General features: G+C 42.2%; 4 protein-coding genes and 6 long non-coding RNA genes across 15 annotated transcripts; 3 read left to right on the forward strand and 7 right to left on the reverse strand.

Annotated features, from left to right (window-relative positions):
- The first annotated feature begins 613 nt into the window (after nucleotides 1-613).
- On the forward strand, nucleotides 614-9,843 carry LOC121393174. Its single transcript, XR_005960795.1, has 3 exons — nucleotides 614-1,437; nucleotides 6,876-6,978; nucleotides 7,764-9,843. It is a non-coding gene; the product is annotated as an uncharacterized LOC121393174 (long non-coding RNA).
- Nucleotides 9,844-11,595: 1,752 nt separating this feature from the next.
- LOC121393430 (traf2 and NCK-interacting protein kinase-like) lies at nucleotides 11,596-15,561 on the reverse strand. The gene is made up of 12 exons (XM_041561918.1): nucleotides 15,535-15,561; nucleotides 15,398-15,436; nucleotides 15,222-15,287; nucleotides 15,004-15,057; nucleotides 14,785-14,910; nucleotides 14,581-14,691; nucleotides 14,362-14,452; nucleotides 14,090-14,217; nucleotides 13,552-13,606; nucleotides 13,295-13,367; nucleotides 12,601-12,776; nucleotides 11,596-11,761 (listed from the first exon to the last, which is right to left on the reverse strand). Exons 1-12 carry the CDS (start codon nucleotides 15,559-15,561, stop codon nucleotides 11,649-11,651), a joined length of 1,059 nt encoding a protein of 352 aa, XP_041417852.1. The 3' UTR covers nucleotides 11,596-11,648.
- A 6,806-nt stretch (nucleotides 15,562-22,367) lies between these two features.
- On the reverse strand, nucleotides 22,368-24,864 carry LOC121393173. Its single transcript, XR_005960794.1, has 3 exons — nucleotides 24,486-24,864; nucleotides 22,864-23,119; nucleotides 22,368-22,546 (listed from the first exon to the last, which is right to left on the reverse strand). It is a non-coding gene; the product is annotated as an uncharacterized LOC121393173 (long non-coding RNA).
- Nucleotides 24,865-25,189: 325 nt separating this feature from the next.
- Nucleotides 25,190-31,446, forward strand: LOC121393178. Its single transcript, XR_005960799.1, has 3 exons — nucleotides 25,190-25,234; nucleotides 30,419-30,572; nucleotides 31,319-31,446. It is a non-coding gene; the product is annotated as an uncharacterized LOC121393178 (long non-coding RNA).
- On the reverse strand, nucleotides 30,745-145,889 carry ovch2.S (ovochymase 2 (gene/pseudogene) S homeolog). Its single transcript, NM_001088427.1, is given in 28 exon segments — nucleotides 30,745-31,500; nucleotides 31,503-31,513; nucleotides 31,515-31,582; nucleotides 34,633-34,772; nucleotides 35,243-35,378; nucleotides 36,289-36,378; nucleotides 37,612-37,777; nucleotides 115,260-115,411; nucleotides 116,908-117,103; nucleotides 117,909-117,975; nucleotides 124,755-124,941; nucleotides 125,846-125,911; nucleotides 127,152-127,283; nucleotides 128,485-128,578; nucleotides 129,466-129,596; nucleotides 130,738-130,878; nucleotides 132,832-132,917; nucleotides 132,920-132,965; nucleotides 133,748-133,780; nucleotides 133,782-133,838; nucleotides 133,922-133,942; nucleotides 134,499-134,694; nucleotides 135,695-135,846; nucleotides 136,426-136,521; nucleotides 137,741-137,913; nucleotides 138,832-138,923; nucleotides 142,923-143,026; nucleotides 145,808-145,889. Coding segments are annotated over 28 exon segments (3,009 nt in total). The 5' UTR covers nucleotides 145,884-145,889; the 3' UTR covers nucleotides 30,745-31,400.
- On the reverse strand, nucleotides 59,551-66,995 carry LOC121393172 (serine/threonine-protein kinase 4-like). 2 transcript variants are annotated; one of them, XM_041560917.1, is made up of 4 exons: nucleotides 61,116-61,244; nucleotides 60,844-60,971; nucleotides 60,298-60,352; nucleotides 59,551-60,113 (listed from the first exon to the last, which is right to left on the reverse strand). In XM_041560917.1, exons 1-4 carry the CDS (start codon nucleotides 61,144-61,146, stop codon nucleotides 60,037-60,039), a joined length of 291 nt encoding a protein of 96 aa, XP_041416851.1. In that variant the 5' UTR covers nucleotides 61,147-61,244; the 3' UTR covers nucleotides 59,551-60,036. The 2 variants fall into 2 exon arrangements, 1 of the variants encoding a protein (XP_041416851.1); XR_005960793.1 differs by lacking the exons at nucleotides 60,844-60,971; nucleotides 61,116-61,244 and adding an exon at nucleotides 66,646-66,995 and having other exon boundaries at nucleotides 60,039-60,113.
- Nucleotides 68,472-74,701, reverse strand: LOC121393175. Its single transcript, XR_005960796.1, has 3 exons — nucleotides 74,631-74,701; nucleotides 70,328-70,539; nucleotides 68,472-69,025 (listed from the first exon to the last, which is right to left on the reverse strand). It is a non-coding gene; the product is annotated as an uncharacterized LOC121393175 (long non-coding RNA).
- On the forward strand, nucleotides 73,693-83,791 carry LOC121393177. Its single transcript, XR_005960798.1, has 3 exons — nucleotides 73,693-74,876; nucleotides 80,792-80,894; nucleotides 81,682-83,791. It is a non-coding gene; the product is annotated as an uncharacterized LOC121393177 (long non-coding RNA).
- On the reverse strand, nucleotides 96,365-98,861 carry LOC121393176. The gene is made up of 2 exons (XR_005960797.1): nucleotides 98,483-98,861; nucleotides 96,365-96,543 (listed from the first exon to the last, which is right to left on the reverse strand). It is a non-coding gene; the product is annotated as an uncharacterized LOC121393176 (long non-coding RNA).
- Nucleotides 145,890-170,547: 24,658 nt separating the features above from the next.
- On the reverse strand, nucleotides 170,548-228,030 carry far1.S (fatty acyl-CoA reductase 1 S homeolog). Of its 5 annotated transcripts, none has more exons than XM_041591258.1 (12): nucleotides 227,767-228,030; nucleotides 208,710-208,910; nucleotides 201,370-201,545; nucleotides 197,911-198,090; nucleotides 193,243-193,420; nucleotides 192,119-192,163; nucleotides 191,106-191,233; nucleotides 190,928-190,995; nucleotides 184,694-184,865; nucleotides 179,423-179,552; nucleotides 175,704-175,831; nucleotides 170,548-172,791 (listed from the first exon to the last, which is right to left on the reverse strand). In XM_041591258.1, exons 2-12 carry the CDS (start codon nucleotides 208,896-208,898, stop codon nucleotides 172,629-172,631), a joined length of 1,557 nt encoding a protein of 518 aa, XP_041447192.1. In that variant the 5' UTR covers nucleotides 208,899-208,910; nucleotides 227,767-228,030; the 3' UTR covers nucleotides 170,548-172,628.
- Nucleotides 228,031-239,112: the final 11,082 nt, after the last annotated feature.

Genomic DNA, 239,112 nt, shown 5'->3' on the forward strand with positions numbered 1-239,112 from the left:
CAGCCACAACTGCAGATAAGATACTTTTGTAAAAACTTTGAGATAAGTAATTGTAACAATAAAAGATAACAGGTCCCTTGGAAGAAGTCAGACTCGCAGCTTAAAGGGCAATTCACCTTCATTAGCAAAACTGTAATAACTGAAAAATACACAGAAATATGTTCAAACGTTCATAACCTGCCAAATTTTGTAAAATGAACATGGTAATTAGGGGGTGTGGCCACAAAAATAGGCATGGTCAAAAAAATTCACCACAAAACTTTTTTGTCCCTCCTTTTATTTCCAAAATGTATGAAATAAGGACGCACATTGATGTCACATAAGTACAGTGGCGTAACTACCGGGAGAGCAGGGGGTGCGATTGAGCCAGGGCCCGCACCCCCTCAGGGCCCCCCGGCAGTTTGCGCGCCACTGACTCCGGCTTATTCCGGACAGAAAATAACGTACAGAGGGGGGCGGGCGGCTGCACGTCCCACACCAGGGCCCGCTCCCCTCTAGTTATGTTGCTGGTCAAATAGCAGAGACAGGAGGGGGTGAGAGAGAAATAGAGAGAGAAGGGAGGGTGAGGTGGGAGCAGCTAGATGTGTTTAAATTCCTTTGGCTTGAGGGGAAATCGCTGCTAAGTTTCCACAGGAGCCTGGAGAAGCAGTGACGCTGCGACACTAACACAGAGCAACAAGTGCAATAAGAGAGCGTGTGTCAGAGAGCAGTGCACTACCTTCCTGTCACATAGACTCATGGATAACTTCCAGGCACAGCCGCACTGACACACATTTCTAATTACTCTGCTTTATCACTGCCTCGTGGCTATTGTTTATCGGGACTCCTGCTCCAAGCGTCTGATTGGACAGAGATCACGGGACTAGCAGCCAAATGATCATTGGCTACCCACAACCAATAAGGAAGTGGCTGCTTCAGGAGAGAGCTGCATATGTTCCAGCACCTCAGTGAATTTCTGAGGGCCGTCACTGCACAGAGAACCCAGCAGTCCGGATAATTAACTCCTCCCCCAGCCCTTCTCTCCCCCCGCAGCCATTATCTCCCTGCAGCCTCCCTTGTCTAGCCGCTCCCTCACTGTCACCACAGCCTGTTCAGACGCTCTGCCGACTGCGTCTCCCCAGCCAGCGCGACCTTAATCCTCCTGGCTGCTCTGTGTGCTACTTCTGGTGCTGTGTGGAGGAACAGCGCTGAGTCAAGGGCGCACACAGTGGCGACTCACAATACATTATATAAGATTCCCTCGTCAAACTTTCCCCGTTGCCAGGTAACCCAGATCACGTGCCCCTGCGGGACTTCCGCCGGGGAATGCTTTCTGCTTGAAGCCGGGACCCGCTCACGTGACGTCTCACCATGGCGGATACAAGCAATCGGCTCATGTTGGGCGCCGGCCTGACAGTTTTGTCGCACCCGATGATGTATGTGAAGGTGCTGGTGCAGGTCAGTGCCCTTTTCTCGGCTCGGCCTGTGGCACACGGTTAATAGGCCCACTGTCCTTGTCACCAGAGCGTCTGTCTGTGCTATGGGAGCTGCTTAGGGTCATACAGCTCCTGTCAGGGCAGGGGGCCTGCAGATCCCTTATTTGTCAAAAATGGCAACTTGTCATCTGTGCTTGTCTGATGTGGTGTCACAAGCAGCCTGTGGTGGTGAAGAAGGCAGTGTCTAGCAAGGTGGTTTATTATTATTATTATTATGGGTCTGTGAGCTGGGGAGGGTTATGAGTCTTCATATAAAAGTGCTGCTATTTAGCTGAGAAAGGGGAAGTGCGAATAGACAGCACATTAGTAGGGAGGATTTCTTAATTGGCTAAAAACCATTACAGGGGCTGTTTACCTTTCAATGCATTTTCAGTATGATATAGAGAGGGCTATTCTGAGACAATTTGCAATTGTTTTTTATTTATGGTTTTTGATTTATTTAGCTTTTTTTTTACCCAGTTTGCCATTGAATCCACCTGGTTGCTACGGCCCAAATTCCCCTAGCAACCATTCACTGATTTCAACAAGAGGCCGGAATATGAATAGGATCGGCCTGACTAGAAAGACGAGTAATAAAAAGAATCAATAACAATCAGGGATGTCACTAGATACTACTGGGCCTCACAGAAAATAATTTTTAGCCCCCAAAATGTTGAGGTTGACTTTTTTTTTTACCAATATTTATTGAAACTGTATAGGAATTAGGAACACCAATTTGGAGCAGGCACTCAATGAAGGCAAACTTCCACCAGGCAAATAGTTCAAAGTGAAAAGAGTTTATTGTGTCCACAGCCTTACATGCCATAAACACTTAATCATAGGCTAATGATTAAGTGTTTATGACACAAAACGTGTAAGGCTGTGGACACAATAAACTGTTTTCACTTTGAACTATTTGCCTGGTGGAAGTTTGCCTTCATTGAGTGCCTGCTCCAAATTGGTTTTTGGTTTGTCCGCTCCTTGTGCTGAGGGCTCAGGGCAGTGCACTTGGGCCACTTCCCCTTCGTGGTGAGTAATCACTTTACTTTTGGAGACCCTAATATCAGATGTATCATTGTATATGAATTAGGGCCTCATGGGGCCCCTATACCTCCTGGGCCCCCTGCAGGGTCTGCTTCCTCTAGTTACGCCCCTGATAACAATACTTTACAGTAGTGATGTGGGGGTTGGGTTTTTCTCGACCCTAACCCGCCCTCCCTTAGCCCGCGCCCACCCTCATCCGAATTCCACGTTCCTTTTATAAACCCGTGCCGCAAATGATGTCACAAAAGGAGCGGGGCGAGCAGGCACGTGGCTATAAAGCCAGAAGTCGGAAGCCGGCATTTGACTGGAGGGGAGAGTTGGAGAAAAGCTCAACCCTGCACCCACTCGCAAAGAGGAGTGCGGGGTCGTCCTGAACCCGCCCGACCCCCAGGTAAACCAGTGGGTATCGGGACAGCCCGCACATCACTATTGTACAAGTATGGGACCTGCTATATAGAATGCTTGGGGCCTGAGATTTTCTGGATAACAGGTCTTTCCCTAATTTGGATAATTTCAACATAAAATAGACCCAATAGGCTGATTTTGCTTCCAATAAGGATTAATTATATCTTAGTTTGGAGCTACTGTTTTATTATTACAGAGAAAAAGGAAATCGTTTTTATAAATTTGGATTATTTGGATAAAATGGAGTCAATGGGAAACAGTCATCCCGTAATTCGGAACTTTATTGATAACCGGTTTCCTCCCTTTTATGGGTCCATGTCCTGCCAAACAATCATTAATACTTGGGGAGATTTGAGCAGACTACAGTTGTATAGTATTTTATACTATAAGTCTGGAGATGTCCAGCTTTTGTTGAGTTGTGATGCCCAGCATTCCACTGACCGCAGTTGTGCAGGTGCAGGGAGTTGCAGCACGCTGGGGCCACAAGCTAGGCACGAGTCATACTGAGAAGGGAACATGGCAAAGTTCCTTATTCTGTTTATATGCCACAACAGATTGCTCTCGCATTTATTCTGCCTAAAAGTTAACATAAAGGTGAACAACCCTTTAAAGTTTCTAATGCTAAAGGACTACTGCTGCACAAATATGGCAGCCCACTCATAAAGGAACATGGGGGGTAAGAAAGGTAATGTAAAAGCATCGCACAAATACTTTTATTGCAAAATTATAAATAGCATTCAAAAACAATGTTATGACAAATACAATTTTTTTTCTGGGGTCAGTATCTCTTTAAGGTAGGGAGACCCAAATTACGAAAAGATCCATTATCCGGAAAACCCCAGGTCCCGAGCATTCTGGATAACAGGTCCCATACCTGTACTTTTTCCAAAATGTTGCTCTACTGTCTTCTACATAATACACCAGCACTTGGAACACTGCCTCAAAGCTAGGGGGACCGGGTAGGGAGCTGAAGCCGATCTTTGCTTGACTCCGGCGCTGTGATTGGCTATCCTCCTCCTAGGCTGTTCCATATATCAACAGGCCCCAATGATAAACATTTTGGTGAACACTGGAAGTTGCTGTGACATTTCCCTAATCCACCCAAATAATAAAAAAACAAAAAAGAAAGAAAATGTCCATGATCTTGAAATGTCACCAAAATCACCAAATTTAGGAATGGTTTGCGGCTTGGTACTTTGGAGTACAAAGACATGCATACCCAATTTAGATTCGTGGGAATGTGTACTTTCCGAAAATATATGGTTTTCTGGGGTGAACGTACTTTTTTCTACTTTTCCCCCTTCAAAACGATGTAAATGTGTTGATTTTGCAGTATCTGAAATGACAGACCATATGGGGGTCTTCCTTTTGGGGCCCCTATATGCCACGTGCTTGGGTACACCTATACATATTGGGCATCAAACTGTTCACAGGACCCTAGGCTTTCATATTTGGGGTGATATCTCTTGATAGCTAAAAGTATGTGGGTAATATGATGCTGCAGGGTAGAAATTTTGAAGTGATTTTTGGAAATGTCCCCAAAATCACCAAATTTAGGAATGGTTTGTGGCTTGGTACTTTGGAGTAGAAAGACATGCATACCCAATTTGGATTTAGGGGAATGTGTACTTTCCGAAAATATATGGTTTTTTGGGGTGAAAGTACTTTTTTCTACCTTTGCTGCCCCCCCAAAACTATGTAAATGTGTTGATTTTGCAGTATCTGGAATGACAGACCAAATAGGGGTCTTCTTTTTTGGGCCCCTATATGCCACGTGCTTGGGTTCACCTATATATATTGGGCATCAAACTGTTCAGAGGACCCTAAGCTTTCATATTTCGGGTGTTTTTTCTTGATACCTAAAAGTATGTGGGTAATACGATGCTGCAGGCTAGAAATTTTTAGGTGATTTTTGGAAATGTCACCAAAATCACCATATTTAGGAATAGTTTGCTGTTTTGTACTTTGTAGTAAACAGACATGCATGCCCAATTTAGATTCGTGGGAATGTGTACTTTCCAAAAATATATGGTTTTCTGGGGTGAACTTACTTTTTTTTCTACTTTTGCCCCCCCAAATCTATGTAAATGTGTTGATTTTGCAGCACCTGAAATGACAGACCATATGGGGGTCTTCATTTTGGGGCCCCTATATGCCATGTGCTTAGGTTCACCTATACATATTGGGCATCAAACTGTTCAGTGGACCCCAGGCTTTCATATTTGGGGTGTTTTACATTGATACCTAATGATGTGTGGGAGATATGATGCTGTAGAGTGTGAGCTTTGAGGTCATTTGTTTCTATAAAACATTATAACTTTAGGAGACAATTGCAACTTGGTAGTTTGGAGTACAAAGAAATATTTACCCATTTTTGATTCACCAGAATCTGTTCTTTCTAATAATGGGTAGTTTTCTAGGGTAAACCTACTGTTAGCGGAATGTTTGGCCTTGAAATCAGAAGTATGCCGTTTGGGGAGCGTTGCTTTTTGAAATTTGGTTGTGTACTGCTTGTAGATTTTGAGCTATACAGTGAGAAATCTCCATAAAACTATATATATCTGGTATTGCCGCGTTCAGGAGACATAGAACTTTCCAAATCGGCTGTGTTCTCATACATAAAGTAAATGATGTTTCTGATCTATGTGATTGTTCTTTGTAAAACATGATTTTTCTCATTTTATTGGACACTTAGAAGCCTATATTTTTTTTATAGAAGTAAAATTACACCAAAATTCTTGCATATTTTGAAATTTCGGGTTGTCCTGAAAAAAACAATATATTGTTTTCCTGGGTAAACTAAGAGACCCCCCCCCCCCCAGGAAAGGCCCTTATAGTGAAAGAGTGCAAAATATCTAAAAACTGCTTGGCAGTAGATGTTCGCATCTAGGACAAAACGGCTGGCAGGGAAAGGGTTAAAGGGGTTGTGTACCCTTCAGCACTTTTTTTCAGTTCAGTTGTTTTCAGATAGTTCTCCAGATTTTTTTCTGACGTTTTCTACTGTTGAAGTTTAAAGGGATTGTTCACCTTTAAATTAACGTTTAGTACGATGTAGAGAGGGACAATTTGCAATTGGTTTTCATTTTTTATTAATTGTGATTTCTGAATTTAACTTATTATTCAGCAGCTCTTCAGTTTGGTAACTATGGTCCAAATTACCCTAGCAACCATGCATTGACTTGAATAAGAGACTGGAATATGAATAGGAGAGGCCTGAATAGAAAGATGAGCAATAAAAGTAACAATAACAATAAATGTGTAGCCTTACAGAGTATTTGATTCTTATAAGGGGTCAGCGACGCCCAGTCAGCAGAAAAAGGCAAATAACTATAAAACTATAAAAAATAAATAATGAAAACCAATTGAAAAACTTCAGTTACCTTAAAGGTGAACCCCCCCTTTAAGTCTTTGTGCGACTCTGAATTTATCCTGTGCTGGCCTCAAAATTCTCCCACGGGCATATGAACACATGACTAGAACATAGAATTTAACTGGTACAGGTATGGGATTTGTTATTCAGAAACCCGTTATCCAGAAAGCTCCGAATTATGGAAAGGCCGTCTCCCATAGACTCCATTTTATCCAAAAAAAAATGATTTCCTTTTTCTCTGTAATAATAAAACAGTAGCTTGTACCTGATCCCAACTAAGATATAATTAATCCTTATTGGAAGCAAAACCAGCCTGTTGGGTTTATTTAATGTTTACATGATTTTCTAGTAGACTTAAGGTATGAAGATCCAAATTACGGAAAGATTTGTTATCTGGAAAGCCCCAGATCCCGAGCATTCTGGATACCCAGTCCCGTACCTGTATTACCCCCCCTGTAGAATGACCTTCTCCTTATATATAAATCTGCTAATTGGGCCACACTCGTTTACTTCTTTGTTTTCTGTGCATTTCTTTAAATGTTTGATTGCCTAATGTGGAATGGGTTTTAAGTACAATTAACCAATATTATTTATCCCAATAGATGTGAATCTTTTAATTGGAGGCCCAACATACAGCGATTGTGCCGGCGGTTATTGCTACAGTGAAAGCAGCTTGTCAGCTACAAGGAACAGGTTCATACACTGGTGAGTGTTACATTTTCGTATGTAGGACATTCTTAATGGGGTTAGAACTGGTTACTTGTCCATATTTCTTACTTAAATGGGAAATGCTTCTCACAGCGATGTTTAAGTTTGATTTCCGTGCACAGTCACCCCTTGCCTCTCTCCCCCATCAAACTCATAGTTGCTACCAAAGTGCATTGCCCCCAGCCCACCAGGGGATTGCATTGCCCCCAGCCCAGGCTGATTTACAAACCTTGCTCCCCTGAAAGTAAACAGTTGTTGTGTTGGTATAGAGCAGTGATCCCCAACCAGTGGCTCCCTAGTAACATGTTGCTCTCCAACCCCTTGAATGTTACTCCCAGTGGTCTCAAAGTAGGTGCTTATTTTTAAATTTCAGGCTTGGAGGCAAGTTTTAATTGCATAAAAACCCGGTGTCCTGTCAAACAGAGCCTCCTGTAGGCTGCCAGTCCACATAGAAGCTACCAAATAGCCAATACAGCCCATAACTGAAACCCCAAGTTTAAATGTGAATTTGAATGTGGCTCACGGATAAAAAAAAGGTTGGGGATCTTTGGTATAGACTGAAGGTAACACTGGATTGAGAGAGTGTAGAATTCATTATAATGTCATTTGTTTTCTGTTTTGTACAAAAAAAATGAAATAAACTATTTTGTATGATGTTTCTATGTGTGTCGATTTGTGGGATGTTTCATTATCAGATCCCAACCCCCCGCCACATGTCCTACTGAATATATAGATCTATACACTGTGTTTGGATTTGCTGTTTGATTCTTTTTCCTGATTAGATCTGAAATACCTGAAATATGCTCCCCGGCTCATTCTTTGAGAGGTGGACTAGTCTGGCCAATGGACTGTACAAGAGCAGGGAGCTGATCAGTGGCTACTTCAGTCAAGGGTCCATTTCAAACCTGCCCAGATACATATGGCTGAGTTTCAATCAGATATGAATGGGGTTGGCATATCACCAGCCTAACCAGTAATATAGCAGCCGAGACTGGGACCAGTGTTACACATTTAACCAGCAATGTATTTGCTCATAAATGTATAATTCCCTGATGTGCCACCCCTGTCCTGTCCCTCCCCAATCCCTGCCGCCAGCTCCGCTTCTTTCCCTTCTTCCTATAATCCCGCTCCCATATCGACCATATTTTCTCCCGAACCACCCCCCCATTGTCCCTCCCCTTTCTGTACAGCCAGATTTTTTTTTTCCAAAATGGTGACAACCCTAGATATTGGTCAGGCAGGACCTTCTGAGGGCCCATGTATGATAATGTCCCTGGTACAGCACAAGCCCAGTATAATGCCTCTTCTGAGCTGACTGGACTGTGCTGGCACCCAGCCTATATCAGTGCAATGGACTGTGAAAACCTGTTGGTGGCGCCTACTCCCACGAGCAGCGTCTCCTATTTCCCCTACTCATGTATGTCAGTGGGCATGGGTATTCTACTACTTCATTCTAAAGCATGGGGGCAACACCATCCAGCAGGGAGGCAGCAAGATCAACATGGGATTCCTTAAAAGCCTGGGCCCAACAGAACTGAGAAGCTTGATACAGTTGTACCCTGCAATTACATAACTTAAGCCTTGCTCTGTCTACCTCCCTCACCCTGTCTGTTAAAGGGCAAGTAAACCCAGGAATATCAGGGCAGGGGGGCTGCTGTACTGCCTCTTATGCCCAACAGCCGTTTCATTGGTAAAGTTACATCCCCCCAATTCAGCAGAACAAAACTTCCTGGTGACTCTGGATGGACCCTCCTCTTCCCATTTTCCCAAAGGGAGTGGTATGTGCAGTGAACCTCGGGGGAGCAGGGTACTATGGGAAAATATTCACTACGAATCAAAATGTAGAGAGATATTATGTACGTCTTTGGCCCAGGACTCCTTGAATTTCCAGTGGCCTCTAATATCCCGCCTGTTATCAGTAGACCAATCACGGGATGGACTGATGCCCAATGAAACATCACACAGACCTGCCCTTCCTCTGCCCAAATAATACCAAAGGCAACTTTATCATGGGACAAATGTCTTCTAATGACAGTGGCATGTTTATGGGTCAGCTCTTTCTAGACCCAATGAGTCCATTTCTCCTTGGCCCAAAGAATACTAATGGCAGTGACATGTATATCCAAGTCCCTGCTAGGCCCAAAATAACATATTAATAAACACCTTCTGAACCCAGTCTCATTATAACACTATATATCATTTGTATGTGATTGATTGACCAAACCTCTGGTATCAGTGCAGATCAGTAGGACTAGGTCCCCTCCTCATATTTCTTCATCCTTAGCATCTCCTTTCACCCATTTCTCCCACCCCTGCCTCTTGATTCCACCTTCACTTTTCAGTGACCCTTTTCCCTTGCACTAGAGGTCTCCCTCCTCTGTAATGTTCCCTGGCAATACTATAGAACTATAACAAATGCAAGAACACCAATGAAATGTGTATTAACATATTTATTTATAAAGTGATTGTTTTATTTATGCATTTTAGATTAATTCATACTAATTTAGGTTGGGAAGGACTCGCATCCATTAGGTTCAAGTTTTAGTGTAAAAGGGATCTTCCTATTTAGAAGTTGATCCAGAGGAAGGCGAAAAACCCCATCTGATGCCGGAGCCAATTTGCCTCAGAGGGGGAAAAAATTCCTTCCTGACTCCCAAAGGGCAATCGGACAAGTCCCTGGATCAACTTATACTAAGAGTTTATGTCAGTATCAGTACTAAGAGTTTATGTGAGGGTTTAGAGGAGGAGATGTGACTGGTTGTTGAGTGGATTGAAAGGATAGGAAGACAATTTGAATAGGAAGAACCACTGAGGAATTGGTGTTGGGAGATTGCAGAGAAGCCTTTGTGTAGTGGCGGTTTTAAAGAAAAAATATCATATGGGGTATAATTGGCTAAAGATTATATGTAGATTTGAGGGACCCCTGGGGTGCTTTGGGGGCGAAGGTCAGATACACTCAGATTCTGGGAGATTTAGTGGCCCGGCGATAAAACACCTCTTCTTCGGGGCAACTAATCTCCCCAAACTGCCTCCCGCCGGCTAAAATCTAAATCGCCGGCGGGGTGGTACTCGGAGCACTTAGTTTTCCGAAGTCGCCCAAAGTTTCCTCGTGAGGCAACTTTGGGCGACTTCGGAAAACGAAGTGCTCCGATGGCATCCCATTGGCAATTTAGATTCTAGCCGGCAAGAGGCAGTTTAGGGAGATCAGTCATCCCGAAGAAGAGGAAATTTGTCGCTGGGCCACTAAATCTCCCCAAATCTGAGTGTGTGTCTCTGCCCTAAAAGTAAACTATCTAGGGTGGTGTATTGGAGGATAAGCAAGTGATATAAAGAAAAGGACAATGCTGGGGTAGAGTTAGGATATTTAAAGAGGAGATGTCAATTGTAGGTCAATGGGAAAAAGGATGAATATGTCAAAGAGAGGCCTAGCAGGGCTGTGGGGGTTATTAAAGGCAATGTAAAACAGGCACTTATGAAAATGTATGGAGGGCTTTAAAGCTGTGAAGATAATTGATTGAAGAGGAGTCAATGATGGGGTAATGTGGCAGTGGGAAGCATCACTGGGGACATAGTGGACAGGAGGAGCTGGTGGTGGAGCCAAAGGTGCATTAAAAAAGAAGTCATGGATGGAACTATGGCAGTTGGAAAGTGAGGTGGAGATGTGGCCCTTGAATGTGAAACTTCTGGTGGAGTGATGTAAACTGAAGACACCACTGGTGGAGATGTGGTAGTCTGAAAGAGATATAAATATGGAGCTACAGAAGGAGATAAAGTCCCTGTTGGTGTAGTTGCAGAAATCTTGAAGCCCCCACTGGTTGAACTGCGGTAGCCTGAAAGAAGATGTTGCTGGTGGCGCTGTAGAAGGTCCTGGTTCTGTTTGAGAAACAAAATAAAAATCAGTCAGTAATATATCATCATAAATTCTCATTCAGAGGCATGACATTTCAGCCTTATTCCCTGGGGAGTCACCACATTACTTTCCTTTCTTTTCACTGGCACAGACTTAGATTCACTCGTGTGCAGCAAAAGCAAATCAAAATATTGTACTGTGAAAGTCTGCAAGGATATGCATCTGACAGTGGAAAGCTCCAGTGAATATATATACAGGTATGGGATCTGTTATCCAGAAAGCTCGGGACCTGGGGGTTTCTGGATAAGGGGTCTTTATGTAACTTGGATCTTCATGTCTTAAGTCTACTAAAAAATCATGTAAACATTAAATAACCCCAATAGGCTGGTTTTGCTTCCAATAAGGATTAATTATATCTTAGTTGGAAAGAAGTACAAGCTACTGTTTAATTATTATACAGAAAAAGGAAATCATTTTAAAAATGTTGGATTATTTGATTATAATAGAGTCTATGGGAGATGGCCTTTCCGTAATTCGGAGCTTTCTGGATAATGGGTTTCCGGATGGAGGATTTTGCCCAGGTAATGCACACTTGAGCATCTTCTATCCAAAATCCAAAAACAGTAAGGATTTGGTTCCTACCAATATATACACACACCGGCAGCAGGGGACCAAACTGGCATATGCCTACCAGTGGAGAAAATGTTGGGCTAAGACTCTGTCGGAAATTGTACCTTTCTCTGTAGATGTTTCTTTTTCCTCGGCTGTGATTAAGGAAACTCCTTGTGGGCTGTTGATGTAATTGGCCACAAGATCACTAACAGGAGAAGCCCTCCAGGGCCATTTGCAGAGCTGCTTCTTCTTCTGCCGATGTCTGTGTACAAGCACGCCACAGCTGTTTCAGGCTCCAGAGAGCTACTCCCTTCAGTCCTGTATAGATTAAGAATTACAGTAAGGAAATAACCGACGTGTTTTTGTCGTATTATCTAAAAATAATATGAGTATCGTTTAATATGAATACGGCCTCAGAAAAATTCCTATCCAGGGAATGGTTCCTATTGGGATCAAAGGAGAAGGAAAGGCTAAAATTAAGTAAGCTTTATCAGAAAGGTCTATATAAATACACCAGTAAACACTCAAAGTAATGCTGCTCTGAAGAAACACAGCATTTCTTTCCTTTTATTGTGTACACATGGACTTCTGTATCAGACTTCCTGTTTTCAGCATAAACCTCCAGGGCAGGGCTTGAGCATGCTCAGTTTGCTCCCCTCCCTCCTCCCCTCCCTGTTGTAATCTGAGCTCAGAGCTGTAAGTGAGCAGGGAGAGGCAGGAAGTGATGTCACACCAAGCTTATATGGCAGCTGCTATCCTAAACAAACAGACAGTGTCTAGAGCTGTTTACTCAGGTATGGTAAAGCATTCTGCAGAATAAATATAGCGTTCTAGCTTGCACTATTGAGGCTAATCTATTGACAATAAACCGTCTTGGAGCTTTCCTTCTCCTTTAAAGCTAATGGGTCCAAACTATAACCATAAACATTTTTGTGGTACTGTATGTGTATGAACATATGTTTGCAAGTCAACTTGTAATAGTTGAAATTTCAATAAAGACTATTTAAAAAAATATATATAATTAAAATATTAAGCTAAAGTACCCCTTAAAATATGTTCATTATTCCCACGCGCCATTATGACAAAACCAACTCTTGCAGCTGTTGAGTTACACTGTGTGATGGTGCAGTCGTATCAAATATAATGGATTCCCTCACCTTTCTTGGCCGGCCGGTTCTGCAGAGTCCTGAGATGTTCTTTAATCTCGGCCCTGATGATCTTCTTAGGCGGCAGTTGGGTGACAAATGGGTGCTGCAGGAGTTCTTCAGCACTCCCTCTCTCCGAAGGATCCTTCTTCAGACACGACTCCAAGAAGGACACAAAATTTTGTGACCTGAAAAAAAAAGAGATTTTAGCCTTAGCTAGCAAAAAGATCATTATTTCCATATTCCAGAATCTTTTACCCAGTAACCATTAGCTACACTCTAGAATATAGATATATGTTGCAGCATATCTATCTATCCATCTATATTTTTATCAATCATCTATCTATCTATCCCTCTATCTCTTTATCTATCTATCTATCTATCATCTATTGATCATCTATCCATCTATATTTCTATCATTCATCTATCTGTATCTATCTATCTATTATCTATCAATCATCTATCTATCTCTCCTCTATCATCTATCTAATCTATCGATCATCTATTGATCATTTAGCTATCTAATCTATATCATGTTTCTATCATCTGTCTATCCTCTATCTATTTATCTATCATCTATCTTGATTTGAGACCCATAGTATTGCAGAATTACACATTATACAAATCTTCTCCAAAAGTGATCCCCAACCCAAATGTCTGCAAGCGCAGGTACAATGTACAGTGACACGAGCTGGGACCGACTCACCAGTTGTTTGATTGAAGCCTCGGTGGTTGGGCTTCTCTAATCAGGTGCTCCACCGGGTATTCATCTGCGTATGCTAAAAGTGAAAAACATATATATCAGGCCCATCCAACATGTCTAGAAGTTATTTATTTAATCTACAGAAAAAGTAATTTTTTGCTGGAAATTGCAAATCACCCCCAATTCCTCCCATTCTGATATAGAACCTCTGCTGCTCAATGTATAAAATAAAGTAGCCACAATTGTTGGGATTAACTTACGTGGTTTTCCCTCGGCCATTTCGATGGCGGTTATGCCCAGCGACCAGATGTCACACTGCAAAAGACACACAAAGAGCATTAGAAGGAGAGAATTGGGTTAGTGGCTGTTTAATAAAGTCTAAGTAAAAAGGCTACACGTATACAACTCTCTTTTAGAAACATATACATATATTATCATGGGTGCAAAAGTACACGCCATTCTCCTTAGCTCAATTATGGCCAGAACAGAACAGAATACAACTTCTAAAATACCCCAATGCACCCCCTAATAAATGAACACAATATAAAAGTGTAAAAATGCTTTATTATATATAAACGTGTATACAGCAATACATCTCCATTACAAACAATAGCAGTTACAGAACACCAGCGTCACATTGCAAATGAGCAAATATATTAAAGCAGACACATTGTGCAAACAGTTAAGAAACCCAACGTTTCCGAAAAACTCCTTTCTCTCCATGAGAAAATGACTGCTCCCATCAGGACTGATAAGTAAATGCTCGGTGTTGTTACAAGTATTATAAGTACAACATACTTTGGTGTCGTACGCCAGGCGCTGGCCCTTCTGCCTTATGGCCTCGGGTGCCATCCAATGTGCAGTCCCGTCTGCTTCGTGGCACAATCCAGTCTGGGGGTCCAGGTCCCAGCTGTTTCCAAAGTCGACTGAAATGACAAATACAAACGGTTAATGGAAAATAACTTGTTTAACCACAATAAGATAGAAACCTGAATTATGAAAGCCCCTGACTCCATATTCACGTTAGCTCCCCACCATCCACTACTCTTATAACTGTAAGTTTTACTCACTGGTCTTCACTTTGGCCGTCTCTGTGAGCATGATGTTCAGGCTCTTGATGTCTCTATGAACGGCCCGGTTCTTGTGGATGTGGTGCAGCCCCTGGGGAGATTGAGATGTAGGTTATAAGACTTTAACAGACATAAGAATAAACATTACCAACAAAGAGATTGTATATATATAATTTATGCAATTAAAGAAGAGGCATTAAGGGGTAAATCTGGCCTTACCTTTAAAACCTCCTTGCAGACATAGCCAATCCAGGTCTCCTTCAGGGATTGGCCATTGGTCCTGCTGATGAGGGTGTGGAGAGAGCCGCCACCACAGTACTCGAGAACAATCTGCAATATATAGAAATTATTTAAGGTCATGTATTCTATCACTTCCAGTTGAGATTGAGAGGAATGAACACGATACAGTAAATCATTTCTTACTTCCAAGTGCTCCGATGAGCACTCCGTGAGTGGAGCCCTGTAGTAAGCTCCATAGTAAGAGGCGATGTTCTTGTGGCCTCCGAACTGCTGGAGAAACTTCAGCTCCCTCATGACTGACTCTTCATCCTGGAGTGGAATAATAGAAATCCCTTTAGGTCACATAGGCAACTACACAAATAGGATTGATATATAGAGATTGGAATTATAAAGATACAGTACTCGGCTGATGTTGGCGATCTTCACCGCTACCACGCCTCTTCGATGGTGTCGTCCCTGTAATACAGACAGAAAGGTTGACTTATATACAATTAGGAAAGAGAGGGTCTAATGCAGCCCCCAAACCAGAAGCTTGATATGTCTGCCTAAATCATTGTGTGATTGTGTCTAGTGATCACAATCTTGTTCAGTTCCCCTACTCTAATTGGTTGGTCTCTTACCTTGTAGACGTCTCCGGTGCCGCCTTCTCCAAGAAGCACATCCTTGGTCAGCCGACCATCAGGAGGCTGGAAAAGAAAAAAGAAGGATTTTATTGATAACATAATATTCCCCAGGGTACAAAACATGTCTCACTTCCGGCAGTAGCGGCGAGTGTTTTACCCTCCTTTCTACTCACCTTATAAATCTCGGAGAGGGATCTGGATTCCGCCTGTGGCTGAAGGAGAAGAGAAAAATTCAATTACATTCTATACTTTATCTGTTCTCTATACAGCAAAACCCTAAATTCAGATAAAACAGTAGCAGTTGCCTTACCTTCCTCCAGGGGGCGCAGAATAGCATTGCGCCCAAGTTTTTTAGCTCTTAAAAGAGCTGTTGGGTTAAAAAGATGATATCAGCTGACGTCAAAGGAAGATGGTTTTTCCAAACGCCAAAAATCTGATGGAATTTTGCTGAATATCTCTATATAACAATCACTGCTAAATCGCTTGGAAAATCGCTGGGAAAATCGCTTCGAAAACGCTATAAAAACGCTTCGTCGCTTGGAAATTTCACTGTGTGGAGACATAGAAAGAAAGAAGAGATTGTGAGCTCACATGCACCAGCCCTCTCTGCTATACGTATCAGGATTCACTGCCTTATATAAGTATTCACACCCTCAACCACTTCTCCCATGTTACCAAAAACAAACCCTAAACTTAGAATTATTCTCTAATATTTTTATTCTGACCATAAATTCTGAAATCTGATTTCCATTGGCAAAAAAAACAACTGTTTTTCCTTTTGCATCAACAGCATTAAAGCAAAGTTCCCCTTTAAATGAAATGAAATTAAACAGGTTGCAGCATTTCCCTGTATTGGCACCATCAATTCTTCCCTCTATTATAATATAAAGCCCAGTCCCTACTGAAATACCGAATCTCAAGATCATGATATCACAGAAAAAGGACTAGTACAGGCTGCAGGTCTGATAAGAGATGCTGGGATTTGTAGTTCAGTAACAGTTAGAAGACCATAAGCTGCTGGTCTGACAAGGGATGCTGGGATTTGTAGTTCATTAAGATCTAGAGGACTACAGGCTACAGGTCTGACAAGGAATGCTGGGCTTTGTACTATAGGCTGCAGGTCTGACAAGGGATGCTGGGATTTGTACTACAGGCTGCAGGTCTGACAAGGGATGCTGGGATTTGTAGGTCAGTAACATTTAGAAGACCACAAGCTGCTGGTCTGAAAAGGGATGCTGGGATTTGTAGTTCATTAAGATCTAGAAGATTACAGGCTACAGGTCTGACAAGGGATGCTGGGATTTGTAGGTCAGTAACAGTTAGAAGACTACAGGTCTGACAAGGGATCCTGGGAATTATACTATAGGCTGCAGGTCTGACAAGGGATGCTGGGATTTGTAGGTCAGTAACAGTTAGAAGACTAAAGGTCTGACAAGGGATGCTGGGAATTATACTATAGGCTGCAGGTCTGACAAGGGATGCTGGGATTTGTACTACGGCTGCAGGTCTGACAAGGGATGCTGGGATTTGTACTATAGGCTACAGGTCTGACAAGGGATGCTGGGATTTGTACTATAGGTTACAGGTCTGACAAGGGATGCTGGGAATTATACTATAGGCTACAGGTCTGACAAGGGATGCTGGGATTTGTACTACAGGCTACAGGTCTGACAAGTGATGCTGGGATTATTACTACAGGCTACAGGTCTGACAAGGGATGGTGGGATTTGTACTATAGGCTGCAGGTCTGACAAGGGATGCTGGGATTTGTACCATAGGCTGCAGGTCTGACAAGGGATGCTGGGATTTGTACCATAGGCTATAGGTCTGACAAGGGATGCTGGGATTTGTACCATAGGCTGCAGGTCTGACAAGGGATGCTGGGATTTGTACTATAGGCTACAGGTCTGACAAGGGATGCTGGGATTTGTACTACAGGCTGCAGGTCTGACAAGGGATGCTGGGATTTGTACTACAGGCTACAGGTCTGACAAGTGATGCTGGGATTATTACTACAGGCTACAGGTCTGACAAGGGATGCTGGGATTTGTACTATAGGCTACAGGTCTGACAAGGGATGCTGGGATTTGTACCATAGGCTATAGGTCTGACAAGGGATGCTGGGATTTGTACTATAGGCTGCAGGTCTGACAAGGGATGCTGGGATTTGTACTATAGGCTGCAGGTCTGAAAAGGGATGCTGGGATTTGTTGGTCAGTAACAGTTAGAAGACCACAAGCTGCTGGTCTGAAAAGGGATGCTGGGAGTTGTAGTTCATTAAGATCTAGAAGACTACAGGCTACAGGTCTGACAATGGACGCTGGGATTTGTACTATAGGCTACAGGTCTGAGAAGGGATGCTGGGATTTGTAGTTCATTAAGATCTAGAAGACTACAGGCTACAGGTCTGACAAGGGATGCTGGGATTTGTACTATAGGCTACAGGTCTGACAAGGGATGCTGAGATTTGTACTATAGGCTACAGGTCTGACAAGGGATGCTGGGATTTGTAGTTCATTAAGATCTAGAAGACTACAGGCTGCAGGTCTGACAAGGGATGCTGGGATTTGTTCTATAGGCTACAGGTCTGACAAGGGATGCTGGGATTTGTACTATAGACTGCAGCTCTGACAAGGAATGCTGGGATTTGTTCTATAGGCTACAGGTCTGACAAGGGATGCTGGGATTTGTACTACAGGCTGCAGGTCAGACAAGGGATGCTGGGATTTGTACTATAGGCTACAGGTCTGACAAGGGATGCTGGGATTTGTACTATAGGTTGCAGGTCTGACAAGGGATGCTGGGATTTTTACTACAGGCTGCAGGTCTGACAAGGGATGCTGGGATTTTTACTACAGGCTGCAGGTCTGACAAGGGATGCTGGGATTTGTACTATAGGCTACAGGTCTGACAAGGGATGCTGGGATTTGTACTATAGGTTGCAGGTCTGACAAGGGATGCTGGGATTTTTACTACAGGCTGCAGGTCTGACAAGGGATGCTGGGATTTGTACTATAGGTTGCAGGTCTGACAAGGGATGCTGGGATTTTTACTACAGGCTGCAGGTCTGACAAGGGATGCTGGGATTTGTACTACAGGCTGCAGGTCTGACAAGGGATGCTGGGATTTGTACTACAGGCTGCAGGTCTGACAAAGGATGCTGGGATTTGTACTATAAACTGCAAGTCTGACAAGGGATGCTGGGATTTGTATTATAAGTTGCAGATCTGACAAGGAATGCTGGGATTTGTACTATAGGCTAAAGGTCTGGCAAGGGATGCTGGGATTTGTACTATAGGCTAAAGGTCTGGCAAGGGATGCTGGGATTTGTAGTTCATTAAGATCTAGAAGACTACAGGCTACAGGTCTGACAAGGGATGCTGGGATTTGTACTACAGGCTGCAGGTGTGACAAGGGATGCTGGGATTTGTACTATAGGCTGCAGGTCTGACAAGGGATGCTGGGATTTGTAGGTCAGTAACAGTTAGAAGACGACAGGTCTGACAAGGGATGCTGGGATTTGTACTATAGGCTACAGGTCTGACAAGGGATGCTGGGATTTGTACTATAGGCTGCAGGTCTGACAAGGGATACTGGGATTTGTATTATAAGTTGCAGATCTGACAAGGAATGCTGGGATTTGTACTATAGGCTAAAGGTCTGGCAAGGGATGCTGGGATTTGTACTATAGGTTGCAGGTCTGACAAGGGATGCTGGGATTTTTACTACAGGCTGCAGGTCTGACAAGGGATGCTGGGATTTGTACTATAGGTTGCAGGTCTGACAAGGGATGCTGGGATTTTTACTACAGGCTGCAGGTCTGACAAGGGATGCTGGGATTTGTACTATAGGTTGCAGGTCTGACAAGGGATGCTGGGATTTGTACTATAAACTGCAAGTCTGACAAGGGATGCTGGGATTTGTATTATAAGTTGCAGATCTGACAAGGAATGCTGGGATTTGTACTATAGGCTAAAGGTCTGGCAAGGGATGCTGGGATTTGTACTATAGGCTAAAGGTCTGGCAAGGGATGCTGGGATTTGTAGTTCATTAAGATCTAGAAGACTACAGGCTACAGGTCTGACAAGGGATGCTGGGATTTGTACTACAGGCTGCAGGTGTTACAAGGGATGCTGGGATTTGTACTATAGGCTGCAGGTCTGACAAGGGATGCTGGGATTTGTACTATAGGCTACAGGTCTGACAAGGGATGCTGGGATTTGTACTATAGGTTGCAGGTCTGACAAGGGATGCTGGGATTTGTACTACAGGCTGCAGGTCTGACAAGGGATGCTGGGATTTGTAGGTCAGTAACAGTTAGAAGACTACAGGTCTGACAAGGGATTCTGGGATTTGTAGGCCAGTAACAGCTAAAAGACCACAGGCTGCAGGTCTGACAAGAGATTCTGGGATTTGTACTATAGGCTACAGGTCTGACAAGGGATGCTGGGATTTGTACTATAGGCAACAGGTCTGACAAGGGATGCTGGGATTTGTACTATAGGCTGCAGGTCTGACAAGGGATGCTGGGATTTGTAGGTCAGTAACAGGTAGAAGACTACAGGCTGCAGGTGTGACAAGGGATGCTGGGACATTCAGCATTTTCCTTTAAAGCTTTTTAAGAAGTCAGTTTTATATACAAAGTGAGATGCAACAAGAAATATGGAAATTAATAGTATTGGAGGAGAAATACCAAGTGGCCAACTGTCAACTGTCACTCCAAACACTGGGTGACCCCTGTTATATGGGAACATGGGAGATTTCAGTCTTTTCCCCTTAATCATTTCTTAACTTTCCCTTAAAGCTTTTTTAAGAAGTAAATGTTATATACAAAGTGAGATACAGAGAGAAATATGAATATTATTAGCATTAGAGGAGAAACCTGAACAGCAAGTGGCCGTCACTCCAGGTGTTGCCATAGTGACCCCTGTTATATATTAACATAGGAGATTTCTGACTTTTTATTATTTCTTAACTTGCATTTCTGACTTTTTATTATTTCTTAAATTGCACTTATTTTAAATATAAAGCAATTGGAATCCCAAACGTTATTTTATTCTTTCTGTATTTAGCCTGACAGGTGTGTAGTCTCCCTGCATCCCTGTTCCTTCCCCCAACTCTCCTATAATCTATTAAAATGACAAAACCAAGGCTAATATCCCATGCGCTACCTAGTGACTCAATTTAGTAGTGATTTTCTTCATTTATATCATTATTTCCCATAAATTGTCCCCCCAGTGTGTGCTGTGCATCCACTTACCTCTGATCCCAGAAATGAAAGTGAGAAATCCGTTATTTAACTGTCAGTTAGTCGTGCGGCCAAATGCCAGGATGTACTTCTGTGTATTTATCCTGAGTTGTCTGTAGTCTGCCTGTTTCCCCAGTCCTCCCATAATGATATTTTCTATTAGAATATACACAAAAGCCAGGCTAATATCCCAGGCACTAGCCAGTGTCACACTCAAATAGTCATTTCCTTCATTTCTGCCATTATTTCCCTTAATGCCCCCGTGTATCAATGCTCCACTCTGACAAGATCTGACAAGGGATGCTGGGATCTCTAGGTCAGTAACAGTTAGAAAACCACAAGCTGCTGGTCTGACAAGGCATGCTGGGATTTGTAGTTCATTAAGAGCTAGAAGACTACAGGCTACAGGTCTGACAAGGGATGCTTGGATTTGTACTATAGGCTACAGCCAGGTCTGACAAGGGATTCTGGGATTTGTACTATAGGCTACAGGTCTGACAAGGGATGCTGGGAGTTGCTCTATAGGCTGCAGGTCTGAAAAGGGATGCTGGGAGTTGTTCTATAGGCTACAGGTCTGACAAGGGATGCTGGGATTTGTACTACAGGCTGCAGATCTGAAAAGGGATGCTGGGAGTTGTTCTATAGGCTACAGTTCTGACAAGGGATGCTGGGATTTGTACTATAGGCTACAGGTCTGACAAGGGATGCTGGGATTTGTAGTTCATTAAGAGCTAGAAGACTACAGGCTGCAGGTCTGACAAGGGATGCTGGGAATTATACTACAGGCTAAAGGTCTGACAAGGGATGCTGGGATTTGTAGTTTATTAAAAGCTAGAAGACTACAGGCTGCAGGTGTGACAAGGGATGCTGGGATTTGTAGTTCATTAAGAGCTAGAAGACTACAGGCTGCAGGTCTGACAAGGGATGCTGGGAATTATACTACAGGCTAAAGGTCTGACAAGGGATGCTGGGATTTGTAGTTTATTAAAAGCTAGAAGACTACAGGCTGCAGGTGTGACAAGGGATGCTGGGATTTGTAGTTCATTAAGAGCTAGAAGACTACAGGCTGCAGGTCTGACAAGGGATGCTGGGAATTATACTACAGGCTAAAGGTCTGACAAGGGATGCTGGGATTTGTAGTTTATTAAAAGCTAGAAGACTACAGGCTGCAGGTCTGACAAGGGATGCTGGGATTTGTAGTTCATTAAGAGCTAGAAGACTACAGGCTGCAGGGCTGACAAGGGATGCTGGGACATTCAGCATTTTCCTTTAAAGCTTTTTAAGAAGTCAGTTTTATATACAAAGTGAGATGCAACGAGAAATATGGAAATTAATAGTATTGGAGGAGAAACACCAAGTGGCCAACTGTCAACTGTCACTCCAAACACTGGGTGACCCCTGTTATATGGGAACATGGGGGATTTCAGTCTTTTCCCCTTAATCATTTCTTAACTTTCCCTTAAAGCTTTTTTAAGAAGTAAATGTTATATACAAAGTAAGACACAGAGAGAAATATGAAGATTAATGGCATTAGAGGAGAAACCTGAACAGCAAGTGGCCGTCACTCCAGATGTTGCCATAGTGACTCCTGTTATATATTAACATAGGAGATTTCTGAATTGTTATTATTTCTTAATTTGCATTTCTGACTTTTTATTATTTCTTAACTTACACTTATTTTAAATATAAAGCAATTGGAATCCCAAACTTTATTTTATTCTTTCTGTATTTAGCCTGACAGGTGTGTAGTCTCCCTGCATCCCTGTTCCTTCCCCCAACCCCAACTCTCCTATAATAAATGACAAAACCAAGGCTAATATCCCATGCGCTACCTAGTGACTCAATTTAGTAGTGATTTTCTTCATTTATATCATTATAATTAATTTATTCCCATAAATTGACCCCCAGTGTGTGCTGTGCATTCACTCACCTCTGATCCCAGAAATGAAAGTGAGAAATCCGTTATTTAACTGTCAGTTAGTCGTGCGGCCAAATGCCAGGATGTACTTCTGTGTATTTATCCTGAGTTGTCTGTAGTCTGCCTGTTTCCCCAGTCCTCCCATAATGATATTTTCTATTAGAATATACACAAAAGCCAGGCTAATATCCCAGGCACTAGCCAGTGTCACACTCAAATAATCATTTCCTTCATTTCTGCCATTATTTCCCTTAATGCCCCCGTGTATCAATGCTCCGCTCACCTCTGATCCCAGAAAATAAAAAAGTGAGTTTACAGCCAATCACGTTATATGTTTATATCCTGATAGTGATTGGCTGCAAGTTCAGCACATGTTTAAATGCTGCTTAGATAAGTGGGACCCCAGTAAGGAGATGTGGGGGTTCAGCCCTATGGAAACCTCCCATGAGCCTCTATGGATAGAAGATAATTACCTGCCCTGGGATGTTGCACCAGTTGCTGAGGGAGTCCCATTCTACCATCTTTAATGCTGGCATCAATATTCTCTCCCAGTGTGCGTTTGACAGTGACGGACCCACAGTAGCCATTATGCTGCTCTTTCATACATCTCCCTTTCTGATTGAAGGTCTCAAGCGATGTCCCACCTCTACCAAAGGTTCCCATCCTTCTTGTACCTCTGTCCTACCGAGAGGTAAAGTCATCACACCATTGGAGAGCACGTCTGAGTCACTGGGAAATTGGGGTTACAGTAAAAAAGGAACATTTATATAAATGATCATCTTTGATTCCTATCATACAGACCAACTGCAGGAAGCTTATTCTTTCTATCAGTCCCAAGTTCACCACAAATAACCCGTTTTTATTAAGAAGAAAATGTGGTGGATTTTTCCCATATTGTGTATTATTTTCATTGGCTTATTTGAACCTTGAATCTAAAATGCTATCTTTTTTATACCTGGTTGCTAGGCTCAGTCCCCCTGGCAGCCTGAAAGCAGCTGTATTATAAAGCTTGATGTGACGGCTTATTCTTATATTATAACGTTTTACAGATTCGATTACTCTGTGTGAAAAACTGGTCATTTTGATGGGTGCCCTGAGCTTTAAAATGGCCATAACATGGAAATATAAAAATATATAGATCTTTCTATGTACAGGCAGCTTGAAGGGGTTGTTGACCTTTGAGTTCATAATTAGGGGCAGATTTATCAAGGGTCGAAGTAAAAATTAGAATTTCAAGCTATTTTTGACTATTTCAAATTTGATTAGTGATGGGTGAAATTCTCTCATTTCGCTTCGAGAATTTCCCGCAAAACCCAGCAAAAGTCCATCACTAAATTTGACTATTCAAATATCGAAATTTATCATGTACTGTCTCTTTAAAACTTCGACTTTGACCATTCGCCATCTAAATCCTGGCGAATTGCTGTTTTAGCCTATAGGGGACCTCCTTGAACCTATTTGGAGTCATTTGGTGGAAGTAGATCAAATACGATCTTACTTCGATTCAAACGATTCAAATACAGCCTATTCACCCACAGAAAAAAAACTCTTTTTAAACAAATTTTGACTGGTCTTTTTTTCTTCGAATTTCAAGTTATGGGAGTTCAAAAAAAACTCCCATTACTTCGAAATTCGACCCTTGATAAATCTGCCCCTTAATGTTTACATGAATATCTAGTAGACTTAAGGTATGAAGATCCAAATTATGGAAACATCCGTTATCTGGAAAACCCCAGGTCCCGAGCATTCTGGATAAAGGATCCTATACTGTACTTCCCAGTCTGCTTTATAAAGCCAGTCCCCCTACCCTTTGCAATCCAAAGAGCATCATGCCCCCATCTAGGATCCTATTAGCCAAGTATCTCCTGCACCCACTGGGCATGTCCAGTATTGTAGACTTTCCAAAAGTGGGATCTGGAGATACTTGGCTAATTGGATGCAACATGGCAGCATGGCGATCTTTGATAATATACCTCAGGTGGGTGCAATTTTTATGGAAGTTGTGCACCCACTTGGGTCACATGTTTAGCACTTTAAATCACTAGGAAACACCTAATATATTGGTGGATTTCAGTCCTATAAGGGATTTAATTACCTATCCAGGGATGTTGGCATCTCCCTCATATTGACCTTTTCTGCTTCCTTGTCTTTTGCCTTGGCCTGAATAGTCTCTCTCAGGTTGTAGTTACCACAGCCCCACAGAAGATGTTTTACCGCTGTGTAATTGATCTCACTTTTTTTTCTTGGAGGGCTCCAGCCATGAGATTGTGCACCAGTGCCCAAGATTCCTGTCTTCTTCATACCTTCACCTTCCAAAAGAAAACATAGTACTTTAGATACCAATGTATAACTCCAGCTTTGGGTGTTTCTAATGTAGGGAATCTGTGCAAAACCATTGCCTTTATCCCTGTAAGGGCAGAAGCCCAGATCCTATGTCTGTGTGCTGTAAGCTGTTACCTAGCAACCAGCTATTCAGTGATCTCAGTGCAACAGGAAGTGACACAGCAGCTAATGAGTGGCTGGCAGGAAAAGGAAGTCACAGAGACTGGCAAAATAAGAGAGCCTGGTATAGAGAGCCGCATGGTGGACAGAGGGGGAAGCAAGAGAGCTGCTGGTGGGCCCAGAGAGCCAAGAGGCTGCACCAAAAGTATTCATTTGGATCGGGCTGGCACAGAGAAGCCACATACTGTACCTGGAGAGACAGAGAGTGTGAAAGGAATCCAGACTGGAGGAACAACAGCAGGAGATTCCTATCTGAGCATCCAAAGGGGCTGCTAGTCGCACTGTATGTCTGACTGTGCTGGACTCGCCTGAAGAGAGATCTAAAGTATCCAAAGAGGATTTGTGAGTATCCTGGTTAAAGGGACAGTACCCAAAAGAGGCGCTGAAGAATAAAGAGATTGTTTGTAGGACTTTGCCTTTTCTTAGTTAGGTAGACAGCTTTGCGCTAGCAAGTTAGTTAGTGAGGCTGAACTAGTTGGCCATTTATTTTAGATAAACTGTTATTCAGTTTAACCAATAGTGTGTGTGTTATTACTGTATTCCTAGTGGGGCCACCCGTAGGTGCATTCCTGCACTGCGCTAGTAAGTACCAGGTACCCAGTCTCTCCCAATACCCAAGTGGCTCAGCTTTGTTCCGTGTCATCAGGTAAGCACCCCACGTGGAGTGTACCACCGACAAAGGGGTGTCGAAAGGGTTACACTTACTACACAGACAAACTATTAATTTGTACTTGCAACAAACTTTTATCCCATTTATATGTAGAAGCTGCCATATCGTTTGTCAGACAACATCTTTAGCAAAGAGCTGGTCCTCACAGATTCGGGTGATCCACTGTAGGTTATAATTTCTAAATGGTAAAAAAAAATAACACATGAACATTAAAAAGCTTTTCACAGCCTTTACTTCCTCTTTAATTAGACAACAGAAGCAGAAACACCATTGCTGTTTTGGAGAGAATACTTGCTCATTAACTTACAGCTGAGGTGCAGTTTAAAGGGAATGGGTCAAAGAAGAGAGAGAGAGAGAATGAGAGGGAATGGGTCAAGGAAGAGAGAGAGAGAGAGAATGGGTCAAGGAAGAGAGAGAGAATGAGAGGGAATGGGTCAAGGAAGAGAGAGAGAGAGAGAGAGAGAGGGAATGAGTCAAGGAAGAGAGAGAGAATGACAGGGAATGGGTCAAGGAAGAGAGAGAGCATGAGAGGGAATGGGTCAAGGAAGAGAGAGAGAACGAGAGGGAATGGGTCAAGGAAGAGAGGGAATGAGTCAAGGAAGAGAGAGAGAGAGAGAATGGGTCAACTAAGACAGAGAGAATGAGAGGGAATGGGTCAAGGAAGAGAGAGAATGAGAGGGAATGGGCCAAGGAAGAGAGAGAATGAGAGGGAATGGGTCAAGGAAGAGAGAGAGAGAATGAGAGGGAATGGGTCAAGGAAGCAAGAGAGAGACTGAGAGGGAATGGGTTAAGGAAGAGAGAGGGAATGGGTCAAGGAAGAAAGAGAGAATGAGAGGGAATTGGTCAAGGAAGAGAGAGAGAATGAGAGGGAATGGGTCAAGGAAGAGAGAGAGAATGAGAGGGAATGGGTCAAGGAAGCAAGAAAGAGACTGAGAGGGAATGGGTCAAGGAAGAGAGAGAATGAGAGGGAATGGGTCAAGGGAGAGAGAGAGAGAGAATGAGAGGGAATGGGCCAAAGAAGAGAGAGAGAGAATGAGAGGGAATGGGTCAAGGAAGAGAGAGAGCATGGGTCAAGGAAGAGAGGGAATGAGTCAAGGAAGAGAGAGAGAGAGAGAGAGAATGGGTCAACTAAGACAGAGAGAATGAGAGGGAATGGGTCAAGGAAGAGAAAGAATGAGAGGGAATGGGCCAAGGAAGAGAGAGAATGAGAGGGAATGGGTCAAGGAAGAGAGAGAGAGAATGAGAGGGAATGGGTCAAGGAAGCAAGAGAGAGACTGAGAGGGAATGGGTTAAGGAAGAGAGAGGGAATGGGTCAAGGAAGAAAGAGAGAATGAGAGGGAATTGGTCAAGGAAGAGAGAGAGAATGAGAGGGAATGGGTCAAGGAAGAGAGAGAGAATGAGAGGGAATGGGTCAAGGAAGAGAGAGAATGAGAGGGAATGGGTCAAGGAAGCAAGAAAGAGACTGAGAGGGAATGGGTCAAGGAAGAGAGAGAATAAGAGGGAATGGGTCAAGGAAGAGAGTGAAATTTTAAAAAATCAATAGTTTTTTACAGTTACTGCATCTCACACATTATCATCATTGAGAGTGTAATAATTTTGGGAACCCAATTTGCCACCTTCTGTGGGGCTCACCTGTTGGCACAGGGCAAAGCTGAGCCTCACAGCATGGAGACTGGCCGTGAATCCCATTTAAGGCAACTCCATTGGCGGCCAGCAAGTGGTGCTCCTCCAGCAGTCTCATGGGATCGGTGGAATTCAAGAAATAAAGGTCAAATTTACCTGACACGACTCTGCTTCAAAGATTCTTCTCCAGTAAGAGTCTGCCAGTGGCATAGGTAAATATCCCTGCGCCCCACAGCAAAGATATTTTTCACTCGTACTGTATATACTCAGGTCCGGACTGAGAATTTAAATAGTCCCTGGCATTTCAGGTATACAAAGGCCCAATCAGCCCACACTTAGGCCCAAACAGCCCACTAAATACTGACTGTCTATGGCACCTTATAGCAGCCCCTCTGGCATTTGTCAGAACCCACAGGTTGCCAGTCCGGGCCTGTATATACTGGAACGACTCCCACTGGACTCTGTATGCTTTCTGGGCCACCCAGCGGTTGCAGTTTTTGCTTCCTCTATAACCGAGGTCCTCTTTAAAACATGTCACTCTGTCTTCCAAATTCCAAAAATTAATATAACTCTGGGTCCCCTCCCAGTGTCTCTTAATCATCTCTGCTGCCCTGCTAAGGGGAAAATTCCAAGGGCAGACAAGAAACCCTCACCCTTTGCCTCCCCCAATAGATGATTACAGACATCATTTAGATTTACCCCCCACTTCCAGCATTTTTTATGAAACTGCCATTTTAAAACCCTATAACCAGTGGTCCCCACAGCACATCTCCCAACATTTTTGAAATAAAAAGAGGGACAAAAAAGTTGCAGCGTGCAGTGTGGTGATTTTTTGACCACGCCCATTTTGTGGCTACGCTATTTAATTAGCATGTTCATTTTCCAAAATTTGGCAGGTTATGAAAGTTCGAACATATTTCTGTGGTTTTTTTTCAGCTATTACAGTTTTGCTAATGAAGGTAAATTGCCCTTTAGGGTAAGGGCACACGGGGAGATTTATTTCCCGGCGACTAATCGCCTCTTCTTCTGTGCGACAGTCCACCCAAACTGCCATCCAGCCGGTGATAATGAAAAATCGCCTGCGTGATGGCACTCGCGGTGCTTCATTTTCTGAATGTTGCCTGAAGTTGCCTCACAAGTAGGGTTGCCACCTTTTTAAAAAAAATTTACCGGCCACTGGTGGGAGTGGGAACTAAAGATGCGGGCCGTGACGCAAAAAGGGGCGGAGCCATGGGGGTCGTGCCGCAAATCTCCCAAGATTAATTATTTGCTTATCTCTAAATTGTTACAAAAGTATCTTTTTTTGCAGCTGTGGCTGTTCTGGACTCTCTGCCAAAAGCCAATTAAGTTAGAAACTTTGTTTTTCTGGCTGTGCAGTGCAGAGAAATAGGGACTTACCAGTACAAACGAGGGACTGGGGATTGAGCTGTCAAAAGAGGGACTGACCCTCTTAAAACGGGACAGTTGGGAGATATGCCCACAGCAAAATAATCAGACCTGTATATGTAGCAAAACAAAGGCCCGGGTGTAGGGCGGCAAAATATTAGCAGCTTCTTTCCTGGGAGCACAGCTCCGTAGTGCTCCGTTTGCGCAGAGGGGAGTATAGGACCGCGCAGCCTTGGGGCGCCCACCCACTAAATCCGGGCTGAAAATAAACTCTCAAGAGGTTGTCCTGTTTTACCAAAAGTCTGCCGCCCAATACAGTTTCTGGGTATGCCGACTGTAATTATTTCCATAACTGAATCCCAGATCCCAAATTACCCTGCAGATAAAAGAACAGGCGAGAACTGGGGGGTCTGTTCACACGAGTCTTTTATTATTTCAGAAGTATTGGTTTATAACAATGGAATCCATAATCTAATAAGCAAAGACAGAGCTTATACCCCATTCCTGCACTGCCCTGTTATCTACTCAACATATCTGTACCCAACACACGGCAGATTATCTCAAAAGGAAGTGAGTAAAATGTGACTGTGACAGCAAACAGAACACTGATCCCTTCCTGACTGCTGTTCTAGACCTGTTATGTTCTAGACCTGTTCTAGATGCAGCAACTCTAGGCAAAAGAAAGCCTTGGTGGGGAGCAGCTAGAAGTGAAATAACCTGAAGCATGACACAGAGAGCAAAGTGCCATTTTTTGTACTTTGCATTGTGGGAGTTACACCCATAGATTATTCTTTCTAGAATGGAGCACAACATCTTTCTTCTATTTAATTAATACATTAGGGGTGGGCAGTAGTGATATGCGGGCGCGAAAACCTGTGGGACCCAGGGGTCGGGCAGGTTCGGGCCCACCGGGTTTTTTCCCAGGGTCAGACCAGTCCGACCCTGCCTGCACAAAATCTTCGGGTCATGGGCAGGTCTGGGTTGAGTTCTTCCCCTTGCTCTCCCTGCCCGCCCCTTTCGTGATGTGTCTGTGGGGGGGGGGAGAAGTGGGTCTATAAATAGAGGGGGGAATGGTGGGCCCGGCCAGGTGCCAATTGGGAGGGGGTGGGTTAGGGTCAAAAAATTCTCAACTCAGGCATGGAGCAATACATCAGTGTTCCCTTGAATGACCATTAGCTCTTCTTAGACACTATTTTGCACCCTATGACGCTCTTGCAACAGTCTCTAAACCACAAACAGAATTGGAATACAGAAAAAATTGCCTTAGGTCAGTGATCTCCAACCAGTAGCTCGTGAGCAACATGTTGCAGGTGCTTGTTTTTGAATTCTGGGCTTGGAAGCAAGTTTTCATTGCATATAAACTAAATATACTGGCAAGTAGAGTCTCCTGTAGGCTGCCAGTCCACATAGGGGCCACCAAATGGCCAATCAAAGCCCTTATTTGGCACTGCAAGGAACTTTTTCATGCTTGTGTTGCTCCCCCACTCTTTTCTATGTTGCTAACGGGCAAGAAAGGTTGGGGACCCCTGCCTTAGGTTGTGCAGTCATTTCAATTTCACTACAGACTTAAACTTTTTCCGGCAGTCCTATTTTCTCTGTGTTCTGCATAGTGTTTATTTGGAGTGGGGCTTCCTCCTAGTCAGGCTGGAACCCACTCCATCTGGCACTTTGGAGAGCAGAGAGAAGTCTGGTTGCAGGCAAAGGTATTACAATTTTAGTGAGCTTATAAACACATTAAATCAGGGCCACCATCAGGGGGCACAGGGGGTACATTAGTGCCGAGCCCCGGCCTAAAGGGGGGTTCAGTTGTGCTGCACTTTTCCAATTAACCTGGCCCCCTTTGACAGTGCCGAACCGACGAAGTCCCAAAGAACCGAAGCCACGAACGGAGCTGAAGTCACGAAAAGACCCGAAGCCACAATTGGAGCCGAAGCCACGAAAAGATCCGAAGTTCAAGTCCTGAAGCCCAGAAAAGACCCAAAAGCACAAAAGGAGCCTAAGGTAATTTCCACTGAACACCAATGTTGTTTTAAATTATTTTATTAAACCCCTGGCCACCAATGTAATATTTTAATACTATAGGCCCCTGGACCCCAATGGGGGTTTTTTTTAAATATTCTATGGGGCCCCTGACCACCAATGGGGGGCCCTGGCACAATTTTTTTTTTATTTATTTATATGGGGGGGGGCCCTGGTCACCAATGATTTTTTTTAACTTGTAGGGGGGCCCTGACCACCAATGTTTATTTTTTAACTTTTATTTGAGACCCTGGACACCAAATTTTTTTTAACTTATAACGGGGGCCTGCCCACCAATGGCTTTTTATAACTTGTGCATGGAGGGGGTTTACCCTGTTTGTGTGGCCTTTTACTGTGGTGTGGGAGGGATCTGGGGTGGGTCGGGGACCAGGGGGCCCAGAAATTTTTGTTGTACGGGGCCCTGTGATTTCTGATGGCGGCCCTGCATTAAAAACCAATCAAGTTTGGGGAAATCCTATATCAATCCAATGGTGCCATTACTTTAGTATCACTTAGCACTAGCAATATCATTTTATATTTTGAATTAAAAATGTGTGTGTGTGTATATATATATATATATATATATATATATATATATATACATATACATATATATATACATACACACACACACACACAGTTTTAAAAATCCAATTCCTTGCACTTTCCTATTAGATTCAATCTCTGACTAGTTAAACAAATAGATTTGTTTGATTGATTGTATGTAGGAAGACAAAAGAGAATAAACAGTGAGTTATTTGGGACCTTCCGTGGAACACAGATCTTTACAGCATTGCCTTGTTCAGCCGTTTAAGGTTCAGAGCTGTCACTGTCAGGCACAACGTGGTCCTGGGATTGGGTTCTGCTGTGGAAACTGTACACCAGACAAAATCCAAACTCCGGATCTACTGATGTGGTGGAGACCTCAATGGTAACAGAAGAGCCCTCTGACCAGACAGTCCCTGGTACCATCTCATCCGTGGGGAACCGAACTGCAATGAAACGGCCAATGGAATTCACAGCACAGTACAAAAGCAAACCAATCATAGGTGAACCTATATGTAAGTGTCCATCCATTGCTTGTGATCCATGTAATGCAACACTGACTGCCTATTGGCACAACTACAAAAGGATCCCTGACATTAATGTTAAGTCAAAGGATGGGCTAAGTTACAGGGCTCCTGTAAGCATATATAGGTACAGTCACTATGGGGCAGATTTATCAAGGGTCGAAGTGAATTCGAGGGAATTTTCAAAGTAAAAAAAGTAATTTTTTGGATACTTCGACCATCGAATAGGATACTACGACTTCGAGCCAAAGTAAAATTGTTTGAATATTCGACCATTCATCATCGAAGTACTGTCTCTTTAAAAAACCTTCAACTTCAATACTTCGCCAAATTAAACCTGCCGAAGTGCTATGTTAGCCTATGGGGACCTTCTAGAGCATTTTTCTAAGTTAAAAGTAAAAGTCAAAGTAAAATCGTTCGATCGATCGCTGAAATCCTTCGAATCGTTCAATCGAACGATTTTACTTTGACCGCAGGATACCCAAATTTGATGAAAAATACTTCGACTTTGATCGAATGGTCGAATTTCGAAGTATTTTTAACTTTGAAATTCGACCCCCAAGTTTATGTCATTTTATTGTATACTTGCAGTTCTGCACCCTGTTATGTTCCCAGCACTGTGCCTACTATTAATAACAGAGCCCAGCCAGCTTAAGGCACAGGACTGCTTTACTAATGCCAAGGTACTGCAGCCTTTTGCAGACAATGATATGGTCCTTTACCTTTAAAGGGATACTGTCATGGGAAAAATGTTTTTTTTTTTTTCAAAATGCATCAGTTAATAGTGCTGTTCCAGCAGAATTCTGCACTGAATTTTTTTCTCAAAAGCACAAACAGATTTTTTTTATATTTAATTTTGAAATCTGGCACGGGGCTAGACATTTTGTCAGTTTCCCAGCTGCACCCAGTCATGTGACGTGTGCTCTGATAAACTTCAGTCAATCTTGATATCATCCCCCCCCAGCAGCCCAACAACAGAACAATGGGAAGGTAACCAGATAGCAGCTCCCTAACACAAGATAACAGCTGCCTGGTAGATCTAAGAACAACACTCAAAAGTAAAATCCATATCCCTCTGCGACACATTCAGTTACATTGAGTAGGAGATACAACAGGCTGCCAGAAAGCAGTTCCATCCTAAAGTGCTGGCTCTTTCTGAAAGCACATGACCAGGCAAAATGACCTGAGATGCACCTACACACCAATATTACAACTAAAAAAATACACTTGCTGGTTCAGGAATGAAATTTTATATTGTAGAGTGAATTATTTGCAGTGTAAACAGTGTCATTTAGAAATAAAAACTACATATTTTTTTTTTTATTGCCATTTTTCTTTTAACTCTTTCCTACTTTCCAATGGGGGTCACTGACCCCATCTAAAAACAACGGCTCTAGAAAGCTACAAATATATTGTTATTGCTACTTTTTTTATTACTAATCTTTTTATTTAGCTTCATTCATATTCATACACCTATTCCTGTTCTAAGCAATGCATGGTTGCTAGGGTAATTTGGACCTCCAGATGCTGAAATTGCCAACTGGAATGCTGCTGAATAAAAACCTATAAAAGTCAACAAATCCCAAATAATAAAAAATGAAAACCAATTGCTAATTGTCTCAGAATATCACTCTCTACATCATACTAAACGTTATCGTGAACAACCCCTTTAACTTCAGCTCCTAGCCTGAATCTGCCAGTCACCTACGCAGGATTTAGGGCCCAGGTAGACATGTGCTGACCAAGGATACACATGACATCACCGTAGGATAACTCAACAAAATAGGTAAGGGTGGTGTTCAGATGCTTGACATGTCTGAGGTCAGTGGGGGTTATTTACCAATCAGAAGTAAAGTACCGCTGAACTGACAGTCTAATCCATTAATGTCCAAGGTTTACTTCTAATATCTAAGTCATTAAAGGGATAGTGTCATGGAAAAACATGTTTCTTTAAAAATGCATCAGTTAATAGTGCTGCTCCAGCAGAATTCTGCACTGAAATCCATTTTTCAAAAGAGCAAACTTTTTTTATATTTAATTTTGAAATCTGACATGGGGGCTAGACATATTGTCAGTTTCCCAGCTGACCCCAGTCACATGACTTGTGCTCTGATAAACTTCAGTCACTTTACTGCTGCTCTGCAAGTTGGAGTGATATCACCCTCCTCCCTTACCCCCCAGAAATCTATCAGAACAATGGGAAGGTAACCCGATAACAGCTCCCTGGTAGATATAAAAACAGCACTCAATAGTAAAATCCAGGTCCCATTGCAACACATTCAGTTACATTGAGTAGGAGAAACAACAGCCTGCCAGAAAGCAGTTCCATAGTGCAGCACTGGCTCTTTCTGAAAACACATGACCAGGCAAAATGGCCTGAAATGGCGCCTACACACCAATATTACAACTAAAAAAAATACACTTGCTGGTTCAGGAATGAAATTTTATATGGTAGAGTGAATTATTCGCAGTGTAAATTTAGGAATAATAACTACACCATAAAAATCATGACAGAATCCCTTTAATGTCTAAGGCTGTACTATTTGGCAGGGCTGTGTGACCCCTGCCCATTCTCAGCACAGGTTAATTATCTGTTGGGAATAAAAGTATTATGATTTTACTTTATTTCCCTTTCTATCTCATAGACAATCTGCAGTAGAGCCAGGAACTACTGGGGCAGAGGTGCCAGTAGAGTCAAAACTGCTGATGTCTCTGTATCATCCCCCTACCCCTGCCCAAATCATTTTGGGCAGGGGTATGGGGCCAGTTTTACTGCAGCACACAATTTCTCTTGCCCACATCATCAACCAGAAACAGGGCAGACAATTCTAAGGGAGTCAAGCCTACTCTGGTTCCTATTTCTGCTAAATCCCATGGGCCTATCATGTAGATATGTGAGCCTATGTTTTGCCCCTTCATATGTAAATAATGCATACTGTGTCGGTATTACGGAAACACGGTCGAAATTCTACCTTTTAAGGTCTTGTTCTTGGAGATTCCTTCATAGATGATGAGAGAATTACAGCACTTTCCATTCTCCGCAGACATGTGCACTTGCTTCATGACTAATTTTATTATTTGGAACTTTGGGGCAATAATTCTCCACTGGCAACTGAAGGACAATGAAAGATTTTGTTATTTAATAGCTTTATGTCAGATCCTAGATTCACACAGTTACAGCGTGAAGCCATAGCTAAGTCAATAGCACCAAACACTTGTCTGTATTTACTGTACTCCGGCTTCATGTCTCACACTCCTTTACAACCACATTCACCGTTTCGTTCCACTCTTTCACTTCACTTTTTGCTAATTAAGGCAGACTGGCTGCAGTGGGTATAACATGAATTTCCTGAAAATAAGAAAGTCTTGCAATGTGCTCGCTAACGTCATATTATATCTAAGCAGAACAACATCACAAAGCTTTCCTATTCTCAGAAAGTCGATTTTAAATCCAGTGTAACCAGTGAGTCCAAATGACCAGCAGGTGGCACTGTCTACTGTACTTGTGGCAAGTACCAAAGTAGGTGGCTGGCCCATCACATTGTGGGTGTATGAAGCAGACAGTGAACAGTGGAGACCTACCTGAAACCATTGGGATACATCTGGCTTTTGGTTTCCATTTTAATCTCTCCAGGTGACTGCAGCAGTACCACATCCTCACAGCTGGACGCAATGTAAAGGTTTTGGTTGGAGCTGGCGTCATTTGTGGGAAACCCGCCTGTAACACAGTAACATAGTAAGTTAGGTCGAAAAAAGACACATGTCCATCAAGTTCAACCTTTTAACTCTATTTTAACCTGTTTAACTGCTAGTTGATCCAGAGGAAGGCAAAAAAAACCCATCTGAAGCCTCTCCAATTTTCGGACTAGTCCCTGTATCAACTTGTACTATGAGCTATCTCCCATATCCCTGTATTCCCTCACTTGCTAAACACCATCCAACCCCTTCTTAATCTAATGTATCAGCCTGTACCACTGATTCAGGGAGGGAATTCCACATCTTCACAGCTCTTACTGTAAAAAACCCCTTCTGAACATATTGAGGCAGAACCTCTTTTCTTCTAATTGGAATGGGCGACCTTGTGTCAGCTGGAAAGTCCTACTGGTAAATAAAGCATTAGAGAGATTATTATATGATCCCCTTATATATTTATACATAGTTATCATATCACCCCTTAAGCACCTCTTCTCCAGCGTGAACATCCCCAATTTGGCCAGTCTTTCCTCATAGCTAAGATTTTCAATACCTTTTACCAGCTTAGTTGCCCTTCTCTGTACCCTCTCTAATACAATAATGTCCTGTTTGAGTGATGGAGACCAAAACTGTGCGGCATATTCTAGATGGGGCCTTACCAGCGCTCTATATAGTGAAGGATGACCCCCTCCTCCCATAAATCTCTGCTCCTTTCAATACAGCTCAAGAGTAGACCTTATATACTATTATATAGATGATTTCTAACAGGTTTCTTATTATGGATAGCCATTAGTTACCAACCGTGTAACAATGGCAAAGTCAGATTTCCATGTTAAAGGAAGGAAGAATGAAAATACATTCTCTCAACGCAGCTTTTATCCAGCTATATAAAGCTTTATAACAGAAGAAGTATTATAACATATAAAAACTAATACCTTGAATAATGTCCCTGCCTGCTGTTTCTTCCGGCTCTATATTTCCCATCGGATGGGGTTTCGGGTCACCAAGGTTTGAATGGATTTGTCCTTTTGAGAGAAGACATAACTAAAATATTCATGGAAGCAACCTCATATTCCTGTAATGATAAGTTTCATCCCAGGAATATTTTTGCCTGTGCCTGGTCTTAAAGGAGAACTAAAGCCTAACTAAAGAAGTAGCTAGAAATGTTGTACATTATGTTTTGGGGCTTCTGTACCAGCCCAAGGCTACCACAGCCCTTTAGCAGTAAAGATCTGTGTCTCCAAAGATGCCCCAGTAGCTCCCCATCTTCTTTTCTGCTGATTCACTGCACATGCTCTGTGCTGCTGTCACTTACTGAGCTTAGGGAGCCACTCACAATATACAGTACACATAGAATAGAAATGTCACAATATAAGGCTGATTAGTAATTAATACACATAATTACTACATGGCAGCACAGAAACCAGTGCAATTAGCATCAGAATTTAATAATCAGCAAACCTGTAGCATCAGCTTATATTACAGGGGAAGCTCGTTTTCTGCTGGATAATTAGTGACAAGCCCTAAGCTTAGCTTCTCAACAGCCAATCAGAGCCCACTGAGCATGTGAGTGTCACAGACACTTTCCAAGATGGTGACCCCCTGTGACAAGTTTGAAGTCCTGGATCATTGCTGCTATTGACAAGCTGAAACTTTAGCCTCGTGCAATAAGTTCACTATATAAAATGTGACATTTTTAGCCATATTCATTTTAGGGTTTAGTTCACCTTTAATCTCCCCAACTGATACTCACTTCTTGCATCACCTGGCATTTCCCTAGTCACAAATACAGCAGAGTAGGGCTGTTCCCAGAGATAGGTCCATGGTGCCCTTTGGTCTAAGATTAATTTTGAAAGCAAACTAGCACCACAGTTAGAATCACCTGAGCACTTTTAATGACTACCCCTCCACAGTCCACACTAGTGATGAGCGAATTTATTCGGCAGCCATGGATTTGCGGCAAAATTCCTAATCGCCATGTGCAAATTCTTTGGCAAAACTGCGGCAAAAACTCCCAGCAGAAAAATTTGCAGAGAAAAAGCCCATTGACTTTAAGTCATAAGAAAAAATGCCCATTCATTTGGAGCAAGAAAAATTGTTGCACGCTTGACTTCAATGCGTTTTGCAAAGTTTAGCTAATGTTTTTGCAGTTTCGCCAATTTTGTGGCGAAGTGAAAAGGGACAATTTCACTCATCACTACTCAACACAGCAATTAATTATATTAGAGGTCTTATTTGTAACTATGATAATATTGTACCTGTATCACTCATTATTTGTCGAATCCAGTCGATAAAGGGGGACACCTTAGTATAGATCCCAGGCTTGGAGTTTTCCTTGCAGTTGACGCCCCAACTGGCAATGCCAAAAATTGTGTAGATGCCTTTTTTTTCCGACAGACAAACCAATGGACTGCCAGACTGCTCCTGAATCATAAAATAAGAGAATTTGCATTTCTGTTACACATTCTCATTGATACATGTATGACCAGCTCTACTATGTATGTGTATGTGTATATATATATATATATATATATATATATATATATATATATATATATATATATATATATATATATATATATATATATATATATATATATATGTATATATATACAATTCCAACGTTTATGATGCACTAATCCCAATGTATATCAGAGTCAAGGGTGCTGATCCCAATAGCAGTGAGTAATTCCGCTTCTTAGTTATATTGGTCCAACCAGATCGCACTCCATATTTAAAACATAGCTTTTATTAGCTTGTTAAAAATGTATCAAAAAATGGCATTCTGGGCAACTAATATTATTTTGTGTATATTTTTTCTTTATAAGTACTTTTGTATTTTTAAAAAAAAAATTTTTTTTTCTTTTTTGCCATTTCATCTGTCAACTTTTGCTTTTCATTTTGGCATAATTTGCTCAAACAACTACAATTATCAGATATAGTGAAAAATGCCCATGTAATTTGCTGTTACTGATATATTTCTTTTCTTTGGTAACTATGGACTTTGCATAGTAACGGGAGGGTGGAGATATGTGGTGACTGACGTGCAGATCCGGCCTCCAGGTGAGGAAGCATCATCACAGTTACTTACCACGTATGCCCCGCCTAACGAGGAAGCAGAAAGTGTGTGCAATGGAGTCCTACACGCTACTACACGATACATACGCTTGAGAAAGGGAACGGGATGTGTCCCGAACGTCGCGTGAGTGTGGATGGATATAGCGTTTATGCTGGACTTTTAACAGATAAGTGTCTTGATACAAATGACGCTGCTACTATGTTGTGAAGAATGCCATTTTTTGATACATTTTAACAAGCTAATAAAAGCTATGTTTTAAATATGGAGTGCGATCTGGTTGGACCAATATATATATATATATATATATATATATATATATATATATATATATATATATATATATATATATATATATATATATATATATATATATATATATATATATATATATATATATATATATCTGATTCATCATCTGTTCATGGTGAAGTTTGCAGGACAGACAAATATCCCTTTGCCAGATCTTCCTGGAAATACCCAGCCCCTTGGAAACATGCGGCAATCCAGAAGGGTAACCGAAACGCGTCAGGGATCTGATGTTTTTAACAAAGTTGGAATAAAAATTACCTTTTAACCTATATGGATGGAAACGGAGTCCTCGTCTTTTTGAAAATTGATCGTCACTCACCTATAGCTACGGGCTTGGGGCGATGCACCCAAGCCACCCGTTGGATCTGGTGAGTTCCTTTGGACGATTTACCCTTAATACTTTTTAAGGCACCGTAAACATAGGAGCAGGACCCGGGTCACTATCACTTACTGGTGAGCTGTTCACATGCGAACGGAATAATTGGCCGCCAATATATGTGTTAATGGGCACTTAGTAGGGATGCACCGAATCCACTTTTTTGGATTCGGCCGAACCCCCGAATCCTTCACGAAGGATTCGGCCGAATACCGAACCGAATACGAACCCTAATTTGCATATGCAAATTAGGGGTGGGAAGGGGAAAACATTTTTTACTTCCTTGTTTTCTGACAAAAAGTCACGCAATTTCCCTCCCTGCCCCTAATTTGCATATGCAAATTCGGATTCGGATTCGGTTCGGCCGGGCAGAAGGATTCGGCCGAATCCTGCTGAAAAAGGCCGAATCCTGGCCGAATCCAGAACCGAATCCTGGATTCGGTGCATCCCTAGCACTTAGAAGCAATAGTCTTTTTGCACACTGAATCTCAGTGCCCATTTAAGCGGTATTTGTCAAGAAATATTCATAGTGTTTGGTACCAAAATTAGTAGATATTTTGTATTTATCCACATAGAGAACCAGAGAAGCCTTATTTTATTTATAGTAAATTGTTTAGTACTGCAACATAATAGAGTAATAGATATTAGGGGATAGTTACATCATAGAAGGCAGGGTATAAGTGCAAAAAAACAGAAGCAATCTGGAACTTTTGCACTTTCATCTTGTCTTCCATGCTTGTGAATTGGCTACCAAATCGCCAATCACAACCCTAATTTGGTATCTCCAGGAACTTTTTTCATGCTTGTGTTGCTCCCCAACTATTTTTACATTTGAATGTGGCTCAATGATAAAATAGGTTGGGGACCCCTGGTGGACAGTGGAAGAATGAAGGCATCCCAACTCCTAACCTTTATCTATCTTGTACGTTAAGGACATGCAAGTTCAACAGCAGCAATGGACACTCTGGACCTTGCACCAGATTTTTTTTTATCCAAAAAGTACAAGAGAAAAGGCTTGTGGCCAGGTCAGCGTGTCTCTTGGGTTGAAGCCCACAAAGTATGGTTGACTCCCATCTTTCTTTCTCTGCCTGGCACAGAGTCATTGTACTTCCTTTGAAGAATCCTCTCTGATTAAAGCTGATTTTAACCTATTCGTGAAAATGAGCCATGGCAGGGTATCTCCTACACTTAAGTTACCTTAAAGGAGAACTAAACCCTATAAATGAATGTGGCAAAAAATGCCATATTTTATATGCCGAACTTATTGTACCAGCCTAAAGTTTGAGCTTGTCAATAGCAGCAATGATCCAGGACTTCAAACTTGTCACAGGGGGTCACCATCTTGGAAAGTGTCTGTGACACTCACATGCTCAGTGGGCTCTGATTGGCTGTTGAGAAGCTAGCTTAGGGCTCGTCACTAATTATCCAGCAGAAATGAGCTTCCCTGGCTGTAATATAAGCTGATGCTACAGGTTTGCTGATTATTAAATTCTGATGCTAATTGCACTGGTTTCTGTGCTGCCACGTAGTAATTATGTGTATTAATTACTAAAAATGTGACATTTCTATTCTATGTGTACTGTATATTGTGAGTGGGTCCCTAAACTCAGTAAGTAACAGCAGCAACGAACATGAAAATAAGATGGGGAGCTACTGGGACATCTTTGGAGACACAGATCTTTACTGTTAAAGGGTTGTGGTTGCCTTGGGCTGGTATAGAAGCCTCAACATTTCTAGCCTACTTCTTTATGTAGGAAAACATGTAGAAACCTTTCACACATCCTCCCTAAGCAGAAGAACATCAGAGCAGCCTCTTCTTTCTCCTGACAACTTCCTTGACCACTTGCTGGTCAGAATGGTCAGAAAACTGACCGGCAGGTGGGGCTGTTGTAACAAAAATCGTTAATATGAACAGTACATGTATCCTTTAATATCTTGGAATAGAAAAATAAATAAATAATGAATGTACATTTGCAAAAGTTCTTGGAATAGCCCCCTGGTCAATTTTACATTCACTTGTTTTTAAGCTATACTTATCCTTTAAGAATACAGCCAAAAAAATATGCATCCGGTGCATTCGAAGAATTGTGAGACTCATATGCCAAATACAAGAACAATGTACTGATGAGTTTTATTGTACCAAGGAAAGGAATGACTCACTGAGCAGGAATCATTGTCCTGTCCGGTTCCTATCCCAGCACATAGCATCCTATCCGTGATGCCCCCTGGATTTTGTATATAGTGAGCACTGCAAGCATCATCCGTAAGGATGGGGACTTCACGCTGCTGAAGCTTTGTTGACTTTTCTGCCTCTGAAATATACAAAAATGCAGATTATAATAGAATATGTTTTGTTATTTTATCATATCACAGTCATTTAGCCTTTCATCCTTTATACATTGGAGTTCTCCGTTATTGGGAGAATCATTCTGCTAGAGACAAAAAATTCACCAAACCACTCAATATAATTATATTTATTTACATCTTAGGCCTCTTCGTTAAAGGTATAGCTTATAGACTGATCATGAATATTGATAGAGTGGAGATATATAGGGGCAAATTCACTAACAGGCGAAAATTTGCCAGCGATGGCTTCGCGCACATCGCAACACTTCGCCAAGCATAAATTCGCCTGGACAACGCTAATTCACCAAGATCTGAACTTGCGCACAGGGTACCGAACGCTGGCGAAATTACGCCAGCGAAATTAGCAGTCCGAAGTTACGCTAGCGTTGGCTAATTAGCATACGGCGTGCAGTTAAAGTACAATGGCCGTATATTCTGCAGCAAATACATTACACTACACAAGTCCAGGGAACCTTAATAAAATTATATAGAGTTGTTATAATGCCCTACACATATACACAGTATAGTTTAGGTGCCATATGTTAGCAAATGTAGGGGGGAAGGAGGATACCCGAAAAAAAAAATTTACAATCTTTTTCAGTCTATCACCCTTTTAAGGGCTGGGACACACTGGGCGATTTGGGGAGATTTAGTCGCCTGGCGACTAATCGCCCGCGACTTTTCTCCCCGAATGCCTCCCCTCGCTCTGCCGCCTGGCTAAAATGAAAAATCGCCTGCGCTAATCACACGCGGCGATTCGTTTTCGAAGTCGCCCGAAGTTGCCTCACGAGGAAACTTCGGGCGACTTCGGAAAAAGAATCGCCGCGTGTGATTAGCGCAGGCGATTTTTCATTTTAGCCAGGCGCAGAGCGAGGGGAGGCATTCGGGGAAGATTGGTCGTGGAAAGTCGCGGCGATTAGTCGCCAGGCGACTAAATCTCCCCAAATCGCCCAGAGTGTCCCAGCCCTAAATAGGAAAAAACGCCAGTGTTTTTTGGGACTTAGAAAAATGTTAAACTTTTTTTTGAGGAACTCCCATCTACTCTATTTCATTTCGCATGGTCGGAGGTGGCGAAGGCAAGTCTGGTGATAGAGGTAAGGGTCAGTAAAATCAAAAACTTAGTAATTTGCGTAGTAATGCTCTTTCGCCAGACCGTTAATTCGCCTGGCGTTAGAGTTCGAAGTTGCGCCAGGGTCTATCTCCTTGGCGAATTAAGCCAGCTACCGTTGGTAAATTGGCGAAGTGCCGAAATGACATCACGCTGTCGAATTTTCGCCAGCGTTAGCCACTTCATCCTTTAGTGAATTTGCCCCATAGTGTCAATGTAGCTGCAGTGAAAACAGTGGGGAAACCCTCCCATTAAGTAGTTATTATACCATAAGGTGGAACATTCTGATTATAGTTCTTTCTTTCTATATCATCCATACCTTGTAACTATTATATTCATTGAGACGGGAATGCCTTACCTTTCCCGCGAAGACTCCATCCGGAGACAACACAGAGGCTGGCAGGTGCCAACTCGCTGGTTTTGCCAGGGAGGCATATAGGGAATATGTCACTGTTGAACTGAAGGCTTTCATCCAGCTCCACTAAAGCAATGTCAAAGTCATTTGTTTGGCTGCTGAAACTGGGGTGAGGGATAATCTGCTTCACTAAACCTTTCTAAAACAAAAGGAAATGTCAGGCCTCGTTAGCTCTGAAGTTAATAAAACAACAAATCACAGGTGGTTAACCCATTATTGCCATAAAGAGGAACATCTGAAAATCAAATGTATTTCTCTCATTGACAGTAACAACACAAATAAAGCTCAAATGGGGGACTTAAGCTGGCCATAGACGCAAAGATCCGATCGTACGAATCAACGTATGATCGGACTATCCCATCTCCCGACCCTCCACTAACCATTCAGATCAAAGTCTTACCATTCCGCTCAAATAAAGAACAGATCAGCCGATGTTTTGCCCCTGACAGCAATCGTACGATACTTATGTCTGACAAAGCTGGTGACAGTCTCCCTCGGAAAATCGTACGATCGGCAATACACGCAGAGATATTATCGGCAGGCGACAGAAATGTTCTAACCTGTCCGATCGACCAAACGACTGATCTCCAAAAGGTCCGAAAAGTCCACGATTCGTACGATCGGGTCGTTGCGTCTATGGCCAGCTTAAAGGAGGACAGGCATATGGCTGTATATAACTTAAAAACCATTGAGCATTTGCAGTGTGAATTCCAATTTTTCATTATGCAAATATAATCACACATTTGGTTTATAACCCCTTAAATGTTGTTATTAGATAAACATAAATAAAAAATAAAAACTGAAGATAAAACAGACGTTAGGAAGTAAGATATGTCCATGGCTGTTTCTCAAAAATACTATTTTGTTCAAAAACTCAGGTTGACACAGATAAAAGCTGGACATACTGTGAAGCAGAGGAGAGGAGACAAAGTAATGATCCACACCTGATTGTGTCCAGGCCGCAAGAGATCATGTATCCCAGGATCCACCAGCCACACATCACTGAACTTTCTTAAAAAGAAGGAAAAGTACTGAATACTTAATGGGGCTCATTCAGCATATATTTGGCAAACATGCAGTTACCTATGGCCAGGGCCCGATTTCAGAGGTGGGAGCCCATAGGCCACACGTCTCCAGTGCTTCTCAGCAAGTGGCTGTGCCGCATGCCACCCCTAATAACTTGCCACCCTAGGTCTCGCCCCAAATCCAGGCTTGCCTATGGCCCTATGTTTTGAACTTTGCACCTTGCCCTAAAAGTTGGTGCCTATAGTAGTAGTGGGATAATAGACTCAGTAAAGAGACTGTGGCTGTGGGATAGAAAGTATTGTAGGGAGAGATGGTGCCTATAGTAACAGTGGGATAATAGTCTCTGGGAAGGGAGTGTGACTGTGGGATAGCAGGTATAGTAGGGAGAGATGATGTCTATAGTAACAGTGGATAATAGTCTCTGGGAAGGGAGTGTGACTGTGGGATAGCAGGTATAGTAGGGAGAGATGGTGCCTATAGTAACAGTGGATAATAGTCTCTGGGAAGGGAGTGTGACTGTGGGATAGCAGGTATAGTAGGGAGAGATGGTGTCTATAATAACATTGGGATAATAGTCTCTGGGAAGGGAGTGTGACTGTAGGATAGCAGGTATAGTAGGGAGAGATGGTGCCTATAGTAACAGTGGGATAATAGTCTCTGGGAAGGGAGTGTGACTGTGGGATAGCAGGTACTGTATAGTAGGGAGAGATGGTGCCTATAGTAACAGTGGATAATAGTCTCTGGGAAGGGAGTGTGACTGTGGGATAGCAGGTATAGTAGGGAGAGATGGTGCCTATAGTAACAGTGGGATAATAGTCTCTGGGAAGGGAGTGTGACTGTGGGATAGCAGGTATAGTAGGGAGAGATGGTGTCTATAGTAACAGTGGGATAATAGTCTCTGGAAGGGAGTGTGACTGTGGGATAGCAGGTATAGTAGGGAGAGATGGTGTCTATAGTAACAGTGGGATAATAGTCTCTGGGAAGGGAGTGTGACTGTGGGATAGCAGGTATAGTAGGGAGAGATGGTGTCTATAATAACAGTGGGATAATAGTCTCTGGGAAGGGAGTGTGACTGTGGGATAGCAGGTATAGTAGAGAGAGATGGTGTCTATAGTAACAGTGGGATAATAGTCTCTGGGAAGGGAGTGTGACTGTGGGATAGCAGGTATAGTAGGGAGAGATGGTGCCTATAGTAACAGTGGGATAATAGTCTCTGGGAAGGGAGTGTGACTGTGGGATAGTAGGTATAGTAGGGAGAGATGGTGCCTATAGTAACAGTGGGATAATAGTTTCTGGGAAGGGAGTGTGACTGTGGGATAGCAGGTATAGTAGGGAGAGATGGTGTCTATAGTAACAGTGGGATAATAGTCTCTGGGAAGGGAGTTGACTGGGATAGCAGGTATAGTAGGGAGAGATGGTGTCTATAGTAACAGTGAGATACTCGTCTCTGGGAAGGGAAAGTGGTTGTGGGATAGCAGGTATAGTAGGGAGAGATGGTGCCTATAGTAACAGTGAGATACTAGTCTCTGGGAAGGGAGTGTGACTGTGGGATAACAGGTATAGTAGGGAGAGATGGTGCCTATAGTAACAGTGGGATAATAGTCTCTAGGAAGGGAGTGTGACTGTGGGATAGCAGATATAGTAGGGAGAGATGTTGCCTATAGTAACAGTGGATAATAGTCTCTGGGAAGGGAAAGTGGTTGTGGGATAGCAGGTATAGTAGGGAGAGAATTTTATTAAATATTAAACAATTACAAAAGAAATACAATTACATTTCAATCAGATCAGAAGTAAGCAATAAATCAATAATACATCAAAAAGGAAAATAAACATTCCTGCAAAGCATAATGTTTCCGACAGATTTCTCAGTTTCCACACCATTTTCCCTCCCTGCACCCATCAGCCCATAAACAAGATTTAACATTCTGGTTATGTTCATATAATGCATATCAGGAGCCATATTTATGTTTCTTATTTAAGACTTGTCTAAACTTTTGCCTCCTGATATTTTCACCTGAATCCTTATACCGGTCTCATGGCTCTCAATCCCTCCTTCTTCCTCCTCCTCCTCAAGGGACTCCCAATCTGCCTCCTGGGATTCAGAAATCTCTTCCCTCTTACTCTTTTCCTACTGGAAATAACGGAAGGGAGACTTTTCCTTTTCTCAGTGCTTCCTCTATTCTCGCCTCTTCTTCCTCTGCTAATTCCCCCCATGATTTCCCCCCTGGCAAAACAAACCTATTTTCAGTTTTAATGGTAATTACACCAGGGCACTTATTCTCTTTAACTTTCTTCTTTGATTTGCTGCCCCACCACTTTCCACTCATCCCTTCCTCTCCCCTTCTCATGGGACATCAGTACCTTTGTCTTTTTATTCCCTTCACACTTCCCTGCGTCACTCTTCCTTCCATCTTTCTCAGCCTCCTTCCCTCTCACCTCTGTTTGGGGCCCTCTAGCTGTTTCTCTTACCCCTTCTGCTCTCTCCTCCCTCCTTGTCTCAGTCTGTGGCAGGTTCTCCCCTGGCATTGGGGTGCTCATCTCCTGTGCCAAATTGGGACAAGCTCGCTGAATGTTGCGCCAGGCTTCGGGGCATGATCTATAAGCATGGCCTGACTTCATGCACAGGTTACACTTTATTGCCTGGACACATTCTTTGCTCGGGTGCCCAGTCTCCCCACACAAAGCACATTTCTGTACATTACATTTCATGGCATAATGCCTGTTGGACCCACATTTATAGCATAGTCTGGGCTGACCCACATAGAAGCAGACACCCCTTGTTTTCCCAATGAAAAACGAATTTGGGAGATGACTCTGAACATTGTGCTCTACATGCAGTTTAACTTGGACTTTATATCCCCCCGTCCAGAAACCCTCCTCATCAAACAGTCGCACCAGGGGGGATAAGACAGAGCACTGGCGCCTGAGCATATGAGGACGTCCTGCTCATCTACCGTCTCATTCTTCATCATTATAGTCACTACTTTAGTTTCAGGTTTGGAAGACAGGTATTACCCTAAACCCCTCCCACTCCTTGGCCTCTTTCTTCAGATGATACCTCCTCCAGAATTCCTCTAACCCTTGGGATAATTTAAAACTGACGTCAAATTCAATATCTGTGACACTTGTTAGAGCATAAATATCTTGTGGGGTGAAATCCAACAACTGTTTAATTATGTTTCTGGCAACAAACCTGCGCCCCGGGAAATACTCTCTCTCATTCTCCCACTTCATTTTAACTACATTTATTTCTCTTATCAATCATCAATCTGAACATCAGAGTCATCTTTCGTCTCACGTGCGAAGAACCTCCTCCCTTCCCAAACATTACCCCCAGCAGCCCTCTCACTCCACCTTGCACATTGCTCTCCCCAGCAGATAAACACCATTTTTCCCTCCCCCACTCACTTGCATTGCATCAACCACATGCACCTCAGCTGCACCTCTCTCTGCAACTTGCTCCACACTGCCCCCAGCACTCACAGCATTCATTGCACTCACTCCCCCCTTCAGCCAAAGCAGCCTCATCACTCGCATGCATTGTATTAATTGCATTCACCTGCACCTCACTGCCCCCAGCACTCCCAAGCAGCTGCACACACATTAACAGTATGGTTATCATTATCAGTATGGTTCTCAGGATTATTTCCAACACTATTATATTGTGCAATGTCTGTAGCACTGCTACATTCAGCAACAGTTTTTGAACCCTCTGTTTCATTAAGCAGTTCAGTAACTTTAAGCAGAGTCTCAGCAGTCACTTTGCCTTCCTGCATCTCCTTAAACCTCTGCCGGTTTCCATAAAGCTCCTTCCATGGCTCAATAACATTCAGAATGTCTTTAATGTAAGTCTCGGTCTCCTTCAAATCCTTATGAAGGAAAGTCAACTCCCGTAAAACCTGGTTTCTCCTCTCTCCTTTCAGCGACTGCAGTTCATCTATCAGATTATCAATGTCTCTGTTTAAACAGTTTTGTTTATCTTCCAAACTCCTCAAGTCCTCCAATGCTTTAATAATAGTGTCATATTGTATCACAGTCTCACTCACTTTGGGAACATTCCCTTCACTCACTTCTGCTTTCCCCATGGGGGTCACAGTCATTACCTGCTCAGTGTCCAGGGCCACACGGTTTCCATGTTTCTCACTGGCAGCCGCCATTTTCCAGGTCACCCAGAGCACTTTCTGCAACCTCTAGGGCAGGGATCCCCAACCTTTTGAACCGGTGAGCAACATTCAGAGTAAAAGGTGTTGGAGAGCAACGCTAACCATGAAAAATGTTCTTGGGGTGCAAATAAGGGCTGTGATTGGCCATGTTAGTAGCCCTATGTGGATTGTCAGACTACATTGATTACTCTGTTTGGCAGGGCACCTGTTTTTATACAACCAAACTTTCCTCCAAACCTGGAATTCAAAAATAATCACCTTCTTTGAGGCCACTGGGAGCAAACATCCAAGGGATTGGAGAGCAACATGTTACTCACGAGCTACTGGTTGGGGATCACTGCTCTAGGGGCCACACTGCACTCAGGCTCCATGTTGTCTGTAGCCATCTCCTGGTTGGTCAGAGCACTTTCTGCAACCTCCAGGGCCACACTGCTCCTAAGCGCCTCACTGTCAGCAGCCATCTTGCAGCCATCAGACTCCACTCTCTCCTCCTGGCTTGGCCTCTGTTGTAGCTCCGCAGCTCCCTGCAGTCACTCCAACACCAGCCTCCAGTTCCACAGAGTCAGAGTCACTCTCGCATGGCCGCTTTGGAACAGCTTTTTCTTTTTCTTTCCTTTAATGGAGCAGGAAACCTTGCCCTTTGTTGTGCGTTCCACGGTCACCTCTATATTAGGATCAGTAGCCCTCCTGCTACTGCCCAAAACGGGTCTTCACTGAATAACTTGCAGGCATAGTCTCCTTCTTCCCCATGGAGTGGGGAAAGGTAATAAAAACAAAGCAGAAGTTTCTTCAATACTATCCCCCAGACCCAGCCGGCCTAGGAAAAGCCACAACTCAACAGAGCTCTCCAAACACCTCCTCACAGTAGCAGTAGTGATTAGAAAATGGCCTCTGGGAAGGGGGTGTGGCTGTGGGATAGCAGGTATATTGTAGGGAGAGATGGTGCCTATAGTAAGCAGTGGATAATAGTCTCTGGGAAGGGAGTGTGACTGTGGGATAGCAGGTATAGTAGGGAGAGATGGTGCCTATAGTAACAGTGGGATAATAGTCTCTGGAAAGGGAGTGTGACTGTAGCATAGCAGGTATAGTAGGGAGAGATGTTGCCTATAGTAACAGTGGGATACTTATTTCTGGAAAGGAGAGTGGCTGTGGATAGCAGGTATAGTAGGGAGAGATGGTGCCTATAGTAACAGTGGGAGAAATAGTCTCTGGGAAGGGAGTGTGACTGTGGGATAGCAGGTATAGTAGGGAGAGATGGTGTCTATAGTAACAGTGGATAATAGTCTCTGGGAAGGGAGTGTGACTGTGGGATAGCAGGTATAGTAGGGGAGAGATGGTGCCTATAGTAACAGTGGGATAATAGTCTCTGGAAAGGGAGTGTGACTGTAGCATAGCAGGTATAGTAGGGAGAGATGTTGCCTATAGTAACAGTGGGATACTAGTTTCTGGAAAGGGAGAGTGGCTGTGGGATAGCAGGTATAGTAGGGAGAGATGGTGCCTATAGTAACAGTGGGAGAATAGTCTCTGGGAGGGGAGTGTGACTGTGGGATAGCAGGTATAGTAGGGGAGAGATGGTGTCTATAGTAACAGTGGATAATAGTTTCTGGGAAGGGAATGTGACTGTGGGATAGCAGGTATAGTAGGGAGAGATGGTGGCCTATAGTAACAGTGGATAATAGTTTCTGGGAAGGGAATGTGACTGTGGGATAGCAGGTATATAGTAGGGAGAGAGATGTGGCCTATAGTAACAGGGGATAATAGTCTCTGGGAAGGGAGTGTGACTGTGGGATAGCAGGTATAGTAGGGAGAGATGGTGCCTATAGTAACAGTGGATAATAGTCTCTGGGAAGGGAGTGTGACTGTGGATAGCAGGTATAATGTAGGAGAGAGATGTGCCCTATAGTAACAGTGGATAATAGTTTCTGGAAGGGAATGTGACTGGTGGATAGCAGGTATAGTAGGGAGAGATGGTATCTATAGTAACAGTGGATTATAGTCTCTGGGAAGGGAGTGTGACTGTGGGATAGCAGGTATAGTAGGGAGAGATGGTGCCTATAGTAACAGTGGATAAATAGTCTCTGGGAAGGGGAGTGTGACTGTGGGATAGCAGGTATAGTAGGGAGAGATGGTGCCTATAGTAACAGTGGATAATAGTCTCTGGGAAGGGAGTGTGACTGTGGGATAGTAGGTATAGTAGGGAGAGATGGTGTCTACAGTAACAGTGGGGATAATAGTCTCTGGGAAGGGAGTGTGACTGTGGGATAGCAGGTATAGTAGGGAGAGATGGTGCCTATAGTAGCAGTAACATAATAGTCTCTGGAAAGGGACTTTATAGAACATTTCCCTAAAGAATCCTCACAGGAAAGCAGACTTTATAACTTGGCAATGGAAACACTACATAACTCACACTAAATTGAGTGCATAAGCATGGAAGCCAATTAAAAAATTAATGTAATTTGTCCAGCTCGATGTTCCTTGTGCCTGAGCATGTTGTATCCAGTTCTAAAGGACCTATTTTCTGAGTGGGTTTAAACCCACAGTTTTATCTGCCCTACTGTTAACCCAGCACTGTATATATGATTGGGTGAACCCTATTCCACCAGACTTACCTGTTTAAGACACACAGCTCGCTGTTGTAAGGATCCAGTTTTCTTCTGGCAATAATTGCTCCATCGCACACATGTTCTCCAGCATACTGTAAGCTTTGTTGCCAGGGCCAGGAGTGGGGGACTGCCTCTTCCACTTTTAGCAATGCTATTATATATAAATATGGGGGGGACCTGGGAAACTCCCACAGATGCTGTCTGAGAGTAAAAAGAGGAGATACAAGTGAGCTGGTGCTTATCTAACAGGTAGTATAAAGGGGCCCTAGGCACTGCAGGAAACCTCATATCTATGGCTGATATCTAAGGATCAAATCTATTGGCTTGAAGTTTCAGCTCTCAGTATAACAGTATACATATCCTTGACATATATACATATCCATATTTATATTTATACTGAGAGCCATCTAACATTATTTTAAAGATATGTTGTACATGTTCTCCCCAAGGGGTCCCTGTGATGCTGGGGGTTAGTAAAATGCCATCTTTGCACCAAAGCCAAAATTCAGTTGCAGAGGCTGCTTAAACATAGTGAGCAACGGTATTAATAAGAGATTATGGCTGGATCAATTTGGGTGTAATGTTGTAAAATTCACACCTGGTCTAGTAACAATAGCAACAAATAAGAAAGAGACATATACTGGTCGCTGGTTTTGCAATCTGATTGGTTGCCTATGGGTTTGAAAGCAAACACCCACTTTAGGTTACTTACTATACCTGGTGCAAATTCTGTGACTTATATTACATTACTCCACAAGTCCTTCCCAACAAGTATCCCTTCTTCACCAGCACTTCATCGCATAAGTTCAGGGACCTACTGGGAGCATTGCCCAATCACATGACTTACTATTTAATGATGAAGAGTAGAGAAAGGAACTTTTACTATAAATATTCTTATCTAAGGCAGAGAGAACATACAGGTGGAACATTATAGACTAGAATGTGGGGGCAAACAGTAGTGGGGCTGGGAGCTGTGCCCCCTGAGATTGCAATAACAGGCCCAAGTGTAGCTCATGCCATTGAGTGTACAAGTAAGACTTGTGCTGAATGCCTGTATAGTAGCCATAGTTAGGTTCCATAAAAGCCATTGTTATGCCTAAGCTCCCTTACCTTGGGCAGTTGTTTCCTTCTTGTTTGTGCTGGGCATGTTTCCTTGCCTACTGTCTTCAACTAAACCTGCAAATATGTTCAAACAAAAGAAGATAACTATTATTACTTATTGATAACTAGTAGAAGTCACACCTTTGCACATGCTGTGTAATCTACACATTCAGGTTTTAAGGTGGCCACACATGATAAGATCCACCACTTGGCAAAGTCGCCCAAAAAAGCAGATCTCTCTCCAATATGCCCACCAACAGCAAGGCGATATCGGTTAATCCGATTGTTTGACCCAAGGCCCGAAGAAAATGGACGCTGCGGTCCTCGATCACATCGAAAAATCAAACCTCCCCAATGAATATCTGGCAATTCTTTGGCCAGAGATCAACCGGGAAACTTGTCGGAAGCCCAATACACGGGCAGATAAGCTGCTGAATCAGTCTAAAAGGACCAATATTGGCAGCTTTAAAGGAACTGTTCAGTGTAAAATTTAAAAACTTGGGTAAATAGATAGGCTGTGCAAAATAAAAAATGTTTTCTAATATAGTTAGTTAGCCAAAAATGTAGTATATAAAGGCTGGAGTGACTGGATACCTAACGTTGTAGCTGAGGCTCTCTTGGTTTCCACTGATTGGTTACCAGGAAACTAACAAATCAGTAAACTTGAGGAGGGCGCATGGGTTTATTGATGTGCGGGTCGAGCTTTTCTCGACCCGTCTGCAACCTGACCTCCCACCACCTGCGCCCCCCGACTTCCGGGTCTTTTTATAGATGACATCAAAAAAGGGGCAGGGCGGAGTCTATAAAAAATCAACCTTGAAGTCGAAAGCCGGCATTAGGGTCATAACTGTTTGCTTTTGAATCTGAGCTGCATGCTGAGGATCAATAGCCAATCACAGAAACAGTTGTGTCCCCATGTGGGCCTCCTTAAAGTCGCTGACTGACTCCTACCTAAATACATCGGCTCATTTCACCTCCTTTTGACTTGAAATGGGAAAAGCCTCTTTACTGTTTTTTAAAGGCCAGGCTGATGCACGTGAACCCACAACCTCATGACCATTGACTTAATTAGGTGTAAAACTTATTGTATGCAAATAACACATCTTATCTGCATACTTGTATTAATTCCATCACATACCTAATTTTATATTATTTATTTTTCTAATATAAAACAGCAGCCCTGGTCAGCATACAATAGCAGGTCAACAAGCAGGGCAGCTCCAGTAGTACCTGTCCGTAACACTACAAGCTAAAGTTAAAAACAGGGCAAACATACTGACAGATTTTAATTGATGGCACATTGTTAGAAGAAGAGATTACGTACTGTTTGGGCTGACAAAAAGTGAAGGTCGCTCGGAACTTTATCATTGTCACGTTCATCTGTTGAAAACTTTATGTGCATCACAGCCGTAGTGCTATACACTGGAGCAGGAAGGGAAAACCCCACAGAAACGTTTCTACAGAAAAACAAAAAAGCCACTGATTGAACTAAGAGCATCAGCTAGTTACATTTATCAATTATATTTAATATTCTTTTAACGGCTTAGGCCTGTCTTTAGGGCAAGGGTGCAGGAATTTGCTCTGGGAGCCCATGTATCAGAGCATGAGACATGGGCCTTAGGGTTTAAACGTATTTAAAAATACAATGGACATTTCAGATTGTGTAACATCTTTCACTATAATAAACATCAGGATATGCACTAGGATGCACAATTTGTAATCGCTTTAGCTGTTGTTGATCTGCAAACTTCTAATATGGGATTCTGGGTTTGGTAGTTTAACAAAAAATTTGATGGGCTGCAAATTGGACATCCTGATTCATACTATCTCCCTACCGCGCAGCTGGGGCTCAGATTTTAGACATTGACAGAGGTTGCTTCTGTGTTCTCTAGGGCTGATGAACCCAAATATCCCTGTATTATAGATGGCTGCACATGTAGATGGAGTCAAATCGTTTGCTGCGCCTGGAGGTGTGGTAGTGAAGACAGAGGCCAGAGTTGGGCTGAGCCATTCCATGCCTCGTGACCCCGGGCAGCCCGAGCATCCTTGGCAGCATGGCCAGGAAACAAACAAATAAACACCAAAAACATAAATTAAATTTATGCCGGAAGTTTTTAAAAAAATCACATCTCTGCATCTCTGGGCGACTACCGCTGGGTCATTTAATATGCGGCGCTCAGCTGCCTCTGCCCAGGGAGGTATGAGATGGGAGACAAATGCTGCTACCCCTGCTTTGATTCTGCTTCGTGCCAGAGAGATACGGCCACTGCGATCACTTGTTACCAGGGGCTGCGAGTTGTAGTTCAGGCGCGCAGTGCAGGGGCACAGGCTTCATTCATATTCCTATTTGTTGCTTTATTTTCTGGGAGAAGGTTCTCTCTATCCTGGGGGTGTGATGAGAGCGGGCACCTAAACCTTTGGGTGTCAAGGCACATTGGGGGTGAGGGTTAACTCTCTCTGCCACAGAGGAGCTGCGTTTCCCATGTGACAGTTCATCTCAATGCAGAAGAAATAAAAAGTCCTCCATCCCCCATTGCGTGGTGAGCGAGGCCTCCTCTTGCGTCCCAGGTTTTCCTCAGTGCAGATAGTTACAGTGTGTAGTATGAGTGGCGCGGCAGTGAGAGCAATGAGGGTTAAACGCTGATTAGCTGCATGTCGCAAGGGGGGTCTAGTCTCAGTGAATATGTGCCACTCCGGTTGGGGCTGCTAGACATCGTGCGATTAGTCGCTGCGGGCGTGCAATGTGGGCAGGGGACTCTGAGAAGTCAAGTGGCTACTGAATTATCTGCTCTCTTTCTATAATAGATATAATACTTACTGTCGTGTCGTTTAGTAGTCAGGGGATGTAGGCGTTTCTCATATGTGCATTATCGTATGACTGGTGTGATCAGGAAGGTCTGCTCGCTCTGCAATCTGGGGGGAGGGGGAAAACGACAGGCCGACTGCCGTATTGTGTTCTCATCTGGATATGCTTTCTCATACAGGAGACAATTCCGTAAACATTAACCCTTCTGCCCTGGCAGCCTGCAGGTTCATGCTTTTGCTGGCCTATTCTGATTGTTGCCGGGCGTGCTGTGGTGCATTGGCGTGTTCATTTACGAAGATATTAGAGGTTGCGACTACACTAGGTATTATTATATATATATATAAATAGAACGCGTGTCTTTGTTCGTGTTGACGCGAGCTGTTAAGAATTAATAGGTGGGTTAACTTGGGCGCTCTCTGCTGGTGTACTTGATACAGACAGAGAACTAACTGTTTCCAGGCAACAGCACATAGACGGTTATGGATTAGGGAGGGGTTGCTACTTTGACTCCCCAGCTTTGGTTCCTGGGAAATGCTGTGGATCTGTAGGTTATAACAACGCATAAGTGATATATGAAGACGAAAAGGACAATGCTGGCGGTTAGAAGTTAGGATATTTACAAGTAGGGAGATGCAGATCAATTTTGCGGTATCACACGGCCCGGAGCACACGCGACCCTGATATCTCATTGTTCCTATCTAGGAGGTGCCTCCCAAGGTGGGCGGGGCTGATGGGTTGTTTTTAAGAAGGCAAGTAAATAGGCACTGATGAAGAATGTTTATGGACGAAGAGTCTTTACAAAGCCTGTTTGAAGATAATGATTTGAAGAGGAGTTCAATGATAGGTGCCCCTGCGCCATTAATGTGGCCAGGCCGGTACTAGCACATTACACTGGGCGACACATATGGACAGACGGCGGAAGCTAGCAAGCTCGAGTCCACGTTGCCAGCCAACCATAGCCGTGTGAAATGTCCATGAACCAATAGCAGAGTCATGGATCCACCAAACCTTTGATCGGCGCAGTGGAGCAGTGAGGTGGAGATGTTGGGCCCTTGAATTGTGAAACTTCTGGTGTGGAGTGATGAAAACTCGAGGAACCGAGAGCCACCATCTCAGAGTAACGTGCGCATACTGTCGAGATAGTCCAATCGACAGACGAATTCCTCCTTTTAAATATGAGCGAGGCTACAGATGGATACCTTATACGTCCAACTAAGATTGGGTTTGTGTAAGTTCCGCAGGAAATTCCTGTACCGTACCCGAGCAACTAGTTTGTGAATAATCTCTCTCTAAGACTCCGGATTGATGCGTGAGAGCCCAATATATTGTGTTGCTGTACTTGTGGCGCTGTAGAAGGGTCCTGGGAATCAATAAGTGCCTTTGCAGAAACAAAAAGTGAAGAAGAGTGCTCTCAAAGTCAGTAACTTTTATCTATTCATAAATCTCATTCACGCAAGTGCTTTGTACCATCTCACCTGTACTCTCCTGGCGGAGTCGCCCACTCATTTTTACTTTACAAGCTTTTCTTTTTCACTGGCACAGATCTTAGATTCATCTCGTGATGCTAGCAAAGAGCGTAGATCAGAGAGTAATATTGTATCCTGTGAAAAGTCAGTGCACGATAGGCATCTGGACAGTGGAAAGCTCCAGTTGGAATATATATACAGTATGGATCGTTATAGCCAGAATGCTCGGACCTGGGGATTTGCTCGCCGATAAGGGGTCTTTATGTAACTTGGCATTCTTCATGTCTTAAGTGCTACTAAAAATTATGTAAACATTAAACTCATCACCAATAGGGGTCTGGTTTTTGCTTAACAATATAAGGATTAATTATCATCTTATTGGGATGTGCCAAGACAAGGTACTGTTTAATTTATTACACAGAAAAAAGTGGAAATCATTTAAAAATGTTGGATTATAGATTATACTAGAGTCTATGGGAGAGGCCTTCCGTAATTCGGAGCTTTCTGGATTCAATGGGTTTGGCCGGATAATGAATCCCATACCTGTATATTACATATATTTATAAAAGCATATCTCTATGTGCATTTGCTCAAATCACTTTTCAACAATACTTCAATGGCGGAGGATTTTGCCCAGGTAATGCACACTGAGCATATTCTTACTATTACCAAAACTCTCACTCAAAAACAGTTAAAAGGATTTGGTTTGCTCTACCTCAATATATACCACACACGACAGCAGCGGTGACAAACTGCCATATTGCCTTACACCATGGCGCCCGAAAACCATGTTGGCTCAAGACTCTGTTCTGGAAATAATGACCTTTTCTCTAGACTGTTTCTTTATCCTCGCAGCTGTGATTCCTAAGGAAACTAACCGTTCGCGTGGGCTGTTTGATATGGAATTGTTGCTCATATGTGGATCATTTACAGTGGATAGAGAGCCCTTCTCAGGTGTAGTGTGGCCATTTGGGCAGAGCATGGCCTTTCTTGTAACTTTGCGGAGTTGTGCTGAGGGATACCTGCTGTCCTCAATGTCGACCACTAAGTGACCTGTTCATGCGTTCTCCAGCGAGATAATGACATTACATGCGCTCTCAGTCGGCTTATAGATTAAGATTTTCAGTTAAGCCCGAGAACAATGTAACCGACCAGTGGTTACTCCCTGTAGCCTATTATAATTTTAAACACCTAATAATGTAGCTATTGCATTAATCCAATATTGAATTCGGGCCTTCAGAAAAAATTCCTATACAGGGAATGGTTCCTATTGCGGCATCAAAGTGGAAGTAAGGAAAAGGCTTAAAATTAGTAGACTTTATCAGAAAAGGTCTATTATTACCCATAGCACCAGTAAGACATCTCGAAACCGTAATGCTGCTCTGCAAGGAACAACATGCATTCTTCCTTTTATTGGTACACATGACTTCTGTATCAGACTTCCTGCTTTTTCAGCATAAACCTCCAGGGCAGTGGACTTATAGAGCATCTAGTGTGTTCAGGATTGTCGCCGTGCGCCCTCCCTTGCGTTGTGACTTCGCAGAGTCTCTTCAGGGAGTCTCAGAATAAAGGCAGCAGCGCGCACAAGAGACTCAGAATGCAATAAGTGGCGAGTCTCTCCACACCATTAGTGTGCTATATGGCAGCATCGTATCCTAAACAACAGAGACAGTTGTGTCTAGAGGCTGTGTTACTCAGAGCCTAGTAAGCGTAAAGACATGCGTGGCAGAATAGATAGATGGCTTGTAATCTGTTTATAGCGTCTCTCAGCTTGCTATAGTTATGAGTTGACTTTGAGTTCCGCTCTACTAACCTGTAAGTCGCCACAAAACCTGGGTGAGCCTTTCCCTTCTTCCTCTGTTTAGAATGCCTAACATCCTGGCTCGCAAACTGTGTGTCTAGACCTCGATCCAACATGTGTGAAAGTGCTCAGGTCACTAAGCAGAATGTGTATGGCCCACTCACCCGTTGACAAGAATCACTAAATGTCGAATAGTTGAGAATCTCTCAGAAATACAAGAATATTGACAAGAAACACACAAACCACACATTAAACAAGCGCCTGATATTAGATTATCTCCCCTTACTACAACCTTATGTTCCTCAATTGAATTCCACGGCGCATTATGATTATAGAAACCAACTCTGAGCGACCGCTGTTGGTGCATGTTTACAGCTGTAAGCTGATGCGAATGTCATGTTTTTGATCAGTGCAGACTTTAATGAGATGTGCGAACATGGCTCCTCCTCTTAAGGCTCGGCCCGTGCTAACGCTGCTAGAGATTCGGCAGAATTGTTTCTACTACTCCTCTCAGCCCTTGATGATCTTCTTAGGCGGCAGTTGGAACGGTGGACAATGACTAGGACTGGCTGTTGATGTGGAGCAACGTATTCCTTCCATGACAACTTGTCCTACCCTTCTTCTCCGAATGATACCTTCTTCAGGCAGGACTCCATACGAAGGACAGCACAAATTTTTAGGTGACCTGTGAAATACTCAATCCTCCTTACGAATTTCATGTGTGGAATATTTCGCATTAGTTCTCATTAATAAGACTGTGTTACCCTCTAGTCCCACTCTGCTGTGAACCATTAGCTTACACTTCTGAATTATAGATATAAATAAAATATGTGAATGCGGCGCATAGCTATCAATATCATCAAGTCATAAGGTGTGCTATCATCATCTATCTTTCCCTCTATCTCTTTATACTGTGCTATCTATCTATCAATTATCATCTAGTTATTCATTCTATCTATCCAATCTCTATATTTTTAGTCAATCATCTATCTGTATCTTCTTTACGTACAATCTATTATCTAATTCAAATCATCTATCTATCTTCTCCTCTTTCTCTATCTAATCTATCGACCTCCAGTGTCTATCCTGATCATATTTAGCTATCTAATCTATATCATGTTTCTATCATCTATCTATCCTCTATCATCTATCTATTTATCTATAATCTATCTTGATTTGAGACCCATAGTATTACACATTATACAAATCTTCTCCAAAAGTGATCCCCAACCCAAGATTCCCCACCACCATCCCAAACTGGTAAACAAGGATATCAGTGCTATTCCAGTAGAATATGGGGGAATCTGCGCTCAGCCCAACAATGGTTATGCAGTGAATGCCTCAATCCTCTTGTATGGATGTACCGTGCATCCAAAGGTATCAATCTTAGTAGAAAGTAGTAAAAGGAGAGCACTCAAAATTGCAGATTTAACTGCTTTTGCTTATTTATTTCATTCTGTGAAACACAACATGTTTCGGGCCCAAGAAAGCTTTCTTGGGCCCGAAACATGTTGTGTTTCACAGAATGAAATAAATAAGCAAAAGCAGTTAAATCTGCAATTTTGAGTGCTCTCCTTTTACTACTTTCTACTAAGATTGATATCAGTGCTATATCTACATGTCTATAAGGCTAAGAGGGACAAGGTAAGGTCCTGTGATTTTCCCACACCCTCTCCTGACTGCACCATAGTGCACATGGCCTGTAATCTCACAGTAGTGGGGCCCATAGTTATACTGTTATGCCCCTGAGACATAGACACTGATTATATACATAAAATAGATCATATCCACTCTGCATTCATCTATATTTCCCTGAAAACACACATATCCCTGCCTGCATCTCATGGGACACATTTAAAGTCTGCAGTAGAAAACCCTCTATTTATATTTAGGAGGTATTTAAATAACATACACATCCCCCTGAAATCTCCCCATTATCCCAAATTTGTACAGACAAGGGGCATGGTGAGGGCAGACTGTGGAAGTGGATATAGGAGTTGCCAACAAGTGTTAATAAGAAAATGTGGGGAGTTCCATGTCTGCAAGCGCAGGTACAATGTACAGTGACACGAGCTGGGACCGACTCACCAGTTGTTTGATTGAAGCCTCGGTGGTTGGGCTTCTCTAATCAGGTGCTCCACCGGGTATTCATCTGCGTATGCTAAAAGTGAAAAACATATATATCAGGCCCATCCAACATCTCTAGAAGTTAGTTATTTAATCTACAGAAAACATTCTTTTTTTGCTGGAAATTGCAAATCACCCCAAATTCCTCCCATTCTGATATAGAACCTCTGCTGCTCAATGTATAAATAAAGTAGCCACAATTGTTGTGATTCACTTACGTGGTTTTCCCTCGGCCATTTCGATGGCGGTTATGCCCAGCGACCAGATGTCACACTGCAAAAGACACACAAAGAGCATTAGAAGGAGAGAATTGGGTTAGTGGCTGTTTAATAAAATATAAGTAAAAAGGCTACACTTATACAACTCTCTTTTAGAAACATATACATATATTATCATGGGTGCAAAAGTACACGCCATTCTCCTTAGCTCAATTATGGCCAAAACAGAACAGAACACAACTTCTAAAATAGCCCAATGCACCGCCTCGTAAATGAACACAATATAAAAGTGTAAAAATGCTTTATTATATATAAACGTGTATACAGTAATACATCTCCATTACAAACAATAGCAGTTACATAACACCAGAGTCACATTGCAAATGAGCAAATATATTAAAGCAGACACATTGTGCAAACTGTTAAGAAACCCAACATTTCAGGAAAACTCTTTTTCTCTCCATGAGAAAATGACTGCGTCTATGTCCCATTAGGACTGATAAGTAAATGCTCGGTGTTGTTACAAGTATTATAAGTACAACATACTTTGGTGTCGTACGCCAGGCGCTGGCCCTTCTGCCTTATGGCCTCGGGTGCCATCCAATGTGCAGTCCCGTCTGCTTCGTGGCACAATCCAGTCTGGGGGTCCAGGTCCCAGCTGTTTCCAAAGTCGACTGAAATGACAAATACAAACGGTTAATGGAAAATAACTTGTTTAACCACAATAAGATAGAAACCTGAATTATGAAAGCCCCTGACTCCATATTCACGTTAGCTCCCCATCATCCATTACTCTTATAACTGTAAGTTTTACTCACTGGTCTTCACTTTGGCCGTCTCTGTGAGCATGATGTTCAGGCTCTTGATGTCTCTATGAACGGCCCGGTTCTTGTGGATGTGGTGCAGCCCCTGGGGAGATTGAGATGTAGGTTATAAGACTATAACAGACATAAGAATAAACATTACCACAAAGAGATTGTATATATATAATTTTATGCAATTAAAGAAGAGCATTAAGGGGTAAATCTGGCCTTACCTTTAAAAACCTCCTTGCAGACATAGCCAATCCAGGTCTCCTTCAGGATTGGCCATTGGTCCTGCTGATGAGGGTGTGGAGAGAGCCGCCACCCACAGTACTCGAGAACAATCTGCAATATATAGAAATTATTTAAGGTCATGTATTCTATCACTTCCAGTGGAGATTGAGAGGAATGACACGATACAGTAAATCATTTCTTACTTCCAAGTGCTCCGATGAGCACTCCGTGAGTGGAGCCCTGTAGTAAGCCTCCCATAGTAAGAGGCGATGTTCTTGTGGTCCTCCGAACTGCTGGAGAAACTTCAGCTCCCTCATGACTGACTCTTCATCCTGGAGTGGAATAATAGAAATCCCTTTAGGTCACATAGGCAACTACACAAATAGGATTGATATAATAGAGATTGGAATTATAAAGATACAGTACTCGGCTGATGTTGGCGATCTTCACCGCTACCACGCCTCTTCGATGGTGTCGTCCCTGTAATACAGACAGAAAGGTTGACTTATATACAAGTAGGAAAGAGAGGGTCTAATGCAGCCCCCAAACCAGAAGCTTGATATGTCTGCCTAAATCATTGTGTGATTGTGTCTAGTGATCACAATCTTGTTCAGTTCCCCTACTCTAATTGGTTGGTCTCTTACCTTGTAGACGTCTCCGGTGCCGCCTTCTCCAAGAAGCACATCCTTGGTCAGCCGACCATCAGGAGGCTGGAAAAGAAAAAAGAAGGATTTTATTGATAACATAATATTCCCCAGGGTACAAAACATGTCTCACTTCCGGCAGTAGCGGCCAGTGTTTTACCCTCCTTTCTACTCACCTTATAAATCTCAGAGAGGGATCTGGATTCCGCCTGTGGCTGAAGGAGAAGAGAAAAATTCAATTACATTCTATACTTTGTTCTCTATACAGCAAAACCCTAAATTCAGATAAAACAGTAGCAGTTGCCTTACCTTCCTCCAGGGGGCGCAGAATATCATTGCGCCCAGGTTTTTTAGCTCTTAAAAGAGCTGTTGGTTTAAAAAGTCGATATCAGCTGACGTCAAAGGAAGATGGTTTTTCCAAACGCCAAAAATCAGATGGAATTTTGCTGAATATCTCTATATAACAATCACTGCTAAATCGCTTGGAAAATCGCTTCGAAAACGCTATAAAAACGCTTCGTCGCTTGGAAATTTCACTGTGTGGAGACATAGAAAGAAAGAAGAGATTGTCAGCTCACATGCACCAGCCCTCTCTGCTATACGTATCAGGATTCACAGGTTGCAGCATTTCCCTGTATTGGCACCATCAATTCTTCCCTCTATTATAATATGAAGCCCAGTCCCTACTGAAATACAGACTCTAAACATCATGATATCACAGAAAAAGGACTAGTACAGGCAGCAGGTCTGACAAGGGATGCTGGGATTTGTATTTTATTAAGTGCAATAAGACTACAGGCTACAGGTCTGACAAGGGATGCTGGGATTTGTATGTCAGTAACAGTTAGAAGACCACAGGCTGCAGGTTTGACAAGGGATGCTGGGATTTGTAGGTCAGTAACAGCTAAAAGACCACAGGTTGCTGGTCTGACAAGGGATGCTGGGATTTGTAGGTCAGTAACAGCTAAAAGACCACAGGTTGCTGGTCTGACAAGGGATGCTGGGATTTGTGGTTCAGTAATAGTTAGAAAACCATAAGCTGCTGGTCTGGCAAGGGATGCTGGGATTTGTACTATAGGCTGGTTTGACAAGGGATTCTGGAATTTGTACTATAGGCTAAAGGTCTGACAAGGGATGCTGGGATTTGTAGTTTATTAAGTACAATAAGACTACAGGCTGCAGGTCTGGCAAGGGATGCTGGGATTTGTATTATAGTCTACAGGTCTTACAAGGGATGCTGGGATTTGTACTATAGGCTACAGGTCTGACAAGGGATGCTGGGATTTGTTTTTTAGGCTACAGGTCTGACAAGGGATGCTGGGATTTGTACTATAGGCTAAAGTTCTGACAAAGGATGCTGGGATTTGTACTATAGGCTACAGGTCTGACAAGGGATGCTCGGATTTGTACTATAGGCTACAGGTCTGACAGGGGATGCTGGGATTTGTACTATAGGCTACAGGTCTGACAAGGGATGCTGGGATTTTTACTATAGGATACAGGTCTGACAAGGGATGCTGGGATTTTTACTACAGGCTGCAGGTCTGAAAAGGGATGCTGGGATTTTTACTACAGGCTGCAGGTCTGACAAGGGATGCTGGGATTTGTACTATAGGCTACAGGTCTGACAAGGGATGCTGGGATTTGTTCTTTAGGCTACAGGTCTGACAAGGGATGCTGGGATTTGTAGGTCAGTAACAGTTAGAAGACCACAGGCTGCAGGTCTGACAAGGGATGCTGGGATTTGTAGGTCAGTAAGAAAGGTCTGACAAGGGATGCTGGGATTTGTCGGTCAGTAACAGTAAGAAGACTACAGGTCTGACAAGGGATGCTGGGATTTGTACTATAGGCTACAGGTATTACAAGGAATTCTGGGATTTTTAATATAGGCTACAGGTCTGACAAGGGATGCTGGGATTTTTACTATAGGCTACAGGTCTGACAAGGAATGCTGGGATTTGTAGGTCAGTAACAGTAAGAAGACTACAGGTCTGACAAGGGATGCTGGGATTTGTAGGTCAGTAACAGTAAGTAGACTACAGGTCTGACAAGGCATGCTGGGATTTGTAGGTCAGTAACAGTAAGAAGACTACAGGTCTGACAAGGGATACCGGATTTGTAGGTCAGTACAGTAAGGACTACAGGTCTGACAAGGCATGCTGGGATTTGTAGGTCAGTAACAGTAAGAACTACAGGTCTGACAAGGGATGCTGGGATTTGTAGGTCAGTACAGTAAGAAAACTAGGTCTGACAAGGATGCTGGGATTTGTAGGTCAGTAACAGTTAGAAGACTACAGGTCTGACAAGGGATGCTGGGATTTGTACTATAGGCTACAGGTCTGACAAGGGATGCTGGGATTTGTACTATAGGCTACAGGTCTGACAAGGATGCTGGGATTTGTACTATAGGCTACAGGTCTGACAAGGGATGCTGGGATTTGTACTATAGGCTGCAGGTCTGACAAGGGATGCTGGGATTTGTAGGTCAGTAACAGTACTACAGGTCTGACAAGGGATACTGGGATTTGTACTAAGGCTACAGGTCTGACAAGGGATGCTGGGATTTGTAGATCAGTAACAGACGACTAAAGGCTACAGGTCTGTCAAGGGCTAGACCACAAGCTGCTGGTCTGAAAAGGGATGCTGGGATTTGTAGTTCATTAAGATCTAGAAGACTACAGGCTACAGGTCTGACAATGGATGCTGGGATTTGTACTATAGGCTACAGGTCTGACAAGGGATGCTGGGATTTGTACTACAGGCTACAGGTCTGACAAGGGATGCTGGGATTTGTACTACAGGCTACAGGTCTGACAAGGGATGCTGGGATTTGTACTACAGGCTGCAGGTCTGACAAGGGATGCTGGGATTTGTACTATAGGCTACAGGTCTGACAAGGGATGCTGGGATTTGTACTATAGGCTGCAGGTCTGACAGGGATGCTGGGATTTGCTACTATAGGCTACAGGTCTGACAAGGATGCTGGGATTTGTACTATAGGCTGCAGGTCTGACAAGGGATGCTGGATTTGTACTATAGGCTGCAGGTCTGACAAGGGATGCTGGGATTTGTAGGTCAGTAACAGTTTAGAAGACTACAGGTCTGACAAGGGGATACTGGGATTTGTACTATAGGCTACAGGTCTGACAAGGGATGCTGGGATTTGTACTATAGGCTACAGGTCTGACAAGGGATGCTGGGATTTGTACTATAGGCTGCAGGTCTGACAAGGGATGCTGGGATTTGTAGGTCAGTAACAGTTAGAAGACTACAGGTCTGACAAGGGATACTGGGATTTGTACTATAGGCTGCAGGTCTGACAAGGGATGCTGGGATTTGTACTATAGGCTACAGGTCTGACAAGGGATGCTGGGATTTGTACTATAGGCTACAGGTCTGACAAGGGATGCTGGGATTTGTACTATAGGCTGCAGGTCTGACAAGGGATGCTGGGATTTGTAGGTCAGTAACAGTTAGAAGACTACAGGTCTGACAAGGGATACTGGGATTTGTACTATAGGCTACAGGTCTGACAAGGGATGCTGGGATTTGTAGATCAGTAACAGACGACTAAAGGCTACAGGTCTGTCAAGGGCTAGACCACAAGCTGCTGGTCTGAAAAGGGATGCTGGGATTTGTAGTTCATTAAGATCTAGAAGACTACAGGCTACAGGTCTGACAATGGATGCTGGGATTTGTACTATAGGCTGCAGGTCTGACAAGGGATGCTGGGATTTGTTGTTCATTAAGAGCTAGAAGACTACAGGCTGCAGGTGTGACAAGGGATGCTGGGACATTCAGCATTTTCCTTTAAAGCTTTTTAAGAAGTCAGTTTTATATACAAAGTAAGATGCAACAAGAAATATGGAAATTAATAGTATTGGAGGAGAAACACCAAGTGGCCAACTGTCAACTGTCACTCCAAACACTGGGTGACCCCTGTTATATGGGAACATGGGGGATTTCAGACTTTTCCCCTAAATAATTGCTTTACTATCACTGAAAAAGCTTTTTAAGAAGTAAATGTTATATACAAAGTGAGATATAGAGAGGAATATAAACATTAGAGGAGAAACCTGAACAGCAAGTGGCCAACTGTCAACTGTCACTCCAAACACTGGGTGACCCCTGTTAAATGGGAACATGGGAGATTTCAGACTTTTCCCCTTAATCATTTCTTAACTTTCCCTTAAAGCTTTTTTAAGAAGTAAATGTTATATACAAAGTGAGATACAGAGAGAAATATGAAGATTAATAGCATTAGAGGAGAAACCTGAACAGCAAGTGGCCGTCACTCCAGATGTTGCCATAGTGACCCCTGTTATATATTAACATAGGAGATTTCTGACTTTTTATTATTTCTTAACTTGCATTTCTGACTTTTCATTATTTCTTAAATTGCACTTATTTTAAATATAAAGCAATTGGAATGCCAAACGTTATTTTATTCTTTCTGTATTTAGCCTGACAGGTGTGTAGTCTCCCTGCATCCCTGTTCCTTCCCCCAACCCCAACTCTCCTATAATCTATTAAAATGACAAAACCAAGGCTAATATCCCATGCGCTACCTAGTGACTCAATTTAGTAGTGATTTTCTTCATTTATATCATTATAATTCATTTATTCCCATAAATTGTCCCCCCAGTGTGTGCTGTGCATCCACTTACCTCTGATCCCAGAAATGAAAGTGAGAAATCCGTTATTTAACTGTCAGTTAGTCGTGCGGCCAAATGCCAGGATGTACTTCTGTGTATTTATCCTGAGTTGTCTGTAGTCTGCCTGTTTCCCCATTCCTCCCATAATGATATTTTCTATTAGAATATACACAAAAGCCAGGCTAATATCCCAGGCACTAGCCAGTGTCACACTCAAATAGTCATTTCTTTCATTTCTGCCATTATTTCCCTTAATGCCCCCGTGTATCAATGCTCCACTCTGACAAGATCTGACAAGGGATGCTGGGATCTCTAGGTCAGTAACAGTTAGAAAACCACAAGCTGCTGGTCTGGCAAGGGATGCTGGGATTTGTAGTTCATTAAGAGCTAGAAGACTACAGGCTACAGGTCTGACAAGGGATGCTGGGATTTGTACTATAGGCTACAGGTCTGACAAGGGATGCTGGGATTTGTAGTTCATTAAGAGCTAGAAGACTACAGGCTACAGGTCTGGCAAGGGATGCTTGGATTTGTACTATAGGCTACAGCCAGGTCTGACAAGGGATTCTGGGATTTGTACTATAGGCTACAGGTCTGACAAGGGATGCTGGGATTTGTACTATAGGCTGCAGGTCTGACAAGGGATGCTGGGAGTTGCTCTATAGGCTGCAGGTCTGAAAAGGGATGCTGGGAGTTGTTCTATAGGCTACAGGTCTGACAAGGGATGCTGGGATTTGTACTACAGGCTGCAGATCTGAAAAGGGATGCTGGGAGTTGTTCTATAGGCTACAGTTCTGACAAGGGATGCTGGGATTTGTACTACAGGCTACAGGTCTGACAAGGGATGCTGGGATTTGTACTATAGGCTACAGGTCTGACAAGGGATGCTGGGATTTGTAGTTCATTAAGAGCTAGAAGACTACAGGCTGCAGGTGTGACAAGGGATGCTGGGACATTCCGGACATGAGTAACAGTGACTGGGATTTGCAGCTCCAAAACTTTTTCCTTTAAAGCTTTTTAAGAAGTCAGTTTTATATACAAAGTGAGATGCAACGAGAAATATGGAAATTAATAGTATTGGAGGAGAAACACCAAGTGGCCAACTGTCAACTGTCACTCCAAACACTGGGTGACCCCTGTTATATGGGAACATGGGAGATTTCAGTCTTTTCCCCTTAATCATTTCTTAACTTTCCCTTAAAGCTTTTTTAAGAAGTAAATGTTATATACAAAGTGAGATACAGAGAGAAATATGAAGATTAAGAGCATTAGAGGAGAAACCTGAACAGCAAGTGGCCGTCACTCCAGATGTTGCCATAGTGACTCCTGTTATATATTAACATAGGAGATTTCTGAATTGTTATTATTTCTTAATTTGCATTTCTGACTTTTTATTATTTCTTAACTTACACTTATTTTAAATATAAAGCAATTGGAATCCCAAACGTTATTTTATTCTTTCTGTATTTAGCCTGACAGGTGTGTAGTCTCCCTGCATCCCTGTTCCTTCCCCCAACCCCAACTCTCCTATAATCTATAAAAATGACAAAACCAAGGCTAATATCCCAGGCGCCATCTAATGACTCAATTTAGTAGTGATTTTCTTCATTTATATCATTATAATTAATTTATTCCCATAAATTGTCCCCCCAGTGTGTGCTGTGCATCCACTTACCTCTGATCCCAGAAATGAAAGTGAGAAATCCGTTATTTAACTGTCAGTTAGTCGTTCGGCCAAATGCCAGGATGTACTTCTGTGTATTTATCCTGAGTTGTCTGTAGTCTGCCTGTTTCCCCATTCCTCCCATAATGATATTTTCTATTAGAATATACACAAAAGCCAGGGTAATATCCCAGGCACTAGCCAGTGTCACACTCAAATAGACATTTCCTTCATTTCTGCCATTATTTCCCTTAATGCCCCCGTGTATCAATGCTCCACTCACCTCTGATCCCAGAAAATAAAAAAGTGAGTTTACAGCCAATCACGTTATATGTTTATATCCTGATAGTAATTGGCTGCAAGTTCAGCACATGTTTACATGCTGCTTAGATAAGTGGGACCCCAGTAAGGAGATGTGGGGGTTCAGCCCTATGGAAACCTCCCATGAGCCTCTATGGATAGAAGATAATTACCTGCCCTGGGATGTTGCACCAGTTGCTGAGGGAGTCCCATTCTACCATCTTTAATGCTGGCATCAATATTCTCTCCCAGTGTGCGTTTGACAGTGACGGACCCACAGTAGCCATTATGCTGCTCTGTCATATATCTCCCTTTCTGATTGAAGGTCTCAAGCGATGTCCCACCTCTACCAAAGGTTCCCATCCTTCTTGTACTTCTGTCCTACCGAGAGGTAAAGTCATCACACCATTGGAGAGCACGTCTGAGTCACTGGGAAATTGGGGTTACAGTAAAAAAGGAACATTTATATAAATGATCATCTTTGATTCCTATCATACAGACCAACTGCAGGAAGCTTATTCTTTCTATCGGTCCCAAGTTCACCACAAATAACCCGTTTTTATTAAGAAGAAAATGTGGTGGTCATTGGCTTATTTGAACCTTGAATCTAAAATGCTATCTTTTTTATACCTGGTTGCTAGGCTCAGTCCCCCTGGAAGCCTGAAAGCAGCTGTATTATAAAGCTTGATGTGACGGCTTATTCTTATATTATAATGTTTTACAGATTCGATTACTCTGTGTGAAAAACTGGTCATTTTGATGGGTGCCCTGAGCTTTAAAATGGCCATAACATGGAAATATAAAAATACATAGATCTTTCTATGTACAGGCAGCTTGAAGGGGTTGTTGACCTTTGAGTTAACAATAAGGGGCAGATTTATCAAGGGTCGAAGTAAAAATTAGAATTTCAAGCTATTTTTGACTATTTCAAATTTGATTAGTGATGGGTGAAATTCTCTCATTTCGCTTCGAGAATTTCCGGCAAAACCCAGCTAAAGTCCATCACTAAATTTGACTATTCAAATATCGAAATTTATCATGTACTGTCTCTTTAAAACTTTGACCATTCGCCATCTAAATCCTGGCAAATTGCTGTTTTAGCCTATGGGGGACCTCCTTGAACCTGCTTGGAGTCATTTGGTGGATTCAAACGATTCAAATACAGCCTATTTACCCGCAGAAAAAAAACTCTTTTTAAACAAATTTTGAAAAATTTCTTTGAATTTCAAGTTATGGGAGTTAAAAAAAAACTCCCATTACTTCGAAATTCGACCCTTGATAAATCTGCCCCTTAATGTTTACATGAATATCTAGTAGACTTAAGGTATGAAGAGCCAAATTATAGAAACATCCGTTATCTGGAAAACCCCAGGTCCCGAGCATTCTGGATAAAGGATCCTATACTGTACTTCCCAGTCTGCTTTATAAAGCCAGTCCCCCAACTCTTTACAATCCAAAGAGCATCATGCCCCCATCTAGGATCCTATTAGCCAAGTATCCCCTGCACCCACTGGGCATGTCCAGTATTGTAGACTTTCCAAAAGTGGGATCTGGAGATACTTGGCTAATTCGATGCAACATGGCAGCATGGTGATCTTTGATAATATACCTCAGGTGGGTGCAATTTTTATGGAAGTTGTGCACCCACTTGGGTCACATGTTTAGCACTTTAAATAACTTGGAAACACCTAATATATTGGTGGATTTCAGTCCTATAAGGGATTTAATTACCTATCCAGGGATGTTGGCATCTCCCTCATATTGACCTTTTCTGCTTCCTTGTCTTTTCCCTTGGCCTGAATAGTCTCTCTCAGGTTGTAGTTACCACAGCCCCACAGAAGATGTTTTACCGCTGTGTAATTGATCTCACTTTTTTCTTGGAGGTCTCCAGCCATGAGATTGTGCACCAGTGCCCAAGATTCCTGTCTTCTTCATACCTTCACCTTCCAAAAGAAAACATAGTACTTTAGATACTAATGTATAACTCCAGCCTTGCGTGTTTCTTACTACACAGACAAACTTTTAATTTGTACTTGCAACAAACTTTTATCCCATTTATATGTAGAAGCTGCCATAGCGTTTGTCAGACAACATCTTTAGCAAAGAGCTGGTCCTCACAGATTCAGGTGATCCACTGGAGGTTATAATTTGATGGGGAAAAAAATAACTAATAAATATTTAAAAGCTTTTCACAGCCTTTACGTCCTTTTAAATTAGACAACAGAAGCAGAAACACCATTGCCGTTTTGGAGAGAATACTTGCTTATTAACTTACAGCTGATGTGCAATTTGAAGGGAATGGGTCAAAGAAGAGAGAAGGTGAGAGGGAATGGGTCAAGGAAGAGAGAGAGAGGGAATGGGTCAAGGAAGAGAGAGGGAATGGTTCAAGGAAGACAGATGGAATGGGTCAAGGAAGAGAAGGAGAATGAGAGGGAATGGGTCAAGGAAGAGAGAGAGAGGGAATGGTCTATTGTAAGTAAAGATGAACTGCAGCTCACCGTTTATATGCTTGATTGGTTATCCTGCGGGGTATCCTGTGTTGATGCCCCAATCGAGTCAATCAGTGAAAATCCAAATGCAGGACAAATCCACAGCAGTATTCTTAGACTGCAAAATCTTTTATTGGGAATGTAACCAGACACAAAAAGTGTCTGGTTACATTCCCAATAAAAGATTTTGCAGTCTAAGAATACTGCTGTGGATTTGTCCTGCATTTGGATTTTCACTGAGAGAGGGAATGGGTCAAGGAAGAGAGAGAGGGAATGGGTCAAGGAAGAGAGAGGGAATGGTTCAAGGAAGACAGATGGAATGGGTCAAGGAAGAGAAGGAGAATGAGAGGGAATGGGTCAAGAAAGAGAGAGAGAGAATGAGAGGGAATGGGTCAAGGAAGAAAGAGAATGAGAGGGAATGGATCAAGGAAGAGAGAGAGAGAATGAGAGGGAATGGGTCAAGGAAGAGAGAGAGAGAGAATGAGAGGGAATGGGTCAAGGAAGAGAGAGAGAGAGAATGAGAGGGAATGGGTCAAGGAAGAGAGAGAGAATGAGAGGGAATGGGTCAAGGAAGAGAGAGGGAATGGGTCAAGGAAGAGAGAGTGAGTGAGATTTTAAAAAATCATTAGTTTCTTACAGTTAATGTATCTCACACATTATCATCATTGAGAGTGTAATAATTTTGGGAACCCACTTTGCCACCTTCTGTGGGGCTCACCTGTTGGCACGGGCAAACCTGAGCCTCACAGCATGGAGACTGGCCGTGTATCCCATTTAAGGCAACTCCATTGGCGGCCAGCAAGTGGTGCTCCTCCAGCAGTCTCATGGGATCGGTGGAATTCAAGAAATAAAGGTCAAATTTACCTGACACTTCTCCAGTAAGAGTCTGCCAGTGGCATAGGTAAATATCCCTGCGCCCCACAGCAAAGATATTTTTCACTCGTACTGTATATACTCAGGTCCGGACTGAGAATTTAAATAGTCCCTGGCATTTCAGGTATACAAAGGCCCAATCAGCCCACACTTAGGCCCAAACAGCCCACTAAATACTGACTGTCAATGGCACCTTATAGCAGCCCCTCTGGCATTTGTCAGAACCCACAGGTTGCCAGTCCGGGCCTGTAATATACTGGAACTACTCCCACTGGACTCGGTATACTTTCTGGGCCGCCCAGCGGTTGCATTTTTTGCTTCCTCTATAACCGAGGTCCTCTTTAAAACATGTCACTCTGTCTTCCAAACTCCAAAAATGAATATAACTCTGGGTCCACTCCCAGTGTATCTTAATCATCTCTGCTGCCCTTACTTAAAAGTTTCCAGCAAAGCAAAATATTTTTAAGAACCTGCCATTTTTAAACCCTATAACCAGTGGTATAATCCAAGGAAAATGGTTGAATCAAAACAGCTCCAGACAGTAATTTTCAACTGCAATTTGTTTATTAAGCAGTGTAGGCACACTACATGTTTCGGGCAGAGCCCTTTATCAACGATAAAGTAGTAACTGACTTTGTCCTGCCATCCGTTCCCTCTTCCCTAATGTTCTCTGTCTCTCCCTGCAGCCTCTCTTGTCCAGCATTTCTCTCTCGCCAATCAGCCTCTCTTGTCCAGCATTTCTCTCTCGCCAATCAGCCTCTCTTGTCCAGCCGTTCTGTTCCATTTCCTCCCACCAGTATTTCTCTCTCCCCGCAGCCGTTATCTCCCCACAGCCGTTCCCACTGCCCAGAGCCGGATTAAGACTAAATGGGTCCTAGGCAAGGTAGTGCTTCTCCTCGAACCACCTAAAGGTACAGTTGTAAAAGAAGCACTGCTATGTTAGCGCATACCTCCCAACATTTTGGAAATAGAAAGAAGGATAAAGAAAAGTTGTAGCGCATCGGAAAAAAATTGTGACCACACCCCCTAATTACCATGTTCAGTTCATTACAGTTTTGCACAGTCCCACTCCCAGAGACCCTTTACAAATTACTTTGCCCCCAAATAATTTTTTGGGGGGTTTTGTCATTTTTTTGAGGGTTTTTTTGTAGTTTTTTTTGTGTTTTTTCTCAGTTCTGTCTGCCCCCTTCCTCACTCCCTGCAACAGTTCAACAGTCCCACACCCAGTCATGCACTGACCCACAGACCCTTTTGATTACTAGACATTTCTTTTAGCTGTACCTAAAGTATTCTGAGAATGATGAAGCTCCAGTAGTTCCACCATCAGGTCGCTGGCCTCAGATAATCATACCTCCCAACTGTCCCGTTTTTAGAGGGACAGTCCCTCTTTTGACAGCTCAACCCGCAGTCTCTCATTTGTACTGGAAAGTCCAGTTTTTCTCTGCACTGAACAGCTAGGAAAAGAAACAAAGTTTCTAACTTAATTGGCTTTTGGCGGAGAGCCCAGAACAGCCACAACTGCAGATAAGATACTTTTGTAAAAACTTTGAGATAAGTAATTGTAACAATATAAGATAACAGGTCCCTTGGGAGAAGTCAGACTCACAGCTTAAAGGGCAATTCACCTTCATTAGCAAAACTGTAATAACTGAAAAATACACAGAAATATGTTCAAACTTTCATAACCTGCCAAATTTTGTAAAATGAACATGGTAATTAGGGGGTGTGGCCACAAAAATAGGCATGGTCAAAAAAATTAACCACACAACTTCTTTGTCCCTCCTTTTATTTCCAAAATGTTGGGCGGTATGAGATAAGGACGCAAATTGATGTCACATAAGTCAAGTACAGTGCCGTAACTACCGGGAGAGCAGGGGGTGCGATTGAGCCAGGGCCCGCTCCCCTCTAGTTATGTTGCTGGTCAAGTAGCAGAGACAGGAGGGGGTGAGAGAGAAATAGAGAGAGAAGGGAGGGTGAGGTGGGAGCAGCTAGACGAGTTCAAATTCCTTTGGCTTGAGGGGAAGTCGCTGCTAAGTTTCCACAGGAGCCTGGAGAAGCAGTGACGCTGCGACACTAACACAGAGCAACAAGTGCAATAAGAGAGCGTGTGTCAGAGAGCAGTGCACTACCTTCCTGTCACATAGACTCATGGATAACTTCCAGGCACAGCCGCACTGACACACATTTCTAATTACTCTGCTTTATCACTGCCTCGTGGCTATTGTTTATCGGGACTCCTGCTCCAAGCGTCTGATTGGACAGAGATCACGGGACTAGCAGCCAAATGATCATTGGCTACCCACAACCAATAAGGAAATGACTGCTTCAGGAGAGAGCTGCATATGTTCTGGCACCTCCATGAATGTCTCCTCCAGGGCCGTCACTGCACGGAGAACCCAGCAGTCCGGATAATTAACAACTCCCCCAGCCATTATCTCCCTGCAGCTTTTCCCTCCCTGCAGTCTCCCTTGTCTAGCCGCTCCCTCACTGTCACCACAGCCTGTTCAGACGCTCTGCCGACTGCCTCTCCCCAGCCAGCGCGACCTTAATCCTCCTGGCTGCTCTGTGTGCTACTTCTGGTGCTGTGTGGAGGAACAGCGCTGAGTCAAGGGCGCACACAGTGGCGACTCACAATACATTATATAAGATTCCCTCGTTTGTCCTGCTCTCACCTGGTAACTCTACCTGTGGCCCCAGCCCTCCATACAATCTCCGCCCACAAACTTTCCCCGTTGCCAGGTAACCCAGATCACGTGCCCCTGCGGGACTTGGGGCACCGCCGGGGAATGCTTTCTGCTTGAAGCCGGGACCCGCTCACGTGACGTCTCACCATGGCGGATACAAGCAATCAGCTCATGTTGGGCGCCGGCCTGACAGTTTTGTCGCACCCGATGATGTATGTGAAGGTGCTGGTGCAGGTCAGTGCCCTTTCTCGGCTCGGCCTGTGGCACACGGTTAATAGGCCCACTGTCCTTGTCACCAGAGCGTCTGTCTGTGCTATGGGAGCTGCTTAGGGTCATACAGCTCCTGTCAGGGCAGGGGGCGTGCAGATCCCTTATTTGTCAAAAATGGCAACTTGTCATCTGTGCTTGTCTGATGTGGTGTCACAAGCAGCCTGTGGTGGTGAAGAAGGCAGTGTCTAGCAAGGTGGTTTATTATTATTATTATTATGGGTCTGTGAGCTGGGGAGGGTTATGAGTCTTCATATAAATGTGCTGCTATTTAGCTGAGAAAGGGGAAGTGCGAATAGACAGCACATTAGTAGGGAGGATTTCTTAATTGGCTAAAAACCATTACAGGAGCTGTTTACCTTTAAATGCATTCTCATTCTCAGTATGATATAGAGAGGGCTATTCTGAGACAATTTGCAATTTTATTATATTATTTATGGTTTTTGATTTATTTAGCTTTTTTTTTTACCCAGTTTGCCATTGAATCCACCTGGTTGCTAGGGTCCAAATTCCCCTAACAACCATGTACTGATTTCAATGAGAGGCCGGAATATGAATAGGATCGACCTGACTAGAAAGACGAGTAATAAAAAGAATCAATAACAATCAGGGGTGTCAGTAGATACTACTGGGCCTCACAGAAAATAATTTTTAGGCCCCCAAAATGTTGAGGTTGACCTTTTTTTTTTTTACCAATATTTATTGAAACTGTATAGGAATTAGGAAAACCAATTTGGAGCAGGCACTCAATGAAGGCAAAACTTCCACCAGGCAAATAGTTCAAAGTGAAAAGAGTTTATTGTGTCCACAGCCTTACATGCCATAAACACTTAATCATAGGCTAATGATTAAGTGTTTATGACACAAAACGTGTAAGGCTGTGGACACAATAAACTGTTTTCACTTTGAACTATTTGCCTGGTGGAAGTTTGCCTTCATTGAGTGCCTACTCCAAATTGGTTTTTGGTTTGTCCGCTCCTTGTGCTGAGGGCTCAGGGCAGTGCACTTGGGCCACTTCCCCTTCGTGGTGAGTAATCACTTTACTTTTGGAGACCCTAATATCAGATGTATCATTGTATATAAATTAGGGCCTCATGGGGCCCCTATACCTCCTGGGCCCCCTGCAGGGTCTGCTTCCTCTAGTTACGCCCCTGATAACAATACTTTACAGTAGTGATGTGGGGGTTGGGTTTTTCTCGACCCTAACCCGCCCTCCCTTAGCCCGCGCCCACCCTCATCCGAATTCCACGTTCCTTTTATAAACCCGTGCCGCAAATGATGTCACAAAAGGAGCGGGGCGAGCAGGCACGCGGCTATAAAGCCAGAAGTCGGAAGCCGGCATTTGACTGGAGGGGAGAGTTGGAGAAAAGCTCAACCCTGCACCCACTCGCAAAGAGGAGTGCGGGGTCGTCCTGAACCCGCCCGACCCCCAGGTAAACCAGCGGGTATCGGGACAGCCCGCACATCACTATTGTACAGGTATGGGACCTGCTATATAGAATGCTTGGGGCCTGAGATTTTCTGGATAACAGGTCTTTCCCTAATTTGGATAATTTCAACATAAAATAGACCCAATAGGCTGATTTTGCTTCCAATAAGGATTAATTATATCTTAGTTTGGAGCTACTGTTTTATTATTACATAGAAAAAGGAAATAGTTTTTAAAATTTGGATTATTTGGATAAAATGGAGTCAATGGGAAACAGTCATCCCGTAATTCGGAACTTTATTGATAACCGGTTTCCTGATAACGGATCTCATACCTGTACCTAATAACTCCCTTTTATGGGTCCATGTCCTCCCAAACAATCATTAACACTTGGGGAGATTTGAGCAGACTACAGTTGTATAGTATTTTATACTATAAGTCTGGAGATATCCAGCTTTTGTTGAGTTGTGATGCCCAGCATTCCACTGACCGCAGTTGTGCAGGTGCAGGGAGTTGCAGCACGCTGGGGCCACAAGCTAGGCACAAGTCATACTGAGAAGGGAACATGGCAAAGTTCCTTATTCTGTTTATATGCCACAACAGATTGCTCTCGCATTTATTCTGCCTAAAAGTTAACATAAAGGTGAACAACCCTTTAAAGTTTCTAATGCTAAAGGACTACTGCTGCACAAATATGGCAGCCCACTCATAAAGGAACATGGGGGGTAAGAAAGGTAATGTAAAAGCATCGCACAAATACTTTTATTGCAAAATTATAAATAGCATTGAAAAACAATGTTATGACAAATACAATTTTTTTTCTGGTGTCAGTATCTCTTTAAGATAGGGAGACCCAAATTACGAAAAGATCCATTATCCGGAAAACCCCAGGTCCCGAGCATTCTGGATAACAGGTCCCATACCTGTACTTTTTCCAAAATGTTGCTCTACTGTCTTCTACATAATACACCGGCACTTGGAACACTGCCTCAAAGCTAGGGGGACCGGGTAGGGAGCTGAAGCCGGTCTTTGCTTGACTCCGGCGCTGTGATTGGCTATCCTCCTCCTAGGCTGTTCCATATATCAACAGGCCCCAATGATAAACATTTTGGTGAACACTGGAAGTTGCTGTGACATTTCCCTAATCCACCCAAATAATAAAAAAACAAAAAAGAAAGAAAATGTCCATGATCTTGAAATGTCACCAAAATCACCAAATTTAGGAATGGTTTGCGGCTTCGTACTTTGGAGTACAAAGACATGCATACCCAATTTAGATTCGTGGGAATGTGTACTTTCCGAAAATATATGGTTTTCTGGGGTGAACGTACTTTTTTTTTTTCCCCCTTCAAAACGATGTAAATGTGTTGATTTTGCAGTATCTGAAATGACAGACCATATGGGGGTCTTCCTTTTGGGGCCCCTATATGCCACGTGCTTGGGTACACCTATACATATTGGGCATCAAACTGTTCAGAGGACCCTAAGCTTTCATATTTGGGGTGATTTCTCTTGATAGCTAAAAGTATGTGGGTAATATGATGCTGCAGGGTAGAAATTTTGAAGTGATTTTTGGAAATGTCCCCAAAATCACCAAATTTAGGAATGGTTTGTGGCTTGGTACTTTGGAGTAGAAAGACATGCATACCCAATTTGGATTTAGGGGAATGTGTACTTTCCGAAAATATATGGTTTGCTGGGGTGAAAGTACTTTTTTCTACCTTTGCCGCCCCCCAAAACTATGTAAATGTGTTGATTTTGCAGTATCTGGAATGACAGACCAAATAGGGGTCTTATTTTTTGGGCCCCTATACGCCACGTGCTTGGGTTCACCTATATATATATTGGGCATCAAACTGTTCAGAGGACCCTAAGCTCATATTTCGGGTGATTTTTCTTGATACCTAAAAGTATGTGGGTAATACGATGCTGCAGGCTAGAAATTTTTAGGTGATTTTTGGAAATGTCACCAAAATCACCAAATTTAGGAATGGTTTGCTGTTTTGTACTTTGTAGTAAACAGACATGCATGCCCAATTTAGATTCGTGGGAATGTGTACTTTCCGAAAATATATGGTTTTCTGGGGTGAACTTACTTTTTTCTACTTTTGCCCCCCCAAATCTATGTAAATGTGTTGATTTTGCAGCACCTGAAATGACAGACCATATGGGGGTCTTCATTTTGGGGCGCTTTTACCCAGGCTTTCATATTTGGGGTGTTTTACATTGATACCTAATGATGTGTGGGAGATATGATGCTGTAGAGTGTGAGCTTTGAGGTCATTTGTTTCTATAAAACATTATAACTTTAGGAGACAATTGCAACTTGGTAGTTTGGAGTACAAAGAAATATTTACCCATTTTTGATTCACCAGAATCTGTTCTTTCTAATAATGGGTAGTTTTCTAGGGTAAACCTACTGTTAGCGGAATGTTTGGCCTTGAAATCAGAAGTATGCCGTTTGGGGAGCGTTGCTTTTTGAAATTTGGTTGTGTACTGCTTGTAGGTTTTGAGCTATACAGTGAGAAATCTCCATAAAACTATATATATCTGGTATTGCCGCGTTCAGGAGACATAGACCTTTCCAAATCGGCTGTGTTCTCATACATAAAGTAAATGATGTTTCTGATCTATGTGATTGTTCTTTGTAAAACATGATTTTTCTCATTTTATTGGACACTTAGAAGCCTATATTTTTTATAGAAGTAAAATTACACCAAAATTCTTGCATATTTTGAAATTTCAGGTTGTCCTGAAAAAAACAATATATTGTTTTCCTGGGTAAACTAAGAGACCCCCCCCCCCAGGAAAGGCCCTTAAAGTGAAAGAGTGCAAAATATCTAAAAACTGCTTGGCAGTAGATGTTCGCATCTAGGACAAAACGGCTGGCAGGGAAAGGGTTAAAGGGGTTGTGTACCCTTCAGCACTTTTTTTCAGTTCAGTTGTTTTCAGATAGTTCTCCAGGAAATAGATTTTTTTCTGACGCTTTCTATTTGACCGTTTTCTACTGTTGAAGTTTAAAGGGATTGTTCACCTTTAAATTAACGTTTAGTACGATGTAGAGAGGGACAATTTGCAATTGGTTTTCATTTTTTATTAATTGTGATTTCTGAATTATTTAACTTATTATTCAGCAGCTCTTCAGTTTGGTAACTATGGTCCAAATTACCCTAGCAACCATGCATTGACTTGAATAAGAGACTGGAATATGAATAGGAGAGGCCTGAATAGAGAGATGAGCAATAAAAAGTAACAATAACAATAAATGTGTAGCCTTACAGAGTATTTGATTCTTATAAGGGGTCAGCGACGCTGTCAGGGAGCCGGGAGCTCCCTCCAGGGAGGTAGTCAGGATCGAGGAGGAAGCCCTCTTGAGGGAGCAGGGTCGCGGTGTCCAAAGGGTTAATCCAAAGAGTAGTCAGAATCCAGGCAAAAGTTCACGGGCAGGCAGATAATAGCAAAGTCCAAAGTCCAGGCAAGGGTCAAGATAATAATCAGGAACAAGATTTAGCAATAGCAGCTCACAGGGAACCCAGGAAATACTTAGGGAAAGTTTCCTATACTTGGGCGCCATTCCGGCGTCTTGGTAGCGTTTTTATCTTTGAATTTGGCGCCATTGTGACGTCATTGGCGTCCTTGCGCCGATGTCGGCGCGCTGACGTCATCGCGCCGGCGCCGCTACCCACGTGGCGGCCATGGGCGCCGCCATATTGGGAGCGACGCTGGCAGGGGAGGACGCGCCGCCCGGAGCTCCTGGAACTGCTCCGGGCGGCGATCGTGACAGACGCCCAGTCAGCAGAAAAAGGCAAATAACTATAAACTATAAAAATAATAATGAAAACCAATTGAAAAACTTCAGTTACCTTAAAGGTGAACCCCCCCCCCCTTTAAGTCTTTGTGTGACTCTGAATTTATCCTGTGCTGGCCTCAAAATTCTCCCAAGGGCATATGAACACATGACTAGAACATAGAATTTAACTGGTACAGGTATGGGATTTGTTATTCAGAAACCCGTTATCCAGAAAGCTCCGAATTACGGAAAGGCCGTCTCCCATAGACTCCATTTTATCCAAAAAAATTATTTCCTTTTTCTCTGTAATAATAAAACAGTAGCTTGTACCTGATCCCAACTAAGATATAATGAATCCTTATTGGAAGCAAAACCAGCCTGTTGGGTTTATTTAATGTTTACATGATTTTCTAGTAGACTTAAGGTATGAAGATCCAAATTACGGAAAGATTTGTTATCTGGAAAGCCCCAGGTCCCGAGCATTCTGGATACCCGGTCCCGTACCTGTATTACCCCCCTGTAGAATGACCTCCTTATATATAAGCCTGCTAATTGGGCCACACTCGTGTACTTCTTTGTTTTCTGTGCATTTCTTTAAATGTTTGATTGCCTAATGTGGAATGGGTTTTAAGTACAATTAACCAATATTATTTATCCCAATAGATGTGAATCTTTTAATTGGAGGCCCAACATACAGCGATTGTGCCGGCGGTTATTACTACAGTGAAAGCAGCTTGTCAGCTACAAGGAACAGGTTCATACACTGGTGAGTGTTACATTTTCGTATGTAGGACATTCTTAATGGGGTTAGAACTGGTTACTTGTCCATATTTCTTACTTAAATGGGAAATGCTTCTCACAGCGATGTTTAAGTTTGATTTCCGTGCACAGTCACCCCTTGCCTCACTCCCCCATCAAACTCATAGTTGCTACCAAAGTGCATTGCCCCCAGCCCACCAGGGGATTGCATTGCCCCCAGCCCAGGCTGATTTACAAACCTTGCTCCCCTGAAAGTAAACAGTTGTTGTGTTGGTATAGAGCAGTGATCCCCAACCAGTGGCTCCCTAGTAACATGTTGCTCTCCAACCCCTTGAATGTTACTCCCAGTGGTCTCAAAGTAGGTGCTTATTTTTAAATTCCAGGCTTGGAGGCAAGTTTTAATTGCATAAAAACCAGATGTCCTGTCAAACAGAGCCTCCTGTAGGCTGCCAGTCCATATAGAAGCTACCAAATAGCCAATACAGCCCATAACTGAAACCCCAAGTTTAAATGTGAATTTGAATGTGGCTCACGGATAAAAAAAAAAGGTTGGGGATCTTTGGTATAGACTGAAGGTAACACTGGATTGAGGCAGTGTAGAATTCATTATAATGTCATTTGTTTTCTGTTTTGTACAAAAAAAATGAAATAAACTATTTTGTATGATGTTTCTATGTGTGTCGATTTGTGGGATGTTTCATTATCAGATCCCAACCCCCCGCCACATGTCCTACTGAATATATAGATCTATACACTGTGTTTGGATTTGCTGTTTGATTCTTTTTCCTGCTTAGATCTGAAATACCTGAAATGTGCTCCCCGGCTCATTCTTTGAGAGGTGGACTAGTCTGGCCAATGGACTGTACAAGAGCAGGGAGCTGATCAGTGGCTACTTCAGTCAAGGGTCCATTTCAAACCTGCCCAGATACATATGGCTGAGTTTCAATCAGATATGAATGGGGTTGGCATATCACCAGCCTAACCAGTAATATAGCAGCCGAGACTGGGACCAGTGTTACACATTTAACCAGCTATGTATTTGCTCATAAATTTATAATTCCCTGACGTACCACCCCTGTCCTCTCCCTCCCCAATCCCTGCCGCCAGCTCCGCTTCTTTCCCTTCTTCCTATAATCCCGCTCCCATATCGACCATATTTTCTCCCGAACCACCCCCTCATTGTCCCTCCCCTTTCTGTACAGCCAGATTTTTTTTTTTTTCCCAAAATGGTGACAACCCTAGATATTGGTCAGGCAGGACCTTCTGAGGGCCCATGTATGATAATGTCCCTGGTACAGCACAAGCCCAGTATAATGCCTCTTCTGAGCTGACTGGACTGTGCTGGCACCCAGCCTAAATCAGTGCAATGGACTGTGAAAACCTGTTGGTGGCGCCTACTCCCGCGAGCAGCGTCTCCTATTTCCCCTACTCATGTATGTCAGTGGGCATGGGTATTCTACTACTTCATTCTAAAGCATGGGGGCAACACCATCCAGCAGGGAGGCAGCAAGATCAACATGGGATTCCTTAAAAGCCTGGGCCCAACAGAACTGAGAAGCTTGATACAGTTGTACCCTGCAATTACATAACTTAAGCCTTGCTCTGTCTACCCCCCTCACCCTGTCTGTTAAAGGGCAAGTAAACCCAGGAATATCAGGGCAGGGGGGCTGCTGTACTGCCTCTTATGCCCAACAGCCGTTTCATTGGTAAAGTTACATCCCCCCAATTCAGCAGAACAAAACTTCCTGGTGACTCTGGATGGACCCTCCTCTTCCCATTTTCCCAAAGGGAGTGGTATGTGCAGTGAACCTCGGGGGAGCAGGGTACTATGGGAAAATATTCACTACGGATCAAAATGTAGAGAGATATTATGTACGTCTTTGGCCCAGGGCTCCTTGAATTTCCAGTGGCCTCTAATATCCCGCCTGTTATCAGTAGACCAATCACGGGATGGACTGATGCCCAATGAAACATCACACAGACCTGCCCTTCCTCTGCCCAAATAATACCAAAGGCAACTTTATCATGGGACAAATGTCTTCTAATGACAGTGGCATGTTTATGGGTCAGCTCTTTCTAGACCCAATGAGTCCATTTCTCCTTGGCCCAAAGGATACTAATGGCAGTGACATGTATATCCAAGTCCCTGCTAGGCCCAAAATAACATATTAATAAACACCTTCTGAACCCAGTCTCATTATGTACTAATCCCAGTGATATGTTTATATAAACTATATATCATTTGTATGTGATTGATTGACCAAACCTCTGGTATCAGTGCAGATCAGTAGGACTAGGTCCCCTCCTTATATTTCTTCATCCTTAGCATCTCCTTTCACCCATTTCTCCCACCCCTGCCTCTTGATTCCACCTTCACTTTTCAGTGACCCTTTTCCCTTGCACTAGAGGTCTCCCTCCTCTGTAATGTTCCCTGGCAATACTATAGAACTATAACAAATGCAAGAACACCAATGAAATGTGTATTAACATATTTATTTATAAAGTGATTGTTTTATTTATGCATTTTAGATTAATTCATACTAATTTAGGTTGGGAAGGACTCGCATCCATTAGGTTCAAGTTTTAGTGTAAAAGGGATCTTCCTATTTAGAAGTTGATCCAGAGGAAGGCGAAAAACCCCATCTGATGCCGGAGCCAATTTGCCTCAGAGGGGGAAAAAATTCCTTCCTGACTCCCAAAGGGCAATCGGACAAGTCCCTGGATCAACTTATACTAAGAGTTTATGTCAGTATCAGTACTAAGAGTTTATGTGAGGGTTTAGAGGAGGAGATGTGACTGGTTGTTGAGTGGATTGAAAGGATAGGAAGACAATTTGAATAGGAAGAACCACTGAGGAATTGGTGTTGGGAGATTGCAGAGAAGCCTTTGTGTAGTGGCGGTTTTAAAGAAAAAATATCATATGGGGTATAATTGGCTAAAGATTATATGTAGATTTGAGGGACCCCTGGGGTGCTTTGGGGGCTAAGGGCAGATACACTCAGATTCTGGGAGATTTATTGGCCCGGCGATAAAACACCTCTTCTTCGGGGCAACTAATCTCCCCAAACTGCCTCCCGCCGGCTAAAATCTAAATCGCCAGCGGGGTGGTACTCGGAGCACTTAGTTTTCCGAAGTCGCCCAAAGTTTCCTCGTGAGGCAACTTTGGCCGACTTCGGAGAACAAAGTGCTCCGGAGGCATCCCATTGGCAATTTAGATTCTAGCCGGCAAGAGGCAGTTTGGGAGATTAGTCGTCCCGAAGAAGAGGAAATTTGTCGCTGGGCCACTAATCTCCCCAAATCTTAGTGTGTGTCTCTGCCCTAAAAGTAAACTATCTGGGGTGGTGTATTGGAAGATAAGCAAGTGATATAAAGAAAAGGACAATGCTGGGGTAGAGTTAGGATATTTAAAGAGGAGATGTCAATTGTAGGTCAATGGGAGAAAGGATGAATCTGTCAAAGAGAGGCCTAGCAGGGCTGTGGGTGTTATTAAAGGCAATGTAAAATAGGCACTGATGAAAATGTATGGAGGGCTTTAAAGCTGTAATGATAATTGATTGAAGAGGAGTCAATGATGGGGTAATGTGGCAGGGGGAAGCATCACTGGGGACATAGTGGACAGGAGGAGCTGGTGGTGGAGCCAAAGGTGCATGAAAATAGAAGTCATGGATGGAACTATGGCAGTTGGAAAGTGAGGTGGAGATGTGGCCCTTGAATGTGAAACTTCTGGTGGAGTGATGTAAACTGAAGACACCACTGGTGGAGATGTGGTAGTCTGAAAGAGATATAAATATGGAGCTACAGAAGGAGATAAAGTCCCTGTTGGTGTAGTTGCAGAAATCTTGAAGCCCCCACTGGTTGAACTGCGGTAGCCTGAAAGAAGATGTTGCTGGTGGCGCTGTAGAAGGTCCTGGTTCTGTTTGAGAAACAAAATAAAAATCAGTCAGTAATTTATCATCATAAATTCTCATTCAGAGGCATGACATTTCAGCCTTATTCCCTGGGGAGTCACCACATTACTTTCCTTTCTTTTCACGGGCACAGACTTAGATTCACTCGTGTGCAGCAAAAGCAAATCAAAATATTGTACTGTGAAAGTCTGCAAGGATATGCATCTGACAGTGGAAAGCTCCAGTGAATATATATACAGGTATGGGATCTGTTATCCAGAATGCTCGGGACCTGGGGGTTTCTGGATAAGGGTTCTTTATGTAACTTGGATCTTCATGTCTTAAGTCTACTAAAAAATCATGTAAACATTAAATAACCCCAATAGGCTGGTTTTGCTTCCAATAAGGATTAATTATATCTTAGTTGGAAAGAAGTACAAGCTACTGTTTAATTATTATACAGAAAAAGGAAATCATTTTAAAAATGTTGGATTATTTGATTATAATAGAGGTCTATGGGAGATGGCCTTTCCGTAATTCGGAGCTTTCTGGATAATGGGTTTCCGGATGGAGGATTTTGCCCAGGTAATGCACACTTGAGCATCTTCTATCCAAAATCCAAAAACAGTAAGGATTTGGTTCCTACCAATATATACACACACCGGCAGCAGGGGACCAAACTGGCATATGCCTACCAGTGGAGAAAATGTTGGGCTAAGACTCTGTCGGAAAATTGTACCTTTCTCTGTAGATGTTTCTTTTTCCTCGGCTGTGATTAAGGAAACTCCTTGTGGGCTGTTGATGTAATTGGCCACAAGATCACTAACAGGAGAAGCCCTCCAGGGCCATTTGCAGAGCTGCTTCTTCTTCTGCCGATGTCTGTGTACAAGCACGCCACAGCTGTTTCAGGCTCCAGAGAGCTACTCCCTTCAGTCCTGTATAGATTAAGAATTACAGTAAGGAAATAACCGACGTGTTTTTGTCGTATTATCTAAAAATAATATGAGTATCGTTTAATATGAATACGGCCTCAGAAAAATTCCTATCCAGGGAATGGTTCCTATTGGGATCAAAGGAGAAGGAAAGGCTAAAATTAAGTAAGCTTTATCAGAAAGGTCTATATAAATACACCAGTAAACCACTCAAAGTAATGCTGCTCTGAAGAAACACAGCATTTCTTTCCTTTTATTGTGTACACATGGACTTCTGTATCAGACTTCCTGTTTTCAGCATAAACCTCCAGGGCAGGGCTTGAGCATGCTCAGTTTGCTCCCCTCCCTCCTCCCCTCCCTGTTGTAATCTGAGCCTCAGAGCTGTAAGTGAGCAGGGAGAGGCAGGGAAGTGATGTCACACCAAGCTTATATGGCAGCTGCTATCCTAAACAAACAGACAGTGTCTAGAGCTGTTTACCTCAGGTATGGTAAAGCCATTCTGCCAGAATAAATATAGCCGTTCTAGCTTGCACTATTGAGGCTAATCTATTGACAATAAACCGTCTTGGAGCTTTCCTTCTCCTTTAAAGCTAATGGCGTCCAAACTATAACCATAAACATTTTTGTGGTACTGTATGTGTATGAACATATGTTTGCAAGTCAACTTGTAATAGTTGAAATTTCAATAAAGACTATTTAAAAAAATATATATAATTAAAATATTAAGCTAAAGTACCCCTTAAAATATGTTCATTAATTCCCACGCCGCCATTATGACAAAACCAACTCTTGCAAGCTGTTGAGTTACACTGTGTGATGGTGCAGTCGTAATCAAATATAATGGATTCCCTCACCTTTCTTGGCCGGCCGGTTCGCAGAGCCTGAGATGTTCTTTTAATCTCGCCCTGATGATCTTCTTAGGCGGCAGTTGGGTGACAAATGGGTGCTGCAGGAGTTCTTCAGCACTCCCTCTCTCCGAAGGATCCTTTCTTCAGACACGACTCCAAGAAGGACACAAAATTTTGTGGACCTGAAAAAAAAAGAGATTTTAGCCTTAGCTAGCAAAAAGATCATTATTTCCATATTCCAGAATCTTTTACCCCAGTAACCATTAGCTACACTCTAGAATATAGATATATGTTGCAGCATATCTAATCTATCCATCTATATTTTTATCAATCATCTATCTATCTATCCCTCGTATCTCTTTATCTATCTATCTTATTGCTATCATCTTATTGAAGTCATCTATCCATCTATTTTCTATCATTATCTATCGTATCTATCTATCTATATTATCTATCAATCAATCTATTGCTATCTTCCTCTATTCATCTAATCTAATCTATCAGATCATAATAATTGATCATTTAGCTATCTAATCTAGATCATGTTTCTATCATCTGTCTATCCTCTATCTATTTATCTATCATCTATCTTTGATTTGAGACCCATAGTATTTGCAGAATTACACATTATACAAATCTTCTCCAAAAGTGATCCCCAACCCAAATGTCTGCAAGCGCAGGTACAATGTACAGTGACACGAGCTGGCGACCGACTCACCAGTTTTGTTTGATTGAAGCCTCGGTGGTTGGGCTTCTCTAATCAGGTGCTCCACCGGGTATTCATCTGCGTATGCTAAAAGTGAAAAACATATATATCAGGCCCATCCAACATGTCTAGAAGTTATTTATTTAATCTACAGAAAAAGTAATTTTTTGCTGGGAAATGTGCAAATCACCCCCAATTCCTCCATTCTGATATAGAACCTCTGCGGCTCAATGTATAAAATAAAGTAGCCACAATTGTTGGGATTAACTTACGTGTTTTCCCTCGGCCATGTTCGATGCGCGGTTATGCCAGCGACCAGATGTCACACTGCAAAAGACACACCAAAGAGCATTAGAAGGAGAGAATTGGGTTAGTGGGCTGTTTAATAAAGTCTAAGTAAAAAGGCTACACGTATACAACTCTCTTTTAGAAACATATACATATATTATCATGGGTGCAAAAGTACACGCCATTCTCCTTAGCTCAATTATGGCCAGAACAGAACAGAATACAACTTCTAAAATAGCCCCAATGCACCCCCTAATAAATGAACACATATAAAAGTGTAAAAATGCTTTATTATATATAACGTGTATACAGTAATACATCTCCATTACAAACAATAGCAGTTACAGAACACCAGCGTCACATTGCAAATGAGCAAATATATTAAAGCAGACACATTGTGCAAACAGTTAAGAAACCCAACGTTTCCGAAAAACTCCTTTCTCTCCATGAGAAAATGACTGCTCCCATCAGGACTGATAAGTAAATGCCTCGGTGTTGTTACAAGTATTATAAGTACAACATACTTTGGTGTCGTACGCCAGGCGGCTGGCCCTTCTGCCTTATGGCCTCGGGTGCCATCCAATGTGCAGTCCCGTCCTGCTTCGTGGCACAATCCAGTCTGGCGGGTCCAGGTCCCAGCTGTTTCCAAAGTCGACTGAAATGACAAATACAAACGGTTAATGGAAAATAACTTGTTTAACCACAATAAGATAGAAACCTGAATTATGAAAGCCCCTGACTCCATATTCACGTTAGCTCCCCACCATCCACTACTCTTATAACTGTAAGTTTTACTCCACTGGTCTTCACTTTGGCCGTCTCTGTGAGCATGAATGTTCAGGCTCTTGATGTTCTATGAACGGCCCGGTTCTTGTGGATGTGGTGCAGCCCCTGGGGAGATTGAGATGTAGGTTATAAGACTTAACAGACATAAGAATAAACATTACAACAAAGAGATTGTATATATATAATTTTATGCAATTAAAGAAGAGGCATTAAGGGGTAAATCTGGCCTTACCTTTAAAACCTCCTTGCAGACATAGGCCAATCCAGGTCTCCTTCAGGGGATTGGCCATTGGTCCTGCTGATGAGGGTGTGGAGAGAGCCGCCACCCACAGTACTTCGAGAACAATCTGCAATATATAGAATTATTTAAGGTCATGTATTCTATCACTTCCAGTTGAGATTGAGAGGAATGAACACGATACAGTAATCATGTTCTTACTTCCAAGTGCTCCGATGAGGCACTTCCGTGAGTGGAGCCCCTGTAGTAAGCTCCATAGTAAGAGGCGATGCTTCTTGCTGGCCTCCGAACTGCCTGGGCAGAAACTTCAGCTCCCTCATGACTGACTCTTCTCATCCTCGCGAGGTGGGAATAATAGAAATCCCTTTAGGTCACATAGCGCAACTAACAACAAATACGGATTGATATAGTAGAGGATTGGAATTATAAAGAACAGCTATCGGCTACCTGATGTTGGCGATCTTCACCGCTACCTACGCCCTCTTCGATGCGTGTCCCGCCACGTGACCCTGTAATACACGACAGAAAGGTTTGACTTAATATAACAATTAGCGAAAGAGAGCGCGTCTCAATGCAGCCCCCCAAACCAGCAAGCTTGATATGTCTGCCCTACAATCATTGTGGGGATTAGCTGTCTAGTGATCACAATCTTGTTCAGTTCCCCTACTCTAATTGGTTGCGTCCTCTTAGCCTTGCCTATGACGTCTCCGGGGCCGCCTTTCTCCAAGAAGCCACATCCCTTGGTCAGCCCGACCATCAGGAGGGCCTGCCTGAAAAAGAAAAAAGAAGATTTTATTGATAACATAATATTCCCCAGGGTACAAAACATGTCTCACTTCCGGCAGTAGCGGCGAGTGTTTTACCCTCCTTTTCTACTCACCTTATAAATCTCGGAGAGGGATCTGGATTCCGCCTGTGGCTGAAGGAGAAGAGAAAAATTCAATTACATTCTATACTTTATCTGTTGCTCTATACAGCAAAACCCTAATTCAGATAAAACAGTAGCAGTTTGCCTTACCTTCCTCCAGGGGGGCGCAGAATAGCATTGCGCCCAAGTTTTTTTAGCTCTTAAAGAGCTGTTGGGTTAAAAAGATGATATCAGCTGACGTCAAAGGAAGATGGTTTTTCCAAACGCCCAAAAACTCTGATGGAATTTTGCTGAATATCTCTAATATAACAATCACTGCTAAATCGGCTTGGAAAATCGCTGGGAAAATCGCTTCGAAAACGCTATAAAACGCTTCGTCGCTTGAATTTCACTGTGGTGGAGACATAGAAAGAAAGAAAGAGATTGTGAGCTCACATGCCACCAGCCCTCTCTTGCCTATACGTATCAGGATTCACTGCCTTATATAAGTATTCACACCCTCAACCACTTCTCCCATGTTACCAAAAACAAACCCTAAACTTAGAATTATTCTCTAATATTTTTATTCTGACCCATAAATTCTGAAATCTGATTTCCATTGGGCAAAAAAAACAAACTGTTTTTCCTTTTGCATCAACAGCATTAAAGCAAAGTTCCCCTTTAAATGAAATGAAATTAAACAGGTTGCAGCATTTCCCTGTATTGGCACCATCAATTCTTCCCTCTATTATAATATAAAGCCCAGTCCCTACTGAAAATACCGAATCTCAAGATCATGATATCACAGAAAAAGGACTAGTACAGGCCTGCAGGTCTGATAAGAGATGCTGGGATTTGTAGTTCAGTAACAGTTAGAAGACCATAAGCTGCTGGTCTTGACAAGGGATGCTGGGATTTGTAGTTCATTAAGATCTAGAGGACTACAGGCTACAGGTCTGACAAGGAATGCTGGGCTTTGTACTATAGGCTGCAGGTCTGACAAGGGATGCTGGGATTTGTACTACAGGCTGCAGGTCTGACAAGGGATGCCTGGGATTTGTAGGGTCAGTAACATTTAGAAGACCACAAGCTGCTGGTCTGAAAAGGGATGCTGGGATTTGTAGTTCATTAAGATCTAGAAGATTACAGGCTACAGGTCTGACAAGGGATGCTGGGATTTGTAGGTCAGTAACAGTTAGAAGACTACAGGTCTGACAAGGGATCCTGGGAATTATACTATAGGCTGCAGGTCTGACAAGGGATGCTGGGATTTTGTAGGTCAGTAACAGTTAGAAGACTAAAGGTCTGACAAGGGATGCTGGAATTATACTATAGGCTGCAGGTCTGACAAGGGATGCTGGGATTTGTACTACGGCTGGCAGGTCTGACAAGGGATGCTGGGATTTGTACTATAGGCTACAGGTCTGACAGGGATGCTGGGATTTGGTACTATAGGTTACAGGTCTGACAAGGGATGCTGGGAATTATACTATAGGCTACAGGTCCTGACAAGGGATGCCTGGGATTTGTACTACAGGCTACAGGTCCTGACAAGTGATGCTGGGATTATTACTACAGGCTACAGGTCCTGACAAGGGATGGTGGGATTTGTAACTATAGGCTGCAGGTCTGACAAGGGATGCTGGGATTTGTAACCATAGGCTGCAGGTCTGACAAGGGATGCTGGGATTTGTACCATAGGCTATAGGTCCTGACAAGGGATGCTGGGATTTGTACCAATAGGCTGCAGGTCTGACAGGGATGCTGGGAATTTGTACTATAGGCTACAGGTCTGACAAGGGATGCTGGGATTTGTACTACAGGCTGCAGGGTCTGACAAGGGATGCGGGATTTGTACTACAGGCTACAGGTCTGACAAGTGATGCTGGGATTATTACTACAGGCTACAGGTCTGACAAGGGATGCTGGGATTTGTACTATAGGCTACAGGTCTGACAAGGGATGCTGGGATTTGTACCATAGGCTATAGGTCTGACAAGGGATGCTGGGATTTGTACTATAGGCTGCAGGTCTGACAAGGGATGCTGGGATTTGTACTATAGGCTGCAGGTCTGAAAAGGGATGCTGGGATTTGTTGGTCAGTAACAGTTAGAAGACCACAAGCTGCTGGTCTGAAAAGGGATGCTGGGAGTTGTAGTTCATTAAGATCTAGAAGACTACAGGCTACAGGTCTGACAATGGACGCTGGGATTTGTACTATAGGCTACAGGTCTGAGAAGGGATGCTGGGATTTGTAGTTCATTAAGATCTAGAAGACTACAGGCTACAGGTCTGACAAGGGATGCTGGGATTTGTACTATAGGCTACAGGTCTGACAAGGGATGCTGAGATTTGTACTATAGGCTACAGGTCTGACAAGGGATGCTGGGATTTGTAGTTCATTAAGATCTAGAAGACTACAGGCTGCAGGTCTGACAAGGGATGCTGGGATTTGTTCTATAGGCTACAGGTCTGACAAGGGATGCTGGGATTTGTACTATAGACTGCAGCTCTGACAAGGAATGCTGGGATTTGTTCTATAGGCTACAGGTCTGACAAGGGATGCTGGGATTTGTACTACAGGCTGCAGGTCAGACAAGGGATGCTGGGATTTGTACTATAGGCTACAGGTCTGACAAGGGATGCTGGGATTTGTACTATAGGTTGCAGGTCTGACAAGGGATGCTGGGATTTTTACTACAGGCTGCAGGTCTCAAGGGATGCTGGGATTTTACTATAGGCTGCAGGTCTGACAAGGGATGCTGGGATTTGTACTATAGGCTTGCAGGTCTGACAAGGGCTGGGATGAGGTCTGACAAGGGATGCTGGATTTTTACTACAGGGACAAGGGATGCTGGGATTTGGTTGCAGGTCTGACAAGGGATGCTGGGATTTTTACTACAGGCTGCAGGTCTGACAAGGGATGCTGGGATTTGTACTACAGGCTGCAGGTCTGACAAGGGATGCTGGGATTTGTACTACAGGCTGCAGGTCTGACAAAGGATGCTGGGATTTGTACTATAAACTGCAAGTCTGACAAGGGATGCTGGGATTTGTATTATAAGTTGCAGATCTGACAAGGAATGCTGGGATTTGTACTATAGGCTAAAGGTCTGGCAAGGGATGCTGGGATTTGTACTATAGGCTAAAGGTCTGGCAAGGGATGCTGGGATTTGTAGTTCATTAAGATCTAGAAGACTACAGGCTACAGGTCTGACAAGGGATGCTGGGATTTGTACTACAGGCTGCAGGTGTGACAAGGGATGCTGGGATTTGTACTATAGGCTGCAGGTCTGACAAGGGATGCTGGGATTTGTAGGTCAGTAACAGTTAGAAACGACAGGTCTGACAAGGGATGCTGGGATTTGTACTATAGGCAGGTCTGACAAGCTGGATACTGGGGGATTTGTATTATAAGTTGCAGATCTGACAAGGAATGCTGGGATTTGTACTATAGGCTAAAGGTCTGGCAAGGGATGCTGGGATTTGTACTATAGGTTGCAGGTCTGACAAGGGATGCTGGGATTTTTACTACAGGCTGCAGGTCTGACAAGGGATGCTGGGATTTGTACTATAGGTTGCAGGTCTGACAAGGGATGCTGGGATTTTTACTACAGGCTGCAGGTCTGACAAGGGATGCTGGGATTTGTACTATAGGTTGCAGGTCTGACAAGGGATGCTGGGATTTGTACTATAAACTGCAAGTCTGACAAGGGATGCTGGGATTTGTATTATAAGTTGCAGATCTGACAAGGAATGCTGGGATTTGTACTATAGGCTAAAGGTCTGGCAAGGGATGCTGGGATTTGTACTATAGGCTAAAGGTCTGGCAAGGGATGCTGGGATTTGTAGTTCATTAAGATCTAGAAGACTACAGGCTACAGGTCTGACAAGGGATGCTGGGATTTGTACTACAGGCTGCAGGTGTTACAAGGGATGCTGGGATTTGTACTATAGGCTGCAGGTCTGACAAGGGATGCTGGGATTTGTACTATAGGCTACAGGTCTGACAAGGGATGCTGGGATTTGTACTATAGGTTGCAGGTCTGACAAGGGATGCTGGGATTTGTACTACAGGCTGCAGGTCTGACAAGGGATGCTGGGATTTGTAGGTCAGTAACAGTTAGAAGACTACAGGTCTGACAAGGGATTCTGGGATTTGTAGGCCAGTAACAGCTAAAAGACCACAGGCTGCAGGTCTGACAAGAGATTCTGGGATTTGTACTATAGGCTACAGGTCTGACAAGGGATGCTGGGATTTGTACTATAGGCAACAGGTCTGACAAGGGATGCTGGATTTGTACTATAGGCTGCAGGTCTGACAAGGATGCTGGATTTGTAGGTCAGTAACAGTAGAAGACTACAGGCTGCAGGTGTGACAAGGGATGCTGGGACATTCAGCATTTTCCTTTAAAGCTTTTTAAGAAGTCAGTTTTATATACAAAGTGAGATGCAACAAGAAATATGGAAATTAATAGTATTGGAGGAGAAATACCAAGTGGCCAACTGTCAACTGTCACTCCAAACACTGGGTGACCCCTGTTATATGGGAACATGGGAGATTTCAGTCTTTTCCCCTTAATCATTTCTTAACTTTCCCTTAAAGCTTTTTTAAGAAGTAAATGTTATATACAAAGTGAGATACAGAGAGAAATATGAATATTATTAGCATTAGAGGAGAAACCTGAACAGCAAGTGGCCGTCACTCCAGGTGTTGCCATAGTGACCCCTGTTATATATTAACATAGGAGATTTCTGACTTTTTATTATTTCTTAACTTGCATTTCTGACTTTTTATTATTTCTTAAATTGCACTTATTTTAAATATAAAGCAATTGGAATCCCAAACGTTATTTTATTCTTTCTGTATTTAGCCTGACAGGTGTGTAGTCTCCCTGCATCCCTGTTCCTTCCCCCAACTCTCCTATAATCTATTAAAATGACAAAACCAAGGCTAATATCCCATGCGCTACCTAGTGACTCAATTTAGTAGTGATTTTCTTCATTTATATCATTATTTCCCATAAATTGTCCCCCCAGTGTGTGCTGTGCATCCACTTACCTCTGATCCCAGAAATGAAAGTGAGAAATCCGTTATTTAACTGTCAGTTAGTCGTGCGGCCAAATGCCAGGATGTACTTCTGTGTATTTATCCTGAGTTGTCTGTAGTCTGCCTGTTTCCCCAGTCCTCCCATAATGATATTTTCTATTAGAATATACACAAAAGCCAGGCTAATATCCCAGGCACTAGCCAGTGTCACACTCAAATAGTCATTTCCTTCATTTCTGCCATTATTTCCCTTAATGCCCCCGTGTATCAATGCTCCACTCTGACAAGATCTGACAAGGGATGCTGGGATCTCTAGGTCAGTAACAGTTAGAAAACCACAAGCTGCTGGTCTGACAAGGCATGCTGGGATTTGTAGTTCATTAAGAGCTAGAAGACTACAGGCTACAGGTCTGACAAGGGATGCTTGGATTTGTACTATAGGCTACAGCCAGGTCTGACAAGGGATTCTGGGATTTGTACTATAGGCTACAGGTCTGACAAGGGATGCTGGGAGTTGCTCTATAGGCTGCAGGTCTGAAAAGGGATGCTGGGAGTTGTTCTATAGGCTACAGGTCTGACAAGGGATGCTGGGATTTGTACTACAGGCTGCAGATCTGAAAAGGGATGCTGGGAGTTGTTCTATAGGCTACAGTTCTGACAAGGGATGCTGGGATTTGTACTATAGGCTACAGGTCTGACAAGGGATGCTGGGATTTGTAGTTCATTAAGAGCTAGAAGACTACAGGCTGCAGGTCTGACAAGGGATGCTGGGAATTATACTACAGGCTAAAGGTCTGACAAGGGATGCTGGGATTTGTAGTTTATTAAAAGCTAGAAGACTACAGGCTGCAGGTGTGACAAGGGATGCTGGGATTTGTAGTTCATTAAGAGCTAGAAGACTACAGGCTGCAGGTCTGACAAGGGATGCTGGGAATTATACTACAGGCTAAAGGTCTGACAAGGGATGCTGGGATTTGTAGTTTATTAAAAGCTAGAAGACTACAGGCTGCAGGTGTGACAAGGGATGCTGGGATTTGTAGTTCATTAAGAGCTAGAAGACTACAGGCTGCAGGTCTGACAAGGGATGCTGGGAATTATACTACAGGCTAAAGGTCTGACAAGGGATGCTGGGATTTGTAGTTTATTAAAAGCTAGAAGACTACAGGCTGCAGGTCTGACAAGGGATGCTGGGATTTGTAGTTCATTAAGAGCTAGAAGACTACAGGCTGCAGGGCTGACAAGGGATGCTGGGACATTCAGCATTTTCCTTTAAAGCTTTTTAAGAAGTCAGTTTTATATACAAAGTGAGATGCAACGAGAAATATGGAAATTAATAGTATTGGAGGAGAAACACCAAGTGGCCAACTGTCAACTGTCACTCCAAACACTGGGTGACCCCTGTTATATGGGAACATGGGGGATTTCAGTCTTTTCCCCTTAATCATTTCTTAACTTTCCCTTAAAGCTTTTTTAAGAAGTAAATGTTATATACAAAGTAAGACACAGAGAGAAATATGAAGATTAATGGCATTAGAGGAGAAACCTGAACAGCAAGTGGCCGTCACTCCAGATGTTGCCATAGTGACTCCTGTTATATATTAACATAGGAGATTTCTGAATTGTTATTATTTCTTAATTTGCATTTCTGACTTTTTATTATTTCTTAACTTACACTTATTTTAAATATAAAGCAATTGGAATCCCAAACTTTATTTTATTCTTTCTGTATTTAGCCTGACAGGTGTGTAGTCTCCCTGCATCCCTGTTCCTTCCCCCAACCCCAACTCTCCTATAATAAATGACAAAACCAAGGCTAATATCCCATGCGCTACCTAGTGACTCAATTTAGTAGTGATTTTCTTCATTTATATCATTATAATTAATTTATTCCCATAAATTGACCCCCAGTGTGTGCTGTGCATTCACTCACCTCTGATCCCAGAAATGAAAGTGAGAAATCCGTTATTTAACTGTCAGTTAGTCGTGCGGCCAAATGCCAGGATGTACTTCTGTGTATTTATCCTGAGTTGTCTGTAGTCTGCCTGTTTCCCCAGTCCTCCCATAATGATATTTTCTATTAGAATATACACAAAAGCCAGGCTAATATCCCAGGCACTAGCCAGTGTCACACTCAAATAATCATTTCCTTCATTTCTGCCATTATTTCCCTTAATGCCCCCGTGTATCAATGCTCCGCTCACCTCTGATCCCAGAAAATAAAAAAGTGAGTTTACAGCCAATCACGTTATATGTTTATATCCTGATAGTGATTGGCTGCAAGTTCAGCACATGTTTAAATGCTGCTTAGATAAGTGGGACCCCAGTAAGGAGATGTGGGGGTTCAGCCCTATGGAAACCTCCCATGAGCCTCTATGGATAGAAGATAATTACCTGCCCTGGGATGTTGCACCAGTTGCTGAGGGAGTCCCATTCTACCATCTTTAATGCTGGCATCAATATTCTCTCCCAGTGTGCGTTTGACAGTGACGGACCCACAGTAGCCATTATGCTGCTCTTTCATACATCTCCCTTTCTGATTGAAGGTCTCAAGCGATGTCCCACCTCTACCAAAGGTTCCCATCCTTCTTGTACCTCTGTCCTACCGAGAGGTAAAGTCATCACACCATTGGAGAGCACGTCTGAGTCACTGGGAAATTGGGGTTACAGTAAAAAAGGAACATTTATATAAATGATCATCTTTGATTCCTATCATACAGACCAACTGCAGGAAGCTTATTCTTTCTATCAGTCCCAAGTTCACCACAAATAACCCGTTTTTATTAAGAAGAAAATGTGGTGGATTTTTCCCATATTGTGTATTATTTTCATTGGCTTATTTGAACCTTGAATCTAAAATGCTATCTTTTTTATACCTGGTTGCTAGGCTCAGTCCCCCTGGCAGCCTGAAAGCAGCTGTATTATAAAGCTTGATGTGACGGCTTATTCTTATATTATAACGTTTTACAGATTCGATTACTCTGTGTGAAAAACTGGTCATTTTGATGGGTGCCCTGAGCTTTAAAATGGCCATAACATGGAAATATAAAAATATATAGATCTTTCTATGTACAGGCAGCTTGAAGGGGTTGTTGACCTTTGAGTTCATAATTAGGGGCAGATTTATCAAGGGTCGAAGTAAAAATTAGAATTTCAAGCTATTTTTGACTATTTCAAATTTGATTAGTGATGGGTGAAATTCTCTCATTTCGCTTCGAGAATTTCCCGCAAAACCCAGCAAAAGTCCATCACTAAATTTGACTATTCAAATATCGAAATTTATCATGTACTGTCTCTTTAAAACTTCGACTTTGACCATTCGCCATCTAAATCCTGGCGAATTGCTGTTTTAGCCTATAGGGGACCTCCTTGAACCTATTTGGAGTCATTTGGTGGAAGTAGATCAAATACGATCTTACTTCGATTCAAACGATTCAAATACAGCCTATTCACCCACAGAAAAAAAACTCTTTTTAAACAAATTTTGACTGGTCTTTTTTTCTTCGAATTTCAAGTTATGGGAGTTCAAAAAAAACTCCCATTACTTCGAAATTCGACCCTTGATAAATCTGCCCCTTAATGTTTACATGAATATCTAGTAGACTTAAGGTATGAAGATCCAAATTATGGAAACATCCGTTATCTGGAAAACCCCAGGTCCCGAGCATTCTGGATAAAGGATCCTATACTGTACTTCCCAGTCTGCTTTATAAAGCCAGTCCCCCTACCCTTTGCAATCCAAAGAGCATCATGCCCCCATCTAGGATCCTATTAGCCAAGTATCTCCTGCACCCACTGGGCATGTCCAGTATTGTAGACTTTCCAAAAGTGGGATCTGGAGATACTTGGCTAATTGGATGCAACATGGCAGCATGGCGATCTTTGATAATATACCTCAGGTGGGTGCAATTTTTATGGAAGTTGTGCACCCACTTGGGTCACATGTTTAGCACTTTAAATCACTAGGAAACACCTAATATATTGGTGGATTTCAGTCCTATAAGGGATTTAATTACCTATCCAGGGATGTTGGCATCTCCCTCATATTGACCTTTTCTGCTTCCTTGTCTTTTGCCTTGGCCTGAATAGTCTCTCTCAGGTTGTAGTTACCACAGCCCCACAGAAGATGTTTTACCGCTGTGTAATTGATCTCACTTTTTTTTCTTGGAGGGCTCCAGCCATGAGATTGTGCACCAGTGCCCAAGATTCCTGTCTTCTTCATACCTTCACCTTCCAAAAGAAAACATAGTACTTTAGATACCAATGTATAACTCCAGCTTTGGGTGTTTCTAATGTAGGGAATCTGTGCAAAACCATTGCCTTTATCCCTGTAAGGGCAGAAGCCCAGATCCTATGTCTGTGTGCTGTAAGCTGTTACCTAGCAACCAGCTATTCAGTGATCTCAGTGCAACAGGAAGTGACACAGCAGCTAATGAGTGGCTGGCAGGAAAAGGAAGTCACAGAGACTGGCAAAATAAGAGAGCCTGGTATAGAGAGCCGCATGGTGGACAGAGGGGGAAGCAAGAGAGCTGCTGGTGGGCCCAGAGAGCCAAGAGGCTGCACCAAAAGTATTCATTTGGATCGGGCTGGCACAGAGAAGCCACATACTGTACCTGGAGAGACAGAGAGTGTGAAAGGAATCCAGACTGGAGGAACAACAGCAGGAGATTCCTATCTGAGCATCCAAAGGGGCTGCTAGTCGCACTGTATGTCTGACTGTGCTGGACTCGCCTGAAGAGAGATCTAAAGTATCCAAAGAGGATTTGTGAGTATCCTGGTTAAAGGGACAGTACCCAAAAGAGGCGCTGAAGAATAAAGAGATTGTTTGTAGGACTTTGCCTTTTCTTAGTTAGGTAGACAGCTTTGCGCTAGCAAGTTAGTTAGTGAGGCTGAACTAGTTGGCCATTTATTTTAGATAAACTGTTATTCAGTTTAACCAATAGTGTGTGTGTTATTACTGTATTCCTAGTGGGGCCACCCGTAGGTGCATTCCTGCACTGCGCTAGTAAGTACCAGGTACCCAGTCTCTCCCAATACCCAAGTGGCTCAGCTTTGTTCCGTGTCATCAGGTAAGCACCCCACGTGGAGTGTACCACCGACAAAGGGGTGTCGAAAGGGTTACACTTACTACACAGACAAACTATTAATTTGTACTTGCAACAAACTTTTATCCCATTTATATGTAGAAGCTGCCATATCGTTTGTCAGACAACATCTTTAGCAAAGAGCTGGTCCTCACAGATTCGGGTGATCCACTGTAGGTTATAATTTCTAAATGGTAAAAAAAAATAACACATGAACATTAAAAAGCTTTTCACAGCCTTTACTTCCTCTTTAATTAGACAACAGAAGCAGAAACACCATTGCTGTTTTGGAGAGAATACTTGCTCATTAACTTACAGCTGAGGTGCAGTTTAAAGGGAATGGGTCAAAGAAGAGAGAGAGAGAGAATGAGAGGGAATGGGTCAAGGAAGAGAGAGAGAGAGAGAATGGGTCAAGGAAGAGAGAGAGAATGAGAGGGAATGGGTCAAGGAAGAGAGAGAGAGAGAGAGAGAGAGGGAATGAGTCAAGGAAGAGAGAGAGAATGACAGGGAATGGGTCAAGGAAGAGAGAGAGCATGAGAGGGAATGGGTCAAGGAAGAGAGAGAGAACGAGAGGGAATGGGTCAAGGAAGAGAGGGAATGAGTCAAGGAAGAGAGAGAGAGAGAGAATGGGTCAACTAAGACAGAGAGAATGAGAGGGAATGGGTCAAGGAAGAGAGAGAATGAGAGGGAATGGGCCAAGGAAGAGAGAGAATGAGAGGGAATGGGTCAAGGAAGAGAGAGAGAGAATGAGAGGGAATGGGTCAAGGAAGCAAGAGAGAGACTGAGAGGGAATGGGTTAAGGAAGAGAGAGGGAATGGGTCAAGGAAGAAAGAGAGAATGAGAGGGAATTGGTCAAGGAAGAGAGAGAGAATGAGAGGGAATGGGTCAAGGAAGAGAGAGAGAATGAGAGGGAATGGGTCAAGGAAGCAAGAAAGAGACTGAGAGGGAATGGGTCAAGGAAGAGAGAGAATGAGAGGGAATGGGTCAAGGGAGAGAGAGAGAGAGAATGAGAGGGAATGGGCCAAAGAAGAGAGAGAGAGAATGAGAGGGAATGGGTCAAGGAAGAGAGAGAGCATGGGTCAAGGAAGAGAGGGAATGAGTCAAGGAAGAGAGAGAGAGAGAGAGAGAATGGGTCAACTAAGACAGAGAGAATGAGAGGGAATGGGTCAAGGAAGAGAAAGAATGAGAGGGAATGGGCCAAGGAAGAGAGAGAATGAGAGGGAATGGGTCAAGGAAGAGAGAGAGAGAATGAGAGGGAATGGGTCAAGGAAGCAAGAGAGAGACTGAGAGGGAATGGGTTAAGGAAGAGAGAGGGAATGGGTCAAGGAAGAAAGAGAGAATGAGAGGGAATTGGTCAAGGAAGAGAGAGAGAATGAGAGGGAATGGGTCAAGGAAGAGAGAGAGAATGAGAGGGAATGGGTCAAGGAAGAGAGAGAATGAGAGGGAATGGGTCAAGGAAGCAAGAAAGAGACTGAGAGGGAATGGGTCAAGGAAGAGAGAGAATAAGAGGGAATGGGTCAAGGAAGAGAGTGAAATTTTAAAAAATCAATAGTTTTTTACAGTTACTGCATCTCACACATTATCATCATTGAGAGTGTAATAATTTTGGGAACCCAATTTGCCACCTTCTGTGGGGCTCACCTGTTGGCACAGGGCAAAGCTGAGCCTCACAGCATGGAGACTGGCCGTGAATCCCATTTAAGGCAACTCCATTGGCGGCCAGCAAGTGGTGCTCCTCCAGCAGTCTCATGGGATCGGTGGAATTCAAGAAATAAAGGTCAAATTTACCTGACACGACTCTGCTTCAAAGATTCTTCTCCAGTAAGAGTCTGCCAGTGGCATAGGTAAATATCCCTGCGCCCCACAGCAAAGATATTTTTCACTCGTACTGTATATACTCAGGTCCGGACTGAGAATTTAAATAGTCCCTGGCATTTCAGGTATACAAAGGCCCAATCAGCCCACACTTAGGCCCAAACAGCCCACTAAATACTGACTGTCTATGGCACCTTATAGCAGCCCCTCTGGCATTTGTCAGAACCCACAGGTTGCCAGTCCGGGCCTGTATATACTGGAACGACTCCCACTGGACTCTGTATGCTTTCTGGGCCACCCAGCGGTTGCAGTTTTTGCTTCCTCTATAACCGAGGTCCTCTTTAAAACATGTCACTCTGTCTTCCAAATTCCAAAAATTAATATAACTCTGGGTCCCCTCCCAGTGTCTCTTAATCATCTCTGCTGCCCTGCTAAGGGGAAAATTCCAAGGGCAGACAAGAAACCCTCACCCTTTGCCTCCCCCAATAGATGATTACAGACATCATTTAGATTTACCCCCCACTTCCAGCATTTTTTATGAAACTGCCATTTTAAAACCCTATAACCAGTGGTCCCCACAGCACATCTCCCAACATTTTTGAAATAAAAAGAGGGACAAAAAAGTTGCAGCGTGCAGTGTGGTGATTTTTTGACCACGCCCATTTTGTGGCTACGCTATTTAATTAGCATGTTCATTTTCCAAAATTTGGCAGGTTATGAAAGTTCGAACATATTTCTGTGGTTTTTTTTCAGCTATTACAGTTTTGCTAATGAAGGTAAATTGCCCTTTAGGGTAAGGGCACACGGGGAGATTTATTTCCCGGCGACTAATCGCCTCTTCTTCTGTGCGACAGTCCACCCAAACTGCCATCCAGCCGGTGATAATGAAAAATCGCCTGCGTGATGGCACTCGCGGTGCTTCATTTTCTGAATGTTGCCTGAAGTTGCCTCACAAGTAGGGTTGCCACCTTTTTAAAAAAAATTTACCGGCCACTGGTGGGAGTGGGAACTAAAGATGCGGGCCGTGACGCAAAAAGGGGCGGAGCCATGGGGGTCGTGCCGCAAATCTCCCAAGATTAATTATTTGCTTATCTCTAAATTGTTACAAAAGTATCTTTTTTTGCAGCTGTGGCTGTTCTGGACTCTCTGCCAAAAGCCAATTAAGTTAGAAACTTTGTTTTTCTGGCTGTGCAGTGCAGAGAAAATAGGGACTTACCAGTACAAACGAGGGACTGGGGATTGAGCTGTCAAAAGAGGGACTGACCCTCTTAAAACGGGACAGTTGGGAGATATGCCCACAGCAAAATAATCAGACCTGTATATGTAGCAAAACAAAGGCCCGGGTGTAGGGCGGCAAAATATTAGCAGCTTCTTTCCTGGGAGCACAGCTCCGTAGTGCTCCGTTTGCGCAGAGGGGAGTATAGGACCGCGCAGCCTTGGGGCGCCCACCCACTAAATCCGGGCTGAAAATAAACTCTCAAGAGGTTGTCCTGTTTTACCAAAAGTCTGCCGCCCAATACAGTTTCTGGGTATGCCGACTGTAATTATTTCCATAACTGAATCCCAGATCCCAAATTACCCTGCAGATAAAAGAACAGGCGAGAACTGGGGGGTCTGTTCACACGAGTCTTTTATTATTTCAGAAGTATTGGTTTATAACAATGGAATCCATAATCTAATAAGCAAAGACAGAGCTTATACCCCATTCCTGCACTGCCCTGTTATCTACTCAACATATCTGTACCCAACACACGGCAGATTATCTCAAAAGGAAGTGAGTAAAATGTGACTGTGACAGCAAACAGAACACTGATCCCTTCCTGACTGCTGTTCTAGACCTGTTATGTTCTAGACCTGTTCTAGATGCAGCAACTCTAGGCAAAAGAAAGCCTTGGTGGGGAGCAGCTAGAAGTGAAATAACCTGAAGCATGACACAGAGAGCAAAGTGCCATTTTTTGTACTTTGCATTGTGGGAGTTACACCCATAGATTATTCTTTCTAGAATGGAGCACAACATCTTTCTTCTATTTAATTAATACATTAGGGGTGGGCAGTAGTGATATGCGGGCGCGAAAACCTGTGGGACCCAGGGGTCGGGCAGGTTCGGGCCCACCGGGTTTTTTCCCAGGGTCAGACCAGTCCGACCCTGCCTGCACAAAATCTTCGGGTCATGGGCAGGTCTGGGTTGAGTTCTTCCCCTTGCTCTCCCTGCCCGCCCCTTTCGTGATGTGTCTGTGGGGGGGGGGAGAAGTGGGTCTATAAATAGAGGGGGGAATGGTGGGCCCGGCCAGGTGCCAATTGGGAGGGGGTGGGTTAGGGTCAAAAAATTCTCAACTCAGGCATGGAGCAATACATCAGTGTTCCCTTGAATGACCATTAGCTCTTCTTAGACACTATTTTGCACCCTATGACGCTCTTGCAACAGTCTCTAAACCACAAACAGAATTGGAATACAGAAAAAATTGCCTTAGGTCAGTGATCTCCAACCAGTAGCTCGTGAGCAACATGTTGCAGGTGCTTGTTTTTGAATTCTGGGCTTGGAAGCAAGTTTTCATTGCATATAAACTAAATATACTGGCAAGTAGAGTCTCCTGTAGGCTGCCAGTCCACATAGGGGCCACCAAATGGCCAATCAAAGCCCTTATTTGGCACTGCAAGGAACTTTTTCATGCTTGTGTTGCTCCCCCACTCTTTTCTATGTTGCTAACGGGCAAGAAAGGTTGGGGACCCCTGCCTTAGGTTGTGCAGTCATTTCAATTTCACTACAGACTTAAACTTTTTCCGGCAGTCCTATTTTCTCTGTGTTCTGCATAGTGTTTATTTGGAGTGGGGCTTCCTCCTAGTCAGGCTGGAACCCACTCCATCTGGCACTTTGGAGAGCAGAGAGAAGTCTGGTTGCAGGCAAAGGTATTACAATTTTAGTGAGCTTATAAACACATTAAATCAGGGCCACCATCAGGGGGCACAGGGGGTACATTAGTGCCGAGCCCCGGCCTAAAGGGGGGTTCAGTTGTGCTGCACTTTTCCAATTAACCTGGCCCCCTTTGACAGTGCCGAACCGACGAAGTCCCAAAGAACCGAAGCCACGAACGGAGCTGAAGTCACGAAAAGACCCGAAGCCACAATTGGAGCCGAAGCCACGAAAAGATCCGAAGTTCAAGTCCTGAAGCCCAGAAAAGACCCAAAAGCACAAAAGGAGCCTAAGGTAATTTCCACTGAACACCAATGTTGTTTTAAATTATTTTATTAAACCCCTGGCCACCAATGTAATATTTTAATACTATAGGCCCCTGGACCCCAATGGGGGTTTTTTTTAAATATTCTATGGGGCCCTGACCACCAATGGGGGGCCCTGGCACAATTTTTTTTTTATTTATTTATATGGGGGGGGGCCCTGGTCACCAATGATTTTTTTTAACTTGTAGGGGGGCCCTGACCACCAATGTTTATTTTTTAACTTTTATTTGAGACCCTGGACACCAAATTTTTTTTTAACTTATAACGGGGGCCTGCCCACCAATGGCTTTTTATAACTTGTGCATGGAGGGGTTTACCCTGTTTGTGTGGCCTTTTTACTGTGGTGTGGGAGGGATCTGGGGTGGGTCGGGGACCAGGGGCCCAGAAATTTTTGTTGTACGGGGCCCTGTGATTTCTGATGGCGGCCCTGCATTAAAAACCAATCAAGTTTGGGGAAATCCTATATCAATCCAATGGTGCCATTACTTTAGTATCACTTAGCACTAGCAATATCATTTTATATTTTTGAATTAAAAATGTGTGTGTGTGTATATATATATATATATATATATATATATATATATACATATACATATATATATACATACACACACACACACACAGTTTTAAAAATCCAATTCCTTGCACTTTCCTATTAGATTCAATCTCTGACTAGTTAAACAAATAGATTTGTTTGATTGATTGTATGTAGGAAGACAAAAGAGAATAAACAGTGAGTTATTTGGGACCTTCCGTGGAACACAGATCTTTACAGCATTGCCTTGTTCAGCCGTTTAAGGTTCAGAGCTGTCACTGTCAGGCACAACGTGGTCCTGGGATTGGGTTCTGCTGTGGAAACTGTACACCAGACAAAATCCAAACTCCGGATCTACTGATGTGGTGGAGACCTCAATGGTAACAGAAGAGCCCTCTGACCAGACAGTCCCTGGTACCATCTCATCCGTGGGGAACCGAACTGCAATGAAACGGCCAATGGAATTCACAGCACAGTACAAAAGCAAACCAATCATAGGTGAACCTATATGTAAGTGTCCATCCATTGCTTGTGATCCATGTAATGCAACACTGACTGCCTATTGGCACAACTACAAAAGGATCCCTGACATTAATGTTAAGTCAAAGGATGGGCTAAGTTACAGGGCTCCTGTAAGCATATATAGGTACAGTCACTATGGGGCAGATTTATCAAGGGTCGAAGTGAATTCGAGGGAATTTTCAAAGTAAAAAAAGTAATTTTTTGGATACTTCGACCATCGAATAGGATACTACGACTTCGAGCCAAAGTAAAATTGTTTGAATATTCGACCATTCATCATCGAAGTACTGTCTCTTTAAAAAACCTTCAACTTCAATACTTCGCCAAATTAAACCTGCCGAAGTGCTATGTTAGCCTATGGGGACCTTCTAGAGCATTTTTCTAAGTTAAAAGTAAAAGTCAAAGTAAAATCGTTCGATCGATCGCTGAAATCCTTCGAATCGTTCAATCGAACGATTTTACTTTGACCGCAGGATACCCAAATTTGATGAAAAATACTTCGACTTTGATCGAATGGTCGAATTTCGAAGTATTTTTAACTTTGAAATTCGACCCCCAAGTTTATGTCATTTTATTGTATACTTGCAGTTCTGCACCCTGTTATGTTCCCAGCACTGTGCCTACTATTAATAACAGAGCCCAGCCAGCTTAAGGCACAGGACTGCTTTACTAATGCCAAGGTACTGCAGCCTTTTGCAGACAATGATATGGTCCTTTACCTTTAAAGGGATACTGTCATGGGAAAAATGTTTTTTTTTTTTTTCAAAATGCATCAGTTAATAGTGCTGTTCCAGCAGAATTCTGCACTGAATTTTTTTCTCAAAAGCACAAACAGATTTTTTTTATATTTAATTTTGAAATCTGGCACGGGGCTAGACATTTTGTCAGTTTCCCAGCTGCACCCAGTCATGTGACGTGTGCTCTGATAAACTTCAGTCAATCTTGATATCATCCCCCCCCAGCAGCCCAACAACAGAACAATGGGAAGGTAACCAGATAGCAGCTCCCTAACACAAGATAACAGCTGCCTGGTAGATCTAAGAACAACACTCAAAAGTAAAATCCATATCCCTCTGCGACACATTCAGTTACATTGAGTAGGAGATACAACAGGCTGCCAGAAAGCAGTTCCATCCTAAAGTGCTGGCTCTTTCTGAAAGCACATGACCAGGCAAAATGACCTGAGATGCACCTACACACCAATATTACAACTAAAAAAATACACTTGCTGGTTCAGGAATGAAATTTTATATTGTAGAGTGAATTATTTGCAGTGTAAACAGTGTCATTTAGAAATAAAAACTACATATTTTTTTTTTTTATTGCCATTTTTCTTTTAACTCTTTCCTACTTTCCAATGGGGGTCACTGACCCCATCTAAAAACAACGGCTCTAGAAAGCTACAAATATATTGTTATTGCTACTTTTTTTATTACTAATCTTTTTATTTAGCTTCATTCATATTCATACACCTATTCCTGTTCTAAGCAATGCATGGTTGCTAGGGTAATTTGGACCTCCAGATGCTGAAATTGCCAACTGGAATGCTGCTGAATAAAACCTTCCCAAATACCAATTGCTAATTGTCTCAGAATATCACTCTCTACATCATACTAAACGTTATCGTGAACAACCCCTTTAACTTCAGCTCCTAGCCTGAATCTGCCAGTCACCTACGCAGGATTTAGGGCCCAGGTAGACATGTGCTGACCAAGGATACACATGACATCACCGTAGGATAACTCAACAAAATAGGTAAGGGTGGTGTTCAGATGCTTGACATGTCTGAGGTCAGTGGGGGTTATTTACCAATCAGAAGTAAAGTACCGCTGAACTGACAGTCTAATCCATTAATGTCCAAGGTTTACTTCTAATATCTAAGTCATTAAAGGGATAGTGTCATGGAAAAACATGTTTCTTTAAAAATGCATCAGTTAATAGTGCTGCTCCAGCAGAATTCTGCACTGAAATCCATTTTTCAAAAGAGCAAACTTTTTTTATATTTAATTTTGAAATCTGACATGGGGGCTAGACATATTGTCAGTTTCCCAGCTGACCCCAGTCACATGACTTGTGCTCTGATAAACTTCAGTCACTTTACTGCTGCTCTGCAAGTTGGAGTGATATCACCCTCCTCCCTTACCCCCCAGAAATCTATCAGAACAATGGGAAGGTAACCCGATAACAGCTCCCTGGTAGATATAAAAACAGCACTCAATAGTAAAATCCAGGTCCCATTGCAACACATTCAGTTACATTGAGTAGGAGAAACAACAGCCTGCCAGAAAGCAGTTCCATAGTGCAGCACTGGCTCTTTCTGAAAACACATGACCAGGCAAAATGGCCTGAAATGGCGCCTACACACCAATATTACAACTAAAAAAAATACACTTGCTGGTTCAGGAATGAAATTTTATATGGTAGAGTGAATTATTCGCAGTGTAAATTTAGGAATAATAACTACACCATAAAAATCATGACAGAATCCCTTTAATGTCTAAGGCTGTACTATTTGGCAGGGCTGTGTGACCCCTGCCCATTCTCAGCACAGGTTAATTATCTGTTGGGAATAAAAGTATTATGATTTTACTTTATTTCCCTTTCTATCTCATAGACAATCTGCAGTAGAGCCAGGAACTACTGGGGCAGAGGTGCCAGTAGAGTCAAAACTGCTGATGTCTCTGTATCATCCCCCTACCCCTGCCCAAATCATTTTGGGCAGGGGTATGGGGCCAGTTTTACTGCAGCACACAATTTCTCTTGCCCACATCATCAACCAGAAACAGGGCAGACAATTCTAAGGGAGTCAAGCCTACTCTGGTTCCTATTTCTGCTAAATCCCATGGGCCTATCATGTAGATATGTGAGCCTATGTTTTGCCCCTTCATATGTAAATAATGCATACTGTGTCGGTATTACGGAAACACGGTCGAAATTCTACCTTTTAAGGTCTTGTTCTTGGAGATTCCTTCATAGATGATGAGAGAATTACAGCACTTTCCATTCTCCGCAGACATGTGCACTTGCTTCATGACTAATTTTATTATTTGGAACTTTGGGGCAATAATTCTCCACTGGCAACTGAAGGACAATGAAAGATTTTGTTATTTAATAGCTTTATGTCAGATCCTAGATTCACACAGTTACAGCGTGAAGCCATAGCTAAGTCAATAGCACCAAACACTTGTCTGTATTTACTGTACTCCGGCTTCATGTCTCACACTCCTTTACAACCACATTCACCGTTTCGTTCCACTCTTTCACTTCACTTTTTGCTAATTAAGGCAGACTGGCTGCAGTGGGTATAACATGAATTTCCTGAAAATAAGAAAGTCTTGCAATGTGCTCGCTAACGTCATATTATATCTAAGCAGAACAACATCACAAAGCTTTCCTATTCTCAGAAAGTCGATTTTAAATCCAGTGTAACCAGTGAGTCCAAATGACCAGCAGGTGGCACTGTCTACTGTACTTGTGGCAAGTACCAAAGTAGGTGGCTGGCCCATCACATTGTGGGTGTATGAAGCAGACAGTGAACAGTGGAGACCTACCTGAAACCATTGGGATACATCTGGCTTTTGGTTTCCATTTTAATCTCTCCAGGTGACTGCAGCAGTACCACATCCTCACAGCTGGACGCAATGTAAAGGTTTTGGTTGGAGCTGGCGTCATTTGTGGGAAACCCGCCTGTAACACAGTAACATAGTAAGTTAGGTCGAAAAAAGACACATGTCCATCAAGTTCAACCTTTTAACTCTATTTTAACCTGTTTAACTGCTAGTTGATCCAGAGGAAGGCAAAAAAAAACCCATCTGAAGCCTCTCCAATTTTCGGACTAGTCCCTGTATCAACTTGTACTATGAGCTATCTCCCATATCCCTGTATTCCCTCACTTGCTAAACACCATCCAACCCCTTCTTAATCTAATGTATCAGCCTGTACCACTGATTCAGGGAGGGAATTCCACATCTTCACAGCTCTTACTGTAAAAAACCCCTTCTGAACATATTGAGGCAGAACCTCTTTTCTTCTAATTGGAATGGGCGACCTTGTGTCAGCTGGAAAGTCCTACTGGTAAATAAAGCATTAGAGAGATTATTATATGATCCCCTTATATATTTATACATAGTTATCATATCACCCCTTAAGCACCTCTTCTCCAGCGTGAACATCCCCAATTTGGCCAGTCTTTCCTCATAGCTAAGATTTTCAATACCTTTTACCAGCTTAGTTGCCCTTCTCTGTACCCTCTCTAATACAATAATGTCCTGTTTGAGTGATGGAGACCAAAACTGTGCGGCATATTCTAGATGGGGCCTTACCAGCGCTCTATATAGTGGAAGGATGACCCCCTCCTCCCATAAATCTCTGCTCCTTTCAATACAGCTCAAGAGTAGACCTTATATACTATTATATAGATGATTTCTAACAGGTTTCTTATTATGGATAGCCATTAGTTACCAACCGTGTAACAATGGCAAAGTCAGATTTCCATGTTAAAGGAAGGAAGAATGAAAATACATTCTCTCAACGCAGCTTTTATCCAGCTATATAAAGCTTTATAACAGAAGAAGTATTATAACATATAAAAACTAATACCTTGAATAATGTCCCTGCCTGCTGTTTCTTCCGGCTCTATATTTCCCATCGGATGGGGTTTCGGGTCACCAAGGTTTGAATGGATTTGTCCTTTTGAGAGAAGACATAACTAAAATATTCATGGAAGCAACCTCATATTCCTGTAATGATAAGTTTCATCCCAGGAATATTTTTGCCTGTGCCTGGTCTTAAAGGAGAACTAAAGCCTAACTAAAGAAGTAGCTAGAAATGTTGTACATTATGTTTTGGGCTTCTGTACCAGCCCAAGGCTACCACAGCCCTTTAGCAGTAAAGATCTGTGTCTCCAAAGATGCCCCAGTAGCTCCCCATCTTCTTTTCTGCTGATTCACTGCACATGCTCTGTGCTGCTGTCACTTACTGAGCTTAGGGAGCCACTCACAATATACAGTACACATAGAATAGAAATGTCACAATATAAGGCTGATTAGTAATTAATACACATAATTACTACATGGCAGCACAGAAACCAGTGCAATTAGCATCAGAATTTAATAATCAGCAAACCTGTAGCATCAGCTTATATTACAGGGGAAGCTCGTTTTCTGCTGGATAATTAGTGACAAGCCCTAAGCTTAGCTTCTCAACAGCCAATCAGAGCCCACTGAGCATGTGAGTGTCACAGACACTTTCCAAGATGGTGACCCCCTGTGACAAGTTTGAAGTCCTGGATCATTGCTGCTATTGACAAGCTGAAACTTTAGCCTCGTGCAATAAGTTCACTATATAAAATGTGACATTTTTAGCCATATTCATTTTAGGGTTTAGTTCACCTTTAATCTCCCCAACTGATACTCACTTCTTGCATCACCTGGCATTTCCCTAGTCACAAATACAGCAGAGTAGGGCTGTTCCCAGAGATAGGTCCATGGTGCCCTTTGGTCTAAGATTAATTTTGAAAGCAAACTAGCACCACAGTTAGAATCACCTGAGCACTTTTAATGACTACCCCTCCACAGTCCCACACTAGTGATGAGCGAATTTATTCGGCAGCCATGGATTTTGCGGCAAAATTCCTAATCGCCATGTGCAAATTCTTTGGCAAAACTGCGGGCAAAAAACTCCCAGCAGAAAAATTTGCAGAGAAAAAGCCCATTGACTTTAAGTCATAAGAAAAAATGCCCATTCATTTGGAGCAAGAAAAATTGTTGCACGCTTGACTTCAATGCGTTTTGCAAAGTTTAGCTAATGTTTTTGCAGTTTTCGCCAATTTTGTGGCGAAGTGAAAAGGGACAATTTCACTCATCACTACTCAACACAGCAATTAATTATATTAGAGGTCTTATTTGTAACTATGATAATATTGTACCTGTATCACTCATTATTTGTCGAATCAGTCGATAAAGGGGGGACACCTTAGTATAGATCCCAGGCTTGGAGTTTTCCTTGCAGTTGAGCCCCAACTGGCAATGCCCAAAATTGTGTAGATGCCTTTTTTTTCCGACAGACAAACCAATGGACTGCCAGACTGCTCCTGAATCATAAAATAAGAGAATTTGCATTTCTGTTACACATTCTCATTGATACATGTATGACCAGCTCTACTATGTATGTGTATGTGTATATTATATATATATATATATATATATATATATATATATATATATATATATATATATATATATATATATATATATATATATATATATGTATATATATACAATTCCAACGTTTATGATGCACTAATCCCAATGTATATCAGAGTCAAGGGTGCTGATCCCAATAGCAGTGAGTAATTCCGCTTCTTAGTTATATTGGTCCAACCAGATCGCACTCCATATTTAAAACATAGCTTTTATTAGCTTGTTAAAATGTATCAAAAAAATGGCATTCTGGGCAACTAATATTATTTTGTGTATATTTTTCTTTATAAGTACTTTTGTATTTTTTAAAAAAAAAATTTTTTTTTCTTTTTTGCCATTTCATCTGTCAACTTTTGCTTTTCATTTTGGCATAATTTGCTCAAACAACTACAATTATCAGATATAGTGAAAAATGCCCATGTAATTTGCTGTTACTGATATATTTCTTTTCTTTGGTAACTATGGACTTTGCATAGTAACGGGAGGGTGGAGATATGTGGTGACTGACGTGCAGATCCGGCCTCCAGGTGAGGAAGCATCATCACAGTTACTTACCACGTATGCCCCGCCTAACGAGGAAGCAGAAAGTTGTGTGCAATGGAGTCCTACACGCTACTACACGATACATACGCTTGAGAAAGGAACGGATGTGTCCCGAAACGTCGCGTGAGTGTGGATGGATATAGCGTTTATGCTGGACTTTTAACAGATAAGTGTCTTGATACAAATGACGCTGCTACTATGTTGTGAGAATGCCATTTTTTGATACATTTTAACAAGCTAATAAAAGCTATGTTTTAAATATGGAGTGCGATCTGGTTGGACCAATATATATATATATATATATAATATATATATATATATATATATATATATATATATATATATATATATATATATATATATTATATATATATATTATATATATATATATATATATATATATATATCTGATTCATCATCTGTTCATGGTGAAGTTTGCAGGACAGACAAATATCCCTTTGCCAGATCTTCCTGGAAATACCCAGCCCCCTTGGAAACATGCGGCCAATCCAGAAGGGTAACCGAAACGCGTCAGGGATCTGATGTTTTTAACAAAGTTGGAATAAAAATTACCTTTTAACCTATATGGATGGAAACGGAGTCCTCGTCTTTTTGAAAATTGATCGTCACTCACCTATAGCTACGGGCTTGGGGCGATGCACCCAAGCCCACCCGTTGGATCTGGTGAGTTCCTTTGGACGATTTACCCTTAATACTCTTTTAAGGCACCGTAAACATAGGAGCAGGACCCGGGTCACTATCACTTACTGGTGAGCTGTTCACATGCGAACGGGAATAATTGGCCGCCAATATATGTGTTAATGGGCACTTAGTAGGGATGCACCGAATCCACTTTTTTGGATTCGGCCGAACCCCCGAATCCTTCACGAAGGATTCGGCCGAATACCGAACCGAATACGAACCCCTAATTTGCATATGCAAATTAGGGGTGGGAAGGGGAAAACATTTTTTTACTTCCTTGTTTCTGACAAAAAGTCACGCAATTTCCCTCCCTGCCCTAATTGCATATGCAAATTCGGATTCGGATTCGGTTCGGCCGGGCAGAAGGATTCGGCCCGAATCCTGCTGAAAAAGGCCGAATCCTGGCCGAATCCAGAACCGAATCCTGGATTCGGTGCATCCTTAGCACTTAGAAGCAATAGTCTTTTTGCACACTGATCTCAGTTGCCCATTTAAGCGGTATTTGTCAAGAAATATTCATAGTGTTTGGTACCAAAATTAGTAGATATTTTGTATTTATCCACATAGAGAACCAGAGAAGCCTTATTTTATTTATAGTAAATTGTTTAGTACTGCAACATAATAGAGTAATAGATATTAGGGGATAGTTACATCATAGAAGGCAGGGTATAAGTGCAAAAAAACAGAAGCAATCTGGAACTTTTGCACTTTCATCTTGTCTTCCATGCTTGTGAATTGGCTACCAAATCGCCAATCACAACCCTAATTTGGTATCTCCAGGAACTTTTTTCATGCTTGTGTTGCTCCCCAACTATTTTTACATTTGAATGTGGCTCAATGATAAAATAGGTTGGGGACCCCTGGTGGACAGTGGAAGAATGAAGGCATCCCAACTCCTAACCTTTATCTATCTTGTACGTTAAGGACATGCAAGTTCAACAGCAGCAATGGACACTCTGGACCTTGCACCAGATTTTTTTTTATCCAAAAAGTACAAGAGAAAAGGCTTGTGGCCAGGTCAGCGTGTCTCTTGGGTTGAAGCCCACAAAGTATGGTTGACTCCCATCTTTCTTTCTCTGCCTGGCACAGAGTCATTGTACTTCCCTTTGAAGAATCCTCTCTGATTAAAGCTGATTTTAACCTATTCGTGAAAATGAGCCATGGCAGGGTATCTCCTACACTTAAGTTACCTTAAAGGAGAACTAAACCCTATAAATGAATGTGGCAAAAAATGCCATATTTTATATGCCGAACTTATTGTACCAGCCTAAAGTTGAGCTTTGTCAATAGCAGCAATGATCCAGGACTTCAAACTTGTCACAGGGGGTCACCATCTTGGAAAGTGTCTGTGACACTCACATGCTCAGTGGGCTCTGATTGGCTGTTGAGAAGCTAAGCTTAGGGCTCGTCACTAATTATCCAGCAGAAAATGAGCTTCCCTGGCTGTAATATAAGCTGATGCTACAGGTTTGCTGATTATTAAATTCTGATGCTAATTGCACTGGTTTCTGTGCTGCCACGTAGTAATTATGTGTATTAATTACTAAAAATGTGACATTTCTATTCTATGTGTACTGTATATTGTGAGTGGGTCCCTAAACTCAGTAAGTAACAGCAGCAACGAACATGAAAATAAGATGGGGAGCTACTGGACATCTTTGGAGACACAGATCTTTACTGTTAAAGGGTTGTGGTTTGCCTTGGGCTGGTATAGAAGCCTCAACATTTCTAGCCTACTTCTTTATGTAGGAAAACATGTAGAAACCTTTCACACATCCTCCCTAAGCAGAAGAACATCAGAGCAGCCTCTTTCTTTCTCCTGACAACTTCCTTGACCACTTGCTGGTCAGAATGGTCAGAAAACTGACCGGCAGGTGGGGCTGTTGTAACAAAAATCGTTAATATGAACAGTACATGTATCCTTTAATATCTTGGAATAGAAAATAAATAAATAATGAATGTACATTGCAAAAGTTCTTGGAATAGCCCCCTGGTCAATTTTACATTCACTTGTTTTTAAGCTATACTTATCCTTTAAGAATACAGCCAAAAAAATATGCATCCGGTGCATTCGAAAGAATTGTGAGACTCATATGCCAAATACAAGAACAATGTACTGATGAGTTTTATTGTACCAAGGAAAGGAATGACTCACTGAGCAGGAATCATTGTCCTGTCCGGTTCCTATCCCAGCACATAGCATCCTATCCGTGATGCCCCCTGGATTTTGTATATAGTGAGCACTGCAAGCATCATCCGTAAGGATGGGGACTTCACGCTGCTGAAGCTTTGTTGACTTTTCTGCCTCTGAAATATACAAAAATGCAGATTATAATAGAATATGTTTTGTTATTTTATCATATCACAGTCATTTAGCCTTTCATCCTTTATACATTGGAGTTCTCCGTTATTGGGAGAATCATTCTGCTAGAGACAAAAAATTCACCAAACCACTCAATATAATTATATTTATTTACATCTTAGGCCTCTTCGTTAAAGGTATAGCTTATAGACTGATCATGAATATTGATAGAGTGGAGATATATAGGGGCAAATTCACTAACAGCGCGAAAATTTGCCAGCGATGGCTTCGCGCACATCGCAACACTTTCGCCAAGCATAAATTCGCCTGGACAACGCTAATTCACCAAGATCTGAACTTGCGCACAGGGTACCGAACGCTGGCGAAATTACGCCAGCGAAATTAGCAGTCCGAAGTTACGCTAGCGTTGGCTAATTAGCATACGGCGTGCAGTTAAAGTACAATGGGCCGTATATTCTGCAGCAAATACATTACACTACACAAGTCCAGGGAACCTTAATAAAATTATATAGAGTTGTTATAATGCCCTACACATATACACAGTATAGTTTAGGTGCCATATGTTAGCAAATGTAGGGGGGAAGGAGGATACCCGAAAAAAAAAATTTACAATCTTTTTCAGTCTATCACCCTTTTAAGGGCTGGACACACTGGGCGATTTGGGGAGATTTAGTCGCCTGGCGACTAATCGCCGCGACTTTTCTCCCCGAATGCCTCCCCTCGCTCTGCGCCTGGCTAAAATGAAAAATCGCCTGCGCTAATCACACGCGGCGATTCGTTTCCGAAGTCGCCCGAAGTTGCCTCACGAGGAAACTTCGGGCGACTTCGGAAAAAGAATCGCCGCGTGTGATTAGCGCGAGGCGATTTTCATTTTAGCCAGGCGCAGAGCGAGGGGAGGCATTCGGGGAAGATTGGTCGTGGAAAGTCGCGGCGATTAGTCGCCAGGCGACTAAATCTCCCCAAATCGCCCAGAGTGTCCCAGCCCTAAATAGGAAAAAACGCCAGTGTTTTTTGGGACTTAGAAAATGTTAAACTTTTTTTTGAGGAACTCCCATCTACTCTATTTCATTTCGCATGGTCGGAGGTGGCGAAGGCAAGTCTGGTGATAGAGGTAAGGGTCAGTAAAATCAAAAACTTAGTAATTTGCGTAGTAATGCTCTTTCGCCAGACCGTTAATTCGCCTGGCGTTAGAGTTCGAAGTTGCGCCAGGGTCTATCTCCTTGGCGAATTAAGCCAGCTACCGTTGGTAAATTGGCGAAGTGCCGAAATGACATCACGCTGTCGAATTTTCGCCAGCGTTAGCCACTTCATCCTTTAGTGAATTTGCCCCATAGTGTCAATGTAGCTGCAGTGAAAACAGTGGGGAAACCCTCCATTAAGTAGTTATTATACCATAAGGTGGAACATTCTGATTATAGTTCTTTCTTCTATATCATCCATACTTGTAACTATTATATTCATTGAGACGGGAATGCCTTACCTTTCCCGCGAAGACTCCATCCGGAGACAACACAGAGGCTGGCAGGTGCCAACTCGCTGGTTTTGCCAGGGAGGCATATAGGGAATATGTCACTGTTGAACTGAAGGCTTTCATCCAGCTCCACTAAAGCAATGTCAAAGTCATTTGTTTGGCTGCTGAAACTGGGGTGAGGGATAATCTGCTTCACTAAACCTTTCTAAAACAAAAAGGAAATGTCAGGCCTCGTTAGCTCTGAAGTTAATAAAACAACAAATCACAGGTGGTTAACCCATTATTGCCATAAAGAGGAAATCTGAAAATCAAATGTATTTCTCTCATTGACAGTAACAACACAAATAAAGCTCAAATGGGGGACTTAAGCTGGCCATAGACGCAAAGATCCGATCGTACGAATCAACGTATGATCGGACTATCCCATCTCCCGACCCTCCACTAACCATTCAGATCAAAGTCTTACCATTCCGCTCAAATAAAGAACAGATCAGCCGATGTTTTGCCCCTGACAGCAATCGTACGATACTTATGTCTGACAAAGCTGGTGACAGTCTCCCTCGGAAATCGTACGATCGGCAATACACGCAGAGATATTATCGGCAGGCGACAGAAATGTTCTAACCTGTCCGATCGACCAAACGACTGATCTCCAAAAGGTCCGAAAAGTCCACGATTCGTACGATCGGGTCGTTGCGTCTATGGCCAGCTTAAAGGAGGACAGGCATATGGCTGTATATAACTTAAAAACCATTGAGCATTTGCAGTGTGAATTCCAATTTTTCATTATGCAAATATAATCACACATTTGGTTTATAACCCCTTAAATGTTGTTATTAGATAAACATAAATAAAAAATAAAAACTGAAGATAAAACAGACGTTAGGAAGTAAGATATGTCCATGGCTGTTTCTCAAAAAATACTATTTTGTTCAAAAACTCAGGTTGACACAGATAAAAGCTGGACATACTGTGAAGCAGAGGAGAGGAGACAAAGTAATGATCCACACCTGATTGTGTCCAGGCCGCAAGAGATCATGTATCCCAGGATCCACCAGCCACACATCACTGAACTTTCTTAAAAAGAAGGAAAAGTACTGAATACTTAATGGGGCTCATTCAGCATATATTTGGCAAACATGCAGTTACCTATGGCCAGGGCCCGATTTCAGAGGTGGGAGCCCATAGGCCACACGTCTCCAGTGCTTCTCAGCAAGTGGCTGTGCCGCATGCCACCCCTAATAACTTGCCACCCCTAGGTCTCGCCCCAAATCCAGGCTTGCCTATGGCCCTATGTTTTGAACTTGCACCTTGCCCTAAAAGTTGGTGCCTATAGTAGTAGTGGGATAATAGACTCAGTAAAGAGACTGTGGCTGTGGGATAGAAAGTATTGTAGGGAGAGATGGTGCCTATAGTAACAGTGGGATAATAGTCTCTGGGAAGGGAGTGTGACTGTGGGATAGCAGGTATAGTAGGGAGAGATGATGTCTATAGTAACAGTGGATAATAGTCTCTGGGAAGGGAGTGTGACTGTGGGATAGCAGGTATAGTAGGGAGAGATGGTGCCTATAGTAACAGTGGATAATAGTCTCTGGGAAGGGAGTGTGACTGTGGGATAGCAGGTATAGTAGGGAGAGATGGTGTCTATAATAACATTGGGATAATAGTCTCTGGGAAGGGAGTGTGACTGTAGGATAGCAGGTAATAGTAGGGAGAGATGGTGCCTATAGTAACAGTGGGATAATAGTCTCTGGGAAGGGAGTGTGAACTGTGGGATAGCAGGTACTGTATAGTAGGGAAGATGGTGCCTATAGTAACAGTGGATAATAGTCTCTGGGAAGGGAGTGTGACTGTGGGAAGCAGGTATAGTAGGGAGAGATGGTGCCTATAGTACAGTGGGATAATAGTCCTCTGGAAGGGAGTGTGACTGTGGGATAGCAGGTATAGTAGGGAGAGATAGGTGTCTATAGTAACAGTGGGATAATAGTCTCTGGGAAGGGAGTGTGACTGTGGGATAGCAGGTATAGTAGGGAGAGATGGTGTCTATAGTAACAGTGGGATAATAGTCTCTGGGAAGGGAGTGTGACTGTGGGATAGCAGGGTATAGTAGGGAGAGATGGTGTCTATAATAACAGTGCGGATAATAGTCTCTGGGAAGGGAGTGTGACTGTGGGATAGCAGGTATAGTAGAGAGAGATGGTGTCTATAGTAACAGTGGGATAATAGTCTCTGGGAAGGGAGTGTGACTGTGGGATAGCAGGTATAGTAGGGAGAGATGGTGGCCTATAGTAACAGTGGGATAATAGTCTCTGGGAAGGGAGTGTGACTGTGGGATAGTAGGTATAGTAGGGAGAGATGGTGCCTATAGTAACAGTGGGATAATAGTTTCTGGGAAGGGAGTGTGACTGTGGGATAGCAGGTATAGTAGGGAGAGATGGTGTCTATAGTAACAGTGGGATAATAGTCTCTGGGAAGGGAGTGTGACTGGGATAGCAGGTATAGTAGGGAGAGATGGTGTCTATAGTAACAGTGAGATACTCGTCTCTGGGAAGGGAAAGTGGTTGTGGGATAGCAGGTATAGTAGGGAGAGATGGTGCCTATAGTAACAGTGAGATACTAGTCTCTGGGAAGGGAGTGTGACTGTGGGATAACAGGTATAGTAGGGAGAGATGGTGCCTATAGTAACAGTGGGATAATAGTCTCTAGGAAGGGAGTGTGACTGTGGGATAGCAGATATAGTAGGGAGAGATGTTGCCTATAGTAACAGTGGATAATAGTCTCTGGGAAGGGAAAGTGGTTGTGGGATAGCAGGTATAGTAGGGAGAGAATTTTATTAAAATATTAAACAATTACAAAAGAAATACAATTACATTTCAATCAGATCAGAAGTAAGCAATAAATCAATAATACATCAAAAAGGAAAATAAACATTCCTGCAAAGCATAATGTTTCCGACAGATTTCTCAGTTTCCACACCATTTTCCCTCCCTGCACCCATCAGCCCATAAACAAGATTTAACATTCTGGTTATGTTCATATAATGCATATCAGGAGCCATATTTATGTTTCTTATTTAAAGACTTGTCTAAACTTTTGCCTCCTGATATTTTCACCTGAATCCTTATACCGGTCTCATGGCTCTCAATCCCTCCTTCTTCCTCCTCCTCCTCAAGGGACTCCCAATCTGCCTCCTGGGATTCAGAAATCTCTTCCCTCTTACTCTTTTTCCTACTGGAAATAACGGAAGGGAGACTTTTCCTTTTCTCAGGTGCTTCCTCTATTCTCGCCTCTTCTTCCTCTGCTAATTCCCCCCATGATTTCCCCCCTGGCAAAACAAACCTATTTTCAGTTTTAATGGTAATTACACCAGGGCACTTATTCTCTTTAACTTTCTTCTTTGATTTGCTGCCCACCACTTTCCACTCATCCCTTCCTCTCCCCTTCTCATGGGACATCAGTACCTTTGTCTTTTTATTCCCTTCACACTTCCCTGCGTCACTCTTCCTTCCATCTTTCTCAGCCTCCTTCCCTCTCACCTCTGTTTGGGGCCCTCTAGCTGTTTCTCTTACCCCTTCTGCTCTCTCCTCCCTCTTGTCTCAGTCTGTGGCAGGTTCTCCCCTGGCATTGGGGTGCTCATCTCCTGTGCCAAATTGGGACAAGCTCGCTGAATGTTGCGCCAGGCTTCGGGGCATGATCTATAAGCATGGCCTGACTTCATGCACAGGTTACACTTTATTGCCTGGACACATTCTTTGCTCGGGTGCCCAGTCTCCCCACACAAAGCACATTTCTGTACATTACATTTCATGGCATAATGCCTGTTGGACCCACATTTATAGCATAGTCTGGGCTGACCCACATAGAAGCAGACACCCCTTGTTTTCCCAATGAAAAACGAATTTGGGAGATGACTCTGAACATTGTGCTCTACATGCAGTTTAACTTGGACTTTATATCCCCCCGTCCAGAAACCCTCCTCATCAAACAGTCGCACCAGGGGGGATAAGACAGAGCACTGGCGCCTGAGCCATATGAGGACGTCCTGCTCATCTACCGTCTCATTCTTCATCATTATAGTCACTACTTTAGTTTCAGGTTTGGAGACAGGTATTACCCTAAACCCCTCCCACTCCTTGGCCTCTTTCTTCAGATGATACCTCCTCCAGAATTCCTCTAACCCTTGGGATAATTTAAAACTGACGTCAAATTCAATATCTGTGACACTTGTTAGAGCATAAATATCTTGTGGGGTGAAATCCAACAACTGTTTAATTATGTTTCTGGCAACAAACCTGCGCCCCGGGAAATACTCTCTCTCATTCTCCCACTTCATTTTAACTACATTTATTCTCTTATCAATCATCAATCTGAACATCAGAGTCATCTTTCGTCTCACGTGCGAAGAACCTCCTCCCTTCCCAAACATTACCCCCAGCAGCCCTCTCACTCCCACCTTGCACATTGCTCTCCCCAGCAGAATAAACACCATTTTTTCCCTCCCCCACTCACTTGCATTGCATCAACCACATGCACCTCAGCTGCACCTCTCTCTGCAACTTGCTCCACACTGCCCCCAGCACTCACAGCATTCATTGCACTCACTCCCCCTTCAGCCAAAGCAGCCTCATCACTCGCATGCATTGTATTAATTGCATTCACCTGCACCTCACTGCCCCCAGCACTCCCAGCAGCTGCACACACATTAACAGTATGGTTATCATTATCAGTATGGTTCTCAGGATTATTTCCAACACTATTATATTGTGCAATGTCTGTAGCACTGCTACATTCAGCAACAGTTTTTGAACCCTCTGTTTCATTAAGCAGTTCAGTAACTTTAAGCAGAGTCTCAGCAGTCACTTTGCCTTCCTGCATCTCCTTAAACCTCTGCCGGTTTCCATAAAGCTCCTTCCATGGCTCAATAACATTCAGAATGTCTTTAATGTAAGTCTCGGTCTCCTTCAAATCCTTATGAAGGAAAGTCAACTCCCGTAAAACCTGGTTTCTCCTCTCTCCTTTCAGCGACTGCAGTTCATCTATCAGATTATCAATGTCTCTGTTTAAACAGTTTTGTTTATCTTCCAAACTCCTCAAGTCCTCCAATGCTTTAATAATAGTGTCATATTGTATCACAGTCTCACTCACTTTGGGAACATTCCCTTCACTCACTTCTGCTTTCCCCATGGGGGTCACAGTCATTACCTGCTCAGTGTCCAGGGCCACACGGTTTCCATGTTTCTCACTGGCAGCCGCCATTTCCAGGTCACCCAGAGCACTTTCTGCAACCTCTAGGGCAGGGATCCCCAACCTTTTGAACCGGTGAGCAACATTCAGAAGTAAAAGGTGTTGGAGAGCAACGCTAACATGAAAAATGTTCTTGGGGTGCCAAATAAGGGCTGTGATTGGCCATTTAGTAGCCCCTATGTGGATTGTCAGACTACATTGATACTCTGTTTGGCAGGGCACCTGTTTTTTATACAACCAAAACTTTCCTCCAAACCTGGAATTCAAAAATAATCACCTTCTTTGAGGCCACTGGGAGCAACATCCAAGGGATTGGAGAGCAACATGTTACTCACGAGCTACTGGTTGGGGATCACTGCTCTAGGGCCACACTGCACTCAGGCTCCATGTTGTCTGTAGCCATCTCCTGGTTGGTCAGAGCACTTTCTGCAACCTCCAGGGCCACACTGCTCCTAAGCGCCTCACTGTCAGCAGCCATCTTGCAGCCATCAGACTCCACTCTCTCCTCCTGGCTTGCCTCTGTTGTAGCTCCGCAGCTCCCTGCAGTCACTCCAACACCAGCCTCCAGTTCCACAGAGTCAGAGTCACTCTCCATGCCGCTTCTGGAACAGCTTTTTCTTTTTCTTTCCTTTAATGGAGCAGGAAACCTTGCCCTTTGTTGTGCGTTCCACGGTCACCTCTATATTAGGATCAGTAGCCCTCCTGCTACTGCCCAAACGGGTCTTCACTGAATAACTTGCAGGCATAGTCTCCTTCTTCCCCATGGAGTGGGGAAAGGTAATAAAAACAAAGCAGAAGTTTCTTCAATACTATCCCCCAGACCCAGCCGGGCCTAGGAAAAGCCACAACTCAACAGAGCTCTCCAAACACCTCCTCACAGTAGCAGTAGTGATTAGAAAATGGCCTCTGGGAAGGGGGTGTGGCTGTGGGATAGCAGGTATAGTAGGGAGAGATGGTGCCTATAGTAACAGTGGATAATAGTCTCTGGGAAGGGAGTGTGACTGTGGGATAGCAGGTATAGTAGGGAGAGATGGTGCCTATAGTAACAGTGGGATAATAGTCTCTGGAAAGGGAGTGTGACTGTAGCATAGCAGGTATAGTAGGGAGAGATGTTGCCTATAGTAACAGTGGGATACTAGTTTCTGGAAAGGGAGAGTGGCTGTGGGATAGCAGGTATAGTAGGGAGAGATGGTGCCTATAGTAACAGTGGGAGAATAGTCTCTGGGAAGGGAGTGTGACTGTGGGATAGCAGGTATAGTAGGGAGAGATGGTGTCTATAGTAACAGTGGATAATAGTCTCTGGGAAGGGAGTGTGACTGTGGGATAGCAGGTATAGTAGGGAGAGATGGTGCCTATAGTAACAGTGGGATAATAGTCTCTGGAAAGGGAGTGTGACTGTAGCATAGCAGGTATAGTAGGGAGAGATGTTGCCTATAGTAACAGTGGGATACTAGTTTCTGGAAAGGGAGAGTGGCTGTGGGATAGCAGGTATAGTAGGGAGAGATGGTGCCTATAGTAACAGTGGGAGAATAGTCTCTGGGAAGGGAGTGTGACTGTGGGATAGCAGGTATAGTAGGGAGAGATGGTGTCTATAGTAACAGTGGATAATAGTTTCTGGGAAGGGAATGTGACTGTGGGATAGCAGGTATAGTAGGGAGAGATGGTGCCTATAGTAACAGTGGATAATAGTTTCTGGGAAGGGAATGTGACTGTGGGATAGCAGGTATAGTAGGGAGAGATGGTGCCTATAGTAACAGGGGATAATAGTCTCTGGGAAGGGAGTGTGACTGTGGGATAGCAGGTATAGTAGGGAGAGATGGTGCCTATAGTAACAGTGGATAATAGTCTCTGGGAAGGGAGTGTGACTGTGGGATAGCAGGTATAGTAGGGAGAGATGTGCCTATAGTAACAGTGGATAATAGTTTCTGGGAAGGGAATGTGACTGTGGGATAGCAGGTATAGTAGGGAGAGATGGTATCTATAGTAACAGTGGATTATAGTCTCTGGGAAGGGAGTGTGACTGTGGGATAGCAGGTATAGTAGGGAGAGATGGTGCCTATAGTAACAGTGGATAATAGTCTCTGGGAAGGGAGTGTGACTGTGGGATAGCAGGTATAGTAGGGAGAGATGGTGCCTATAGTAACAGTGGATAATAGTCTCTGGGAAGGGAGTGTGACTGTGGGATAGTAGGTATAGTAGGGAGAGATGGTGTCTACAGTAACAGTGGGATAATAGTCTCTGGGAAGGGAGTGTGACTGTGGGATAGCAGGTATAGTAGGGAGAGATGGTGCCTATAGTAGCAGTAACATAATAGTCTCTGGAAAGGGACTTTATAGAACATTTCCCTAAAAGAATCCTCACAGGAAAGCAGACTTTATAACTTGGCAATGGAAACACTACATACTCACACTAAATTGAGTGCATAAGCATGGAAGCCAATTAAAAAATTAATGTAATTTGTCCAGCTCGATGTTCCTTGTGCCTGAGCATGTTGTATCCAGTTCTAAAGGACCTATTTTCTGAGTGGGTTTAAACCCACAGTTTTATCTGCCCTACTGTTAACCCAGCACTGTATATATGATTGGGGTGAACCCTATTCCTACCAGACTTACCTGTTTAAGACACAGCTCGCTGTTGTAAGGATCCAGTTTTCTGCAATAATTGCTCCATCGCACACATGTTCTCCAGCATACTGTAAGCTTGTGTGCCAGGGCCAGGAGTGGGGGACTGCCTCTTCCACTTTAGCAATGCTATTATATATAAATATGGGGGGGACCTGGGAAACTCCACAGATGCTGTCTGAGAGTAAAAGAGGAGATACAAGTGAGCTGGTGCTTATCTAACAGGTAGTATAGGGGCCCTAGGCACTGCAGGAAACCTCATATCTATGGCTGATATCTAAGGATCAAATCTATGGCTTGAAGTTCAGCTCTCAGTATACAGTATACATATCCTTGACATATATACATATCCATATTTATATTTATACTGAGAGCCATCTAACATTATTTTAAAGATATGTTGTACATGTTCTCCCCAAGGGGTCCCTGTGATGCTGGGGGTTAGTAAAAATGCCATCTTTGCACCAAAGCCAAAATTCAGTTGCAGAGGCTGCTTAAACATAGTGAGCAACGGTATTAATAAGAGATTATGGCTGGGATCAATTTGGGTGTAATGTTGTAAAATTCACACCTGGTCTAGTAACCAATAGCAACAAATAAGAAAGAGACATATACTGGTCGCTGGTTTGCAATCTGATTGGTTGCTATGGGTTTGAAAGCAAACACCCACTTTAGGTTACTTACTATACCTGGTGCAAATTCTGTGACTTATATTACATTACTCCACAAGTCCTTCCCAACAAGTATCCCTTCTTCACCCAGCACTTCATCGCATAAGTTCAGGGACCTACTGGGAGGCATTGCCCAATCACATGACTACTATTTAATGATGAAGAGTAGAGAAAGGAACTTTTACTATAAATATTCTTATCTAAGGCAGAGAGAACATACAGGTGGAACATTATAGACTAGAATGTGGGGCAACAGTAGTGGGGCTGGGAGCTGTGACCCCCTGAGATTGCAATAACAGGCACCAAGTGTAGCTCATGCCATTGAGTGTACAAGTAAGACTTGTGCTGAATGCCTGTATAGTAGCCATAGTTAGGTCCATAAAAGCCATTGTTATGCCTAAGCTCCCTTACCTTGGGCAGTTGTTTCCTTCTTGTTTGTGCTGGGCATGTTTCCTTGCCTACTGTCTTCAACTAAACCTGCAAATATGTTCAAACAAAAGAAGATAACTATTATTACTTATTGATAACCTAGTAGAAGTCACACCTTTGCATTGCTGTAATCTACCATTCAGGTTTTAAGGTGGCCACACATGATAAGATCCACCCACTTGGCAAAGTCGCCAAAAAAGCAGATCTCTCTCCAATATGCCCACCAACAGCAAGGCGATATCGGGTTAATCCGATTGTTTGACCCAAGGCCGAAGAAAATGGACGCTGCGGTCCTCGATCACATCGAAAAATCAAACCTCCCCAATGAATATCTGGCCAATCTTTGGCCAGAGATCAACCGGGGAAACTTGTCGGAAGCCCAATACACGGGCAGATAAGCTGCTGAATCAGTCTAAAGGACCAATATTGGCAGCTTTAAAGGAACTGTTCAGTGTAAAATTAAAAACTGGGTAAATAGATAGGCTGTGCAAAATAAAAAAATGTTTCTAATATAGTTAGTTAGCCAAAAATGTAGTATATAAAGGCTGGAGTGACTGGATACCTAACGTTGTAGCTGAGGCTCTCTTGGTTTCCACTGATTGGTTACCAGGAACTAACCAATCAGTAACTTGAGGAGGGCGCATGGGTTTATTGATGTGCGGGTCGAGCTTTTCTCGACCCGTCTGCAACCTGACCTCCCACCACCTGCGCCCGCCCGACTTCCGGGTCTCTTTTATAGATGACATCAAAAAAGGGGCAGGGCGAGAGTCTATAAAAAATCAACCTTGAAGTCGAAAGCCGGCATTAGGGTCATAACTGTTTGCTTTTGAATCTGAGCTGCATGCTGAGGATCAATAGCAAACTCACAGAACAGTTGTGTCCCATGTGGGCCTCCTTAAAGTCGCTGACTGACTCCTACCTAAATACATCGGCTCATTTCACCTCCTTTTGACTTGAATGGGAAAAGCCTCTTTACTGTTTTTTAAAGGCCAGGCTGATGCACGTGACCCACAACCTCATGACCATTGACTTAATTAGGTAGTAAAACTTATTGTATGCAAATAACACATCTTATCTGCATACTTGTATTAATTCCATCACATACCTAATTTATATTATTTATTTTTCTAATATAAAACAGCAGCCCTGGTCAGCATACAATAGCAGGGTCAAACAGCAGGGCAGCTCCAGTAGTACCTGTCTACACTACAAGCTAAAGTTAAAAACAGGGCAAACATACTGACAGATTTTAATTGATGGCACATTGTTAGAAGAAGAGATTACGTACTGTTTGGGCTGACAAAAGTGAAGGTCGCTCGGAACCCTTTATCATTGTCACGTTCATCTGTTGAAAACTTTATGTGCATCACAGCCGTAGTGCTATACACTGGAGCAGGAAGGGAAAACCCACAGAACGTTTCTACAGAAAAACAAAAAAGCCACTGATTGAATAAGAGCATCAGCTAGTTACATTTATCAGTTATATTTAATATTCCTTTTAACGCTAGGCCTGTCTTTAGGGAAGGGTGCAGGAATTTGCTCTGGAGCCCATGTATCAGAGCATGAGACATGGGCCTTAGGGGTTAAACGTATTTAAAAATACAATGGACATTTCAGATTGTGTAACATCTTTCACTATATACATCAGGATATGCACTAGCGATGCACAATTTGTATCCCTTTAGCTGTTGTTGATCTGCAACTTCTAATATGGGATTCTGGGAGTTGTAGTTTAACAAAAATTGATGGGCTGCAAATTGGACATCCCTGATTCATACTATCCTCACCCCAGCTGGGGCTCAGATTTTAGCATTGACAGAGGTCTTCTGTGTTCTCTAGGGCTGATGAACCCCCAAATATCCCTGTATTATAGATGGCTCACATGTAGATGGAGTCACATATAGATGGAGCTCACATAAAAATGGAGTTAGAGAGTAACATGTTGCTCTGTAACTCCTTGGCTGTTGCTTCCAGTGGCCTCAAAGCAGGTGCTTATTTTTAAGGCAAGTTTTGGTTGCATAAAAACCAGGTGCACTGCCAAACAGAGTCTCAATGTAGGTTGACAATCCACATAGGAGCTACCAAATGGCCAATCACAGCACTTATTTGGCACCCCAAGAACATTTTTCATGCTAGTGTTGCTCCCCAACTCCTTTTACTTCTGAATGTTGCTCACGGGTCCAAAAGGTTGGGGTTCCCTGATCTAGGCCATGATATACAGTATCTAGTAGAATAAAGTCTTCTTATGAGAGTGAGTGATCTTTAAAAAAACTTTCTAATCTACCGAAATCCAAATATCAGCTTGGTAAATGAGCTCTAGCAGCATCTGTGTGCTAACTTATTGTTCAGCTCGAGGGCTACACCAGACTGCAAACCTACAGATATGGTTGAACTAAAAAACACCAGTAGTGGCCCACATGTTAAACATCACTTGGCAACACAATTAGATGGTTAAAATGGTGATGATCCCTGCTAACTCTGGGTTAGAGAGTGGCCCATTTGATCTTCTAGAATGAGGTTGTTTTCTGTTTGGAGTAGACAATTCTGATGCAACTGATTTCAAATCTGGTAGCTGTTAGTTCCAGCTTTAATCTTGCACGTGATGCCCGGCCTAGACTAACCAATCTTGTCCTCGGCAGCCAAATCCTCATAAACGGCCAGATAGTCGGATCTGCAGTCGTCAGAGGGTTCTAGTGCAAAGTCTTCAAACTGCAGCTGAAACAATTAAAAACAGAGAGAAGTGCAATATCCTAATATAAGTTCAGCAGAAATTGTGTGTTAATTTCGCTTAAGCAAACAAAACCCCAGCCCAGCCAAGGGTAAAGGTGGCCATACACGGGCCGATAAAAGCTGCCGACAGACCGAGTCGGCAGCTTATTGGCCCGTGTATGGGCTTTCCCGATCGAGATCTGGCCAAAAGTCGGCCAGATCTCGATCAGATGGGACTAAAAATCCCGTCGTATCGCGGGCGCATCTGTTCATTGATGCGGTCCCGCGATCCGACCGCCCGTTCCCGTTCGTTAGGATCCGATCGTTGGGCCCTAGGGCCCACAATCGGATCAGCCCAATCGGATCAGCCCGATATTGCCCACCTCATACACGGAGAGATCGCCAAACGAGCGGATCTCTCCGTGTATGGCCACCTTTACTTAAGTGATACAGTGGCGGAAATACTGTGGGTGCGATTGCACCAGGGCCCGCACCCCCTCGGGGCCCACTGGATGCTTGCGCTGACGGGAATCCAGAACCAAAATTCCAACCCTTAATCCTCCATACTTGGAGTCCTCTTGTTGGTGACTCTGCCTAACTTTCTTTTGTTCCTTGAGCAACTCAGCATTGAATCTAGCACCATTCTAGATAATCTCCTCTTATGGGTTCCTGGATCTGGGCTGGGGTTTACTCATTCCAGCTCAAGAATCAATCAGTGAAATACACTACTTCGCTCCTCAAGTAGAAAACAATCCTGTAGGTCGGTTAATCCACATATCTAGAAGGGTAATTCCAACAGGGATTTGTGGTATACTAGTCCTGTATAATGATAATAATAACAATAATGTAGTACAGACGCACATTGCAGTTCTGAAAGACTGTCTGTAATGTACCTTGATATAGGAACCAGATGGACCATGGATTATCCAGTGACATCTGGAGTTGCTTAAGTAATTCTCAGGGTAGTTCATACTTTGTATCTCTCCTTCCTCAAAAAGCACAGCAAAGGATCCGCAACCTGAGTCTATAAAACAAAGAAATATGGGAGTCAGAACAGCCAGTTTCCTTGATTCCACTTCCTTCCTGATCTTTTTTTTTAATTTTTAAAACGGACCCAAAAAAATAAGAGAGTGTTGCACGCAATTTAATATATATATATATATATATATATACAGTATATATACAGTATATATATATATATATATATATATATATATATATATATATATATATATATATATATATATATATATATTAACTTAACTGGTAAAAATGGTGTGCTTGCTTGAGAAACACTACTACACTTTATATTAACTGCTGTCATAGGACAGTCGTGCAAGTTAAGATTCTGTTGAACAGAATGGTTTTAGATGGACAAAAAGATGATAGATGGATAGATAGATGATAGATAGATAGATAGATAGATAGATAGATAGATAGATAGATAGATAAAAGATAACAATAATTTTACAGTGCATTGGTATAGTTACCCATAATACCCAGCAATTATAAATTAATTTTTTTTTTTTAAATTGATGAGAGTGCTATTCTTAGCACTTTTGTAATTCATTATTAATTTTTTTTAATTCCAAGATATTAAAGGATTTATGTAATGTTCATATGAATTAATATTGTTACAACATCGCCACCTGCTGGTCAGTTCTGATCATTCTGACCACCAAGTGGTCAAGACAGTTGTCAGGAGAAAGAGGCTGCTCTGATGTTCTTCTGCTTAGGAAAGGAATTAGAAACCTTTCCCAAATCTTTACTAAGCAGAAGAACATCAGAGCAGCCTCTTTCTTTTTCCAGACAAATTTCTTGACTAGATGATGGTCAGAATGATCGGAAGCAAAATTCTTTCATATTAACGGTACAAATATCCCTTAATATCTTGGAAAAAAAAAAAAAAATAACAAATGTACATTGCAAAAGTTCTTAGAATAGCACCACGATCAAATTTACATTTACTTATTTTAAAGGTTTACTTATCCTTTAACCTTACCCCTTGGACAAATAACAATATTCATATGAATTATATGCATCCATTTTAATTGTACCTTTCTTTTGGGGACAAAGAAATAAATATGCCATAGCACATTAACTGCCTCAAACACCTCTGCATTTTACCAATGGCACCTCTAGGACAAGGAAATAAAGACCAGTACCTGGGTAAGTGTTAGGTTCCACTGCTGAATAGTACAAGACAAACCCAGTCCGGTTTTCGTGAAAGTCAGAAAAAAAGTTTAGCTTAATGCTTGAAAAGGAGATAAGAAGGGACCTCGGGGGGATATCACCGCAAAACTTCCCTGTGGAAATATAATATTGTTTTGTGATACATATAGCTAATATTATACATCTGTATTAACTGGTTGGTCTCAGACTATTTTAGACAGATTCCAGAAAGGTTTGGAAGCCTTTTTTTTGGAAGTGAGGAAATACAAGGTTAATATATTACAAAGCTGAACCAGGGGCAGGTCCTATTACACTTTTAGAGTCAGGAATTAATTAATCTGAGTCACATATAGGTTTTTTTTTTGTTTTCCTTTGGATCAACAGGTTTTACTTTATAATAACGTTTTTTCAATATTAAACTGAGCAGCAGTTGGCCTCCCCAAACAAATAATCCAAGCTTCTCTGTGTATGTATTCATCATATGTATGTATAACTCTGTCTATTTAAATAGCAATTAACCCTTGGCAATCCAGGGCCCTGAGCCTTTGCGTATGAAAAGTACTGGGAACTGGGATTTACAGCGCAGTGCCTCCACCTAGGGAACACTGAGGGGGATTTCAACTATTAAAAATAACACACACAGTTTGCAATAAAACAGATATAAACTTTATGTAAAACTGTATGTAAAACTGTATGCAATAACTGTAAATGTATATCACACAATATCACTTTGTTCTAGGGAATCTGTGTGGACTATCAACCCCATGCCACAGTCCCACACTCCACAACAGGTGCATAAATGCAGAATCACTCCGGTCAGTTCAATGACCCTTCCCCAAGAGCTCTTATGTTCCCAGCAGGGTCGGAAAGACCCGCTCCTGCACTCCCTCTCTGGTTATGCTGTGTCCGCACACTCCACTCTACTATTCAGGCTCCCATGCACAATAATGGTTTTCCCCGTGTGCACCAACTGCAAAACTACAAAGAGACTCCAGAGCATCTCTCAGCAGGCCCGGATTTGTGGCAAGGCCACATAGGCCCGGGCCTAGGGCGGCACATTTTTTGGGGTGGCATGCCACCTCTGTGTGGAGCACTAGGGATGCGCTGCCCCCAGTGCTCCGGCGCTTGCATGCCAGCGCTCTTGCAACTGCATGCCAGCAAATCCGGCGATGTCTCTCAGTCTCTGCTATTTCCTATTGTAGTTGTGTAACTCAAGCCGCCACATCTGCACAGCGAAAACTGTGTCACCAATAGGAGTTGCAGTCCGTGGAATGCATTCTCTGGCACATCACTGCTATGTGGACATGTTCAAAGCACTTCCACTATAAATGGGAAAATATGCCCGCGGGCTTCAGCCAGAGGATCCTGGTAACCGGAGGGGTATGAGCGTGGGGGGCGTGTTGACGGCAGCGGCACAAAGTTATATGCGGCTGGGGGGCCCAGGGGATGGTGTGGTGGGGGGGCTGAGGCTAAAAGCCCGATAGGCCCTGGGCCCCCCAGTACGACACTGGCGCCCTCATGGAGTGCTACCTGCCTCAAGGTACCTTTCCCTTTGAAAGTAGTAGCTGCTCCCACATGGCAGGTACACAAGCCAGACCTGTTCTCATCATGGGGAAACCCACAGTGGCCAAAGTATCCACAGGCAGGCTCTCCCTGATGCTCAACTGCTTTATCAAGCAGAGCAAAGCACAGCCTATCCTTTTCCTTCTTCCTGGAAACTCCTTTCAAGCAGCAGTGTCCCTCTCCACAGATCTGGATCTCTCTGGCTGCTGCAGCAGATCCCTTTATAAGCTCTGTCAGAAACCTTGTAAATTTGGCTCCAAAGTCAGGCACTCCCCCTCTCCCAAGGATGCACTGGGGCGCCCTGCCAATCGGGCTGGATGATGTCACAGACAGAAAAACAGGGGAAGGATTTGTCTGATCCCCTCCATATATATTCATCATATCTACAGTATGTAAGATGAAAAAAATTTCCTTATGGGACCCCTCTCATTCTGGGGACTGGAGGCAAATGCCCTCTATCCTAACGCTACCACTGTGGCCAGCTTTAGATAACAGTTAAAGGTTTCCCTTTTTCGTCTACTTACCAATGAGCCTATGTGAATCCGTATAGATCGCCAGATAATCCAGATTGCAAGCAAAATCAGACTCTATGTCCAAATGGGTGAAATTCAGCAAGATGTGCATGTTTTTAGGGACAGTGAGAATCCAGTTGCACCGCCTTGAATAGAGAGAAAACACACTTTGAATCAAACCTCACTGTAAGTGACATATTTTATTATAATATAGCCATTCAGCCTCTAGTACAGTGATCCCCAACAAGTGGCTCTTGAGCAACATATTGCTCGTCAAGGCCTTCGATGTTACTCCCAGTGGCAAGTGCTTATTTTTAAATTCCAGGCTTTGAGGCACGTTTTGGTTGCATAAAATCCAGGTGTAATGCCAAACAGTACTGCCAATTCACATGGGGGCTTATGGGTATAAAAGGTTGAGGATCCCTGCTCTAGTAGATATAGTGACACTACTTATCAGTTAATGTCTCACTGGGTCCCTTGTACACCCTGGGTCCCTGCCTGATGTATCCAAAACCTATGAGTTACTCCAGGCCTTGTACATACAATAGGTGGAATATGGTCCAAGGTTTATTGGATACCAGAAGCTGACATATCCAGCAACAATCTGCAATTTGTCCAATTTCCCCATTATATGTTTTGAGCCTGTGTTCACTGCAGCTATAACCCCCACTGTGGGCCTAGACGCACCTACAAAACCCTTCAACTGCTCTCTGGAATCTTCTGCCAAATTGCTACTCCTCCTACAGTAACTAAACTTGAACTCTTGAAGGAACAGTAAAATTAATTGGTTCCCCTAATCACCGCTGACCTTCGGAAACCCAAGTTCCAGGTTCAAGCCAAGCCCAAAAATTAGATATTAGTAATGAAAATGCCCCCAGCCCTCTTCTTACTCCATGAAAATGGGAAAAGTGTAAAAGAACACACTTACTCATTGTTCTTGTAACGGACATTGGGTTTTTGAGGAAATATTAGCTCCCCCGATTTCCCGGAGAGGACGCCATCCTGCATGCTGCAGCTTTCTGCATTACATGACAAAGAGCCATTTGTAATCTCTCAAACATATGCGGCCGTCTTTGGGGGTCCATTAGCAGATTGTACTTACCCTGGTTTTTATTTGGGACAGCTACAAATATAAAGGAAAAGAACAAACACTCACTGGAACATGTCTGCATAATTACATAAGTATATAGAGCCATTTCACAATCACACATAGCATCTAAATAGCCACAGACAGGATACTCCAAGGAAACGTCAGACCTGCAAGTAGGTTACCCCTAGAAGTAACCTACTATTTGTCGGACTCGGACATAACTTTCGTGCGACTGCTGTCACGGCCAGAACATCGTCTGATTTGTTATTTGTACTACTTTTTTTAATCTGTATGGTTCGTGGCAGGTCGGAAGAAAAAGTCTTTAGGCTCACAAAAGAGACCAACTGCTAAAAATATATGTACAGAGTTATAAACTTTCCCAAGCAAAGACTTTGATTTATCTGTAGCCATTTGTAGCCTCGTCGGTCCAAAATTTCACCCTTTTTCCTTGCCTAAATGTACAATCAAAGCAGTGATACACACCAGTGTGGCTCTACTATTTGTTAGGTCATTCATATTAGGTGTTTCAGTTATTTTATCCACCCCATGTATTTTGAGACTATGTTGTATATTTCTACACTGGCATTACCTGTATTCAACTGCGAGCTCACCCAGCCAAGCAATTTCTGGATGTCTGTGAAAATGCCTGGAGATCCTTTCCTATTATGAGGCAAAAACACATTATTTTTCCATGAACGTCCACACCCCATCCCCCAGGAGGTCAGACCATGTAGAACCCAACTTCCATGACGGCGCTGGCACAGCAACGGGCCTCCTGAGTCCCCCTGCAACAGGAATTGGCACAAAAGTAACACAATTAGCACAATTTCCCACCAACCCCTCAGCCCTGAACATACATTGCCATCTATCCTTTGTTAAGGGCCCCAGCTCTCCCAGGATACTAATACCATAATGAAACGTGTTTTTGCTTAATTTAACGTTTTTGGCATTTTTCTGCTAGTATGTTTGCTGTTTTACATGACCCTATGAAATATTTTCTATTTATGATTTTAGCTGAAACTGACCATACAGGTTCTGCATGGGCCGGAATAAGCTGCTGACTCAGCCCCTCCAGACTGAATTGGCAGCATAAACCCTCATGATTTGAAGCTAGAAGTCTGTCGACAGGTTTAAGAATGCGATTAATGTGTTCATGTGGCCCTTAACTAACTGGTATCCATACGCCTGCAGTATGATCTAGTCATTGGCACTTTGCCTGATCTGTCACAGCTAAATGTGGCAGAGATAAGCTCAGTTGACAACCTCGCCAAGTGCGGAGAACTGGAGCTACCTCTTTTAATAGAGCGCTGCTTGCATTTGGCCAGGCTCTCTTTAAGAGGAGCAGATTGGATAAGAAACATAGGAGTTCATCCTCCTGCCCCCAAATTTGCAAGTCATAGAGGACACAGGTCACAACAGAGCCCTGTCCTTACTGCATACCCTGTGGCAAGTGTTAAGGACAGGGCTGGTCCATACCCCCTGACGGGTGTGCTATGCACTTTACTGCCATTCCCCTGGGCAGAAGTACCATGTGCATGAGCATGAATGCATGTCCAGTCTTGTACCTCTGTCCAGGAGAATTATAAATGACCCCTTATAGTATAGTAAATATTCTGAATGACAGTATCTCATAACCATATTAACAAATTATTATTTACCAATTTACCTAGCCAGTTAAAGGCATTTGAAACAATTTTGTGTATAGTGTATTCCTACCGTCCTCCCCGGCCACAATCCCAACTGCATCTGGGTCTGTTGCCTTTACAGAAAATGACAAATATTCACCTGGCAGGCGTCCTTCCCTCCTTCTGGAAATCCTGCACACACTATATACGAAGACACAACGGTTCCTTTCAGAGCTGACATGACATGCAGGCACGATGAGAGGTCCACAATGGGTAAGTAGACCTCTTGTAAAACAACAGGGAGAATTCCATCTGTACAAAGCCAGAGAATAGAGGAGCTGACCTTGTACCTTGGTACTATATATATATACCATATATATATATATTCTGGACACCTGATAGTGTTATGCTAGGCTGAAGCTTTGAATCAGAACTTATTTAATCGGAAACATATTTATTCAATTCCTTAAAATCATGGGAAAAATCCAAATCTTGAATTATTGTCCCTCCTTATTGTCCCAGTGCCAAATGGCATGAGCGAGCTGTCTGGTAGAACATTACACATCATGAAAACATTGCCAGTTGCCTTTTACAGTATTATTTTAAATAACATGAGACATAGGGTGTTTATAAACTTACATGATGAATTGCTCTAGCGCCGTTACCCATAGCAAACAATCAGCAATGAGTTTTGGTCAGTTTGCTACAGTTAGAAAAATCGAGTTGTTTTCTACCGGTGGCTACAGGATTGCAGATTCAGGCAGATGGGCATTTGGCTGAGATTAGTTTGGCATGGGCTTCTAGGATGAGACTGGTCTAAACTGCTCATACTGGGAATAATGCAAGGTGTGTATGTTACTTTAGTAATTCCTTATAAGCAAATATTCTTACTCTCTGTTAAATGACCCCACCCAAGAGTAACACAGAGGTCACCCGGTTCAAAAACATCATCTGGGTTTGGCAGGCATGCTGGTTGGATATTCTCGTCTGGAAATAGAAAAAAAAAGATAGAAGATTGAAGATACAGGTTTTATAGGTCAACAAAACACATCCAGGGTGACCACTATCCCCACACTTTATGGACTATGTGACTGCTGCTGTTTTTCAATGGATGCCCTGTAATAAAACTCTGTAACTCAAGCACATGCAGAGAGAGTGGAGGACCACTGCTTAAAGGAAAACTAAATCTTAACGCAAACTAGGGGTCAAAATGCTGCACGTTTCGTTTTGGAGTTCTGCACCAGGCTATGGCAACCATCTCTATGGCATCTGGGTGTGCCGCAGTAGCTCCCCATCTTATGATTCCCAGCACATGATCTGGGCTGCTGTCCCTTACCTGAGCTTAGGAACTGACCTACAATAAACAGTATATATATATATAATAGATAAGCCACAATGAGTCATTACTTCAGATTCACGTTACATGGCAGCTCTGGAAGCAGTGCAGTCTGCATCAGAATTAATAATCACCTTCTATGACAGACAAACCTCATTTTCTACTTAATGATTCACAACAATCCTTAAGATTAGATTCTCAACAGCAGCCCAGATTATGTTCAGTGCCACCGATAATCCAAGATGAGGAGACCCTGTGCACAATTTTGGTCTGATCAAAATAGTTCCTTAATTATAGATGTGAGAGGATTCTTCTGTTAAGGTGGCCATACATGTAAAGATCCTCTTGTTTGGTGATTTTACCAAACGAGTGGATCTCTCCCCGATATGCCCACATTGAGGTGGGTGATATCGGGCTGATCCGATCGTGGCCCTAGGGCGGTTGGATCGCAGGGCCGCATCAATGAACAGATGCAGCCGAGATGAGACAGGATTTTTAACCCTGCCCGATCCACATCTGTCCATCTTTCAGCCAGATATCGATCAGGGAAATCTGTCGAAGCACCCTGTCGGCCGCTTTTATCGGTCTGTGTATGGCTAGCTTTAGAATCATCCCTACCAGCACTACATTAGTGATCTAAATGTTAGCTAACAAAAGCTACTATGGTAGATAATTACACAGTGTTTGAATATCAGATAGACAGATCCAGTGCAGGTTAGGTGGATACTTTTCTGACAAAGATTCACTATTTGCTGATAATTTTTTTGTGTTTGCATAATTTCTTATCTTACTAAGAAATGTATTTAAAAAAGTGCCTTACTAATACATTTTAAACAACCTTTAAAGCTTTAGTCACTGAGCATCAGTTACCAAAGGTTACGGAACCATCCAGCAACAGTACAGCAACATCATAGTTCATTGGCTGACTCTGGTTAAAGTTGGGGTGTTTGAAGATTTCGATAACCCTGAACATCTGTTCAGTTTCTTCTTTTAGTATTTGATCATATTCTCCAATGTAAACTCTCATATATAATTTCACATTCCTGTCAATGATATTAGGAAGAATATTACTGTGCCATGTGAAAACAGATGTACTTTGGAGAGATGGTGCCTATAGCAGCAGTAGAGATAATAGTTTCTCGGAAGGGAGTGTGACTGTGGGATAGCAGGTATAGTAGGGAGAGATGGTTCCTATAGTAACAGTGGATAATAGTCTCTGGGAAGGGAGTGTGACTGTGGGATAGCAGGTATAGTAGGGAGAGATGGTTCCTATAGTAACAGTGGATAATAGTCTCTGGGAAGGGAGTGTGACTGTGGGATAGCAGGTATAGTAGGGAGAGATGGTGCCTATAGTAACAGTGGATAATAGTCTCTGGAAGGGAGTGTGACTGTGGGATAGCAGGTATAGTAGGGAGAGATGGTGCCTATAGTAACAGTGGATAATAGTCTCTGGGAAGGGAGTGTGACTGTGGGATAGCAGGTATAGTAGGGAGAGATGGTGTCTATAGTAACAGTGGGATAATAGTCTCTGGGAAGGGAGTGTGACTGTGGGATAGCAGGTATAGTAGGGAGAGATAGTGCCTATAGTAACAGTGGATAATAGTCTCTGGGAAGGGAGTGTGACTGTGGGATAGCAGGTATAGTAGGGAGAGATGGTGCCTATAGTAACAGTGGAATAATAGTCTCTGGGAAGGGAGTGTGACTGTGGGACAGCAGGTATAGTAGGGAGAGATAGTGCCTATAGTAACAGTGGGATAATAGTCTCTAGGAAGGGAGTGTGACTGTGGGATAGCAGGTATAGTAGGGAGAGATGGTGCCTATAGTAGCAGTGGGATAATAGTCTCTAGGCAGGGACTGTAGCAGTTAAAGTAGGAAGAGTTGGTTCATATAGAAACAGAAGGGATAGCAGCTGTTCTCATGACTAGGAGTGCATATGTATTTACATATAAAGCATTCCTTACCTGTCGAGTAAACAGTGGGCAGCTGTAAGTACATGACAATGGCTCACAAGGGTTCCTCCACAAAAATGCTTTCCATTCCGTTTCAATGATACCTAAGAGTGGCACACAATATAGTGTAGCATATTTTTGCAGGTAGAATTTGCTTATTTGGTACTCTACTATAGATACAGAGTAAAAGGTAACGTTAGAACGGGTGCAATGTTTGCTTTGTTGAGGCAACTACGGGCAATTGTGTGCAGTTGCAAGAACTGGGAATCTGAAAAGGAAGCAGCAGTTATCATCCCATTTCTTACTTTTAGGAGGTTGGGGGTTGTAGGGTGGATATTAATGCACTATAAACTACAATAGATTATATAGCAATAATAGCAGCTACACACAAAAGCAAACTGTCATTTTTCCTTACAGTGCAGATATCGAGCATAGGGGTTGGAATGGTGGAATGGCCCACCGGAATTCTGGGAGAAATCCTGGCATTGGTGACCAGGAGTAGGCAGCGGGGTTGGGAATGTACATAATGGGGTGGTGGTAAAGGTTTTTGGTGGGCCCATATTACCCAGTATGACATTTTCTAATGGGTGCATTGGGCAACCCTATTCTTACTACAGACTAACAGTGGTAGAACAATTGGAGCAGAGCCTGCTAATTAGGCAAATTATGGCCCTTTGGGTTAGGCAAACCATCATCTAATTCCTCTTTAATCTGCACTTCCCGTGGACATGCGCCTGTACACTTAGGGCCATGGGATCAACATTTTAAACTGTCATTTATTCTCTAGTTATGCATCAGACACTGAATCCTTCCCCAAAAGTCAGCCAAACAATGAACCAAATTGAAATCCAAATTTGCCTTTTAAAAATTTGAGGAAGATAAAAAGAAAAAGCATTAACTGTAAAAGGGGTGGTTTCCATTTAAGTTAACTTTTAGTATGTTACAGAATGGCGAACTCTGAGCAATCTTTCAATTGGCCTTTTTTTTTTATAGTTTTTGAATTATTTGCATTCTGACTCTTTCCAGCTTTCAAATGGGGGTCACTGACCCCATCTAGAAAACGAATGTTCTGTAAGTCCACACATTTATTGTTATTGGTTCTATTTATTACTCCTCTCCTATTCATAGTCCAATATTATATTAAAATCAATCCATGGTTGCTAAGGTATTTTGGACACTAGCACTAGTTAGCAAACGAAATAACTCGAAAACCACAAATAATAAAAAATGAAACCCAATTACAAATTATCTCAGAATATCTACATCATATTAAAGTTAATTAAGAGGTGAACAACCCTTATAACAAAGATTTTCACTTTCAGTTGTCCATTGCTTTAAAGTCATGTGACTTTTAGGGTTCCAAGCTAAACTTGGCGAAATTAGGGTTGCCACCCGTGCGGATTTCACCTGGACAACCAAGTTTTTGGAAGGGCTTCCCGGGAGAAAAATCCTGTCTGGATTTCAAAATTAGGAAATCCGGACAGGACATTGAAGTGAATGACATGGCGATCAGCCTATCACTGATCACCACATCATCAGTCCTGCCCCTGATGTCATCGGTCACACCCCCACGGCACCCACCACGTCCCAACATCATCGCCCCGCCCCCCTATTTTACCATCCTGCCCCCTGCCGCTTTCAGGAAAAAAAAAAAAGGTGGCAACCCTAGGCCAAATCCGCATCCTGCAAAAAGTGATGTAATTGGCTGAATTCTATGTATAGAGAGAAGGAAGTTTTGCCTGCCAGTTTTCTCCCTGAGAGCACCCCTGCAGTCAATGTTTCATGACATTTTTCTTTACAAAATAAACTTTTGTTTGTTCCAATTTAGCCATTTAAATTGGAGATAAATCTGCCATGAGAGTATTGTTCAAGCATAAAATGTTCCTGAACTTAAAGGGATACTGTCATGGGAAAACATGTTTTTTTTAAATAGTTAAATAGTGCTACTCCAGCAGTCTTCTGCATGGAAATCCAATTCTCAAAAGAGCAAACAGATTTTTTTATATTCAATTTTGAAATCTGACATAGACATATTGTCAGTTTCCCAGCTGCCCAAGTCATGTGATGGAACTACTTTCTGGCAGGCTGTTATCTCTCCTACTCAATGTAACTGAATCAGTCTCAGTGGGACTTGGCTTTTACTATTGAGTGTAGGTTTTAAGCTGGCCATAGATCCGATCATCATCATGAGACCACGATTATCTCGGAACGATCGTACGATTTGTCCATCAACTAAAAAGACCAATTTGCCAAGAAAACAAAGGGGAGCTGCCTGCTTGGCCCTGCAAATATAGATAGATTGCACTGGGACCAACAAAAAATTTTTAACCTGGCCGATCAATTTCCTGACAGATGTCGGCCGAAAAATCGTAAGATGTTCGATCGTTCGAATCCCACTAACCGCACAATAATTTCGATGGATTGGTCGGACTTCGCTAAAATCGGTCGTTCGGCAAAATAAATCTTTGTGTCTATGGGGACCTTTAAGCTGGCCATAGACGCAAAGATCTGATCGTACGAATCGAGGATTCGTACGATTTTCGAACCGTGTGTGGAGAGTCCCGACATTTTTCGTCAGTCGGAGATCGGTCGTTTGGTCGATCGGACAGGTTAGAAAATTTCTGTCGGCTGCCGATAATATCTCTGCGTGTATTGCCGATCGTACGATTTTCAGTGGGAGACTGTCACTAGTGTTGTCAGACATAAGTATCGTACGATTGCTGTCAGGGGCAGAACATTGCTGATCTGTTCTTTAACTAATCTGACTGGTAAGACTTTGATCTGAATGGTTAGTGGCGGGTTGGGAGATGGGAAAGTCCGATCGTACGATGATTCATACGATCGGATCTTTGCATCTATGGCCAGCTTTAGATTTACCAGGGAGCTGTTATCTTGTGTTAGGGAGCTGTTTTCTTATGTTAAAGGGATACTGTCATTGGAAAAAAAAAAAAATTTCAAAATGAATCAGTTAATAGTGCTGCTCCCGCAGAATTCTGCACTGAAATCCATTTTTCAAAAGAACAAACAGATTTTTTTATATTCAATTTTGAAATCTGACATGGGGCTAGACATATTGCCAATTTCCCAGCTGCCCCAAGTCATGTGACTTGTGCTCTGATAAACTTCAATCACTCTTTACTGCTGTACTGCAAGTTGGAGTGATATCACTCCCTCCCTTTTCCCCCCCAGCAGCCAAACAAAAGAACAATGGGAAGGTAACCAGATAGCAGCTCCCTAACAGAAGATAACAGCTGCCTGGTAGATCTAAGAACAGCACTCAATAGTAAAAACCCATGTCCCACTGAGACACATTCAGTTACATTGCGAAGGAAAAACAGCAGCCTGCCAGAAAGCATTTCTCTCCTGAAGTGCAGGCACAAGTCACATGACCAGGGGCAGCTGGGAAATTGACAAAATGTCTAGCCCCATGTCAGATTTCAAAATTAAATATAAAAAAATCTGTTTGCTCTTTTGAGAAATGGATTTCAGTACAGAATTCTGCTGGAGTAGCACTATTAACTGATTCATTTTGAAAAAAAATTTTTTTCCCATGACAGTATCCCTTTAAGGAGCTGCTATCTGGTTATCTTTCCATTGTTCTATTGTTAGGGTGTGGGGGTGGGGGGGATGGAGGGGGGTGATATCACTCCAACTTGCAGTACAGCAATAAAGAGTGACTGAAGATTATCAGAGCATAAGTCACATGACTGGGGGCAGCTGGGAAACTGACAATATGTCTAGCCCCATGTCAGATTTCAAAATTGAATATAATAAAATCTGTTTGCTCTTTTTAAAAATGGATTTCAGTGCAGAATTCTGCTGGAGCAGCACTATTAACTGAGGCGTTTTGAAAAAAACATGTTTTCCCATGACAGTATCCCTTTAAAGTTCCACCATATACTTTTTATCAAATATATACTGGCCTTTTTACCTTTGGCAATTCTCTATTTAGACAACAGAACGATGGCATGACATAGTGTCAGAGCATTGTTACTGGAGAGCTGGAGACGTTTAACAATAACAGCGTGCCTTAAAGGACAAAATGCAATTAAATTAAAAATACTATAGATCCTATGAACTCTGTAAAAAAAAAAATCACTTACTGTCCATGGATGTTGACCTTTCTTTGATTCTCTCCCTCCAACAATTCGAGAAAGGTAGTTCAATTCCGTTGCAGAACCCAATGGGCTTACTCCACACCGTGCACCTTATTTTAGTACGGAAAAGAAAATTGTCAAAAATACGCTTTTTTTAAATACCAGTTCAAGAATGTGCATGTCATAATGAAACTGGAGTATGGAGTGTTATAAACTTACTCTCTACAGTATACTATTTCATTATTCCTTTAAAGTGAATAATGCAATGGCACATGCTATTGGACCCCTCTACAGTAAATCCTACCTCCTTTTATCATGGCATTTAGAAATATGACAGTTGTTTAGTATCAGCTTATAAACAGACTGTTTCCCAGTAGAGAGAGAGCCAGGTACTGGGGGCAAGGTGCCACCTGACTTGCACTTTACTCATCCTCAATGTTAATAATAAGGAACACAACTGGGGTTGACACTTTTTCTAAAAAAAAATACCAGCCTGATATATATTTTTATCTGTAACTGTTATGGCGTCAAGAATTATTTTAATGGGCAGTAGGATAGAACCCTAAACATTACAGATAAGAAGAATGGATTGTTTTTAACAAAAAAAACTGTTACCCCTACCTGCAACCACAGTTAACTTATTTACATCCTTGAACCCAGAAATAGTACCCAGCGTGGAACCTGTTTAACCACTGTCTGACCCTTTCCTATCAGAATGAGATGTAGGAATGAGATGTCATCAGGGAAAGAGGAGGAACTGAAGGAATGGGAAGCTCTAGCAGATATGCCCCTACCCACAGCTTGGCTCAGCTTGGCACAACAAAACCACAGACTTTAATGTACCAATAACCCATTACTTGCCCAATGTCCGAAAGCCTTTCCATTAAGTATTTTATGCCAGAACTAGGGGTAGGCAGCAGAGGCAAATGCCTAGGTTGAAAAAAATTTTTAGTTAAAGGGATACTGTCATCAGAAAACATGTTTTTTTCAAAACGCATCAGTTAATAGTGCTACTCCTGCAGAATTCTGCACTGAAATCCATTTCTCAAAAGAGCAAACATATTTTTTTATATTCAATTTTGAAATCTGACATGGGTCTAGACATTTTGTCAATTTCCCAGCTGCCCCTGGTCATGTGACTTGTGCCTGCACTGCTGTTTTTCCTTCTCAATGTAACTGAATGTGTCTCAGTGGGACATGGGTTTTTACTATTGAGTGTTGTTCTTAGATCTACCAGGCAGCTGTTATCTTGTGTTAGGGAGCTGCTATCTGGTTACCTTCCCATTGTTCTTTTGTTTGGCTGCTGGGGGGGGAAAGGGAGGGGGGTGATATCACTCCAATTTGCAGTACAGCAGTAAAGAGTGATTGAAGTTTATCAGAGCACAAGTCACATGACTTGGGGCAGCTGGGAAATTGACAATATGTCTAGCCCCAAGTCAGATTTCAAAATTGAATATAAAAAAATCTGTTTGCTCTTTTGAGAAATGGATTTCAGTGCAGAATTCTGCTGGAGCAGCACTATTAACTGATTCATTTTGAAAAAAAAATTTTTTCCCATGACAGTATCCCTTTAAAGGGAAGTGGGGTAAAATTCCATTCACAGCATTGAAAAAACTTCACTGTAATTCCATAGATGTAGCAGTGCTTGGACCCTCTCTCTAGTCCTGCCTGACAAGTCCCTATTGGCTGCAGATACACTAGTTGGCACATTTTATCTGGGTGGCACCTTATTAGACAAACTCCTTGTCTCTGCCCTTCCCTGGCAGCTGCTCTTCATCCTCCAATTACTCTATCAAACAGGAGGTAATGGTGAAGCCAAAACTGTGCCACCTTTTCCATGAGTGCCAAATCTGATGGTTTCATAAGTGTCTTGCCAAAATTTGTTAGGGTGCCCTTTAAATCTCAAAAGATATTTGTGGCTCAAGGCTTCATTCTGTCATCCATCGATGGGTTAACAGGGCATTCATATATAGACAGGTTAGTTTTGTAAAAAATCTCGTAGGCATCGTTCATGCCGTACGTCTATGGAGTAGGAATGTGCCACAGATAGATTTACATAGTAACATAGTAAGTTAGGCTGAAAAAAGATAGCAGTCCATCAAGTTCAACCTTTTGACTTTATTTTAACCTGCTTAACTGCTAGTTGATCCAGAGGAAGGCAAAAATCCCCATTTGCAGCCTCTCCATTTTGCCTCATAGGGGGACTCCAAGATGGATCAACCAGTCCCTGAATCAACTGGTACTATGAGCTATCTTCCATAACCCTGTATTCCCTCACTTGCTAAACACCATCCAAACCCTTCTTATACCTATCTAATGTATCAGCCTGTACCACTGATTCAGGGAGAGAATTCCACATCTTCAGAGCTCTCCGAATATCTAATATTAATGTTAAATATTTATCTTTCTTCTAATCGGAATGGGTGACCTTGCTTAAGCTCAGTTAATTCACTGAGATGAGTTAAAAATGCTATAATTATCAATTTAGAACAAAATATTATGCAGCCCATAACATACATGCACTGAATACCAGAATGGGATCCGCTATCCAGAAACCAGTTATCCAGAAAGCTCCAAGGTACAGGAAGCCATCTCCCATAGACTCCATTTTAATCAAATAAATTCAAAATTTGTAAATGATTTTCCTTTTCCTCTTTAAAAACAATACCTTGTACTTTATCGCAGCTAATATATAATAAATCCATATTGGAAGCCGAACCATCTCATTGGGTTTAATTAATGTTTAAATAATCTTTTAGTAGACTAAAGTTACGGAGATCCAGATTACAGAAATACCCTCATCCGGAAAACTCCAGGTTCCGTGCATTCTGAATAACTAGTCCAGTACCTGTGTTATCCATCAAATAATCTGTAATTGTTCTGTCCATTACCTCTATGGGGTCCAGGATCCCCCTTCACAGCCAGGCTTAGAAGAATAGATCCTAGAAGTAAGTTCCGTGTTGGCATCTTCACGTCTTTAACAAAAGCTGGAGGAGGCCAGTGGCATTTTTATGGAGGACTAGGGAAAATGGGAGGGTGATAGTGATGAATTAGGAACTTGGTTAATTATTGACTTGGAAAATAAAAACACTCAAATAAAAATCGTTTTCAGATGTAGCCAAGCATTGCGCCATTTGATTATTTAATTCAATGAAAGATAAGGGCAGATTATTTTTTTATTCAGGTTCAAAGCACCAAATACAATGGGTAGATATAAATAGATGGAACTTTATTCTCTGAGATGGTCCCACGTAAAGGCCAGTTGCCATGCTATCCAAGCCATGCTAGAGGAAGCCATTGTCATTTGCTGCTGGTCAGATGGGAACCATTATCAAAATGGATTTTCAACCATGCTGAATGGGCTAGAAATGGGGAAGGGTTACATGATGCACTTTTACCAGAGGGTCAGCAAGAGCATTAGGAAGATAATGGGCCAAATGCCAAGTCTTATTGCTCTGTACATCACAAGCATTAAGGATAATTCAACAATTTGTAAAAATATGACCTGCCCTTTTATAATTAATGGCATGCCTCCCAATGGACCCAAGAATACTGAATCGTTGCCCCTAACTGAGGTAGGGTTTACTGAAAAGTGGGTAAATTGAGAGTGGGCACCTGGTTGTGGCTATGGCACATTAGGGCATTGGTCTATATTGTACAACTTTTTATATTCAGATTTTGGTAAGAATGTAAATATCCCCTTAAAAAGCCATAGTGGGTATGAAGTCCATGTAGGGCTGAGATGAGGTTAGCCAGGGCCCCCTCCGTTCCCCCAGGTGTGTCATAGTGCCTGGCTGCCCCAGCCCCCCAAGCTAGAACAATAGAGTGGTTGCCCAGCGGTGGGAAAAAGAAGGGCATGCCTGGGGGCAGATCCAGGGGGTTGGTTGCTGGAGCTTAAGGAAAGGTAGGTAGTTTTGCAAACAGACTTACTGATTTTGGGAAGAATGTAAATATCCCCTATAAAAGCCATATTGTGTACACTTTAAGCCAGGGGTGCCCAACCCGTGGCCCAGGATGGATATGAATGCGGCCCAGCTTGAACTTCCACCAATCCAGGAAACGTCATGTTGCAATGTCACACACAGAGATCGTATGTATGCGCTCGCTAATTGTGTGCATGTGTGGTTTAAATTTTACATGGGGTGTGTGGCTTCCTAAAGCAGAAAAAAAAAAATATATATATATATATATATGCAGAGCTTACAATTGCAACTACTTCCATTCAACTAGATATTCATTTCTCAAACACAATGTCAAAAATCCCACTAGGTTTATGATACCCTCTGTTCTTTTACTTTTACAATAAAATAAATCAAAAATTATCGTTAAGGTCCCCATAGACGCGACGATTCTTCTTGCCGAACAACCGATTTTAGGGAAGTCCGACCAATCCTTCGAAATTATCGTGCGGTTAGTGGTATTCGAACGATCGTACATCTTACGATTTTTCGGCCGACATCTGTCGGGAAATTGATCGGCCAGGTCAAAAAATCTTTGTCGGCCCCAGTGCAATCTATCTATGTTTGCAGGGCCAAGCAGGCAGCTCCCCTTTGTTTTCCTGCCAAATTGGTCTTTTTAGTTGATGGTAAATTCTTACGATCGTAAGATCGTTCTGAGAAGATATTGGTCTCACGATCAGGATCTGATCTTTTAAAAATCTCAACATCTATGGCCAGCTTTAGTGTGTGTGTGTGTGTATTTCGAGTGTGGCCCCAGAACATTTTTCTTCTTCCAATGTGGCCCAGGGAAGCCAAAAGTTTGGACACCCCTGCTTTAAGCTATACTGAGAGATCTGTTGGGGGAAACCATAAATCCCAAATATTAGTTTCCTTGGAATCCTCATATCTTTAGCAGAAAAACTTCACCTGCCCTCAACTCTTTTTGATTACCAAGAGGTTAAATACCTATTATACAGCCTTTAGTTTCCAATTTGCCAAACAGATTTGCATTCTGAGAATGTATTGTTTTTGTTTCAGTGCCCAGATTAAGTTGTGCCTTCTGGCAACTCATGCGTGTTGTTCTCGAGTGCTAGGATTCCTTTCAAGCTCTCTACCCTCAGCTTTTCTATCTGACTTCTCTAGCATTGCTGGAAGGTTTCAATTGATTCTCTGTGGACCTTTGGCACACGTGTGTGTAGCAGTATCATAAACAGGGGGTCCTGGAAAGGCCCACATGTTCTGCTTACCTATTGGCATGGGAGAAACATCAGCTACTTGGCTATGGTGTAGGGTACTTGGTTCACTATGGCCCAGTGCCTCCACCTAATGGGACTGGGAAACACACCAGTAATTTAATAGAGCCACATAGGGGTCACAAAATAATACATTAAACTGGTTCTTGCTATTGCTTAACATTTGCCCAAGAATGCCTTTGACAGCACTGCAAAACATGGGTCCCAGAAATCTACTTTCTGGGAGTGGACATTACTATCCAGATGTTAGTCTTTTCTCCAAGTACTAAGAGCCACCAGTGGCCCCCACATGGGGACATCCTCCATCCACTGGCATGGACAAAAACTTGAAGAACATTCACAGACAACAATTGATTGAGTTTTGGAATTACTTTTAACTCAGACATTTAACAGGACATCCCTGTGTGATCTACAATTATCGATTGTGGTCAGATTCCCTCAACTTGTTTGTTGGTGTCTTCAACCACACACCTTTGTCTTGTTTACAGTCCTGTAGATCTTCCACCCACCTTCAAAAGTTCCATTTTTATTATGCCTAATCAACACACTGATTAATATTCAGAGGTCAAAGATATCATTCAAGGTTGTTTGTGCTGCATACACCCTACAAAAATTGTACAAAAGCTATTTTCCTGGTACAGGTATGGGATCCATTATCCGGGAACCCATTATACAGAAAGCTCAGAATTACAGGAATGCCTTCTCTCTCTTTCCTTTCTCGCTGTAATAATAAAACAGTAGCTTGTGCTTGATCCCAACTAAAATATTATTAATCTCAATTAGAGGCATAACAAGCCTATTGGGTTTATGTAATGTTTTCTAAGACTTAAGGTATGAAATTCAAATGATGGAAAGATTCGTTATCCAAAAAAAAAAAAAACGGGTCCCAAGCATTATGGATAACAGATCCCATAGCGGTATGTCTACAGCCAGCTTTAGTATAAAGGGGAAGATGAGGACAGGGTTCAGAGTCTTTGCTACAGCAAAAACTAGACCAGGGGGCCCCCATTTAACCGTGAGCTACATTTAAATGTTAAAAGAGTTGGGGAGCAACACAAGCATTAAAAAATATAATAAATAAGGGCTGTGATTAGCTATTTGGTAGCCCTTATGTGGACCTGTACTTGGCAGTACACCTATTATTAAATTTATCAAAGAGTGAAGTTCCGCCACTAGAGTGAAATTCCGCCACTCTCCATTCATTTCAATGGGATTTTTATAGGCGTATTTATCAAAGGGTGAACTTTCACTTCACCCATTGATAAATACGCCTTTCAAAATCCCATAGAAATGAATTGAAAGCTGCGGAATTTCACTCTAGTGGCGGAACTTCACTCTTTGATAAATTTACCCCCTAGTTTTTATGCAACAAAAACGTATCTCCAAGCCTGGAATTCAAAAATAGTCACCTGCTTTGAGTCCACTGAGAGCAACATCCATAGGGTTTGGTGAGCAACATGTTGTTCGCGACTAACTGGTTGAGGATCACTGCTCTAGACAAACAGTCCAAAGTACTGGCAAAAGGCAAAACAAGTGACCTACAGACCACCCAAACATCTGGCATGGAATTGATGGAGCAGTTGTGGTACTTTCTCACCGCAGCTGACAAGTTAGACTTGCATACTTGCAGATGGAAGAAGATTAGGACAAATTTTTATTGATGCAAAGCCAGCAACATTAATGTTGAAGGGTACATTGTCTAAACTAAAAACTTTCTGAATTTAATAGAGTAAGAGTTTATGCTAATTATCTTAATCCTTGTACTTTCTCAGTAGTGTTGCGCCATGCTACAGAACATTCTAAGCTTTTGATCAGCCATGGAGAATGAACATTATGATACTGATAAAGTTCACAGCTGGTGCACCACTTGAAAGGTATGAATCCTATTTGGAATGCAGATACAAAAGTAGATACCCGTGTCATTCATTGAATTTCAAGGTCTAAAAGGTCTTTGTATTGTTTGATTTTCCTGTTTTATTATTAATCTGTTTATTAAAATGCCCAGGTAAAGCTGAAATATTAGCGAACCCAGTGGTGGAACTGGCACTACTGTTTGGTTCAGCCAAAGGGTCAGTTAAGGTAGCCATAGATGTAAAAAATTTCGATCTTTCCCAGAAAGATAGTTAGTTTCAACACACACGAATAGAGCTGAATCGTCAGATATACAGGTAGAAACAATACAATTCTTTCTTCAAAAGTGCCAGATCAAAATTTTCCAGCCTACCCGATCAACGAGCTGATATACAAGTCTTCTGCCAATATCAGTTGGCTCATCTCCCACCGAATATCTTACGAAAATCAGTTTTGTACGATATTATCGGTGCGTCTATGGCCACCTTTAGGATAAGATCTGGGGAGAAACCCAATTTTTTTCCTATATTTACAAGAAGGCTAGCTTGGAGGTAAATTAAGGGGCTATTTGTTGCCCTAGATGTTCTTCTGAACTATGGCTGATAACCTTGTCATGAGTTAATGGGGGCCCTGACCAAATATTCGACCTGCAAAGGGAATTTGAAGTAACCCCATATTATTAGAGTAATGATCAATTCTGGCCATTTTTAGACATGGATACTAATCAAACTGATATGGGTTTAGTTGACATCTCTGCAAAAGTGGGTTGAAAAAATGAAGGTAAACACCAGGCTAGAGTCCTGCATCGGGTCGAGGACCCGCGGAATGGTCGGGTTTTGGGCAAAAAGTCCCAGATTCCTTGGCCGGGTGGGCAGTCCGCAGGTAACCTGGCTGCGTACCCAACAAAGGTGCAGGCTTGATCCCTCCCTTGTGGTTCCAGTTTTTTTACATTTTTTGTGAAGATTCAGCGCCGGAGCGACGTCACTTCCAGTCGAATGTGATGGCACTTCTGGTCAAATGTGATGGTACGGTTTTGTGTATCCCCCGAGTTAGAAGTTTAGTTGGCCTATTCACAGTGTGTTTTCATAATAACACAGGCAAATTTGGAATGAATTAAAAAATGTTTCTGGTTCAATGATTCAATAACTTGGAAAGTGGACCTTCATATTAGGGCAAGATTGGTTTGTATATAATGAGAGCTGCTCTCCCCGCAGCTTACAGAGAGATATGGCAATCATTCAACTGAATGGCGCCAACTTCTTCCCCAGACAAGTTAGCAATGTCAGAGTGTTCTTACTTTCACACCTTAAATAGCTTTGTGTCATAGTTTAACCCCACACCGAGCAAGGGATCTGTTGTGGTGTGACACGGAGGCCGCCATGGCATATTACATGGCGTTGATTTAACAATGGCTTTCTCAGATGAGAAAGGGACTGTGCCAAATGCTCAGGGCACGATGCCATCTAGGTTATGAACTGCTTACAGCCACTGCTTGTTATTAATTTATATATATATATACCAACGAAACAGATCTGCACTCCTTCAATTAACCCTAAGATCATCTGCCCGGGTGCTGCTCCTGGGATTATCAATACAAAAACAAAAAAATTGGTTGCGCACTCCAGGGACTCTAGAGGGGAGCCGAAACGTCGATCATTATGCCATAAATAATAGTAAAAAGTTTTTCAATTATATACAAGTCCCTGAAGTGCGCTACCAATTTTTTTATATATATATATAGTCCATGAGGTAGCCAGCACTCTCGATAAGAGGTTTGAATCGCCTGGGTGCAGTATCAAAATATAGATATATACCAAGCAAGAGAAGGATCCGCACTCTCAGGTCTTAGATACTGAATAAAAAGTTTTATTAAAACATGCGAGTCTGACGTTTCGGCCTCCTCCGAGGCCTTTCTCAAAGAGAAAGGCCTCGGAGGAGGCCGAAACGTCAGACTCGCATGTTTTAATAAAACTTTTTATATATATATATGTATAAATGTGTGGTCACACCCTCATTGCACCCCCGCCTAATGATTTTAAAAACTAGTGGTGAGCACAACTTTCCCTTGTTTGTTATAGTTCTACAAGAGCAGTGACCAGCTCCATGTTGTAGCTCCCACCCCCTCCAACTATAGTCACGTGATCCCACTGATGTCTAATTAAAGGGCAGCCAAGTTTGGGAGTTTTACTTTGAAAGCAGCTAGTAAGTTGCAGGTAAAACGTATTCGTCCCTTTTATAAAATGTATAATGAAACCATAGAATTCTTAATGAATCAGATGAAAATTGAGCATAGGACTGGCCAGATATGGGATGACTTTGACGTAGTTGGCCAGCTTAAATATATTGCAATATATGGACAAACAATCCCTGTTTTGTTTAAAGGGTAAGGCATTTTTCAGTAGCAGTATGCACAAAATGTCTCTGTCTTAAATATATTGATAATGGGTTGAGTGCAGAGGAATCTTGTATTTGTCTATATATATATATATATATATATATATATATATATATATATATATATATATATATATATATATATATATATATATAGTCCATGAGGTAGCCAGCACTCTCGATAAGAGGTTTGAATCGCCTGGGTGCAGTATCAAAATATAGATATATACCAAGCAAGAGAAGGATCCGCACTCTCAGGTCTTAGATACTGAATAAAAAGTTTTATTAAAACATGCGAGTCTGACGTTTCGGCCTCCTCCGAGGCCTTTCTCAAAGAGAAAGGCCTCGGAGGAGGCCGAAACGTCAGACTCGCATGTTTTAATAAAACTTTTATATATATATATGTATAAATGTGTGGTCACACCCTCATTGCACCCCCGCCTAATGATTTTAAAAACTAGTGGTGAGCACAACTTTCCCTTGTTTGTTATAGTTCTACAAGAGCAGTGACCAGCTCCATGTTGTAGCTCCCACCCCCTCCAACTATAGTCACGTGATCCCACTGATGTCTAATTAAAGGGCAGCCAAGTTTGGGAGTTTTACTTTGAAAGCAGCTAGTAAGTTGCAGGTAAAACGTATTCGTCCCTTTTATAAAATGTATAATGAAACCATAGAATTCTTAATGAATCAGATGAAAATTGAGCATAGGACTGGCCAGATATGGGATGACTTTGACGTAGTTGGCCAGCTTAAATATATTGCAATATATGGACAAACAATCCCTGTTTTGTTTAAAGGGTAAGGCATTTTTCAGTAGCAGTATGCACAAAATGTCTCTGTCTTAAATATATTGATAATGGGTTGAGTGCAGAGGAATCTTGTATTTGTCTATATATATATATATATATATATATATATATATATATATATATATATATATATATATATATATATATATATATATATATAGTCCATGAGGTAGCCAGCACTCTCGATAAGAGGTTTGAATCGCCTGGGTGCAGTATCAAAATATAGATATATACCAAGCAAGAGAAGGATCCGCACTCTCAGGTCTTAGATACTGAATAAAAAGTTTTATTAAAACATGCGAGTCTGACGTTTCGGCCTCCTCCGAGGCCTTTCTCAAAGAGAAAGGCCTCGGAGGAGGCCGAAACGTCAGACTCGCATGTTTTAATAAAACTTTTTATATATATATATGTATAAAAGCTCCTAACGCACACCGTTTGAGTACCGGGTCTTGATAAAGGTCTTCGATTTAGACCAAAACGTTGACCGGCTCTTTTTTAATGTAAATGAATAAAAATGGAATTTTAACCTCTTTGCTAAATCCTGGTGTGCATCTACGAAAAGAAAAAGATGCACACCAGGATTTGTGTACAAAAAATTAAAATTCCATGTTTATTAATTTACATTAAAAAATCGGCCAACGTTTCGGTCTGCTCCTAAGACCTTTATCAAGACCCTGGTCTTGATAAAAATATTCCCAACTAAAGGTGTGGGCTAATAGAGCCCACACTTCGGTTGGGGGTAACAGTAGATTTAGGTTTTTTTTTTAATTACCTCCGCCAGCGATAGGCCACCCGCACCGGGAGCTCCCAGTATGCGTGGGCCGGTGATGTGGGAGGGGGGCGGGCCGGTGACGCTGTGGGGTGGTGATGTCAGGGGCAGGTCGGGTGACGTAGGGTGCGAAACAGTGATGTAAGGAGCGGGACTGATGACATGGTGATCAGAGATTGGCTGATCACCATGTCATGTCCTGTCCGGATTTCCTAATTTGGAAATCCGGACAGGCACTTTTCACCCAGACAGCCCTTCCGAAAATCAGGATGTCTGGGTGAAATCCTGAACAGGCGACAACCGTGCGCATTACATCAGAAGCGCATTTGCACATGCAATCTGACTGACATGTCGCCCATGCTGTTTTACTCAGAGCCTATGAAAGGATGTTTAGGACGCACCCCTGAAAAGTTGCAATAACGATTAGTATTTTCGGAAACAGATACGCCAATGCAGGAACTATGCTGCTACATTATTTATTTAACATAATGTAGCAACATAGTTCCTGCATTGGCGTATCTGTTTCCGAAAATACTAATCGTTATTGCAACTTCACTTTATCTATTGGATTAAATAAGAAAATCACAACCTGGTCCACCCAATCCTGTACCCCTGAAAAGTTGTATTGTTAGACAGGACACATTAAACACAGGGATTATCCCCGTTTTGCAGATTAACCTGTGTGCCAGAGTTTTTTTGTTATATGAACTTGTGAGGGTGCCACCCCCCCTATACTCCCGGAGCACTGGCTTTATTAAAACAAGAGAGGCCAGGTATGAATGTGAATTACTTTGGAAGTATTGTGTTTGGGGAGGCCAGGACATTTTGTTCTTGACTCTCCACATATTTCAAATAAACACATGTCCCAGTACAAAACAAACATTAACAGAAAAGCAGTGGTGTACTGGGGGTGAAAAGCAGGTCTGGACTGGGATTCAAATCAGGCCCTGGCATTCCAAGTAAACTGAGGTCCAATCAGCTCCCCAACAGCCCACTAAATAGTGACTTTCTATGGCATTTTATGGCAGCCCCTCTGGCATTTGCCAGAACCCACAGATTGCCAGTCCAGACCTGGTGAAAAAGGGTGTTAGATTGCACGGGGTCCACACCCCCATGGAGACCATCAGAGACATGGTAACCTGTAGAAGAGAACAGATGGAGGACGGAATTTGAAGTTACAGGTATAGGACCTGGGGTTATCTGGATAACAGATCTTTCCATAATTCTTCATACCTTAAGTCTACTAGAAAATCACATCAACAATAATTAAACCCGACAGACTTGTTTTGCCTTCAACAAAGATGAGCTGTATTTAAGTTCGGATCAAGTACAAGGTACTGTTTCATTATTACAAAGAAAAAGGAAATAGTTTTTAAAAATTTGAGTTATTTGATTATTATGGAGTCTATGGGAGACAACCTTTCCGTAATTCGGAGTTTCTTTTCTACACCCAGGGCCGGGCCAAGGAATTTTGGCACCCTAGGCAATGGATTCAATCAGTGCCCCCTCACCCGGTCCTGCATTAGCATTTCCCACTTTACCATTCATATTGCCCCATGTACCTGTGCCAGCACCTATCATATTGCCCCCATTTGTACCTGTGCCAACAGCAGTTAATCCCTTAGATTGCCCCCAAAACCACAATCGGTACCTGTGCCAGCATAAACCAAAACATCCATCATATTGTTACCCCCAATCTGTACCTAACTCATCGGCAGCCTAAAAAAATCCATCATATTACCCCTGTGCCAGCAGGAGCCAAATATCCATCATATTGCCCCAAACATCTGTATACCTGTGCAAACAGACACCATATTGGCCCATATACCTGAGCCACCAGCAGCCAATCCCTCATATTGTCCCCAATCTATACCTGTGCCAGCAGCAGCCAAAAATCCACCGTATTGCCCCAAATAAGAGGGAGGTGGGGAGTGTTTCTGCCCACAGTACGAATCATGGACAATAGGGGGTTGGAACAGGTGGTTTATAAAATTGAAAAACTGAAGCAAACCAGGGTTTAAAAAAAAAAGAAAGAATGATGTAACTGTTTTACTATTTAATACAAATTTTGAGCATTTATGGCAAGTGCTGTTCTTCATTCGAATTACATATACTATGGAGGACTGACCGGAGATTTTACTACAATATATATATATATATATATATATATATATATATATATATATAATACACAAAAGCCATGAATATCTTGTAAATTATTTCCTTATAAACGGTGAGTTCTGATGTCATCAGTTATAAACGGTGAGTTCTGATGTCATTTCTGTCACATGACTCACTGAAATTTTTGTATTATAGTAAAGTATCCCCAGTTGCAAAATATGAGGATATTAGAAGTTACCTCGGAGTTCCATGACCTGTATAAAAACACTCGGCCTTCGGCCTCGTGTTTTTATATGGTCATGAAACTCCTCAGTAACTTATAATATCCTTATATTTTACATGAGGGGGTACTTTATTCACTATATAACTTTACTGGTTACTGCTCTTTATCATCCACTCACCTTGCTGAGCCTGCTCCCCACTCCATCATCCTTTTTATGTTCATTTTATTATCTGCCGTTCTTTCTTGCACTTTCTGCAGCCCTCACAGAGCCACATTCTGTTTAACCCCTTGTCTTTCCAGCACTCGTCTATTACACCTTTGTCCCACTAGTCTCCCATCAGCTTCTATCTCTTTTCATGTGCTTTTATCTTTTATACTCTCCCCTCCTCCCTGTATTGTAACCTGCTGCTCTCCAGAACTCACCATAGTTATTCCCCATTTCTTCTGTCTCTGCAGTCCATGCTCCCCCCTAGTTCTAGTCCCAGTACAGCTGTAAGGTGATTGGATAGAAGGGAGGGTCAAAGTTCACCCTCCAGCCTAACCAATCCATGTGCTGCTTCCCCCTCAGTGTGGAAATCCAGTCAGATACAGCTGCAATGTGATTGGATAGGAGATAGGAAGTTCATCCAACAACTATCCAATCCCTTTGTGGCTTACTGGGACTTACACCTTGAAGGGAAAAAAAAGCTACACTGAAATTTGCAAACATGAGGGAAGGATTTTTTTTCTTTTTTTTTTAAACTTACTGTCAGGTTTGGGGAGATTTCGTCCCAACAAAGTGATTTCCCTACTCTGGCCCATGTCAATTGGGGAAATAACCCCATACTGTTTCTCCTGAGTGAAGCATAGGTCTGCTCATAAACTAGCGATGCACCGAAATTTTGGGTTTCGGCCGAATCCTTTGTGAAAGATTCGGCTGAATACTGAACCAAATCTAGATTTGCATATGCAAATTAGGGGTGGGAAGGGTCAAACATTTATTACTTCCTTGTTTTGTGACAAAAAGTCACTTGATTTCGCTCCCTGCCCCTAATTTGCATATGCAAATTAAGATTCGGTTCGGCCCGGGCAGAAGGATTCTGTCGAATCTGAATACTGCTGAAAAAGGCTGAATCCTGGCCGAATCCTGAACCGAATAGTGGATTTGGTGCATCCCAACTGTCCCATAAGACAGTGTAGAATTTCATTGCCCAGTCTGCCTCCTGGTGTGCCAGCCTCTGTCCAAGAGCGAGTCACAGTTAGGGTTGCCACTGGCTGTCCAGGGAACAACTAATGAAGACAAGACTCTGGGGCATATATAGTCGCCAGCAACGGCTTCGCTCACATCGCAACACTTCGCTAGGCGTAGATTTGCCAGGACAATGGTAATTCACTAAAATCTGAAGTTGCGTCCAGTGCGCTGAACGCTGGCGAAGTTGCGCTAGCGTTGGCTAATTTGCATGCGGCGGAAGTTAAAGTTAAATGGACGTATACGTTGCAGCCAATACATTACACTACACAAGCCCAGGGAAGCTTGATAAAATAAAATTTTTATTTGAAGAAATATTTTTGAAGAACTCCTATGTATTGCACTTCGCCTGGTCTGAGGTGGTGAAGGCAAGTCTGGCGCAAGAGGTAACGTTCAGTAAAATCTGCATCTTAGTGAATTTGCGCAGTTACGTCCCTTGTGTTAGGGAGAAAAGTACCACTAGAGTCTATCTCCTTCGCTACAAAATAACGACAGCGACCGTTAGTAAATCTGAAATGACGCTAGCGAATTTAGTAAATGTGCCCTTCTGAATGACACCCCCATCAGTCAACCAGTCACCATGCGGATCAGGTTGCAGATAAGGCAGTTGATAGGATCGAGTATATGATAGGGGGTAAACTTGAGGATTGCGGTTCGGGTCGCAGGCTGCGAGTTCGGGGTCTCAAAAATTGGTTCTGCGCAGGACTCTTCCCAAGGGTTATGATTTTACTGAGGCCTCAGGCTCTCTAGCAACATCTACCCCCCTGGAGTCTATATGGAGTCAAAAAAGGAAACATATGACCACTCCTCATTTTGATACCAAGCATTAACCATAAAACCCAAGGCCAGCGGGAAGACATTTCAATCACACCGCCTAGGTTGCACCTTATGTAGTCAGTGAGGCATTGAGCCTTACATTCTCAGCTCTGCTCTGGGCAACTAATCATCACCCTCCGCTCCGCTACCTTTGTGCACATGAGCAAATTTGCAGCATCAGGTCCTGAGTACTGGGCATTGGTGCACAGGAATTTTTAAAAACTATTGTATCTTCTGCAAATCCCCAGTGCTTCCAAACCAATGCGGGTGTGGTTGGGCTGCATGCCGCCCCCTAAAATTCTGCCGCCCTAGGCCCGGGCCTTTGTGGCCTTCAAATCCGGGCCAGCATAGAAGGCTGAATATTAAATTCTGATGTCGAATGCACTGGTTTCTGAGTGAGTGGGTCCCTAAGCTCCTTAAGATAATGGGGCGATCTTCAGAGCATTTCTAGTTTCTGCCCAATACTTTCATTCCAATTAAATGCCTGTTTTTTCCAGCAGATGGCAGCAGAGTCAAGCACTTTTTTCATACGACAGAATATTGTTCGTTTTTTAAAAAAAAAAACAGCAAACTGTGATTTATTCTGCAGATTCAGTGTAGCCACTGAGCATCATGACAAGGTAATATGCAATATATTATGAAATATATAATCCTTCACTCAAATGTTGTTAAATATATACAAAGCAAACGAAGGCATGGGATAGCTGTATCATGCTGCTGATACTTTGGTCACAGTAAAAGGATAAGGCAGAGTAGAAAGCAGTACCCTAAAATCAGAAATAAAAACACATAAACCAGATACATTTTTGCCTGTTACATTATATGGTACTTGTGTTGTAACATGCACGACAACTATAAAATCATTTGCATTTGCAATCATTTATTCAGTGTTGTAGCACCATCGCATCTATAGGAGGGTCAAGGCCACAATACTGAGCAGATATAGAGCCCACAGCAGATATAAACTTTCCATAGAATTCCATTTGCATTCCAGACCTTTTGAAGTAGAAAGCCCATTAATGTTATTATTATTATGCTGTTCTATTCACTCCTTCTCCCAGTGTCTGCGCATCGCCTTCTGTGCATGCGCTTGGCACCAGGCACCCAGGCGCCTTCATGTGCGCGCACTCGGAGGGGGGCCCTGGACAGTAGTCCGACCCTGCCCTCTCCTTTTTATATTGCAGTCTCTCACTCAAAACAGACTGCTTGCTAGGGTAAATTAGGCTGCTGAAATTCCAATCTGAAAAGGCTGCTGAACAAAAAGCTGAATACAGGTATGGAACCTGTTATCCAGAATGTTAGGGACCTGGGGTTTTCCGGATAACAGATCTTTTCGTAATTTGCCAATCATGTAAACATTAAATAAACTCAATAGGCTGATTCTGCTTCCAATAAAGATTAATTATATCTTAGTTGGGATCAAGTACAAGCTACTGTTTTATTATTACAGGGAAAAAGGAAATCATTTTTAAAAATCTGGATTATTTAAATAAAATGGAGTCTATGGGACACAGCCTTTCCATAATTTGGATCTTTATACCTTAAATCTGCTAGAAAATCATGTAAACATTAAATAAACCCAATAGGCTGGTTTTGCTTCCAATAAGGATTAATTATATCTTAATTGGGATCAAGTACAAGATACTGTTTTATTATTACAGAGAAAAAGGAAATCATTTTTAAAATTTTGGATTATTTGTATAAAATGGAGCCTATGGGAGACGGGCATTCTGATCTTTCTGGATAACAGGTTTCCGGATAACAGATACCATAACTGTAATTTAATAATGGGACGCAGCCTTTCCGTAATTTGGATCTTTATACCTTACGTCTGCTAGAAAATCATGTAAATATTAAATAAACCCAACAGGCTGGTTTTGCTTCCAATAAGGATTAATTATATCTTTGGGATCAAGTACAAGCGACTGTTTTATTATTACAGAGAAAAAGGAAATAATTTTTAAAATTTTGGATTATTTGAATGAAATGCAGCCTATGGGAGACGGTCATTCTGAGCTTGTATCAGGATTTCATGGTCTATATTAAATAGGGATGCACTGAATCCACTATTTAACCTGTGTTACCGAGAGCAATGCAATGTGATACAGCAGATTCTTCAGAGGGCACGGACTAGGCTCATATTGTTATTTATCTCCGCAGTCAAGAGCAAGTAGGCTGCATCTAGCCTGTGGCTACAGAAAGCAGATCAAACAATGCTCTCATTATTGTCTTGCAGAAAATGCAGAACTAAATTGAAACAAATGGCAGAGAGCAGTCCTAGGGTTGGCCATGGCACGAGCCAGGAGTAGGAGTGTGCGGCATTCCAGGCAGTTCAAGCAGACATGACTATGGTCGTTAGCGATGTTCCATGGGGGTGGCTCACTTTTGGAACCATGATTCTTCATTCTTCATTCATTTCCACTTGCTTGCCCATCAAAAAAACGAACTGGTGAAGTAGAACTGTAAACCTTTTAGCCTTCCTTGTAAACAAACGCAAGGGTTGCAGGCTGAGCAACACAAATACAAAGGGGCAGGGCTGGGCCAAGGTATTTTGGCCAATAAAAAGGATATCAAAGGTTCCAGTAGTCCACTCCCTCTGCCGGTTCCCAAAGGTGTGTGTTCTCCCTCAGACTTGTACAGAAATCCAATCCGAAATTATGGAAAGAAACCAGCGCTCATCCAGCACGAGGTATAGACAAAAGGGGCAAGGTATTTTGGCGCTCTAGGCAAGATCTTCCATCAGTGCCCCCCTCCAACTGTATCTGTACCTATTCCAACAGCAGCCCAAAAATCCATCATATCACCTCAAATTTGTACCTGTGACAGCAGGTGCCAAAAAATCCATCATATTACCCCAAATATCTGTGTACCTATGCCAGCAGACACCCTATTGCCACATATACCTGTGCCAGCGGCAGCCAAAAAATCCATCATATTGCCCACAAATATGTACCTGTGCCAGCAGCTGCCAAGAGGGAGGTGGGCAGTGCTTCTACCCGCAGTACGAATCACAGGCAAGAGGGGGGTGTTGGAACAGCGGTTTATAAAATTGAAAAACTATTGAAGGCCAAGCAAACCAGGGTTTAAAAAAAATTCCCCTTAAAAGTGTGCCCCCCCCATTATTGCTTCCTAGGCAGGCGCCTACTCTGCCTACCCCTAGTTCCGACCCTGCAAAGGGGCAAATTTTCTAAAAGGCGAAGCTGCCACCGCTAGCAAAAATTTGCTGGAAATCTCATCCGCAGGGACATCGCCAATTTGCTAACAGGCATAGAGGACAATTCGCTAGGGAAAAAGTACATCGCTAACGAAGTTTCGCAACCTTTCGCCAGGCGAATTCTAACTCAGGCGAACGATTGTTACTCCTCATATTAACCAAAGTGCAAATTTTCCATGGTGTTAGCCCTTTCGCCAGAGTTTCCTGCTAAGCTACATCCCCTCAATCGTTTGTCAGTGACCATATCCTGTATGCCAAAAAGGTATAAAAATCAAAAAAAGTAGGATTGTGTTTAAAAAGTTGTAACTGTTAAATATTTTTGTTTTAATATTTTTTTAACCATTTGAGGGGCATGCCACATTTGTTTCAGGGTGAGCTGATGTCTAGGGCATTATAGAATCTTTATTTTAATTGTTTGGAACAGTTCCCTAAGCCCAGCCCCCTGCTCTCCTGCTGATCTGTCTGACTACTTTGCTGAGCTGACTGACTACTGTTACTTTGTATCAACAGCCATCTGTCCTCAGCCTGCATCCTCCAACCACTACAATTCCCTGCACATGTGATTTCAATAAGGAAAGGAACATCCCAGTGCAATGCATTGTGGGTTATGTAGTTCCTGTCTGTAAGCTGTGGAGAAGTTGTTACAATTTGTAACGTCAGTGTTTAGTCCCTCCTTCCCTGCCAGGATTTCAAATGATGCAGAAAGAGAAGAACTGTTAAACAGCTGGATTTCAGCATAAAAAATTGCATTTATTCATACTTTTTGAAGAACTGTGATTGGTATATTAGGGGTATCTGTTTTATGTGGGCCTCTTTAATCAAATTTTGGTTTGGAAGCCCCTTTAAAGGCATAATGAATCCAGCAGAATGTTTCCTTGTAAGGAAACCTCATACTGACTGCGCATGGAAGGTCCTGATGTCTGGGGGTTGCTCGGAATTCCAATTCACAGTAACCCGTAAATGTAATAAGTATCTGTTAGTAATTAATAACAGGCAGGCCTTTCATCAGCTGAAGGCTCATCAATGATGCATAACAGGGTCAATAAATACCCTACTACTTCTTTTGGCATCAGGCTTACTAAATGTTCTATTAAAAAAAAGCTGTTTAAAGGTAAATGGCACCTGGGGCAGAATATTTCGGAGGGTATTTATAACCCCAAGAGTAAGGTAATAGTTTACAAGTGTTTAATGGAGAAGGGATATTCAGTGGAATCCTGTGCAAGTCTAGAGTCAGTTATCAAACAAGTGGCCTTTATATAAGTGACACACTCCTATACCTCCCAATTTAGGCAGGTCTATCCTGGTTCACAGACCTATAAGAAACATATTTATAGAAAAAATGGCAGGGTTTAGGCAGGATCCAGAGGGGGCAGCAGAGTAACTGGACATGACAGGGCGCAGGATTAAATGAGGAATGCTGGGAGGTATACATGCCTAAAAATACTATTTAAAAAATACCCCTAGGAGGCATTAACAATGGCAAGCGCAGTGAGCATAATGCAATTTTAATCATTCCAAGTGAGATACCAGCAGCCATCAATCTGCCCATCTCTGTGCCAAGGATTAGCCAGAGTGCTGCTCCCTGCTATTAAAATTGCATGTTTCCTCTTCTGTTAAATGAGGGTCACGGGAAACGCTATATGTTTCTCTTTCCAAATGAATTATTCACACCCCGAATGAAAGGCAGCACAATAGAGGTGGCGATTGGACCAGCACGACCCAAACGAACGAACAACTTGACTGGTTTTCCACTAATGGTCTTTAAAAGAGAACCTAACCCTAATGGTTTAATTATTGTTGCATTACTTATTGTGCGTGGAACGTAGTTGAAAATTGAAAGAAGATACTAAGGTGGTTAGAGCTGTAGGCTGGATATTTCTGAACCAAATGGGGCCCCATTTTCTCTATGCATTTATATAGTGAATAAAGTACCCCCTCTTGTAAAATATAAGGATATTATAAGTTACCGAGGAGTTTCATGACCATATAAAAGCACAAGGCCGAAAGCCGAGTGTTTTTATACAGGTCATGGAACTCCGAAGTAACTTCTAATATCCTCATATTTTACAACTGGGGGTACTTTATTTATTATAATAAACACGTTTTAGTAAATCATGTGACAGAAATGACATCAGAACGCACCGTTTATTACCGATGACATCAGAACTCACTGTTTATAAGGATATAATATACAAGATATTCATAGCTTTTATGTATTATATGAATATAATACACAGAAGCCATGAATATCCTTATAAACGGTGACTAGTGTATTATAATAAATAAAGTACCCCTTTTTGGAGAATATAAGGATATTAGAAAAAACCTCATAGTTCCATGACCTGTATAAAAGCATGGTCATGGAATTCCTCGCTGACTTATAATATCCTTATATTTTACACTAGGGGGTACTTTATTCACTATATATATATAGCACTGTTGTATAGTGGTATAATGAGAAGCTGAGATAATATACAGAGCGTAACACTGCCCTTTAACCATATAGCTAAGAAAAAAAAGGGTGATAGGACACCTAAAACAAGTACGGTCTTAAGCAGCAACTATATACAGACTGCAACAAATAGCCAGGGGCCAGGTTTCCAAGAGGTCGGAGGCTAAGAGCATGAGCTACAATGGCCCCGGCTGCTTTCTTACCTTAAAAGACCAGTAACATTAAAGGAAAACTATACCCCCAAATGAACAGTCGGATGAAGCTGCGTTGTCCTTTACTTCCTTTTATCTTCAGAACATCCGACACGTCACATGCATTTTGTCACATGCGATTCGTCACATGCGATTCGTCGCATGCAATTCGTCGCATGGCGACGTGTCGGCTTGAGCCGCACCGCGGAGTTCCTCCCTTAGTGCATGGCCAGCATTTCCTTCCCACAACCCCATTGCAGGGCTTGTTCGCCTTTAAATTAACTTTTAGTATGATGTAGAGAGGGACATTTTGAGATTAAAATTGGTTTTAATTTTGTTATTATTATTTGCGGTTTTTGAGCTATTTAACTAATTATTCAACAGCTCTTCAGTTTCCAATTTCCACAGTCTGGATGCTAGGGTCAAAATGACCCTAGCAACCAGACACTATTTGAATAAGAGAGAACCTGAATAGAAAGAGGAGTAATAAAAATACATTTGTAGCCTTACAGGGCATTTGTTTTAGATGGGGTCAGTGACTCCCTTTTGAAAACTGTGAAGAGTCAGCAGAAGAAGGCAAATAATTAAACTATAAAATGAAGACCAATAAAAATAGTTGCTTGGAATTGGCCATACTACAACATACTAAAAGTTAACTTACAGGTGAACAACCCCTTTAAGACCTGCGCTGCAGCTCGGGCTGCAATCTCACCCCTTTAATACCGCCATATATTGAATCCACATCCTGCATTTATCTAAATGAATTGCTAACTAGTCATGCAGGCTGTAGATTCATTATGGAGTCGGAATTAAAGGGGCGAGATGGCAACCCTGGCTGCAGTTTCTGTCAAGTTTCTGTATAAACACAAATTCCCAATAGGCTGGGCCATCGTTTACACTTTGCCTACAGGACATTGGTCTGCCCTCCAAGAGCACCTTTAATAGGTGTATTGCGACCGATACAAACTTTTGGAAAGCAGTCAGATAGTTTATTTTTAAAGGGATGGTGACGGATAAGGGTCAAGACACACGCTTAGATTTGGGGAGGTTTAGTCGCCCTGCGATAAATCGCCTCTTCTTCGGGCGACTAATCTCCCCGAACTGCCTCCTGTCGGCTAGAATCTAAATCACCAGCGGGATGGCACTCGGAGCACTTTGTTTTCTGAAGTCGCCCGAAGTTTCCTCGTGAGATGACTTTGGAAAACGAAGCGATCCAAGTGCCATCCCGCCGGCGATTTACATTCTAGCCGGCGGGGAGGAGTTCTGGGAGATTAGTCGCCCCGAAAAAGAGGAGATTTGTTGCCGGGCGACTAATCTCCCCGAATCTGAGCATGTTCCCTGACCCTAAGGGTAGGACTACATTGATGTTTTTGGTGCAATCAGACGCACTGCGACAAAACGCCAGTGACAAATCGCATGCGACGGAAATAGGGTTGCCACCGGCAATGTAGTTGCTGGTAATTTGTATTACCCTTAATAAAAAGCCCTTGGCATGTCCCCAATTCGCTCAGTACTTAACTTTTTTTTTCAGGTATCTGTCCATCACGTGTGTTGCTCCACCCCCTTTGCGGCACTGTGCGTGACTCCGCCCCCGTTTGCATCACGGCCCACCACTTTTTGTTCCCGCCCCCTCACCAGCCGGTAAATTTATTTTTAGAGAAGGTGGCAACCCTAGACGGAAATAAGTTAAGAGAGAGAAATGTCGGTATGAAGTCGCATCGTTGATCCGACGCGCTGCACTGCGTCTGCATTCGACAGTCATATTGCGTCTGATCAACACTGAGACTTCCTCCGACAATGCATCCACTTACTTTATTTCCGTCGCATGCGATTTGTCGCAGCACCTCGGATCGCGCCAAAAATGTCCGTGTAGTCCTACCCTAACGGTGGAAAAGTGTCACTTTCCCTTTATCAATTTTGCTGTACACAGCCAAGACCCTAATTCCCACAATACATTGCCTTGTATGAATCACAGAAGCAAGCAAGGCATGGACTGCAGGAGAACTCATTATTGCTATATTGTTTCAGTGGTACGTTTAGTCAGGAGCAGCAGTTCAGCAAACAGCAGGGACTGGCAGATACTGCTTCAACAGTAACGACATTTACGAATAACATTAAAATAAAAGAAAACGTTATATTACTCTACACTTGAAATGTCGCTGCAAATTAAAATTTTTAGTCCGGCAAACTTCCCCTTTAAAGGAAAATCGTCAGAAGACAAACCCAGTTTTCCAAGCACGTGTCTCTTACATGAAGAGGATAAAGCAGAGTTAAGATTGACATTAAAATGACTTAAAATCTTTAACAGTTTCCATTTCATGCTAACTTCAGACTAATGCAATAAATGCAGAGCCGGCTTTCCCTGGCTTAATGCAATCATTTGCGGTCAGAGAAAAGCAGCTTCATGCGAGGGCATGTGCCTTAAGAGCAGGAATCAGACGCAGCCAATGGGGATCCAGCTATAAAGGATAAATAGGCCTTTAGTGAAGCCTGTGGCATTAATAGCACAAAACACACCATATGGCCAGACAACCTTAAGGGGCTTTAAATGTGCAGGTTTTACGCTGCAAATGACAAATGAGGAAGCTTTGCTGAATCATTAATAAAAATAAAAGCATTAAAATGAGTAGTTGCACTTAAACATTACGAGGCCCATTTATCAAAGGTCAAATTTCTAATTCATGTGAATTTTTAATTTTTTTTACTCTAATAAATTCGAACATACTCAGAATTTGACTGGGAGGTTAAAAAAAAATTCAAACGTCTTAAAACCCGAACGAATATTACCGACCCAAAAACTCGAATCGAATCAAGTTTTTTTTCTCTGGACCTCTGCCATTGACTTCTACATGAACTTGGAGGGTTTTAGGTGGTGAATAGTCGAATTCTAATTGTTCCCAGGGTCCATGTATGATAAAACTCAAATTTGGATTATTCCCAACTTGAATTTGGGAGTTTTGACCAAAAATCCAACTCAAAAATTTTAATTTCCAATTCAAACGATATAAACCTGCCCCTTAAAGGAGAAACAAACCCTTAAAAAAAACCCTACCCCCCGTAGCCTACATAGACCCCCCTCCCCCCAGCCTAGCTGCCTCCCCCCCCCCCCGGGCAAATGGCCCGAACTCTTTACTCACCCCTCCGGGCGGGCGCCATCTTCAGCAGCTTCGGTAATCTTCGGAATGAGACTAGCGCTTCGGCAATTTTCGCGATTTTCGGCGCATGTGCAGTTGTCACAAAACAGAACATTGTTCCAATACATTGAGATGGTAGTGGAGAGGAATAAGGATAGGGGAGACTGCGGCTCCCAGACCCAAAAACAAACAATCTTGCTTTCATCAGTCCGCAAAAAGCTGCGCCATTTCTCTTTAAGTCAGTCAATGTGTTCTTTGGCAAATTGTAAGCTCTTTAGCGCATCTTTTTGGGACTTTGCGGGGGGCTTCTTGCCGATAGCTTGGCTTCACATAGGCGTCTTCTAATTGTAACATTACTCACAGGTAACTTTACCCCTTCTTTCATCTTCCTGGAGCGGATCATTGGCTGACATTTTGGCTATTCGTCTATCCGTTTGAATGGTTTCAGGTTTTGTTTGCCATTTTAAAGCATCTGAGATCAGTTTAGCTGCACTGGTAAAACTGGTGTGTTTGCTTCAGAAACACAACTATTGTTTATATAAATAAGCTGCTGTGTAGCAATAGGGACAGCCATTCAAAGGAGAAAAGGCTCAGGTTACACAGCAGATGGCAGATAAGCTCTGTAGAACATAATGGATTCATCTGTTATCCACTACTTAACCTGTGCCATGTAGCCTTTTTTCAATTCCCGCCATTGCTACACAGCAGCTTGTTTATATGAACTATAGTAGTACTTATCTGTTGTCTACGGTGTATCCTGCGCTTGAATGGCTGCCCCCATGGCTACACAGCAGCTTGTTTATATAAACTATAGTAGTACTTATCTGTTATCTACTGTGTATCCTGCGCTTGAATGGCTGCCCCCATGGCTACACAGCAGCTTGTTTATATGAACTATAGTAGTACTTATCTGTTATCTACGGTGTATCCTGCGCTTGAATGGCTGCCCCCATGGCTACACAGCAGCTTGTTTATATAAACTATAGTAGTACTTATCTGTTATCTACTGTGTATCCTGCGCTTGAATGGCTGCCCCCATGGCTACACAGCAGCTTGTTTATATAAACTATAGTAGTACTTATCTGTTATCTACTGTGTATCCTGTGCTTGAATGGCTGCCCCCATGGCTACACAGCAGCTTGTTTATATAAACTATAGTAGTACTTATCTGTTATCTACTGTGTATCCTGTGCTTGAATGGCTGCCCCCATGGCTACACAGCAGCTTGTTTATATAAACTATAGTAGTACTTATCTGTTATCTACTATGTATCCTGTGCTTGAATGGCTGCCCCCATGGCTACACAGCAGCTTGTTTATATAAACTATAGTAGTACTTATCTGTTATCTACGGTGTATCCTGTGCTTGAATGGCTGCCCCCATGGCTACACAGCAGCTTGTTATATAAACTATAGTAGTACTTATCTGTTATCTACTGTGTATCCTGTGCTTGAATGGCTGCCCCCATGGCTACACAGCAGCTTGTTTATATAAACTATAGTAGTACTTATCTGTTATCTACTGTGTATCCTGTGCTTGAATGGCTGCCCCCATGGCTACACAGCAGCTTGTTTATATAAACTATAGTAGTACTTATCTGTTATCTACTGTGTATCCTGTGCTTGAATGGCTGCCCCCATGGCTACACAGCAGCTTGTTTATATAAACTATAGTAGTACTTATCTGTTATCTACTGTGTATCCTGTGCTTGAATGGCTGCCCCCATGGCTACACAGCAGCTTGTTTATATAAACTATAGTAGTACTTATCTGTTATCTACGGTGTATCCTGTGCTTGAATGGCTGCCCCCATGGCTACACAGCAGCTTGTTTATATAAACTATAGTAGTACTTATCTGTTATCTACTGTGTATCCTGTGCTTGAATGGCTGCCCCCATGGCTACACAGCAGCTTGTTTATATAAACTATAGTAGTACTTATCTGTTATCTACTGTGTATCCTGCGCTTGAATGGCTGCCCCCATGGCTACACAGCAGCTTGTTTATATAAACTATAGTAGTACTTATCTGTTATCTACTGTGTATCCTGCGCTTGAATGGCTGCCCCCATGGCTACACAGCAGCTTGTTTATAAAAACTATAGTAGTACTTATCTGTTATCTACTGTGTATCCTGTGCTTGAATGGCTGCCCCCATGGCTACACAGCAGCTTGTTTATATAAACTATAGTAGTACTTATCTGTTATCTACTATGTATCCTGTGCTTGAATGGCTGCCCCCATGGCTACACAGCAGCTTGTTTATATAAACTATAGTAGTACTTATCTGTTATCTACTGTGTATCCTGTGCTTGAATGGCTGCCCCCATGGCTACACAGCAGCTTGTTTATATAAACTATAGTAGTACTTATCTGTGATCTACTGTGTATCCTGTGCTTGAATGACTGCCCCTATGGCTACACAGCAGCTTGTTTATATGAACTATAGTAAAGTTTCTGAAGCAAACACATCAGTTTGACCAGTGCAGAGCAACACTACATGATATTTTCATTACAAGACTTTTATTTGTGGTTACTGTTCCTTTAAAAGTAAATTCAACCATTAACTGAAAAAACCCTACCCCCCTCCCTCCGTCCCCCAGCCTAGCTGTTCCCCTGGGAAATGCCCCTAACTTTTTACTTACCCCTCGGTGCAGGTTCAAGGATCGGAGTTCATGGCAGCCATCTTCCGGGGCTTCGGCAATTTCCGTCTATTTTGTCGCATGTGTAGTTGTCGCAAACCGGGAAATTGCTCCAACTACGCATGCGCCGCTTCGCCGGAAGATGGCTGCCATGAACTGCGTTACCTGAATCTGCACCAAGGGGTAAGTAAAAAGTTAGGGGCATTTCCCGAGGGGGGTCTACATAGGGTAGGGGGGTAAGGTTTTTTTTTTAGTTGAATTGAGTTGAATTCTCTTTTAAATGATGGTCCTTGCAATGCCACAATGCCTGAGCGCACCCCTAATGCAGTGGCTACTATACTGGACTATAATCTATTCTTCTCCATATATTTGTATACTTTGTTTCCATACAGAAATAGATACAGACCATGAAATAGACCAAATGTTTAGGAGTAGGAGAGCCCACTGGGAGTTTTCTTGGTACACTGGTGGGCCACTTGTCAGGAACAGGGCAATAAACTTACATAAAAAACCCAGTCGGTATCCCCAGGTGACTCCTCCCGAGCTGGCTTGTTGATCTACTTTGCCCCCCCCCCCAAAAAATAGCCACAAAACAAAATTCACAAAAGTCATAATTTATTGAATGCTTATGAGCTGCCAGTGGCCTCTCACACCTGGATGTGATCCTACGCCACGGCAGCAAGAAGATATTTAGATGCTATACAGGTATCGATTATTTTTTTTTTGTTTCTGTAAAAGTGCTGTGACATGTTTTTTGACTACATTTCACAGAAAACTAGCGAAAGGTGTTCTGAATGAGATCTGCACCTACAGAAGAATCTGCCACGTGGATGAGCATTGCACAACAAGAAAGCACGCCGGCTTGGGAAGCGGAATTGAGATATTTAGGGAGTTGGTTTATCCAAGTCCTCTGCACTGGTAGCAGGACAGACTCTCGGCTAAAAGAAGGTGCAGAGGAGCTGTGGTAAGTGCTGTAGTATAGACATTAACTGGGGACATACTAGAAATAGAAGCCATGGGTTTATGAACGGCATCAGCTTTTTAATGAAATTGGTGCTCAATAATAACTGGGATATGTTAATCTCCTCTTCTTCACGGCGACTAATCTCCCCGATCTGCCTTCCGCCGGCTAAAATTAAAATCGCCTCGAGGCAGGCACTCGGAGCGATTAATTTTCCCGAAGTCGCTCGTAATTGCCTCACGAGGAAACTTTGGGAGATTAGCCGCCGCGAAGAAGAGGAGATTTGTCGCCTGGCGACTAATCTCCCCGAATCTGCCCGTGTGGCCAGACCCTAAGGGCTCTTACTCATGAGCGTTTTTACCTGCGCTCCCCTGCGTTCCGTTTTTCGGCGTTCAGCCGCAGGGGAGCGCAGGAATAGACGCATTTCATTATTTCAAATGGGGCTGTACTCACACAGGCGCGTGTAGGCGCCGAACGCAGGAAAAATGCAGCATGTTGCGTCTCAACCTGCGTTCGGCGCCTACATGCGCCTGTGTGAGTACAGCCCCATTTGAAATAATGAAATGCGTCTATTCCTGCGCTCCCCTGCGGCTGAACGCCGAAAAACGGAACGCAGGGGAGCGCAGGTAAAAACGCTCATGAGTAAGAGCCCTAAAAGGTAAGAGGGTAGAGACAAACAAGGAGCAGGAAGATGATTTAGGGCAGATCTCGGTTTGTTGATGGTGAAAAAAAAGCATCGGCACTGAGCAGAGCTTTCATTTTATTTGGAAATCTTACCAAATAAAATATATTCTCTATAAAGTAAATTAAATAACTGGCTTCAGATCCAGCACTGGTAATGGGAAGATCGGAACGAGTCCCATCTGCAAGGCAGTAGCCTTAGAGGCTTAACTTGTGTTCATACAAGAAATAAAAATAAAGAAACCAAGTACAGACAGTGACGTATGCAAAGTGGTTGGTGTGCTAAAAGCCACATTTATGTTTAGGACAAAAAAAAAAAGCGTGTTTAGTCAATCACTGCAGTGCAAAACAAAAAAAAAAGAAAGAAAGATTATGAGAGACAGCTCAAGGTGCTATTATGCAGTGCATATATTTATAGGATTTGTGTTCATGAAGGAGTTAAAAACAGCACTAGGCAATGACTATAAAGAAGCTGGAAAGGAGGAGGGTGGAAGTGAGGAAAGAAAGGATGGTATGGAACAAGGAAAATATATGTGAAAGAATAGGAAATGTAGTAATAGAGGACAAGTAACAAGGACTAAGTAAACCAAAGAGTAAGGTGAAAAGATGCCGTATTTACACGACAGGCGTAAGGCTTATCAGAGAACTTAGAAATTATGACTCAACCGTTCAGACTGGCACAGCATTATAAATGACCAACGTTGCACCCTGTGCCAATCATTACAGAGAGCAACATGAGATCTCAATACATCTCTATAGAGAAAAAGGGCCAAGTGAGTGTTATTCTTCTGCAAATGCACTGAATTAAAACCACCCTACACCTACAGTAGGTAATGCTGGTTCAATGTGCCTGGTGTGGTTCATGTTTAAGGTACACTTGAAATGTCATAAAGTGAAGAGAGAAAAGGTGCTTCTCTGGACTCAGGGTGATAGTATGGCTGTACACACACAACTTGTTAACGGCACGGAACGTTGGACAGATTTTGTGCAGGTTGTCGTCGTGTGCATAGATGCCCCAGATATGTAGAGTCCAGACCTCAGTACCTCATGGTGCTGGATGCTCGGAAGTAGGACAGAAACTTGAAACACATACTAACGACAAAATACCAGATGTTTCTCGCCATCTGTGACCTGGCAATGAACACGCGCCAGATGAGCACTACCAGGATGGTGTTGAACCCGTAGCGGATGTTCCGTAACCTGCGGGATAAAGAAATGGTGGCAACAGTTAGCGCCAGTCGCAATACACAGAGAATAAAATAGCATTGAATGTTCTTTCAAAAATCAACAGACTATAGGGGTCAGCACTAAAAAGCTAGGGAAATTCAGAATATACCAAATAGAGAACTTATGTTGCAGTGTTTCTTAGAGAGATGTAGTTCAACACCTTCACCTATTTATGCACTGTACAATATTGTGTTCCTGTTTTATATTTAAACACCACGTGCTCATGATAAGTGGGCACGACACGCCTCTGAGGAAGTCGGTAAGTGACGAAACGCGTCAGGTGACTGTTGACATCATCCCCAAGCGCCGAGGAACCTTACGCGTTGAAGGGAAGACACCGCGGGTCAGAGTCAAACCACTGACACTATGGGGCACATTTACTATGGGTCGAATATCGAGGGTTAATTAACCCTCGATCCACTGACACTATGGGTCGAATATCGAGGGTTAATTAACACTCGATATTCGACCATCGAAGTAAAATCCTTCAACTTCGAAGTCAAAGGATTTACCGCATTTCGTTTGATTGAACGATCAAAGGAAAAATCGTTCGATCGAGCGATTAAATCCTTCGAATTGAACAATTCGAAGGATTTTAATCCATTGATCGAACGATTTACCTTCGATAAGAAATTACTTAGAAAGCCTATGGGGAAGGTCCCCATTGGCTAACATTGGTGCTCGGTAGGTTTTAGCTGGCGAAGTTTTTTTTAAAGAGAGAGCACTTCGACTATCGAATGGTCTCATAGTTGAACGATTTTTTGTTCGAATCGTTCGTTTCGAAGTTGAAGTCGTAGTCGAAAGTTGAAGTAGCCAATTCGATGGTCGAAGTAGCCAAAAAAAACCTTCGAAATTCGAAGTATTTTTCATTCTAATCCTTCACTCGAGCTAAGTAAATGTGCCCCTACAATTCCTTTGAAAACCACAGACGAGAAGCAAGAAAAGGGGAGATATGATATGAGCAATCATAACCACAAAATTGTGAGTGCATGATTTTATAGAGATTTTTAAAGTAATAAAGGTTTTACACTATTATTGCGTTCCACATCTATCTGCAGCAAGGATCCCATCGGGAAGCCATTCCGTTTCCGTATTCTTTTAATATATGCTGAATTTAATTTGAAACGTCTGTGAGTACCCAAACAGGAACACAATATTGTGCAGTGCATAATAAGGTATAGAAAATAGAAATACTACACCTTAAGTTCTCTATTTGCTATATTCTGATTTTCCCTAGCTTTTTAGCGCTGACCCCTACAGTCTGTCGATTTTTGGTTGAATGTTACGCTCGAGGAGAACGAGTTTTTTCGGGTCGGATTAAAGGGGCAATAGTTCTAGAGACTTTGGACACTTTTGCTTTTAGCATATCTTGGTCTAGGAATATTCTTTGTAAGATGTTTCCCTATTGCTCAAGAGCGGCAGTTAAATCCCTATAATAAATTCTGTACAGCTCAGTGGAATGGTGTCCTTCAGCTGGTGATACAAAGATACCCTCTCTCAGCAATGATTTCTTCTACCCCTTATTTCCAAAGTTTCAGCTGATCGTGTGCATATACTGAGACCCATTTGCCCGTACCTGTTAAGTTAGGGGTTGTTCATCTTTGAGTTAACGTTTAGTATGATGTAGAGAGGGATATTCTGAGACAATTTGCAATTGGTTTTCATTTTTTATTATATGTGTTTTTTGAGTTATTTAGACTTTTATTCAGCACCTCTCTAGGTTGCCATTTCAGCAATCTGGTTGCTAGGGTCCAAATCAGCACAGCAACCATGCATTGAATTAAATAAGAGACTGGACTGTGAATAGGGGAGGGTCTGAATAAAAAGTTGAGAAATAAAAAGGAGCAATAACAATAAATGTGCAGATTTACAGAGCATTTGTTTTTAAGATGGGGTCAGTGACCCCCATTTGAAATCTGGAAAGAGTCAGAAAAAAAGCCAAATAATTAAAAAACCATAAAAAATAATAATGAAGACCAATTAAAAAGTTGCTTAGAATTGGCTATTCTACAACCTACTAAAAGTTAACTGTAAGGTGAAGCACCCCTTTAATAAATGCAAAGCCTGATGGCTAGGGGCAGGGCATCAAATGACCCAGGACCACTAACTTACTTTGCCTTTTATACAAAATCAAGGGCAAACGGTTCAGTACTGGGAAGTGCAGGTGGTGCGTATCAAGCGGGGGCCTCAGAAGGGGATGAAGGATCTATATCCTTTAAAAAATATTTACTATAGATCTGTGGGTCTCCAAAATACAATACTTTTACTGGACCCCGGAGAAAAAAAGTGGGATGCAAATTCTTAAAGCGACACATTCCTATAAAAATCATAGGAACGTGTCCATATCTAGGAGCTGCTGCAAGCTGAAGAGTTTCCACTAAAAGCCCCCCACAACCACCCCAGCCCGGTGAAACTTTATGAAGCCGACCCTCTGACACAACGAACGGATCTTCTGCATTGCTTCAGTGGGATGGGTTGGAGCAATTCTTCCATAGGCTGCAGCCCTGTTTTCATTTATAATAAGCCTATGGAAGGATCGCGCCACCCCCAGCCTAACGTCACTGAAACAACACAGAAGATCATTTAGCAGTGTTGGACGGTCATCTTAATGAAGGTTCGCGGGGCTGGGGGTGTTTTTTTACTAGATATGGACACGTTCCTATGATTTTTATAGGAATGTGTCAGTATCGCTTTTAGAGTACCAAAGACAAGCCCCCAGCGGCACCCACCCAGTCTCTCCTTAGCTTCATCTTACTAGATCTGTACTTTGATGAAACTTAATAGTGCTTAATCTTGAAGCTTTTCCTGTTATCTTAAGCCCCTTAAACACTTTCTCTTTTATTAATGCTGCTCTGCACGCATGTGTGCCTTATACCCCAACTTACTTATTTAAGTGCTTCCTTGCTGCAGGGAGGCCAGACATTTCTTCATTCAAAACGTATTTTTTGGTTCCCATGCAGTAGTTTTCCATGTATTCTGCCCAGTGCAGCTGTCTGACATCAAAGTTGAACACCTACAAAAGAAATATTGCAAGTCATGCAAAGCATATACATTGGTAAAGACCGATATGATTTGCTGCTTTTTTGGTGCACCTAAGGAAAGGTCCCACAATCCTATAAAGAACTAAAATTATTATTATGGCTAGAAACACTGTATTTTGTACACTGAACTCTCAGAATCAGCCCAGAGGTTCAGTAGTCCAACAACAGTAACGATCCAGGCCTTTAAAACAGCCAACAACAGCCCCCAATGTTGGATCTTATTACTCCACCTTTTGAATGTCAGTGGCACTGCACATGCTCAGTGTGCCCTAGGCTGCTGTTGAGAATCTAAGCTTAGAGGTCCTTGAAAATTATCCAGACCAGTGCTGTCCAACATCTGTGGTACGAAGGGCTGGAATTTTTATGGGCGTCGCGGCAGAGGCCCGATAATGGAAGCTGCGTTGACCACTCCCAGTTTTTAAAACACACCCAGTTTATACCACACCCAGAACATTTCAGATTTTATCCATATAAATGGTAGTAACACACCAGAAAACCAAAGGGTTGGTCATAAGACATGCCCTTAAATCTCCCCTATGGATAGCACAGCAACTCCCAGCACATAATTAAACACCTTAGGGACCCTATAATAACTATTTTCAAATGATATTAAAACTCCAGGACAACACAGAATACTTTAAGAGTAGGGTAGAGGCACACGATGCTATTTGGGGAAGATTAGCCGACAAATTGTCTTTTCTTAGGGAGACTAATCTCCGTGCAATACCTTCCCTCCGGCTAGAATCTTAATCGCCGACGGGATGGCACTTGGAACGCTATGCTGTCCGAAGTCGCCCGAAGTTTCCTCGTGAGGCAACTTTGGAAAACAAACGCTCCAAGTGCCATCCCGCCAGCGATTTAGATTCTAGCCAGCAGGAAGGCTTTTCGGGGAGATTAGTCGCACGAAGAAGAGGCACTTTGTCGCAGGGCGACTAAATCTTCCTGAATCTTAGCGTGTGCCCTTAACCTTACATGTGATTGTCTCGTGAAGTGCATCAAAATGCATACATGCCATTTGCATAATTTGTCAAGATACATTTAGCGCTTTTACTATATTTTTAGACATATCAAACACAGAAGAATGCAGCAAAAAAAAAAAAAACACAACAGAAAGTTACTGTGCTAAAATGCAGATCAGAACACTTATGGGTAGAACCAGGTACAATAAAACAATCAATAAGGATCATTTATTGACAACAGACCTCTTATGGGGATTACATTTGCTAACCAGAGCTGCATGTCTCCTCTAATATCCCAGCCAAGAACATGAGAACCAATAATGCTGACAGTAAGACTATAACAAATGAGATTTGGACAAAAAAAATGTAGACATCAGCATTCACGTTGTTATGCTTAGTTGCTCACGGCTACTCATCTGGGGCCTTCATTTGACGTCTGTTGAACAATCAGATTTTTTATGGCGCACCATAGCTCTGCGTTACTATGAAAGGGATCAACTATGTAACTAAGAGCGGACTAACTCATTAAAGTGGCCATTCACTGCAAGATCAACTCGTTTGGTAAAGTCACCAAACAAGCAGACATGGGCTCAATTTGTCACCCACACATATCGAGCTAATCCAATCATAGGCCAGGGGGGACACAGATTAGACCATACAGGGGAGTTTACAGTCCACTGATGCAGTCGAAAATAAAAATCAAACACGATTAAGTGTATGATTTTCAGCCAGATTTCCCTCAGCAGGTCCTATACACTCTTGTCAAGTCTACCGCTTTTATTCTCCTGTGTAAGGCTACCATTATCCATTCATAACCAAAGTGGAAGTTTACCAATCCATGTGTGTGGCCAAAAATAAAACAAAGTCCTGATTTCCCATTGGATATCAGATTGGAAATGCTGAAGAATACTTGATGGGTGAGGAATATATAAATGTAGAAAAAACGGCAATACCTTGGTATGCGGCAACAGGGAAGGGACAGGTGTTCCCGAAACGTTTGATTGTAACTGCAGTGTCTGGTAGCACTATGGAATAAATTGGGATCACCCCTGTTGCAGCATACCAAGGTATTGGCGTTTTTTCTACATCTGGATTAATTGCTGGTGTATGGCTAGGCCAGTGCCATTGCCTTTCACCCCTTAAACTGAACTTTTTTGAGGAATATATAAGGCTGTGGATGAAGTCATCTACTGAAAGGCCAAGGCGAGGATTATATGATCTAATTTTTTTGTTTTTAAAGTCAGAAATGCATTGTGTATGTTTACACCACTGCAGATGGGGCACAGGTGGTACTGTTGTACTGGGCCCAGGCCTAAACACAGCCGAAATTTAAGTCCTGAAGCGGCGATAAGACCCAAAGTCATGAAAACAGACGAAATTGAAGTCATGAAGCGATGAAAGACCCGAAGTCACGAAAACAGCCAAAATTTAAGTCCTGAAGAGGCGAAAAGACCCGAAGTCACGAAAACAGACGAAATTGAAGTCCTGAATTGGGAAAAGGACCTGAAGTCATGAAAAAAGCTGAAATTTAAGTCATGAAGCGGTGAAAAGACCCGAAGTCATGAAAACAGCCGGAATTGAAGTCCTGAAGTTGCGAAAAGACCCAAAGTCCCGAAAGGAGATGGAGTCGAAGTCCTGAAGCCATGAGTTCAATTCTACTGAACACCAATTTGTGTTTATTATGTATTTTCATTCCACTGGCCAACAATGTATTCTTTTAATACCCTATAGGCCCCTGCCACCAATGTTTTTTATTTATTTATTTTTTTCCAAATATTCTCTGGGGCTCCAATTTTTTTTTTTTTTAACTTATAGGGGGGCCCTGTCACCAATAATTATTATTTTACTTTTATGGGGGGCCGTGGCGCCACAGTTTTTTTTTTAACTTATAAGGGGGCCCTGACCATCAATAGCTTTTTATAAATTGTGTGTGTGTGGGGGGGTAACCTTTTTTAGCGCGGATGTCTGTGTAGTCTTTAAACTGTGGTATGGAGTGGGTGGGATCTGGGGTGGGGCTGAAAATTGTTGAAATGCTGCTACTTTCAGTCACCATGTCTGCCATAGCCTTAGGGGCATGCTTCCTAACATTGGAGATAAAATATCTGGAAAGATTATTGGAGATGTTGGCCATAGCAACCAATCAGATCTATTCTCTAAATTATAGGTGGCTGTTTAATTGCCATTTGGTTGCCACGAGCAACATCTCCTGAAATCTCTCCAGATATTTATCTCGAATTTGAAAGTAAATGATACCGGCCTAAAGGTGGCCATAGACTCAAAGATCCGCTCCTTTGGCGACATCGCCAAACGAGCGGATCTTTCACCGATATGCCGCTAACTGCATGGCTATATCGGGGGTAATTCGAACGTTCGGCTGAACGATCGAATTACGTTGCGCCAAGGGGCTCCGACGGGTCGGTCGGTTAAAAATCAAACCTTCCCGATCGATATCGTGGCCAGATATCGATCGGCAAGACCTGTCGGAAGCCCCCATACACGGGCAGATAAGCTGTCAAATCGGTCCAAACGACCAATATCGGCAGTTTTATCTGCCCGTGTATGGCCACCTTTAGAAATTGAAATAGTGCCAGGGACAACACTTACCTTTTTGTCTTCTGGACTCAGCTGGCTCATAAGCATGTTGGTATTTTCATTGTTCCACACCCAGGAGTTACTTGTGAAATATTCCAGTAGCATCATGGCCCTATGAAGACGAGTTATGGTCTTCATCATCCTTCCAGAAAGAAAACTGAATGAGTACAAGGTGCCAATGACACAGAGAGGACAGATGCCATTATATACCCCAGAAAGGTCACAAATGCATTACAGCACAATACAAATCTGTTTTGGGAAGCCATGAAATTGTGAAAAAGCATGACAGATTCTCGCAGTACCTAAAAGTAAGTTCAAATACAGAAACATGAACAAAGCACTTAACACCTTCTAACTATTTTGATCAATATTATCATCTTATCACAGGATTCGTTTTAGTATGAATGATTAGCCCTGCAGCGCAATATTCATTGTACAGCACTTGAGTGCAACTGCCACCCAGGGTCCAACCAAGTTTTAGGATTCACAGCTACTACAGAAGTGAAGGTTACGATCAGAAGGATTCCATTGGTTCTTGTGGGTTTTGATTATACACGACGCCAGCACATTCTGCAGCTTTGCAATTGGTCCCTGCCCCTGTAGGGCTTACAATCTAGTTTCCCTTCACTCAACGTATCCTTAACTTTTTGATTTAGAAGGGGAGCACTAGCAGGCCACTTTTATTTGGTTTCAAAGTGTACTAAGTGGAGTTGGGTTTTACTGGAGGTCATCTAGATAATGACGTTTTGTTCTATATAGTGTGCAGGTATGTGCATACTCGCAGCCAGTTAGGAAGCAGCATTCCCATGCACAGATTTATACTCTATCTAGGAAGCAGGGGCATATTGGGTTAATAGTCCTGTGTTAACAAAACAGAAGTTATTGCCAAATGAAATGTGGGGAAAGGTTCAAGTGCACCAACACAATACCATCACATACTAAACGTGGCCAGCCATACATGCAGTTAGGCAGTTTAGTTGATTTTAAACCAATTGCCTGAGCAACAGATCTTCTGTCATCCCAATTGTCCATGTCAGTCTATGCATGGTGCATATCCGCAGCAGCTGCTCCTCCTTGACTGTTAGCCTTGATGAAAGTAAAGTGTAGCCATGTACGTAGATATGGCCAATTATACAGTATCTGCTCATTCGTCTGGCAGACTGATTGGCCAGTCCTGTGTATGGTGGAAGAGATCACCATCGCTGACTGGTTTGCTGTATCATGCGGTATAATTAGTGTGTTTAAAGGAACAGTTCAGTGTAAAAATAAAAACTGGGTAAATAGATTAAAGGAATAGGCTGTGCAAAAATAAAACATATCTAATATAGTTAGTTAGCCAGAAATGTAATGTATAAAGGCTGGAGTGAAAAATGGGGAAATAGGCTGTGCAAAATAAAAAACGTATCTAATATAAATAGTTAGCCAAAAATGTAATGTATAAAGACTGGAGTGACTGGATGTGTAACATAATAGCCAGAACACTACTTAGTTACCAGCACTACTAGTTACTATAGTGACTATAAGGGCTTTAGCACACGGGCAGATTCAGGGAGATTAAGTTGCCTGACGACTACGCGCCTCTTCTTCGGGGCGAAATTCCCCCCGAACTGCCTTCCCCCTGCTAAAATGAAAAATGCCTGCGGCAATGCACTCGCGGCACTTCAATTTCCGAAGTCACCCGAAGTTTCCTCGTGAGGCAACTTCGAGCGGCTTCGGAAATCTAAGTTCGGGGAGATTGTCGCCCTGAAGAAGAGGTGATTAGTCGCCAGGCGACTAAATCTCCCCGAATCTGCCGTGTGCTAAAGCCCTAAAGGGGGCCACATGGGACATAACTGTTCAGTGAATGTGTAATTGATCCTCGGCATTTAGCTCAGATTAAAAAACAAACGGTTATGACCCATGTGCCCCCCCCCTCAAGTCACTGATTGGTTACTGCCTGGTAACTAATCAGTGGAAACCAAGAGAGCTGAAAAGCAGGAAGTAGTGTTCTGGCTATTATGTTACACATCCACTCACTCCAGCCTTTATACATTACATTTTTGGCTAACTAACTATATTAGAAAAATTTCTTATTTTGCACAGCCTATATATTTACCAAGTTTTTATTTTTACACTGAATAATAGGAAACAACCCAGTCCAAGATTTAATTTGTGACACTTAAGATGACTTAAATTATTCGCTGAACCAAATGCAAATTTCTTGCCATGTTATCTCGGATAACGGATCTTTCTGTAATTTGGATCTTCATACCCTAAGTCCACTAGAAAATCATGTAAACATTAAATAAATCCAATAGGCTGGTTTTGATTCCAATACGGATTAATTATATCTTAGTTGGGATCAAGTACAAGCTACTGTTTTACTATTGGAGCAAAAAAGGGAATCCTTTTCAAACATTTGGATTACTTGGATAAAATGGAGTCTATGGGAGATTGCCATTCCGTAATTCGGAGTTTAACGGGTTTCCGGATAACGGATCCCATACCTGTACTACATACATTTATGGCCATTTTTAGACATTCTTTGCTAATCTAACCCACAGATTAATTTATGAAGCTGCCATTCTTTAGCATTATACAAAGTCTATATGCAGAAGGAACTGTTCAACTAAAAAAGAAAGTACACTGTAAATGTTTGCCCCTTTTTGTTAAATACCTAGTGGCATTTAAATACACTCTTTAAAGTGAGATACTTACACCTGCCTTTCAGAGCGGCGCACTAACTAACTACAACAGATGCCCGTTACTTTAAAAGGACCAGTAATGTCATAAAGGAGTTATTTGTCTCAACCAGATCATTGTAAAGCTCTACGGGAGGAAGCGCAAAATCACCCCAACAGTGGCGTAACTAGTTGTTACTGGGCCCCATAGCAAATTCAATTTAGGGCCCCAAAATATTTATATAAGTTGGCCTATTTTACCAAGATATATTGAAATTGCTAATTAATTAGGGTCTCACTGGGCCCCCTACACTCCTGAGCCCCCCTGCAACCGCAGGGTCTGCTTCCTCTATAGTTACGCCCCTGCACCCCAATCCCTTCCACTCAAGGTGAATGCAATTGCTTTTTGTTTTTTTTTCTCATCCACATCATTTAAAAGCTCTGTGTGAGTAAGCTTAATATTAACCCAATCCTTCCACTCAAAGTGAATGCAATTGCTGCTGTCATGTACTGGGATGTATTTGTTGAAAATGCAGACATATCTGTCACTTAAAAAGGACCAGGCTTGTGGCAATAAATCTTATTCATTTTGATCGGGTGAAGGAGATTTCTAGCATCAACTTCAACCCTCCCATTGAATTACAAAATGCTTGAAATCTCCTTTCCTGCCATTACCCTTAAAGCTAAAATCTGATCATTAAAGTAAAACTTTAAAATAAGTGAATGTAAAATTGATGAGGGGGCTATTCTGAGCACTTTTGCAATGTACATTCATTACTTATTTTTAATTCCCAAATTTTAAAGGATATACGTACTGTTAATATGAATGAATTTGGTTACAACACCAAGTAGTTAAGGAAGTTGCCAGGAGAAAGAAAGAGGCTGCTCTGATGTTCTTCTGCTTAGGAAAAAAATTATAAACCTTTCTCCCAACTTTCCTAAGCAGAAGAACATCAAAACAGCCATTTTTATTTCTCCTGACAACTTCCTTGACTACTTGGTGGTCAGACTGGACAGAAAATGACCAGCAAGTGGCGCTGTTGTAACAAAATTATTTCATATTAACAGTACATGTATCCCTTAATATGTTGGGAAAAAAAATAAATAAATAACAAATGTACATTGCAAAAGTGCTTAGAATAGCCCCCTCATCAATTTTACATTCACTTATTTTTAAGGGGTACTTTTCCTTTAAAGAGGGAGTATAGTCTAAAATTGAATAAGGCTAGAAATGCTGTATTTTGTATACTAAACATAAACATGAACTTACTGCACCACAAGCCTAATCAAATTTCTGCTTTCAAATTTGGTCACAGGGGGTCACCATCTTGTAACTTTGTTAAATAGACCACACTGCACATGCACAGTGTGGTCTGGGCTGCTTAGGGATCGTCATAAATGTTCAAAACATCACAAGTCAAATAATATCTGCCAGAAGCCGATACAGCAAGACTGATTAATAAACAGAATATATAGACTGCACTGGGTCCTGTGTTTTCATGTAATCGAATGTGGATTTTATAGTTTTTGTATTGTTTAATACAAACTTTCTCCAACGCTGCAGAACCAGTGGCTGCAGCAAAATAATCCTCCAAATAGAATACTAGTTTATCTGTTTAAATCTGGCTCCATGATCTTTGTCCCTGCAGCTGGAGATGGAAACAGTAAAAAAATAAAATCCAATACAAATCGCTACACATTCACAACTGCTCTACAGGGAAACAAACAAAGCTGTTTGAGTTCTGCATGGCTGGGAAGTAAGGTGGGGCTCCCCCTGCTGTTCATAAGTATGATTGTTTCCCTGCAGAGCAGTTAGGGACCATCTGACAATTCCTATGTACAGCAGTAAATGAAGGAAGAATTTCACTGCATACAGTCAGGTTTCTTATAAAAACGGTACACATTTTTTAATCAAAGTATATTGGACATAGGTTTCTTTTTCATTTAAGAAAGTAAAAATGGAATTTTATTTTTTTGCCTTTACATGCCCTTTAAGTGACTAAAATGGTTAGAGCATGATTGGAGCATGCAGACTTAAAGTCAATTATGTTCCTTGTTTAAAGTGGGCATTGATGCTTGTCAGGACAAGGATTGTTCTGGGGGTCTCCTTGGTCCAGCGGACGGAAAAGAGCCTGTTTAGGAAACCTATGGTTAGCCTAGTTGGCATACAGGGATGCTCATTGGCTTTCAACCACCTGCATAGAGGCTGAGAACATCTCCTGTGTGCCACTAGCCTTAATCTTACATTTTCCTTTATTGTATTCAACACATCCCTCGGCAGTATTGCTTCTAAAGACACAGAAATTTAACCAGAAAATGTTATTTGCATGCATTTAAATACAATTTCATTCTTGATTACTGGTCCTTTAAAAACAAAATCTACCCTCCAATTCTGTTTGCCTTGGAAAGTTGTGGTTTGTACTAACCAAGGCCAAAATTCCCTGTTGTTTTACTATGTTAATTGCTGATGCTTGCACATGTTTTATCCAGCCAAGGGAATTTCTCTTTCCATTTACAATTACTCTTTTGTTACATATTTGCCATTGAGCCTGTGTCTTCTCAGTGTGCCTCCACCAATTAAGTGTACCTCCTATGGTTTTGTTTTAAGCGCAGCCTTCCTTACCACGGCTTCTGACCCGTTAACCTGAGAATAGCATCATACATCACTGCTGGAACTATATGACTGACAGTTGTCCAGTACTGATGCAATAGGGGGTTGTTTCGGACGTTAACATTGGGGCGTCTTAGGGCCTGTTCTAAAGGATTCATCTTGAAGGATACATTTACATAATATTCTGTGGAGGGAAAAATAAGCATCAAATCCAGTGAAAACAATGATCATCATTCAGTCTTAACAGCAACAAAACATTGATTATTGTCTTAATTAATTGCCCACAGGCTGTAATAAACTTTGCCAGGTCAACACTTTTGAGTCTTGGCTCTTCCTAGTGTAATATAATAATGCAGCAAGTGTTCTCTGGAAGCTTTTCCAATGAGGTAAAGTCCAAGTAGACTTTTTCTAAAGCTGCTTCTGTGTTGATGAAGTAAAGAAACCCCAGCCTGCAAACAATCAGTGTATGTGTTGGCAACCTGAGGTTCATTTTCTCAGCCCGTCATACTTCTGGGCTACAGCTAAACAAAAACCCAAGGTCGCCGGCCATACACAACATTACACATTGCATTAGATCCCCCTGCCTAGCATGATTTGCTTCATATTTGTTAGTGGCATGACATTTGAGAGGAACAGAAAAGAAAAGTGCTATAGAGTCACCATTACCTTGGGCTTCTTCCAGTAATCCTGAGGTAGACATCATAGAGGAATGCTGGCGCCTTATGGCTCACAGCAATCCAATAGTGATATAAGAGGTGATTGGAGGTTAGATTTACATTGGGCCGTCTGAAGGCCTGTTCGAGAGGATTCCTCTTGAAAGTGGAAATTACATGGTACTCTGAGAAAGAGAAGCATTGCAAACAGCTTTGATAATCACCATGTATTGAACGGCAATAGACCTCACAGTCTCCATGAAATGAACAGCAACAGACAGCACAGCTACACTGTTCCATCCACTAATGCGGGGGAAACACTGAGGATGCTGCCCCCTACTTAACATCTTCCTGACCCAAAAGGGGGCACTGAACACTGCTATGTTCCGCACCAACAATTAGCTTATCTTTTTCTGTTCCTCTTTCCAAATAATCAAGAATATTTTGGTGTGAGTTGTAATCAGTTGTTATCAATCTTATTTTAGGAGAGAAATCATCTGAATTCTAAACATTTAGGGCAGGGACACACGGGCAGATTCGGGGAGATTAGTCGCTCAGCGACAAAACTGCTTTTCATCGGGGCAATTTTCATTCTAGAAGAGGAGATTAGTCACTGTGAAGAAGAGGAGATTAGTCGATGTGAAGAAGAGGAGATTAGTCGCTGTGAAGAAGAGGAGATTAGTCACCGCGAAGAAGAGGAGATTAGTCACCGCGAAGAAGAGGATATTAGTCGCCCCGAAGAAGAGGATATTAGTCGCCCCGAAGAAGAGGAGATTAGTCGCCCCGAAGAAGAGGAGATTAGTCGCTGCAAAGAAGAGGAGATTAGTCGCTCCGAAGAATAGGAGATTAGTCGCTGCGAAGAAGAGGAGATTAGTCGCTGCGAAGAAGAGGAGATTAGTTGCTGCGAAGAAGAGGAGATTAGTCGCTCCGAAGAAGAGGAGATTAGTCGCTCCGAAGAAGAGGAGATTAGTCGCTCCGAAGAAGAGGAGATTAGACGCCTCGAAGAAGAGGAGATTTGTTGCCCCGAAGAAGAGGAGATTAGACGCCTCGAAGAAGAGATTTGTTGCCCCGATGAAGAGGAGATTTGTCACCCTGAAGAAGAGGAGATTAGACGCCTCGAAAAAGAGATTAGTCGCCCCGAAGAAGAGGAGATTTTGTCGCCCTGAAGAAGAGGAGATTAGACGCCTCGAAGAAGAGGAGATTTGTTGCCTCGAAGAAGAGGAGATTTGTTGCCCCGAAGAAGAGGAGATTAGACGCCGCGAAGAAGAGGAGATTTATCACCGTGAAGAAGAGGAGATTAGACGCCGCGAAGAAGAGGAGATTAGACGCCGCGAAGAAGAGGAGATTTGTCGCCGGGCGACTAATCTCCCCGAATCTGCCTGTGTGTCTCTGCCTTTATATGGTGTGAATGTATGCAACTTATACAAAGCAAAAGGGTTGTATTGGTGGGGATGGGGAAATTAGCTTTTCAAACCTGCATCTGTAAAACTTCCCTCTGGTTGACCAAGGCACGGGTCATTACTAATGTAAAGTGGCAGAACTTCTGGGTTGTTACAGTAAATACAGCATTTCAAGCACTTTAGACTGAGATTTTAAAGGTGAGCCAAAGAAAGTTCACCTTTCAGTTAACTTTTAATATGCAGACAGGCAGTGGCGTAACTAGATGTTACTGGGCCGTACAGCAAATTTATTTTAGGGCCCCCAAAATATCCAGAAGTTGTCAAGTTTTACAAATATCTATTGAAATTGCTCATTAAGTAGGGCCTCATGGGGCCCCCTATACCACCTAGGCCCCCCTGAAGAAATTTGAGTAATGAAAAGTAGCAACAACAATAGTTTTGTAGCATTACAGAGCATTTACAATGGCGAAACGGCATGTAGCTGCTATCTGATGCGCAGCAGTGCAGTTGGAAAGGGGAGGGAGATACTAATTTAACTATGGTTTTTATTCTTCTTTAAAAAGAGTTTATATAACTCTAACCTTGTTCTGTGCTAAAGGGGGGGGGCTCAAGGGATCACAACCTTGCACCCTAACTGGGTCTATTCAGAGTCTGTATTTTAGGGCTCCAGCACAAGAAATGTTACAGATGCAGAATAAGGCTTATCGAATAACATGGGCAAATGTGCACCATGCTGAAGGATTCAACCAGCAATGTTGTTGTTGTTGGTCTACTGCAGTTAGAAAGCAAAATTTCTTATTGGTTGCGATGTTACCAGACCAGGGGAAACCTTTCACCAGTGTTATTACATAAGCAGCATTATCAAAAACAGAAAACATTTTTTGCATTGTGATTAACCATAACAAGGACAGTAAGAACATCCATCTCTCAAAAAAGTATCCCTGTTGAGCTGTCTGCCTGGTTCGGCTACTGATTTGGTAGACCTAATTGGGTAATCTGCACAGTTGGGCCAAGAACTGGATAAGGCAGGGGATTGGGCAGTATGGTTGGCACATAGATAGCCAATTAGCCGCTACATCGGTCAAGATAGGCACAACCAGCAACCATTACCAAAACATATATATATATATATATATATATATATATATATATATATATATATAGGGTTATTAAAGGTGTTGTTCACCTTTGCGTTTCTTTTTAGTATGATATAGAAAGTGATATTTTGAGACAATTTGCAATTCATTTTCATTTTTTATTATTTGTGGTTTTTTTGAGCTATTTAGCTGTTAAAAGGAGAAGGAAAGCTACAGAGGCAGTTTATTGCCAATAGATAGCCACAATAGTGCAAGTTATAACACTATTTATTCTGCAGAATGCTTTACCATACTAGTATACAGCTCTTAAGTGTTCTGTTTGTTTAGGATAGCAGCTGCCATATTGGCTTGGTGTGACATCACTTCCTGCCTGAGTCCCTCCCTGCTCACTCTTAGCTCTGGGCTCCGATTACAGCAGGGAGGGGTGGAAGATGAGAAAATGGAGCATGCTCAAGCCCAAGACCTGGAGGTTTATGCTGAAAACAGGAAGTCTGATACAGAAGCCCATGAGTACACAATAGAAGGAAAGAAATGTTGTGTTTCTTTTGACAGAGGACTCAGAGCAGCATTACTTTGAGGGTTTTCTGGTGTATTTATATAGAACTTTCTGATAAAGCTTACTTACTTTTAGCCTTTCCTTCTCCTTTAATTCAGCAGCTCTCCAGTTTGCAATTTCAGCACTCTGGTGGCTAGGGTCCAAATTACCCTAGCAACCATGCACTGATTTGAATAAGAGACTGGAATATGAATACGACAGGGGATGAACAGAAAGAGGAGTAATAAAAAGCAGCAATAACTATCAATGTGTAGCCTTACAGAGCATTTGCTTTTTAGATGGGGTCAGAGACCCCCATTTGAAAGCTGTAAAGAGTCAGAAGAAAAAGGACAATAATGCAAAAACTTTAACAAAAATTGCTTAGATGTGGCCATTATAGAAGATACTAAGGGACAGATTTATCAAGGGTTGAATTGAAACTTCAGATTCGAATTTTCAAGTTTTTCTTATGGTCAAAACTGTCAAATTCGACTAGGGAGCTATTCAAACTAGATTCGAGTTTTTAGAAAAAATGTGAATGAAATTTTCGAGATTTATCATACTCTGGCCCTTTAAGAACTAGAATTCGACTATTTACCACCTAAAACCTGCCAAACTGCTGTTTACGGGCGACTTCAGAAAAAGAAGCGTTCCGTTTGCCTGCCCCCAGGCGATTTACATTTTAGCCGACGGAAGGCAGATCGGGGAGATTAGTCGCCGCGAAGAAGAGGAGATTTGTCACCTGGTGACTAATCTCTCTGAATCTGCCCGTGTGGCCAGTGCCTAAGTCAATGGGAGAGGGATCAGTTTTGAGTTGTTTTCCTGACATTTGAAATTTTAAAATTCATAACGAATTTGATTCTAATTTGATTCGAGTTTTCAGGTCAATTCCATTCACTTTTTCTTTTTTTTTAATAAATTTCGATCGATCAGTTTGATAAATGTGCCTCTAAAATTTGATTTAAAGGTGAACCACTCCTTTAAAGGTTGATTAGACCAAGGCACGGTTACAAATAAATAAACATATTTAAATAATGCTGTATAGCATGTGATCGGTGCCACTGGAAATCACCAAGACTTCTACTACAAATTTATACAAGTATACACAATGGGTCACTATTGTACAAGACAGACATTAATATAAGGGAATCACCCAGCAAATGCACAATGTTTCGTTTCCTAGTAAACCTGTCCCACGACCACCCCAATGTCTACCATTTTAACTAAACGTTGCACCAGGTAGGGAAAGATATTTTGCCCATTGGTATTCTGCAACACTTTGGCTATTTAACAAATTCAATGTATTTTCCCACAATAACATTTCCATCTGAGGCTCATTAAAAAAAAAAGATAATATTTGGGAGATGGAAGTTTTTAGCATCCAGCATTTTCTACTGTTTAACATGGTTTCTATGCAACAAGAATACAATGCAATACTTTGCCAGAGTAGCGGATACAAGGAAGCATCTCTGGGAAACAAGCTAATTGGGAATATTTCCCATATAACAAGTAAATATAAAAAAAAGCCCGTGCGGTAAGTCAGATTCCAGCAGATACCAACCCCCATTAACAGACAATCAAAATTTATTTTGTACATAAAAATATATATATTTAATTCAAAATGGGTCAAAAATCCCTTTTACACTTTACACCCGTTTTTGCATTCTTACTGGCTATCTGCATGCAGTACAGGTGTGGGACCTGTTATCCAGAATACTCGGAAATTGCTTTTTTTTGTTCTTTCTATAATTTGGATCTTCATAGCTTAAGTCTACTAGAAAATCAATTAAACATATAATAAACCCAATAGGCTGGTTTTGCCTCTAATAAGGATTAATTATATCTTAGTTTGGATCAAATACAAGCTACTGTTTTATTATTACAGAGAAAAAGGAAACAATTTTAAAAAATTGGGATTCTTTCATTATAATGGAGTATATGGGAGCCGGGCCTTTATGCAATTTGGATCTTCATACCTTGTCTACTGGAAAATCATGTAAATATTAAATAAGCCAAATAGACTGGTTTTTCTTCCAATAAGGATTAATTACATATTAGTTTGGATCAAGTACAGGCTACTGTTTTATTACTACAGAGAAAACGGAAATACTTTTTAAAAATCTGGATAGAAAACGGAAATACTTTTTAAAAATCTGGATTATTTGGATAATATTATATATATAAATATACATATTTGGTGTATTTGGGACACGGCCTTTCCGTAATTCAGAGCTTTCTAGATAATGGGTTTCAGGATAACGTTTCCTATACCAGTACTGGTTTCCTGGGACACTAGTGTATTGGTTTCACAGAGATCTTCCTTTTAATTAGATAAGCGGATATGTTAAACCGTATGCTTTTGCTTAGTTAATGCAATAAGAAAAAAAATAATAATATAATAAATTATAATATATATATATATATATATATATATATAAAAAAAAAAAAAAAAAAAAAAATTATATATATATATATATATATATATATATATATATATATATATATATATATATATATATCATGGTTTTAATGCATAATGAAAGAAGTATAAGAATTCATACCAACTTCCCCCCAGTGGAAAGGGTTTGTTCCACCTGTGGTACAGTTGTACACCAGGATATTCCTAGGTCTGCAAGACAAAAGGAAGAAATGGAACAAAATATGTCAGTATAAATTGTTCTGAAGAGCACAATATATATATTATATAAAACACACCACTTTATAACAAGGCACCGTCACCTGCTGTACCTATTAACTCCAGAATACCAGGCAGCAGCTAATGTTGTGTTGACGACTACGTCTACGGGGATAAGATCAGCCACTGCATTGTTGGAAGCCCTCATGGTACGGAGAATTCCTTTTCCTGCCTTCAGAGAAAAATAAATAAACAGATTTATTAAACAAGCACTTAAAGGGGTTGTTCCCCTTTGATTTAACAGAGTGATATTCTGAAACAATTTGTAGTTGTTTATCCTTTTTTATTACTTGTGGTTTTTGAGTTATTTAGCTTTTAATTCAGCAGCTCTCCAATTTCAGCAGTCTGGTTGCTAGGGTCTGAATTCCCCTAACAACCATGCATTGATTTGAATGACAGACTGGAATATGAATAGAAAGATGAGTAATACAAATTAGCAATAACAATACATTTGTAACTTTACAGAGTCCTCCATCTCCTGCTCTTCCAGGGAGAAAAACACATATACAATATACCGCCCCGGAGTGCAGGATTTTGTGGCACATGAATTTTAGTATGATATAGATATGATGATGTTCAGAGACAGTTTGCTATTGGTCTTCATTTTCTTATTTTGTATGGTTTTTGAATTCTTATTTAACAGCTCTCCTGTTTGGAATTTTTTTGGCTGCTATTCCGTCGTTAAGGCCCATTTAAAGGAGAACTACTGGGGCATCTTTGGAGACACGGAGCTTTACTGCTAAAGGACTGTGGTTGCCTTGGACATAATTTCTCCTCTTCTTTAGTTAAGCTTTAGTTCTCCTTTAAAGGAGTACTGCACATCTGATCAAATGTGTTTCAATTCAGAATTGGCTTGTTCTAAGTCGGCTTGTTCAGTCACTCGAATTCTAATCGATTATCTGTGAAAGTTTAACAGATAATATACACTGGAAAAAGCCGGTTATTTGCATTTCTCAGTGAATCCCTAATTTCAAGTATTCGATTTTCCCCTTATAAAAAAAAAAAAATTAGTTACAGTCTGCAGTGAGTCGCTCTTAAATCTGAGAAAGGTACTTACTGCAATGAAGAGACCACTGGGGCCATTGAAATTATCGATCCAGCCCTACAGAAAAGAGAGAGGAATTGCAGAGGGATTCATTAGACGCGCAAAGAATAAAAATTGTTCCCCAATTGAAAAACATCACCAAAAAATAGTCCTAAAAGATTCTGCTTAGTTATACTAAATTTCTTTGGGATTTTTGTGCAGCTAAACATTCCATTACCAATTAAATTACTTTATCACTGTCTGTAGGGGTTTAGGCCACATTCCTATTAGGACCTTGTAAGATTATCACATTCAAGTACAGGTATGGGACCGGTTATCCAAAATGCTCGGGACCTGGGGGTTTCTGGATAACAGATCTATCCGTAATTTGGATCTTCATACCTTAAGTCTACTAGAAAATCATGTAAACATTACATAAACCCAATAGGATGGTTTTGCTTCCAATAAGGATTAATTATATCTTATTTTGGATCAAGTACCAGCTACTTTTTTTTATTATGGAGAAAAAGGAAATCATTTTTAAAAATTTGGATTATATTGATAAAATGGGAGACTGACTTTCTGTAATTCCGAGCTTTCTGGATAACGGATCCCATACCTGTACAATAGATATTGTATGGGTATAGGACACGTTATCCAGAAACCCATTATCCTGAAAGCTCAGAATTATGGCAAGACCGTCTCCTATAGACTCTATTTTATCCAAATAATCCATATTCTTAAAAATAATTTCCTTTTTTTCGCTGTAATATTAAAACAGTAGGTTGTACTTGATCCCAACTAAGATATAATTAATCCTTATTGGAAGCAAAACCAGCCTAATGGGTTTATTTAAGGTTTACATGATTATTATGGAAAGATCCGTTATCTGGAAAATCCCAGGTCCGGAGCATTCTGGATAACAGGTCCCATACCCCCTACCCCCAGTCAGTGCTGCTGACTGGGGTAGGGGATGCCTAATATTAGGTACCCCTTAGTGAATATAATCACCTTGAAACATGAGATAGCACTCCTATGTGCCAATGTATAAAATCAAATGAAAAGCACCCTGGGCCGATACATTTTTCACTGAAGGGAAGGTCACTGGCCCGAGGTCCAAGATAAGTGAACATTAAATTTAACTTTACAGGACTTACGGGAAACGGCTCTTTCCAGCTGGCACCAACAATGGATGGCCGGACGATAGCGATGTTAAGCTTGCTGCCTTCCTGCTGAACCACATATTCCGCCAAGGCTTTTGTATATGTGTATGTGTTCGGCCGGTCGCCTATAAGCTTTGGAGTGATGTTGTTTACCAGGCTGTCGTCCATCCACCTGTTACAATTGAATACAGGGTAAATTAGCAGTGACAACTGGCTGGCTGACTCTGGCCTCTTAAAGGAATACTGTCAAGGGGGAAAACATTTTTTTTTTCAAAACACATCAGTTAATAGTGCTGCTCCAGCAGAAATCTGCACTGAAATCCAATTCTCAAAAAAGCAAACTGGTTTTTTTTATACATTTAATTTTGAAATCTAACATGGGGCACATATTGTCAGTTTCCCAGCTGCCCCCAGTCATGTGACTTGTGCTCTGATAAATTTCAGTCACTGCAAGTTGGAGTGATATCACCCTCCTCCCTTTTCCCCCCAGCAGCCTAACAACAGAACAATGGGAAGGTAACCAAGGCAGAGAGTAGAAATGGACAGACAGATACCAATTTAAATAGTAATTTCACAGACAAATAACTTTAAGGGCAGAGACACACAGAAGATTCGGGGAGATTCAGTCACCCGGCGACCAATCACCTCTTCTTCGGGCGACTAATCTCCCCAAAAAGCCTTCCCGCCGGCTAGAATCTAAAACGCCGGCAGGATGGCACTCTGAGCGCTTCGTTTTCCGAAGTCGTCCGGAGTTTCCTCATGAGGCAACTTCGGGTGACTTTGGAAAAGGAAGCACTCAGAGTACAATCCCACTGGCGATTTAGATTCTAGCCAGCGGAAAGGCAGTTCGGGGAGATTAGTTGTCGAAGAAGAGGCGATTTGTCGCCAGGTCACTAAAGCTGGCCATAGACGCAAAGATCTCATCATACAAATCGAGGATTCGTCCGATTTTCGGACCATGTGTTTCGTTCCAAGGAGATCAGTCGTTTGGTCAATCGGACAGGTTAAAAGATATTTGTTGGCTGTCGATAATTTCTCTGCATGTAATGCTGATCTGACGATTTTCAGTGGGAGACTGTCACCAGCTTTTGTTGGACGTAACTTTCATACGATTGCTGTCAGGGGCAGAACATCGGCTGATCTGTTCTTTTACACTTTATTTGATCTGAATGGTTAGTGGCAGGTCGGGAGATTGGGAAGTGCAATCATACGAGGATTCGAACGGATCTTTGCATCTATGGCCATCTTAAATCTCCCGAATCTTTGCGTGTGTCTCTGCCCTAAAACCACTGGGAATGTGTGATGAATATATAGTGGAAAGAATTAAGTTTTTGTTTCAATGTGCAAAGTTTCATTTATTGTGCTTTTATCCCCTTTAACATGTAAATATATTTAAATAAGCTGAAGGGAGTTGCCTTCAACTCTTGTTGAAATTAAGCACCCACTCACAGCTGAAGTGTGTTGTAAGGATGCTGGAAGTTATAATGGGAGCTGGATAGCCCATAAAGGGGGTTCCACAAAGTCTGTTTTTGCCAGACGACCTCAGGACATACGAGTAGCATAACCAAAAAAGCACCAGGGCCTGCTTCTCCCCCCATGAGGCCTGGCAGAAGAGGCATACAATACCAGTAAGGGGATGGCTAGTTGCAGAGGTATAATTAGAGTGAGCCGGCCCTTCTGCCCACTTCCCGTCCAGCCTCCGCCCCTACCACATCCATCCCGACTCCGCCCAGATCCCCCCGACTCCGCCAAGATCCCACCCCAACTTTATGTAAATATATATGTCTATTTACTAGAGATCCAAGCAGAAAAAAAAATTGACACAACACTAACCAGGTCTCTTTTGATCCACAGTTGCGCAATATGTTTCTCACCAACCCCTTGGCTCTTGCTCCCAGTGGCCTAAAAGCAGGTGCTTATTTTTGAATTCTTGACTTGGAGGCAAGTTTCGGTTGTATAAAACCAAAAGCCTCCATTAGACTGCCAGCCCACATAGAGGCTACCAAACAGCCAATCACAGCACTTATTTGGCACCCCAAGAACATTATCATTCTTGTGTTGTTTATCATCACTTTTTATAATTGAACGTGGCTCATGGGTAAAAAAAAAAAAAAAAAAAAAAAAATTGGGGACCCCTGGTCTAAATCATTACCATCTGTTTAATGAACGGCTCTGCCTCTTCTTTATCTGTCAGAATTGGAACACTATCATTGGACGAAATTACTCTATTTTGGCTATATATGGCAAAATAGATTTTTATGTTAACTTCTATTTTAGCTCCCCTCCCACTGTCCTATTTTAATGGAGTGGGATGAAAACAGGAATATGAAAATCCTCCAACCATGCTGAAATAGAACTCAGTTATTTTTAGATGGCTAATAAATGAATGTGCAAATTATACACTTGAAGCATGCAGCATTGCAATCTATCTTATTCTTGTCTTAATAGTGCTGAGCAAAGATCTATGGCAAATTGTGCCTTTAAATCACATTGGTGACAGTCACCAAACATTTCGCTTGCTAGTCGGATTCCAGAGAGCGGGAGTTTAGTCATTCCCTCGGGCAGAATGGAAAGGTTCCAAGATATGCAGAGCAGGCTATCTCTGCACTCTCCATCCATCCTCAGATTAAAGCAAAGTCCCTCTCTGAACAGGAGACTGCAAAATGGGACGTTTTTCACTTGGTCAGTGATTTCTCGGTGGCCGCAACACAATACAGATAGAGAACAGCTGAAAGATATTGCCTTGAATTTACATTATACAATCAAATAGAGGGAAAGCATACCCAGTAGCCATGTACTGTAGATAGATAGGGAGAGGAAACAAGGAGAGAGTTTAAAGAACAAGAGCTATACGGAAAAAAAAAAATCATTCTATAGAGCTATTAGGGCTTTCTGCATGCTCAGAACTGAAAAAAGGTCACATTTATCAGATTTTTTTTTTGCAGGGGGGCCAGCGCTCTGTAGGTACCCCACTGTAAAAGGGTTCTTTATGAGCTCAGTGTCCAAAGGGAAATTTTTTATAACAAATAGTTGCGCTTTTTATAGTGTAGTTCCAGTGCTCAATGGCAAAAATACATATTCGCTCCTTCTTTAAATGTGCTGCATCTTTAAAAGGGGGTCAGGCCCGGACTGGCAATCTGCTGTATGGTTCCATAGAAAGTTACCATATAGTGGGCTGGAAGGGGACTGTTTGGGCTGGTAGGGGGCTGTTTGGGCCTCTGTGGACTTGGAATGGCAGGGCCTATTTTGACTCCCAGTCCAGGACTGAAAGGGTTTGTTCACCTATTGGACAATAAAGCTAATTTAACAGCCCGTGTCATAAAAAAACGTTATGTAATTTCTGTAATTTATTTTTATTACTTAAAATGTTTGCTTTCAAAGTACATACCATAGAAGTAGATCATCTCTGCAAAAACTCTCTCCATTCTCTCCAATGTTAAGTGATCTTTGATCCGAATGGCTGAATCTTGCCAGCCAATGGAATTAAAGATATGCAAATGAAGCAGCAGAGAGCATGCACAGTGCAGATTCAGTCGTGAACTTCCTTATTCGGCAGCCTCTTACACAGAGCGTACCCATAACAGAGTAGAGAACTGAGAGAGTTTTTGCAGAGATGATCCATAGCTTCTTTGGTATGTATCTCTGAAAGCAAATATTTTAGGTAATAAAGATAAATAAAGATAAAAATTTATGACAAGGGCTGTTAAATTAGCTCTACTGTTCAAAAGGTGAACAACCGTTTTAATGCAGATTGTTGTGGAAACTTAAGGAGCAAGAAAGAAATAAAGTAAATTTTTTCACTGATTATAAGGGCAGAATGCATTTATAACTTAAAGGAACAGTAACACCAAAGACGTAAAATGTAAGTCATGAAAATATAATGTAATATTGTTCTGCATTTGTACAACTGGTGTGTTTGCTTCAGAAACACAACTATAATTTATATAAACAAACTGCTGTGTAGCCATGTGGGCTCAAATTCAAAGCTGAAAAAGGAAAAAACAGCACAGAATACAGAGCAGATAACAGATAAGTTCTGTAGTATACAATGGGATTCTTCAGATCTTATCTGTTATCTACTGTGTATCCTGTGCTTGAATGGCTGCCCCCATGGCTACACAGCAGCTTGTTTATATAAACTATAGTAGTAATTATCTATCTACTGTGTATCCTGTGCTTGAATGGCTGCCTCCATGGCTACACAGCAGCTTGTTTATATAAATTATAGCAGTACGTATCTGTTATCTACTGTGTATCCTGTGCTTGAATGGCTGCCTCATGGCTACACAGCAGCTTGTTTATCTAAACTATAGTAGTACTTATCTGTTATCTACTGTATATACTGTGCTTGAATGGCTGCCCTCATGGCTACACAGCAGCTTGTTTATATAAACTATAGTAGTAATTCTCTGTCATCTACTGTGTATCTTGTGCTTGAATGGCTGCCCCCACGGCTACACAGCAGCTTGTTTATATAAAACTATAGTAGAGTTTCTGAAGCAAACAAACCAGTTTTACCAGTGCAGGGTAATAGTATATTATATTGTCATTCCTTTTTTATTTTTGTTTTTTCTGTGCATTTAAACAAAATGACTGCCACTGTAAAAAGGAGAACGGTAAGACAACAGCAAAAGAGCAACACAATGCAAACAAAACACTTACGCTAAAGACTCAATGAGTTTCTTTGGATCCACAGGGGGTGGGTAGACCATTTCCTCAATCTGCTTCCGGTTGCAGTTTGCGTAGGCTGTCGACACATGTATGAAAACTTCCAGTTTCTTCATCTTCTGGGCAAGGTAAATGAGCTGTCGTGTTGCAATGACATTCAGCTGCATGGCATCTCTAAACACAAGAACATATTGTGAAAATAAGAAACAAGCCTAAAGGAGTCAAAACGTATTGCATGCAAAATACTTTATTTTTTTATTTTAAGTGTTTTCAATTTAAAAAACATTTGAACCAAGCTTTTTAGATGTTGGCAAATGCCAGAGGGGCTGCTGTAAGATGCTATAGACATTCATTATTTATTGGGCATGAGGTGGGCTTTTTGGGACTTTGTGTAAATGGCAGTGCCTATTTTGGATATCAGTCCGGACCCGAGATTTATTCTTTAATTCCCAGAATGTTCATTTGCAAATTAATCAAAGCGCATGAATGCACCAGCCCTGCAGGTGGAAAATCCCTACATAGTCAAGCATAGCAATTAGCAAGAGGGTGCATTTTTATAGGAGCATCACCTCTGCAAGTCAAGTGTTGCAGGTGCAAGGCTTTTCAGCTCTCTAACTCTGAGTTAGTCAGTGACTTTAAAGGGGGCATAACTGTTAAGTCAATTTTTAATTGATCCCAAGCATGCAGCTCAGATTCAAACGTAGGGATGCACCGAATCCACTATTTTGGATTCAGCCGAACCCCCGAAACCTTTGCGAAAGATTCCGCTGAATACTGAACCTAATCTGAATCCTAATTTGCATATACAAGTTTAGAGTGGGAAGGGGAAACCATTTGTTTACTTCCTTGTTTTGTGACAAAAAGTCATGTGATTTCCCTCCCCACCCCTAATTTGTATGTGCAAATTAGGTTTTAGATTCGGTTCAGCCAGGCAGAAGGATTCGGCCAAATCCGAATCCTGCTGAAAAAGGCTGAATACTGGATTCGATGCATCCCTATTCAAAAGCAATAGTAACGACCCATGTGCCCCCCCCCCCATCATGTCTCTGATTGGTTACTGCCTGGTAACCAATCAGTGGACACCAAGAGAACTGCAAAGCAAGAAGTAATGCTTTGGCTATTATGTTAGACATCCAGTCACTCCAGCCTTTATACATAAAATTTTTGGCTAACTAACTATAGAATCTAGAACAATGTAGGGGGGGCAGACTATTATGGTTTCCTCTCAATCTGAGGAACCATCTTGGCCTATGTAAAGGAAAACTAATGTATTTTGTTTGGCAGTACAGACCCTGCACCTATTTTAAATTACCCTAACTAAATGAGCAAATGTCAAAAACAGATTTTTTTTTCCATATAGAGGACTAAGGATCTTTTTCGTCTTGGCATGACAGCATCCATTATTATGTGAATCGTCTGTTTCTTGAAAAATCTGAATTTTGTTAACTCAGCAGGATATCTTGGCAAACTAATGAGCCACCCTTTTAAACATATATGTTGTCTGGCAAAAATAACAAAAATGCTGACTGGTATTCTGTTACTGACTCTTGATCTAGGAGAAGTAACAGACAGCAAGGTAAAGAAATGCTATGGCAAGCTAGCTCCAGCAACATTAAATGGAGCTCCAGAGGAAAGTTTCATGCTTTATGCGTGACAATGAATGAGAGCAGGCATCAAGGAAGGAATGCTGGCAAAGCACAGTATGCACTGGACACCTTTATGTCACACGCTCAAATGAAAAGTTCTTGCTGGGCAGAATAGAGTTCACTACACACTGACACATTTATAACCTACAGACATGGTATGTTCTGATCTCAGGCATAGCTCAGTTTCTCTACTATGTCACTTTTCAAATGAGCTTTATTTTTTATGCTTGTTGCATCTCTTCTGCAGCTTTAAAGGAATAGTTCAGTGTGAAAATAAAAACTGTGTAAATAGATAGGCTGTGCAAAATAAAAAATGTTTCTAATATAGTTACAGTAGTTAGTCAAAAATGTAATATATAAAGGCTGGAGTGAACAGATGTCTAATAAAACAGCCAGAATCCAACTTCCTGCTTTTCAGCTCTATAACTGAGTTATTCAGCGACTTGAAGGGGGGCCACATGGTAAATTTCTGTTCAGTGAGTTTGTAATTGATCCTCAGCATTCGGCTCAGATTCAAAAGCAACAGTTATGACCCATGTGGCCCCCCTCAAGTCTGTGATTGGTTACTGCCTGGTAACCAGGGTAACCAGTCAGTGTAAACCAAGAGAGCTGAAAAGCAGGAAGTAGTGTTCTGACTGACATGTTATACATCAAATCACTCCAGCCTTTATACATTACATTTTTGGCTCACTAACTATATTAGAAACATTTTTTTATTTTCCACAGTCTGTCTATTTATCCAGTTTTTATTTTTATACTGAACAATTCCTTTAAAATGGGAGTCAACTCATTCAAAAAAAAAAAAAAACATGAATGGCTGCCCCCATGGCTACACAGCAGCTTGTTTGTATAAACTATAGTAGTACTTATCTGTTATCTATTGTGTATCCTATGCTTGAATGGCTGTCCCCATGGCTACACATAAGCTTTATATAAACTATAGTAGTACTTATCTGTTATCTACTGTGTATCCTGTGCTTGAATGGCTGCCCCCATGGCTACACAGCAGCTTGTTTATATAAACTATAGTAGTTCTTATCTGTTATCTACTGTGTATCCTGTGCTTGAATGGCTGCCCCCATGGCTACACAGCAGCTTGTTTATATAAACTATAGTAGTACTTATCTGTTATCTACTGAGTATCCTGTGCTTGAATGGCTGCCCCTATGGCTACAGAGCAGTTTGTTTATATAAACTATAGTAGTACTTATCTGTTATCTACTGTGTATCCTGTGCTTGAATGGCTGCCCCCATGGCTACACAGCAGCTTGTTTATATAAACTATAGTAGTACTTATCTGTTATCTACTGTGTATCCTGTGCTTGAATGGCTGCCCCCACGGCTACACAGCAGCTTGTTTATATAAACTATAGAAGTACTTATCCATTATCTACAGTGTATCCTGTGCTTGAATTGCTGCCTCTATGGCTACACAGCAGCTTGTTTATATAAACTATAGTAGTACTTATCTGTTATCTACTGTGTATCCTGTGCTTGAATGGCTGCCCCCACGGCTACACAGCAGCTTGTTTATATAAACTATAGAAGTACTTATCCATTATCTACAGTGTATCCTGTGCTTGAATTGCTGCCTCTATGGCTACACAGCAGCTTGTACTAAAAGCAAACTTAAACGTAAACTACCCCTCCTGAAATCCAATTTCCCTAGTTTTGTTTTTGTGATGGGAGACAGACATTCCTGTTTATCCAGCTTGCTATACAGGTAAAAGATAAAGATGGTTCAGTTGCACTTCGCCCAGAGGAGACATATCAAGTGTGTGATATTGCAGTTATGATGTGAAGTTACCTAAGTGACTCATTGAAGCGGACAGTGGCAGCACAGTGGAAAACAATATCAATGCAGTCTATTAACGTGTCTTGGTCTTCCTTGCTCATATCCAATTCCGGCTGGGTAAGCTCGCTGCTGATGGCGATAACTTTCTGTGCACAGTCGGGTTGCTCGTCTCTTAACCTATCAAACAACTGAAAGACCAAGAAAAAAAAACATGTATGATTATATTATTTTACGAAGTTCTTATATAGCTTGCAGTACACTCCTGTACCCGCATTCCGATATTCCGCGGTTACCCAACCCAATGCAGGACTCTGGCTTGCAGGGCTGCACAGGACTAAAAAAAAAGAGTTACAGTATCTGTCGGCAGTGGCGTAACTAGATATTACTGGGCCCCACAGCAAATTATTTTTCAGGCCCACAAAATGTTTAGAGGTTGACTTGTTTCTCCAATATTTATTGAAATTGTATATTAATTAGGGCCTCATTGGGCCCCTATACCTCCTGGGCCCCCCTGCAGCCGCAGGGTCTGCTTCCTCTATAGTTACGCCCCTGTCTGTCGGATATATTTAGCGAATGCACTAGCTTCAAACAAACAATAACTGCATCAACCGTGCATCAGTCTCAACCAAGCTGCCACTGTGTCAAGTACAATGATCAGAACCTCCCAAAGCCAAGTTATTGTGTTATATTCCATACATATTACCTATGGCCACGGTATCTGGGGCGTAATGGCTTTTACACGCTACAGTTACCAGAGGAGATACCACAATCTTTTTCTGAAATTACGGCAATGATATACTGTTAAATTTTACTACTTATCTTTCTATTCTGCCCCTCTTTTGTTCATCTTCTAGTTTCTCTTTCAAATCACTGCCTGGTTGCTCGAGTAAATTGGACCGTAGCAACCAGATAGTTGGCGAACAAACCACTAAATAATTTAAAAACTACTACAAATACAAAATAAAGCCCTATTGCAAATTGTCTCCGTACACCACACAATGAAAGAAAATATAACAGTGAACTGCCCCTTGAAACTATACAGGTATGGGACCTGTTATCCAGAATGCTTGGGACCTGGGGTTTTCCAGATAAGGCATCTTTCTGTAATTTGGATCTTCATACTAGAAAATCATGTAAACATAAAATAAAGTGAGGAGGCTGGTTTTGCTTTCAGTAAGGAATAATTATACCTTAGTCGGGATCAAGTACAAGGTACTGTATTATTATTACAGAGAAAAAGGAAATCATTCTTAAAAATTTGGATTATTTAATTATACTGGAGTCTAAGGTAGAGTCCTGCATGGAACCAATTTGTTAAACCCGAACCCGACCTGCAACTCGCACCCGCTACCCAACCTGACCCGCAAGTACCTTATCCGCAACCTGATCCGAGACCCGCTGACCATCAAGAAACATGTGCTGTCATTGTAAACCGGAAGTGACATCACAAGAAGTAGGCGCGATCATAAAAAAAGGAGTAAAACAGGAAGTGCTGTCATTGTAAACCGGAAGTGACATCATTAGAAGTAGGCGTGATCAAAAAATAAAGAGTAAACTTGCTATGGAGAAGCCCCACGACCCGCAAAACCTCCGACTCTGCGTCTATACTCGCTCCCGACACTTCTACCTGCAAACCGCAGGGTACCTGACCTGCTGCAGGACTCTAGTCTAAGGGAGATGGCCTTTCCATAATTCTGAGCTTTCTGGATAACTGGTTTCTGGATAACGGATCTTATACCTGTACCAGTAAGACAGCTAAGATTGCTTCGGACATGTCTTAAAAAGCATAATTAACAAAAGAGCTATGTTTTACTGCTCGGGCTCCCACGATGAATTATCAGCTGTTAGAGGAACGGCACAATCAGCAAAGTCTCTGCAATTAATTAAAGAGGCAACTTGCCACATTGATTGGAATCGGAATGGTAACAAATTGGGTGCATCATTTTACAATTGTAAGAGAGAGAGAGAAAAGAAAGAAGAAGAGTGGCAGTGATACAGAAGCTAAGGAAGGCTTGTTATTATGCTGCCAGGGCATTGGTGCTGAAGGTCTGCAGGATATATTTATCACTGAAATGTTTCCAAGGCATGAGAGGAAAATGCCAGTGTAGGTCACACACCAAATGAAATGTATTTTATGCCACTGAAGTACAAATTCTAGAATGAGGGTTACACTGTATCTGCATTCATCAAATCTTGTGCAAATTGAATGCAATTCTGGCCTTGTAGGCTTGCAATCAGCCAGTCCAACCAGTCACATCAGAGTCACAGCCAGGAAAGCGGCATGTGTTGAAAGGACATGTACATGTGTGCGTTATCCGGAAACCCATTTTCCAGAAAGCTCCGAATTACAGAAAGGCCATCTCTCATAGACCCTATTTTATCTAAATAATCCAAATTTTTAAAAAATGATTTGCTTTTACTTTGTAATAACAAAGCAGTAGCTTGTACTTGGTCCAAATTAAGATATAACAAATCCTTATTGGATGCAGAACCAGCCTATTGGGTTTATTAAATGTTTACATGATTTTATAGTAAACTTAAGGTATGAAAATCCAAATTATGGAAAGATCCGTTATTTGGAAAACCACAGGTCCCGAGCATTCTGGATAATAGGTCCCATATCTGTACTTTAAAGCAGCTACCTTCTGATGTTGGCTGCATGCAAGTTGCAATTAATCTCTGTGAAGCTACACACACAAAACACACTTAAAAACTGGCTGGTACCCCCAGTTAACATCGAGCAGCACCAGTTATCCACATTATCAGGACAATTGAATTTAACCATGTGTGGCTGCACCTATTTTAAATAAAGCCCTGGTCTTTTAAAGGAGAACTAAACTAAAAATGAATATGGTTAAAAATGCCATTTTGTATATACTGAACTTATTGCACGAGGCTAAAGTTTCGGCTTGTCAATAGCAGCAATTATCCAGGACTTCAAATTTGTCACAGGGGGTCACCATCTTGGAAAGTGTCTGTGACACTCACATGCTCAGTGGGCTCTGAGCAGCTGTTGAGAAGCTAAGCTTAGGGCTCGTCACTAATTATCCAGCAGAAAATGAGGTTGGTCTGTAATATAAGATGATGCTACAGGGCATCTTAAATTCTGGTGCTAATTGTGACATTTCTATTCTATGTGTACTGTATATTGTGAGTGGGTCCCTAAGCTCAGTAAGTGACAGCAGCACAGAGAATGTGCAGTGAATCAGCAGAAAAGAAGATGGGGAGCTACTGGGGCATCTTTGGAGACACAGATCTTTACTGCTAAAGGGCTGTGGTTGCCTTGGGTTGGTACAGAAACCCAAAACATAATGTACAACTTTTCTAGCTACTTCTTTAGTTAAGCTTTAGTACTCCTTTAATTCACAGTGTATAATTTCCCAGAGATGTCATAATATAAAACATAACCTTTAACATTACACTTCACTATACCTTGGATCCACTTACTAACAAATACCACTCTCGGTCCGAGCACCATGTCGATGTACGATTTTGAAAGCACAGTCAGATTTTGGCAGATACATTTAGAGACATGGCAGCCATCACCCCTGCCAAGAGTGAGCTCATCTGTACCTGGTGTATCCAAGTACAGTATTAATAAGCTAATCCCCCACTTTTTGTAGCAAAGCTCACTGTTGTTGTGCCGCATTCATAACATTCTAATGTATTCCCCAGCACTGTACAAAAGGGAATAATAGAATATAAACACACTGATTCCCATGGAAAGGCAGCCTTAGGGGCAAGGCTGTATAAAGATAAAGGAAGAGATATTTCAAAACTGACAAATCATTTAGGACAGCTTTTAACGGGCAACTATCATAGGAAAATTGCTTCCCCCACCGGAGATGCAGTCTAATGGCTCACACACTCCGGTTCGAGGAAATAATACTAAGTGGTCCAAAAAATGATTGTAGAAAGCGCTATACCATACACACACAGACTGAGCTTTCTACTCAAAGCATTTCAAAAACGTTCACTAGGTGCCAACCTTCCCACTCGTAACTTGGGGCCTTGCATAGGTATCATATGCAAGCCTGTCACCTTAAAAGGATACTGTCATGGGGGAAAAAAAATTCAAAACAGTTAGCGCTGCTCCAGCAGAATTTTGCACTGAAATCCATTTCTCTAAAGAGCAAACACATTTTCTTTTCTATTTAATTTCGAAATCTGACATGGGGTTGGACATAGGGGCACATTTACTAAGGGTCGAATATAGAGGGTTAATAAACCCTCGAAGTAAAATCATACGAATTCGAATAAGGATTTAGCGCAAATCCTATGATCGAACGATGAAATCTTTCGATTGGAACGATTCGAAGGATTTTAAATCGATCGATCGAAGGATTTTCCTTCGATCAAAAACAACCTTAGAAAACTGATGGGGGAAGGTCCCCATAGGCTAACATTGTACCTCGGTAGGTTTAAACTGCCGAAGTATGTAGTCAAAGTTTTTTTTAAAGAGACAATACTTCGACTATCGAATGGTCGAATAGTCGAACGATTTTTACTTCGAATCAAAGTCATAGTCAAAGGTCATAGTAGCCTATTCGATGGTCAAAGTACCCAAAAAAATACTTCGAAACTCGAAGTTTTTTTACTTCGAATCCTTCACTCGAGCTTAGTAAATGTGCCCCATATTGTCAGTTTCCCAGCTGTCCCTAGTCATGTGACTTGTGCTCTGCTAAATGTCAGTCACTCTTTACTGCTGTACTGCAAGCTAGAGTGATATCCCCCCCCTCCCTTTCCTCGCAGCAGCCTGACAACAAAACAATGGGAAGGAAAGCTGTTCCATCCTAAAGTGCTGGCTCTTTCTGAAAGAACACGACCAGTCAAAATGACCTGAGATGGCTGCCTACACACCAATATTACAACTAAAAAAAATATATACTTGCTGGTTCAGGAATTACATTTTTATACTGTAGAGGGAATTATATGCAGTATAAACAGTGTAATTTAGAAATAAAAACCACATCATAAAAATCACGACAGAATCCCTTTAAGAATTTGGTACGGTACAACTGGAGTCTCCGTTTCCAAACACAGCACCAGCTAATTCTAATTGGTCCAGAGGGTGTACTGTTCTGTGGTGCCTGGATCTGAGAAATGGAATTATTATGGATTTTTTGTGGGTTCTAACCAGAAATCTAAATTGATCAAGTATAGCATTTGCTGACATGGAAGAAATTGGGAGGTAAATGAATCAAGTGGCAGTGCACATAATGTAGATGCAAGTATTGGCTACAAGCAATTACAATTAGAAGTGGGTAACAGTAAATGGTGAGAGAGAGAGCTATTGCTGTCTCCTGAGAGAAAGGAGAGGATGTGGGAGAAGTTGCCTGAGCCAGTTTACATTTGCTGAATGCTTGAATGTGCAGTGCAAGAAAGAACAAAAAGCAAATATCTCTATAGCACAGAGATAAAAGAACAAGGATACCTGGGAAGAGAAAGGGTAAATTCAAGAGGTAATGTGTGACAATAATATGACTTGTACATACTAGGGATGCACTGAATCCCAGTCTTTTTTTTGTCAGAATTCAGCTGAATTGAATTGCTTGGCGTAACCAGACCCGAACCCTTAAAACAATGTGAATTTAGGTCATAAGGAAATGGGAAAACAATTCTGCATATGAAAAATCAGGGTTCAGACTTAATTTGGCAGAAATCCTAAATGGTGGATTCTGTGTACCCCTAGTAGATACAGGGGTCTTAAATTGCATACGGTTTTATCTCTTTTTATGCACAATTTGGTTCACTATTATTTTCATTTTCTATTTATATATGACTGACATATTGTGCAGCACTGTACAGAGTTTATACATTACTGGCACAATCTAAGGTTCCAATCACATTCAGACAGAAGGGTTCATTTTATCGGGAGCCGATTAACCAGGAGGAAACAGGAGTACCCATAGGAAACCCACACTCACAGTGCTAAGTTTTATGCCCCCATGCTGCCCATAGCAAGAGTTACATAGAAAAATAGAAAAAACCCTAGGTCCCGACCATTCTGATTAACAGGTCCCATACCTGTACTCAGGGCCGCCATCAGGGGGGCACAGGGGGTACAAGTGTACCGGGCCTGGGCCTGAAGGGGTGCTCGGCAGTGCTGAACTTTTCGAAGGGCTGGGCACCCCTTGATGGTGCCGAAGCTGAAAAAGCCGAACAGCCGAAATCCCGAATCGGCGGAAAGACCCGAAGATAAGAAAATAGCCGAAGCCCGGAATCGGCAAAAGGACCCAAAGTCCCGAAAACAGCTGAAATTGATGTCCTGAAGCGGCAAAAAGACCCAAAGTCCCAAAAACATCGGAAATGGAAGTCACGAAAGGAGGCAAAGTTGAAGTCCTGAAGCCACTAGTTCAATTCCTCTGAACACCTGCCAAAAAAGCCGAACAGCCGAGTCCCGAAGCCACAAAAATAGCCAAAGTCCCGAAGCCGGAAAAAGTCCTGAAGCATCGAAAACAACCGACTAAATTGAAGTCCTGAAGCGGTGAAAAGACCCGAAGTCACGTAAACAGCCGTAATTGAACTCCGGAAGCGGCAAAAGTGACCCAAAGTCGCAAAAGGAGGTGAAGTTGAAGCCACGAGTTGAATTCCTCTGAACACCAATGTGTTTTTTTTTGTTTTTTTTAATCCCCTGGCCACCAATGTATTATTTTAATAATCTATAGGCCCCTGCCACCAAAGTTTTTTTTAAAAAATATTCTTTGGGGCCTCAATTTCTTTTTTAATTTATAGGGGGGCCCTGGTCCCCAATAGCTTTTTATAACTTGTGTGTGGGGGGTTTACCTTTTTTAGCGCTGATGTCTAGTTGGTCTTTTAACTGTGATGAGGAGTGGGCAGGATCTGGGATGGGGCTTGGGTGGGCGGGGCCCAAGGGGCCCTGAAAATTATATTGTACGGGCCCCGGGATTTCTAATGCCGGCCCTGCCTGTACTGAACCCAAACCTTATGCTTGCTCATGCTTTGACTGACCCCCTTCTCCTTTATTTGGGACCCACCTATATCACTCATGTCTCGAGATTCCCTATTTGCACCCTGAAGACCAGGATACAGTGGAACAGCTATGGGTTAAATTGTGTAGCGTCTTAACTGACAAAGAGGAATGTGTGTGGGAACATTACATGACATTTCCTGACTTGTAGGGACATTATTCTTTAAAGGGCCCCTATGGCCAAAACGTTGTACCCCTCACACCAGAGTTATCGAATAACAGGACACATACTCCAGATGTGAAGAAACAATAGTATTTTTTTAACAATAGCCCCCTATTGAGCGCTGTGTCCCCATACTGGGAGCCCACGGAATTCACGGCTGCATATACACTACTATATACTGTACACTTGAGGCATTACCTTACAGCTCATCATTTCTGCGACTCTTTCTTTTGGCTTCTGGCCAGCTTTGGGCCTGACCAGGACATACACGGCCTTGGTGTTGGGGCACGATCTCAAAAGCTTCTCCAACAGAACTTTTCCCATGAAGCCAGTGGCTCCAGTGATGAGGACATTCTTCCCCCGATAGAATTCTGGTATGGATATCATGATGAACTAGTCCTAAAGTAGGAGAAGAAGAAAGCAAATATATTTAACGCAATCAAACCCAGTCAATAGTGATTACATTCTACAAATTAGGGATACACGAATCCACTATTTTGGATTCAGCCTAACCCCTGAATCCTTCGGGAAAAATTCGGCCGAATGCTGAACCGAAACCTAGTTTGCATATGCAATTTAGGGGTGGGAAGGGGAAAACATTTTTTACTTCCTTGCTTTGTGACAAAAAGTCACCCGATTTCCCTCACTGCCCCTAATTTGCATATGCAAATTAGGATTCGGATTGGGCAGGCAGAAGGATTCGGCCAAATCCTGCTGAAAAAGGCCAAATCCTGCCCGAATCCTGAACTGAATACTGGATTCGGTGCATCCCCTAATGCTTATTGGAGGCAAAACTAGCCTTTAGGGTGTATTTAATGTTTACATGATTTTCTAGTAGACTTAAAGGTATGAAGATCCAAATTACGTTATGGTCCAATATCTGGGAGGAAAAAAAAAACAGGTCCTTGAGAATTCTGGATAACAGGTTACCTGCATATCAGCCCTGTAAATCATTATGTTTATCTGACTTTACTGAGAGCAAATGACGCGCCCAAGACTTGTTTCTGTAACTCGTTTCTCTCCAACTTTCTCAGTGCACAGGGTTAATGAGTCAGGATCCCATGTGTTATAATATAATTATGATCTCATGCTTAGAAGTCTTTAAAGACTGCGGGGCCGGATGGGAGCCATAAAATTCTCCCCGGAGGGCCACACCTAATCACACTCCATTAAATATAACAACAAAACAAAAATATATTTACTGTAGCTAATGAGAGTGATGAATGCAAATGAATACAGTACAGGTATGGGACCTGTTATCCAGAATGCTCGGGACCTGGGGTTTTACAGAAAATGTGTCTTTCTATAATTTGGATCTTCATACCTTAAGTCTACTAGAAAATCATGTAAACATAAAATAAACCCAATAGGCTGGTTTTGCTTCCAATAAGGATTAATTACATCTTAGATGGGATCAAGTACAAGCTACTGTTTTATTATTACAGAGAAAAAGGAAATCATTTTAAAAAATTTGTATTATTTGGATAAAATGGAGTCTAGGGGAGAAGGCCTTTCCGTAATTTGTAGCTTTCTGGATAACAGATCCCATACCTGTAGCGACGTGCGGGCCAGCCTGAAGCCGTACGTCCTCAGGCGGAGTCGGGCTGAACTTTAGACTCCATTCTCCCCACCTGCAGCCTTTTTCTGCCCCACTTCTGCCTGTGCCCTAGCCTTTCTATATACTTGCGCAGGCCCCACCCCTTTTGTGACATCACTTTGGGGTGGGCATATAAAGAAGGGAGCGCACCGGGTTAGGGTCAGGTTTGGGCTGGGGTGCAGCAGGTTAGGGTCGGTGCGGATTGAGTTTTTCTCGACCCACACATCGCTAGAATACAGGTATGGGATCCGTTTTTCGGAAACCTGTTATCCAGAAAGCTTCGAATTACAGAAAGCCTTTCTCTCATAGACTCCACTTTATCCAAATAATACACATTTCTTTAAATGATTTCCTTTTTTTCATTGTAATAGTAAAACAGTAGCTTGGACTTGATCCCAACCAAGATATAATTAATCCTTATTGGAAGCAAAACCAGCCTATTGGGTTTATTTAATGTTTATATGATTTTCTAGTAGACAATGTATGAAGATCCAAATTATAAAAAGATCCGTTATCCTGAAAAACCAAGCATTCTGGATAACAGGTCCCGTATCAGTACATTGGAAATTAGCTTGGACTTGTTTTTTTGGGAGGAAGACCCCTGTATATTAGGGATGCACCGAATCCTTCTGCCTGGCCAAACAGAATCTGAATTTGCATATGCAAATTAGGGTTGGGAGGAAAAGTGTGCGACTTTTTGTCACAAAACAAGGAAGAAAAAATGTTTTCCCTTCTCAATCCTAATTTGCATATGCAATTTAGGATCCAGTTCTGTATTCGGCCGAATCTTTCGCAAAGGATTTGGGGGTTCAGCTGAATCCAATATAGTGGATTCGGTGCATCCCTACTTTAAATGGAATTTAGTTGCCTTTCGATCAGTGGTTCTAATGAAATTCTCCTTGGGCCATTTAAACTGCATGCCCGCTCTTGCTTTATGAAGGGGACGTATTTTGGAAATGAACACGACTGCAGTTCTGCGCAGCACTACTCAAACTGCATATAATTTATCTTTTCAGACTCTGCTTTGCCGATAAACAGCCGTAATGTTAATAAGTCACTGCATTTTGCTGGGTTATAGTGCAACAGATTAATAGAAGTCAGTTATTGGGACTAGTGGCGGTAAGATAAGAGGTTCCACCTTATCAGAGCAAACTGCAATCTATTGATTAGAGGCAGCAATATTCTAGTGATATGGAGGTGAGGGTGAAAGGCAGGCAATAAAATCAGGGATAAGTAAAATAAGTCCATAAAATACCCGGACAGATAAGATGAGTAAAGGAATCAATACAGAGAGTGCTGTGTATTGGCCCGGGTCCATCAGATGCAGAGCTATGGGAAAGTATGGTACAGAGCGGTACTGGGAGCCACAGAGCAAAGCCTGCAGGGAATAAATATGCAGCAGAGCAGAAAGGCAGCCCGTTAACCATTGTTATACAAAGTCTTGTTGTATCAGCACAGGCTGAACCTTCATTATTCAAACATGAGGCAAAGGAGTCGCTAAAACTGGCAATTTATCCAACATCCTTAATTCTAATCCAGTGTTATTCAACTAGACCCCTCCAGCCTATTTAGAGGGGTAGTTGACCATTAAATTAACTTTTAGTATGATGCTGATAGGGATAGGAGATTCTTACACTGCTTGCAACTGATCTTTATGTTTTATGGTATGTGAATATTTTTGCTCTGCACCTCTCCAGTTTGGAATTTCAGCAGCTATCTGGATGCTAGGGGCCAGTTTACCCTAGCAACCGTGGAGTGTTGCCAGTGAAAGATAGGAAGATGAATAGGAGAAGGCCTGGGATAGAAACAGAATAAAAAGAATAATAGTTTTTTTGGTTTATTTAGGGGGTTTTTTTGGCTGCAGGGCCAGGGACCGAATACAGCACCGATATGCAAATTAGGGGCGGGAAGGGGAAAAGGTGGAGGAATTTTTTTTTACTTTGTTTTGTAACAAAAAGTCATGTGATTGCATAAGAAAATTAGGATTCGGTTCGGAGAGACACAAGGATTCGGCCGAATCTGAATCCTGATGAAAAAGGCCAAATCCTGGCCGAATCTAGGGTTGCCACCTTTTCCTAATTTTTTTACCGGCTGGTGGGGGCGGGAACAAAAAGGGGCGGATTGTGATGTCAAAAGGGGCGGGCCATGATGTAAAAGGGGGCGGGCCACATCGAACAAAAGTTACGTTTCCAAGGTATTGGGGGCGGGCCGAGGGGTCTTTTTAAGGGTATTACAGATTTACCGGCAGCTACATTGCCGATAAATTTGTAATACTGGCCCCGGCCTTGGCAGGTGTTTTACCGGCTAGGCAGGTAAAATACCGGCCGGGTGGCAACCCTAGCCGAATCCTGGATTCGGTGCATCCCTACTGGAAAGAGAAAATAAATAATTCAAAAACTATAAAAACATGAAGGCCAATTGCAAGACTGCCTAGAATAATCTGTACTAAAAGTGTACCCCTTTAAAAATGCTAAAAATCTAAAAAAGGCTAGAGCCCCTGCAACTCAACGTTCTGGATGTTCCAGTCTCTTTTCACGGCTTTGCCGGATTACAGAACTCGCTCTCCGCTGGCCATAAATCTGATCGCCCTCTGAGGGTACGTCCTGGGTGACATCTGTCAGCTGAGGGGGAGAGGAAAAAATCTATGTTTTATAAGCATGAGTTGCACAGGGAGTGGATTTGATTGTCCTTTAGATCTATATGTTGAATGCAGAAATGATAAAAATGAAAACAGAAATGTTACTGGCTTTAAGAAATCATGTTTGGCTTTAATTTAATAAGCCCTTGGGTACCTATAATGGTAATAAAGGAATGTAGGGTTAACACACACGCACGCAAAAAGTGATATTACAAAAATCAGTAGAAATACTACTAAAGAGCCACTGGTTCCCCTTGAAAGGGTAGTAGCAATGCAACAACTGTCAGTTCGCTGACAGGTAGGAGGGTACAAGTTGGTCCTGACTGCATTCCCATCATTCAAGTTCTCTGAATGCTATTAAAAAACAAAATTTATAAAAATGTTGCGCTTAATTTTTTTTCCCAGTCGTAAAGGGGTTGTTTACCTTCCAAACACTTTTTTCAATTCAGTTGTTTTTAGATTGTTCCCCAGAAATAAAGACTTTTTTCAATTAATTTCCATTATTTGCTTTTTTATTACTTTTCCAAAATCTAAGTTCATAGTTGCATGTCCCTGTCTCTGGTGTTTGAGTCTGGCAGCTCAATAATTCAGACGCAGACTCTAAACTGTTACAATTTTGCAACATTTAGTTGATCCATTTCTCATCAGCATCTCTGGAGTATCAGCAACTATTGTATCAATTCTAACAGCTGCCTGTAATGAAACCCAGAGATTCTGCTCAGCATGGACAAAGATAAGAAATGCATCAACTAAATGTATCCATTTTGAACAGTTTACAGGGTCGGCGACCCCCCTTGCCGGAGCTGCTTTACACTTACAGTCATTGGAAAAAGTCGTTATTTCTGGTGATCTCTCATCTTCCATAGACTCCATTTTATCCAAATAATCCACATTTTTAAAAATGATTACCTTTTTTTTGGAATTAATAAACAGAAGCTTGTACTTGAGCCAAACTAAGATACATTTAATCCTTATTAATAGCAAAGCCAGCCTGTTGGGTTTATCTAATGTTTACATGATTTTCTAGTAGACTTAAAGGGATACTGTCATGGGAAGAAAAAATGTTTTTAAAATGAATGAGTTAATAGTGCTGCTCCAGCAGAATTCTGCACTGAAATCCATTTCTCAAAAGAGCAAACAGATTTTTTTTTTTTATTCAATTTTGAAATCTGACATGGGGCTAGACATATTGTTAATTTCCCAGCTGCCCCAAGTCATGTGACTTGTGCTCTGATAAACTTCAATCACTCTTTACTGCATGTTGGAGGGATATCTTCCCCTCCCTTCCCCCCCCCCCAGCAGCCAAACAAAAGAACAATGGGAAGGTAACCAGATAGCATGTAGTAAATAAAGCAGCAGCACTCCGGTATATGTGAAAAACTTGCAAACTTTTACTTCAATGCAATAGGCAACGTTTCGGGCTACGCAGGCCCTTTGTCAAGCCATTGAATGGCTTGACAAAGGGCCTGCGTAGCCCGAAACGTTGCCTATTGCATTGAAGTAAAAGTTTGTAAGTTTTTCACATATACCGGAGTGCTGCTGCTTTATTTACTACATGTACACGTTGCCCTGGCAGGGGGTACGGCGTGCACCCGGGGCTGCAAAGAGCTTAATCCGCTTTTGAAGCACACCTTATCTACAATTACTGGTAACCAGATAGCAGCTCCCTAATGGTGGCCATACATGGAGAGATCCGCTCATTTGGCGATGTCGCCAAACGAGTGGATCTCCCTCCGATATGCCCACCTTGAGGTGGGCAATATCGGGCTGATCCGATCGTGGACCCTAGGGCCCAACGATCGGATCCTAGCGAACGCGCGGTCGGATCGCGGGACCGCATCAACGAACAACGGGATTTTTAGTCCCATCAGATCGAGATCTGGCCGACTTTCGGCCAGATCTCGATCGTGAAAGCCCGTCGGGGGCCCCCATACACGGGCCAATAAACTGCCGACTCGGTCTGTCGGCAGCTTTTATCGGCCCGTGTATGGCCACCTTAACACAAGAAAACAGCTGCCAGGTAGATCTAAGAACAACACTTAATAGTAAAAACCCATGTCCCACTGAGACACATTCAGATACATTGAGAAGTGCAGGCACAAGTCACATGGCCAGGGGCAGCTGGGAAATTGACAAATTGTCTAGCCCCATGTCAGATTTCAAAAGTGGAATATTAAAAAATCTGATTGCTCTTTTGAGAAATGGATTTCAGTGCCGAATTCTGCTGGAGTAGCACTATTAACTGATGCGTTTTGAAAAAAACATGTTTTCTGATGACAGGATCCCTTTAAGGTATGAAGATACAAATTACAGAAAGATCGGTTATCCAGAAAACCGAGCATTCTGGATAACAGCTCCCATACTTGTACGATAATATTTGACATACAAAGACACTGTTATATTAGAGTCCTCTTTTTATACCCAATCAACAGGAAACGCACTCCCTTGTAGTATTCCAAGGGAAACAGAGGGGAAGCCAAGCACATTCCTCTGGAGTTTGGCCTGTAAAATGTTTATTCCAGAAAACCTACTGGGTTCATAGAGGATATTCTTGCTACATTTCTAGAATGGGCAGCTGGCAGCACCACGGATACTACCGATACTAAGGACGGCATTCAAAGCATGTATCTGCAAAACAACTGGCCCAACAGGCATGGTGCGCATTGCTCGGGGAGCATTAAGGCAGAAATACAGTGGCCAAAACTGTGGCATCCAACCAATCATATACAATGCTATGATTTCCTTTCTATTGTTCCACTTGGTTGTGTGGACAGCCTTAACAATCAGAACAGCGGGAAGCAGGGCCGATATCAGGTGGGAAAGCGGTGGGACCTGAGATAGAAAGGTGTGATTCACAGGGTTACAAAAGGGATTGAGATGGGTCTAAAGGTGGCCATAGACGTTACAATTACGATCTATCCCGGAACAGAGGTTTCCAAGAAAGATCATCTGTTTCAACACATACGTGTAGAGCTTAAAGGGATACGGTCATGGGAAAAAACATGTTTTTCAAAATGAATCAGTTAATAGTGCTGCTCCAGCAGAATTCGGCACTGAAATCCATTTCTCAAAAGAGCAAACAGATTTTTTTATATTCAATTTTGAAATCTGACATGGGGCTAGACATATTGTCAATTTCCCAGCTGCCCCCAGTCATGTGACTTGTGCTCTGATAAACTTCAATCACTCTTTACTGCTGTACTGCAAGTTGGAGTGATATCACCCCCCTCCCTTTCCCCCCCAGCAGCCAAACAAAAGAACAATGGGAAGGTAACCAGATAGCAGCTCCCTAACACACTATAACAGCTGCCTGGTAGATCTATTCTAAGAACAACACTCAATAGTAAAAACCCATGTCTCACTGAGACTCCTTCAGTTACATTGAGAAGGAAAAACAGCAGCCTGCCAGAAAGCATTTCTCTCCTAAAGTGCAGGCACAAGGCAGATGACCAGGGGCAGCTGGGAAATTGACAAAATGTCTAGCCCCATGTCAGATTTTAAAATTGAATATAAAAAAATCTGTTTGCTCTTTTCAGAAATGGATTTCAGTGCATAATTCTGCTGGAGCAGCACTATTAACTGATGTGTTTTGAAAAAAACATGTTTTCCGATGACAGTATCCCTTTAATCATCAGATATACAAGTAGAAACAATAGAATTCTACCTGTATCTAACGATTCAGCACCTTCAGGGTCAGTCCACACGAGCAGAAGGCAGTTCGGGGAGATTGCTGGGGTGACTAATCTCCCTGAATCTGCTCGTGTGGACTGACCCTCAAAGGCACCAGATAAAAATCTTCCGTCCAGCCCGATCAATGAGCCGACCGATATCCAGGTTTTCTGCCGATATCGGTCAACTCGTCTTCCACCATACACGCACCGAATAAGTAAACCAAAATTTGTTTTGTAAGATATTAACGGTGTTTATGGCCACCTTAACTGGGTTGTGACGATTGTGAAGGAAGATCTGGATTTTCTTATTCACTGGGACCACTTGTTGGGAGGAGGGCCCTGCTAATTTCATAAAGTTATGGAATCTCTTATGTGGACACTTATGCAATATGGGAAGGCCATCTCCCATGGAGCCCATTTTAAGTAAATAATTGTAATTTTTTTCCCCCAATAATTTCCTTTTTCACTGTAATAATAAACAGTACCTTGTACTTGATAGTAACTAAGCTTATGTCTAGGGCATTAGATGATCTGTGGCCACTTCAAGCATTTGCACCAACATCACTAATAAAGAAATATATATCCCTTATATGTACCTGCCCTATTCTAACTGACCTAAGTGCAAGTGTACTAACGAAGTTTTGTTAGGCAGAAACGAACGTAACGAAAGTGCGCTATAAATTAACGCTAGTGAAACTTTGCCAGAGTGGCGCAAAGTGTGGTGAAGCCTTTGCAGGCAAAAATCCACTCTTTAGTGAATTTGCCACATAGCCAGTTAGCACTATTGTCTATTTTTGTAGCCGTGACTGCTGCTAGTACCTCAGTGTGTCTTCACCCTAAAGCTGGCCATAGATACTTCCCCATCTCCCGACCTGCCATTAACCATTCAGATGAAATAAAGGAGTAAAAGAACAGATCAGTCGATGTTCTGCCCCTGACAGCAATCGTAATCGTACGAAAGTTATGTCCGACAAAGCTGGTGACAGTCTCAAACTGAAAATCGTACGATCGGCAATACGGCAGCCGACAGAAATCTTTTAACCTGTCCGATCGACCAGGGGATCTCCGTGGGACGAAAAATGTCGGGACTCTGCATAAAACGGTCCAAAAATCGTACAAATCCTCGATTCATACAATCGGATCTTTGAGTCTATGGTAATCTTAAGACTCATAGCACTTTATCTTTCTAATGCAGTGTCGCTTGAAAGCCTAACAGTCTCAGCTTACTCACCTAGTGAGCCTAAGGGTCTAAATACTTTATAATCTCAGCGATTGAGGTATTGAAGAGATGACTCCCATTTTGTTCATTTTCCTTCCAGCGGAAAATGAATGATGCGAAGCAAGATGGATCAAGAAATGAAAGGCCATCTGTCTTCCAGCACCACACACATTTTATTGGTGAATCACCTTTTTTTGGATGGCATTAGTAAAGCCCTGGCTCATGCTGACTCACTAATATACAGCAATGCCAAGTTAAGGCTAATTAAATGTTTTCATTTTTTTTTAATCAATAAACAATCCACCATCCCTTAATTATGTTCTCTGGCTACTTGAAAAAAAAGCAGTGCAGTAACAAATAATTATATAAATCTACTATTGACGTCTGAAGCACATGTCATAGTCTCTCAGTCACTGTGCAGGCAGAAAGATTAGTTACAAAGAACCCATGTACGCTTCAGTGCTTCTCATCGACACAACTTCCAAAAGATGATCAGTTAGTCCTCGCTAAGCAACGCATGGGAATATAAACCAGTAAGCCTGCTCAGAACCAGAGGAACAGGTTGCCGGGCTTGTCTCATTCCTGAAGAGCAAACAGGGAACGGGTAAAAAGGCGAATGCTGAAACCCCCGTGTCTTCTAGTTGGGAACAATGAAAACGGCGATTGGTTTGTAGGTTTAGTGAGCTCCATCTACAATCAGTTTGAGGCCGTGCAAACATTCTCTGTGGATATAACCCTGTTCTTTTGTAAAGCATGAGAAATAATTACAGTCTCCTGCTAGTAATGTCACACTTCATGGGCTGGTGTATGTGAAAGTCAAACTCATAGACGTCTATTGTATGTTACGACCTTGGCCCGGCAAGCACAATCAGACGGCTCTCACATTCGTATTCAAGTCTTTAGATGGGAGAACTACTGTACTGATCCACAGACAGATCATTCCCCACCCCCAAAGAATACAATTGCATATTGTGTATCTTGGGTGAACACTCCTCTGTGAAAAATGCACTGGCCCTGGTTATTTTTACGTCTAAGGCCAACGGCAGACTCCACCCAAACATCAAATTATTCCTTTAAAGGGGTTGAGCACCTTTGGGTAAACTTTTAGTATGATGTAGAGAGTGATATTCCGAGACAATTTGCAATTGGTTTTCATCTTTTATTATTTGAGGTTTTTGAGTTATTTATCGGTAGCGACTCAGTTTTCAATTTCAGCATTCTGGTTGCTGGGGTCCAAATTACCCTAGCAACCATGCATTGATTGTAATAAGACTCTTAAATATGAATAGAAGAAGACCCACACAGAAAGATGCAATAAAAAGTAGCTATAACCATACATTTGTAGCCTTACAGGGCATGTGTTTTTGAGATGACCCCCATTTGAAAGCTGCAAAGTCAGAAGAAGAAGGAAAATAATTTGAAACAAATATAGAAAATAAATAATACATTACCAATTGAAAAGTTGCTTACAATTGGCCATTCTATAACATACTAATAGTTCAATTAAAGGTGAACCACGAGGACCAGTAACAGCAAACATTTTCTAAAGAAAATTCATTAGTATGTTACGAAAAAAAAAGACGCCAACACTTACTAATATTTAAAGTCGCTAAGTCTTTATTAAGAAATAACTTACCGAAACTCAGCTTGTGCTCCTCTTCAGAAAAGGCGATCGGTGATCCATCGTGTGGCACTCGATTTTTCCTCCCTGACTTCCTTATAGGAGATAGCCAGGGAGGAGAAATCGAGCACCGCACTTATGGATTGTCACCCTGTCGCCGTTTTTTTGTAGCATGCTAACAATTTTTTTTTAGAAAATTTTTGCTTTTACTGGTCCTTTATGGGTCAAAATTAGCCCCCAGTGGCAGACGTTGCATTACTGGGACAATCTGATGAAGCTGGACCATCTTAACTCATCCACAAAGAAACTGGTTGGGGGAAGAGCCATGCAGATCGTTTAGTCTGTTTTAAATTTATAGATGTTCTCCTTGTCTATGCAGAGGGTGAAACAGAGTTATAACAAAACATTATACCCCTTAAACCTGTAGGTGCCAAGTCAAGTAAAAAAAAAAGGCCACATGAAAATGTGGCAGGCACAAAACTTTGGATAGAAGTCTTAAACCTTATATAGACATTTTGTGGCTAGACAGCAAAATATGGGGGGGGGGTTAACTATACTCAACCAGAATACAAGTACAGCTCAAGAGCACCTATGAGTTTTTGAAGTGTTTGAGGAATGCGATGGGAAAAACCCATTAGCATTCCAAAAGACGTGGAGCAATCACTAAAGACACAGAGCACACACTAATATCCATTCATCTGAAGTGAAAGTCAAGGATCAGATGATAATGGGGGGGCCTTGGAGGATGCAATGGTAGAGGACCACATCAATGTGCTGATGCGGTCCTCAACAGACAGGACTTGAAGTCGTCTGCACTTGGATAGGAAACTTGCTAAAGGTTCGGATACAGAGGGTGGTTGTTAATGGTACATTCTCTGCTTGGAGTAAGGTTCTTAGTGGGGTCCCTCAGGGCTCGGTATTGGGATCTTGACAAACTGGCAATCTGGGCAGCTAAGTGGCAGCATTGAGATTCAATGTTGATAAATATAAAGTCAGGCACCTGGGATGTAAAAATATCCACTTATACCCTTAATGGGACTGCACTAGGCAAATGTGTTATAGAAAAGGACCTTGGAGTCCTTGTAGATGATAAACTTGGCTGTACCAAGCAATGCCAGTCAGCAGCATCAAGGGCAAATAAAGTCTTGAGTTGTATTAAAAGGGGCATTGATTCACAGAAGGAGAATAGAGCACTGGTAATGCCCCATCTAGAATATGCCGTACAATTTTGGTCTCCAGCGCTCAAACAGGACATTATTAAATTAGAGAGGGTACAGAGAAGGGCAACTAAGCTGGTAAAAGGTATGGAAAAACTTAGCTATGAGGAAAGACTGGCCAAATTTAGGATGTTCACGCTGGAGAAGAGGCGCTTAAGGGGTGATATGATAACTATGTATAAATATATAAGGGGATCATATAATAATCTCTCTAATGCTTTATTTACCTGTAGGTCTTTCCAGCTGACACAAGGTCGCCCATTCCAATTAGAAGAAAAGAGGTTCTGCCAATATATTCGGAAGGGGTTTTTACAGTAAGAGCTGTTAAGATGTTGAATTCTCTCTCTGTATCAGTGTACATAAAAATATAAAAGAGAGCAGCTCCTACTGTCAGTTGGTACCTTTGAGCAAAGCACAAGTAGCAGATGCATTCCATAAGGAAAATAACATAGGAAGGGGGAAAATAATAAATCAAAAGTTCCAACAATCGGCCAAATTTTAATAGAAGTCTTTCTAAAAGGCACAGGAATCCCTTAAGGCTATGTAGACATGGTTAATATGTAGCCAAACAGTTAATAATGGGACTTTAAGGCTTCCTTAAATGAACAGTAGTTATCCCCATGTGAAACAATGCAATTGTGCCCAGTTACAGCCAGCCCATATGACCTAACAATAAATTAGGGGGTCTTTGAAATAAAAGCAAACCCAAGGATATGGATGGGTTACTTCACCGATCCACCAAACCATACCCCTTTTACATGATTAGGTTGATGAGAATTTTGTGATTATAAAAAAAAAAGAACCCTAGAATCCAACTCTCCCGGTTTATGATTGTGAACTTAAAATGAAAAATAATTTAAAACATAGGCACATTTTTATAAATATACACACACAAATACATCTGTGGGACACAGTCTATAAAATCAAGACAACATGGTTCCTAGGATTGCAAACTGTTTTTCCAGCTCCACATTACAGTTTTAGAACACAACACCACATTGCAATTAAAGGCAAATAATTATTGTATAATTTGAGGTTACTTTCATTTTGTGTACAGAGGTGTAGGTTATCCTGCACAGACAGACTCACTTCTTTAGAATATAAGAAGCAGGAGAATAATTCAAATGAAAACTATAAAGAAAAAGAAATTAGCACAGGTTATACGATCAGAGTATTCTAGACTATGCTAAAATGACCTTAAAGGGGTTGTTCACCTTTCAACACTTTTTTTCAGTTCAGTTGGTTTCAGATAGTTCACCATTGCTTTTTCCAATTACTTTGTATGTGATCTAAGTTGATACATTTAGGGGCAGATCTATCAAGGGTCGAATTAAAAATTCAAATTAGAAAATTTGAATTTTGAGGGTTTTTTTATAATCAAAACTGTCAAATTCAACTAGGGAGTTATTTCGAAATTCATAGGAGTTTAGGGGAGTTTTTAAAAACTCACATGAATTTGAAATTTGATAAATGTGCCTCCCCGTTGTTACATTTCTTATCTTTGTCCCTGCCGAGCAGAATCCCTGAATGTTATCACAGGCAGGCCCAGACTGGCAATCTGTGGGTTCTGGCAAATGCCAAAGAGGCTGCTATAAGGTCCCATAGAAAGTCAGTATTTAGTGGGCTGGTGAGGGCTGTTTGGGCCTCTATCTGGGCTGTTTGGGCCTCTATCTGGGCAGATTGGGCCTCTATCTGGGCAGATTGGGCCTCTATCTGGGCAGATTGGGCCTCTATCTGGGCAGATTGGGCCTCTATCTGGGCAGATTGGGCCTCTATCTGGGCAGATTGGGCCTCTATCTGGGCAGATTGGGCCTCTATCTGGGCAGATTGGGCCTCTATCTGGGCAGATTGGGCCTCTATCTGGGCAGATTGGGCCTCTATCTGGGCAGATTGGGCCTCTATCTGGGCAGATTGGGCCTCTATCTGGGCTGATTGGGCCTCTATCTGGGTTGATTGGGCCTCTATTTGGGCTGATTGGGCCTCTATCTGGGCTGATTGGGCCTCTGTGTAACTGAAATGCCAGGGCCTATTTTAATTCTCAGTCGGGACCTGATTACAGGCAGCTGTTAGAATTGATACAATATTTGCCAATACTCCAGAGATGCTGCTGAGAAATACATCAACTAAATGTTGCAAAATTGTAACAGTTTAGAGTCTGCACCTGAATTACTAAACTGCCTGACTCAAACAACAGAGACAAGGGGACATTAAACTTCAAACTTAGATTTTGGAAAAACAGTAAAAACTAAAAGATGGAAAGTGTAAAAAGTCTTTATTTCTTGTGAACAAACTGAAACTAACTGAACTGAAAAAAAGTGTTTGGAAAGTGAACAACCCCTTTAAAGTTGATCTTTTTTGTTATGTGCTGCAGTTAGTCTAAGAATTAACTCAAAACTAAAGGAAAACAATTGAAGAAAAGGACATTGCATGTGCCAGTTTGCTCCATCTCAAGCTTCATGCCTGGGCCCTACCTGCAGATAAATATCCATCATCTTGTCAGACAGATGTCTGATACTCAGGTACAACATATGCAGTGCAGATGTATAGACAAGAATCATTACTGATACTGGCTGTCTAGCTTAATTTAAGTAAAGGTGGGCCATACACAGAGAGATCCGCTCGTTTGGCGATGTTGCCAAACGAGCGGATCTCTCCCCGATATGCCCACCTTGAGGTGGGCAATATCGGGCTGATCCGATCGTGGGGCCCTAGCTAAAGGTGGCTTTACGGGCGGTCAGATCGCAGGACCGCATCAACGAACAGATGCGGCCACGATCCAACTGGATTTTTAGTCCCATCCAATCGAGTTCTGGACGACTTTCGGCCAGATCTCAATCGGGGAAGCCCGTTGGGGGTCCCATACACTGGCCAATAAGCTGCCGACTCGGTCTGTCGGCAGCTTTTATCGGCCCGTGTATGGCCACCTTAAGAAACCGGTATCTCAAAACTATACGGAGCGCATTTTAGGACATCATCATCAGAACACACACTCCTGTATGTGCTCTGTAAAGAAGAAGTATGCAGACTTGTCACTTATTCTACTCACTAATCTGGAGAAACTGCAGTCACACCTCTGTGCTGCCCACATTTGCTGTTGCAATCTCCCCCCTCGTGGCTCATTCCTCAGCTCTCCCTCCTCCGTCTTCAGCCCTCCCTCATCGGCCCTCCCTCCTCAGCTAGCAGCCTGGCTTACGAGCTGAGGTCTGAGCACGAACATCGGAGGGCTGAGGAGTGTAGGCTGAGAGCTGAGGAGGGAGGGCTGAAGACTTTTTTAATGAGGGCTGAGGACCGAGCCATGAGGGGGGAGATTGCAACAGCAAATGTGGGCAGCACAGAGGTGTGACTGCAGTTTCATTGGATAAGTGAGTAGAGTCTGAGTAGAGTAGAGTCTGCATACTTCTTCTATACATGCAGGAGTGTGTGTTCTCATGATGATGTCCTAAAATGCATTCCGTACCACTATCTGAATCCAGGCATTCGGCCCCCTGGAATAAACATCAGATTTGGGCATTACTGCATCAATAGCCAAAAAGAAAAGTTAACCTGGGGTCAGATGGCAGGTCGCCCGACAGGACCCGTTCAGGATTATAGTTTTAATCCATTTGCCATGCCCAGGAAACAGAATCATTCACCAATAACTGCTAAACAAACACCTTGTAAATACAGTAAATTGCACGTCTGCACTCCAGATAGAAAAAATTGAAAAGCGCTTCATCTGACATACACGGAGCAGCATTAGATAGACTTCAGTATCAAAACAATTGAGCCAATTACTGACCATAATGATGAAATACTTCAATAACAAATCAAAATTGCAAAAACAAAAGAAAACATTTACGTAGGGCAAGCAACCAAATGATTTTTAAAAAATGAAGACCAACAGCAAACTGGCTAACAATATCATGGTCTGCATCATAGAAAAAGTTTATTCAAAGGGGTTGCTCACCTCGGAGTTAACTTTTACTGTGCTATAGATATTCTGAGACAGTTTGCAATTGGTTTTCCTTTTAATCACTCCTGGTTTTTTTTTATATCTAGCTTTTTAGGTCAGCAGCTCGAGTTTGCAATTTCAGCAATCTAGTTGCTAGGGTCCAAATTACCATAGCAACATGCACTGATTTGAATAAGACGGCCTGAATAGAAAGAGGAGTAATAAAAACTAGCAGTAACAATACATTTTGTATCCTTACAGAGCATTTGTTTTTTAGATGGGGTCAGTGACCCCCATTTGAAAGCTGGAAAAAATCAGAAGATAAAAGGCAAATAAGTCAAAACCTATAAAAAAGAAATAATGAAGTCCAATTGAAAGGTTGCTTACAAAAATCCATTCTATAACATAGTAAAAGTTAACCCTTCCAGGTGCAAAGGCTCATAACATATTGAACGAAAATGTTGTTGAAATCACAAAGATAAAATAACGGTGTCAAAAGGAAACCGGACACATTTGTACCATCCAGGGACCCTTCTTCAGAAAAATGCTGCCATGTAATAGTGAAATAAGGCAACTGTAGTAACAGATCAGAATAAGGAATAGGTGAGAAGGGCAGCATGCGAGGAGAGGTGGGGCAGAACTATCACAGATAAGGTTGCAGGCAGAATCATAGGGAGTGGTGTAGGCAGGAGTATAAGGTAAACTTTCAGATAAAATGACTGGCAAAACTGTCAGTAAAGGGCAGTTACATGGAGGGAGAAGAGTGTAGACTGTTTATTAGGGTAAGAGCAGTATTATCCATATTATTACCATGGAAAGGGCTTTAAGCAGAATTATCCCAGCACAAGTGGATTTACTAGAGCAGTGCTGTCCAACTTTTTACGTGTGGTGGGCCAATTATCTGATATTACATGTTGGTCAGTGCCAAATTAAATGGAAACGATGACGCAAGGCTCTTGGACATGCAGGGGGATAACACTGGAGTGTCAACTTGTTACATATTCCTGTGCTAAAAAACAGATGGATCAAATATGGGAAGGTTACACATAGATTTATTAGCAAAAGGGCAAATTGCTGCAGAAAGAATGCCGCTATAATGACTAGGAAGAACAAAAGTATTTGAGAATGAAAAGAGCAGGGAAGTAAATGTATAAAGAAAAGTGCAGATTTACTAGGGTTAAGGACAGAATTACTCAAGGAAGGGTGCAGAGAAAACTACCAGTCGAAGTCTGGGGGAAAGTGTACACAGCATTGTGAGTGGAACAAATGACACCCTTATTCTTCACCGGCATGAGGGTTTCAAAGCAGAAACACCAGGGACACATCACATCAAATGCAACCAGTACCACATGGCGAGGACAGAACCATTAAAGCACCAGCAGATACAAAGAGAAGGGTACAGACTGAGCTGCTAGAGGAACTGAAACATTACTGTGCATCCAGAGCTACCAGAGATACACTGAATCTGTACAGTACAGGCTGAAACACAGGGGGAGGACAATTAGAGCACATGCAGAGTTACAAGAGGAAGGAGAGAATTAAGAGTGCAGGTGGAATTACAAGGAAAAAGAAGGGAAACAGAGTGCAGGTAGAGTTACAAGAAGCAGAATAGATCTCTAGCGTGCAGGTAGATTGACATGAGGAAGGAGGGAATCATAAGAGTGCTGGCATAGTGTCATAAAGCAGGGGAATCAGAGTGTTGACAGAATGACATGAGGAAAAAGAGAAACATTAGGTTGTAGGTAGTGTGACACAAACAGGTGGAATTGAATGTATACAGAATGGCAGAGGACAGAGTGACAGGTGAGTTACAAAGTTACAAGAGGCCAGATAGATTGATAGAGTGCAGAAAGAGCGACAAGGGTGGATCAGAGTGCGGGCAGAGTAACAGGAACCGAGAGGGAGGGGAATCAGAGTGCAGACAGAAATGTCAAGATGAAGGGGGGTATTAAAGTGTTGGCAGAGTTATCATTGGGTGTGAGGGGTCATTAGCGTGCAGGCGGAATGAAAAGAGGTGGGGGGTGATGAGAGTGCTGGCGAGATATATATATATATATATATATATATATATATATATATATATATATATATATATATATATATATATATATATATATATATATATATATATATATATATATATATATATATATATATAAACATATGGACAACACCACCTTCCATTAAGCTGCAAAGCTTCCCCAGTGCATGGAGAAACAGTGTATTTGTAGAGAAAGAAATCACCAGCATCAAATAAGCAGTATATTGTGTTGCATGTAAAACCAACATTTTGGTCCGTATTGGGGATGTTGGTTTTACATGCAACACAATATACTGCTTACTTGATGCATATATATATATATATATCTACTACAAAAAGGTCCACACTCTCAATAATTTTTGGACATTGTACCCAGGCAAATTCAAATAACTGTATCGAGAGTGCTGGCCAGGCCTGGACTGGCAATCTGTGGGTTCTGCCAAATGCCAGAGGGGCTGCTATAAGGTGCCATAGAAAGTCAGTATTTAGTGGGCTGGTGGGAGCTGTTTGGGCCTCTTTATGGGCTGATTGGGCCTCTGTGTACCTGAAATGCCAGGGCCTATTTTAATTCTCAGTCCGGACCTGGTGCTGGCAACCATTGGCCAGGTAAGGAACCAACAGGGGGGCAGACAGAAGTATTTGGAGGGTTGTAACAGGGAATGATGTGACACATAAGGAAGTAGAATGAACTACTCAAAGTATAACAATGTGTGGGATTATACAAAAGTACTTGAAGCTGGGCATCATGGGAATTAGTCACATCAAGTACCTGAGGGTGCAACACTAAAGGAAGGGGAGGGGCGAAAAGAAGGAACCATAAAGGAAGGGTTCACCCAGAACTACTTGGAGGGGACACGGAAGGAACCATTTGTGGGGAGGCAGAAGTACTTGGAGGGGTCACGGAAGGAACCATTTGTGGGGAGGCAGAAGTACTCGGGGGGGACAAGGAGGAAGGAACCATTTGTGGGGAGGCAGAAGTACTCGGGGGGACATGGAGGAAGGAGGCAGACTGAACTGCCTGCAGAGGAATACATGAAGGAACCATAAATAAAGGTGCAAAGGAAAGTACTTGGAGTAGTGTGAAGAAAAGCACAAGCAGAATTGTAAGAGGGAGCGGGAGGGCAGGGGGCCGAGTGGAGCCATCATTCTGTGAGGAGGAAGATTAGAGATCATGACCATGGCAAGAGATGGCACGAGAAGGAGACTACAGACGAAAACATGAAGATAACATGAAACCCCATTCGTCCCAGTCCTACCACAGACCCCTCCGACCCCGCCTCGAAATACTGTCGGGTGTTACAAGCACCCCACGTGCCTTACCTCAGCCCCGAGCCACTCAGCTCCGTATCCCTCTTCTCACAACTGACACAAGCCCAGGCCCTCAAGCTTCGCACCCCTCCCTCTGCCGGCAGCCTCGGACCAGAGCTTTGCGTCTATTGGTCGCTTTCACCAACGTCACGCAACAGCCAAGCAGCCCCGCCTTGCGATTGGTGGACCCTTAGCAGCGACAATGGGAGAGTGAAGGGGAGGGATGTGTTTGAGACTCACCCATCACTGGGGGACCTGGCGGGAGGCTTATGATGGGAGTGAAGGATGCCGGGTAGTATATGCCAGAAGTGGTCCTGATGGGAAGTGAGTGCTTAGCTAACATAGATAGCAAAAGAATGCTGAGGTACCCAAGTACCGAGTACCCAACAGGAAACTGAAATTCATGTCAGAGACCTGTCAAAGTGGATGTTGCAAAGGTTACAGTGAGAGGGTGGTGCTGGGGTGCCCATAAAGTACAACATGTCACATTAGCAAAGGAATCTTGTAAAGACTAATGGCAACTTTCTGCGAATATGTGTGACCCGCAAATGGATTTGACTAGAGCGCAAAGGGTTGTGGGAATGTCTTATGTGCAAAGGCTTCTGGGAAAGACCAGGGACCATTGTCAATGTTGTGTGACAGGAATGTAGCGCAAAGGGTTGTGGGAATGTCATGAGCAAAGGCTTCTGGGAAAGACCAGAGACCAATGACAATGTGTGTCAGGAATGAGAGCAAAGGGTTGTGGGAATGTCTTATGAGCAAAGGCTTCTGGGAAAAACCAGAGACCAATGACAATGTGTGTCAGGAATGAGAGCAAAGGGTTGTGGGAATGTTTTATGCGCAAAGGCTTCTGGGAAAGACCAGAGACCAATGACAATGTGTGACAAGAATGTAGAGCAAAGGGTTGTGGGAATGTCATGAGCAAAGGCTTCTGGGAAAGACCAGGGACCAATGAAAATGTGTGACAGGAATGTAGAGCAAAGGGTTGTGGGAATGTCATGAGCAAAGGCTTCTGGGAAAGACCATGGACCATTGTCAATGTTGTGTGACAGGAATGTAGAGCAAAGTGTTGTGGGAATGTCTTATGAGCAAAGGCTTCTGGGAAAGACCAGAGACCAATGACAATGTGTGACAGGAATGTAGAGAAAAGGGTTGTGGGAATGTCTTATGCGCAAAGGCTTCTTGGAAAGACCAGAGAGCAAATACACCAGTTTTACAAGACAAAAGCAAATATGCTTTAGGCACAAGATGTTAATGAATCATAAGCTACACCAACTCCCTCATGACCTACACTTGATCTAGTTCAAGATTTGTGGTTTATTTAAATACCCATGGCCAACCTTCCCCCTGTGGGCTATGCCTGGTGACCAGTGGCATATCTGTACCATCGTGGGCCCCCAAAAAAGTGGTACCCATCCGTGCCACTTTATTTTGCATACAAGGATACAGGTCCTTCCAGAGCCACCAAAAAATTAAGTGTATTTCAAATTTCTTAAAGGGATACTGTCATGGAAAAACACCTTTTTTTCAAAATGCATCAGTTACTAGCGCTGCTCCAGCAGAATTCTGCACTGAAATCTGTTTCTCAAAAGAGCAAACATTTTTTTTTTATATTTCATTTTGAAACATGACATTGGGCTAGACAAATTGTCAGTTTCCCAGCTGCCCCAGTCATGTGACTCAAATAAACTTCAGTTACTCTTTACTGCTCTACTGCAAGTTGGAGTGATATCACTCGGCTCCCTTCCCCCTCCCCCAGCAGCTCATCAGCAGAACAATGGGAAGATAACCAGATAACAGCTGCCTGGTAGATCTAAGAAGAACACTCAATAGTAAAATCCTTGTCCCACTGAGACACATTCAGTTACATTGAGTAGGAGAAACAACAGCCTGACAGAAAGCAGTTCCATCCTAAAGTGTTGGCTCTTTCTGAAAGCACATGACCAGGCAAAATGACCTGAGATGCACCTACATACCAATATTATAAATCAAAAAATACACTTGCTGGTTCAGGAATAAAATATATTGTAGAGTGAATTATTAGTATAAACAGTGTAATTTAGAAATAAAAACGACACCATTAAAATCATGACAGAATCGCTTTAAACGTCAGCTTAGTATTAGATTTGCATACAGGGTAATTCAAGAATCCCTCTTTTAAATTCAATTTTGGCAGAATTAAAAAGCAAATAATCAAAAATATGCAAAAAATGAAAATGTAAAAAAAAAAACAAGTTATGCTGCTTAGATGCCTTCAGTGTTCTGACAGCTGATCATTGGTGAATTTCCCCTTGAAGTTCTGTAAAGCAATGGCAACTTTTTAAATATTTATGGGTTACAAAATACCCTTCACATAGGAGCGATATATATAAAATAGATTTCCATTAATAAAGTGCTGACTTTATTCAGTCGGGAATTAATTAGCCCCATATGAGCCAATAGGTTCTTCGCTACCATGATGTTTTTTTCATTTATCAGCAACTGCAGAGTGGCTGTACGAGCATCTGCCAAACCCTGAGTATTTTTCAGTTTTGTTTAGATTGATATTTATCAGAGGTGATAGTGAAAGGCCTTGCTGCATTTAAATGATTCACAGACTATTTACACGTGGTTCATTGATTTGCCATTTCAGAACTGCGCACTATTACTTTATGTAAGTCTCTTGATATCGGTAAAGCGATTTGGCTCATGTAGTTGTCTGGCCGCTCAAAAATGCTAGTACAAACAAGTAAGAAGATAAGGATTTTCATTATTAACCGTAAGGTAGGTCATCTTAAAATCATTGTTTGCTATTATGTAGATAATATATTCCGAGAGAATTTGCATTTGGTTTCTAAGCAGCAGGGGACTTGTTATTGCAACAGGAGGGGGAGACAGAAAACCTAGGGCACCGAATTGGCTTTGTCCCCCATTGCAGTGTAACAGTTCTACTAACAAAAACCCTCAAAATCTAACAAAAACCCTCAAAATCCCAGACCCCTAGCAGTCAGATGGGCACCTTGAATTACTCAGGGCAGGTGTATAATAGTTGTGCAGTACACTTCTTTGCAAAAGATCTAGTTGGAGACTGAAAGTTCTTGGAAATCATGTACTATTTTAACAACTATCACTATTTAGGATACAGAGCCACCCCTTTTTGTCTATTACAAGGAAATGCATTGATCCTGTGTGTCATATGCATCAGAGGGACACTACAAGAAGATCTCCAAAGTAATCTACCCCAGGCAGAAACCTCTCTTGCTGGTATGTAACATAGTAACATAGTAAGTTAGGTTGAAAAAAGACATACGTCCATCAAGTTCAAACTTTGAACTCTATTTTAACCTGCCTAAACTGCCAGTTGATCCAGAGGATGGCAAAAAAAAACCATCTGAAGCCTCTCTAATTTGCCTCGGGGGGGGGGGGACTCCTTCCTGACTCCAATATATCAGACTAAGCCCTGGATCAACTTGTACTATGAGCTATCTCCCATAGCCCTGTATTCCCTCACTTGCTAAACACCATCCAACGCCGTTTTAAAGCTATCTAATGTATCAGCCTGTACCACTGATTCAGAGAGAGAATTCCACATCTTCACCATAAAAACACCTTCCGAATATTTAGCTGGAACCTCTTTTCTTCTAATTGGAATGGGTGACCTTGTGTCAGCTGGAAAGTCCTACTGGTAAATAAAGCATTAGAGAGATTATTATATGATCCCCTTATATATTTATACATAGTTATCATATCTACCCGTAAGCTCCTCCTCTCCAGCGGAAACATCCCCAATTTGGCCAGTCTTTCCTCATAGCTAAGAGTTTCCATAACTTTTACCAGTTTAGCTGCCCTTCTCTGGACCCTCTCTAATTCAATTATGTCCTGTTCGATCAGTGGAGACCAAAACTGTGTGGAAACAACCACACATACATTTAAACACCTACATTTAAAGGATACATAAACCATAAAAGTGAATAAAGTGAATGTAAAATTGATGAGGGTGCTATTCTAAGAACTTTGCAATGTACAATCATTTTTTTTTAATTCCAAGATATTAAAGATTACATGTACTGTTAACGTCAATGAATTTTGTTACAACAGCGCCACCTGCTGGTCATTTTCCAACCAGTCTTACCAACAAGTAGTCAAGGAAGTTGTCAGGAGAAAGAAAGAGGCTGCTCTGATGTTCTTCTGCTTAGGAAAACATTAGAAACCTTTTCTCAAATGTTTCCTAACCTGAAAAACATCAGACCAGCCGTCTTTCTGTTTCCTGACAACTTCCCTGTCTACTTTTTCGTCAAAAAATGACCAGCAGGTGACGCTGCTGTAACAAAATTCATTGACCTTAACAGTATATGTAACCTTTAATATCTTGGAATTAAAAAAAAGAATAATGAATGTACTTTTCAAAAGTTCTTAGAATAGCACCCTCTTTTTCATTCACTTATTTTTAAGGTTTAATTATCCTTTTTTTCTTGCTTTAAACAGGGCAAAATTTAAAAATGAACTACATTTTACTTTTGGCCTCAAGGCAAACAAACCAGCAGCCCACTGATAAGTCACTGTATTATGAGCTGCTCTTTATATAAAACAATAACAGGCTTTAGCTGGGGGGGGAAGGGCGGGGGTTTGTTTATACAAAGGCTTTTCGTTAGCTGGTGGTATTACTTTATTTGATTTAGATCATTGGGATCATATTCAGTGTCACATTTTCTCAGTTTAAATAATGAGAAATAATGGAGCCAATGTTGAGAAAGTTAGTATTCTCTCCCTTTAAATAAATAAATAAAGTGTCCTGGTATACCCTTATCTCACTCTGATTAGCCAACATCCTTGCCTTTGCTTTGAGTCACCAGAGCTGTAGACCACATCCTTAAAGGGATACTGTCATGGGAAAAATAAAAATTTTCAAAATGAATCAGTTAATAGTGCTGTTCCAGCAGAATCCTGCGCTGAAATCCATTTCTCAAAAGAGCAAACAGATTTTTTTATATTTAATTTTAAAATCTGACATGGGGCTAGACATTTTGTCAATTCCCCAGCTGCCCCTGGTCATGTGACTTGTGCCTGCACTTCTCAATGTAACTGAATGTGTCTCAGTGGGACATGGGTTTTTTAAGTGTTGTTCTTAGATCTACCAGGCAGCTGTTATCTTGTGTTAAGGTGGCCATACACGGCCGATAAAAGCTGCCGACAGACCGAGTCGGCAGTTTATTGGCCCGTGTATGGGGGCCCCCGACGGGCTTCCCCGATCGAGATCTGGCCGAAAGTCGGCCAGATCTCGATCGGATGGGACTAAAAATCCCGTCGGATCGAGGCCGCATCTGTTCGTTGATGTGGTCCCGCGATCCGACCGCCCGTTCGCGTTCATTTCAGGAGAGAAATGCTTTCTGGCAGGCTGCTGTTTTTCCTTCTCAATGTAACTGAATGTGTCTCAGTGGGACATGGGTTTTTACTATTGAGTGTTGTTCTTAGATCTACCAGGCAGCTGTTATCTTGTGTTAGGGAGCTGCTATCTGGTTACCTTCCCATTGTTCTGTTGTTTGGCTGCTGGGGGGGAAAGGGAGGGGGGTGATATCACTCCAACTTGCAGTACAGCTGTAAAGAGTGATTGAAGTTTATCAGAGCATAAGTCACATGACTTGGGGCAGCTGGGAAATTGACAATATGTCTAGCCCCATGTCAGATTTCAAAATTGAATATAAAAAAATCAGTTTGCTTGTTTGAGAAATGGATTTCAGTGCAGAATTCTGCTGGAGCAGCACTATTAACTGATTCATTCTGAAAAAAAAATTTTTTCCCTTGACAGTATCCCATTAAATAGTCAAAAATTATCTGACGTTACACAACATTAAAGTACATAGGTTGCAATGCAGGGTGTACGGATTTCTGGAGGACTAAAACACGTCAAGAAATTACACAACTGTTTTAAGAACATGTAATATTTCATGTAAGACCTTCAGTGTCGGACTGGCCCAAAGGGATACCAGGAAAACTCCTGGTGGGCCCAGGTATCAGTGGGCCCTCCTGTTTCAAAACATTTGGCATATTTCATGGGCATTATCTATTTCTATGAGAACAAAGAGACTAAATAGATTGAATAATAGATTATAGAAAAGAGACTAGCAGAATAGAGGTTGAGGAGAGGAATTATAATAGTACTGAGAGTGAGCCCCTGATCTAAGGTCTTTTGGTGGGCCCCAGGTCTAAGATTTGTGGGTGGGCCCCTGTTGTCCCAGTCTGACACTGAAGACCTTAGTACCAGACTGACTATCTGGACATAAATGGGTTTGGCCTATAGGTGGATCCAGGGCATGGCCTAAAATCATCCCAATGTTACATTTTGGAATGCTGGAAAGTATGCACATATTCCTGGTTTAGTACAAATGATTATGGATGTGCCTATGAAAGTGGAAGCAATACAATAACTATTTCTTCCAACAGTCATTATCAAAGGGAAATTCAGTAGCAGATGCAGCCTTGATATCATTGGGCATAATATGTTTTTTATAATGCGTTGTATAAATGGACCCTGTGACATAAGAGACAAGTATGTTTCAACGTCTACAACATGTGGCTCAGGTACACAATCCACAGTCCTTCAGCTAGGAAGGGGCTATCTATACATACTTATGCATGTTGTGCTATTGGCACTTAATCAGAGCCTGTATAAATAATCAACTATAGTGTGAGATGTGTAATGTTTTATTCAACCTAAAAGTGGCGTTTGTGTTTGTTTGCCTCTAAATAACCACTAGTTTTGCACTTATGTCGAAAAGGAAGTTACTGTTGCATGTTTTTTGTAAGTGTTATATTACACAACTTAGAGCCATAATGATCATAAAAGCAGAAGAAAAGAAAATGTATGCGGGTAGGTTGTTGTTTTTTTTATAATCATAATTCACATGATGACTTCGAAGCTAAAAGCCAACGCTGCACAAGCCCTCCTTGTGTTATTCAGCCTGATGTAAAGGCCACAAAATGACTGGGTGGTTAAATATACCAATAAAATCTTTCTGCCGGTCTGTATCCTCATCATTGTGTTATACATGCAAATCAACGGAGGTTAGTTGGAGGAGAGCTGACCAGGTCTGGACTGGGAGCAGGGCCGGGCTAGGCCGAGTGCCCTAGGCAACCTGGCTGCCCCCCCCCCCCGTGCTCGACAGCGACAAAGGGGAGGGATGGAGAGGAGAGGGAGGGGTGAGCAATGGAGGGGAGAGAGATAGAGAGGAGTGTGATGGAGGGGAGGGCGACAGGTGGGAGGAGAGAGCGACAGAGGGAAGGGAGGGGATGTAAGACTAGGTGCAAACACAGACTAGGGGTAGGCAGAAGACACTTTTAGAGCTGCCCAATGCCCCTATAATTGCACCCTAGGCAGCTGCCTCTTCTGCCTATCCCAGTTCCAGCCCAGTTCCAGCCCTGAATGGGAGTCAAAATAGGCCCTGGCATTCTATGTACACAGAGGCCAAAAACATCCCCCCAACCCGTCCACTCAGCGTCGGACTGGGCCAGCGAGAAACAGGGAAAAAAAGCGGTGGGCCCCGGCCCTCATGGGCCCCCGCAGACCCAGACCCCCTCCCCCGATGTCCGGGCCCCCAAATAAAAATTAATCGTTGCGCCGGTATCGCATGTGCTTTGGTGTTCGTGCATGCGCACCGGCGTTTGCACACACACGGCGGCGTGCGCCCAGGGGTCCGGATTATAGTTACCAGGTGGGCCCCCTCATGTCCAGTCCGACCCTGCGTCCACTAAATTATGATTGTCTATGGCATTTTACAGAAACCACTCCTGCATTTTCCAGAACCCACAGTTTGCAGTCCAAGCCTGGAGCTGAATTCTGCTACAGTGTTTCAAGAGTCAGAACCAGCAGAGCAGCATGGGACAGGCAGATACTGCTTTCAATGCACAGTACACGTGCATTTACAAAAGAAAACTTTAAAACTATCAAATATTAAATTGTAAACTCTACTTGGACAGAGATTGATGACAATGATGTATAATCTCTGTAATGTGCTGTAAGAATGTCGGCACTGTATAAATAAGAGATAATAATAATAGGCAGATATGGAATTTCAGCAGCTAAGGGGACACAATTGTTTCTTCTGGGGATTTGTTCCAGGTATTTTCGGTGGCACAGCCTGAGGTGTATTAATAGACTGTGCTTCCTAAGATGTTTTTTGCGAGGTGACGCCCCAATGAAAAACATGATGTAAAATCCACCTTTTCTAGCCGCACGCAGAGACCTAGCCATATAAATATAATGTTTTTATCAACCATGCCTTTATGCTGATGTGTCTACAATAAACTGAGCGTGTTAGTGTAAGTTCATGCATACAAATTGAGGATGGTAAAAAGATCGGTACGTATATGTCTGTGTGACCAGCCCCCTCCCCATTGGTCTTAGCATATAAATTTAAACACACATTTATTTAGTGCTGCTAGGGTTGCTACCTGGCAGGTACTTGTCACTAAACTTTTAATTCTCTACTAGGCTGACCCAAGACAAGTCAATTATGCCACTGATCCCCAAACAGCTGCAGAGTAATGGCTGGTGAGGCCCTGGGTGGTTCCATGCCCTTCCCTAGATACATCCCCTCCACCTATGACACACAATGTTTGCCCAAGCCCCACCAACCCCAAGTCCCACGTCTATTTTGCAACAGTCTAATTCTCATAGACACCAGGTGACTACCTCAACAGGCACAATGGGGATTTGCTACTGACCACAAAGCATTCTCCCATCACTTCCAGCTTCCTTGACCTCATAGGCTGCCAACCTCCATCGACCCAGTTCCCACCACTTTTCCCAGCAATTGTAGGGATGTACTGAATCCAGGATTTGATTTGGGATTTGGCCAAGATTTGGCCATTTTCAGCAGGATTCAGATTCGGCGTAAATCCTTGTGCCTGGCTGAATCCTTAAAATGTTGTGACTTTTTGTCACAAAACAAGAAAGTAAAAAAATCTATAGTCCTGCGTGCTCACCACACACCTCTCTTTTTACCCCCCCCACCCATATACAAAATAGGGTTTAAATTTGATTCAGTATTTGGATTAATATTTCACAAAGGATTCAGGGGTTGGGCCGAATCCAAAATAGTGGATTCTGTGCATCCCTAACCAATTGTAACTGAAGCATGGTACAGAGCAATGTTTCACTACAAGTAGGGCAGGAGTAATGACTAGCTCAGAAGTTAATGCAGATAAACCAGCCTGTTGAAAAGCTGGACATTTCATTCCATTTAAATGATCTGTTACAGTGTGAAAACATACATGTTGTTGATAATTCTGATTTAAAAGATTTGCCCATTTGGATGTGAAAGCATTTGAGTGTTATTAAAATATTTATATGAGCTTAGATGGCCCTGTTTAAGTGCTTGTAAATACAATCCTATTTGTCATCTCTGCTCATGACAGATTCCCCAACCCATCGCTCATCTTTATGGATATTTCACTTTATCACAGCCACATGGGAGGAATCTGGCCTGCAATTGGGGTCACCAGTAATACTCTTGGCATCAAGGAGATTGGCAATGAGAAGGATAAAGGGATGGAATTCAAGGTTAGGTCTACACAAGATATTTTGTTGGATGTAGGACAACAAATCACATCTTACAAATCAGGTGTAGCAACTGATAATAAAGGAGCACTGAGCCTGCACCGGGCTTACAGTGTCCATGCTCCTGGTTGGTGATCACCACAAGGAATCCTGACACAGATATGACACAGCCAACTGGGGCCAACTTTGCTGCCCAGTTCTTCATATGGATTCCAGGTACGACACATCCAAATCGTACCATCTATCCAAGAAGTAAAACAACATGGCACATCATGACTGTAGGAAGTGGAGGCTGAATGAGGCATTTTTATCCACAACAAGCTTAAATCAGACACACTGGGGTACCAGCGGCCCACCAGAAAACCACAATAACATCATCTGGACATCCAAGTATATTCAAGAAACAAATTAAAGACTTGGTATAGGCGAAAGGGTTTAGACCTGAACAGGTTAAATTAGGTCGACCTGACCCTGATTTAAGCCCCATTACCTGGAAGGCCCGGGCCAGGCCGACCAGGCTCCCTAGGCAATAAGGCCGGCCAGCAAGCCCCTCCCCCCGGTGCTCTTGAGTACGTGCATGACCACAACGAAGGAGAGAGTGATGGAGGGGAGGATGGGGAGAGTGACAGAGGGGAGGGAGGGGTGAGCGATGGAGAGGATAAAGGGGAGAACGATGGAGGGGAGGGTGACAGGAGGGAGGGAAGAGCAATGGAGGGGAGGGTGACAGGAGGGGAGAGCAACGGAAGGGAGGGAGGGGTGAGCGATGGAGAGGAGGGAGAGAGGGGAAAGCGAAGGAGGGGTGGGTGACATAGGGAAGGAAGGGGAGTAAGACTGAGGGGTGCAAACACAGACTAGGGGTAGGCAGAAGACAATTTTAGAGGTAGCTGCCCAGGACCCCCTATCATTGCACCCAAAACTTAATAACCACCCCTTTGAAATCCATAGAATGGTCACCTGAAGTCCTCTGATTTCATCCAAAGCAGTGGGGCAAGGGAGCAGGCCCAGACTGGCAATTTGTAGATTCTGGCAAATGTTGTAAGATGCCACAGACAGATTTATTGGGCTGATGGGGGCTGCTTGGACCTTTATATACTTGAAATGCCAGGGCCCATTTTGAATCGGAGTCCAGGCCTGGCAGGGAGTACTGCGGGGGGGGGGGAGCAGGGAACCTTCATTTTCACCCCTATCTGATTGACGTGCAACAGCTTTATCCACAACCCAACCTGCCATTCTTTATATGGCATTATTGGGAATCCAGAAGTGACATCAACCAGTAACAGGTTAATGGTAGGTTGGGAGGAGAAGAAGCCTATTGGGAGTCTATTGCCTGCTGCCCCACACCCGTAGCTACATGCACATATACTACCCTCAACCTACTCAGCACTTTTTTCTTTGCACAGTAAGGGTTGGGGCAGACGGGCAGATTCAGGGAGAACTGTCAATCTCCCTGAATTGCCTTCTGTTTCCCTTCCGTCTGCTTGAATGAAGAATCAACTGCGCTAATGCAGTGGCAGCGCTTCGATTTCCGAAGTCGCCCAAAGTTTCCTTGTAAGGCAACTTCGGAAATCGAAGAGCCGCGAGTGCATTAGTGCAGGCGATTCTTCATTCAAGCAGGTGGAAGGCAGACGGCAGGCAGTTCGGGGAGATTGTTGCCATGCAGAAGAGGCGATTAGTCGCCAGGCGACTAAATCGCCCCGAATCTGCTCGTCTGCCCCAACCCTTACAGCCAGTCTACTTCTGGGCTAGAAATCTCTCAGTACTTACCCAGTGAAAATATATCTATCTATATATATATATATATATATATATATATATATATATAT

The sequence above is a fragment of the Xenopus laevis genome, chromosome 4S (assembly GCF_017654675.1).
Source record: "Xenopus laevis strain J_2021 chromosome 4S, Xenopus_laevis_v10.1, whole genome shotgun sequence".
Classification (NCBI taxonomy): domain Eukaryota; kingdom Metazoa; phylum Chordata; class Amphibia; order Anura; family Pipidae; genus Xenopus; species Xenopus laevis.

Excerpts from the sequence above, each read along its gene's own strand:
- LOC121393430 (XM_041561918.1), bottom strand. The coding sequence starts at position 15,561 with ATGCTATTCTGCGCCCCCTGGAGGAAG. Across the intron at positions 15,058-15,221 it reads GCACCGGAGACGTCTACAAG|GGACGACACCATCGAAGAGG; the intron begins GTAAGAGACCAA and ends TCTGTATTACAG. Across the intron at positions 13,607-14,089 it reads GCCTGGCGTACGACACCAAA|TGTGACATCTGGTCGCTGGG; the intron begins GTATGTTGTACT and ends TGTCTTTTGCAG.
- LOC121393172 (XM_041560917.1), bottom strand. The coding sequence starts at position 61,146 with ATGCTCACAGAGACGGCCAAAGTGAAGACCA. Across the intron at positions 60,972-61,115 it reads GACGGCCAAAGTGAAGACCA|TCGACTTTGGAAACAGCTGG; the intron begins GTGAGTAAAACT and ends TTGTCATTTCAG. Across the intron at positions 60,114-60,297 it reads AATGGCCGAGGGAAAACCAC|CATACGCAGATGAATACCCG; the intron begins GTAAGTGAATCA and ends TTTCACTTTTAG.
- far1.S (XM_041591258.1), bottom strand. The coding sequence starts at position 208,898 with ATGATATCCATACCAGAATTCTATCGGGGGAAGAATGTCCTCATCACT. Across the intron at positions 192,164-193,242 it reads GCTGGAAAGAGCCGTTTCCC|GGCTGGATCGATAATTTCAA; the intron begins GTAAGTCCTGTA and ends TCTTTTCTGTAG. Across the intron at positions 179,553-184,693 it reads TTAACGGGTCAGAAGCCGTG|GATGATGAAGACCATAACTC; the intron begins GTAAGGAAGGCT and ends TCTTTCTGGAAG.